Here is a 288,358-nt window from a genome sequence, read left to right as displayed (position 1 = left end):
AAGCTTCAACTGCGGTTCTCTAAATTCTCTCAAAAGTGTTGCTCGAAGAGAACGTCGCCTTCGCTCCAGGGATTCCCATTTGAGTTGCCGAAGCATCTCCGTAATAGCTGCGTGTTGTTCGATCCTACCGGAATAAATCCATCAGCCCGCATTTGAATTGGTTCCATCTGAAATGATGTAGATGCGGGCAGTACTCAAGAACAGGTAGGACTAGCTTTCTATACGCAGACTCCTTTACATATGAACCAGACTTTGCTGAAATTCTCTCAGTAAACTGAAATCGACCATTCTCCTTCTCTAGCACAATTCTCACAAATCCGTATCCATTTTATATCGCTATCAACGTTACGCCCAGATATTTAAACGAAGTGACTGTGCCAAGCAGGTCACTACTCATCTACATGAACTTACGCCGCTCCACATTTTGTCTAAGTCCTCTTGCGTCCCCCTAAAGTCACTCAACGACGACACTATCCCATACAGCACAGTATCATCAGCACACAACGGCAAATTTCTGCCAAACCTGTTCGCGAGATAATATTGTATATAGAAAATAGTAGCGGTCCTGTCACGGTTCCTTGGGGTGGTGCCGATTGTACCCTTGTGACTGACGAACACTCGGTTCTGTTAATGAAGAAGCATGGATGTGTGTGATGTCCTTAGGTTAGTTAGGTTTAATTAGTTCTAAGTTCTAGGCGACTAATGACCTCAGAAGTTAAGTCGCATAGTGCTCAGAGCAATTTGAACCAATTTAATGAAGAAGTCTTCTCGCTACTCACATACCTGGTAATCTATTCCGTATGCTCGTACCGTCGTTAACGGTCTGCGTCAAATGCTATTCCGAAATCTACAAATATGGAATTGTCTGTTGCGCTTCATCTATAGTTTGCAGTATATTATTCGAGCAAAGGACGAGCTGAATTTCGCTGGAGCGAAACTTTCTAAAACCTTGCTATTCGAGCTGAGAATGTGTTCAAGAATTCTGCAGCAAACCGACGTTAAACATAGTAGTATGTAATTCTGCTCGTCCGTTCTGTTACCCTACTCATGTACAGGAGTCACCTGCGCTTTTTTTCCAGTCGCTTAGGACCTTGCGCTAGGATAGAGGTTCGCGGTAAATGCAAGGTAGGTGAGGGGCCAATGATGTAGTGCACTCTTTGTAAAACAGAACTGCGGTGCCTTTGTTCATCTCTTCTCCACGCCAAGGACGACCAGTATGGTGCCTGCTGTGTGAAGAAGAGTGGACAAATAGAACATTTATTGACAATGTAAACAAGGGTTTGAGCATTTGACTTTGACTTACTGTATGATTTTTTATACTGTTGTTGGCTATTTATTTGTATGCATTTTTTTGAACTGTGTCATGAACTTTGTAGTTACCCTGTGTTTTGTGCGATGAACTTACGTAGCTCTGTGCTTTCACAAGAAGTACTCGTAATGCAGAAAAGGGTGGTGAGTGATGTCAGTTCACGGACTCCGTCCTTGCTGCTCTTCAAAAGTGTTGCAATTCTAATTCTGGCACCCATGTAAATCGTAGAATTTGTGGTTAATGACGTGGTCCATTCGAAAGGAAGTGCGAGACTGACTCAGTTAACGTAAGAGGCAAAAATACACTCCTGGAAATTGAAATAAGAACACCGTGAATTCATTGCCCCAGGAAGGGGAAACTTTATTGACACATTCCTGGGGTCATATACATCACATGATCACACTGACAGACCCACAGGCACGTAGACACAGGCAACAGAGCATGCACAATGTCGGCACTAGTACAGTGTATATCCACCTTTCGCAGCAATGCAGGCTGCTATTCTCCCATGGAGACGATCGTAGAGATGCTGGATGTAGTCCTGTGGAACGGCTTGCCATGCCATTTCCACCTGGCGCCTCAGTTGGACCAGCGTTCGTGCTGGACGTGCAGAACGCGTGAGACGACGCTTCATCCAGTCCCAAACATGCTCAATGGTGGACAGATCCGGAGATCTTGCTGGCCAGGGTAGTTGACTTACACCTTCTAGAGCACGTTGGGTGGCACGGGATACATGCGGACGTGCATTGTCCTGTTGGAACAGCAAGTTCCCTTGCCGGTCTAGGAATGGTAGAACGATGGGTTCGATGACGGTTTGGATGTACCGTGCACTATTCAGTGTCCCCTCGACGATCACCAGTGGTGTACGGCCAGTGTAGGAGATCGCTCCCCACACCATGATGTCGGGTGTTGGCCCTGTGTGCCTCGGTCGTATGCAGTCCTGATTGTGGCGCTCACCTGCACGGCGCCAAACACGCATACGACCATCATTGGCACCAAGGCAGAAGCGACCCTCATCGCTGAAGACGACACGTCTCCATTCGTCCCTCCATTCACGCCTGTCGCGACACCACTGGAGGCGGGCTGCACGATGTTGGGGCGTGAGCGGAAGACGGCCTAACGGTGTGCGGGACCGTAGCCCAGCTTCATGGAGACGGTTGCGAATGGTCCTCGCCGATACCCCAGGAGCAACAGTGTCCCTAATTTGCTGGGAAGTGGCGGTGCGGTCCCCTACGGCACTGCGTAGGATCCTACGGTCTTGGCGTGCATCAGTGCGTCGCTGCGGTCCGGTCCCAGGTCGACGGGCACGTGCACCTTCCGCCGACCACTGGCGACAACATCGATGTACTGTGGAGACCTCACGCCCCACGTGTTGAGCAATTCGGCGGTACGTCCACCCGGCCTCCCGCATGCCCACTATACGCCCTCGCTCAAAGTCCGTCAACTGCACATACGGTTCACGTCCACGCTGTCGCGGCATGCTACCAGTGTTAAAGACTGCGATGGAGCTCCGTATGCCACGGCAAACTGGCTGACACTGACGGCGGCGGTGCACAAATGCTGCGCAGCTAGCGCCATTCGACGGCCAACACCGCGGTTGCTGGTGTGTCCGCTGTGCCGTGCGTGTGATCATTGCTTGTACAGCCCTCTCGCAGTGTCCGGAGCAAGTATGGTGGGTCTTACACAACGGTTTCAATGTGTTCTTTTTTCCATTTCCAGGAGTGTAATTTACACTTCCATAGCACTTCCATAACTCTTTCAGACACTCTGGCTACCACTGTGTACATTTAATTTTACTGACTTTTATTTGCAAAAAAAAATATTTTTCCGGAGTGCAAACCTCATGTACACATTTGTGAATATTCTATCTTTTTATCAGGTAAAACTTCAGCCAACTGTTGGGCTTTCCTATAAACATATCGACAAGTCAATATAGTAGTGTGAACCAGTTTGTGACCGTCAGAATCTACGGAAGTGCTTAGTTAGTTAATGCCACTGTATAAATAAACATGATTATTGTTATTTTGCATGGTTATTATTGAATGAGTTTATTTATTACAACAGCGAATATTTCAAAAGTAGTTATTTTAGTCAATAAAAAGAAGCCAAGTGCACTAAGTATACTTTGAAAACGGCTAAATATTTTTGTACGATATTGTATCTAAAATAATTTAAAAAATCACCTAAAAGCTTTACAGCAGAAAGAAAAACTTTCCTTTCTCCAGAAAAATATCAGGTCGGAAAGGGTTAAACACTGTACAGGAAAATTTGAGAAGTTCGGTGTATTCATTTTTCGGTAGATTTCCCGCAAAACTAAAAAATTTAAAAGAGTAACTTCAGATTACACATCTTTAAAGGTTTCCCCGTGGCACGCTGTTTATAGTTCAGTATATGAGTTTTGGTTCAATTGTTTCAAGCCTTGCGCTACCCCAAATATGATGTGATCGTCTTCTCAAGTAGCTAATTGTTTGATCGGCCATCTTTGAACTATATGGTAGTGTGAAGCATGACCGAGCATCTACTCCTAAAGGTATTCAAACAATCGTGAGAAATACGTAGAAGACTAACAGACATTTTTTGCTCTCTAACTGTCTGCCGTTTAAAAAAAATGGCTCTGAGCACTATGGGACTTAACAGCTGAGGTCATCAGTCCCCTAGAACTTAGAACTACTTAAACCAAACTAACCTAAGGACATCACACACATCCATGCCCGAGGCAGGATTCGAACCTACGACCGTAGCAGTCGCATGGTTCCAGACTGAAACGCCTTGAACCGCTCGGCCACACCGGCCGGCTGCTGGTGTCGTCATTGTAAGCTTTCTTCGAGTTTCATTAGCTGTAATTCAACTGAGGGTGTCCTGAGGCTACGGGATTCATTTAAATTTAATATTACTGCTTTCTTTTGAACACATCGGGGGAACGAGTGGGGGGGAGAGGGGTGGGGAGCGGGGGGAGAGGAAGGAAATTACTGTGAGAAATTCCCATGAGCCGAGGGGTCGCTACAATGGTCTCCGGCTTTTGTTGTCTACAAAGTTTCATCTTGTATCCCAGAGAGAGAAGAAGTTTTTTTGTTACTCGAGACCCTAAGTAGTCATGCCAGGTTGTTTAGGGGGCGGCATAGGAAGCCTTCACAGGTTCTGATGTCTCATTTCGAGACGCAGACTCCATCTTGACCGCGCTTTGAAAGTTTAATTCCCTTTCACGGTTCGTCCACTTTTACGTGCACGGCAGAGGACAACTTCCACTGTGCCAGTTACTAGAGGGCTTCTTCTCGTACCAGTCATGCGTGGAGCGCACGAAGAATGACTGCAAAAACGCTCCAGAATGTGCCGCAATTAGTCAAATGTCGTTATACCTCTGGGACAGGTGCGTGGTAGACTAAAATATGTTTCTAGATTCCTCACTTCACCCTCATCTTACCAAGAGGGTGGAGGTACATTGTGCCCACCTTTCGAAAACACTGTAATCTAGTCGTTTACTTTCTATTTTACAATGTAGACAAAAATATTTGTGTTGTTAAGCAGTTCTTCTACCATATTATATGTTGCTGTTATTGTTGTTGTTGTTCTTGTTGTCTTCAGTCCGAAGACTCGTTTGATGCAGCCCTTTATGCTACTCTATCCTATGCAAGCCTATTCATCTCCGATTAATTATTGCAACCTACATCTTTCTGAATCTGCTTAGTGTATTCACCTCTTGGTCTCCCTCTACGATTTTTACCCTCCACGCTTCTCTCTCGCTTGTTCAATCCTTGATGCCTCAAAACATGTCCTGCCAACTGATCCCTTCTTCTGGTCAGGTTGTACCATAAAGCTCTCTTCTCCCCAATTCTGTTTGGTACCTCCTCATTAGTTACGTGATCTACCCATCTAATCTTCAGCATTCTTCTGAAGCACCACATTTCGAAAGATTATATGCTCTTTTTGTCTAAACTGCTCATTCTCCACGTTTCACATCCGTACACGGCTTCATTCCTTACAAATAGTTTCAGAAAAGATATCCCCGATGTTAACAAAATTCGCTTAGTCTCGAACGCTTTCCTTACCATTGCCAGTCTACATTTTATATCCCCTCTACTTTGACCATCATCAGTTATTTTGCTGCCCAAATAGCAAAACTCATCTACTACTTTAAGTGTCTGATTTCTTAATCTAATTCCCTCAGCACCACCATTTGCTTTAATACGACTACATTCCATTATCCTCGTCTTGTTTCTGTTGATGTTCACCTTATATACTCTCTTCAAGACACTGTTCATTCCGTTCAACTGTTCTTCCAAGTCCTCTGATGTCTCTGACAATTACAATGTCATAGGCAAACCACAATGTTTTTATTTCTTCTCCCTAGAATTTAATTCCGACTCCAAAATTGTTCTTTTGTTTGTTTTACTGCATGCTCAATATACAGATTGAATAACATCAAGGATAGGCCACAATCCTGTCTCACTTCCTTCTCAACCACTGTTTCCCTTTCGCGCCCCTCGACTCTTATAAATGCCATGTGGTTTCTGTACAAATTGTAAATAGGCTTTCGCTCCCTGTATTTTATCCCTGCCACCTTCAGAATTTGAAAGAGAGTATTCCAATTAACATTGTCAAAAGGTTTCTCTAAGTCTACAAATGCTAGAAACGTAGGTTTGCCTTTCCTTAATCTTTCTTTTAAGATAAGTCGTAGGGTCAGTATTGCCTCACGTGTTCCAACATTTCTACGGAGTCCAAACTGATCTTCCCTGAGATCGGATTCTATCAGTTTTTCCATTTGTCTTTAAAGAATTCCCTTTAGTATTTTGCAGCTGTGACTTATTAAACTGATAGTTCGGTAATTTTCACATCTGTCAACACCTGCTTTCTTTGGAATTATATATCCTTCTTGAAGTGCTTCGTCTGTCTCATGCATCTTGCTCGCCAGATGGAAGGGTTTTGTCATGGCTGGCTCTCCCAAGGCTATCAGTAGTTCTAACGGAATATTGTCTACTCCCGGCTGCTTATTTCGACTTAAGATTTTCAATGCTCTGTCAAATTCCTCACACAGTATCATAACTACAATATCATCTTCATCTACGTCGTCTCCCATTTCCATAATGTTCCCTCTTTTACATAGCCCTTATATACACCCTCAATATACTATTTCCACCTTTGTTCTTTCCCTTCTTTGCTTTGGACTGGTTTTCCATCTGAGCTCTTGATATTCATACAGGTGGTTCTCTTTTCTCCAAAGGTCTCTCTAATTTTCCTGTAGGTGGCATCTATCTTTCTCCTAGTGATATATGCCTCTACATCGTTAAATTTCTCCTCTAGCCATTTCCGCCTAGCCATTTTGCTCTTCGTGTCGATCTAATTTTTGAGTCGTGTGTGTTCCTTTTCGCCTGCTTCATTTATTGCATTTTTATATTTTCTCCTTTCATCAATTAAATTCAGTATCTCTTGTGTTACCCAAAGATTTCTACTACATCTCGTCTTTTTACCTACATAATCGTCTGCTGCCTTGGTACTCATGCTTCTTCTACTCTATTCCTTCTCTTGTTCTTGTCAGTCGATCCCTAATGATCCCTCTGAAACTCTCTATGACCTACGGTTCTTTCAATTTATCGAGGATTCTGTCTCCTTAAATTCCTACCTTTTTCCAGTTCCTTCAGTTTTAATCTACAGTTCATAATCAATAAATCGTGGTCAGAGTCCACATCTGTCCCAGGAAATTCCATACTATATTCCATAAATGTTCTAAATTTTTCCGTTAACTAAAAAAACTGAGTCTTTGTAGTAGATATTGCTTTCCACAGTGAATGTCGTATTCGGTGTTTCTCAGTTTCAGATCCTTACTTACACATCAATATCTTATGAAAATGTATGTTTTGAGTAACAGTCAACATCAAGTAAAGAAATCTGCATTTTAAAATTTTTTCTGTGGTCATAACCCCCCGCCCCCCCCCCCAATCTGCTTGGTAGTACGTGTCATTGAAAATGCGTTGATACGGCTAATGCAGCCAACACACGGGACGAGGCAGATAATGTTGACGTGTACGTAGAACGAAAATCCGGCCTCAGAGACGGAGCGCCGTCGCCACACGGTGCGAGCTGTTCAACGCGATTTTGCCCTCTCAGCGCTCTCCAGCGGCACTTGTCGGCTTTATCTGGATCGCATACCACACAGTTTCTTTACCAAACAGACGCGTCTAAAATAGATGCGTGAACTCCATTAGCGATTATTGAAGAAGAGCGGAGCAAATCACGAAGATGGTTCTGGACGCGTCGGTCGTTGTAACAGCGGACTGCTGGTCAATGTTTCTTTGACCCATGGAAGAGTTTCACATAAACGCTGAAGAAACTGAACTGGGAATCTCTTGAAGATGCATGCAGACTATCCCCAGAAAGCCTACTTACAATGTTTCAGGAACTAAATGATGAACCTAGGAATAGGCTACAACTCCACAGGGATCGTGAGAACAAGATCACCATCGCACAGAGACATTTCAGCTGTGCCGGCCGTTGTGGCCAAGCGGTTCTAGGCGCTTCAGTCTGGAACCGCGCTGCTGCTACGGTCGCAGGTTCGAATCCTGCCTCGGTCGTGGACGTGTGTGATGTCCTTAGGTTAGTTAGGTTTAAGTAGTTCTAAGTTCTAGGGGACTGATGACCTCAGATGTTAAGTCCTATAGTGCTCAGAGCCATTTGAACCGTTTCAGCTGTCATCCTTGCTGCGCTCCGCGAATGAATGGAACGGGAAGAAACCCTAGTAATTGAAACGGTGCACCGTTGTGGACTGCCGTCGCCCGCTGTTGCTATCACCCCATGGTGGAAGACTGGAGCACATCTTCAGCAGTGGAGGGTATACAATGTGTGTCAGGGGACGGGCAAACCAGTGCAGTCATTGTCCTAAGACAGAAAAGAATCGATTTTTCTGATGTCGAGAAGGGCAAGATCATTGGCTTTCGGGCCACTGGTGGAAGCATTTCCGAAACGGCTAAGTTTGTGAACTCTTCGTGTGCCACTGTTGTTAAGCTGTATCGTGCATAAAAAAAAAAGCGCGCTATCCTAACCCGACGCTGAGTAAACTGCACCTCGGGTTGCGAGGTGCCGGGGCTAGCAGTGTGTTTAACACTAAATTCTTCTAGAATCTTCATATGGAAATTGTGCTTTAAGCCCCCCCCCCCCTTTTCTAATCCGACTTTAGCTGTTGCACATGGATTAAGAAGAAACGCGAACTGACTGTAATCGACCCTGCAGCAATTTAATTTGATAGAAATTAATTTGATAAAGAAAAGTTTCATTAACGTAGTGAGAAATTAAAGGGTTGCCCTACTGATCAACAGAATGAAAGTTCTGTCCAAAATAACAATTTGATTTATTATGACTACATTCAAAATAATAAACAAAACACATGAAACAATCACAATACGTCAAACTGGATACTCAAATAAATGCTGTGAAGGTGAAGTTGTCCATAAACTATATTTTGACATTTATGACCAAGTGGTATGTGGAGCCAATTCCTTGCAACTCAAGTCTTAAGAGAAACACCCAGCCAACCCAACATTAATTGCTGCTACTGTAGTGAGAACTCAGACAATGAACACCAAAGACAGAACCACGTTAGAAAAGACGGGAACAGGCCCGCTCTGCTGAGCTCTGATTGTCACGTAGCTAAATTCCCTAATCTGCCGGCGCTGCGGACATACATTACCAAGCTGTCTTCTTAAATGCAAGGACACGATCTGGCATACCGGAGGCGATGGCTGGTTGCTTCTACGTCCCGTCGTGGCGATGATAATGTTGCGAGTATAGCCCGAAACAAATTTTTCTGGTCTGGTTGTTCCAGACCAAAGACTTCCTAGCAACACAAATGCGCCTATGAGGGAGACGAAGAAGGCTCGCTACACAATCACTAACGGTACAATGATTGATTTTAACAAGCGAAGTCACACAGTAACTCCGATACAGTCAACTTTAGCCAAAACTGCTCAAGACGGACAACATAGTCCAGTTGTGCACAGAACGCTCAATTGGCAACTGTGCTCAGAGAGTTACGTTGAAGTCGAAACTTCAGCAACTTCGTCAAACAGTTACAATTAAATGAAAGTATATTAGGCAGGGTGTCCAGAGCAGCGAGAGCTCAGTCTTGTAACCGACCGAAAGGCGAGAGCCGACTCTCTCCAGAGCACCCGTACAAGCCGAACACAGATCATTCCCCCCCACACGATAGTGGCCGTGGTTAAAACGTGCCAATCAGCAACTCGACAACCACTGGAAAATTCTAGTCTATTGTCGAAGCAGTACTATTCCACCAATGGAGATACTTGGCGCCAATTTCTGCGCCGATTTTGCTACGTCACGGAGCTATCCCCTGAGCAAGCCAATCACAGTTATGATTTTGCAGAAAACGCGGGAATTTGCCCGCCAAGACTGCCTGGGAACACAAGTCATTCCCAGGCCTCGCTGGAAGTCCGTTAGAAAGTGTTTCACTAAGTTTCTGCGAAGTAACGGAATCTCTAGCCCCAGCCGCTCCTTCAGGCCCCTGTGGGCGTGTCGCCCCCGCTCTTATGACAATGTCGGCGTCTGGAAAGCATCCAACCGACTCTCTCACACCCAACGGCCTAACCCTTTCAACATCAGCAGAACCCTCCTGTCACCGGACCACCCGGGTGACGAGAGACGCTGCGTGGGAAGTCCGCGTGTGAAGCAATAGCAACTTTTCACCACATGCAATTAGAGAGGCAAGTATTCATATCTTCTGAGTTCTTAATACTCGGCAATACTTCCCCAAATCGAATTACTCAGAGTAAGTTATAAATATGAGAGGGGGCAAGTCACTGTGTGCATCTTAGGGCATGCCACCTCTCAGGGTCACAGATGACAGGTGTGGACGATGTCTACGATATACCTGATTAAACGTGTAGACCGCCCAGATGAACCACAGAGCTACCAACAGCGTCAACTCAACGACCGTTCAACGAATGTTGCTGCATATGGGCCTCCGCATGCACCAATGTTGACTGCTGTTTATCGCCATTTAAAAACTCATATCGCAACTGGACGTCCAATGAGTGGCGAGAGGAGGCCTTGTCAGATGAATCACGTTTTATGCTCCGTCGAACAGATGGTTGTCGGCGTGTGCGGCATGAAATGACTGAAAGCAAACAACCTGCGACAGTTACGGTCTGGAGAATGTTTTCGTGGCGTTTCCTGGGCAGTCTCGTCATTACGGAAATCGCAGTGGATCAAAACAAGTATGGGTCTATCCTTGGGGACCATCTCTACCCTCACATGCAGTCTGGTTTTCCTCGTCTACCAACAGGCCAATGCAACGTGTCACACGGCTCGCAGTGCACGCGCGTGGTTCTAAGAGCACCGGGATGAGCTTACCATACTTCCTTGGGCTACAAACTCCCCCGATTGAAATCCAGTGGGGAATCTGTGAGATCACCTTGACTGGGCTGTTCGGGCCATGGATCCTCGAGAAACCCAGTGCAGCTGGCCACAGCACTGGAATTGGCATAGCTCCACAGCTCACAACGGTAGCCTACACCCCATCTTTATGTATTCGTGGTTAGACCTGGTGAAATAAACTGTTAGGTAATTACTGCGTAATAGGACAGAATACAGCATATATAACGCTATAATAGTGTATCCCATCAAAGATAACGGCCATGTCACACTTCCTTCATTTCCGTTCAGAAGATGCGTCCACGGTAACAACAATTTGAGATTGCTAGGTATTTTGCACAGATTTTTTTGCTATTATGTAAATACACTCGTTAAAATTCACGGTGAAACCTTCAGCCGTCATTTATTTTACACAGTTCGCTGCTATTTTCGCTCAATGACCATTACCAAATAGGATACAGTCAAAGACAGAACCAAACCATAGTACGTGCCAACAACTGTAGTATCAATTTACTAAGAGGTACATATTAATCTTTGTTTCCAAGTAAACACTATACATTAGTGAGCTAGATCGTGAAATTCCATATACACGCGTACTACATCAAGAAATGCCACACTGGCGACCTTTGTAATCCCTTGATGCCTCAGAACATGTCCAACCAACCGGTCCCTTCTTCTTGTCAAGTTGGGGCACAAACGCCTCTTCTCCCCAATTCTGTTCAATACCTCCTCATTAGTTATGTGATCTACCAATCTAATCTTCAGCATTCTTCTGTAGCACCACATTTCGAAAGCTTCTGTTCTCTTCTAGTCCAAACTAGTTATCGCCCACGTTTCACTTTCATACATGGCTACATACTTTCAGAAACGACTTCCTGACACTTAAATCTATACTATATGTTAACAAATTTCTCTTGTTCAGAAACTCTTTCTTTGCCATTGCCAGTCTGCATTTTATATCCTCTCTACTTCGACCATCATCAGTTATTTTGATCCCCAAATAGCAAAACTCCTTTACTGCTTTAAGCGTCGCATTTCCTAATCCAATTCCCTCAGCATCACCCGACTTAACTCGACTACATTCCATTATTCTCGTTTGGCTTTTGTTGATGTTCATCTTATATCCTCCTTTCAAGACACTGTCCATTCCGTTCAACTGCTCTTCCAAGTCCTTTGCTGTCTCTGACAGAATTAGAATGTCATCGGCGAACCTCATAGTTTTTATTTCTTCTCCATGGATTTTAATTCCTACTCCGAATTTTTCTTTTGTTTCCTTTACTAAGAAAAAAAGTCGTAACTGCCAGAAATGTATCATCTTAAATCATAGAAAACCATTCAACGGCATCAGTACACCAGGCAGAGCCACATTGGCGAAATTTTCTCCTACAAAAGATCGTTACAGCCGAAAAATAAGTTGGCTAGAACACATTACTGGGCTAGGATGTTGTTAACAGATAAAAACCAAAACAGCATGTACTAGCAAGTAAACATCAGCTCACAAAGTGATGCATCGTACAGTGTAAATAAAAAGAAAGTGGGCCTCACACTGTATCCTATACTATACCAATACATATTATAACGGTAAACGCATTCCTACAGATTAGAACTTTATTACACTTTTCATTCCACATAGCCAATGGAAGATGTGGAGATGGGCTAGCAGTGGGGGTGGGGGGGGGGGATGGGGGGGGAGGCGAGTGGGCGCTTTTCTAAATTGTAAAAAATTCTTTAATGAAGAATGTGAACATAGAGATTAAAACTTTATTACACTATTAATTCCACATTCCCAATGGAAGATCTGTGTGGGGTCGGGGTGGGGGAACACCTTTAAACAGTAGAAATATTTTGATGAGTATGGGTACAGAACACACTACAGAGAAAGCGGGAGCAAACAGGGCTAATTTTTTTTCCCGAAAGAGGGGGTTGGAAGTAAGGCGGACGATTAGCTGATAAAATGATGAGGATAAGCATTTGAGAACATCTACAGCTTAGATAGAGACACAAATGACTTAATTTTAAACAGCCTTTTAATAGGTGGAAATAGAGGGGGAGAACAGGGTGGGCAATATTTTTTTTTTTCAAATTTACAGACCACTTGTGGGATCTGCCGCCCAAGACCGAACCAAATAAAACGATACAAGGCACAGGAGCGCAGGAGGGTGTGCTGGGTTGGGAGTGGATCTGAGGGCTCATGCCTAACCAAAAACACTGATGTGAAGTGGGAAACAAAAAATTACAATAGAACCTATGCTACTCAGTCGGATGATCGACAGATGTGTGTTATATATACAACCCTAAAAATACCTAATTTTACATGTCTTTTGAAATCCCTACCATAACCCGTATCTGTGTTATGTTTAAGAAATAAATAATAAAATATTATTGACAGGAATTCATCAAACTGCTACATTTCACATTTAAACATTTATTACCAGGAAATATTCTATTTCCCAAAAAGAAGTTAATCAACCTACGTTGGAAAACACATTGTATATATAAAAAAGTTAAAACACAGTTTTGCTCTAAGAGTGTACACACACACACACACACACACACACACACACACACACACACACACACACACACATTTAAAACTTAGGTGCAAATATACTCACTGGACAAAATTTTACTTACGTTTTTAAGTGTAGAGTGGGCGCTTTGATGCTCTGTACGTGGTGTGGATTTGGTGCCAGGCATTCATGTCATGGCAGTAAAGTGGTGTCTATGTGCCTCTTGATGTGACAATCAGTATCTGTGTTTAATAAAAGCAAGTCTTCTGGTCCAGACTGTATACCAATTAGGTTCCTTTCAGAGTATGCTGGTGCAGTAGCTCCATACTTAACAATCATGTACAACCGTTCCCTCGGCGAAAGATCCGTACCCAAAGACTGGAAAGTTGCAGAGGTGAGACCAATATTCAAGAAAGGTAATGGGAGTAATCCACTAAATTACAGGCCCATATCGTGAACGTCGATGTGTAGCAGGATTTTGGTGCATATATTGTGTTCTAACATCATAAATTACCTCGAAGAGAGCGATCTATTGACACACAGTCAACCCGGATTTAGAAAACATCGATCTTGTGAAACACAACAAGCTCTTTACACACACGAAGTGTTGAGTGGTACTGACGAGGGATTTCAAATTGATTCTGTATTTCTAGATTTTGACACTGTACCACACAAGCGGTTTGTAGTGAAATTGCGTGCCCGTGGAATATCGTCTCAGTTATGTGACCGGATTCGTGATTCCCTGTCAGAGAGGTCACAGTTCGTAGTAACTGACGAAGAGTCATCGAGTAAATGAGATGTGATTTATGGCGTTCCCCAAGGTGGTGTTATAGATCCCTTTGCTGTTCCTTATCTACATAAAGATTCAGGAGACAACGTGAGCAGGCGTCTTAGGGTTTTTACAGATGATGCTGTCGATTATCGTCTAGTGAAGTCATGAGAGGGTCAAAATAGACTGCAAAACGATTAAGAAAAGATATCTGAATGGTGCGAAAATTGGCAATTGACCCTAAATAACGATAAGTGTGACGTCATCCACATGAGTGCTAAAAGGAATCCGTTAAACTTCTGTGAGACGATAAATCAGTCAAATGTAAAGGCCGCTAATTCAACTAAATACGTGGAATTACAATTACGAACAAATTAAATTGGCAAGAAAACATAGAAAATGCTGTGGGGAAGGCAAACCGAAGGCTGCGTTTTATTGGCAGGACACTTAGAAAATGTAACAGATCTACTAAGGAGACTGCCTACAGTACGCTTGTCTCTCCTCTTTTGGAGTACTGTTGCGTGGTCTGAGATCCTTACCAGATAGGGCTGACGGAGTTCATGGAGAATGTTCAAAGAAGAGCAGCACGTTTCTATTATCGCGAAATAGGGGAGAGAATGTCACTGACATGACACAGAATTCGGGTTGGACGTCATTAAAACAAAGGCGTTTCTCATTGCGGCGGAATTTTCTCACGAAATTTCAATCACAAACTTAACCACCGAATGCGAAAATATTTTGTTGATGCCGACCTACATAGGGGGAAACGATCATCATAATAAAATCAGACCTCACACGGAAAGGTGTAGGTGTTCATTTTTTCCGCGCGCAGTTGGAGAGTGGAATAATAGAGAAATATTATAAGGTCCGTCTGCCGTGAGCTTAAGTGTAATTTGCAGGGTATTCATGCAGATGTAGATGAAACCTGATACGTTTTGCTGTTACCAGCGAGTACAGGTTCCTTTTGACCAGTTATTTCTAAGGAAACTGCACCAAATGGGACGTTTAGAGTCGAGAACCTCTCAAAAGTAGCACATTAGGTTGCACGTATTCAGTGGATCAGAAGACGTAAAAGTCTGACGTTAGATGGCTGTAGGCAAGTAGTGTCGTCCGGTGAGCCCCTGTGTTATCATATGACGCAGTGCATCCAGTACACGACAACCCAATGAGGTGCTGAACCCTCATACTGCTGAGCGGATGGTGCAGTTGGCAGGTTGGTTCAAATGGCTCTGAGCACTATGGGACTTAACATCTATGGTCATCAGTCCCCTAGAACTTAGAACTACTTAAACCTAACTAACCTAAGGACATCACACACATCCATGCCCGAGGCAGGATTCGAACCTGCGACCGTAGCAGTCGCGCGGTTCCTGGAATATCGGGGTTTTAACGCTTTATAATATTTATTATATTAAACTTACAGTTGAAACGTCCCCTTTGAACAATTTATACAAGACTGTGCTTAAACTGACACACAATATTTTGTTAGCGCAACGCAATCTGACTTTCAAAATTCCCTACAAAAGAATGGCCCTGACTAACATTAAACTATACCTTTCACAAATCACTTACCTCACAAAAATCTTCGCTGCTCAAGCTACTGCAATACAGCGAGCGCCACTACTGCCAGCTAAATAAAAGATTCAAACTACTGAAGGCACTAACTACTGATAGGGATAGTTAGCAAAATGAAAGATATTAATAGAGAACAAACAATGTATTTACCTTGATATCATCATATACAAATAAAGCAGTTCATGACAAATTTCAAAACTCCGCCATCTCTCTCCCCACATCCACCACTGCTGGCGGCTCACCTCCAACTGCGCAACGCTACGCGCTGTTCACAGCCAGCTGCCGCTGCCCAACACTACAATGGCAGACAACAATGCAAACTAGGCACAGACTGCACACAGCACAGCCAGTGATTTTCATATTGAGCGCTACGTAACGTTGCCAATAAGAAAACATAAACAGCCTACTTACATAGAGAAAACATAAACAGCCTACTTACATAGCCCCCATGCTCCCCACAAAAATTTTTACAAATTGGATTGGGCAGTGGCCAATACAGATTTGAAAAAAATTTTTCATAATTACAATAACAAAGAAATCAAATGCACACACTTATTGATACAATGTTGGTCAAAAGCTAAAAATTTCCCACAGTCCATAAAGACAGTCCACATTGTTCATCACAGTAAAAATGCAGAGTTTTTCTCAAAGTCTGAGCAGTAAAAGAAAATGCACACAGAAGTAGTGGATTTCCATGCAGTCTTGAAGAAGTAGTGTTGTCCTTCCAACGGAAAAACAGTGCTGACTCTTGACATGCAGACAGGTAATGCTCCACAACAGAGCAAACCCACAGCAGAGTCATTCGACGTTTTGAAGAATATTGGTAGGTAGGTCATCACAGAACAGACCCACTGTAGTCCTGGTAGAGATTACGGTATTGGTGGGCCACCAGAGGTGCAGACCCACTGCAGGCCTTGTAGAAATAATGGTACTGGTGAGTCAGCAAAGGTGTAGACCCACTGTAGTCCTTGTAGAAATGGCCAGCAGCCATCTGTTGCGACTGTGCAGGTGCACAATCACCATCGAAGAGTCTTGCAGAGAATATAGCAAGTCCATAAACCACCACTTGTGCACTCACAACGTTTTTGGAATTGTCCTTAGAACCAGCAATGCTGTTATCCAGTCCCTTGCAGAATTATTAACACACGTGCAAACACGAACAGTCCCTACTTCTCACATATTGTCCATATACTATGACCAACAGAAACGTGTGCAGTGAAATGTAACTTAATTTGAAGAACTGGTGTCTGTACAATTATAAATTTACAACATGAAAATACAATTACAAAGGTACAAAATACATCATTAAAGAACATAACAATACAGATAACATTTGTAGTAACACAGGCTTTACAAAAGAATAGAAATAAACATATACATCAGTGGAATTATGACATGAGTACATACATAAAGGATCACAATAACTTTTGAAACATCAACTTCACACATGAGCATTAAACAGAACGGAATTAATAATGTCTAACATCTTTACAAAGTAAATAACATATTATTAATGCCAATTATATTCGAGGATAACAGTATTCCTCATCATAGTGAATGTAGCTTAATATTAAAAGAAGAAAAAATTCTATGAAACTACACAGAGACAGGAAGAAAACAAATACACAAGGGTACACACACACATAGTGGGATAACACCAATAGGAAAGGACAGGGTTCGTTTTCAGTGTAACATGCGGTACTGCAGTCCAACCCAAAACTTCATATATCTTTCCTCTTATTTCATCCTTTGTTTCCACCAAAAAAATTCTATCTAAGCATGCTTTCTGTATTTATATGTTCACATATTTCTTACCTCAACATTTATTTCCAAGAAAATCCTACCTAAACCTGTTTTCTCAATGCATTTCTTCCAATTCATCGCAACTCATTCTCTTAGAGGCTACCCCCTCTTAAGCTAACTTAAATCTACTGAGCTCAGATGCTAAACTAAGGGACGAGGCAATGCAGCAGCACAAAATAAGTAACACAAACAGCAATGACCAAAAAATTGGAAAATTGCAAAGCAAGCTACAGTAAACCTAAATTACCAAGCAATGTAACATTACAACTAGAGTTTTGAAATTTGTCATGAACTGCTTTATTTGTATATGATGATATCAAGGTAAATACATTGTTTGTTCTCTATTAATATCTTTCATTTTGCTAACTATCCCTATCAGTAGTTAGTGCCTTCAGTAGTTTGAATCTTTTATTTAGCTGGCAGTAGTGGCGCTCGCTGTATTGCAGTAGCTTGAGCAGCGAAGATTTTTGTGAGGTAAGTGATTTGTGAAAGGTATAGTTTAATGTTAGTCAGGGCCATTCTTTTGTAGGGAATTTTGAAAGTCAGATTGCTTTGCGCTAACAAAATATTGTGTGTCAGTTTAAGCACAGTCTTGTATAAATTGTTCAAAGGGGACGTTTCACAGTTACAAATGATATGTCAAATGAAAGAGCAACTCAAACACTTTTATCAAGAACCTTATTAATGTTCAATGTGAGCACCCTTTGTCACGTGGCACACACCAAGTCTGTAGTCGGGTTCTTCCCAAACGTTGATAAGTGTTTCAGTGATTGTACCAACAGCTGCTTCAATCCGGTTTCTTAATTCAGGGAGGTCTGCTGGTAGCGGAGGCACGTACACACGATCCTTGATGAAGCCCCAAAGGAAAAATTCGTATGGCGTTAGGTCGGGTGAACTTGGCCATGCAAAAGCAAGCCCTGTCTTTGGGCCCCTTGCGGCCTATCCAGCGCTTGGGTACAGACTTGATGTGTGCCGTTCTACAAATGGTCCTCACATTGAACATTTATAAGGTTCTTGGTAAAACTGTTTGAGTTGCTCTTTCATTCGACATATCATTTATAACTGTAAGTTAAATATAATAAATATTATAAAGCGTTAAAACCCCGATATTCATTTATAAACACCCCGTATTTCACATTTATCAAAAACATAGATTATTTTTGGCGCGCAAGACATAAGAACTTTGCAGTATTGTATACTTTTCGTTCAATTTCAGCAAAACTGTTGCAACTGACAGTATAATACAGATTTTACTAAATGATAATTAACTGAAACCCTCAGCTGCCAACATGGGGTTGTTGATATATCTCGATGAGGACAGCTGAAAATGTGTGTCCCGACCGAGACTCGAACCCGGAATCTCTTGCTTACATGGCAGACACTATATCCATCCTTTTTTTTTTTTTTTTTTTTTTTTTTTACAAATTATTAGAATAACATGAAATACAACAAATTAGAACATATCCTGTTTTCCTTTTTTTTGTTTTTTTTTGTTTTTGTTTTTGTTTAAAAATTTGTATTGAACAAACTAAAAGTATATATATATTCACTATGCAAGAGTTCTTCAAGGTACCATTTAAAAATATACAAATGACTGTTAGTTAAACAAAAAAAATATTAAAAAAGAAAAACATTAAATACAACAAAATATAACATAATCTGTCCACTTCCTTTTTTTTTTAAAAAAAAAAAATTGTGTTTGTTTTTGGTCGATGCATGAGAACGTGGATAAGGGTGTTGCATCATGTGACAGGTAGGCATGGTACACCCCAACTTTGAGGGGGGTCAAGGAAGACGCTGCGGAGATAACCGGCAAAAGTTTGTCGGTAAGATGGTTTTCGGGTGAGGGTGCTATGTGCGGCCACAACTTTGTACCAGAAGTCAAGGACTGTATGCGGACCACTCCGAAAGAGATATTCTAAAGCCTGTCCTCGAAACCAGATTAGGGTATGGTGCTTAGCAAGAGGGTAGTGAAATGTCTGGGGCAACAACAGGAAATCCGGGGTTACCGTCGTTGGCGGGGCACGGAGGTAAAAGCCCACGATTCGTTGGATGAGGAGCCATACGTTTTGTTTCAGGGGGCACGTAAGACGGTGCTCGTCGGTGTCTTCGAGCTGACAGTCAGGGCAGAGTGGGGAGGTGGCCAGTCCTATGCGATAAAGTCGACTATTAGTCGGGAATTTTCCATAGACTAAAACATACCAGAGTGCAGACACAGACGACGGTAAAAAGGGTGCATGCACACACCCCCAAACCGTGCGCCAGTTAATGTCAGGATGCTGTAGCACCATGGGGTCGCAAGGGTTGGACAGCATAAACAAACGATAATAATCTTTTGTACGGGGAGGACGGGTGACTGGAAGATCGGCCCGAACGTAGCTGAGTTCTATGAAACAATTGGCGACGTAGTACAATAATGGAGAAATAGGTGCCACATTGATCGGTGGATCGAGAGAAGCTGGTCGGAGGATATCTAAGAGACTGCGTGTTAAAGACGGGACCGGCCACTGCCAGTGCCGCAACAGAGTGTGGACAAAGAGTGCAGAAGAGCGTGCCCGCACGTTGATGAGTCCGAGGCCACCTTTTGCAGGAGGCAGTGTTAGAGTGTTGTAGCGGACTTTGAAAAGTGCCCCTGCTGACACGAAATATCCAAAGGCTGATTGGATGCGGCGGCCAAGGAGTAACGGCATTGGGAGGATCTGGGCGACGTGTACCAGTTTAGGGGCGACATAGATGTTGACATAGGACACACGTTGGAGTTGGTTTAAGTTACGGTGCACTTGACCGCGGACATGGTGCCGAATCGACTGCAAAAGCCGCCGGTAAGCCAGGGCCACTGTGCGGTGTGTGGAGCTCGTAAATTCGATACCCAAGTAACGAAGGGTGGCACTAACTGGGAGTGGGGTCGGCACCATAGCCGGGAGGCCGCGCCCAATGTGCATCATAGTCGATTTATGGACATTAAGAATGCTACCAGAAAGACGTCCATACTGGTGGATCCATTGGATAGCGTCATTGAGTTCCGTGGAGGAGCAGGTGAGAATGAGGAGATCGTCCGCATAAGCCCTACAGTGAAAGGTGTGGTCACGCAAAGTGAGGCCCTGCAGTCTAGAGGGAAGTCCAGTGATGAGGGGCTCAAGTGCAATGGCATATAGTAAAGTAGACATAGGGCATCCTTGACGCACAGAGCGGCGTATAGGAATCGGCCCCACAAGCCTCCCATTGACTTGTACCATCGAGACCGCAGGAAGGAGTAACCGGCGAATGGCATCGACAAAAAGCAATGGGAACCCCATACGTGTCGCCACCATGAGGAGGAATGGGTGTCGAACGCGATCAAAGGCACTCGTGAAATCGACGGATACCAGTGCTGCACGAAGGCGACAAACCGACGCCAGTGCAATGAGGTCACGGCATTCTCCTAGGGCTGTTTGTAAGGTGGCCCCACAACCACGTGCAGTCTGCTCAGGTGAAAGGACCGTAGGTAAGACGGTGCGTATGCGCGCTGCTAAGAGGCGTGCATAGATTTTATAGTCTGCATTCAGTAGTGTAAGGGGGCGATATGCAGAGACATGAGACCCTCCCTTCGGTTTAGGCACAGGTAGAAGAATGCCAGTGACGAATTCAGGTGGAATTGGGAAGGACGGAGTAAAGAGTTCCTGAATCATTTCCGTCCAGCGAGGAAGCATTAACGTGGTGAACGCCCGGTAAAACTCCACTGGGAGACCATCTGGTCCGGGTGATTTGTTCTTGGCCCCTTTGTTGATCGCATCTACCACCTCTTCTGCGGTGATTGCAGACATCATGGACGTTGACTCCGCTACGGTGAGGGTCCGATCAGGGGAAGGACGGAGATCGTCAGGAATGGGCGTCGCCATCGGTTCATCATCATAAAATTGGCGATAATGTTCAGCAAAGGCGGACACGACCGCCGCCTGTGTTGTGTGGTGAACACCATCGGAGGTCGTGATGTTGGGGACGAAAAGCCGACGTCGACGACTATGGTCGGATGCGGCATGGATTGTGGATGGGGTTTCGTCGTGGAGGAGGTCTTGTCGTCGGGAACGCACCACGACACCATGCAGCCGTGCACGTTGAAGAGAGAGGAGACGAGCTTTAGTACGTTGTCGTTCCCTGTGGGTGTCAGGTGATGAAGGGAGCGCATCGAGCTCACGGAGGACGGCGTAGTGAAAATTTGTGGTGTCTCGATGCCATGCTGCTGCTTCCTTGCCACATTGTATGAAGGCCTTTCTGATCGCAGGTTTGGCACATTTGAGCCACCAATGGAACGTGGATGTGTACTGCGGAAGGCGTCTTTCGCAAGACGCCCATGTAGTGGCAATACATTGTCGGCAGTGTGGATCATTAAGGAGGGAGGTATTAAGCTTCCAGTAACCTCTGCTGCGCCACACTGACTGAGGCGGCAGAGCCAGGGAGCAAATGACGGCGCAATGGTCCGAAAATGCAAGGGGCCATCGTTCAGCTTGGGCGACTTCATTGCCGAGGTGAGCAGAGACATAAAACCGGTCCAGTCTGCTCGCAGAATGTGCTGTATAGTGGGTAAAACCGGGGGTATTGCCATGAATTTTCTCCCAAACGTCCACTAAATGAAAATCTTCGATTAAGGTGAGCAGCGCCGGGCATGGCGAATAACCAGGTACTTGGTCCTGCGGATGGAGGACACAGTTGAAATCGCCTCCCATGATAAGGCGATCATAGCGTCCAGAAAACAGGGGCGCCACGTCATGTCCGAAGAAAGTGGACCGCTGCCGACGGTTCGTGGAGTCAGACGGAGCGTAGATATTGATGACGCGCGTGTCGAAGATGGTAACAGCCATGCCTCTTCCACAGGGAAGGATTGTCGTGTCCGTGAGTGGGATTCCTTCGCGTATGTAGAAAGCCACTCCACGCCCTGATTGATCACATGTGGACGTGTATGAGTCGAAGCCGTAGACTGGTGGTAGTGTGGCAACGCGTACTTCCTGAAGAAGGGCGACGTCGACGTCGGAGGCCCGAAGCATGTCACATAGGAGTTGCAGCTTGGGTGCAGTGCCGATCATGTTGATGTTCAGTGTGGCAAACCGGTATGTTTGTTTCAGTGGTGGTGGACGCGCATCTACCATCACCAAGGGAAGTAAGAGGAGGGCACCGACAGGAAGTCCCGTCCCATCAGCTGCAATGCCTCGCTTTTGATGTTAACAGGCAGCCTCGTCCGGCGGAGGCAACTCATCCGGAGGAGGGGGCGTACCTTCCTCAATGTCGTCGGCCCATGCTCCTGTGCCGTGGGTCTGTCCAATGTCCATGGGAATTGCGTCGTGGTGAGAGAGATCTGGAGTTGTCGGCGGGGAGACAGGCGTCTCAACCGGCGCACCGATCGTTACATTGTGCGTGGCGACCTCCATAGTGGTCCCGTCCTGCGAAACGTCTTGTTCATCGTGAAAGTTGTCCGCCGACCTCTGCGTGGAAATGTCGGCTGCTTGGGTGTCGTCTTCGTCGTCGCGGGTGGCAACGCTCTGAGAGCCCGTGGGTGAACGGCGACGGCGTTTGCGCCTACGTGGCGAGCGTTGTTTGCGCACGTGTTCCTCAGTGTCGGACGACGGCAAGGAGGAGCGTCGACCTGGTTCGAAGGCGTCGGTGGGTACAATGAAATTGTCAAACAGGTGTTGTGAAGATGTACTGGTCTCCTCAGCGTCCGGTGCGGGAGCCTGTTCGGAGGCAAGGTTGTCAGGTGGGACGTCTGTACCGTCCGTTGGTGACTGGGACGGTGGGACATGCCGATCGGAAGGACCGGGCGACGGACTGGACGAAACTGTAGACGTGGCAAGAGCCGCTGCGTAAGTGACCGGTAGGGCGGTCATCGTGGGTGTGACGGACGCTTCCGACAACGGGAGCTGCGCGACACGTCGTTGAATGCATTCAGACCGTAGGTGACCTTCTTTCCCGCAACCGGAACAGGTCCGAGGTTGGCCGTCGTACATTATAATGGCACGGCAGCCTCCGATACGTAGATAGGAAGGCACGTGTTTCTGCAACTCGATGCGGACCTGTCTAACACCGTTTAAAACTGGATAGGTCTGAAATTGGACCCATCGTTCGGCAACATGTTCCAGAACGTTGCCATAGGGACGGAGCGCCTCGATGACGACGTCTGCAGGTAGTTCGAACGGCAATTCGAAGATCCTTATTGTCCGCGTGCCGAGACCTGCGTGATCGACGGTAACGGGTCCGACGTTGCCGTCGGAATGACAGAAGCGCAGTCCACGTTTTGCCTCTTGAAGCACCTTGTCGCACGCCGCATCGTTGATCATTTTGACGTAGACGGTACTGCTAACTATGGACAAGTGGATACCAATTAGATCCGTTGGTGGTATTTTAACTTCATCGCGTATAAATCGTTCTACCTCCAGGGCCTTGGGTCGGGCGAAGTCGGAACAAAAGTTGAAACGTAATGTCTTCTTCCGATAGTTGTGCGCCATGGTGGTCTAGAAGGAAAACGGCACTTACAGCGGCCGAAGTAAACACAAACACACCGTGCTCGCCTCGCCCGCAGCGCTCTGGCGTGTGACCGCCTCGCAGCACTGCCGGCGGCAGACTTGGTGAGCCACCTGGGACATAGATGAATAGCGCGACTGCAGGGATTTATCCCTTACACGCTTCCCGTATTTGTGACTTAAATAGTGAAAACTGCACCAGTTATTTACTTTTTGGTGCTTAGCACAACGAGTTTCGAGAATTTATTCTCATTTTCAAGTGCATTTGTGCATTAGTGTACATGAATATGTTTGGTGATGTTTGCATTCGAACACCATCAAACATATTCATGTAAACAAATTCACAAATTCACTTGAAAATGATAATAAATTCTCGAAATGCGTTGTGCTAAGCAGCAGATATAAGTAACTGGTGCAGTTTTCATTATTTAAATCATGAATGACACAATTGCAAGCTTTCCCAAAACATGTAATATGATGAACGACATTAAGTTATGGAAAGCATCTGATGGCGAGCAGTTGAACCATATCCAAATGTCTTCCAGTCAAGAGTTCCTTCCTCTTCCAACAGATCTTTTCGTTTGTATTTTACCGTTAATGATGATCTGTAACAACTGGTATCTTTAGTCTCTTACAATGTGTGTTAGTTACTGAGCTTTTCCTTTGTTTTATAGTGAGCAATATCTCATTTTGCTTCTTCATCTGATGAGGGACTTGTTAGTTTGAAATTTTTAGTACATTCGTATGAGACATCGATACAGATACATTTCCAAAGCATCCATTCTTTGGTCTAGTCCTGGTCAAGGATCAAGCTTTCGCACCCGTAGAGAAAAATGCGGAATACGTACGAACGACTCATCCTCAGTTGCAGGTTAAGATTCGATCTTACGAAAAGTTTTTCGTGCTAACTGATATTCACTTGGCCACGTCTAGATGTGATCTCTTTCGTGAAGCCACACTGCTCATCTACCACAGTGCTGAGGGACTTCAAAGAGGATTCAATCGTATTTCATTTTATTGACAAGGTTGCTTTGATTCTTTCAAAAATGGTTCAAATGGTTCTGAGCACTATAGGACTTAAGATCAGATCATCAGTCCCCTAGAACTTAGAACTACTTAAACCTAAGTAACCTAAGGACATCACACACATCCATGCCCGACGCAGCATTCGAACCTGCGACCGTCTGCGGCCGGCGCTTGGATTCTTTCCTTACAAGGAAAACTCACCAACTTCACGTCATACTGTAAGGAGAAAAAGTCACGCTAGTAAGATACCAGCTTCAGCGACAGATTGCGCTTGAAAATTTGGGCCATAATAATATTATGACCTTCTGAGAGTACAGCTTTCAAACTTTCTCGCTTACTTACCGGATGGCACTCGCTCCTTCCCACAACGGCAGCGCAATGCCCCGGCGTGAGGAGTGAGTTAGAGATTTGTGAAGCACCATTTTAACATTGGTAACACGCTTTATTCGTGATGTCAGAGTCAGAGGTTTCTAACCTGTGGATGGTGCCACAGATTTCTTTGCTTTGAACACTACTATGTTGTGGTTCACAAGTGCAGTGCAAAAGACTGAACCGAAAAAGAGTATGTCATTAAAGAAGTAGTGTAGCGCTATTTTAGTTATCGCAGTTACGCGATATATTCTTTGGATTTTAAAGCTAGCACTGTAAAAGAGAAGTACATTTGCGTGAGATGCGCTATTCTTCAACGTGACTGGAGCAATTAAACTGTAAATCGACAATTGTCAACTTCATTTAATAATAATCCTTCACTTGTTTAGGCATATTCTTTTTGATTTTGAGGCATATACATAGCTACAGAATGTCGATACGAGAATCTTGTTAAAATGTATTGAACGTACAGACATACTGTATTTCATAATCATATTACTTATTATGTCCGCAGCTCGTGCGGTAGCGATCTGGGTTCCCGGGTTCGATTCCCGGTGGGGTCAGGGATTTTTCCTGCCTCATGATGACTAGGTGTTGTATCGTCTTCATCGTCGTCACCATTAATCCCCATTACGGTTGGAGTAAGGCAATGGCAAACCATCTCCACTAGGACCTTGCCTAATACAGCATTGCGGTTCTCCCGCATCGTCCCCTATGCTCCGCGGAGTATTGGACGTCATCATTACTTACTATATTTCGCGTAAAATAACGTATTTCTCGAAAAAGATTTCAAAACACATTGAGCAGATGCGTCCACAGCTCTCCTCTTCCTTCACCTCAACAACGCACGAATAGGATGGTTCTGGTGTTCAATTTGCTGTACTCAAGTGCGCGTCATTTACGACGGCGGCCGAGTTTAGGTTCGTTCTGCGCATCTGACGTCACAAAACACAGTCAGCCAATGAACAGAGAACGATGTTGCCAGAGCTCCACTGCAGTGCAGAGCACGGACGAGTGTCTTCAGTTTTAGAAACTTTCAGTCATAAATAAAGTAATTGAACGAAAGCAGTGTCTTGATAGCAGACTTTCTTTTATAGAAAGTTTGGAAAAAGCGTTCTTTATACCAATTGCTTCATATTCTATTAATTAATTAAACCAAACAAGCAATAAGCCTCCTAATTTAGGCGATAGCAAGGAAAGGTATTTGTATCATTCTCACTAACCGCTTTTTCGCAATAAAGAACAACGGTAATTGTTTATTTCCTATTGTACTTCGACGAAACGTGAGTAATTCATGGTCATACCAACAGTGTTTGTCGGTATTTTGCGTGATATTTTAAAGTCCTCTGGGAGATGTAACGATCGACGAGCTGCGAGAGCGTAACGGTTAAAGTGTGTGACTGCTAGGCAGAAGTTTTTGAGTTCAAACTTTGTTCGGTGCTTAGTATTTTCTTAATTTAGAAACAATATCAAAGTGTATTACTTCATGTATTTTATTCGTTTGAATGTAATTTTTTGAAATTTCTAGTGACAACTAAAATCGACCATACGGAAAGTATACGCTATGGACTTTTACCTCTGCAAGCTCTTCTAAGGCTGCACAATAACTGCGTTGAACTTCGAAACAAAATTAAGTCATTTATGGGAGGGGGGGGGGGGGGGGAGAAGGTATCAGTCAAGAAGACGTGTAAAAATAAAATTTTTGGGCCAAATAGTTTTTGTGAAATCGAATGATAAAGTGTGTCAAAGCAGTCGAAACACTATGTGTCCGCACAGGCGAGCAGTGCAATGATGACAAAATCGCGCACATCGCGGATGTGGGGAACACGTCTCTGTAGCAGCGAAAGGGTTAATGCGGCAGTGGTAGCTTTATTTCACAAACTGCGCGCACCCCCCTAAACGTAAGTTTGCGAAGTATACAGGGTGTTACGAAAAGGTACGGCCAAACTTTCAGGAAACATTCCTCACACACAAAGAAAGAAAATATGTTATGTGGACATGAGTCCGGAAACGCTTACTTTCCATGTTAGAGCTCATTTTATTACTTCTCTTCAAACCACATTAATCATGGAATGGGAACACACAGCAACAGAACGTACCAGCGTGACTTCAAAAACTTTGTTACAGGAAATGTTCAAAATGTCCTCCGTTAGCGAGGATACATGCATCCACCCTCCGTCGCATGGAATCCCTGATGCGCTGATGCGGCCCTGGAGAATGGCGTATTGTATCACAGCCGTCCACAATACGAGCACGAAGAGTCTCTACATTTGGTACCGGGGTTGCGTAGATAAGAGCTTTCAAATGCCCCAATAAATGAAAGTCAAAGAGGGTTGAGTTCAGGATAGCGTGGAGGCCATGGAATTTGTCCGCCTCTACCAATCCATCGGTCACCGAATCTGTTGTTGAGAAGCGTACGAACACTTTGACTGAAATGTGCAGGAGCTCCATCGTGCATTAACCACATGTTGTGTCGTACTTGTAAAGGCACATGTTCTAGCAGCACAGGTAGAGTGTCCTGTACGAAATCATGGCGGTGAATCGAGGAAGTACAGTACATACTGACGAAACTAAAATGAGCTCTAACATGGAAAGTAAGCGTTTCCGGACACATGTCCACATAACATCTTTTCTTTCTTTGTGTGTGAGGAATGTTTCCTGAAAGTTTGCCCGTACCTTTTTGTAACACCCTGTATACTATGGCGCTGCTTCACTTGGCGCGTGCAACTGGCAACGCAGCAATCTCCCGCGTCTGGGCGGGCATGCGCGAACCGCCAAGATAAAAGAATTGAACTATACCTGATCACGATATTATTACACTTGGCCTCCCGTGGCCATTATAGGAACACGCGGTGATGATGCAATAAACGAGTGGTGGCTGAGGAAAGCGCATCGCACTGTGGATGATTTCAAAACCGTTGTGCATATGGTGTCAAGTCTTTCAGCTTGTCTTTGTGAAATGTCACCATAAACACGGTAAGCTGACCGAAGCGCCCTCATTCCTAGGTGCGATAATATCGTAATGCAAGATTTCGCGCTCGGGCATTGGGTTGAGCGCATGACAAAGAACTGGTGCTCGCGGGAGTTTGATAGCCGTACTTTCGGAAGGACGTAATTTTGCATTATCAGAATTATGACCCAAATTTTCGCGTGGAATCGATTGCTGGGGCTGATATCTCTCTGCTGTGATTTTTTCTCCTCAAAATGTAAGATAAAGTTGGTGACGCATCAGTGTCAGAGAAGACAACTTTGGTCTTGGAAGTTGTCGGACGCCCTCCGTGTAATAGGCACTGCTCATGCATGATTGTTTACATCTTTGGGTTGGTTTAGTGACATCTCTGAACAGTCAAAGGGACTGTGTCTGTGAAACAATATCCACAGTTGACGTCTATCTTCAGGAGTGCTGGGAACCGGGGTGATGCAAAACTTCTTTTGACGTGGGTGTTCAAAAAAAAAGTTCACCCATCATATTACTCCGACACGGGCTAAATTTCTTGAAATGACAAAATACATCCCCTATTTCACCTCCTTATGGGTATAATTTCGAACAGTCTCTCCTTAAACGATGCATATAGTGTAAAATGAGGACCATTTCCAAATTTCAAGTTTCTATCCGTAGTGGTCTGGGCAGGGGTGGAGATGGATCAGCCAGCCAGCCAGTCAGGACACTGCCTTCAAGAAGTAATGCAACATATTTTTTTCCAAAAGTCGGTTGGTTTTATTCAGAATTCCAATGGACCATATTATTCTCCACTGCTTTGGCTACAAACACCATATTTTTCAGCATAATCTCCGTTCAGTAGGGCGGCTTACGCCATCTTACTGGGAGGGCCTGTATGTACCACACTACTGGGCGACTTCGGAGCCAACGTCTTGACACATCAATAACCTCCCCATCACCCTCGTACCGAAGTGGATAGAAGTTGGAAAATGTGAGATCCGGGCTGTGGGCTGGATTAGGAAGAACAGTCGTGGAGAGCGAGAAGTTCGTTTGCATTTTTGTGGCGACAGGCACTCTGAAGTCGTTTCTTTAATTTTCTGAGGGCAGCACAGTTAACTTCAGAACTGATCGTTGAATCTTGAGGAAGGACACAGAACAATCCCTTGAGAGTAGACAGTTGCCAATATCACTTCTAATGGGAGTGTCCACACGTTCCATTGTTGCAGAAGTCACAACAGTGTGCGACGAGCTGGAATGCATGTTGCGGTGATGACAGATGCCTTATCCAACGACTCACCGTGCTTTTGGTCACTGCTAAGTCTCCGCAAACATTCAGCAAGCGCCTTTGGATATCTGCATCCTAACCCACGTCCGGACATCCTGATTTAAGTTTTCCGTGATTTCCCTAAATCACTTCAGACAAATGACAGGATGGCTCTTTTGAAAGGGCACAGCCAATGACCTCGTTCTTTGGTTCCCTGCTCAAATTAACCAAATAAGTAACAGTTGCATTTTCTGGTTTTTCTCCAAAATAAACTCAGTGAAAGCTCTCTACTTGGAACGCACCTCCATTGCAGACGCGAATTTGAAAGCTGCTTATAGCGCCGCGACCTACCAGAGCGAGTATATTCGACGACGTGCATTTTTTTCCAACCGAAATTGGTTGAGAAATTAAATGTATTGCAGTACTTATTGAACGCCCCCCCCCCCCCCCCCCCCTATAACACACAGGTACGACCTGTCTGAAACATGCAGCCAAGCCACTTTACGACGCAGCGGCATTGCGGGGGAAGCACATACCACGGCCAGAGAATCCGTCCAGGCCTCTCTGAGCCCTGAGCTTGCGGAACGCGCCTAGCTAGTAGCTAGGCTGCGCCGGAAACTTGCCTCGTTGCGAACCAATAGCGGTGGCCGCGGCCGGCGGCCAAGTTCGCTGCTCGGCCCGGCAAACACAGGCTTGCTTACTCGCGCTGCCCTGCTGCGACAACACTGCCCATCCCGGCTGACAAAGCTCTGGGAAAGCGGCCAGCTCTGCGCAGGGAAACGCGACACAATATACACGGTGCGGCGCTTATATACGGACAATATTACAGTTTGAATTTCCCGCCATATTGTAGTTGCGGCGGAGGTCGCGTCGAGTAATGTTATTTTTGGAAGATATTCATGTGTATCTGTTTGAATAAATTTGATTTTTAAAAAAGTTTTGTTTGTCCAGATTTGATCGCCGCATCCTGTACACTGGAAGGGAAAAAAATACCAATAGAAAAATCTACACTACTGGCCATTAAAATTGCTACACCAAGAAGAAATGCAGATGACAAACGGGCATTCATTGGACAAATATATTATACTGGAACTGACATATGATTACATTTTCACGCAATTTGGGTGCATAGATCCTGAGAAATCAGTACTCAGAACAACCACCTCTGGCCGTAATAACGGCCTCGATACGCCTGGGCATTGAGTCAAACAGAGCTTGGATGGCATGTACAGGTACAGCTGCCCATGCAGCTTCAACACGATACCACAGTTCATCAAGAGTAGTGACTGGCGTATTGTGACGAGCCAGTCGCTCGGCCACCATTGACCAGACGTTTTCAGTTGGTGAGAGATCTGGAGAATGTGCTGGGCAGGGCAGCAGTCGAACATATTCTGTATCCAGAAAGACCCATACAGGACCTGCAACATGTGGTCGTGCATTATCCTGTTCAAATGTAGGGCTTCGCAGGGATCGAATGAAGGGTAGAGCCACGGGTCGTAACACATCTGAAATGTAACGTCCACTGTTCAAAGTGCCGTCAATGCGAACAAGAGGTAACCGAGACGTGTAACCATTGGCACCCCATACCATCACGCTGGGTGATACGCCAGTATGGCGATGACGACTACACGCTTCCAATGTGCGTTCACCGCGATGTCGCCAAACACGGATGCGACCATCGTGGTGCTGTAAACAGAACCGGGATTCGTCCGAAAAAATGACGTTTCGCCATTCGTGCACCCAGGTTCGTCGTTGAATACACCATCGCAGTCGTTCCTGTCTGTGATGCAGCGTCAAGGGTAACCGCAGCCATGGTCTCCGAGCTGATAGTACATGCTGCTGCAAACGTCGTCGAACTGTTGGTGCAGATGGTTGTTGTCTTGCAAACGTCCCCATCTGTTGGCTCTGGCATCGAGACTTGGCTGCACGATCCGTTTCAGCCATGCCTATAAGATGCCTATCATCTCGACTGCAAATGATACGAGGCCGTTGGGATCCAGCACGGCGTTCCGTATTACCCTCCTGAACCCACCGATTCCATATTCTGCTAACAGTCATTGGATCTCGACCAACGCGAGCAGCATTGTCGCGATAGGATAAACCGCAATCGCGATAGGCTACAATACGACCTTTATCAAAGTCGGAAACGTGATGGTACGCATTTCTCCTCCTTACACGAGGCATCACAACAACGTTTCACCAGGCAACGCCGGTCAACTGCTGTTTGTGTATGAGAAATCGGTTGGAAACTTTCCTCATGTCAGCACGTTGTAGGGGTCGCCACCGGCGCCAACCTTGTGTGAATGTTCTGAAAAGCTAGTCATTTGCATAACACAGCATCTTCTTCCCGTCGGTTAAATTTCGCGTCTGTAGCGCGTCATCTTCGTGGTGTAGCAATTTTAATGGCCAGTGTTGTAGTTAATGTAAAGTAATGAAATTTTGGGAATACATTTGTCTGGTTAACATATTTAAGGCATTAATATTGCAAGATCACAGTTAATGAAGGCGCGAGGTAAGTCATTGCACATGTGAAATGCTGATGCATTACTAACCTTTATAACCTCTAGAATGTTGAATGCAAGTGTGCAAACGTGCATGCATTGTGTTGCACAAATTGCCACATGTCAGTTTGTGGGATCGAATTCCATGCCCGGTGCGCGTGGTCTGTCAATGCAGGGACGGCTAACGCTGGTTGTGGATGAAGCTGAAGTCGTCGTCCAATGATGTCCCATATGTGCTCGATTGGTGACAGATACGGTGATCGAGCAGGTCAAGGCAACATGTTGACACTCTGTAGAGCGTGTTGTGTTTAACAGCTGTATGTGGGCGGGTGTTATCCTGCTGGAAAACACTCCCTAGAACGCTAATCAACAGAATGACGTACAGTTTTGCAGTGAAGGTGCTTGGCGTAACCACGAGAAGTTTCCTGCTGTCATACGAAATCGCACCCTGGGCATAGTCCCAGGTGTGGGTCCATGGTGTCTAGCACGTAGACAGGTTGGTTGCAGGCTCTCAACTGGCCTCATTGTAACCAACACACGCTAGTCACTGGCGTCGAGGCTGAACCAGCTTTCACCAGGAAACACAACAGACCTCGTCCTGCCCACTAAGGAGCTCTCGCTTGACACCGCTGAAATCGCAAATGGCGGTGCTTTGGGGTCAGTGGAATGCACCCTACACGGCATCTGGCTCGGAGCTGTCCTTGAAGTAACTGATTTGTAAAACAAGCTGCGACATCGTCGCGAAAAAACATTGCCCCGTGTATGTAATAAGTTTCCTTTAATTTACGTCTATGGTCACAATCTTTTTGTTAACAGATTACCGGTTTCGGTCTTTAATGGCCATCATCAGATCTGTTTCATAAAAAGAAAGTCCTAATGTACTGCAGCCATAGTGGCATCGTCATATGATTCCGCATTTAACATTTAACGATGCCACTATGGCTGCAGTACATTAGGACTTTCTTTTTATCAACAGATCTGATGATGGCCATTAAAGACCGAAACCGGTAATCTGTTAACAAGAAGTTTGTGCCATAGACGTAAATTAAAGGAAACTGATTTGTAACAGTTCGTTGTGTCACTGTGGTGTCAACTGCTCATCAGGAAATGGTGATCAGGGACTCGACACTATCTCTCCTCTTCCACCTGCCATAGAGGACAAAAGGGAAAATGTCAACAGCGTGCGGCGTACCTGGACGGTTACCCATCCAAGTACTGGCCAGGCCCGGTGGTGCTTAATTTCAATGACCTTAACGGACCAGGTGTGTCCACATCGGCACGTCCGCTGACAGGAATCATGTACAGTGGCTACATTTCTGCCAAGTCTTTCTGCAATATCGCAGAAAAAACTACAAAAAATAAGAGGAAAAAATAATCATAATCAAATTTAATGAGGAAAATAATAATTAAGAAACATCCAGCTTCTCGTAGGCCTATATACGACCTCGTTCAAACTCAGTGATATGTTGATAATGCCGTCTTTGTCACCTTAAAGACATTCTTGACTAACTTCAGCTCATCATGTCCAATCTCAAAGATAACGAACGCTCACGACCCTTACAGCGTGTATTTAAAGCATATCTGATTTGCCTCCTCATAGTGACGCTACTGGTGCCATCCTTATGCGACGAAATCTGAGAGACCATCAACTTTCAGATGTAGAAACACGCCTACCAACTTACGTTTATATCGCACAACACCTTCTTGATGCTGTGATTTTTTTCCGACAGTGTGTGAAAATAGAAATTAGAAACTTCGAAATGCCACGATCGCATTAGTAGAGCGTTTATTCAGATTATCGCTTTCGGCAAACTATGTTGCCATCTTCGGATCTGTAAACATCTAGTAAGCACAAAACAGGTTGTGAGATATCTATACAACATCTTTCATATAATATGGATCCATAACGTAACTTATACACTGCACTTCAAAGAATCTCGTTCGTAAGTACAATAATTTGTATAACATAATAAACAGACATTCCAAGAACATGCTTGGCATGTCGAAAGTAAAACAATCATATAAAATATCATACAGAGTGCACCGAATATATATGTTCATGCTCCCTCAAAAGCAGCATACAGATTGCGCTTGGTTAATAAACACGGCAGAAATCACAATCAGACACCAGGTGGCAAAGGTGACAAACTCGACTACAGCGTTTCGTATGGAGCCTGAACGCAAATGCAGTGTCGCTATGAATTATGTTTACAGCTTATCCTAGATACGAAGAAATAGTTTTCAACATGTGATAAGCTACCTCAAACTACTACATCCTCATTCACACATCAATGTGTGCACTCTTAATGACATGGATAACGCATACTACATGCACTGCAAACTGTTCGATACTCGAGAAAGCTGGACGTTGTAGGCATATAGCAGTAACATCTTATGAAAGACACTGTGTACCGTTAATCGTCTCGTTTTCAACTCTCTGGCCATCGTACGCACCCATTATCTCAGAGTTATTCCAAATGCCTAGCCCACGATGCCGTTTGAAATACTTGGGCGACTCATCCCCTTTTCAAGGACAACACTACCAGTATCCATAAAGGACGTAAACCAAGCCCGAAAAGTTGGCTGGGACGGTGGTTGCCTTCGGTAGCGTGTTTGAAAGTTTCGTTGCACTTGTGTATCGCACGTCGTCCGTATGAACCAGGCTACAGACTGAGATTTCCCCTGTGGCGTCCACATTTTAGTAGGTTCGCTTTTGCGTCAAAATTGCGTCTCCCCTGGAAGGTGTAGCGGAATGGCTTCGGGACTATATGAGAAACCTATAAGATTCTATAAAGATTATGCGAAAGAACTTGCTCCCCTTCTAGAGTAATCATAGATCGCTTGAGCAACGAAAGGTACCTAACGACTGGAAAAAAGGCAGGTCATTCCCGTTTTTAAGAAAGGCCGTAAGACAGATCCATACAATTGCAGACCTATATGTTTGACGTCAATCTGTTGTAGACTTGTGGAACATGTTTTATGCTCAAGAATTATGGCATTTTTAGGAAAATGAACATCTTCTCTACAAAAAACAACATCGATTCCGAAAACGGAGATCATGCAAGACTCAGCTCGCTCTGTTCCTCCGTGAGATCCGCAGCGCAGTGGATAACGGCGCTCAGGTTGATGCTGTGTTCCTTGATTTCAGTAAGGTATTTGACACTGTGGTGTGACCGCCAGACACCACACTTGCTAGGTGGTAGCCTTTAAATCGGCCGCGGTCCGGTAGTATACGTCGGACCCGCGTGTCGCCACTATCAGTGATTGCAGACTGAGCGCCGCCACACGGCAGGTCTAGAGAGACGTCCTAGCACTCGCCCAGTTGTACAGACGACTTTGCTAGCGATGCTACACTGACAAATACGCTCTCATTTGCCGAGACGATAGTTAGCATAGCCTTCAGCTACGTCATTTGCTACGACCTAGCAAGGCGCCATTACCAGTTAATATTGAGATTATAAAACCTGTATCGTCAAGAGCAATGTACACCAATTATGGATTAAAGTTAAGTATTACATCAACTACGTACTTTATTTGTTACTATTAATTCCCTTAACTGTTCCAGACCTCGCGCCAGCCTGCGTGAGCTTAAGCCCGTGCCTTTCGGCTTTCTCTCATAGTGACTTGGCTGTCTTGCCAAGTCACAATAGACACCATCCCGCATTGCCATTTAATGAAAAAAAAAATACGAGCTTACGGAGTATCGGAGCAGACCTGCGATTGAATTCAAGACTTTCTTGCAGATAGAACTCCACATATCGCTCTTAACGGAACAAAAAATGGCTCTGAGCACTATGAGGCTTAACATCGGACGTCATCAGTCCCCTAGACTTAGACATACTTAAACCTAACTAACCTAAGGACATCACACACATCCATGCCCGAGGCAGGATTCGAACCTGCAACCGTAGCGGTCGTGCGGTTCTAGGCTGAAGCGCCCAGAACCCCTCGGCCACTCCGGCCGACCTTAACGGAACAAAATCGACAGATGTAACGGTAATATCCTGAGGGAAGCGTGATAAGACGGTTGCTGTTCACGATTTATATAAATGATCAAGTAGAAAGCGTCGGATGCTCTTTAAGGCTATTCGCAGATGATGCAGTTGTCTATACCAAAGTAGCAACGCCGGAAGATAGTAAGAATTTGCAGGACGACCTGCAGGGGATTGAGGAATGGTGCAGAATCTGGCAGTTGACCCTGAAAGTAAATAAATGTAACACATGACGCATACATAGGAAAAGAAATCCAATTCTGACAACTATTGATGACAAACATCTAGAGACAGCGCCTGCCGTATAATATCTAGGGGTAACTACCCAGAACGACCATATAAAACAGATAGTGGGGAAAGCAGACACCAGACTCAGGTTCATCGGAAGAATCTTAAGGAAATGTAACTCATCCACGAAAGAAGTGGCTTATAAGGCGCTTGTTCGCACGATTTTTGAGTATTGTTCATCTCTCTGGGATCCCTATCAGGTAGGACTGATAGAGGAGATAGAGAAGACACAACGAAGAGCGGCGCGTTTCGTCGCGGGATCGTTTAGCTGGCGAGACAGCGTTACGGAGATGCTAAACAAACTCAAGTGGCAGACGTCACAAGAGAGGCGTTGTGCATGACGGAGAGATTTAGTGTTGAAGTTTCGGGACAGCACTTTTCAGGAGAAGTCGGACAACATATATCTTGCCCCCAGACACATCTCGCGTATTGATCACTAGGAGAAAATTCGAGAAACTAGAGCCAATACAGAGGCTTACCGACAATCATTCTTCCCACGCACTATTCGCGGGTGGAACAGGGTTGAAGGGATCAATTAGAAGTACCGAGAGTACCCTTTGCCACCCACCATTAGATGACTTGCGGATTGTGATGTAGATGTAAATGAAAAAAAACTTTGTGACATATCTTATCGCATATTGAAAACCCTTTTGTTAATATCTAGCACAATTTTGAAGTCATTAGAGTCTTAAGTTATGAAGATAATTTATGAACACACTGTGTAAGTAATTGAATAATGTCAAGCATATACGGAATTGATTTCTTGTAGAAATAAGATCGTGTAACACCTTAAGCTGCTGTTCAATTTCCTCTTCATTGTACGACCATTTTCTGTCAAGCCACTATCCAGTACAAATTTTTGTTTAGAGCAAGAATTACTGTTTAAAACATTAAAGGAGCTACAGAACAGGCGACACACACACACACACACACACACACACACATACACACAGACACACACACACACACACAGACACACACACACACACACACACACACACACACAAAGAGAGAGAGAGAGAGAGAGAGAGAGAGAGAGAGAGAGAGAGAGAGGCAGGGAGAGATAAAAAGATTCAAATTTAGGGCAGACATCACTTGAGAACAAGTGAACGCCATCTGAGCCTGGAAACACGACAACATGTAGACTGTGTTTTCCCGATGTTTGATCGGTGTTATTTACGAGCGAAGTACTGCATACTGTAAAATATGTGAAAAGTATGTATATGCTTCACAACGTCTTAGATCTATCTTAACGATTTGCGAGCCAGCCGGTGTGGCCGAGCGGTTCTAGGTGCTGCAGTCTGGAACCGCACGACCGCTACGGTCGCAGGTTCGAATCCTGCCTCGGACATGGGTGTGTGTGATGTCCTTAGGTTAGTTAGGTTTAAGTAGTTCTAGGGGACTGATGACCTTAGATGTTAAGTCCCATAGTGCTCAGAGCCTTTTGAACAATTTTTTGAACGATTTGCGAGAACTAAAGGTAAGTAATCGCAAGTACAGTAGCAAAATACCTTAGTACAGCGAAAAAAAAAATGTTTAGATAATAAAATTGTATGGTAGTGAAACGCGGACTGTGGGAAAACCGGAAAATATGAGAATCGAAGCATTTGAGATGCGGTGCTACAGACGAATGTTGAAAATTAGGTGGACTGATAAGGCAACGAATGAGGAGGAAAGGAATATGTGGGAAACACTAGCAAGGAGAAGGAACAGGATGATAAGACATCTGTTAAAACATCAGGGAATGACTTCCATGGAATTAGAGGGAGCTGCAGAGGGCAAAAACTGTAGAGGAAGACAGAGATTAGAATACATCCAGGAAATAATTGAGGTCGTAAGTTGCAAGTGCTACTCTGAGTTGAGGGGATTGGCACAGGAGAGAAATTAGTCGCGGGCCGCATCAAAGGAGTCAGAAAACTGATGACTCACCAAAAAAAAGTAATTAAAAAGTTAATGTTCTACCTCTGTAGCCGAGTGGTCAATGCGACAGACCTTCATGCGAAGGAGCCAAGTTCCGCAGGGCGCTGTGCTAACTCCGTGCCCCTCCATACCGCATCCGACGATGAACGATTGAAGATGAGAGGCTGTCGGTCGACTATCACGTGGTCTTCAGGGCCTGTTTGGTGTAGGGGGCTTCCTCACCAACGAAATCCATAGCATTCAGTTGCAGATGGTAAACTGCCAGTAAAAGACAATGTACAGAGGTCCCGCATAATGGTGTAATGTAAAATTCAGGGAATGACAACGACGAATAGAAACTGTTTTAGACTTAATTTTCGTAGATTAATTGTCACATAACATTTATTTAATATCTACAGATTTAAATAAAAGAAACTCACTGACGATGGCTCAAAGTTGCTGAAACATGTTTAGATCTATATGAAGAAACATTTTGCATAACAAGCTGACTTTATATCCAGGAAGTTTTATCAGTAAACGCGGTCAGTGCAAGAGCAGCAAAATGTTGTTATAAAGAGTTACATACATACATAACAAGCACAATTTCAAAAACATAATATTTATTAACAATGTGTAGTCATGCAGAGCTTTATACCTGGAATGGACACCGGTCGCACAACAAAGAACAGGAATAGTCGCTTAATGTGTAACACTGTTTAATTTCCAAAAATTTATAAAAGCTCTGGAACACAATCAACAAGAAATTTTCTTAGTTTGAAATAATAAAAGCGTAATAAATAATCTAGATCTCTCCCCCGCTCTTCTTTATTTTTTTTTTTTTTTTGTGAGTCATCAGTCTACTGACTGGTTTGATGCGACCCGCCACGAATTTCTCTCATATGCCAACCTGTTCAGCGTAGAGTAGCACTTGCAACCTACGTCTTCAATTATTTGCTGGATGTATTCCTATGTTTTCCTCTACAGATTTTGCCCTCTACAGCTCCCTCTAGTACCATGGAAATCATTCCCTCATGTCTTAACGGATGTCCTATCATCCGGTCCCTTCTTCTTATCAGCGTTTTCCACATGTTCCTTTCCTCTCCGATTCTGCGCAAAACCCCCTCATTCCTTACCTTATCAGTCTATTCGTCTGTAGCACTACATCTCAAATGCTTCGATTCTCTTTTGTTCCGGTTTTCCCACAGTCCACGTATCACTACCATACAATGCTGTACTCCAGACGTACATTCTCAGAAATTTCTCCCTCAAATTAAGGCCGGTATTTGATATTAGTAGACTTCTCTTGGCCAGGAATGCCCTTATGCCATTGCTAGCCTGGTTTTGATGTCCTCCTTGCTCCGTCCGTCATTGGTTATTTTACTGCCTAGGTAGCAGAATTCTTTAATTTCATCTACTTTATTAGCTTCAATCATGATGTTAAGTTTCTCGCTGTTCTCATTTTTCTACTTCTCATTACTTTCGTCTTTCTTCGATTTAGTCTCAATCCATATTCCGTACTCATTACATTGTTCATTCTATTCAGCAGATCATGTAATTCTTCTTCCCTTTCACTCAAGATAGAAATGTCACCTGCGAATCGTATCATTGATATCCTTTCAGCTTGATTTCTAATTCCACTCCTGAACCTTTCTTTTATTTCCATCATTGCTTCCTCGATGTACAGATTGAAGAGTAGGGGCGAAAGGCTACATCCTTGTCTTACACCCTTTTTAATATTAGCACTTCGTTCTTGGATGTCCACTTTTATTATCGCTTCTTGCCTGTTGTACATATTGTATAGGACCCATCTCGCCTTATAGTTTCCCTCTACTTTTTTTCAAGATTTCGAACATCTTGCACCATTTTACACTGTCGAACACTTTTTCCAGGTCGACAAATCCACTGAACGTGTCTTGATTTTTCTTCAGTCTTGCTTCAATTATCAGCCGCAACGTCAGAATTGCCTCTCTCGTGCCTACTTTTCCTAAAGCCAAACTGATCCTGATCTAGCGCATCCTCAATTTTCTTTTCCATTCAGCTATATATCATTCTTGTAAGCAACTTGGATGCATGAGCTGTTAAGCTGATTGTGAGATAACTCTCGCACTTATCAGCTCTTGCTGTCTTCGGAATTGTGTGGATGATGCTTTTCCGAAAGACAGGTGGTATGTCGCCAGACTCATACATTCTACACACCAACGTGAATAGTCGTTTTGTTGCCACTTCCCCCCAATGATTTTAGAAATTATGATGAGATGTTATCTATCCGTTGTGAATTATTCGATCTTAAGTCCTCTAAAGCTCTTTTAAATTCTGATTCTAATACTAGATCCGCTATCTCCTCTATATCGACTCATGGTTCTTCTTCTATCAAATCGTGCCCCTGATAGAGGCTTTCAATGTATTCTTTCCACCTATCCACTCTTTCCTCTGCATTTAACAGTGGAATTCCCGTTGCACTCTTAACGTTATCACCCCTGCTTTTAATGTCACCGAAGGTTGTTTTGACTTTCCTTTATGCTATCCTACCGACAATTATTTCTTTATCGATGTCTTCACATTTTTCCTGCAGCCATTTCGTCTTAGCTTCCCTACACTTCCTATTTATTTCATTCGTCAGCGACTTTTATTTCTGTATTCCTGAGTCTCCCAGAACATTTTCGTACTTTCTCCTTTCATCGATCAATTGAAGTATTTCTTCTGTTACCCATGATTTCTTCGCAGTTACCTCCTTTGTACCTATGTTTTCCTTCTTTTTGTACCTATGTTTTCCTTCGTTCAGTCGAAATATACTTTTAAATTTCTGTATCGCTTTCAAGTAATTTACATATTCAATAAAATAAAATTGTCGTACGGACTTTGCACGACTTTTCACACAGTGCTATTAGAGTGTGGAATTGCTGTTCGAGTACTCAAGAGATTTATAAAGTTCACAAGAAGGCCACGGTATATGTCAAAAGTGGTGCCCCAGAGAAACATCTAAAACATCAATAACAATTAGGGACACTATTACAGAAGCAATTTCCCAAAAAAAGGGATCGCTTTTAATATCAACGAAAAAATGTATATCCACTCAAAATGAATAATAATTTTGGTTTGTTTGCTAACGACAATGTTCTAGGTAGTACTCGATTAAAACTTACGGTTGGTACAAAAAAATTATGAAAATGTCCCATTCGATGGAAAACTTTATTTACATAATAATGTGTTGACAATGGGTCACACATCGGTTAGAAACTTGCCCGTAAGTTTTAGAAATAATTTTGAAAACAAATACTTTGGCGAATGACCTGATGTTAAAGATCAAATCATTTATCACGGTCTTTATGTGTGTATCGATTCAAGGCTTTTGTGAGCCGTCTGGAGTTAGGCAGTAGTGAGTGCGAGCTGCGAACCAGACTTGCAGACTCAAGACACTATTATCCAGGTTGTAACCTCCCCGCAAAATTTCGAAAGACAATATTTAAATGTTAATGGACATAGTGCCAAGTGTAACCTCCCAGCAAAAATATAATAATTTAAATGACCATGACAATAAATGATAAATAGCAATCTGAACGAAGTGTAAGCTCCCCACAAAATGAAACACAATTCAATGATAAAGAAATCTCAGTGACAATGAAAACGCAAATAGACCGAAATGTCGATCTTAGGCCCTGTGAAATAACTAAACTCAAATTCTTACCTCAGTAAAACTGCATCTGCTCTTATTTTCGCCATAGCTTGGAGGAAATGCATCGCAAAAATTCTTTGAACTTAAGTAAATTTTTTCTTTAAGGAAATGCAAGGGAAACTTTCTTTCAATAAAAGGTTTGATTTGTTAAAATGCTTGGTTTGAAAACAAAATTATTATTGGGGCGATTCTTGAGCAAATTAATTACACTTAAGATGCATTACATTATCAGATGAGCGCAATGCTACTTCATTATCTTATTTAAAAAGTATACCTCGTCCTGAATCTTGACCAGACGCTCATTTCGACGCCCGCCGACTCCTCACACACAACTCCGACTGTCTCTCGCGCGCTACTACATGCTCTCGCGACTCGCTACGTACAACTGAACTCTCTCACAACTCGACCGCAACTGCAACTGCCGACTCCCTACATGGTACTGCACTCTCGCGCGGTCAAGCGCAGACTTGCAACGATAAATAACTCTCTGGTCAGAGATTCTGTCATGCCTCGCCATCGCTGTACTAAATACATACGCGTCTCAAGGTGAAGTTTAATTACCAACAAATAAATCTCAAAATTTCAGAAGCAAAAGGAGTGAAACAAGTATTTTTCTTGGTTAGTCAAAAAAGTGTTCATAATAATGGTACCCATTTTACAGCGGAATGCCAATACGACGAGTGCACAGTTTAGACATAGAGAGCCGTATGTATTTAGAGAAAGGATCGTAGGACAACAAAAACGATTGTGTTCATTAAAATTAATCTTTAATTTATTGATTAAAACAATATTATTCACAGATCAAGGGAAACTATAGAGACAGTTTATCATGTGACGGATAATGGAACTACTGTGCATGGAATTACAGACAGAAACAAATTAGCCAGTCATGAGATAAAATTCCTGTCTGTATGGACTGCGTTGAATAAATGCTGAAGGCATCTGAATTTTCTGTGGAAGACTGCTGCTACTCGACAATCCAACGACCTTTCAAAGTCTGGGCAGCTCGCAATGGGAATAGTACTGTAGAAGGTCGAATCATGACCCCAGTACAAAAAACCTGCTATAAAAAGAAACTCACACAAATTGTGAGTTGTTCAGAGGATAAGCAGCGCTAGTGCTAATGGCGACACTAACTCTACAAGAACAGCGAAAGAAGTGCCAGGCCGGGCTGGACACCTTGAGAGGTGGCTCGTCCTTTGGGCTCACCCTTTTTTCACCTAACTGATCGATTATAATCCGCATGCGGATTAGGTCACTCGTGTTGTTTTAAGGAGACAACAGAGGCCACCACAATGAACAGTATGGAGGGTTGACAGTGATTAGGCTCAGTGTTGGTTGTTGTTGTTGTTGTTGTGACTGTGCGGCTGGTCCCAGCGGAGGTTCGAGTCCTACCTCGGGCATGGGTGTGTGTGTTTGTCCTTAGGATAATTTAGGTTAAGTAGTGTGTAAGCTTAGGGACTGATGACCGTAGCAGTTGTCCCATAAGATTTCACACACATTTTCACATTTTTCTTGTTGTTGTGGTCTTCAGTCCAAACACTGGTTTGATACAACTCTCCTTGCTACTCTATCCAGTGTGAGCCTCTTCATCTCCGAATATTTATTGCAACCTACATCCTTCTGAACCTGCTGAGTGTATTCATCTCTTGGTCTCCCTCTACGATTTTTACCCTCCACACTTACCCCTAATACTAAATTGGCGATCCCCTGAAGCCTTAAAACTTGTTTTAACAACTGGTCCCTTCTTCCAGTCAAGTTGTGCCATAAGTTTCTGCTCTCCCCAATTCTGTTCAGTACCTCCTCATTAGTTACGTGATCTACCCATATAATCTTCAGCATTCTTCTGTAGCACCACATTTCAAAAGCTTCTATTCTCTTCCTGTCCAAACTATTTATCGTCCATGTTTCACTTCCATACATGGCTACACTCCATACAAATACTTTCAGAAACGACTTCCTGACACTTAAATCTATACTCGATGTTAACAAATTTCTCTTCTTCAGAAACGCTTTTCTTGCCGTCGGCAGTCTACATTTTATGTCCTCCCTAGTTCGACCACCATGTTATTTTTCTGCTCAATTATCAAAACTTATCTACTAGTTAAATGTCTCGTTTCCTAAGCTGATTCCTTCAGTGTCATCTGATTTAATTAGACAACACTCCATTATGCTCGTTTTGCTTTTGTTGGTGCTCATCTTAAATCCTCCATTCAACTGCTCTTCCTAGTCCTTCAGTGTTGGTTATAATTTAGTTTCGTATGCGGCATTTGCCGGCCGGAGTGGCGGAGCGGTTCTAGGCGCTCCAGTCTGGAACCGCGCGACTGCAACGGTCGCAGGTTCGAATCCTGTCTCTGGTATGGATGTGTGTGATGTCCTTAGGTTAGTTTGGTTTAAGTAGTTCTAAGTTCTAGGGGAGTGATGACCTCAGAAGTTTAGTCTCATAGTGTTCAGAGCCATTTAATCCATTTTTATGCGGTATTTGGATGTGGTGCTGATGTAGTAAAAGCATTTTCCTCATGGTCAGCCAAGGGTAGTGTTGTGTGCAGTGGCCGCCGCTGGCTCAGACAGCAAAACAACAACTTTACGGCTGACAGTTTAAAAAATGTGGGTACCTGTGCTCAGGTATGTTGAGTGACAGCCGAGGCGCGTCTGTTAACGATCCCCCCCCCCCCCCCCCCCCAATCCCTCTGGGTGGAACGCCGACGGGCGGTCCACAGCAGCGGGCGGTAGACTCGTTTCCCACGGGGACTCCACAAGGCAGAGCTCGGCGCCAGAGTTTTACGGCACCTTGTCAGAATCGCGTCGATCTGGTACCTGTTATTGGCAGAGAAGGTAGGAGAAAGTAGTGCGCCTCAACTTCCACAGGTAGGCGCAACGCTTTTTGTATCGTGAGCCTTCCGGAGAACGCTGTTTCGGTTTGTGGAAGAAAAGCTGTCCCATCGGCGCGGCTTGACGTACGTTACCCAGGCGTTTCGAAAATTCCTGCATTTTTTTTGAGGGAGGCACTGGCTCCCAGACTGGTATTCCCGCGCGAATTGAGAGGCGACATCTTAATTGGCTTGTTGACTATGACGCCGAAGCGTGTCTGGAGGTCATGTGTTGGGTGGCGTGATAGAGGATCTTTTGGAGGGAGGAGGTACCGGGCATTAAAAAATGCGCTATTGGCTCTAGAAATGGATTGTGTTTCTTGAAGCATCCACATGTAGCATATGATTTTGGAAGGCGTTTGAGCGTGAAGAGAAAGATTCGGGTTCTGAAATGTGGATTAAGAGAACCAGTTTCGTTTTCCGAATGTAGTGAGGAGAAGATGAGTGCGGTGGTTAGACTACCAAAAGGGTGGCGTAATCAAGCTGTCGGGAGACGTAAGTGGTTGTGTGGCACCGGCAAGGCCCACCATATGTTCGTGGTTAGGCCGGTATTACGCTATCATGTTTCTTTGTCGAAGTTGATATGTCAAATATTTATGTCAAAGGAATTTGATAGTGTAATAGGGAACTGTCAAATCGTGCATTTCGTCAAAGAAATATGATCAAATCTAGAGCCTCAGCGAAGATTTGATGCAATGTGAAATATAAATACTCGGAACGCTGGCATCGCTTCAGCTATTTGATGTCTCTGTAGTGTGTTTGTAAACACGGCTGCAAAGTTGGGACCAGTGATGGTTGGGACTCTTCTTAATAACCTTGCTTCGGCTTCGCAGGGGGCGGGGGGGGGGGGGGGGGGGAGGGGGGGGAGGTTGTGGGGTTGAGCAATGAGCACAATGCATGCTATCAGTCGTGTGCTGGTGGGCAGGTGGAATGTCCTGCAGAGATCCATAAACACAGCTACAGCCGTCCACCTCTTCATCTGAACACATCAAGGCAGCTTCTCAGCAAGCCAGAATAGAGAAGGTGGTCACACTCTAAAATAAAAAGAAATTATATTTTACTTCGATATTTTTGAACGCTGTATGCAACAAGTGAAAAAGCGCTTCATCTGTTTCGTACTTTGTAGCTGTTGGAGCACTAATTCTACAAACTAAATTATTCAAAAAAAAAATAGTTCTTATTGTCCATACAGTTTACTATACCTTTCTTTACCTTCAGATATTCCCTCTTCAGTGCTTTATAAATCGCTTCACACGTTTCTGGAATAATTTTGGCTGATGTGCAGTGTGATGTTCGAGTGCTAGCAGAGTGCCGGCCGGTGTGGCCGAGCGGTTCTAGGCGCTTCAGTCTGGAACCGCACGACCGCTACGGTCGCACGTTCGACTCCTGCCTCGGGTATGGATGTGTGTGATGTCCTTATGTTAGTTAGGTTTAAGTAGTTCTAAGTTCTAGGGGATTGAAGACCTCAGATCTTAAGTCCCATAGTGCTCAGAGTCATTTTCCTAGTTGAGTAGCTGTCGCCTGTATCAAGAAATCGTAGTGTCACGGTGCGCCTGTCTTCTGCACATACAGCATTTCTCAAGCGAGTATTCTTTTTTGTAATATGAGAAGCCCCTTTACTGAGCAAATACTGAAATGCACTCTCATCCATTCGTAAGTGTTTTATATAAGACTTGACCTCCTCCACTAGCAGCTCCCATAACAAATTATGCTGAACGCTTTTATTATCTCGACGTTACACCCATGGCTTCACCCAAGTATTTTTCCTATTTCTCCGCCGCTTTTTTTCCAAATACACACAACACTGCAATTGTAGTAGAAGCAACTGCAGCGCATAATAGCAAGTAGTTGCTGTCCGCCATCTTGAAGGTGAAAGGATGTCCGCCATCTTGTCCGCTATCTTTCGCGGGCAAAGGCAAAGGTCCCGAGTTCGAGTCTCGGTCCGGCACACAGTTTTAATCTACCATATCACCGCACTCCGCTGCAGAGTGAAAATCTCATTCATGTTTCTTTGCCATACAAAGGTGATAGTGTAATACCGGCCTTAGGTGCAAGGCAACTCAGGTCGCCTTTGGTCTGTTGCGGCGAGGCGTATCTGAACTAATCTCTGCCTGAGAGCTTTGGTTCGCGAGGCATCACAGTGCGGAGTATGGTTTGGAGATGCAGCACTGAGAAGCAGAGACTGTGGTACATCGGTCGCTCGATTCACCGCCGCGACGCCGCACCGCTCATCTCACTGCAGATTCCTGAGGCCGCGTGGTAAGCATTGGTCTTCATAGGAGTATTGCTCACAGCATAATGCGTGCGCCCCTGATAACAGCTGCAATCGTAGCTCGACATACATATAACGCGTTAGCGTGTAGTTTGCCATTCACAAACCCTGTGAATCCAGGGAACGATAGTCATATTGAATTATCGTTGGGAACCGTGGTGTAGGTGTCCACCTTAGCTTTACTTTTTCAAACGCACTGCAGCAATTTCCATATGATTTCTAATTATGTGTCATTATATTGGATCATCGTATTTCGCTTCTGTGTCCTGATAGCAAATTTGTGTAATCACACCAAACGCCTCGAATTTCAGTAGAAATCAGAGCCTACAACCCTTTCAACAATAATTTATGTGGCAGATGGTCGAAGTAGTGAAGAGTCTATTACATTAAGTCCACTTCATTCCCTCCATGAGGACCAAAATATTGATTAGTTATAGTCAGATCCCCGTTATGCATAGTTTTGTAGTGGTGTGGCTGAAGAACGATCTGTCACGTAGAGTACAAGAGCTGGTATCTCACACTTCCAAACCCGCTCACAGCACGGACGTTTTGCATCCTAGCAATATCTCCGCAGTGAGACGTCGCCTGAACAGTAAACACAACGTCCTCGAACGCCACTCCGTCTGACTGCTCTCTCCTATTGCAACGTAACGTTTCACTACCACTGGTGTTGGTAAAGCTCGACCTGGTAGGAGCAATACCGTCGCTTGTCATGTCCTACACCTCCTGCAAGCTACCCTCTGTAGTAATGGTTTAACAAATTAGTGTGGTCCACGAAATTACAGGCCCCTGCTGAGGTATTGCAGGTGAGTTTAACCAATGGGTAAAAAATTTGAATGCAACGGATTACGGAATCTTTCAGATCTACTACAGAAGAGCTATGCAGGGCTTAGTAAGCAGCATAGAACTTTTATTCACTTTCATTTGTTGAGCCAGCATGCAACTGAAGTAGTGACTTTCACCTATTCTTTATGATGAAGGTCGGAGATAATCAGTCGAGGGTATAGATTAACTGGTACTTATTCAATACCGATGGCATTTCAACAACTAACCGTGTATCTGTTGGAATATGTATAACCACAACCGGTCTCTCTAGTTAACATGATTCACTTTCGCCACGTAATTATGGAAAGGGGGCCGGCCGCTGTGGCCGAGCGGTTCTAGGCGCTTCAGTCTGGAACCGCGCTGCTGCTACGGTCGCAGGTTCGAATCCTGCCTCGGGCATGGATGTGTGTGATGACCTTAGTTAGATTTAAGTAGTTCTAAGTCCAGGGGACTGATGGCCTCAGATGTTAAGTCCCATAGTGCCCAGAGCCGTGTGAACCATTTTTTATGGAAAGGGAGAGGGTGTAAGTAGGCTGTTTATGTTTTCTTATTGGCAACGTTACGTAGCAGTCTGTGGCTGCTTTGCATTGTTGTAATACTCGCCATTGTAGTGTTAGGCAGCTGGATGTGAACAGCGCGTAGCGTTGTGCAGTTGGAGGTGAGCCGCCAGTAGTGGTGGATGTGGAGAGAGAAATGGCGGAGTTTTGATATTTGTAAAAATGGATGTTATGAACTCCTATATATATTATGACTTTTGATGATATTAAGCTGGCAGTAGTGGCGCCTGTTGTATTGCAGTAGTTCGAGTAACCAAGATTTTTGTGAGGTAAGCGATTTGTGAAACGCATAGGTTAATGTTAGTCAGGGCCGTTCTTTCGTAGGGATTTTTTGAAAGTCAGATTGCGTTGCGCTAAAAATATTGTAGTCAGTTTAAGCATAGTCCTGTATAATTTTTCTAAGGGGACGTTTCAAGGGGAGCGCAGGCTTTGCTTCAATGAAATTTTATACAGGCACACAATTATACCTAAACCGATGCTTATTACATTTAATTGCTAGGGGCACGCAGAACAAGTTCAGCAAAGACACTGCAAGCGAACTGCAGGCGGAAGAGCATCTGACTGAATATTTCGATTTTCATTAAAACGTAACTGAAGAGAGGGCAGCAAGTGATATACTTGACTATGACTGGCGATTTTGTTTTAATCTTGCTTTCAGAAATAACACCACATTACTGAGCTGGGGGGAAGATCATTTACTATCATATGACGGCAAAATTTTGCAAGCCTTTATCCCATCAATGGGAATAAAAATCTGATCTTTCTTAGATACAAGAGTTTAAAACGTATATTTTACGTCACGCACTTCATTGTAACCAAATCAAATAGTTATCGGGGACACAAGAAACATTTACTACTATCATCGTGATAGTAGTCCACACACGTGGCCAAGTTGCGGTAGCCAACAGAGATGCAAAAAATACCGACACACGAGATTATCCCTCCCCTATCTTACACTCACGCACTACCGTACAGTTATTCACTCGTCTACTGTAAATTTTCAGACCGAAACTGCACTTTACCAATGTGGCGGGGAAGCAAGTACACACAGAAAACATAGGAAAAATAAAAAATAATCCCCCAAAATATTACTGTGAAAGAAACACCACATTAAAATACATCAAATGAGTTAACTTCCGTTAAGCACAGAGGAATAATATGACCGTGAGCTTAAGGCCCATGGTGAATGCTTGACCAAGGCACAAACGCAAAGTTCTTACTGAAATTTGACTAAATTACGAAAAGAAACTCCCTTTCGGGGGTTTAGTGGTAACCTCCCACCTGATTTCAACATCTGTACTTTATTAGCGAACAGATTTCAAACATTCTAATACCTTTGTTAACATTACCAGAATTGTGAGTTCGGTCCTCCACGTCTGTCCAACGCCTATGGCCACATCGCCTAACCGTTGTTCGAAAGGTGGTGGAGCGGATGGTTCGCCAATCTGACAGAGCCAATACTCATGCCTTTGTGACCTCTCTGACCTGACTTGCACACTACCTTTGCCAAACTTGTTCGCGTTTAGGGTTTGGTACTATCCTCCCACAGAACTACTCTACTCATGCAATGCTACGACCTCTGACCAAAGCTTTCTGCTATTTCGCATAATTTCTTATTCATACCGTCCAGGTCACACAAGGGAAAGTGTGCAGCAAAACGTGGCACACACGAAATAAAATCAATCAATAAATGAATAAACTCCGTTTGGTCCATTCTCTCCTGCTTGTTACCCACAGATTTACTTCTGCAGAATAAAAATTCTCTCGCTATAATTCTCCTGTACCGGAATTTATTGAGAAAAATGTGGAACGGGACAACAAGTTCCATTTCACTACGATCGTCACACCTTCCCTACGCTACCAGTGGCAGGTAGGAACCCGACTTTTGTCACCAGAACAGTCAAAAATATTTTCTCGGATTCAAAATTACTCAGGAAGTCCGCAGAACTTTCTCCAAAAGCACTTGTTGTGTTTCGGTAAAACGACTAGAAGTTCCTGCAGGACGGGCTTTCACACCGATTGGCTGAAAATTCGTCTGGGCACAAAACTGCAGCTCGTTCCCCACACTATGTACGATGATGTGGCAGTCGCTCTTTCTCTGTGTATGCTTCTAGGAAAGGCTGAGGGCGTTTCTCGATACCTCGCAGGGACCACAGCTCCAGAAGGTGCATTACGGTTCCGCGGCCTGTGAGTGCTGTCGTCTCTGCCAGCCAGGTTCTAGACTACATGGAAGAATTGAGGGAAATGCAACGCAAAATGCGCTCCTTGGTCACCCAACGTTCTGAGCTTGCAGTTGAACTTTCTGACCAAATTTCAACAATGGTGAATTTAACGAGCTCAATACTCTGGACCTCATAAGCCCCATTGCCGGCCTGAGTGGCCGAGCGGTTCTAGGCGCTTCAGTTTGAAACCGCGCGACCGCTACGGTCGCAGGTTCGAATCCTGCCTTGGGCATGGATGTGTGTGATGTCCTTAGGTTAGTTAGGTTTAAATAGTTCTAAGTTCTAGGAGACTGATGACTTCAGCAGTTAAGTCTCATAGTGCTCAGAGAGAGTTTTAAGCCCCGTTCCTCTATTGAGAAAATTTTGGATAATATTGTTGCTTGCTGACATGTGACTGAACCAGTTACATCCCATGACAATTCAATTTTAATGTATGGCATTGAAAATGCAGCTCGAAAAATACGTTCTCAGAGTCCAAAGATTAAATTCACGATCGAGTCTGAGGGTGACAACTGGATTTAACACTGACGAACAATAAAACATCAGTTGTGTTTATTCAGGAAGCACATATGCACAGATGTCATCAATGAGCGCTCATGACACCCCATGATGGAAGTGGGCAGGTTTTAATGCAACGGTGAACAGATTATCAAGATTGCCGCTGAGCCAGCATGAACTTGAAAGAAAGCTGAGTGTAATAAATGCAAAGCGCTAGTTTGATTTTTTTCTGCAGTAATCTTTTTATTGTGTTAACCAGTTTTCAGGTTGCAATGCCATTTTCAGATATTTACTGACTATTGTCTCCAAAGAACTTACAATTTTTGTAAATGATACTGGAAAAAATGTTACACATCTAGATTGAGGCAGAGACGTACAGTAAATAACACCTCTGACAGTGTGGTAGTAATGCAATGTAAGAAGCAAAAAGTTGAACAGTAAATAAGCATAAACGATTTAAACAGGAAAAAACTTTAACAGAAAACTGGGACAGCAAGCCTACATAATAGTTTATAAAAATAAACAAAACCAGTAAGCTAAAACAAAATTAATACTCAGGGGCATATGAAGGAACAGACAATGTCCGTCCATTTTCCTATATTCATTGAGTTCTTTTATTTTATTGAAATTGTCTGTGTGATACGTATAGACCGTAGTTAGAGCTGTTAAATCTGTGTCTAGACTGATACTTGTATTACTTTCCATGTCTGATACTCACTGTAGTTGTCTCATCAAGTAGTGCTTTTACTTTACTTGGTTCATTTATTTAATGCAAATTGTTACATAGATACAGCTTTGAGTATCGTGTTAATGTTTTTTCCTGTTTGCTCTTTTTTTACTTGCATATTGTTAAGCTTTTTACTTTTTAAAATGCAGTACTACCAGTCTCTGAAAGATGGCATTTACTGTATGTTCCCTAACACTCCTTCATTTTTCTGAATTTATTCATTTCTGTTTATCTTACTTCTTTTCCTGTTTACTGCGTTTATCGTTATTTATTGTACGTATCTGCTTCAATCTAGATGTGTGACTTCCTTTCCAATATCGTTTACAAAAATTGTAACATCTTTGGCGGTAATAGTTGAGAGGCACCCACATGCCTTGCTCATACTGTGGCATCAAGCAGTAAGGCCTGCAAGATGAGTGGTCTGCCAAGCGAGTGGATTCATTCTGATTTATCGAGTAACATGAACTCCCGTACTCACAATTAAGTTACAAATTATCCTCCTATATGAATAATACGCAACGGAAACGCACATCTGACTATCAGTAATTTACAGAACTCTGACTGTTCACTACGCACTGGCAATACCACATTTTCTTTTTTTTTATTTAACGGCTTTTATCAACACGTGGCCATCGAACTGAATATGAGTGGCGCACACATTATAAATTCTGGATATCATGACAACATACAATTCGAATGAAAAGGCCACTAATCTTTTTCTTTTCACTATCTTATTTATTCCGATAAATTCTATAACCTAAACACACAAATTCTATAACCTACAACAATAACACATGAGAAATTCCGCCCAGTGGGCATGGCTTTACATTGGTGATTCTCTATCTTATGGTCTCGTAATTATTTAACGCTACAGTGCACTTCCTGGATAGGATGGTGGATCTTTTTCTATATCTCACACTTCGACTCTCACAACCATCATCACGAAACTTTCCTCCAGACCGAGCGGTACAAAAGGAACACGCATAATCCACTACCTCTGAAACTACCTTGCTACTCTCCCATGCAAACCACACATACTTAAATTACATGACATACACCACACTACAACATGAAATACACCACAGGGAATAGTCACAACATTATCACTTTCAGCTTTCCCACTTCAATTAATATTTATCCCAGTTTCACACGACACTGCCCCACTTCGTAATTCTACTTTCCTACTATGAACTCTGGAGATATATGCACGTCTTCCTGTGCAATGCAAGCCAAGTGGCGTTGCTGGATAGACGGCTGACTCACCTTGCTTCTCTCTCAGAGTATGAATCAAGCGTCACACGGAAACATATCACGCAAAGTAATCTTAAGAACATATTCATCACACACGCGAGTCCTCAACTGATACCATGGACGAGTACTTCCCTTTATCCTTTGTCTCATACACAGATTGAGACTCATACAGTACTCACCACGTGGAAGTACTCGTCTCTAATTTCAAGTCCTGCACACGCCATTTCTTAAATATTTCAACTTATAGTACACACGCTAGTAATTCAGCTTAAGCACACGGAAGTATTTCAACTTATTGCTACACGTGGTTTCATTGTGACCGTTGGTCACTTCCGAAGATTACTACGATCCCATTAATATTACCTGCCTGACATTTAATTCTCCCCACAAAAGTTCCTGAAATAGAGAAATTATTATTTCAAACCACTCTTAAGTATTCCACATGCATACCATGTCTCCACTCTTTTGTCTTTACGGAGCACACCTAAGACAGGTCTTAACAGCACAAGATCCAGCGGCAGAGTGCTGAAACATGGCCGTTCTTCGGGTCCTCTCGCACCTCTGCCAAAGTGGGGGAGCACCTTGCTACCGTATTGGTCACCCACATTTCCGGCGCTCAAAGCTCAGGTAAATTTCATCTCTTTGGTCCCACCAAAGGTGGCCAAAGGATCGTCTCAAAGATGATCATATATTCACATTCACTATCTGCGGTTAGCAGACGACCATACATTCATTCATTTCACAGATCTCACCAAACTGGATGTGGGGATTTATTTTGTGGGAGTGCACATGTGATCAATTAAATAAATAAATTGTCATTCTTTCCCGCACTGGTATCTGGCTTCGCTGTATTAATTGAAATTGAGTTATTATTAGAAAAAAATGTGTTGTTCTGACAAAAATAATGAAATATGTTGTACCTATTTTCAATGTCGGGCGGTACTGTACCCTTTCATAGTCAGTAAATATCTCAAGATTGCCTTGTAAGCTGAAAACCAGTGAACACAATAAAAGTATTACTGTAGAAGAAAAGCAAACTAACACTTTTCGTTTGTTACAATGTTGTTCTACCAAGGAACGACGGAAGATTAAGTCAACAAAAGCTGACTATTTTGAAGGAAGTGGTTGTGGCGAATGGATACAGGGACGTGATGAAAATCTGTAATAAGATACTTTCGTAAAGCAAATATACATATAGGTTTCTGTAAAAATAACATCCTAAGAACCAGTCATCAGCAGAAAATTTGCAAGGGTTGCACAAAAATATGCAAACACCGCGAGAAATGCTTGAACATACACTGAGGAGCCAACGAAACTGGTACACCTGCCTAATATCATGTAGGGCCCCGCGAGCACGCACAAGTGCCGCAACACGACGTGCCATGGACTCGACTAATGTCTGAAGTAGTGTTGGAAGGTATTAACATCATGAATCCTGCGGGGCTGTCCATAAATCCATAAGAGATCTCTTCTGAGCACCCCGTTGCAAGGCATCCCAGATATGCTCAATAGTATTCATGTCTGGGGAGTTTGATGGGCAGCGGAAGAGCTTGAGCTCAGAAGAGTGTTCCTCGAGCCATTCTGTAGCAATTGTGGACGTCTGGGGTGTCACATTGTCCTGCTGGAATTGCCGAAATCCGTCGTAATGCACAATGGACATTAATGAACGCAGGTGATTAGACAGGATGCTTACATACGTGTCGCTTGTCAGAGTCGTATCTAGACGTATCAGGGGTCCCATATCACTATAATGCACACGCCCCACACTGTTACAGAGCCTCCACCAGCTTGAACGGTCTCCTGTTGACATACAGGGTCCATGGACTCATGAGGTTGTCTTCATACCCATACACGTCCATCTGCTCGATAGAATTTGAAACGAGACTCGCCCGACCAGGAAACATGTTTCCAGTTCTCAACAGTCCAATTTCGGTGTTGAGGAGCCCAGAAGAGGCGTACAATCATCAAGGATACATGAGTGGGTCTTCGGCTCCGAAAGTCCATATCGATGATGTTTTGTCGAATGGTTCGGACGCTGACACTTGTTGACGGCCCAGCATTTAAATCTGCAGTAATTTGCGGAAGGTTTGCAGTTCTGTACGTTGAACGATTCTCTTGAGTCGTTATTTGTCCTATTCTTGCAGGATCTTTTCCCGGCCACAGCGATGTAGGAGATTTGATATTTTAGTGGATTCCTGATATTCGCGGTACACTTATGAAATGGTCGTACGGGAAAATCCTATCTTTATCGCTATCGCGGAGATGCTGTGTCCCATCGCTCGTGCGCCGACTATAACACGACGTTCAAACGACGTTCTTGATAACCTGCCATTGTAGCAGCAGTAACCGATCTGACAACTGCGCCAGATACTTGTTGTCTTACATAGGCGTTGCCGACCGCAGAGCTGTATTCTTCCCGTTTACATATCTCTGTATTTGAATACGCATGCCTGTACCAGTTTCTTTGGCGCTTCAGCTTAAATGCAGGTGATATCCGAGCCCGTAAGTTTTGCTGCTTTATTTGGCCGTGTATATCACCTGTGCAACGTCCTCAATACCGTGCAACGGTCATCGTAGACAGAAAAATGAGCTGCGCAGTTGTCAGTGCATTGTGTCGGATATTGAATCCGAACTCGAGAAAATTACTGCCAAGGACTAGGTGGCCATTTTGGCTTGTCAGGCCTATCCATGGAACAGTATTCGTTCCCCAGTGGTTTTGGTGTTTTCTTAAGTGATGTCGCCCGTGTTCACACAGCTCGCATCTTCCGAGACTGGTTTTGTGAGATAAACTAAACTAGACTCCTCCTGAACAAGCCACGAAGGCGCAACGGTACTAGCCTACCGGCGTGTTATCCTTAGGGCACAGACGTCACTGGATGCGGATATGGAGGGGCATGTGGTCAGCACACCACTCTCCTGTCCGTATGTCAGTTTACGAGACCGGAGCCGCTACTTCTCGTCCAAGTACCTCCTCAGTTTTCCTCACAGGGCTGAGTGCAACAGCAGTCGGCTGGCCGGTTGGTCACCCATCCCAGACCGACAACGTTTAACATCTGACGGGAACCGTGATTGGTAACTACTTCGATCATCGTTACCTGGTCTTTCCACTATTTCGCAGGAAGAATAGTATACCATTATCTTGAAAACCACGCAGGACCTGTATTTATCCATTACGAGACGACTGGAAGCTCTTTTCAATGCCAACGGGTTTTCTACACCCTACTGGGGATGGTAATGTGTTGTTTGTGGTGTTTCCATACTTGTGTCCACCTCCGGAATACGTTTCGGGATTCATGTGTGTGGAGTATGAAGTGTGCAATGAGTGCAGTAAACATTAGATAGGGCAGGCGGGAAGCAACTTCGAAACTTGGTTTAGGGAACACACACACTCTCCAAACAAAACAACGTTTGGGGTACGTATGGCAACTTTATCTCGAACGTTGATCGGAATTTGGACATCGTGCACAGAGCTGAAAGGGGACGATTCCTTAACATTTTGGAGGAAATCCAAATTTAGAGTCTCAAAAAGCAAGCTCTGAATCTAATATTGACGGGCAGAGATAATCCAGCTATGATGACTTGCTAAGATGATGATACTTGCTGTCCAAGGCTATGGTGTATATGGTGGGTGAACACGTGCGCTGCGCCTGACGTCTATGAAGGGCGTGGATCCTCTTGCGCGGATCTCCGCCCTTGGAGGAGGTCGGCTGCCCTTCAGGCAGTTCGACTTGCAGCATAATACTAAAGCCGCAAACACCTGAGGAAGCAAGCCGCTACCCAGACGGGCCTACACCAACACAGTGCATACCACACCACCCGCCTTTCAAATTACACATTTCTTTTAAGTTTTTATAGTGCTTTTTTACCGTCGACAAACAATTTTTTAATCAAGTATTTCCAATGACATTATTGTCCGCATCGAAAATCATTATTAACGAACGGAGAAACCCAACGTTTCCCAGGTATTTGTTCATGACGTCATATCTCCTGAATTGTGTGTCGTACAACGATATTATATCGCAGGTACATGCAGCGGCGTATTCGGATACTGTCTACGAAACTTTTTGCAAATAGAGTTGATAGTAAAGAAGTAATAAATTTAAACGTCACACATGATGCGGCAGTTTTTCGCGGAACTCATTGTTTATGACGTCGTATGTCCTGAACTGTATGTCATACAACCATACAATTTTGTACTTGCAATCAGTGGTATGTGTGCATATTGTCTGTAAAATGTGTCGAATACAGTTAATAGTAAAGAAGAAATAAATTATATCGTCATGCCTGTTGCGGTAATTTTGCTACATGAGCAGTGCAAAAGTAGTAAGCGATAAACATTTTTCCTTTCATGATTTTATTGGGGTTATCAGCGAGGAAATATTTCGCAAAGGTCTGAAATTACACTCCTGGAAATGGAAAAAAGAACACATTGACACCGGTGTGTCAGACCCACTATACTTGCTCCGGACACTGCGAGAGGGCTGTACAAGCAATGATCACACGCACGGCACAGCGGACACACCAGGAACCGCGGTGTTGGCCGTCGAATGGCGCTAGCTGCGCAGCATTTGTGCACCGCCGCCGTCAGTGTCAGCCAGTTTGCCGTGGCATACGGAGCTCCATCGCAGTCTTTAACACTGGTAGCATGCCGCGACAGCGTGGACGTGAACCGTATGTGCAGTTGACGGACTTTGAGCGAGGGCGTATAGTGGGCATGCGGGAGGCCGGGTGGACGTACCGCCGAATTGCTCAACACGTGGGGCGTGAGGTCTCCACAGTACATCGATGTTGTCGCCAGTGGTCGGCGGAAGGTGCACGTGCCCGTCGACCTGGGACCGGACCGCAGCGACGCACGGATGCACGCCAAGACCGTAGGATCCTACGCAGTGCCGTAGGGGACCGCACCGCCACTTCCCAGCAAATTAGGGACACTGTTGCTCCTGGGGTATCGGCGAGGACCATTCGCAACCGTCTCCATGAAGCTGGGCTACGGTCCCGCACACCGTTAGGCCGTCTTCCGCTCACGCCCCAACATCGTGCAGCCCGCCTCCAGTAGTGTCGCGACAGTCGTGAATGGAGGGACGAATGGAGACGTGTCGTCTTCAGCGATGAGAGTCGCTTCTGCCTTGGTGCCAATGATGGTCGTATGCGTGTTTGGCGCCGTGCAGGTGAGCGCCACAATCAAGACTGCATACGACCGAGGCACACAGGGCCAACACCCGGCATCATGGTGTGGGGAGCGATCTCCTACACTGGCCGTACACCACTGGTGATCGTCGAGGGGACACTGAATAGTGCACGGTACATCCAAACCGTCATCGAACCCATCGTTCTACCATTCCTAGACCGGCAAGGGAACTTGCTGTTCCAACAGGACAATGCACGTCCGCATGTATCCCGTGCCACCCCACGTGCTCTAGAAGGTGTAAGTCAACTACCCTGGCCAGTAAGATCTCCGGATCTGTCCCCCATTGAGCATGTTTGGGACTGTATGAAGCGTCGTCTCACGCGGTCCGCACGTCCAGCACGAACGCTGGTCCAACTGAGGCGCCAGGTGGAAATGGCATGGCAAGCCGTTCCACAGGACTACATCCAGCATCTCTACGATCGTCTCCATGGGAGAATAGCAGCCTGCATTGCTGCGAAAGGTGGATATACACTGTACTAGTGCCGACATTGTGCATGCTCTGTTGCCTGTGTCTATGTGCCTGTGGTTCTGTCAGTGTGATCATGTGATGTATCTGACCCCAGGAATGTGTCAATAAAGTTTCCCCTTCCTGGGACAATGAATTCACGGTGTTCTTATTTCAATTTCCAGGAGTGTATGTGTAAAGTTTCTTGCATGTCGCTAAGTCCTCCCATTCTCAAATACAGGAGGAATAAAGTGAGGGAATTCACGCGTCCCGGGCTGCGCTTCCTTTTCACCTTCATCCCCAAACCTTTGATAGCTGGATGGTTCTTACCCACACAGCAATTGTTGCCTGACAGCAAGGTATGTGTGTTCCAAGTTTGACTGAATTCGGTCCGGTGGATTAGGACGTGATGTGGAACACCCCCCCCCCCCCCCCCCCACACACACAAAGTGCATGCATGCATGTCTAAAGGACAGATATTGTGAAGACAGAGACATAGTATAAACGTATAAACACATACATTGTAATCATCAATGACGTATTTATTCATGCCTCGACAGGCTAAAACGACGATATAATATTTCCCTCCCGTGTCGGAACCATGAGTTGTGTGACGTTAAGGGTTGTAGCTACGTGACTTATGAAAGTTTGGATCGGTACTGGATGCATTCTTGGAGAGACGAAGTGCTTAAGGCGACCGTTCACGACAAGCGGGGAGCCCGGGCTCGAGTACCGGTCCGTCTCAAACTTTCATGTGTCCCAAACAGCTGACGTCAGTGTATACTCGGAGAACGTGAATGTACGAGCGTTATTCGGAAAGAAAGATCCGATCGGTCGTGAAATGGAAACCAAAGTGAAAATCAAAAATGTTTTATTTGCTACAGTTCGCTACGCCTTTCAGCTACTTCTCTATGTAGTCTCTGCTCTGACTTAGTCATCTGTCGTAGCGTTGTACAAACTTTCCAGTACTCTCGTCATATAAGGCAGCCACCTGTGTGTTCCGCCACTTCTCTATGCAGGTCTGCAGTTGGTTGTCTGTCCCAAAATGTTGTGTTCATAGCGAGCGGTTCATGACAGCAGAATGAACCTCAGGAGAAGCGAATCCCGGGCTCTGTGGTGGGTGATCAAACACTTCCCACTGAAAACGCTGCAAGGGCATCTTTATTGCCCCTGCAGTGTGCGGCCGAGAACTGACGTGAAGAAGGAAATGCGTGACAGGTACGTTATGTGGGGTTTGTATGAAATCAGGCGAAACTTCTCAGCAGGCATCCATACTTGGCGGGAAACACTACTGTTCTAAGCATCTATACGTGCTCACTGTGTGCTGAGAACTGAAAAGAGCCACGGGATGCGGTCGACTGACACACTACAGACACCGCCCGACACATCTGTGCAAAGCGCGAACGGGATTTCACTGTCCTTCCCATTTCGCGACCTATCAGACATTATTTTCCGAATAGCCATCGTATTTCGTAGCTCTACGATACCTAATACGGCACAGGAAACAGCTTCCACTCGTCTGCGGATGGATAAATACAGATCCAGTACTGTTTTTGAGGGAATCTCGTCCCATACTTCCTGCAAAGTAGCGGCAAGATCAGGTAACGAGGATAGAAGTGGGTAGCGGCCACGCATCATTCTCTCCAAAGTAGACCACAAAGGCTCGCTAATAATGAGATCTGGTGGCTATGATGTCCAGGGGAGAGGCGACGATTCATCTTTATGCTCAGAAAACCAGTCCTGGACGACGCAAGCTATGAACAGGGGCCCTGTAGTCTTGGTTCATAGTGTCGCCTCAGGGGATCAGATATGTACACTACTGGCCATTAAAATTGCTACACCACGATGATGACGTGCTACAGATGCGAAATTTAACCGACAGGAAGAAGATGCTGTCATATGAAAATGATTAGCTTTTCAGAGCATTCACACAAGGTTGGCGCCGGTGGCGACCCCTACAACTTGCTGACAACAGGGAAGTTTCCAACCGATTTCTCATACACAAACCAGTTGACCGGCGTTGCTTGGTGAAACGTTGTTGTGATGTCTCGTGTAAGGACCAGAAATGCGTACCATCACGTTTCCGACTTTGATAAAAGTCGGATTGTAGCCTATCGCGATTGCAGTTTATCGTATCGCGACATTGCTGCTCGCGTTGGTCGAGATCCGATGACTGTCAGCAGAATATGCAATCGGTGGGTTCAGGAGGATAATACGGAACGCCGTGCTGGATACCAACGGCCTCGTATCACTAGCAGTCGAGATGACAGCCATCTTACCCGCATGGCTGTAACGGATCTTGCAGCCACGTCTCGATCCCTGAGTCAACAGATGGGGACGTTTGCAAGACGACAACCATCTGCACGAACAGTTCGACAACGTTTGCACCAGCATGGACTATCAGCTCGGAGACCGTGGCTGCGATTACCCTTGACGCTGCATCACAGACAGGAGCGCCTGCGATGGTGTACTTGACGACGAACCTGGCTACACGAATGGCAAAACGTCAATTTTTCGAATGAATCCAGGTTCTCTTTACAGTATCATAATGGTCGCCATCGAGTTTGGCGACATCACGGTGAACGCACGTTGGAAGCGTGTATTCGTCATCGTCATACAGGCGTATCACCCGGCGTGATGGTACGGGGTGCCATTGGTTACACGTCTCGGTTACCTCTTGTTCGCATTGACGGCACTTTGAACAGTGGACGTTACATTTCAGATGTGTTGCGACCCGTGGCTCTATCCCATATTCGATCTCTGCGAAACCCTACATTTCAGCGGGATAATGCTCGACCGCATGTTGCAGGTCCTGTACGGGCCTTTGTGGATACAGAAAATGTTCGACTGCTGCACTGGCCAGCACATTCACCATATCTCTCACCAATTGAAAACGTCTGGTCAATGGTGGCCGAGCAACTGGCTCGTCACAATACGCCAGTCACTACTCTTGATGAACTGTGGTATCGTGTCGAAGCTGCATGGGCAGTTGTACCTGTACACGTCATCCAAGCTCTGTTTGACTCAGTGCCCAGACGTATCAAGGCCGTTATTACGGCCAGAGGTGGTTGTTCTGGGTACTGATTTCTCAGGATCTATGCACCCAAATTTGCGTGAAAATGTAATCACATGTCAGTTCTAGTATAATATATTTGTCCAATGAGTACCCGTTTATCATTTGCATTTCTTCTTGGCGTAGCAATTTTAATGGCAGTAGTGTATTTTGCGGCGGTATTCCAACCATTTCTTTCATTCAAGATAAAGAAAGTTGCGCACCCACTGAACTTCCATCATGCTGGGTATCGATAAAATATTATTCTATGGACTTCACCTGATTGGCCAAAATGGGCGCATAATCCGTGCTGGTAGTGCGACCTTGAAGAGTAATCATGGGGTCCATGGATCACCACGATATGGATCCATACTCCATGTTTTTGGCTCTGGCACGTAGTTCTCCTGTTACGACTATTTCCGTTACTTATGGATAGTTTTGGAATTCCGGATTACTCTGCAATTTCCTGCTTATGGAGCTGCTTTCGTGTTATTTTGATACTGCTAAGATACCTAAGTGCAGTGACTTCTGCAGCTGCCGTACTCTTATTTTTCGTCACAGTCTTGAATGGGTGTCTCTCAGGATCACTCAACACACACTTTCGTCCGCGTTGTGGCTCAACGGATGAAGTTTTTCCAGTTTCCCTGTTTGCGGTATAAATTTTCGTCACGATGCAGCTTGAAATACGAAACACTTCGGCTCCCTTGGTTGCGAAAGCCCTCATCATACGAGCACCAACAATTCGTCCACGTTCGAATTCACTCAGCTCCGACAGAGCTACTACAGAGAACAATGTTCTGACCCCCACTGACGAAGGCAGTATACCGAGCACATTAGGCAGGTGCCTTCCTTGGTCAAATACTAAAGCGCAACCTACAGTTTTGGGCATTCATTTTCAAGCATGCGTTTCTCACTATGTTTCCATATGTTTGTCCGTCAACTGTACATGTTTCATTCATTTGTCTCAAATGTACCAGACTCCACCGATTGGCATTATCCTTGTAGACTATATGAATAACGTGTATCCTTCCAAACCACTGCTTTATTCTATGACTTTGCCTGTAAATTATGTCGCTAAGTTTAATGGATTACTCTAGCAACCAATACAATCAGTTATGTTCTGGTACACTTTATGTTTGATCGTATACCATAATAAAACGTATTTCTTAGAGTATTTGTTGATTAGTTATTTTGCATTTACCTACAGATAAGAGGATGGTTCTTGTTTAATCGAAACCGGACAATTTAAAAGATTAATGTTCTGGAGGTGTAAAATAAAAGATGTATGTATGTTCCACATCTCCTGCAAAAGCACTGCATCGAATTCAACGAAAATTGCCACACGTGTCACTTAATGTCTGGAAAGAATCACTGTGGCGGTAAGAACCACCTACCTCTGAAAGGGGTTGGGGTGCCTGTGAAGCAGGAAGCTAGCTTACGTTGCGCAACTATATTTATACAAAAGTTAAACTCTTCTTCGTTCTTAGGCCGCGTCATATTTCCTCTAAAATAAGCGAAATTTCGACCCCTCTGTTGGGATCTTCCGGTTTCCGCTACTGCTAGAACGTCGCTTATTTTAAATATGACGCCACCTAATAACCCAGAAGATTTAAACTTTACCCGCAACGGACACGACTTACATATACTTATACAATTTTTCAGAATTACAGCACTTAGCGAATTGAAACTAACTACACACATAATTCAAACGTTTACAGAACGTTTTCTCGCTGACACTCCCCCACAGAATGATGGAAGCAAAATAGGTTGTCGCTTGCTACATTTTTACTGTTCGTGGACTAAAACTTCCGCATTAGGCATGACATGTTAATTTATTACTTCTTTACTACTGACTCTATTTGCGACATATTTTGCAGTCAGCATTCACATACGATATTGTATATAACTGCAAAATTAATCATTGTACGACACATTACATCACAAACATTGAGGTGTGTGAAAACGAAACTTCAGGGCGAAATTCGCTAGAGGGACAGGTGAAATATGTGCACAAATATATGTGAAATATGTTAATAAATGTGACATTCGCGTACGTGCGCAAAGCTTCGGATAAAAATACTCCTCCTAAAGTAATGCATAGATTTCGACAGAACTTGGTACACATATTACTTAGTACCTGGAAAGAAATACTGTGTGGGCAAGAACCAGCAACCTCCTATTGGGATGAGGGTGATAATGTGGAGACAGGACAGGAAAGAGCAGATGGACTTACAGAGAAGGGGAAGCAGGAGATGGACAGATATAGTGGGGAGGAGGAGATGGACAGAGAAAGGAAGATGGGCAGAAAAGGAAGAAAGAAAGGTGAAGAGAGGGGAGAGGAGGTGACGGATAGACAAAGGAACGAGGAGGAGATGGACAGACAGAGGGCGGAAGAGGATGGATGGAGAGAGGGCAGGATGAGATAGAGGAGGTGAGGTGGATAGAGTGGGAGGCAGCAGATAGAGGGGGAAGAAGGAGATGGATGGGGGCGAAGGAACACATGGTCGGAGAGGAGCAGATGTAGAGAGAAAAGAAAGAGGAGTTGGACAGGATGGAGGAGGTAGGCAGAGAGAGGATGGACGAGGACATGGACACAGAGGGGGAGTAGATGGACAAAGTGAGGGGGAAGGAGGATGTGGAGTAACTGGAATAAGTACGTCCCTGGGCAGCGCCAGGTGTTCAGCTAGTAAATAAATAAAGCAATGAAGATGGAAAATAAAATAATTTCTTGAGGATGAAAACTTCCATTCTGCTGGGTCAAGGAAGCTGGGGCTGGTGTAAACAACAGCCACAGGACCAACACGTATGCTCGGTTAGGAATTGCTGTACTAGTGGCCCAATGTGGGGCTTACCCCAGCAACCGCTGGAGGCTGCAGCTCGGCACAAAAACAGAGTGGCTACGTCGCCAAGTTTTCCCCGTCCCTGTCTGCGCAGACCGCTTGGCGCACCTGCCCTCTTCCTCGCACCCCAGTGTGAGGCTGCTTTACTTATTGAACAGTCTGGCCCGTCTGTCTGCTCCCTGGAGACGCATTGTCTGAGCAGCGGCGCCTTCAGACGGGGCGCGGCTTCCACGGCGCGTCCAAAAGCCAGCCCAGAGGCCGCAGTGCGTAAGCGCATTGCAGCAGCACGGCGCGGAGTGAATTCTCGCCCGCCGCGGCGCTGTGGGGGTGTGGGGGAGAGAGAGTGGCAAGAATTCGCCCCCTCCCCCCGGACTGCCTCTGGCTTTTGCCGCTTTTCGCGGCCCGGGACGCGCTCTCCGCCTTTCCACTCGCGCGCCAGGCCCAGCCCGGCCTAGGCCGGGCAGACTGGCGCAGCGGGCTGTCCAAATCCGGCGTTCACGGCCCACCGGTTATCGACAGACACCCTCTCTGTTGTGCGGCGAGAATTTCCAGAGGCGACAAGAAATGAACTCGCGCGCCGTCTGCCGAAAGATGTTCTCCGCACGTCCCGTGCCGGCGCGGCGCGGCCGGGCAAGTGGCTGGCTGTGAGATAGGCCGCCTCCCCGGGAGGCTACCGCAGGGCTCAGCGCTGGGTCCGTACAGAGAGGGCGCCGCCTGCCGCCACGGATTTAGCGCGTCCACGCGACCTCAGCCAACTACGTATATTCTCCAGTCTACATATCTATTCCCCAGAGTTCGTAGATAAAATTAGGCAAACAGCGGCTCACACAGAAGCATACAAGCAGTGATTCTTCTCATGCTGTCCTACGACTTTTGTAAGACGAGTAGGGGACAGTAAAAATTACCATTTGGCACATACTTCCCAGTCATTCTTGGAGTGTACTAAGTAAATAAAACTCTTTGCGATCGATGAGATTTCGGGATTGCAGCCGGATCATGTAGACTTCTTGCCACGATATTTCGGCTGACAATCGTCCAGCCATCTTCAGGTGAGTGTCCGTCACTGGAGACTGCAAGTTCCCGGAGTCAGCTTTATAGCAAAAAATTCGCGCGGAAACGCACGCGCATTGGCCTCCGTCACAGAGGAGCTCAACTAAACAGGAAATTAATTTAAACAGAACAGTAGCCTGTAATAACGGTTGCGAACCACCATTAAAAAAAAAAAAAAAACTAACACTGTCAGTGGAAATAATTTTCGTAGGTGAAAACTAATAAGAGAGTCACTACTGTAAATAACCGTCTAAATGATAATAACAATAAAAGAAAATTTATCTCAGTATCTTACTTAGCTAATGTATCGTATTGGAATCAGAGTCTGTTGTATGCAAAGTTGCTTTCTCCACAAATAACAGTTTACAAAAGGAAAATTAATCCTCAATTTAAAAGTTTCAAATGAACATTTACGTAACTCCGGAGTTTACAAAATTGCTTGCAGTACGTGTCCAGTGTTTCATACTGAACAGACTGAGGGGCCTTTAACGTAAGACACAAGGAACACCTGTTAGGAAACAAGGGTGACAATGTTCATAATTCCACTTTCACTGAGCATTTATTAACATCAAGATACAATACAAAAGGTGTATACGAAATAATGATTTCACAGAAAGAGAAGAAAGTGTGGAAGCTTGATGTCTTGGAAGAATTGGAGATCTTTAGACATAGGATCAATGAGACTGGCATCGTATTAAATAGACATCTGCAGTTGAGAAACAAAAATTTCTTTGCCACTCTTAAGCCGTTGCTCGCAACTGCACGTTGGTTTGGCTCGTTTTTCTTTTCACTTTCATTTCTGAAACGTTGTTTTCCTTTACTTAATAAAATCTACAAATTATGAAGGTGGCAGGGGTAAAATACAGCGAGTGAAAGGCTATTTACAATTTGTACAGAACAAGACTGCAGTTATAAGAGTCGACAGGCATAAAAGGGAAGCAGTGCTTGAGAAGACAGTAAGAAAGGGGTTGTAGCCCATCCACAATGTTATTCAATCCATATATTGAGCAAGCAGTAAAAGGAACAAAAAAAAGTGGAATAAGAAATACATGGAGAAGAAATAAAATCTTTGAGGTTTGCCGATGACATTGTAATTCTGTTAGAGACAGCATAGGACCTAAAAGAGCAATTGAATGGCATGGACGGTGTCTTGAAAGGGGTAAATCAACAAAAGCAAGACGAGGATAATGGAATGCAGTCGAATTAACCCAGGTGGTGCTGAGGGAATTAGATTAGGAAATGAGACACTTAAAGTAGTAGATGAATTTACTATTTGGGGAGCTAAATAACTGATGAGATGATATAAAATGTAGACTAGCAATGGCAAGGAAAGCGTTTCTGAAGAAGAGAAATTTGTTAATATCGAGTATAGATTTAAGTGTCAGGAAGTCTTCTCTGAAAGTATTTGTATGGAAGTGAAACATGTATGATAAACAGTTTAGACAGGAAGAGAAAAGAAGCTTCCGAAATGTGCTGCCATAGAAGAATGCTGAAGATTAGGTGGGTAGAGCACGTAATTAATGAGGAGGTACTGAAAAGAAATGGGGAGAAGAGGAATTTGTGGCACAACTTGACTAGAAGAAGAGATCTGTTGGTAGGACACGTTCTGAGGCGTCAAGGAATCACCAATCTAGTGCTGGAGGGAAGTGTGGAGGGTAAAAGTCGTAGAGAGAGACCAAGAGATGAACACACTAAGCAGATTCAGAAAGATGTAGGTTGCAGCAGTTATTCGGAGATGAAGAAGCTTGCACAGAATAGGGTAGCATGGAGAGCTGCATCAAACCAGTCTCTGGACTGAAGACAACAACAACAGCGAACTCTATATTTCTATATAGCACGCCAGACAGTATTATATTCTGGTTGTGACTGTTTTTACATAAAGAATTCCTTTCTGACGTTTGCGTTATCTTGCAGGCATCCTGCTGTAATGCATTGTTTATTATTATTATTTTTATTATTATTGCATATGTTTTTGTAATCGGCCATTTTATTCATTTTGTGCTACGTATTGTCGTCGTCATTTACAAAAACATATTTTATTTCTTTTGTATTCTCTTTTATAACGTCCTTGCTTGTACACCATGAACAATTTGTCTTGTTTAAAACACTTAAATGTGTATGTTTGTGCTTCAATTTATTATGTATTTGATACGGCCGAGTGTTTATCACGCTACTAGCACCCAGTAGATGGTGCACTCTACGCATGGTGTGCTTGGAATCGTAACGAGTAGCCACACATTTGGTTCAGTGAAGTACAGACTCGAAATGGGGCAAAAAAATTATTACACGACTAAAAGTAGGGGTCATTTTGATAGGACACCTACTGACGCATCAAGAAATATTTGGTTTGGTAATGGAAGGAAATGTGAAGGATAAAAATCATAGGGGGACATCTAGCCATGCTCACAGATAATGAGGATTGCACAGGATCAGAGCCGTAAAACCACCGTAGCCTACCAGACGATCATGGGTAAGTGCAGTCTACTGTAGTTCTCCTAGTAGCCTTGGTCGGTTAAGATCCTACCTGCGCTACCTCTAATTTGAGTTTGTTGCAGACGTATGGGGGGTTGCCTCATTTCGATCGCTTTCTTTGCATATGTGATCAGTGATCACTATACTGTCCCACAAACTGGAGACGCTGAACCGTTTAGAAATTGAGTGAGGATACGTAAAGGGTCGCATAACTGCAGAACATTTTTGCTCTATATACACACATCAAAAAAAGTTTTGCATCCCCCCCGTTTCCAGAAATCCTGAAGACAGAAGTTAACTGTGGATATTGTATCACAGAGACAGTGCCTTTCACTGTTCAGAGAAGTCACTAAACCCGCCGAAATTTGTAAACAACCAAGCATGAGCAGTGCCTACTAGACGGATGGGGTCCGACAGCCGATCAGTTCCAGTCATTCCACCATCAAGGAGGTACACGGCTCGTGTTGTCTGTAATTCAACCATACCTAGACGGTCAATACTGCGGTTCGATAGCGTCCGCATTGTTACTTTGTGCCAGGAAGGGCTCTCAACAAGGGAAGTGTCCAGGCGTCTCGGAGGGAACCAAAGCGATGCTGTTCGGACTTGGAGGAGATACAGAAAGACAGGATCTCTCGGTGACATGCCTCGCTCAGGCCGCCCAAGGACTACTACTGCTGTGGATGACCGCTACCTACGGATTATGTCTCGGAGGAACCCTGACAGCAAAGCCACCATGTTGAATAATGCTTTTCGTGCAGCCACAGGACGTCGAGTTATGATTCAAACTGTGCGCAATAGGCTGCATGATGCGCAATTTCATTCCCTTCGTCCATGGCGAGGTCCATCTTTGCAACCACGACACCATGCAGCGCAGTATAGATGGGCCCAACCGAATGGACCGCTCAGGATTGGTATTACGTTCTCTTTACCGACTAGCGTCGCATATGCCTTCAACCAGAGAATCGTCGGAGACGTGTTTGGAGGCCTTAGACGCACTGTCCAGTGAAGGCAGCAAGGTGGTTCCCTGATGGTTTGGGGTAGCATTATGTGGGGCCGACGTACGTCGCTGGTAGTTATGGAAGGCGCCGTAACGGCTGTACGATATGTTAATGCCATCCTTCGACTGATAATGCGACCATATCGGCAGCAATTGGCGAGGCAGTCGTCTTCATAGACGACAATTTGCGCCCCCCATCGTGCACATCTTGTGAATGACTCCCTTCAGGATAACGACATCGCTCGACTAGAGTGGCCAGCATGTTCTACAGATATGAACCTTATCGAACATGCCTGGGATAGATTGAAAAGGGCTGTTTATGGACGACGCGACCCACCAACCACTCTGAGGGATCTACGCCGAATCGCTGTTGAGGAGTGGGACAATCTGGACAAACAATGCATTGATGAACTTGTGGATAGTACGCCACGACGAATACAGACATGTATGAATGCAAGAGGAGGTACCGGTGTGTGCAGTAATCCGGACCACCAACTCTGAAGGTCTCGCTGTGTTGTGGTACAACATGAAATGTGTGGTTTTCATGAGCAATAAAAAGAACGGAAACGATGTTTATGTTGATCTCTGTTCCAATTTTCTGTACAGGTTCCGGATCTCTTGGAACAAAGGTGATGCAAAACTTTTTGTGATGTGTGTAGTTTGTTTCTTACAAAAGTCAGTATTTGTAGCAAAATGTTTCAATCAGAGTTGAACAAAATTGTTGATTTGTAACGTGAAACAGGGGGATGTAGTAGTAAAAATAATAAAAAAGGTTACAGAATTATCCTATGAAAAACGCAACTGCAGTAAAAAGTACGTAAAACTTAAGAAAACCGGAAAATGAAAACACATCAACCATCTAAGTTTTCGAAAACAGCCACAAGTCGCACTTTTTATTTTTTATTTATCGTATTCGCTCTTCAAATGAACAAGAGAATCATCTGGATATACAGTTCAGTGTTGGCTGACAGTATTAAAGATTGCTTATAAAGTTTCCTCACAGCTCTAAAGATTAATCTGGCTGTACTGCAGCACGTGAACTTACTTTTAAAGTACGTTTAAAGTACAGTAGTAAATGTTGACATGGACACTGACAGCGCCAGCACTGCGCTGTCAGCCAACTTTAAACTGTATCTCCCTATGACGCTCTTGTTCATTTGAAGAGCGAAACTGGTCGATAGAAAATACAAAATGCGACTTGTGGCTGTTTTCGAGAACTTAGTTTTAACAGTGGCTCCCCCTTATAGGATATGCCTGCTCTCTGCATATCAAACATCGCTTCAGTTCTTTGTCGAGCTGATGTAGAACGTGTTTCTGTTATTCATTAGTGACTTTCGCACTTATCAATAATAAAAGGAAACTCTTGTCTTTGATCATGATGAATAACGTTCTAATGAGTAGAAAATAACATCAATAATTATATAGATTTTTTAATATTTGTACTTGTATAGTGTGTAAGTAGGCTGTTTAGGTTTTTATATTGGTAACGCCACGTAGCGCTCTGTATGAAAATCACTGGATGTGCTGTGTGCAGTCTGTGGCTGGTTGGCATTGTTGTAATATTCGCTATTGTAGTGTTGGGCAGTTGGCTGTTAACAGTGCGTAGCGTTGCGCAGAAAAGCTGGCAGTAGTGGCGCTCGCTGTATTGCAGTAGTTCCAGTAACGAAGATTTTTGTGAGGTAAGTGATTTGTGAAAGGTATAGGTTAATGTTAGTCAGGGCCATTCTTTTGTAGGGATTACTGAAAGTCAGATGGCGTTGCGCTAAAAATATTGTGTGTCAGTTTAGTGTTGATCAGAATGGGTAAAGAGCGAAATGTGCGTTCAGTTCTGCTGAGCTGTTTGAAAATCAAATAATCTAAGAGGTTTATATCAGCACAGTAATTCATTAAGTTTTCTAAGGGGAGGTTTCAAGTGTACTTGCATGAGAAATAATTGCTTTTGGTTACACAAAAGCGCAAAAGTTACGCTATCAACTAATTTTTATTACTTATGAAATGCAGTTTATAAGCCGGCCGGAGTGGCCGTGCGGTTCTAGGCGCTACAGTCTGGAACCACGTGACCGCTACGGTCGAGGTTCGAATCCTGCCTCGGGCATGGATGTGTGTGATGTCCTTAGGTTAGTTAGGTTTAAGTAGTTCTAAGTTCTAGGGGACTTATGACCACAGCAGTTGAGTCCCATAGTGCTCAGAGCCATTTGAACCATTTTTGCAGTTTATATTTTCTAAAGATATAAAGTGGACAGTGGACTAACGCTGAACGATGTGCGGTTGTAATTATGTGCAGAATAAACAAATAAAAAAGAAAGACAAGTTGTCAGCCCCCAGTTTCTCTCTAACACATTCATGTTTCTTTCCCAACCAGTGGTACCAATACAACCACTAATCCTTCTACGTCATCTATGTAGCGTATTAAGACTACCGAACCGTAGTTTTGGAAGAGCGCAACTCTACACAGGATTGACTAGAGTGCAGAGCCGTGTGAAACCAGTGTTCGGACTGAAGACCAGAACAACAGCATCCACTTCGAGGGAATTCTCGCTACCCAAGTGCGGCAGAGATAAGCGAAGTAATTTTGAAATGAAATTGCCGCGGGGAGTGCAGTTTGGCCGCCCCTGCTCGTCTCATTAGCGTGCCGACTCTACTAAAGCTGCAGTGCCGGCCCAGCTTTTGTGTACGAGGATTGAGTGCAGTTTTTGTGCTGCCCCGTGGCAGAAATGAGCCGGAATCACGGCACTGGATTATCATAAATCAGCGGGCTTCGTTGTTTTTCTGCCTTCAGCGTTTATTGCTTACAACGCTCGTGGAAAAACGCACATTGCTCTGTTTTACGAGAAAAGGGCACGTGTCACCAACATGCTTTTTCGAGAAACTTGCTAATTACATCCCTCAGGCTTTCGTCTCTTCTCTCTGAGTCCCTCATTATGCAGGCAACATTACAGATGCTGCATTTAACTCTATCCTTTAAAGCCGTGTCAAAGAGGACTTGACAGTTTTCAAACTAAAACTATTGCAGTCATGGCCAGGGGACATTGCGATGTATCTTTAATCCACGGAATCAGTCGATGACGCTGTCCTTTCAGTAGCGCTGCCTTGAAATTATGATTTTACAACGATTTCAAAAAGAGAGATGGTTGCAAAATGACTCTCAGACCGAGAGATATATCGTAGACTGTTGAGCCAAAACATTATGACCAGCTGCTTAATAGCTTGTTTGTCCGTCTATGGAACAAAATATACCACTGATTCCGCCTATCACGGATCTGACAGTTTGTCTGTAGGTGTTCTGAGGTATGTGGCACTAGATGTCTAAGCACAGGTCTTGTATAACGGGCCCTTGATTTGCGGACGCGGCGATGGCTCCCGATAGCGACCCAGATGGGTTCCGTAGGATTTACGTCAGGCTAATTTGGTCGACGAGACAGCAACGTGAGTTCACAATAATGCTCCTCAAACGATATCGCACGGTTCTAGCTCCGAGACACGGACAATTATACTGCCGAAAGATGACATCGCCGTAGGGGAAGACATGAAGAATGAAGGGGCTGGTCCCGGCGGAGGTTCGAGTCCTCCCTCGGGCATGGGTGTGTGTGTGTTTGTCCTTGCGATAATTTAGGTTAAGCAGTGTGTAAGCTTAGGGACTGATGACCTTAGCAGTTAAGTCCCGCAAGATTTCACACACGTTTGAACATCAAGCATGAAGGGATGCTGTCTTCGATTGCTGCCACAAAAAAATGGTTCAAATGGATCTGAGCACTATGGAACTTAACAGCCATGGTCATCAGTCCCCTAGAACTTAGAACTACTTAAACCTAACTAACCTAAGGACATCATACAACACCCAGTTGCTGCCACATGTCCCGTGCAAGCCCAGGAAAATGTACCCCATACTGCTCCCACCAGCCTGCGTCCGCTTCGCCCTGTATGTTTCGAGCCGCCGGTCACCTCGATGACGGCGTTCATGGAGACGACCATCAACCTAGTGTAGCAAAAATGTGGTTCACCCGAAGAGCCGACACGTGTTCATTGCTCGACGTTCCAATCCCGATGGTCTCGTGCCCACTGCAATCTTAAATGACGATGTCGTTGGGTCAGAATGTGAACACGTAGGGGTGGTCTGCTGCGGAGCTCCATGCTGAACAATGTACGAGGAACGGCGTGCTTCGAAACACTTGTGCGTGCACCGGCACTGCGCTTCGTCAGCAGACATGCCACATATCACCATTTATCCTACTTTACAGAGCTGACAAGTCTCCGAACCCCCCCCGTTCGGTGAAGAGTCGTAGGCGTCCAACCATTTAGCGCCTACTGATGGTTTTACTGTCCTCCTACCTCTTTCTGCAGATGCTCACGACAATAGCACGTGATCATTCGACCAGCTTCGCCGTTGACGAGATACTCGTTCGTAGGCTCCGCGTAATAATAATCTGCCCTTTGTCAAAGCCACTTACCTCAATTGATTTCCCAATTTGCAGTGCGAACCTCCGCTACGGTGATCCCCATTAGGGTTTGCTGCGCTTACACACACTTGTTACCGCGTCACGCGGCCGCAACGACACCAGGCGGCGTCCAACGTTGCGGCGTTCAGTGGGCGTTCAGTGGGCGTGTTCAGTGGGCATGGATTGTCAGTGAATATGGAACAAGAAAGAAACTGCAAAAAGGTGGGAATTTAAGGAGATGGGACCTGGATAAACTGGAAGAACCAGAGGTTGTACAGAGTTTCAGGGAGAGCATAAGGGAACAATTGACAGGAATGGGGGAAAGAAATACAGTAGAAGAAGAATGGGTAGCTCTGACGAATGAAGTAGTGAAGGCAGCAGGGGATAAAGTAGGTAAAAAGACGAGGGCTGCTGTAAATCCTTGGGTAACAGAAGAAATATTGAACTTAATTGATGAAAGGAGAAAATATAAAAATGCAGTAAATGAAGCAGGCAAAAGGAATACAAATGTCTCAATAACGACATCGACAGGAAGTGAAAAATGGCTAAGCAGGGATGGCTAGAGGACAAATGTAAGGATGTAGAGGCTTGTCTCACCAGGGGTAAGATAGATACTGCCTACAGGAAAATTAAAGAGACCTTTGGAGAAAAGAGAACCACTTGTATGAATATCAAGAGCTCAGATCGAAACCCAGTTCTAAGCAAAGAAGGGAAAGCAGAAAGGTGGAAGGAGTATATAGAGTGTCTATACAAGGGCGATGCACTTGAGGACAATAGTATGGAAATGGAAAAGGATGTAGATGAAGATGAAATGGGAGATATGATACTGCGTGAAGAGTCTGACAAAGCACTGAAAGACCTGAGTCGAAACAAGGCCCCGGGAGTAGACAACATTCCATTGGAACTACTGACGGCCTTGGGAGAGCCAGTCCTGACAAAACTCTACCGTCTGGTGAGCAAGATGTATGAGACAGGCGAAATACCCTCAGACTTCAAGAAGAATATAATAATTCCAATCTCAAATATTGTAGACTTAGAGAGAGCTTTTGACAATGTTGACTGGAATAGTCTCTTTCAAATTCTGAAGGTGGCAGGGGTAATATACAGGGAGCGAAAGGCTATTCACAATTTCTTCAGAAACCAGACGGCAGCTATAAGAGTCGAGGGACACGAAAGGGTACCAGTGGTTGGGAAGGGAGTGAGACAGAGTTGTAGCCTCTCCCCGATGTTATTCAATCTGTGTATTGAGCAAGCAGTGAAGGAAACAAAAGAAAAATTCGGAGTAGGTATTAAAATCCATGGAGAAGAAATAAAAACTTTGAGGTTCGCCGATAACATTGTAATTCTGTCAGAGACAGCAAAGGACTTGGAAGAACAGTTGAACGGAATGGATAGTGTCTTGAAAGGAGGATATAAGATGAACATCAACAAAAGCAAAACGAGGATAATGGAATGTAGTCGAATTAAGTCGGGTGATGTTGAGGGAATTAGGTTACGAAATGAGACACTTAAAGTAGTAAAGGAGTTTTGCTATTTGGGGAGCAAAATAACTGATGATGGTCGAGGTAGAGAGGATATAAAATGTAGACTGGCAATGGCAAGGAAATCGTTTCTGAAGAAGAGAAATTTGTTAACATCGAGTATAGATTTAAGTGTCAGGAAGTCGTTTCTGAAAGTATTTGTATGGAGTGTAGCCATGTATGGAAGTGAAACATGGACGATAACCAGTTTGGACAAGAAGAGAATAGAAGCTTTCGAAATGTGGTGCTACAGAAGAATGCTGAAGATAAGGTGGGTAGATCACGTAACTAATGAGGAGGTACTGAATAGGATTGGGGAGAAGAGAAGTTTGTGGCACAACTTGACTAGAAGAAGGGATCGGTTGGTAGGACATGTTTTGAGGCATCAAGGGATCACCAATTTAGCAATGGAGGGCAGCGTGGAGGGTAAAAATCGTAGAGGGAGACCAAGAGATGAATACACAAGCAGATTCAGAAGGATGTAGGTTGCAGTAATTACTGGGAGATGAAGAAGCTTGCACAGGATAGAGTAGCATGGAGAGGTGCATCAAACCAGTCTCAGGACTGAAGACCACAACAAAAAGAACAACAACAACATGGGACAAGGCCGTAGGGAGTGCTGGTGGAGCAGTTGAAATATTCAGTTTAGATTACGTTCTGGTTTGCACGGACATATTCGATAGTGGCCTTTACATGTCAGTTATTATTTGTCCTTCTTTTCGCCTTAAAGATAGTGCTGTTTGAGACTGTTTCACATCGAACACATTCATGCTATATTTACAAAGTGTGAACCGCGGTCTTTCGGAAAATTTTTAATAATCTGTTGCTTATTGATTCAAGGCTGATTTTCTTTAAGAATTTGAGGTAAAATTTTCTTACAGAATTTACTATTATTTTCGGAATGGTACGACGTCACCAGCTCTTAGTTAGTAGTATTGTGTTCCATGGTTCATTTGCATTACATATCGAAATGACGTAGAAAGAGTCACTTTACATTCACACCAGAAATTATTTTGTGAATGTGGCTGCCTGCCGATCGCTTAAAACTGGCATTTTTTAAAAAGATGTTCACATGTGTGTCGATAATACCTACCCATCACCTTATACATAATAAAATAGTATAAATATTTCTAAGGAATAGAAGGAGTTGTCACGGAGAAACTTTTTCTGTTTATTTTAAAATTTCACTTTTCTCTGTGAGATATCTTATATCACTGGGTAACTGAACGAAAATTTTTACTGCACTTTTTCCCACCTCTTTGTTCAGCTGAAGACAACTACCATGTGGCCTAACAAGCGTCATTTCCCTTATTTTTGGCCGGCAGGAGTGGCCGTGCGGTTCTAGGAGCTTCAGTCTGGAACCGTTACGGTCGCAGGTTCGAATCCTTCCTCGGACATGGATGTGTGTGTCGTCCTTAGGTTAGTTAGGTTTAAGTAGTTCTAAGTTCTAGGGGACTGATGACCTCAGATGTTAAGTCCCATAGTGCTCAGAGCCATTTGAACCTTATTTTTGTAATTACGTACACCATTGTTCCTTTTGAACTTAGAGGATTATTTGCAACAAACTTCATGAGGGAGTAAATATACTGTGAAGCATTTGTCAGAATGTAACTCTTCAGGCTTTCCCGGCGATCTAATGACATCTTGGGTTGTCGGGTGTTCTGCCGGATATCAGCGTCGTACTTGCACGATATTTCGGTCACGTAGCTCGTAACCTTCATCAGGTGCGACCTGTGACTGCTCCTCGAGTGGACCTGGTCCAGTATTTATGCCTATGGCCTTCCCCCTCCACCAACGGCTTCAGGCGCTTCCTCTGTGGTCCGCGCCCATTCCCTGCGACCTACTGGAGCGTTACTGCTCCGTCCCCCCTCCCTGTCGCGTCTGCCCCCTACCCCTCTTATGGGTCCTCATCCTACATCAGCTCCTTTCCCGGTTCCCCCCCCCCCCCCTTCGCTTTTACTCTCCTTTCCCCCCTTTTGTTTTCCCATCTCCTGTCCAGTTTCCCCCCACCTGCTCTCGACTGTGGTGTCACCTTTGCCGACTTTTTCGTGCTGTGTTCTAGTGCCTATTCAGTGTTGTGTTGCGAACAGAAACCATGCTGTCGCTGGGTGTGAATTTTATATACTTTGCGAACAGAATCCAGACTGTCGCCGTGTTTTTTTAAGTGTCTATTGTTTTCCCTGTCTGCTCCGTCTGTATTTTTATTCGCTTCATCATCCCTCTGTTGCTTGTTTTAATTTCCCCATTTTCTTTTCACCTTGTTACTCACTAAGTCCCCGATTTTATCGCCTGTTTTTTATTATTATTTATTCTCCTGCTCTTTGTCAGAAAATCTGTAGGCTGCGCAGCGGCGTCCTAAGCTGCTGCCAGCCCGCCCCCTTTGGGGGGAATTGAAATTCAATAAAGAGAAAAAAAAAAAAAATACTGCTCCGTTTTCCGTCCGCTGCGGTTCTAGGTGTTCCCTCTGCGGTCCGCGCCCACCAAACCCGCTCCTGGGGGTTTCATCTACGGTCTGGGATACCAGGCGTTCCCCCTGCGGTCCGCGCCCGCTCACCACGACCTGTTGGAGCGTTGCCGCTCGGTTTTTCGTCTGCTGCGGCTCTGGATGTTTCCTCTGCGGTCCGCGCCCACCAGTCTGGGTGTTCCATCTTCGGTCTGGTGCGCCTGGCAGTCCGTCAGGGGCTCGTTTTCCATCTCCATGTCTCTGGTTCTTCTGTTTGTGTAGTGTTGCAGCTGGCCACGTTGCTCCTTTAACAATTCCAGAGCCGGATCCCAGGCTCTGCTTAGCTGGTACCCTGTGTCACGATTCACAAGATCGTCAGCCATTTTAATCTCAATCGATTCTCTTATAACACTGTCCCAAAATCTGGGTGTTTGTGCTAGAATCTTGGTATCCTCTAGCAAGTACGACGCTGATATCCGGCAGAACACCCGACAACCCAAGATGTCATTTGTCAGACTGCCCAACCCATTAACCACACGTCTACAAGATGATCGAGGCTGAACACCACGCAGCATGCCATGCTTTCCCAACCTGGAGCAAAGAAAGCCAAGCCAGGACAAGGCTGCTTTTTACTAGAACTGTCGCATTTCACCGAAAAACATTTTGAGTAACCTTACGGAAGCAGTTACACAGCTCTGAGAACTTACGGACTGGGTAGACAAAGTATCACAATATATTAACAACTATTTGGAAATGAATGAAACTGCGGAAGCATTTTCCCTAGAGGCGTCGCAGTCACGCGCAGAAGGCTGGACGTCACCTTGAGTAGGAGACTGTAGCGCCCCACATCACGAAGTAGTTGAAGAAATGGGAAAAGACAGTGTAAGCCTATCAGCGAGCAGTTATGAACCGAAAACAACGGGCAGATATCCGCAAAAAAAAAAAAAAAAGTGTGTGAAATCTTATGGGACTTAACTGCTAAGGTCATCTGTCCATAAGCTTACACACTATTTAAGCTAAATTATCCTAAGGACAAACACACACACCCGTGCCCGAGGGACCAGTCGCACAGTCCATGACTGCAGCGCCCTAGACCGCTCTGCTAATCCCGCGCGGCGGATATCCTCATACAGGGGAGAAGCATTGACAAACTGGAAGACGAGTGTATTCTAGGATTTTGATGTTCCTCACAGCAACGTTTCACGTGCATGGGAAGAAAGTAACCCGTGGTCTGGGGGCAGCTTGCTCTAGTAATCAAAACGTTTCAGTTCCCTGTTCCAATTCCCCCCGCTGTTCTAATTCCCCCCGCACCCTCTCCCCCGCCTCCCCCCCCCCCCCCCCCACACACACACTGCTTAAAGGAGAAACACTAAGACTCAATTTAGATTCAGTGGGCGGTCAGTGAAGTCAAATTGAAGAAAGACAACGATTTCTGGTCAAAGTAGTATAGGGTAATATCAACAGCACTAAAAATGGTATAACGGTAGTAGCAAAGTAGGGCAGACAGTGAGTTACTGTGGAAAGTTCAGTGGTAGGACTGTTCTTATCAGAATCAACGGCAAACCAACAGCGTCAACAATAGTTCAGGTAACATGCCGACGTCGCAAGCAGAGATAGGGAATGTATATGTGGATATTGGACGGGTCATATAGAACGTAAATAGAGATGAAAATCTGACAGTAATGGGAGATTGGAATGCGACTGTAGGGGAATATGGGTTTGGTACTACGAATGGAAGAGGAGAAAGAGTAATTGAGTTCTGAAATGTATTTCAGCTAGTAAAAGCTAATACTGTGTTCAAGAATCACAAGAGGAGGAAGTATTGTTGAAAATGGCCAGGTGATACGGTACTATTTCATTTAGATTATATCACGGTCAGGCAGGGATTCGGAAATAAGATACCGGAATGTAAGGCGTACCCAGGAGCAAATGTAGACTCAGGAAGAGTAGGCTGAAATTTAAAAGACTTGTTAGGAGGAATCAAAGTGCCCAGAAGTGGGATACGGAAGTAGTAAGGAATGAAGAGATACGCTTGAAGTTCTCTGAGGATGTAGATACTGCGATAATGAATAGCTCAGGAGGCATTTCGGCTGAAAAGGATTGGCCATCTCTAAAAAGAGCAGTCGGAGAAGTCGTAATGGAAAATGCAATAAAAGGAGGGAAATTCCGCAGAAATACTTTTGTTGATCGATAAGAGAAGTACACAAATTGGTCTCGGAAGTTCAGGAATACAAAAATACAAGTCGTTTGGAATGAAATAAATAGGAAGTGCTGGGCGGCTGAGGCGAAATGGCTGCATGAAAAATGCGAAGAAATCGAAAAAGTAATGATTGTGGGAAAGACTGACTCGGCATATACCAAAAAGTCAAAACAACCTTACGTGAAACTGAAAGATAGGGCGGTAACATGAAGTGTGCACTGGGAGTTAAATGCATGGGAGACAGCGGATTCGTGGAAAGAGTACATTGAAGGCCTCTATGACGGGGGGATTTATCTGATGACGGGATAGAAGATGAAATGGCAGTCGATAGGGAAGACATAATGGGATTCAGTATTAGAATTAGAATTTAAAGTAAATTTGGACGGTTTAAGATCAAGATAGGCAGATTGAATATGTAACATTCCATCAGAATTGCTAAAATCATTGTGGAAAGTGGCAACAAGAGGGCTATTCAATGTTGGTGAGTAGAGTGTATGACACTGCCGACATACAACCAGACTTTCGGAAAAATATCATCCACAGAATTCAGAAGATGGCAACAGCCGATAAATACGAGAATTACCGCACGATCAGGATAACAGTTACATGCATCCAACTTGATGGCAAGAGTAATCCACAGAAGAATGGAGAAGGAGAAAGAGGATCTGTTAGATGACGAGCATTTTCGCTTTATAGAAGATACAGACACCAGAGACGCAATTCTGACGTTGCGGTTGATAATGGAAGCACGTCTGAATGAGAGTGGAGACACGTTCATAGGATTTGTCGACCTGGAAAAGCGTTCAACAATGTAAACTGGTGCAAGGTGTTCGAAATTCTGACGAATTAGGGGTAAGCTATAGAGAAAGACGGGTAATATGTCGATATTTACAAGAACCAAGGGAAACAATGAGACTGGAAGAGGAAGAACGAAGTTCTCGGATTAAAGAGGGCGTAAGACAGGGATCTAGTCTTTCGCCACTAGTGTTCAATCTATACTTTGACTAAAGTTCAGTCTTGATCACATCATGTATATTTTAATAATATAGGTAACCGGTTTCGGTTCTTTCTACAAAACCATCATCAGATCCATGGCTCCCTTAGGATGGTAGGCGGAGCTCTCCTCGCTGCTACGCAGTCAGAGTTGACTGCGTAGCAGCGAGGAGAGTTCCGCCTACCATCCTAAGGGAGCCATGGGTCTGATGATGGTTTTGTAGAAAGAACCGAAACCGGTTACCTATATTATTAAAATATACATGATGTGATCAAGACTGAACTTTAGTCAAAATATAACAATTAATTGATCACTGCTTTCCAAAAATGTTTACCAAAATTGTTCAATCTATACATCGAAGAAGCAATTACCGAAATACAAGAAAAGTTCATGAGTGGGATTGAAATTGAAGGTGAAAAATGATAAGATTCGTTGATGACACTGCTGTCCTCAGCGAAAGTGACGAAGAATTACGCGATTTTTTGATAGAGTGGGCTGAGAGTAGATCGAAGAAAGACCAAAGTTACGAGTAAGAATAGAAATGAGGACAGAGAAAAACTTAACATCACGATTTGTGATTCCGAACTATATGAAGTTAAGCAATTCTGATATCTGGCAGACGCAGCAAGGCTGACACAAAAAGCTGACTAGCACTGGCTTAAAGGGCATTTCTGGCCAAGAAAAGTCAAATAGTGTCAAATATACAGGGTGTCCGAAAAGTCTTTCCCTGATTACATAAATTGATAACTCAGGATAGAAGTAAGATACAAATATGAAACTGGTGTCTAATTGTTTAAGAACTATGAAGTTTTTCTCACACATCAATAAACTTCCACATGAGCACCCTTGGTAGCACGTAGCACTTCTAGGCGATATTCAATTTCCGTCCACACATTAGCCAACATCACTGGAGGGATCGATTCAACGACTGTCGTTATCCGTTGCCGCAGTGTATCTGGACATGTTGCAACTGTATGCTGTTCCTCAGCTGCTTCAGTATCACCCCGATGTCTTGTTTCAGCAAGACGATGCACCGCCTCATTGGGGTTTGGACGTCCGCGCCTATCTCGATATGACCTTTCCTGGGAGATGGATTGGTCGTGATGGGCCAACGCTTTGGCCTCCACGCTCTCCTGACGTAACCCCATTAGACTTCTTTCTATGGGGTTATGTCAAGGACGAGGTCTACCGAACACGTGTACCAGATCTTTAAATCCTGCGCCAGTCGTTGAGTCGATCCCTCCAGTGATGTTGGCTACTGTGTGGACGGAAATTGAATATCGCGTAGATGTGCTACGTGCTACCATGGGTGCTCATGTGGAAGTTTACTGATGTGTGAAAAGAAACTTTGAAAGTTTGTAAACAATTAGACACCAGTTTCATATTTGCATCTTACTTCTAGCCTGAGTTATCAATTTATGTAATCAGGGAAAGACTTTTCGGACACCCTGTATTGCTTAATTTTAGAAAGAAGTTTCTTAGAATGTACGTGTAGAGCACAGGACTGCATGGTAGCAAAACATAGACTTCGGGAAAAACCGGACCGGAAGAGAATCGAAGCATTTGAGATGTGTTGCTACAGAATAATGTTGAAAATTAATTGGTCTGATAAGAATCGGCGAGGAATGGAATATATGGAAGACACTGACAAGAAGAAGGGACAGGACGATAGAAACTGTCATAAGACATCAGGGATTGACTTCAATGACACTTGAGGGCGCTGTGGATGGTAAAAATTATAGGAGAACGCAGCTATTGTAATACTTCCAGCAAATGATTGAGGACGTTGGTTGTAAGTGCTATTCAAAGATGAAAAGGTTGGCACAGGAGACGAATTCGTGGCGAGCCGCATCAAACCATTCAGAGGACCGAAAAAATGGCTCTGAGCACTATGGGACTTAACATCTTAGGTCATCAGTCCCCTAGAACTTAGAACTACTTAAACCTAACTAACCTAAGGACATCACACACATCTATGCCCCAGGCAGGATTCGAACCTGCGACCGTAGCAGTCCCGCGGTTCCGTACTGCAGCGCCTAGAGCCGCACGGCCACAACGGCCGGCTCATTCAGAGGACCGATGGAAAGAAAAGGACCATGGGGAGCATGCCGAACCACACGAAATGTTGAGCGCAATGGAGGCGGTGGTGGGTCACGCTCAGCGACACTGCGGAACAAGCAAGAAGGAACTCACGTTAATCAAACGGTGGAGTTCCAACAACATTTATCCGGACTGCAAGTCATGAAATCTCACACTCCACGGTGCACAGTGGGAACTGTGAGTGTGAGTGGGGGGAGTTGGTCTTTTTGCCCAACGACCAGTACGTTGTCTTCCACTACATCTGCACACAGGCAGTACCTTTCGAATTGGTGCCAAGAGCACAGGGACGCTCTTCTCGGATGAAGGCAGGTACAGTATCTACAGTGATTCTGGCTGGATCCTCGAATGGCGGGAGGTGGGAAAACGTTACAAACCCAAGAACATTGGCGAACACGTTCGTTTTGGTGGTCCAGACGCTACGGTATGGGTATGCCTGAAGTTGTATTTGCGTACCAGTTCATTTGTATTAGGGGAAGGGTAACATACTCCTGATTGAGCTGTTAGTTAGTATGGAATGTCTTTGTCCAAATAGATTTCTGTGCGTACTGGGTTGCTTGTTGAGCATTAGCTTGACTTTTGATGACTTATGGAAGTTTTCTGGGTCCGTAAGCCAGAGGTCTGTGGATCGTAACCGTGCTCTGCTACAACTGAAACGGGCCGACTGCTGTTGGGAAGTGGTGGGGATAATTTTAAGTAGAATATTAGCACAAAATTTTTATTCATGTATTGTTCTATAAAATGACAAATATAAATTTCTTTTGCAAACATATTTACACGTTTCGTCATAACAGAATTTACCGAATTCAATAGCAAAACTAAATATCTGTGAATTGAAAAACAACTACAACCTTCATTTAGCTGAACTGAATAGCAACCATTACTTGAAAAACCAGTTATTAAACAGCGACAGTTTTAACTACCTGTATAACCAATCACTGTTCTTTCAAACCATTAAATGAAGTATAATTGTAGTGAAATTGAAGTAGACAGTTCCTGTGAAATAGTATGGGTAGAGGTTATACTTGACAATCGGACTAAACTATTAATTGGATAGTTTTACCGACCCCCCAATTCAGAAGATATAGTTGCTGAACAGTTGAAAGAAAACTTGAGTCTCATTTCAAATAGGTAAATAGGTACCAGACTCATAGAGTTATTGTCGGTGGTGACTTCAATCTACCCTCGATATGTTGCAAAAATTATACATTTAAAACCGGCAGCAAGCATAAAACGTCATCCGAAATTGTAGAACAATTAGTTCATGAGCCCACTCGGAGCGTAAATTGGTGCGAAAGCATACTTGACCTCTTGGCAACAAATAATCCTGGACAAATAGTATCGTGACGAATACAGGGATTAGCGACCACAAGGCAGTTGCTATTAGGCTAAATGCCGTAACACCCACAACCATCAAAAAGAAACGCAAAGTACATCTATTTAAAAAAGCTGATAAAAATGCTCTTAACGCAGTTCTAAGAGATAGTCTTCACTCCTTCCGATCCGGTCATATAAGTGTAGAAAAGTCGTGGAATGATTTCAAAGAGATAGTATCGACAGCAATTGAGAGATATATACTACATAAATTAATAAGTGATGGTACTGATCCCCCATGGTACACAAAACGAGTCACATTGCTGTTGCAGAAGCAGCAAAAACAGCATGCCAAATTTAAAAGAACGCAAAATCCCCAACACTGGCAAAGTGTTACAGAAGTTAGAAATATAGAATAGAAATAGAATACCTCCCTTGGCCCTTTCTCTGTCGTAATACAATGTATGTAAACTGTCACACTTTGTAAACAAAGATGGTCTCTTGTAACTAATAGCTGCAATGAACATATAGCAAAACAGAAGCAGCATTTGAAAGTACAAAGAACATACAGCAAAACCAAACCATTATTACAGCGTAAATTTTTGCGTTGTGGAGATGTTTCGTTGAGTTGATGAATACCTGTGTAGGAATAAATATATCAAGTTGTAATGTTGTTGCTTATTTTGTTCCGATTGTGGTGCTGATATTCAAGACCATAAAAGTGGGTTAAAAGCTGTGAGCTGTCTGGGGAAGTTAACCTTGCATTACTGAGCAACTGTTTCACCAGGTATCCAGTCTAGCTTACCAAATTCCCAACCAGACTAACATTAATTATAATCTTTTAATCGTCATACGACAACCGGTGATATATATATATATAAAGAGAATTTAAATAAAAAGAAATAAATCAGTTTATATTTGGAAATAATTTATTTTAACATTGATCATTGAAATTTCAGCATATTAAACTTGATTCATAACTAAACTGGTGCCTTATTTAGGATTTTGAAAATGTGAGTTTGTAATCTTATGGAACACATCAAATATGGAGCCAAGATTGGGAGACTGCATACAACACTGCATTCATAAAATAACACACGAAGAACGTTGAAACGTATGCAAAAGGAAATTAACCACAACCAACTGATTCAATTTTCACCCAAAGAAGTTAGGTTTGTAGCCCAATCCTGTCTGTCATGTAATTACCACACACTGGCATACTAAATTCATACTAACTCTCTGTGAAATCTTCCCGAAAAGAATAGCTGAGGGCTACTTTGATTATTACACCACATGCTTCACGTGGTCAACTTGGTTTACACAAAGAGTGTAATCCCACAATAATTTTAATAATTAAAATAAATTAGATCGAAAAGCAATTTACAAAAGAAAAACCTCAAACTGGTTACTATCGTCTTACTATTAACCTGATGGGTCAAACAATTGTATAAGCACGTGGTACTGGTCTCACAAAGTACACCCCACGTGAGTTGAACATAAAGAAAAGTTGCTATATTGAAAAATATTGTCAAGACGAGACATTATAATCTCACGCACATTCGCATTTAAGATTGATGATCTTAGTTAGAGTTACTGATCAACACGTGGTTCCACTTTACTCACAAAGTAGTGACAAAGCAACTACTGGAAGATATTCTGAACTTCACACTCGAAATACACTGCTTTGCAATTTAAGATAACATTAGATATTTTAGAGCTAAACCTGAAATAAAGGTGATTAAATTTTCAGTTAGGCTGAACTTATGAAATCCATTGTCCTATGGACTTAGCAGACACGCGCTTAGCCGGAGATCTTACCACTTCAGACACTCCCCGCGGACAGACTGACTGGGCTCCTACCGAGCGTGCTTAACCGATACTAACGGAAGTGAGCAGAGAGGCAGCTTCCTACACCAACATGACAAGGGACGGACAGGACCATACTAAGAATAGAAACCTCTCTGCTGTTAGAAAGCATAGCTACCTGTTCCGACGTTGGTCCTACTGTTCTCTAGCAGACAGGCTTGTCTGCTAGCATCAAGCATGCAACTAGAAATATATTTGCTCATTCATCCTCTCACACAGAAGGGAAGAGGGGGTGACAGTATCTTATCATATATATATATAAACGAAAGCGGATGTAGGTTCCGTATGAGACTGTGTGACATGAATTACATATAAACTGTGTTTTAAAGTGTAGTAGTGTGACAGATCGTTCTTGTTTATGTGTAAAAGTGACACGTTTCACTGCTCAGTCTCCACCCAGATAGTCAGAAACACCACAGTAAATTTAGAAGAGGAATTTATGCCGTAAATGACAACAGATTTAAGAAATTAACATGAAAGGAATCCAACAGAGACCTTTCATAACCCCAACGCTCCGGGAAAAGACTGTGCAGGGAATTTTCTGGCCATGCTAGGACATTCCCAAGCAGGCTTCTCACACCCACTTAAACCAAAAATGTAAAGAAAAGGCGACAGCTCACCAGCTACTTGCTAAAACACAATAATTTCAACACATCTTTAGAATCTACCAATTTCAAAGAGAAAAAAAAATCTGTGACACCTATTTAAAAGATAGTGTAGACCTAATTCGGTCAGCAAGTAAAAACAATGGTTCCTGTGTCATTAATATGAAAACAATTTCTGGTTGTTACCCTTATAGAGTTCACCAGTATTTGCTCATTGCAAGAGCCAACTGATCACAGGAAAATTTATGACTGTTTATTAACAACTAAAATTTATGAAAATAGCAAAGGTGCCACAGCAATTAAAAAAAACATGAAAATAACATATTATAAAGCAGAACATTACAATGCACAATCTGCAAAAGCAAAAAGAAAAGATAAGAGAAAAAAGATGTTTTTCAAAGTGGTTATCGCAAAAAAATTCTATATCTTATAAAACTAATAATTTGTAGAATTAAAATAACTTTGTGGCACTAATTTAATCACTGTACTATATTTCAGTTAGTTAGCAAACAATGATCACTGTGTCATTATACTGAAACTATAATTAATTATGTGATTGTTACCCTTAAGGGGTTCCTCACTATAAATATGCCCCATGCAAAGGCTAATGGATCACAGTCCAATGAGCATGAATAGCTATCTCACTGATAAACGAAGCAATGCCACAGGAATGAATTTACGAAACAAAATATCACAAATCTAATACAACACACAAAAACGAACATTGAGAAATAAAACAGCTCTGAAAGTACAGTAGTCAACGTCTAAAAAGAACACCAATAAATAAAACACCTGCAAAATACAAGAGTCAGTCTAATAAAAAAAAACACCAATAAATCGAACCCCTACAAAATACACGATCAAAGTTTCTCTGAAAGAACACACGTATATGCATTGGACTAAGAACCGTATAATCACTGTTCACTGACACACTCAGTAGTTCCACTGTTCCGAGGCACAGTATGAGGGGAGGGGGGAGGGGTTCGTCGCCGCAGCTGTCAGTAGGGTTTTTTGTCCATCTGTTGCGTGCAATCCTGCTGTCTCTGCCCTCTCAGCAAGTTTCTCTTGGTGGCCCGTATCGCGTACATCTCGATTTGGTTCCATGTTTGTGTTGTCAAATTCGTGCGGTATCCTCGTTTGACATGCCAGTTTGATATTCCTGGGCAAGGATGACACTTCATGGCTCTTCTTTGTGCCACCCTTAGCTACCAGAGATCGAACTATGATTTACTGTCGCTTGACAGTGGGCATCCGCCAGGAAATGTTGATAGGCGTCGTTGAAGTCTGCCAGTTTCTCTGGACAGTATGTGTCAAAAGGCTCCACGCCCCTTGTGTTGTGACATTCTTGAGTTATCCTCAATTGGCTCGCCGGTTTGATATTCCTGGGCAAGGATGACACTTAGTGGCTCTCCTTTGTGCCACCCTTAGCAACTAGAGAACACCGAATCATGATTTATTGTCGCTTGACAATGGGCTTCCGCCAAGAAATGTTGATAGTCGTCGTTGACGTCTGCAAGTTTCTCTGGACAGTACCTGTCAAAAGGCTCCATGCCCCTTTATCCCCTGTCTTCTGTCGTTTCACCGCGGCCGTCTCGTCACGGTCGCGTGCGTGTGGTGCGTTGCCAGCAGATGGATTTCCGCACGGTTGGCCGCTCGGCCATCCCAGGTCATCGCCTCCACGAAGGATCGCACTGGTGCTGCCGGCCATTAGCTCCGGGTGCAAGGGAAAGTGTTTGCTGCGTACCCTTCTTTTGTGGTCGACCGCGCTCCCGAAGTGGCCCGGTTGACAGTGTGTCCTGCTGGGAAATCCGCCAGTTTATAACTAGCCCTCCTCCTCGCTGCTCCCGCTGTCTCGTAAGAGTTTAGCCGGTTCGCTTTCACGTTCTCAACTGCATTCACAGAAATTGTTCATCATAGTTCTGTGATTACAAAACGTCATACATAATACCACTTAGTATTGTCTTTCACAATTTTTAAGAACAAAAGTGAGACTTAATTTTTTTCTTAAATAAAAAAGTAAGATGAATCGACAATATAAAAATAAAAGTTAAATGACTTGACAATATAAAATGCATTCACAGAAATTGTTCATCATAGTTATGTGATTACAAAACGTCATTCATAATACCACTTAGTATTGTCTTTCACAATTTTTAAGAACAAAAGTGAGACTTAATTTTTTTCTTAAATAAAAAAGTTAGATGAATCGACAATATAAAAATAAAAGTTAAATGACTTGACAATATAAAAAAAATAAAAGTAAAATGATTTGACAGTATAAAAATAAAAATTAAATGAACTGACAACATAATGTCTAAATCCACATCACTAATGTGGTTCACTTGCGTTTTAATAAATCAAATGCTACTTATTAATTCACTAAAATGAATAGGATTATGCCTTGTGCATGTATAGGTCAGGGCAGCATAGGGTTCACATGTTATTTACACACACATGCACACCTGTTGTCTATACTACAAACTAACTACCCATAAACATGTATTACCCAAAATTCTACTTCAATCCACTACTAGTTGATCCAACAAGCTACTTCAATGCTACTTCAACACAGTGTTTATACCACTACAACATTGTTCTAATTCGTCCTCTTCTTGACGCTTGCGGCACATGTCTTGTCACATAATAAATATGGAGAAACTTTCCTTCAACATACATAGTAGAAAGAACAATGGTTGTTTGCACGTCAAAACATTTATACCAGTTCACACATCTGAGACTCGCAATTATACATTAATCATACTCATATGTTTATACATAACAGTAAGACAATTTCATCTAAAATTACGTTATCACAAGAATTAATCACACAGATGATTCTGAGAAGGGTAAAAAATATTTTCATTATACATTTTCTTACCCATTTCGTTCCTTCTTTAAGTTACCTTTCGCTTCCAAATCAGTTATTTCGCCTGTGGTGGTCATTCTGGATTCATTTCTCATGAATGGCAAAATTGTGGTCACCTCTATTCTGTAAAACAGTTTCATGTTAACATCCTATTGAACTTACAACTGACACAAAAGATCCGAATCCTCCTGTAGTTTAAATGACAAATGTTTTGCTTCATCCTTATTACCTTAAACCAAGCTTTCCTTCGGTCCCATAACCAAAATTATTTAATCTTCCTCCGCCTTCAAGAGGGAAATTTCTTCAGTTCAACTCACATAGGCTGCAGTGCATCTCGCACCAGCGAAAACAGTAAGCTGTAATGCTCACAGCGTCAGCAAAACAAATAAACGTCGCTTTTCTAGGACAAGTATTAACTCAGAATAATTTTTCAGGCTCTGGCTCAACATCAATCAAGACTACAGAATGGATCCATATTTCTGTTCCATTCGCCATTTGCTGAAAAACTGCTCGTATTTGACTGCCACAATAATATTTCAGGGCCACGTAAATTACACAAACCACAATTCTTCTTTCACCTTGTTGTTGTTGTTGTGGTCTTCAGTCCTGAGACTGGTTTGATGCAGCTTTCCATGCTACTCTATCCTGTGCAAGCTTTTTCATCTCCCAGTACCTACTGCAACCTACATCCTTCTGAATCTGTTTAGTGTATTCATCTCTTGGTCTCCCTCTACGATTTTTACCCTCCACGCTGCCCTCCAATACTAAATTGGTGATCCCTTGATGCCTCAGAACATGTCCTACCAACCGATCCCTTCTTCTGGTCAAGTTGTGCCACAAACTTCTCTTCTCCCCAATCCTATTCAATACTTCCTCATTAGTTATGTGATCTACCCATCTAATCTTCAGCATTCTTCTGTAGCACCACATTTCGAAAGCTTCTATTCTCTTCTTGTCCAAACTATTTATCGTCCATGTTTCACTTCCATACATGGCTACACTCCATACGAATACTTTCAGAAATGACTTCCTGACACTTAAATCTATACTGGATGTTAACAAATTTCTCTTCTTCAGAAACGCTTTCCTTGCCATTGCCAGCCTACATTTTATATCCTCTCTACTTCGACCATCATCAGTTATTTTGCTCCCCAAATAGCAAAACTCCTTTACTACTTTAAGTGCCTCATTTCCTAATCTAATTCCCTCAGCATCACCCGACTTAATTAGACTACATTCCATTATCCTTGTTTTGCTTTTGTTGATGTTCATCTTATATCCTCCTTTCAAGACACTGTCCATTCCATTCAACTGCTCTTCCAAGTCCTTTGCTGTCTCTGACAGAATTACAATGTCATCGGCGAACCTCAAAGTTTTTATTTCTTCTCCATGAATTTTAATACCTACTCCGAATTTTTCTTTTGTTTCCTTTACTGCTTGCTCAATATACAGATTGAACAACATCGGGGAGAGGCTACAACCCTGTCTTACTCCCTTCCCAACCACTGCTTCCCTTTCATGTCCCTCGACTCTTATAACTGCCATCTGGTTTCTGTACAAATTGTAAATAGCCTTTCGCTCCCTGTATTTTACCCCTGCCACCTTTAGAATTAGAAAGAGAGTATTCCAGTCAACATTGTCAAAAGCTTTCTCTAAGTCTACAAATGCTAGAAACGTAGGTTTGCCTTTCCTTAATCTTTCTTCTAAGATAAGTCGTAAGGTCAGTATTGCCTCACGTGTTCCAGTGTTTCTACGGAATCCAAACTGATCTTCCCCGAGGTTGGCTTCTACTAGTTTTTCCATTCGTCTGTAAAGAATTCGTGTTAGTATTTTGCAGCTGTGACTTATTAAGCTGATAGTTCGGTAATTTTCACATCTGTCAACACCTGCTTTCTTTGGGATTGGAATTATTATATTCTTCTTGAAGTCTGAGGGTATTTCGCCTGTTTCATACATCTTGCTCACCAGATGGTAGAGTTTTGTCAGGACTGACTCTCCCACGGCCGTCAGTAGTTCCAAAGGAATATTGTCTACTCCGGGGGCCTTGTTTCGACTCAGGTCTTTCAGTGCTCTGTCAAACTCATCACGCAGTATCATATCTCCCATTTCATCTTCATCTACATCCTCTTCCATTTCCATAATATTGTCCTCAAGTACATCGCCCTTGTATAGACCCTCTATATACTCCTTCCACCTTTCTGCTTTCCCTTCTTTGCTTAGAACTGGGTTTCCATCTGAGCTCTTGATATTCATACAAGTCGTTCTCTTATCTCCAAAGGTCTCTTTAATTTTCCTGTAGGCGGTATCTATCTTACCCCTAGTGAGATAGGCCTCTACATCCTTACATTTGTCCTCTAGCCATCCCTGCTTAGCCATTTTGCACTTCCTGTCGATCTCATTTTTGAGACGTTTGTATTCCTTTTTGCCTGTTTCACTTACTGCATTTTTATATTTTCTCCTTTCATCAATTAAATTCAATATTTCTTCTGTTACCCAAGGATTTCTACTAGCCCTCGTCTTTTTACCTACTTGATCCTCTGCTGCCTTCACTACTTCATCCCTCAAAGCTACCCATTCTTCTTCTACTGTATTTATTTCCCCCATTCCTGTCAATTGCTCCCTTATGCTCTCCCTGAATCTCTGTACAACCTCTGGTTCTTTTAGTTTATCCAGGTCCCATCTCCTTAAATTCCCACCTTTTTGCAGTTTCTTCAGTTTTAATCTACAGGTCATAACCAATAGATTGTGGTCAGAGTCCACATCTGCCCCTGGAAATGTCTTACAATTTAAAACCTGGTTCCTAAATCTCTGTCTTACCATTATATAATCTATCTGATACCTTTTAGTATCTCCAGGGTTCTTCCATGTATACAACCTTCTTTCATGATTCTTAAACCAAGTGTTAGTTATGATTATGTTGTGCTCTGTGCAAAATTCGACCAGGCGGCTTCCTCTTTCATTTCTGTCCCCCAATCCATATTCACCTACTATGTTTCCTTCTCTCCCTTTTCCTACACTCGAATTCCAGTCACCCATGACTATTAAATTTTCGTCTCCCTTCACAATCTGAATAATTTCTTTTATTTCATCATACATTTCTTCAATTTCTTCGTCATCTGCAGAGCTAGTTGGCATATAAACTTGTACTACTGTAGTAGGCGTGGGCTTCGTATCTGTCTTGGCCACAATAATGCGTTCACTATGCTGTTTGTAGTAGCTTACCCGCATTCCTATTTTCCTATTCATTATTAAACCTACGAAGGGAATCGATATAATGACGAAATCCACAGACAGCACTTCACATACTCAGCTATAAAGAACAAAAAAGACACATATCATCAATATTAACATATCATCGCATATTGGGAAGCCAATGGTTAAACAATCGTATTATTGCATCCTGTTTTCAAGATTCTAAACTTACTCATTCCTTTCTCAGAGTTCTCCTATTTTAAAATATTCATACAGCACGCATACTATGGTAAGAGATCCTCATTTATACCGACAGATATAGAATAGTACTAGATAGATAGTAGCACTGAAAGCAGAAAATCGGAAACAAGGCTACTTACAGCTGGGGACCTGGGTTCGCCAGACCCATAATAGCCACAGATCGGATATTCCCCTGAGATTTGCATTAATTCAACACAGATCTTGCTTCCCTCAGGAGCCACTCTTTTCAATTTACACAAAAAACCATTTCACTCGTTCACAAGGAAACCTTTTATCTTCACATTCGACCAACCTAAGTCCTAATTGCACAAGGAAAGACAAAAAAACTAAAAACATCACTTCAATCAATCACATAGAAACATCTTTATCATTATTTTTACCAACATATTATTCAAAATGCATTTGTCACAAATGTAAACCAATCAGTTCATTCTCCTCTCTATACACCCTATGTACTTATTTGCCATGTCACTAATTTGTTCCGATTGGGCGCCTTCTGCGCTGATCATTTGTCATTGCCGGTTTTGTTCATTTTAATTTGCTGGATTATGTCTAGGGTTGGCCGGCCGAATTTCAACATCATGTGGTGCTCCGCCTACAGTCCTATTCCCACCGTGTTCATAGTAGTATCGATTCTGGTTGCCGTACCTGTTGTGTTCACGATCTTGTCCACGTCCTCGATCATTTCCGTTGTTCCACCTGTGTTCGCGACTGTTACCCCAGTTTCTATACGGCCGGTCGCGATTATTGTTCCGTTCGCGTCGCGACGACCAGTCACGCCGTTGATTAGTACTACGGCCACGACTGCGATCGCGCTGCTGTGCCCCGTAATAACTTTGTGCCTGATTCGGCGGGCATTCTGCTGTATTATATTCCAACTCTTGGAGGAGTGTCTTGAACGTTTCCACGTCCTCTTTTGCATCTTCCCGCAAGAATGACGTGACGCAAGTGCATCGGCAATTTGGTGATGCTTATCCTAATTAGTTCCGCAGGCCCGTATGGGTGGTATAGAAATTGATTTGCCTGCAGCATGTGGTCGAATAGGCGTGCTGGGCTGCCGAAACCAGACTGGTTCAATTTTGGCAGCATAATTATGCCATGCTTGACCCTATCTTCTGCCGCTTTTGACCAATAGGCGGACAGAAAGGCTTGTCGAAACTCCCGAGTAGAGTTGCAGTGACGCACTGCCGACCTCATGCGAATCGCCGGTTCACCTTCCAAATAGCCACACATATATTCTATCTTATGTAAACCTGTCCAGTCGGGGAGAAGACAGAATTCAAATTGCTCGAGCCATGCTCGTGGATGTTGCGAATTTCGAAATATTTCAAACTTTCTCACCGTAAGGAAGTGTTTGAAATCAAATCCCCGCATTTCCTCCCGGCGAGGCCCTTGAATGTTTCTATTTTTCTCATGTCTGCCCCTCAAAATACATTCTTCCCTGTCGTCAAAATCTCCCTCGTGGCTGGAGTCCCTCTCTGCACTGTTCGTACAGCTATTTTTAGTGCTATTGGCGAGTTCGGAATCACACCCCATGCGGCTTTCCAGATGCGCCATGCATTCTTGTAATTTACCTGTTACAGCTTTGTGCCGCCTGTTCACTTCGAACTGTCCCTTCTGAAATCTAAGAAGCGAACGCACTTCTTCGGTCTCTACGACCGCTACCGGTGTAGTATTGTTATCGCTCTCTGTCACCTTCATCGTGCCTACGATGTCCGCTAATACCGCAATCTTATCATGTATTTGTCTGTTGTCCTCCGCCCCAGTCTGCTTCAATTGTTCTACTTGCTGTTCGAGTACGTGAATCACTTCACTGTTGTCCGCTGCTGTGTTGCTAACGAACGCGGGACTATGCGTTTCCGCCTCCTGGACCCTCGAGAGTACCTGCTGGTGTTCCCTTTGGCATTCTTCTCTCAGTGCTTGGAAATTCCTAAGTAGCTGTTCTTCGCTCTCTTTCGATTCCGCATCGCGACTCCGATTGCCCTGTTCTAAGGCTTACAGACGGCCATCGATTTGTTCAAATGTTCGGCCTAATTCTTTCATAATATCACTTTTTATTTCACTTGCCAGATTGTTTATTCTTTGTGAGATATCATTGGACATTCTCTGCATTTATTTGTCTGCTGGATTAGTTTTTCATCTATTTGTTCGCTTAGCTTGCAGATCGATTTTTCGGATTTCTCTGTCATTTGTTCGCCTAGTTCTCGGATCGATTTTTCAGATTTCTGCGTCATTTGTTCGCCTAGCTCTCGAATCGATTTTCAGATTATTCTTTTTGTTCTCGGAACGATTTTTCAGATTTCTCTGCGTTTTCTTTATTTTGTTGCAATAAGGCTTTCATGAGTTCTGCCAAATCAATTTGATTAGTAGGAGGCAAATTAATTTCTGGCTCTGCTGTGAGCCTGTTCGTCCTGTTTTGCATTTCGTCTCAAGTATTCCCCATTGCATTTTCGGAACCGTCCTACGCGTTAATATTCGAAATCAAATTATCCCCTTGGTCCATGTTGCTTAAGTTGTTGGACCGCCTACTTTTAGCTTGGTTACGTGTCTGCATTAGTTCAATTAATACCCGGTACGCAACACACTAATCACAACAAATGTATCTCCCAAAAATTACGACTGTTACACGAAAGGTAACCAACCTAGTACGCACTTTTTCACACACAAAAAAAAAAAAATTATCTTTGATCGAAGCAGTGCAATTTACAAGCGAGAAAAAAAAACACACACACACATATAAGACACACAAATATAGAAAAAGAACAAGACAAACAAAACAACGCCGCTCAACAACGCCGTGAATCATCTGAAAGTCTGCTCAGAAACAACGCTGAAGTTGTTTGAGCGCTGCAGGGAAAAAAAATTAAGATTATACAACGCTCGCAATTTAACGCTTCAGAGATTCCAGAGTCTAGCGGAATCACAGAACAGGGTCGCCATGTGTAATGTTGTTACTTTAATTTGTTCTGTAAGCGGTGCTGACGTTAAAGACCATGAAATTGGGCTAAAGCTGTGAGCTGTCTGGGGAAGTTAACCTTGCATTACTGAGCAACTGTTTCACCAGGTATCCGGTCTAGCTTACCAAATTCCCAACCAGACTAACATTAATTATAATCTTTTAATCGTCATACGACAACCGGAAGAGAATTTAAATAAAAAGAAATAAATCAGTTTATATTTGGAAATTTATTTTAACATTGATCATTGAAATTTCAGCATATTAAACTTGATTCATAACTAAACTGGTGCCTTATTTAGGATTGTGAAAATGTGAGTTTGTAATCTTACAGAACACATCAAATATGGAGCCAAGATTGGGAGACTGCATACAACACTGCATTCATAAAATAACACACGAAGAACGTTGAAACATATGCAAAAGGAAATTAACCACAACCAACTGATTCAATTTTCACCCAAAGAAATTAGGTTTGTAGCGCAATCCTGTCCGTCATATAATTACCACACACTGGCATACTAAATTCATACTAACTCTCTGTGAAATCTTCCCGAAAAGAATAGCTGAGGGCTACTTTGATTATTACACCACATTCTTCTCGTGGTCAACTTGGTTTACACAAAGAGTGTAATCCCACAATAATTTTAATAATTAAAATAAATTAGATCGAAAAGCAATTTACAAAAGAAAAACCTCAAACTGGTTACTATCGTCTTACTATTAACCTGATGGGTCAAACAATTGTATAAGCACGTGGTACTGGTCTTACAAAGTATACCCCACGTGAGCTGAACATAAAGAAAAGTTGCTACATTGAAAAATATTGTCAAGACGAGACGTTATAATCTCACGCAAATTCGCATTTAAGATTGATGATCTTAGTTAGAGTTACTGATCAAAACGTGGTTCCACTTTAATCACAAAGCAGTGACAAAGCAACTACTGGAAGATATTCTGAACTTCACACTCGAAATACACTGCGTTGCAATTTAAGATAACATTAGATATTTTAGAGCTAAACCTGAAATAAAGGTGATTAAATTTTCAGTTAGGCTGAACTTAAGAAATCCATTGTCCTATGGACTTAGCAGACACGCGCTTAGCCGGAGATCTTACCTCTTCAGACGCTCCCCACGGACAGACTGACTGGGCTCATACCGAGCGTGCTTAACCGATACAAACGGAAGTGACCAGAGAGGCAGCTTCCTATACCAACATGACAAGGGACGGACAGGACCATACTAAGAATAGAAACCTCTCTGCTGTTAGAAAGCATAGCTACCTGTTCCGACGTTGGTCCTACTGTTCTCTAGCAGACAGGCTTGTCTGCTACCATCAAGCATGCAACTAGAAATATATTTGCTCATTCATCCTCTCACACAGAAGGGAAGGGGGTGACAGTATCTTATCATACACAATATATAAACGAAAGCGGATGTAGGTTCCGTATGAGACTGTGTGACATGAATTACATATAAACTGTGTTTTAAAGTGTAGTAGTGTGTCAGATCGTTCTTGTTTATGTGTAAAAGTAACACGTTTCACTGCTCAGTCTCCTCCCAGATAGTCAGAAACACCACAGTAAATTTAGAAGAGGAATTTATGCCGTAAATGACAACAGATTTAAGAAATTAACATGAAAGGAATCCAACAGAGGCCTTTCAAAGTAGTACACAAATATTTTTGTACCAAGATTGTATAGGTTAAAGATGTATGCACGTAATCAGGTGCAAATTTCAAAACTGTAGTGCAATAATTAATTTGTCAACAGTGGCAATATTATGCATAAATAACGATTTAGGTTGGGATTCAGATATAGGGGATGAAAGGAGTGAGAGAAGAAGACCAAAGTTTTCATTGTGGAAGAGCTGTGGCTCTGTTAAGCTAAAACTTGTGACGTTCTATAACTAAGCGAAAATCAGATTAATACACTGATATGGAATTAAATATGATGTACACTTAATAAGCAAGATGACGCAGTAACACGATATAACAGGTGAAATTGGCCAATACCGGAACTTAAGTAATAATTTTTGTTGACACCAAAAAGTATTGCTGTTTCACAAGTTTTGCACCATTGTGTTATCGCCACGAAGAAAACTAATCATAGCTTAGGTGATATGTCGCATTAGAGAATCACACGACCTGAAAGCAACTGGCCTTCATACTTAGCGTGATGAATTATTGCAAGCAAATTCCAATAGTGAAATGCGCTCTCAACCACCAAAGTAAATAACTCAATCGTCGAGTTAATTAGTACTCACTACAGAGGCAAAACATTTCTGAACTGTGTCTACAGCAGATGCAAATGATCTCGCATTATACTCGCAATTTTATCAGAGCAGCGCCAGTCGTTAACAGAAGCGATACCTAAAATCACGTTCATTACATTTCGATTTCCGTTATTGTTTGGTGCAAAATGTTCCCGTTTAGTTCACTTCTAACACGTGGGATATTTTACAGCTGAATAAGAATAAAATGCAGTCTTCTAATTTTTAGAATTTCGGTTCCTCCCTCCCTCTAGTTTATAATTATATGAATTATAAAACAGGCAACGTTTTGTTATGAAACTTACACCGCCTTGTTGGTATTGACACATTCTTAGAAAGTCAAGCAGCATTTAAAACGTAAGGACTTCCAGTATCGATAAATTTTTCTGACAGCAATTTAAAGTGACGATTGTAGGTTCCAGTGATAGTATAGTCATTTATGTTACACTGTGAATGTCATACATCGCGTTCCCTAGGAATATTACAGTTATTCCCAATGATTTTTACGTTTTGTTACCCTGTTACAATAGCTATTCACTACATATTAATAGACCTCCATTTAGGTGGTTTCAAAGCTTGAGATCAGTGGCAGTGAGTTTATGTCGACACTAGTTACATAATTTTTTATCAAAAAATGTCAACATTCATATCGTGTTTAAACTTTAAATAAAGCTGTTATGTTACAATAATGCAGCGGAAGCGCTTCTAGGACTTAAATGGGAATTCTTGGAAGAAAGGTCACGTAGTCTGTAAATTACTTGTTCCTTTAAGTTAATCGGAAAGACGTGAAATACGCCTTCTGAAATTTGCGCTAGTTAAAATGCTATTTTTTTATGTGAATATCGACGTGTAACGGTACGATGATAACATAATCCGACCTGGCTTCATGAATAACATGCCACAGGCAGCACTTAGTTCTCGAAATGGCTAAATAGGACGTACAGAATGGTTGACTCACTCTAGTGACCTAGTTTCCTAACGAAAGAATTATCTTATGACCCTGGAAAAGTTTACTCTGCCCTACCTTATAAGATCCTTTATACACTCCTGGAAATTGAAATAAGAACACCGTGAATTCATTGTCCCAGGAAGGGGAAACTTTATTGACACATTCCTGGGGTCAGATACATCACATGATCACACTGAGAGAACCACAGGCACATAGACACAGGCAACAGAGCATGCACAATGTCGGCACTAGTACAGTGTATATCCACCTTTCGCAGCAATGCAGGCTGCTATTCTCCCATGGAGACGATCGTAGAGATGCTGGATGTAGTCCTGTGGAACGGCTTGCCATGCCATTTCCACCTGGCGCCTCAGTTGGACCAGCGTTCGTGCTGGACGTGCAGACCGCGTGAGACGACGCTTCATCCAGTCCCAAACATGCTCAATGGGGGACAGATCCGGAGATCTTGCTGGCCAGGGTGGTTGACTTACACCTTCTAGAGCACGTTGGGTGGCACGGGATACATGCGGACGTGCATTGTCCTGTTGGAACAGCAAGTTCCCTTGCCGGTCTAGGAATGGTAGAACGATGGGTTCGATGACGGTTTGGATGTACCGTGCACTATTTAGTGTCCCCTCGACGATCACCAGTGGTGTACGGCCAGTGTATGAGATCGCTCCCCACACCATGATGCCGGGTGTTGGCCCTGTGTGCCTCGGTCGTATGCAGTCCTGATTGTGGCGCTCACCTGCACGACGCCAAACACGCATACGACCATCATTGGCACCAAGGCAGAAGCGATTCTCATCGCTGAAGACGATACGTCTCCATTCGTCCCTCCATTCACGCCTGTCGCGACACCACTGGAGGCGGGCTGCACGATGTTGGGGCGTGAGCGGAAGACGGCCTAACGGTGTGCGGGACCGTAGCCCAGCTTCATGGAGACGGTTGCGAATGGTCCTCGCCGATACCCCAGGAGCAACAGTGTCCCTAATTTGCTGGGAAGTGGCGGTGCGGTCCCCTATGGCACTGCGTAGGATCCTACGGTCTTGGCGTGCATCCGTGCGTCGCTGCGGTCCGGTCCCAGGTCGACGGGCACGTGCACCTTCCGCCGACCACTGGCGACAACATCGATGTACTGTGGAGACGTCACGCCCCACGTGTTGAGCAATTCGGCGGTACGTCCACCCGGCCTCCCGCATGCCCGCTATACGCCCTCGCTCAAAGTCCGTCAACTGCACATACGGTACACGTCCACGCTGTCGCGGCATGCTACTGCGATGGAGCTCCGTATGCCACGGCAAACTGGCTGACACTGACGGCGGCGGTGCACAAATGGTGCGCAGCTAGCGCCATTCGACGGCCAACACCGCGGTTCCTGGTGTGTCCGCTGTGCCGTGCGTGTGATCATTGCTTGTACAGCCCTGTCGCAGTGTCCGGAGCAAGTATGGTGGGTCTGACACACCGGTGTCAATGTGTTCTTTTTTCCATTTCCAGGAGTGTAGCTTTATGAAGGACTCTGAAAATACTGAACATTCTAACATATAGCGTCTGCTGCTCACAAAAAAAAAACGAAAAAACTCACCTTCTGGAGCCTGTAAATATATTACTAAAGATACTGCAAGTACTCTTACGCTGACTGAATGAAGGCAAATAATCCCAGCTGGATCCCTATTACTGCATTGTTTATAAGACCTGGATCGTATGTTTCCTCAAGAGAAATATTGAACATATATAAGCTCAGTTTAATGATGTGAATGTGCGTAAGTAAGTACAGAAGGACCTCATATAGATAATTATTCGAATTCAAAAGTAGAATCGTTTCACATAAATACGCACAATCAACGTTACAAGAACCACGTGGTGGCTATACCATGGCAAGACAAGAAACCCATAAAAATGCAGCGAATCTTTTGGTGAATGAATAACGGATATTGCTTAGTTACGATTGACATGTGTTCCACGCAAAAACAGATTCTGATTCACACTGAGTGCTCCCTCATACTGCTGACAATGGTTCAATAAGACATGAACATCACGCATCAATATGGCTCGTTAAAATACGCATTGCAGTGAATATCAGCTTGTCTTCCGCTGCTCGTGCACAGACAAATGCAGGTCACAGTCCCTTTATAAATACAAACACAGATCGTAATCATCAAGTACTCTCCGTGTCTCTCAACATACATGGTTTTACGGGTGAAAGTGCGGATGTTGTGATAATTGGTACCTTAATATGTACCCACTTCAGTACGTCAGTTGGTTTTTCTCTGCATCTGTCTTCCCGCAAACACGTTACATGATTTTCTGCCTGATGTTTTCTGCGTAACTGTAACTGCGCCACTAAGCGGACTACCCCTGTCAATGATGACTGACTGTTTTGCGTCCATGTGTCCACACTTAAACATCTGCCACGCTGCCCAGGGGAAAAATAAGCATTAATGGCTTGCTTATGCCACATTTACTTCGAGGTACTAATCAACCTATAAACGTACTAGTTCTAATAACTATAAGTATTAGCGTGGAAAAGAAGTAAACACTGATGTAACATTGTTCAGTACACTGTCCTAGGTGATCAATAAAACTATCTGCACTTGTGCCCCTAATAGAGCAGTCACACTTGCTGCATCACAACCCAGACAAGAACAGAACAGAACTCAAGAACTCAGTAGAGCCTTTTGTTCGACTTCAAGGTACAGGCCGTGCTGCATACTCTGGCCTAGTAAAATTGCTACTGGCCGGGCCACCGTTGTTAATACAAACCACCGCAGCTAAACCCAGAGGAGCGTCTACACCACAGATATCCACCAGTGGGTACAGACTGTCGTAGTAAAGATTACCTGCGAGTTCACGGACACATAAAACAGGTTGACAAAAGTTACAGACTACTTTCAAGCTCTCGTGAAACTCTGCTGCGTAAATTTAGAGAAGATGTATTTGAGGAGAAGCATGTGACAATTATGCTGCCACGAGCGTGTAACTCGTGTAAGAGACGATAGATTAGGGGGCCTAGAGAAGCCTGCAGACAAGCTTTTCTCCTTCGCTCACTACACTAATGGAACTGGACAGTAACTCGAGGACACAGATACGAGGTATCCTCCACAACGCACTGCAGTTTCGCTTATGAAGTATTCAGGGTTTTTCAGGAGAAAAATTAAATATTTTAGGAGGTGGTAATGCAGACTAATTCGATTAAAACATTGCATGTAGCATGCATCCAACTTTGGTATGGATCAAATACAAATACGCGGACAAGGTGTTAATGAAAGGCAAATGTTTTAGTTCGAGGACGGTTTTCGAAAAAATTCCACTTTGGACTTGGATGCACTTTCGAATTCGCTCGATAACACCACATCTAGTTCTTAAGAGGTCGTCTTGACATTCTTTTATAGGGTAAGGACACCATTGTTCATAATCCGAACGATCAATTTGTCTCTTGTTTTTACATATTGTATGTAGACGTTCAGCTATCACCGCAGGCAAAAATTAAAAGAGTGAAGGTAATACCTCGGTGGCCAACAGCTCTGACCGTTTCTGCGATGCATCTTCCGGTGAATGTTAGGCCTAGACGACCAGAAAGTCCAGCGGACACGCTACGCTGGAAGAACGTACCCACCCCTGTAACCAAAGGAACATCTAACAATAATGCTGGAAGTTCGTTGCTAACAAACTCTAGATAAAGACGCCCTGTAAGGCGATGCGGTAACATAACCGGCCCAGTAGACAGCCATACTACAGCACACACTTAAAGAAGTCTTCTCGAATATATATAAAGCACGTGGCTTTTCTTCGTTACACCGATGTGAGTTACGAATGTTATTGGAATCGTCGCGAGTACATTTGGCTTCATCAGTAAACAGTATTAACGGAGTTACTTGTCAATTTCCAATGAAATAATGACGAAATTGCGATCGTCTACCTTAATCTCCTCCCCCATCATGTTCTTGGGTGTCAAACACCGGTACGTGTAGAGATTATGCATGTACTTGTTGAAGGCCTGCGATTAAACAGCTGCCTTGTACTTCATCCACACTGTGTAAGTTCTCGGGGTAAAGATGAGATACAACTGATCGGTAATGCACAAATCTCACATAGTCTAGTGACAACACGAGTAAATGCTCTTCAGTCTTTTGTTCTGCAGTTAGGAACTCTCCTACAGTATTCTCTATATATAGCAGCAGCGTTTCCTTTTTAAGAATAAGAATCTAAAGGTTCGTTCGTGCAAAATCGTAAATCTTCGAAAGTTTATCACCATTTGCTTTGAAGGCATGTGTTTTTATATTACTAGAATATATGAATGTGTATGTAATATATGAATATATATGTAATAACTGTAGGGGAAGTAAATATAAAACAGTAAATTTTCGATTGTTCAGAACCTTAAATCTCTGAATCATCTTCACTGGTTCCTTCTAAATTACGACACGACGTTCCATTCAAATACGGGTGTGTTTTTACGTACAATTTTTTTAGTATATGTGATATACAAAGAAATATGTGATATATATTACCAAAACCTCTAAATGTTCTTGACCGAATCACTTTATATTTTTACAGAATACTCTATTGATATATACACACATCAAAAAAAAGTTTTGCATTACTCCGGTTCTCAGAACTCTTGAAGATGTCACTAAACAACCATGTATGAGCAGCGCCTATTAGACGGAGGGGGTCCGACAGCCGATCAGTTCGTCATTCCACCAGGAAGGAGGTACACGGCTCGTGTTGTCTGTAGTTCAACCATGCCTAGACGGTCAATAGCGCGGTTCGATCGCGTCCGCATGACAGGAAGGGCTCTCAACAAGGGTAGTGTCCAGGCGTATCGGAGTGAACCAAAGCGATGTTGTTCGGACATGGAGGAGATACAGAGAGACAGGAACTGTCGATGACATGCCTCGCTCTGGCCGTCCAAGGGCTACCACAGCAGTGTATGATCGCTACCTAGGATTATGGCGCGGAGGAACCCTGACCACCATGTTGAATATTGTTTTTCATGCAGCCATAGGCCACCGTGATACGACTCAAACCGTGTGCAATAGGCTGCACGATGCGCAACTTTACTCCCGACGTCCATGGCGAGATCGATCTTTGCAACACCCTGCAACGCGGTACAGATGGATCCTACAACATGCCGAATGGACCGCTCAGAATTGGCATCACCTTCTCTTCAGCGATGAATGTCGCATATGCCTTCAACCAGAAAATTGTCGGAGACGTGTTTGGAGGCAACCCAGTCAGGCTGTAAGCCATAGACACATTGCCCCGTGGGTGCGGCATGGTGGAGGTTCCCTGCTGTTTTGGGTTGGCATTATGTTGGGTCGACGTACGCCGCTGGTGGTCACGGAAGGCGCTGTAACGGCTGTACGATACGTGAATGCCATCCTCCAACCGATAGTGCAATCATATTTGGCACCATATTGAAGAGGCAGTCCTCTTCATGGACGACAATTCGCACCCCCATCGAGTATATCTTGTGAATCACTTCCTTCAGAATAATCGCTCGACTACAGCGGCCAGCATGTCCTCGAGACATGAACCTTATCGAACATGCCTGGAATAGATTAAAAAGGGCTGTTTGTGGACGACATGACCCACCAACCACTCTGAGATATCTACGACGAATCGCCATTGACGAGTTGGGACAATCTGGACCAACAGTGTGGATAGTATGCCACGACGAATACAAGCACGCATCAATGCAAGAGGCCGTGCTACTGGGTAGTAGAGGTACTGGTGTGTACAGCAATCTGGACCACCACCTCTGAAGGTCTTGCTGTATGGTGGCACAACATGCAATGTGTGGTTTTCATGAGCTGTAAAAAGGGTGGAAATGATGTTTATGTTGATCTCTATTCCAGTTTTCTGTACAGGTTCCGGAACTCTCGGAACCATGGTGATGCAAGGCATTTTTTTACTGAAACAGTAAACAGAAAGTAATAATAACGGCTTCTCTGAATAACAATGAACAACGTTTAAGGTCAGATAGAAGGGAATGAAGAGTTGGACAGAGATGTGGGAGGAAATGGAGACAGAAGGCAGAACGGAGAAGATGGACAGAGTGAGGGCGCAGGAGGAGGGGGGTATGAGAAGTTGGACATAGAGGAGGTGGTGACGGACAGAGAGAGACGGATGGCTGGGGGTGGGGGAGGGGGTGGGGGGGGGGCAGGAAGAAATGAAAAGGAAGGAGCGAGAAGAATATGGACCGAGAAACGAGAGAGGGTGTGGCAGACAAGGAGAGTGTAATGGAGGAGGGGTTGGACAAAGAGTGGGGGAGGTGTAGCTGGACAGAGACAAGGAGAGAGAGAAGGAGACTATGACATATACCCAGTTCCCATTTACGTTAGGAGTGTGTGCTTTCTCTTTTCTTTCACTTCCATTTAATCACACTGAGCCGCAGCAATTCGTAGTCGGGAACAGCTAGTCTATAAATAAATTCGACACACGAAATAGATACTCATCTCTGTGACCACTGTAAGTGTTACTATCAAAAACTGGAGGCGCGTTGTATAGAATGTACTTGAGCCGTGGTCGGCTCGCGCTGATGCCATTTTTCTTTTTTGTCATTTTGTCACCATCAGTCACTACCTGAATGACTTGCTCACTTACCTCCGTCAGTGGCAGCAGCAGCGTTTAACAATACTAGTACTGCTGTACCTTGTTTGTTGTGGCCGCTATATTTCCGTCTCGTGGTGTGTGTTAGGCAGTTGATCGGTTGCGACAGAGCAGCGAGGAAGTCTCCGCGGCGTGAGGTTAGGCTGGGGCCGGTGGCGGGGCGCGCGCCGTCCGAGTTGTGTGGCACTGGCTGCGACAGCTGCCAAGTTCGTCGCCCACCGAACCTGCCTACTGGAGTTGAGTAAACAGCGAACCTGTTACGGAGCCTTAACTGCTCTGACATCTCTTCGTTGATTGCTGGTCGTTGTTTTCTGGGCTGTCCCTGCAAGCAGCAACGTGATGGTGTGCTGGAATCGGGAAAATTTTGCAGCCATCTTCCTGTATGGTGTTTAACTTTCAAATGATTATAATTTATTAGTGAAGTGCACCAGCGGTATCTTCTGCCCTGTGGCCGTTAACGTTCCGGTTGCCTGCCCTGGTCGTTAGTGTAGTTTTTCTGCAGTGTGTTTTCCTCGCCGTGTTGATGCTGTCCGGCATGGTGTGTAGTTCGAAGGCTTGATGTTGTTCTCCCTTTTTCTTTGAGTGGTTCTTGTGCCTTGACTGTGTTTAGACGCCAATTATTAAGACATAGTCCTGCTGCGATCTTCGTCCTCGCTGATATTTTTGGTTGTCGTCCTGTTGGTCGTGTGGAAGGGAATTGATTAGGTTGTTGGTTGGTTCTTCAGCCGTCCCTAGCTCGTGCTGCCACCCTGTTATTTAGTGTTAGGCTTGGCTGCCTGTCTCACCTAAAATGTTGTTAGAGTTTCCTCCCCAGGCCGACCGTTGGAACACTTTTGAGCCCCACTGTTCTGTTGTTCGCGATTTTGATTTTCTTTTGTCGCAAGTACTGTGCCAGGGCTTCAGCCATGTTTTGTCTGTTCAATGTTCAGTATATGGCCTTCAGCCGAACTTTATGTGAAGTATTTTAAGATTAGGCCTTCAGTCGTGTTTTGTTTAAAATTCTTGTTTGCTCTGTATTTAGGTCTTCAGCCGCGTTTGTTTAGAATCTGTGGCTTTCAGCCATAATGTGTAAATTCCTATCTTAAGGTTTGTCTTTAATTATTTTTAATAATTGTTTGGGCTTTCAGCTGTGAAGATATTTCAAATTTTTTAAGATGGTTTTCTGTTGTACTGCGTAAATGCTTGTTTTTTAAGGTTCCCCTTTATTATGTTGAAATATTATTGGTGTTTTCAGCCTAGGAATTAATTGAAATTTTCCTTAATGTGGCTTTTAGCCGAAAATGGTAAACGCTTGCCTTTTAAAGAATTTCCTTTGCTGATCTGAAATATTATTTGAGCCTTTAGCTGAGAAGATATTTTAATTTTTCTTAAGTAACGCCTTCAGCCGTTTATGTAAATTCTTGTGCCTTAATAGGAATTATTTAAAGATATTTTAATTTTACTTAAGTAAGGCCTTCAGCCGTTTCTCTAAATCCTTGTGTTTTTAACTTTATTATTGAGAAGTTACTTGGGCTCTCACCCATGAATTGATCCTTGTTGTTCTAAAGAGGAAACTGTGCATTGGTTTTCGAGGAATAATGTTGTGTGTTCTTGTGTAAGTAACAGTAACTGATCTTGGCCCCTTTCCACAACCTGATCCGCTCTGTCCTGCGAAACCAGATTTCAGTATTATTCCAATTAGTCAGCAATACCATCCTCTAAAATATCAGTTCATCATCAGTTATCTGCTATATTAGCAGGTCCTTTGCCCCTCCATTTTCTGCGATCCATTGCTTCCTTCTTAAGGCTGCTGTATGTTGTACCGTCCATCATGTCATCCAGTATCTGGAATCTCTTCCTTCCTCGCTTCCTTTTCCCTTCTACATAACCTTCTAAAACTGTTTTATCAGTCCGTCATTCTTTCTTAATATATGCCCAATCCAGTTTCTTTTTCTTCTCTTTATTACATCTAGTAACAGTCTTTTCTCTCCCACTCTTCTCAGTACCTCTTCATTTTTTACTCTGTCCATCCAACTTATTCTTTCCATCTTCCGCCATGTCCAGATCTCAAAAGCCTCCAGCCTTTCTCTGTCTTTTTTCCTCATAGTCCATGTTTCAGCGCCATATAGAAGATCACTCCATACAAGACATTTTATGAGTCTCTTTCTGAGTTCTCTGTCCAGACCGCTGCAGAAAATTCTCCTTTTCTAATAAAACGTCTCTTTTGCCATTGCTATCCTTGCTCTAATTTCTGTGGTGCACTTCCAGTCGGTGTCTATCCTGGTTCCAAGATGATTTAAATTTTGCACCTGTTCTAGTGTTTCTCCATTCAGCATAATTTTTATTTCCTTATTTCCTCCTAGTGCCAATACTTTTGTTTTATTTGTGTTAATTTTCATTCCATATTTTTTTCCGTTAGTTGCAATGATGTCCACCAAATCCTGTAATTCTTTTTCCCCTGTGGCTAGAAGGACCATGTCATCAGCAAATCTCAAACACCCTGCTCTTCTTCCTCCAATTTCTACTCCTTTGTCATCTAATGAGCATTGGTCAATCATATTTTCCAAGTAGAGGTTGAATCAGCCTCATTTCACATGTAGCCAAAGTGATGTTAAGACTAATTAATAAAAGATTTGAAAAAGTAATGGAGGAGAATCTTGGCGAGGAGCAGTTTGGCTTTAGACGGAATACGGGCACCAGAGATGCAATAGAGCTCCTACGAATCTTGGGAGAAAGGTTTATTGAAAAAGGAAGAGACCTATAAATATGCTTCATCTGTGGTGTCACCGCCAGACACCACACTTGCTAGGTGGTAGCCTTTAAATCGGCCGCGGTCCGTTAGTATACGTCGGACCCGCGTGTCGCCACTGTCAGTGATTGCAGACCGAGCGCCGCCACACGGCAGGTCTAGAGAGACTTCCTAGCACTCGCCCCAGTTGTACAGCCGAGTTTGCTAGCGGTGGTTCACTGACAAATTACGCTCTCATTTGCCGAGACGATAGTTAGCATAGCCTTCAGCTACGTCATTTGCTACGACCTAGCAAGGCGCCATTATCATTTGCTATTTATCTTGTGATGCATATACCGTCAGACCGATGTTCACCAATTATGGATTAAAGTTAAGTATTCCAGCAGCTACGTACTTTTCTTGATAGTATAATTACTTTACCTGTTCCAGACCTCACGCCAGCCTGCGTGAGTTAAACGCGTGCCTTTCGACTTCCTCCAAACCCCGTGGATTGGCTTCTGCCAATTCACAACATCATCGATCTAGAAAAGGCATTTGACAATGTGGTTTGGGACAAGCTGGCGACTATAATACGGGAAAAGAGAGTGGACTGGAAAACCAGAAGATTTTTTTTTTTTTTACTTTATTGTTATTTTAAAACCTGTACAATTCAGGTAGGCTGGCAGCGGCACACTACGCCGCTCTTCAGCCATAGCGTTTTACAAGAGTATAAAACATGGTGAATGACAATGAACAAAGTGACGGGCAAAAGAAAGAGGTCACAGAGACATAAAAAAAACACGGAGTCATTCACATGTGACGATAACAACACTGAAAACACGTTGGCACGGCGCACAAAACACTGGTGAGTCCGACGGCACAAGTGAACGTAGGAGTGGGACGGCGGACACCAAAAACACTATAGGACGTCACACACACGAAGCACAAAAGGCGACGATCTCCGGCGCGCGAATGTTCACTATACGTGTGCGAGTCCGGGGACCTGCCAAGAGACGAGGAGGAGGAAGGGGAGTGGGAGAGCGAGAGGGGAGAGCAGAGATGCCACGGGCAGGGGAGATAGGGGGGAGGGAGGAAGGGGGAGAGGAAGCCCGGGGGAAGAGGGGGAAGGGAGGGGACAGGGAGATGGAAAAAGAAGGGAAGAGAAGAGAAGGGAGGGAGGGTGCCGAAAGGAAAGGACACGGGAAGTGGGGGGTGGGGCAGGGTCAAAGTTATAGGAGGGGTAGATGGAGGGGACGAGGACATCATCAGGGAGAGGGAGCTGGCGGAAGCCACCTTGGGAGAGGGTATGGAGGGTGGAGAGATGGAGACTGGGTGGGACGTGCGAATACAGGCGCGGCAGCGGGCGGGGGTGGGAGAGGAGCGGGGAAACGAGCGGGTGAGGAGGATCAAGTTTACGTGAGGTGTACAGGATACGTATCCTTTCAAGGAAAAGGAGAAGGTGGGGGAAGGGGATGAGATCATACAGGATCCGCGTGGGGGAGGGGAGACGGATGCGATAGGCAAGGCGGAGAGCATGGCGTTCAAGGATTTGGAGGGATTTATAGAAGGTAGGGGGGGCGGAGATCCAGGCTGGATGGGCGTAACAAAGGATAGGGCGGATGAGGGATTTATAGGTGTGGAGGATTGTGGAGGGGTCCAGACCCCACGTGCGGCCGGAAAGGAGCTTGAGGAGACGGAGTCGGGAACGTGCCTTGGCTTGGATTGTCTGGAGATGGGGAGTCCAGGAGAGGCGACGGTCGAGGGTGACGCCAAGGTACTTAAGGGTGGGAGTGAGGGCGATAGGACGGCCATAGACCGTGAGATAGAAATCAAGGAGGCGGAAGGAAGGGGTGGTTTTGCCTACAATGATCGCCTGGGTTTTGGAGGGATTGACCTTGAGCAACCACTGGTTGCACCAAGCGGTGAACCGGTCAAGATGGGATTGGAGAAGGCGTTGGGAGCGTTGCAGGGTGGGGGCAAGGGCGAGGAAGGCGGTGTCATCGGCAAACTGGAGGAGGTGGACGGGGGGCGACGGCGGCGGCATGTCCGCCGTGTACAAAAGGTACAGAAGGGGGGAGAGGACGGAGCCTTGGGGCACACCGGCGGAGGGGAAAAAGGTGTAGGAATCGGTGTTATGGATGGTGACATAGGAAGGACGGCGGGAGAGAAAGGAACCGATCAGACGGACGTAGTTAATGGGAAGGGCAAAGGTTTGGAGCTTGAAGAGGAGACCGGAATGCCAGACGCGGTCATAAGCGCGTTCGAGGTCAAGTGAGAGGAAGATGGCGGAGCGACGGGAATTAAGCTGTTCGGAAAGGAGATGAGTGAGGTGAAGGAGAAGATCGTCGGAAGAGAAGGATGGCCGAAAGCCACACTGGGTGACGGGAAGGAGGCGGTGCTGGCGGAGATGCTGGTGGATGCGGCGGGTGAGGAGAGATTCTAGGACCTTGCTGAAGACCGAGGTAAGGCTGATGGGACGGTAGGAGGAGACGGCGGACGGCGGTTTGCCAGGTTTAAGGAACATGAGGATACGGGAGGTTTTCCACAGAACCAGAAGACTTATAAACTCATTATATCTTAATCAAAAAGTTTCAGTTGAAGTGAGAGGAGAAAGTACAAACTGGATCACACTAGGAAAAGGAGTAAGACAAGGATGCTGTTTATCACCTACTCTTTTCAACCTCTACTTGGAAAATATCAGTTATTTCTCCTGAAAAAGCTTGTACTCGAGTAGCTGTAATACGGCTTTTTACTCCTACTTATAGGAAGTAGGCCAGGAATGGCGCTACGCGCTATGCGCGCCGATTCGGCTGCGCTGTGCGCGCGCAACGAGGCTTCCCATCCGCAAACTCACAGCCCGCGGTGACGTCAGGTCAGAAATTCTGACGTCCGTAATTAACTGCCCCGCGCAGCGGCTGAACTTGTTCCTGTAGCGTCCTGCCAACTACCGCAATTCCTGCACGAACTTCGGTCAATATTTAGCGACTCGCCAGCGACCAGCCGTTCGACACGGTGAAAAAAAAGTGCAAGGACCTTGCCTCATTAAAATATTTTCTTTTAATTTTTTTTTTTTTGGCTTGGGTTTATTGAACCATACTCCCAACAGCTTGGTACAAATATAACGTTCTGTACAGAGAGACATCATAACATGAGTATCTGATTTTATCCATATTTTGCAGCTACAAACGTGTAGAAAACCAGAATCTATTTTAAATGAACAGACAGATTTCGCAAGCCCCAGTTATTTCAGCAATTTTAAAGACCCATTCCAAAGTTATTCCCAGCACATGTCAATTGTTTAATAGTTTGATCTCTGGGGCTACGTATAAATTCATCTTTGATCACACCATGTACAACATCTGTGAAGTGTTTACAAACTTGTGTATGCAAGTGAGCTTCTTGAGTAACGTGATATGTATGAACAGGATGGAGAAAAGAATGTATCATGGGGCTAAAAAGTTAAAAACGCTTTTCTTGCATTACGTGGCGAGTTTACAATGTTCATTTTCTCCATTGTTTCGCACATATTTTCCGCGTCTGACTTTACGAAATTCGTAACCTCACATCAAACCTTTTCATGACAGGAATATGCATTTCACCTCATACCAGAGAGAGAAAAATCGTGTTTTAATACTAATCACAGATGATGATGGACCCACACCGTCCGAAATGCATCGTGTATTAAAAAGAAAAAGTGGCTGAAGGCGTTTTTTAATTCATACTTCCAGTATTTTTTGATTTATATTTCCAATATGAATAGTCTGAACAACGATTTATGATTAGATACAGGATCTAGGAGACAGAATCCAATACATGTATGTGATTCTTGTTGTTGTTGTGGTCTTCACTCCTGAGACTGGTTTGATGCAGCTCTCCATGCTATTCTATCCTGTGCAAGCTTCTTCGTCTCCCAGTACTTACTGCAACCTACATCCTTCTGAATCTGCTTAGTGTATTCGTCTCTTGGTCTCCCTCTACGATTTTTACCCTCCACGCTACCTTCCAATGCTAAATTTGTGATCCCTTGATGCCTCAAAACATGTCCTACCAAACGGTCCCTTCTTTTTGTCAAGTTGTGCCACAAACTCCTCTTCTCCCCAATTCTATTCAATACCTCCTCATTAGTTATGTGATCTACCCATCTAATCTTCAGCATTCTTCTGTAGCACCACATTTCGAAAGCTTCTATCCGCTTCATGTCCAAACTAGTTATCGTCCATGTTTCACTTCCATACATGGCTACGCTCCATACAAATACTTTCAGAAACGACTTCCTGACATTTAAATCTATACTCGATATTAACGAATTTCTCTTTTTCAGAAACGCTTTCCTTGCCATTGCCAGTCTACCTTTTATATCCTCTCTACTTCGACCATCATCAGTTATTTTGCTCCCCAAATAGCAAAACTCCTTTACTACTTTAAGTGTCTCATTTCCTAATCTAATACCCTCAGCATCACCCGACTTAATTCGACTACATTCCATTATCCTTGGTTTGCTTTTGTTGATGTACATGTTATACCCTCCTATCAAGACACTGTCCATTCCGTTCAACTGCTCTTCCAAGTCCTTTGCTGTCTCCGACAGAATTACAATGTCATCGGCGAACCTCAAGGTTTTTATTTCTTCTCCATGGATTTTAATACCTACTCCGAATTTTTCTTTTGTTTCCTTCACTGCTTGCTCAATATAAAGATTAAATAACATCGGGGATAGGCTACAACTCTGTCTCTCTCCCTTCCCAACCACTGCTTCCCTTTCATACCTCTCGACTCTTATAACTGCCATCTGCTTTCTGTACAAATTGTAAATAGACTTCAGCTCCCTGTATTTTACCCCTGCCACCTTCAGAATTTGAAAGAGAGTATTCCAATCAACATCGTCAAAAGCTTTCTCCAAGTCTACAAATGCTAGAAACGTAGGTTTGCCTTTCCTCAATCTTTCTTCTAAGATCAATCGTAGGGTTAGTATTGCCTGACGTGTTCCAACATTTCTGCGGAATCCAAACTGATCTTCCCCGAGGTCGGCTTCTTTCAGTTTATCCATTTGTCTGTAAAGAATTCACTTTAGTATTTTGCAGCTGTGGCTTATTAAACTGATAGGTCGGTAATTTTCACATCTGTCAAGACCGGCTTTCTTTGGGTTTGGAATTATTATATTCTTCTTGAAGTCTGAGGGTATTTCGCCTGTCTCATACATCTTGCTCACCAGATGGTAGAGTTTTGTCATGACTGGCTCTACCAAGGCCGTCAGTAGTTCTAATGGAATGTTGTCTACTCCCGGGGCCCTGTTTCGACTCAGGTCTTTCAGTGCTCTGTCAAACTCTTCACGCAGTATCTTATCTCCCATTTCATCTTCATCTACATCCTCTTCCATTTCCATAATACTGTCCTCAAGTACATCGCCCTTGTATAAACCCTCTATACACTCCTTCCACCTTTCTGCCTTCCCTTCTTTGCTTAGAACTGGGTTTCCATCTGAGCTCTTGATATTCATACAAGTGGTTCTCTTTTCTCCAAAGGTCTCTTTAATTTTCCTGTAGGCAGTATCTATCTTACCGCTCGTGAGATAAGCCTCTACATCCTTACATTTTTCTTCTAGCCATCCCTGCTTAGCCATTTTGCACTTCCTGTCGATCTCATTTTTGAGACGTTTGTATTCTTTTTTGCCTGCTTCATGTACTGCATTTTTGTATTTTCTCCCTTCATCAATTAAATTCATTATCTCTTCTGTTACCCAAGGGTTTCTAGCAGCCCTCGTCTTTTTACCTACTTTATCCTCTGCTGCCTTCACTACTTCATCCCTCAAAGCTACCCATTCTTCTTCTACTGTATTTCTTTCCCCCATTCCTGTCAATTGCTCCCTTATGCTCTCCATGAAACTCTGTACAACCTCTATCCAGGTCCCATCTCCTTAAATTCCCACCTTTTTGAAGTTTCTTCAGTTTCAATCTACAGTTCATAACCAATAGATTGTGGTCAGAGTCCACATCTGCCCCTGGAAATGTCTTACAATTTAAAACCTGGTTCCTAAATCTCTGTCTTACCATTATATAATCTATCTGAAACCTGTCAGTATCCCCAGGCTTCTTCCATGTATACAACCTTCTTTTATGATTCTTGAACCAAGTGTTAGCTATGATTAAATTGTGCTCTGTGCAAAATTCTACCAGACGGCTTCGTCTTTCATTTCTTCCCCCCAATCCATATTCACCTACTATGTTTCCTTCTCTCCCTTTTCCTATTCTCGAATTCCAGTCACCCATGACTATTAAATTTTCATCTCCCTTCACTACCTGAATAATTTCTTTTATCTCATAATACATTTCATCAATTACTTCATCATCTGCAGACTAGTTGGCATATAAACTTGAACTACTGTAGTAGGTATGGGCTTTGTGTCTATCTTGGCCACAATAATGCATTCACTATGCTGTTGGTAGTAGCTTACCCGCACTCCTATTTTTTTATTCATTATTAAACCTACTCCTGCAGTACCCCTATTTGATTTTGTATTTATAACCCGGTATTCACCTGACCAAAAGTCTTGTTCCTTCTGCCAGCGAACTTCACTAATTCCCACTATATCTAACTTTAACCTATCCATTTCCCTTTTTAAATTTTCTAACCTACCTGCCCGATTGAGGGAGTGACATTTCACGCTCCGATCCGCAGAACGCCAGTTTTCTTTCTCCTGATAACGACGTCCTCATGAGTAGTACCCGCCCGGAGATCCGAATGGGGGACTATTTTACCTCCGGAATATTTTACCCAAGAGGACGCCATCATCATTTAATCATACAGTAAAGCTTCATGCCCTCGGGAAAAATTACGGCCGTAGTTTCCCCTTGCTTTCAGCCATTCGCAGTACCAGCACAGCAAGAACGTTTTGGTTAATATTACAAGGCCAGATCAGTCAATAATCCAGACTGTTGCCCCTGCAACTACTGAAAAGGCTGCTGCCCCTCTTCAGGAACCACACGTTTGTCTGGCCTCTCAACAGATACGCCTCCGTTGTGGTTGCACCTACGGTACGGCCATCTGTATCGCTGAGGCATGCAAGCCTCCCCACCAACGGCAAGGTCCATGGTTCATGGGGGGAGGATGTAATTCTTAGGAGGAAGAAATCGTAGCGGTAAAGGTTGTTTATGGAGTACACCATGCGTGTTAGAGGATCAGTAGTGTTTTACATTATTTATAAGTATGGTTCTTCTCTACCAAAACTACGGTTCGGTAGTTTTTGTACACTACAAAACTGACGTAGTAAGCGGTATTATTACCTGCAGTATTGATAGCATAGGGAGGGGAAAAAGAAAGAAAAAAAAGCGAAAATGAATGGTGTGTTAGTACATGGTGTATTTTATATTTTTACAAAACATAAATTGCATTTTATAAATAATGAAAATTAGTTGATCGCGCAAGTTTTGCTTTTTTATGTAACCAAAGCAATTACTTTAGGTGCAAGTACATATAACATGTAAAACATTAAAAAATCTCTCTAAATATTGTTGTTATTTTGCATTCAACAGTACGTTCTTCATCAGGGTCGATGGCAAGAGTTTCCTGTTATTATTAGTAAGTGCGAAAGTTGTATGATCTTATTGATAAGTGCGAAAGTTGTTTAAGACTATCAGAAACTTGTTTTACATGAGGTCGACGAAGTATTTAAGTGATGTTTTATATGTTTCTTATTTTTTTAAGTTCACCTTAATTTCGAGGAAATTGCTTTTTCTAGAGCTATAAGATAAATCCGAGTCGTTTGTTATGTTTGCTACAACGTCCCTCTTTTTAAGCTACAAATCAACAATTTTCAAATAAAACCAGAATGAAGCACTGACAGTTTCAATTTTCCTACAATTACTGTTTATTTTTAAGTGACAGAATGTTTTGTAGCATATCTGACCCATTATATATTGTCACGGAGTTTGTAGACGGTTCACCACTTCCGGTTTCTAGGATAATGTAGTAAGACACTGATCGCATACGCATACAAAGCTATCGAAGTGTGATAAGCAACACAGGCCTCGAACACACCTAAAGTACAGGTAACATGGCTACGATGTTGACTGACCAAGGCTACTAGGAAAACTACCAGTCTAAGCTTCTTCAGTAGGCTGTGGTAGTTTTACAACTCTACTTATGAGTGATCTAGTTGATGACGCAACTTGAGGCCTTTTCGCAGACGACGCTGTTGTCTCTAGGACGGCATAAGAGGTGTCGCTAATGAATGCACACATGGTTCTCTATCCTCTTTCTGTGCATTAAAATCTGTATTGTAATACTGAAACATGGTAATCTTAGATTTATATCCGCTTAGGTATATATACAAACCTTAAATTCTGTTTAGTTACAAAGAGAGTATGTTTCAGTCAATCCCCCAAGCTTATTAGCGGTTTTTTACGCTTCAGTAGTACGGCACTGCAACGGCTCTAAATTTTGTTGGCGTGACATTCGTAGTGGGGCGAGCGACACGGCATAACAACAAGTAGCCGCGTAGTGGCACTGCAGCGTAGCCGTTGCCTGTCAGGGACCTTCTTTCTGCCCCTTGATTATTATATACAGGGTGGTCCATTGATCGTGACCTGGCCAAATATCTCACGAAATAAGCGACAAACGAAAAAAACTACAAAGAACGAAACTTGTCTTGCTTGAAGGGGGAGACCAGATGGCGCTATGGTTGGCCCCGATAGATGGCGCTGCCATAGGTCAAACGGATATCAACTGCGTTTTTTAAAATAGCAACCCCCATTTTTTTTACATATTCGTGTAGTACGTAAGGAAATATGAATGTTTTAGTTGGACCACTTTTTTCGCTTTATGATAGATGGCGCTGTAATAGTCACAAACATATGGCTCACAATTTTAGTCGAACAGTTGGTAACAGGTAGGTTTTTTAAATTAAAATACACAGCGTAGGTACGTTTGAACATTTTATTTCGGTTGCTCCAGTGTGATACATGTGCCTTCGTGAACTTATCATTTCTGAGAACGCATGCTGTTACAGTGTGATTACCTGTAAATACCACATTAATGCAATAAATGTTCAAAATGATGTCCGTCAACCTCAATGCATTTGGCAATACGTGTAACGACATTCCTCTCAACAACGAGTAGTTCGCCTTCCGTAATGTTCGCACATGCATTGACAATGCGCTGACGCATGTTGTCAGGCGTTGTCGGTGGATCACGATAGCAAAAGTCCTTGAACTTTCCCCACAGAAAGAAATCCGGGGACGTCAGATCCGGTGAATGTGCGGGCCATGGTATGATGCTTCGACGACCAATCCACCTGTCATGAAATATGCTAATCAATACCGCTTGTACCGCACGCGAGCTATGTACCGGGCATCCATCATGTTGGAAGTACATCGCCATTCTGTCATGCAGTGAAACATCTTGTAGTAAAATCGGTAGAACATTACGTAGGAAATCAGCATACACCGCACCAATTAGATTGCCATCGATAAAATAGGGGCCAATTATCCTTCCTCCCATAATGCCGCACCATACATTAACCCGCCGAGGTCTCTGATCTTCCACTTATCGGAGCCATCGTGGATTTTCCTTTGCACAATAGTGCATATTATGTCGGTTTAGGTTACCGCTGTTGGTGAATGACGCTTCGTCGCTAAATAGAACGCGTGCAAAAAATGTGTCATCGTCCCGTAATTTCTCTTGTGCCCAGTGGCAGAACTGTACACGACGTTCAAAGTCGTCGTCATGCAATTCCTGGTGCATAGAAATATGGTACGGGTGCAGTCGAAGTTGATGTACCATTCTCAACACCGACGTTTTTGAGATTCCCGATTCCCTCGCAATTTGTCTGTTACTGATGAGTGGATTAGCCGCGACAGCAGCTAAAACAGCTACTTGGGCATCATCATTTGTTGCAGGTCGTGGTTGACGTTTCACATGTGGTTGAACACTTCCTGTTTCCTTAAATAACGTAACTATCCGACGAACGGTGCGGACGCTTGGATGATGTCGTCCAGGATACCGAACAGCATGCATAGCACACGCCGGGTGCCATACATCAACACGATATCGACCTGTTCCGCAATTGGTAAACGATCCATTTTAACACGGGTAAAGTATCACGAAGCAAATACCGTCCGCACTTGCGGAATGTTACGTGATACCACGTACTTCTACGTTTGCGTCTATAACAGCGCCATCTATCACAAAGCGAAAAAAGTGGTCCAACTAAAATATTCATATTTCTTTACGTACTACACGAATATGTAATCTAAACAAAAACACAGTTGATATCCGTTTGACCTGTGGCAGCGCCATCTAGCGGGCCAACCATAGCGCCATCTGGTTCCCCCCTGCAAACTAGACAAGTTTCGTTCTTTGTAGTTTTTTCGTTTGATGCTTATTTCGTGAGATATTTGGCCCGGTCAGTATCAATGGACCACCCTGTATACCCACTTCAGTGTGCCTGTTTTTTTTTCCTCTGCGTCTAACAGTCTTCCCACAACGCATCACATAACCTACTACCTGATGTTTTCCTCACAATCGAAACTGCACCTCTAAGTGGACTGCGCGCGTCAGTACAGCAGTGTCGTCCGAAGAAGGCACAGCCACAGCAAGAGGACGACAGGCGCAAAGATGAGAGCTGGCGCTGCCATTGCCGTAGACACTCGCCACTTGTGCGAGTTCCACCAGCACCACGGGCGGCTCTCAGGATGAAGATATCGACTTCGCCTCGGCCAGTTGCCGGCAGAGTACAATCCGCCAATGACCAAACGTCAACGGACAGAAGATAGAAGAGCAGCTCTCGCCCACTTGCTTACAGATCATCGTCAAGGGCTCACTTAGACAGGCAGGGAACGTCGTTTATTGAACTCTTAGAAGTGAACGGTCAGTTGTTATATATAGCATTTTCCATTGAGCCGTGATAAAAATTGCTGTAAGCAGTCGCCCTCCGTTTCTGGCGGTGACGCCGCTGTGGCAGTCGCAGCTTTGGTGTCTCCCTCTGGTGGGAAAGGGGAAAGATTGCCTGTTGACGTGCATTTAAGGGGCGCTATGAGCTCGCCATGGGGCATCTCCGGCGGTACTCCGCAAGGATACCGCCCTTCGATTGTGCCGTTCCAGCACTAATCGAAGCGCTAGGTTTTCGGGTGCCAGCCAGCCAGCCAGCCGAGCAGCAGCGGTCCAGCCGAGCAGCAGCAGCAGCGGTCCCGGCCAGCAGCAGCGGTCCAGCCGGCAGCAGCCAGCCAGCCCTCCAGCGGCAGCGGTCCAGCCAGCCAGCCAGCCCTCCAGCAGCAGCGGCCCCGGCCCCATCCGTGGCAGCAGCAGCAGCTGCGGCATTCCTGCCAGCCGTCATCGGCGTCAGCGCCAGCGCCAGCATCGTGGGACTCTGGTCTTCGTCCGTCTTCGTCTTCATCCGTCTTCGTCTACATCCGTCTTCGTCTTCATCTGTCTTCGTCTTCATCCGTCTTGGTCTTCGTCTGTCCTCAGTTTTTTCCTTTCCTTTTCGTCCTGTGCATTTTTGTTTATCCCTGTCGTTATGTCAGCCCCCACCACCACTACCACCACAGCCATAGTTTATATTTCCCCCTCCGCCGCCACCATCACCATTACATGGTGTGCCCAGTCACACCTCCCTCTTTCCATCCCTCCTCTTCTCACTCTCCCTTCGCCCTCGCTCTTTGTCGCCCCCTCTCCAGCTTCTTCCTCCCGCTCCTCTCCCTCTGATCCCTTCCCCCCACTCCCCCAGCCTGTCACTGCAGCTAGGGTGGTGGCCCGTCGAGCCACTGCCCATGCCCAATTCTCCCCATCGCCTTCGCCATCACCGCCACCACCGTCGCCGTCGCCTTCACCGTCACCATCTCCGGCGCCGACTGCTGCGTCCACGCTGGGACCTGCCCCTTCCTGCCACCTCCCTATAGCTCCTGTCCCTCATGTCACCACCCACCCTTCTGCCGCCATTAAACGCCCTAGTGGCACCACCACCTCCTCTGCTCCCAAAAAAGCCCCACCCCGTCCTCCTTTCCCCCCCCCCCCCAGGGATGCCATGGATGTCTCCCCGCCTGGCCCTGCTCCGTCCACCTCCTCCTCCCCCCCTCTTTATAAAAATACCTCATCTCCCATCACGATCCTTCCCTTCTCGAGGCCCGGACTCTCTCCCTCCTCCTCCACCAACACTTCCATGTTGCCCCCATCTCTCTCCTCACTCCCAGGCGGGATTCCATTCTCATCTCCTCCCCCAGCCCAACCCTCCATACTGACATCCTCTCCCGCCTCCCCATCATCTGTTTTGGCCCCACGCCACGCCACCGGCGACTCCAGCGACACATTCGTAATTTGCTCGCTGCTAAGAAACGCTGGGACTGGCGACAGACATGCATCCGTTTAAATGCTACCCTACCTATCAACTCGTCCAAGTTCTGGTCAGCCTTCCGTCGCCTTACTGAAACTAAACCCTCCCCTACTATCATCTTCTCCATGATGATCACCCCTTCCCTGACACCCTTAGTAAGGCCAATCACTTTGCCTCCTACCTGTCCGATGAGTTTTCCATCCCCGATGATCCCCAGTTCGATTACTCCCTCTTCCCGGATCTCCGCGATCAAACTAACACCTCTGTCCCTCCCCTCGCACCTGATTTCCAGTACTTGGACAACATTGCACACACAGAACTTACTGCCCCTATCACTGCACAGGATCTCATTGCTACACTATGCACAAAACGCAACACCGCTCCTGGTCACGATTGTGTCACCTACCGTCACTTTCGTGAAGCTCCTGTCTCTTTCCTCTCCACCCTGGCCAGGCTCTACAATGTAGTCCTGTCCACCGGTTACTACCCCGACCTATGGAAAACCTCCCGTATCCTGATGTTCCTTAAAACCTGGCAAACCGCCGTCCGCCGTCTCCTCCTACCGTCCCATCAGCCTTACCCCGGTCTTCAGCAAGGTCCTGGAATCTATCCTCACCCGACGCATCCACCAGCATCTCCGCCAGCACCGACTCCTTCCCATTACCCAGTGTGGGTTTCGGCCGTCCTTCTCTTCCGACGACCTTGTCCTTCACCTCACTCATCTCCTTTCCGACCAGCTTAATTCCCGTCGCTCTGCAATCTTCCTCTCCCAGGACCTCGAACGAGCTTATGACCGAGTAAGGCATTCCGGTCTCCTCTTCAAGCTCCAAACCTTCGCCCTTCCCATTAACTACGTCCGTCTGATCGGCTCCTTTCTCTCCCGCCGTCCTTCCTACGTCACCATCCATAACACAGATTCCTACACCGTTTTCCCCTCTGCCGGTGTGCCCCAAGGCTCCGTCCTCTCCCCCCTTCTGTACCTGTTGTACACGGCGGACATGCCACCGCCGTCACCCCCCATCCACCTTCTCCAGTTTGCCAATGACACCGTCTTTCTTGCCCTTGCCCCCACCCTGCAGCGATCCCAACACCTTCTCCAATCCCATCTTGACCAGTTCTTCGCTTGGTGCAACCAGTGGTTGCTCAAGGTCAATCCCTCCAAAATGCAGGCGATCATTGTAGGCAAAACTACCACTTCCTTCCGCCTCCTTGATTTCTATCACACCATCTATGGCTGTCCTATCGCCCTCACTCCCACCCTTAAGTACCTTGGCGTCACCCTTGACTGTCACCTCTCCTGGACTCCCCATCTCCGGACAATCCAAGCCAAGGCACACTCTCGACTCCGTCTCCTCAAGCTCCTTTCCGGCCGTACGTGGGGTCTGGACCCCTCTACCATCCTCCATACCTATAAATCCCTCATCCGCCCTACCCTTTGTTACGCCCATCTGGTCTGGATCTCCGCACCCCCTACCTTTTATAAATCCCTCCAAATCCTTGAACGCCATGCTCTCCGCTTCGCCTATCGTATCTGTCTCCCCTCCACCATGCGGATCCTGTACGATCTCATCCCCTTCCTCCTTTTCCTTGAAAGGATATGGATCCTGTACACCTCCCGCAAACTCGATCCTCCTCACTCGCTTGTCTCACCCATCCTCTCCCACCCCCGCCCGCTGCCGCACCTGTATTCCCACTTCCCACCCGCTCTCCATCTCTCCACCCTCCTTACCCTCTCCCAAGATGGCTTCCGCCAGCTCCCCCTCCCTCTCCTCCATCTACCCCTCCTATCAACTTTGATCCTCCCCCCTGCTTCCTGTGTCCTTTTGTTTAGGCACCCTCCCTCCCTTCTCTTTCCTTTTCCCCCGTCCCCTTCCTCCACCCCTCTTCCCCCGGGCTTCCCTTCCCCCTTCCTCCCTTCCCCCTATCTCCCCTGCCCATGGCATCTGCTCTTCCCTCTCCCACCCCCCCCCCTCCTCCTCTCTTGGCAGGTCACCGGACTCGCACACGCTCAGTGAACATTCGCGCGCCAGAGATCATCGCCATCAGTGTCTCGTGTGTGTGCCTTCGTTTGTGTTTAGTGTTTGTTCGCCGTCACGCCACCACTGTTCACGTGTACCGTCGCCATCATCCATGTTAAGTGCGCTGCGTCAACTATTGTTAGTGATGTTTCTCGTCCAGCGTGAACGGCTCCATGTTTTTTTGTTTTTTAGTGTCTACATTTTTTGCCCGCCGTTTTGATTGTATTCTCTGTGCCATCTATATGTAATACTTATTGTAAAACTCAAGGCTGAAGAGCGGCGTACTATGCTGCTGACAGCCCGCCTTTGTATAAGGTGTTTAAAATCACAATAAAGAAAAAAAAAACCTCGCCATGGGGGTCAGTTGGTCAGCCGGGTCAGTATGGGGCAGTCAGTGTCTGTCTGTCGTCCGGAGTGCTAATATGTGTTAGGCCGCCAGTCTGCTCGAGTTTGTTTAGGCAATAGGCATTGGCGGTTGCATAGATCGGTTGGTCGGTCGCGCACTGAGACACAAGATGACTTGTCCGTCTTGAGCGTCGGCACATGAGATGTCGCCACGTCGGTCCAGTGGGCCACGCCGTGTAGCGAGGGGTAGTGGCTTTGCGGCCGACACGAGAGCAACAGGAGTCAACCCACGACGTAGGTCTGGCCGGTGCGAGCTGCGACGCCGTTGGACGGGAGATCGGCGCGCCTTCCTGCGTCCGTTGAAGCGGCTGGCAGCGGAAGGTTCGGGAGAGCGTTTTGGGGGTGCTGCGCCAGGTCTTCGCCAGACGTCGCTGTTTATTAGAAGTTAAGTGATTCGTTTTTTCTTGGTCATCTCTCGTCCGCATTTGTTAGGCAGTTTGTGTCGGTCTGTCTGTCTGTCGGTCTGCCATACGTTAATAGCTGCCTCTGTCATGTGTGTCGGATTCGGTGTTAACGAATTTATAGAATAAAGGTAAAGCCCGAATTCCTGAAATATGTTTTTATCTTGCCTATCATCTTGAGAGGCTGTATATGCGTAATGTAGACCATCTATGTACATTTTATGTAAGATTGCATTTGATGGGTTTTTATTTAAATGGTCATTTTGGTATATAAAGTTTCCACCCTGTGGTGTCACCGCCAGACACCACACTTGCTAGGTGGTAGCTTTAAATCGGCCGCGGTCCGTTAGTACATGTCGGACCCGCGTGTCGCCACTGTGTGATTGCAGACCGAGCGCCACCACAAGGCAGGTCTCGAGATACGGACTAGCACTCGCCCAGTTGTACGGACGACGTAGCTAGCGATGCACACTGACGAAGCCTCGCTCATTTGCAGAGCAGATAGTTAGAATAGCCTTCAGCTAAGTCAATGGCTACGACCTAGCAAGGCGCCATTAGTAACATTGCATGTATCTAAAGAGTCTCACTTGTATCGCCACAAGCTCCAGATGTACCAAAAGGATGGATTAAAGTTAAGTATTCCAGAAGCTACGTACTTTTCTTTATAGCATTCATTACGTATCCTGTTTCAGACCTCACGCAATCCTGCTTTAACTTAGCGTGTGCCTTTTGGCTTCCTCTCATTGTGTCTAGGCTGTCTTGTCTAGACACAACACACCCTTCCATTGTAAGAGGCTTTTTTTTTTTAATCAAGTTGCACCTTCGGTGGCAAGTTCATTTTTGTAATGTTAGTGTTTTGTACCGTTTCCATCCCTCCTACGGAGTGCATAGTTTATGTGCTTGTGTGAGTTGTTAAAATTTTTAGTTTAAAGTAATCTGGTGTGTTGCAGATTTGCACCAGTGTAGAGTGTCAGAGGTTGTTGTGAGTGGTTGTGACTACGGCTTGTCAAAAGGCAGCGGCAAGGTTCTCAGCCCGAAAGCTCATACTGTCAATATTTGTTCTTTCTGCCTGTGAATGAAATTGTAACTTGATATTTTGAGGGTGCTTTCTGATTATAATTTTAAATCTGTTTAAAAAAAGGGGGCCTTTAGGAATAAAATTTCCATTTGTTAAAAGAAATTTAATTTGTTTTCATCAGTTATCCACTGGAACTACTTCCACACTCACATAGTGTGATTGAATGTGTTAATGTTCTTGATGAATCGCTAGTAAATAAAGTAAATTCTTAAGAAAAGGTTTTGAAAGCAAATTCACGGATCATCCATGTGATTTGAAGTCTACGTACCATTATTTGCACTTAGCCATTGAGGCCCTATTTTTTGTTATATTACAAGCAGTGTTGTAGACTCATATTTCCACAAGTGACAGAGATAAGAAAACCTTTTTAACTCAATCGTGTGACTTGATTACTAATTTGTTGGAGTGTTATAGAACCATTTTTCATCTATCCTGTTACCTGACCCTCGCGCGTAGCTGAATAATAGTGGCAGGGAGAAATTGCCTTAGTGGTGTACTGCACCAGAAGCCGTTTTACGAACTCACAAACTCGGCCTACGGTAACAAGTCACAACTCGGCCTCCACAGCAGTAATGACGAGGCCTTTGCAAACCTGGCGACGAGGCATTACAAAAAATATAGAATAATCGGTTGTGGCCTCTTTTTGACGAACTGCCTGTTGGCTTCTGTCTGGGTTTATATGGCCGACGTTCGTCTGATGATTTTTCTGACATTTCTGCAAAGGAGAAAAGGGGCCCTCTTGCAATGTCGGGAATATACCGCATACCATGCACATGTTGGAATGACTGGACGATCAATCAACACCAGGATCGCAGAACATAAGCGACATTTCAGGTTGGGGCAGGTAGAGAAATCGGCTGCCGCAGAGCATGCGCTGCGTGAGCCAGACTGCGTTGTAAAATTCGTCGACACCGAGGTTCTAGCTGTAGAGAAGAACTATCACACACCCTTGTTCAGAGAAGCTATCGAAATGCACAAACACAAGAATATATTAAATACGAGAGAAGAAAGCCTCGAGGTAAACGGATCCTGGCTACCCGTGCTTCAGCGGACGATCGTCACAGGTAGCAAGAGGAGAACCGCACCGGAAATGACCGCGGAGAAGCCCTCGGACATTGGCCCGCCAGGTACATATAGTCTGCTGCCGCGAGCTCGGCTCCAGTCCACCACCGGCAATGGAGGATGAAACTTTGGCACTGCTAGCCACTCGTGCTGGCGAAACGTCAGAAAAATCCTCAGACGAACGTCGGTTGAAGAATCCGAGACGGAAACCAACAGGCAGTGTGTTAGCCGGTTTGCGTCTATGCGTCAACACTTCAACCCCTACATGCTACTCAGGGAAAAATAAATATTAATGGATTTTTCTTGCCACATGTACTTGGAGATAATAACCAACCTAAAACACACTGCTTCTAATAGCTATAATTATTAGTCTGCAAATGAGGGAAATACTGATGTAAAGATGTGGAATACACCGTCCTGAGCTGAGTAACCAATGGAAATACCTGCACTATATATAACGCTTGATTAGGAAAAAAAAGGAGAGAGAGAGAGAGAGAGAGAGAGAGAGAGAGAGAGAGAGAGAGAGAGAGAGAGAATTTGGGTACTGTGACTTTCTGGGGACTTTTTTTAAAAAAATTAATCGTCTTAACACGTTATTTTAACGAACGGTTTTCTTACATCAGAGGTACTGGTATATGTCACTATTCTGACCGACTGACTGACTCATCATCGCCAGCCCAAATCACTAAGGATAGAAAATTGAAATTTGGAGAAGGTGTGTATCTTATGCCTTAGGCGCTGTTTAAGAAGAGATTTTTAGAAATTCCAACCCTCATCATCATCATCATCGTCGTCATCATCATTTAACAGTGCCAGTTTCCCAGGTACTGGTAATCAGCTTCTTCCACTCCGTCCTGTTCAAATACACCTGTTCACGGAGAACATCATCCACTGATCCACTGTCCATCCTCTGGTCACAAGATTAGCCTTAATCAACTCCATCCATCGGGTTCGAGGTCTTCCTTGAGGTCTTTCCAAATTTATTTTGGCTGTACTAGTTGGCTCCATTCTCATCACATTCCCATACCATCGAAGTCTAGATGCGGCAATTCGATCTAACAGGGATGTCTTCATTCCGGCTTCTTTCCTCACCTCCTCATTCCTTAACTTGTCCATCTTGGTCTTCTGGATAGTGGATCTAAGAAATTTCATTCTGATGCTTGCAGCCTTGATGATTCCCTTTTTGTGACGGTACGTGTTTCAATACTAAAGGTCAATATTGGTATGAAATAGCTATTAAACATCATCAGTTTGGCCGGTTTTGAAATCAAGTCATCCTATAAAAGTGATCTTACTTGTTGGTAGAAATCATATCCTTTTTGCACTCTGTTGGTGATTTCATTTCTGACCAAGTTATCACTGGAGATTACATTTCCAAGGTAAGGAAAACTGTCCACACACTCCAGATGGTGGTCTCGTAGTTTTACGCTTGCTGGTTGTCCGTCTCTGTTGACTGCCATCACCACAATCTTGGTCTTGCTGATTTGAGGTTACATTTCTGGAACTGAGATTTCCATTCATCGAGTCTGATCTGTACTTCCTCTTGAGTTTCACCCCATATCATGATGGCAAATGCATTTAGTTCACCTGACTTCTGCTTGACGTTCTTCATTATAGTATCCATAAAGGTGATGAATAGTAGTGGGGACAGTGCACTTCCTTCCTGAACTCCATTCTTTATCTCAAACCATGATGATCATCCTTCCCCAATTTGTAAACAGCTAGTACAGTCTTCCTACAACATCTGAATTTTTCTTATTAGTTCTTCAGGCACATCCTTTCTCTCAGGCATTCCCAGATCTTATCTCTTATAACACTATCATAGGCGCTTTCTATATCCAGGGATACAATGACCAGGTTCTTGCATTTCTCCCGAAACTTTTCCATCAACATGTGGGTGCTAAAAATTAGTTCTATTATTGATCTGTTACTTCTGAAGCCATATTGTTCCTCCTCCAGCTGTGGTTCTATGATAGTTCTCAGTTTCTTTCTATGATCTTTTCAAGTATTTTAAGCCCATGGCACAATAGGGTTATTCCTCTACAGTTGGTGGGTTCCCACATGATACCTTTCTTAAACAGGGGAATTATTACACCCTTGCTCCAATCCGCAGGTGTTTTGTTATCTGCTCATTTGGCACTGAGTACTCGGTACAGCGGTTGTGTGCCTTGGATACCTGCTGCCTTTATCGTGTCTGCGTTCACGTCATCTGCACCTGAAGATTTTCCTTTAGGCATAGATTTTAAGGCTGCCTGTGTTTCTGTCAAGGAGATGGGAGTTTTCTCATTGTAAGTGTGGAATTCCAGTTCTGTATTTGGTTCTTCAACTGATCTATTTAACAGGTGGTCAAAATGATTTTTCAGGACTTCTCTCATGTCACTTTCTGTCCTAACCAGATTTCCATTTTCATCTTCAAGTGTTTTTATGGTATTCATTGGTTTCATTTTACCTCTGATAACCCTATACAGAAATTTCTTATTGCCTCAACTGTCCTCCTCCAATTTCTGAGTGAATATCTTCCATGCCTTGGTCTTTTCTTCAGTGACTGTTCTTTTAACTTCCAGTTTCTTGATTCTGTAGATTTGCTGGAGGTTTCTGATCTTTGCCTCATTTCTAATAAGTTCCCGTTTATTTTTCTCCCGATCCCTCTCTTTCGTGAAGAGATTTCTTTCCCTGAATACTGCTGTCACACTTTCATTCCACCAACGCGTTTCCTTCTCTCTTATCATCATACTTCTTTCCATGAACTTCGGTGGGTTCCTTTACCAATGTGTACTTTGGTCTGGTCCGTTCTGCCTCTCCATTTTTCCTTTCATCTCTTGGTAACAGAGATTCTATCCGGTCCCGATGTTCAGCTCTCTTCTCTGTTTCCTGGAGTTCCCATACTTTAATTTTTGGAATTATCTTGTACTGTGCTTTTGGCACATGGAAGTTTCTCAGGTACGCTACTAATAGACAGTGATCACTGTCAAGGCTCTCGCTTGGGATTACGCTGAGACCAGTTACCATTCCACTCCTCCCTTAATCTGTAATGACACAATCAATTACAGTCTTTTGTAATCCATCCCACCTGTATCGTGTTATCTTACAGCTCTGTCTCTTCTCAAACCAACTGTTTTTCAACACCGACCCATTCCTCATACAGAAGTCAGGGAGATGCTCACCTTCTATATTTCTTCTATAACGTCCAAGGAGTTTCAATACATTCTCATATCTTGTTCTACCTGTCCCAGTCTGTGCATTTAGGTCTCCCATAATGATTACTCTCTCTTTACTAATGACTATTTCCAAATATTTAAGAAACTGGTTCTTATCCTCTTGACAACATCCAGTTTGAGGTGCTTACACCTGTACTAAAGTTTTTCTTTCCCTAAATGTACCGTCATCTTTATTATTCTCTCACTAATGTACTGAATGTCAGTGACTCCTTCTAGATCATTATTCGTGATGAAACCGATACCATTCTTCATCTCTTTGTCATTTCAATGCCAATACAGTGTGTACTGTTTCCTTAATTTCTTCATGCCTTTCCTTTTCCATTTTGTTTCACTCATCCCCAGTATCATTAATTTTCTCCTTTCCGTAAGGTCCACTAGTTCTTCACATTTTCCTGTGAGGCTGAGTAAGCTGTGGTCTCAATCCGTGTAAGTCTTCTCTGGGATTTTTGCATTTTAGCACGACCCTGTCTATCATCAGGTCATAAACCATCATCCCTAACATGACTGTCTTGAAAGCAACTAGAAATAAGCTTTTTTACTGGCTTGCTAGGCCTAACGTAATTGAGGATTTTCTTTCAGGGTTAGCTCCCTCCGCCTTTGATAAGCCAATATCATACTACAAGGCAGCAGCTGCTGGTTTTGGTCCACCCCCGGTATTTTATTTCAACGGTACCCACCATATCTGGTGAGCATTCCCCTATCCACCACCTGGTGAGGCGCCTGATGGGAGACCAGCAAACTCCAATCCTAAGGGAGTGAAATATGGGTTGAAGGTTTATTTTGAAAAGTGTGCTATTGGTATTTGGTTTCTCACTCAGAAATAAAGGAATATGTGTATCAGCAATTTTGGAAATTTAACCCTATAGGCCGGCCGCGGTGGTCTAGCGGTTCTAGGCGCGCAGTCCGGAACCGCGCGACTGCTACTATAGGACTTAACATCTGAGGTCATCAGTCCCCTCGAACTACTTAAACCTAACTAACCTAAGGACATCACACACATCCATGCCCGGGCAGGATTCGAACCTGCGACCGTAGCGGTCGCGCGGTTCCAGACTGAAGCGCCTAGAACCACTCGGTCACAAAATAAATAATTACTTAAGAACTACTAAGGGATTTTTCAGGCTACATCTGTGACAACTGGTATTTGACTTCTCCCTCAGAAATAAAAAACAATACCTGTTTCAGTCTTTCTGAAAATTCAACAACTAAGGGAGTACAATAGGGGATGAAAATTTTTAAAAATATATTTCGTTACATTACAAAATTTTAAACCTAATTTTAAGAACCGGTATTTCACTTCTTGGTTAGACATATAGAAATCTTTGTTACGGGATGAAAGTTGCTGTGGAAATATCTCCACAAGTCCACAAAAGGCAGGAGTAACAAAAACTTTAGACTCCAGCTGCCAGATTCGCTTTTTGGTCAGAAGTACATTCGGGAAAGACTATGCTTATGAGGCCCTAATTAGCGTGAAAAGCTTAGAAAGTGATGCTATTTAGGACCAACAAAAAATTCGATAAAATGAAAACAAAAAAATATCGTTGCGGTCATACAGTTTACGAGAGCGAAGCAGCGGCCGCTCAGATTTTGTGTATATAGTGCAGTGGCCGGAGTAACAGGCGGCCCATGTGAGAATGTACCTTGAGAGACACAAGTGCTGATGGTAGCGTGTCCACTTGCCTCAACCTAACGACATGAATGTAATCAGTATTCAGTAAGGTTCACAATTTAGAAACCCAAAACTCAGGGAAAGTGTCAGTAATTACAAAAATACGCCGTTGTGATGTAGAAGTTCACGATAGATACAATCTAGGCCACGAAAGTTTACGAAGACACACGAAGTTCATTTTAAAGCTATAACGACCACAAACTTAAATGTCAGTCAGGCGGTGGTCTCGGACGTAGGACCCAAGTTGAGCGTTTTGGGACCAGCACAAGATGCGAAAGTATTAGCTCAGTTGTTCAACGTACTTGCAAGCAATGTCAATCGAAGAACACTGAATTTTTTTGTTTGTTATTATGCCGATTCCGACTTACTGTTCGTCGGTAAGTGAACTGCCTACAGCACTCGACGCAAGGCTAAATAAAAGTGTGATAAATAAAAGTGTCTTCGATACACAGAGGGTTGGGGAATGATGGAAGCAGCGTGTAATCTTGTTGGGTACCAGAAGAATACTGCGTCCGATAAGCAGGGACAGAATAGTACAGGCAGAATTACTTTTCAGTCTATGACAATTGGCGCGTTCAATTAACAGAAGATCCAATATACATCAATGACTTTCCCAGTAGTGTTACTCATAGTGAAAAAATTCTCTTCGCTGATGGCAGCAATATTATAGTCACTGAGAAAACAAACGTCTTGCCGAGAAAGCAAATGAAACTCTCAACGAAGTTTATGATTGGTCAATAGCAATAAAGTGACATCGAGCATAAAGAAAACTAATGCAGTGAATTTCAGTTTGAAGAGGAAAAATTATAAATTATGTGTAGATGGCACCTCTGCAGACCGTGTAATAAATGCAAAATTTGTAGGAATGAATATTGATTCTCGGCTGAAGTGGTGTGAGCTCAAAAAGGTACTTGCAAATAGAATTTCAACAGCATATTATGCCCTTAGAATTCTATCATCAGTGTGTAACATGCAGTGCCTTTTAGTTACATATTATTCATATGTAAACTCAGTTCTTAGCTATGGCATTCTTTTTAGCATAACAAACACACAAAATATGAACACAATTTTCAAACTCCAGGAAAGAGCCACAAGAATAATAACAAAAAAAGTTGAGCTCATTGTCAAGATCTGTTCAAAACACTGGGTATTTTAACTGCTCCATGTGAATACATTTACCAGTCAGTTCTACACATCAAAAATAACATTGGTAATTATTGCACAAACAGCTCTGTTCATGACCATGCAACAAGAGGTAGACTCAACTTATATTTACCAAGAAAAAATAAACGTAAAACTGAAAACAGCATTTTCTACCAATGAATATAACTGTACAATAAATTACCAAAAGAGATTAAAGAAATTGCAAAAATACACTTATTTAAAAAGGCAGCTAAAAATACCTGTTATCCGATACATTTTATACATTTAAGGATTACAAAACAGAGTTGGTGGTTTGATAAAAAAAGTTATACAAATAAATAATAAAAAAAATAATAATAATGATTATAAAACATCCAACATTCCACATAACACCTTCACTTTAAATTTTTTCCTTCTTTTATCCTTTCTAGAAATACTTACCTAATGCATAGCACAATACTAACACCTCTTCCTCTTTCTGAGCTCAATACTTCACTCATTATGGACGGATGCTGACTCAGTTTTTCAGGACAGCCAATGGGAAGTTGCGGTACAGAAAATGGCCCAGAGATCACTTGTGTGTGTGTGTGTGTGTGTGTGTGTGTGTGTGGGTCTGTAAGTGTATGTGTATACGAATTAGCTTATTTTAAATTGATATAAACTTGTAAATAATTTGATATGTCCTGCATCCTTGTAAAAAGAGATCTACGGTTAAATAAAGCTACTTCTGCTACTACTACTACAACGAAGAGCGGCACGTTTCGTCACGGAATCGTCTAGTGGGTGCAAGGTGAGCAACAAACTACAATGGCAGGCCCTACTGTGATAGTCTGTGACGTCAGTTTGTAGGTAGACATGCAGACGTGTGAGTCGATTAAGGAATCTGTAAGCATGTCTCGCTGTACAATACTGAATAGCTGTTGGAACGAAAGAGCTGAATGAGGGCACCGGACACGGCAGTGGTGACAACAGACGCTAGGAAGAAGGACATAAGAGCTTCGCTCGTGTGGACACACTACAAGCGGTGGCCCCCTGTTTACCCGCTCCGTATGTACTGCCGGCGCCGGACGGGCAAGTTTTTTAATCTCGCCGAAGACCCGCCTACCCTCCCGCTCACATAAACACACAGACAGAAATGTCCGGCTGCAGCGGTCGCGTCCGTCCGTGTGTCCTCCCCTATTCATGCCGTCCCAGAAGGCGAAGGCACGACTCCTGCATCTCAACGTCTGTCCCCTCTCTCTCTCTCTCTCTCTCTCTCTCTCTCTCTCTCTCCTACATCGCCTACAAGGCCTCAAGTAATCACGAAAAAGCTGACCTGAAGTCGCGAATGTAAGTGATATCAACAGGAAGACAGTCGTCTCGCTCACAAACTCGTGGCATCGAAGCAGTGCTCTGTTCATCCCTTTTTTACACTCAAGTTAACACTGAGATGTCTTTTCCTCCGTACTTGGTACGGCCAGCTGAAAAATAGTCATGTTGGGACACACAAAAAGGGAATATGCTCCTCTATAAAAGTCTATGAGAGAGAACTGGGAAAACAGATGCGTCAGTCCTCAGTCTGCCTTTGTCAGCAACGCTTCTGCCATGTCCGAAAAGAACAGACACCATATCCATATAAGTATATAGTTCTGGCAACACCAGCCATGGCATTCTTCTTCTGTGCGGATGCACACGTATAACCCGAACTCTTAAGGGCTCGGTAAGAATGTCTTCCACGAGTAATGAGTGTGTTGGGGTGGGACACTACGAATGTAGTGCGTGGACATGCAAGGTGAGAATGTGGGTCTCGCGGGAGGCGTGCACGAGATAGTTCCTGCAGTCGCACTGTCCTCTGTGCCCTCAGTCGCTCCAGTGGATAGAGCGTCTGCCATGTAAACAGGAGATCCCGGGTTCGAGTCCCAGTCGGGGCACACATTTTCACCTGTCTCCGCTGATATATATCAACGCCCGTTGCCAGCTGAAACTGTTAATACAATTCTAGTTTCGTTCTAGATGCCTGCAGGTCATCGAGTATATATTCTTTTAACTCTTTTAATGAAGAACGTTCGAAATCCTTTTACTCGAGTTCTAGTATCATAATCAAAACGTCCTCGGCCCCGGGTTCGAAACCCGCCACCGCTTAACTTTTGATTAATACTCGGCGTTGGCGGCCGAAGATATGCGGCATTACAAATCAACCCCAATTTCCCAACGACCTTCTCAAAGAGGCGCGGAGGAGCAGACAAAGGTTCAGGGCACTCTCTTGTCCTAGGGGTGCGAAACTGCTCCTAAAGGCGCAAGAATCATTAATGATCAACAGCATGAGGATGCAGAACGCAATGGAAACCTCTGCATTAAAGACACGTAACGTGTATCCGCAGGACATGTGGCCTGTAATTGAAAAAGCATTATGGTGAGCTCTCCTTCGGAAAAAGATACTCGAAAAGTCTCCCATTCGAATCTCCGGGAGGGGACTGCCAAGCGGGAGGTCATCATCAGTAAAAGATTGGATAGTCAATAGTTGACAGAGCACTGAAAGACCTAAGTCGAAACAAGGCCCCGGGAGTAGACAACATTCCATTAGAACTTCTGACTGCCTTGGGAGAGCCAGGGCTAACAAAACTCTACGATCTAGCGAGCAAGATGTATGAGACAGGCGAAATAACCTCAGCCTTCAAGAAGAATATAATAATCCCAATCCCAAAGAAAGCAGGTGTTGACAGATGTGAAAATTACCGAACTATCAGTTTAATAAGCCACGGCTGCAAAATACTAATACGAATTCTTTACAGACGAATGGAAAAACTGCTAGAATCCGACCTCGGGGAAGACCAGTTTGGATTCCGTAGAAATGTTGGAACACGTGAGGCAGTACTGACCCTGCGACTTATCTTAGAAAATACACTCCTGGAAATGGAAAAAAGAACACATTGACACCGGTGTGTCAGACCCACCATACTTGCTCCGGACACTGCGAGAGGGCTGTACAAGCAATGATCACACGCACGGCACAGCGGACACACCAGGAACCGCGGTGTTGGCCGTCGAATGGCGCTAGCTGCGCAGCATTTGTGCACCGCCGCCGTCAGTGTCAGCCAGTTTGCCGTGGCATACGGAGCTCCATCGCAGTCTTTAACACTGGTAGCATGCCGCGACAGCGTGGACGTGAACCGTATGTGCAGTTGACGGACTTTGAGCGAGGGCGTATAGTGGGCATGCGGGAGGCCCGGTGGACGTATCGCCGAATTGCTCAACACGTGGGGCGTGAGGTCTCCACAGTACATCGATGTTGTCGCCAGTGGTCGGCGGAAGGTGCACGTGCCCGTCGACCTTGAAACGTCCCCTTTGAACAATTTATACATGACTGTGCTTAAACTGACACACAATATTTTGTTAGCGCAACGCAATCTGACTTTCAAAATTCCCTACAAAAGAATGGCCCTGACTAACATTAAACTATACCTTTCACAAATCACTTACCTCACAAAAATCTTCGCTGCTCAAGCTACTGCAATACAGCGAGCGCCACTACTGCCAGCTAAATAAAAGATTCAAACTATGGAAGGCACTAACTACTGATAGGGATAGTTAGCAAATGAAAGATATTAATAGAGAACAAACAATGTATTTACCTTGATATCATCATATATAAATATAGCAGTTCATGACAAATTTCAAAACTCCGCCATCTCTCTCCCCACATTCACCACTGCTGGCGGCTCACCTCCAACTGCGCAACGCTACGCGCTGTTCACAGCCAGCTGCCTAACACTACAATGGCAGACAACAATGCAAACTAGCCACAGACTGCGCACAGCACAGCCAGTGATTTTCATACAGAGGTGGCGTTACCAATAAAAAAACCTAAACAGCCTACTTACATAGAGAAAACATAAACAGCCTACTTACATAGAGAAAACATAAACAGCCTACTTACATAGCCCCCATGCTCCCCACAAAAAATTTTTACAAATGGTGTTGGGCACTGGCCAATACAGATTTGACAAAAATTTTTCACAATTACAGTAACAAAGATATAAAATGCACACACTTATTGATACAACGTTGGTCAAAAGCTCAAATTTTCTCACAGTCCATAAAGACAGTCCTGATCATTCATTACGGTAAAATAGTGTTTTTCTCAAAGTCTGAGCAGTAGAAGAAAATGCACACAGAAGTAGTGGATTTCCATGCAGTCTTGAAGAAGTAGTGTTGTCCTTCCAACGGAAAAACAGTGCTGACTCTTGACATGCAGACAGGTAATGGGCCACAACATAGCAAACCCACAGCAGAGTCATTCGACGTTTTGAAGAATATTGGTAGGTAGGTCATCACAGAGCAGACCCACTGGAGTCCTGGTAGAGATTGTGGTATTGGTGGGCCACCAGAGGTGCAGACCCACTGCAGTCCTTGTAGAGATAATGGTAATGATGGATCATCAAAGATGTAGACCCACTGTAGTCCTTGTAGAGATAATGGCGTTGGTGGGTCATCATAGATGCAGACCCACTGTAGTCCTTGTAGAGATAATGGTACTGGTGGGTCATCAAAGATGCAGACCCACTGTAGTCCTTGTAGAGATAGCCAGCAGCCATCTGTTGTGACTGTGCAGGTGCACAATCACCATTGAAGAGTCTTGCAGATGATATAGCAAGTCCATAAACCACCACTTGTGCACTCACAAAGTTTTTGAAATTGTCCTTAGAACAAGCAATGCTGTTATCCAGTCCCTTGGTGAATTATCAACACACGTGCAAACACTAACAGTCCCAACTTCTCACATATTGTCCATATACTATGACCAACAGAAATGTGTGCAGTGAAATGTAACTAACAAGTTAATAATATCATGAACTGGTGACAATTACAATTTTATAACATAAGAATACAATAACAAAGGTACAAAATACATCATTAAAAACATAACTATACAGATAACATTTGTAGCACAGGCTTTACAAAAGAATTGAACTAACATATAGATCAGTGGAATTATGACATGAGTACATACATAAAAGATCACAATAACTTTTGAAACATCAACTTCACACATGAGCATTAAACAGAACAGAATTAATAATGTCTAACATCTTTACAAAGTAAATAACACATTATTGATGCCAATTGTATTTGAGGATAACAGTATTCCTCATCATAGTGAATGTAGCTTAATATTAAAAGAAGAAAAAATTCTATGAAACTACACAGAGACAGGAAGAAAACAAATACTCAAGGGTACACAAACACATAGTGGGATAACACCAATAGGAAAGGACAGGGTTTGTTTTCAGTGTAACATGTGGTACTGCAGTCCAACCCAAAACTTCATATATCTCTCCTCTTATTTCATCCTTTGTTTCCACCAAAAAAATTCTATCTAAGCATGCTTTCTGTATTTATATGTCCACACATTTCTTACCTCAACATTTATTTCCAAGAAAATCCTACCTAAACCTGTTTTCTGTACTTTTTTTTGTATAACTTCCCTATGCATTTCTTCCAATTCATCGAAACTCATTCTCTTCTATAGACTACCCCCTCTTAAGCTAACTTAAATCTACTGAGCTCAGATGCTAAACTAAGGGACGACGCAATGCAGCATCACATAACAAATCAACACAAACAGCAATGCAAAAAATGCAAATTGGCAAAGCTAGCAGCATAAATGAGCAAAAGTCAAATTCAATAACACTATGCCTGGCAAACAGCAGCAACTTATACCTAAACATGACATAGCGCAAGCAGAAAAAATATTACAGTAAAGACAACAATGCAGATAAGGGAAATGTATAATCAAATCTTAATGTCTATGTAATTAAAGTGGTGCACCACAACAACTTATTGTAAAAGAAATATTACCATGTACTTGAAAAGAAAATTATGTGTTACTGTTACTAGTTCCTTCTTATTGTTCTTTCCTTTCCAAGTGCTCCTTTTTTAAAGAATGTGGATCATAAAATAATTATTTAATAGATCTGTTGACAGAAAGTGTTCACATTAGCAAATGCATTTCATTTTATAAAAGCAATGCTGCAGCACAGCTGGAAACCAGATATCAAATGAAATAAGCAATTATGTACAAAGCATAAAAATATCGTTCAATAGCTATGTGGCATTTCGTAAGTCAGTAGCTCTCAATTCTCGTAGAAAGACACTTGTCATTATCAGGTTTGCAGATGTAAGAATATTTCCGAGGATAATGGCCTCCCCTTTTTTTTTGTTCTACCTGTGCCGCTGAAAAGGGCTCGCAATAATGGCTTTTTCTCCAGGCAACTGGCACACCTGGCCGCTCGCAACGCATTACGTCACGGTCACTTACCTTTCTTACCGACATATTTACGACAGCAGTTTCCGCTACAGTGACAGTCTCATATAAAAATTTCACAGGTCGAAAATTTGCGTTACAAATGTGTAGAAACAAAACCCTATAAATATAAGTGTCCAAAAAAATTTTCAGTGGCATTGTGATACATTCACACATGATTCACACATGTACACACATTTCATAATTCTAAAGTATGATTCTTGGTTTCCAACATCCTTTTCCATAAGTCAGAGTCCCTAATCACTATTCATTACTCCTTACCTTATTACACATATACGTATCCATCGACATTCGTCAATATTTCGTCATTATAAATATGAAGCATAATCAAATAACTCATATAGCCTCAGCCTATTAATCATAAACATACCTCAGCAGCATAATACACATCGTCGTCGTAAAAATAACATCATAACACCTCAGTCAAATCTCAAAATCGTCGTAGCTTCCTCCAATAATTAAAAAAATTCTCTGCTCATGTCAAAAGTGTCATCTGCCTCAAACGTACTTTAAAATCATGCTCCCTTACCAAATATATCATTCAAAGCTCTCATAGTATCACAATGGTTCCGAAAAAATATGAGCATTTCACAAAGTACAGACAAAATACAATTTCATAAGTGTGAAGTTATCCAACTGTGTAATTGCGTAAACATCTGTCACTGATGTAGTAAAAGAAATGTTTATCTCTCAGTTAAATGATCAGATAGCTGTGTAATTTGTGTGTTAGAGAAATATGGTACCGATGTGTAAAGTTGTATAAGCAAATACCATATTAGCTAGGGTTCCTTGTGGTTGCCACACACATGGTACACAAAGTAAGCGTGTACCCCCTGAGGATTAATGTAATTATACCCTCAGGTGTTACAGATTACACCAATGGAATGAAATATATCACGGAAAACTTTCTTTGTAATTCAAAAATCTTTAAAAATAAATGTTTTAAGTACAAAATTAATCACTGAAATGCGTGTCCTGTAGCGCTAAATGTGCATCTTGTTGTAAGATAATCTCTGTGGAAGTGTCGTAGTTATTTTCCTCCGAAAGCTAAGTTCTGCAGAAGTCAATGTACTTACCTCATGATAAACAAAAATGAAATGCTTTGCGTATAGATATCGTAGTTATTATGCTTATTGGCGTGATGAAGAAAGTACTGTACAGTAACGTATTGTTATGCCACGAAAAAGGCTGTCTCATTGTTGCTATACCACAAAAGTTACTACTAAAACATGTTTTTCTTTCCAGAAGAATTCAGAAAACTGTGCAGATATAAAACAGAAACACCGAAAAATCAACATTGTAAATTGTCACTCATTAGTAGCGTCGTGATAAAATCGTGTAGCTGTCACATAAACTAACTATTGTCTCATCTGGTATCTCACAGAAAGTACTTTAAATCCGGAATGTATTTTCAAGTAAACCAAAATGTTGCATTAAAATCTCATTAGCAGTACCAGATATAATGTTACTTTTCTCGGAGCCAGCCGGCGCACGTGTATGCCTGCGGTGCGAGTCATTGTCTGTCTCTTTGTTGCCGCGCGTCGTTACTGGGATTAGGAGGCCTAACTTCCACAAATTCGCCTTGCCGAGAGGGCCCAGCTCTGTTTAAAGCTCGCCAGTTCTGATGGAATTCAGGTCTGTCGTTTTGTCGGTAGTTTACATAGTTTCTTGTTTGTCGGTCACATGGTGGAGAACTTCTCCTTGAATCGTAACTGCGTGCTGATCCGTTGCGTCTAAAGTTATTCTGTCTCCCTTGATAGTATTTATTTTGGTTCCCATATTGTCTGTTTCTCTTATTGTCTCTGTGATAGTCATTACCACGGAGAGGTGATCTTTCCCTGTAGTTATTACTACTCTGCCAACGGTTGTCATACGGGTGGTGTCTGTTTTGGTCACGATTTGTGTTGTGAGAATAGCCTTGTCGTGTCAAGTTATTACTTCTTTCATCGCGGAATTGCGACGGATGTGACCTGTAATTGTTGTGTTCCTGCTTTCGCGTTCCGCGATTGTCAGTGTCAATTTCTAATTCTTGTAAAAGTCCCTGAAATGCTTCAATGTCGTCTTTGCAACGTCCTGCCAAAATAATATGTCGTAAATGTTCAGGCAGTTTGATTAAGCAAATGCGGATGAGTTCTAGGGGCTGTATGGGTTTGTCAGGTACTGATTCTTGTGCAACATGTCTTCAAAATATTTCACAAGACTGGAAAATTCAGACTGTTCAAAGTGTTTCATCATCATGATGCTATGTTTTACACGGTCTTGTGTGGCTTGAGACCAATATGCTGAGAGGAAGGCATGGTAAAATTCTTCCTCACTGTGGCAATCGTGAATGACCGATCGCATTCTTACAGCTGGTTCATTCTCTAAGTAGCCACACATAAATTCTAATCTGTGTTCTAACGACCAGTTGGGAGGAAAACAATGAGAGAATTGATGGAGCCATGCTTGTGGATGAATGTCGTTGCCATAATTCTTAAATGTTTTGAATTTACGTGTAGTAATGAACAGCTTATAGTCAAAATCATCATGTCGGCGAGTCGCATGTCGGTCATTGTTACGTCGTGTCGGCTGTTCAATCTCAAAATTCGGTGCACATTGCCAATTTCTTTCATAATTTCCGAAATGCGCTGTGTTATTATTTTGTGGCTGTTCCGTATTTCTATGTCCCTCTTCCCATATTGGGGCGCGAGTGTCCTCTGAAATACGTAATTCTTGTACTACTTGTGCCAACTGATCTTGCACTTCCCGGATTTCTCTTTTGTACTGTGTATTGATTTGATTTTGATTTTGTTTGAATTTTCTAATTTCTACATACTCTTCAGTGTCAGTGAAGGCTACAGGTGTTGTGTTATTCAGATCATCATCTACCTTTGTAGATAAGTTAGTGAACTGATCTGAAAGTTCTGCTACTTTATCCGATAGTGAAATTATTTCCTCTGTATGTTTTTCTGAACCAAGTTTCAGAGTATCTACTGTGTCCTTTAAGTTTTCCTGAGTTTTTGCAAGTTGCGTAACCGAATCGGTAGATGCAACTGAGTCAATTTTAGCTTGCAAGGTGTTGTGATTTTCATGAACAATAGTTTGCAGTTCTTTTATGGCTGCTTCATGATTCTGTAATGCATTTTCATGACGCGAAAAAATAGGTTGGAAATGCTCACAAATTTGTGTTTTTACGTCATTACAGACTTTTTGACATTTCGATTCAATGTGATGTAACTCAGTAGTTAAATCCTCACGTGTTTGTTCAAGAGTTTGCTCCAATGAGTCTAACTTTTGAAGATTCTGTTCCATTGTGTCTAACTTTTTAAGATTCTGCTGTGTTTGTCTCTGATTTTGTTCCATTGTGTGTAACTGTTGCTGTGTTTGTTTCTGATTTTGTTCAAGCGTTGTGTCTAACTTTTGTAGCCTTTGTCCCATTTGTTGCATTAACTGTAATAACAATGCACTGGTGTCTGAAACATGTTCCTCAGTGCTTTTCGGCAGTGAATTTGCACCGGCAACATTCACATTTTGACAAGCGGAAAACGTGTCTTGACTCATTTGAGAAAACGGTGAGGACGCAAAACCTGAATCTACAGTGTTTGCAAAATTGTGTCCTATCATTTCCGATTCCTGAGGCGAGCTGTTGCCGACCGATCGATCGATAATGCTTTCCTCTTCACTAATTGTTTCACTGTCCACGCCATTGTTTGCCGCCCGCTCCATTTCCCTATGCACAATTATCAAATTACTACATTGAACATCAGTTAATTCATTACTCGGTGGCGCTAACACACTGCTTTCATTTTCACTGTCATTTCTCAGTTTACTTTGGAGCCTAGTATTACGTTTTTCACACGCCATTATTGTTACAGTATTTCACACGACAACACAGAAAAACACAATTTGAAGAGCAAAATAAAATAACATAGCAATGGAAATAATGTCTACTTAATTGCCAGCGCAGCTGCGAAATACTTGGTGCAAATCTACATGCATGCCACAACTGTTTTACTGTACAACAATGAAAAACTACAACTACAAAGGAGATTCTCTCTATAATTACGTGCTAGCAATAAACAAAAGCTACACTAAATACACAAACTACAAGAAAAAATCAGAAGATTCCAGGTTCGAATCCTGGCAGGGTCGCCATATGAAACGTCCCCTTTGAACAATTTATACATGACTGTGCTTAAACTGACACACAATATTTTGTTAGCGCAACGCAATCTGACTTTCAAAATTCCCTACAAAAGAATGGCCCTGACTAACATTAAACTATACCTTTCACAAATCACTTACCTCACAAAAATCTTCGCTGCTCAAGCTACTGCAATACAGCGAGCGCCACTACTGCCAGCTAATTAAAGATTCAAACTATGGAAGGCACTAACTACTGATAGGGATAGTTAGCAAATGAAAGATATTAATAGAGAACAAACAATGTATTTACCTTGATATCATCATATATAAATATAGCAGTTCATGACAAATTTCAAAACTCCGCCATCTCTCTCCCCACATTCACCACTGCTGGCGGCTCACCTCCAACTGCGCAACGCTACGCGCTGTTCACAGCCAGCTGCCTAACACTACAATGGCAGACAACAATGCAAACTAGCCACAGACTACGCACAGCACAGCCAGTGATTTCCATACAGAGGTGGCGTTACCAATAAAAAAACCTAAACAGCCTACTTACATAGAGAAAACATAAACAGCCTACTTACATAGAGAAAACATAAACAGCCTACTTACAACCTGGGACCGGACCGCAGCGACGCACGGATGCACGCCAAGACCGTAGGATCCTACGCAGTGCCGTAGGGGACCGCACCGCCACTTCCCAGCAAATTAGGGACACTGTTGCTCCTGGGGTATCGGCGAGGACCATTCGCAACCGTCTCCATGAAGCTGGGCTAAGGTCCCGCGCACCGTTAGGCCGTCTTCCGCTCACGCCCCAACATCGTGCAGCCCGCCTCCAGTGGTGTCGCGACAGGCGTGAATGGAGGGACGAATGGAGACGTGTCGTCTTCAGCGATGAGAGTCGCTTCTGCCTTGGTGCCAATGATGGTCGTATGCGTGTTTGGCGCCGTGCAGGTGAGCGCCACAATCAGGACTGCATACGACCGAGGCACACAGGGCCAACACCCGGCATCATGGTATGGGGAGCGATCTCCTACACTGGCCGTACACCACTGGTGATCGTCGAGGGGACATTGAATAGTGCACGGTACATCCAAACCATCATCGACCCCATCGTTCTACCATTCCTAGACCGGCAAGGGAACTTGCTGTTCCAACAGGACAATGCACGCTGGTCCAACTGAGGCGCCAGATGGAAATGGCATGGCAAGCCGTTGCACAGGACTACATCCAGCATCTCTACGATCGTCTCCATGGGAGAATAGCAGCCTGCATTGCTGCGAAAGGTGGATATACACTGTACTAGTGCTGACATTGTGCATGCTCTGTTGCCTGTGTCTATGTGCCTGTGGTTCTGTCAGTGTGATCATGTGACGTATCTGACCCCAGGAATGTGTCAATAAAGTTTCCCCTTCCTGGAACAATGAATTCACGGTGTTCTTATTTCAATTTCCAGGAGTGTAGATTAAGGAAAGGCAAACCTACATATCTAGCATTTGTAGACTTAGAGAAAGCTTTTGACAATGTTGACTGGAATATTCTCTTTCAAATTCTGAAGGTGGCAGTGGTAAAATACAGGGAGCGAAAGGCTATTTACAATTTGTACAGAAACCAGATGGCAGTTATAAGAGTGGAGGGACATGAAAGAGAAGCAGTGATTGGGAAGGGAGTGAGACAGGGTTGTAGCCTATCCCCGATGTTATTCAATCTGTATATTGAGCAAGCAGTAAAGGAAACAAAAGAAAAATTTGGAGTCATCATCATCATCATCATGTAAGACTGATTATGACTTTCAGCGTTCAGTCTGGAGCATAGTCCCCCTTATAAAATTCCTTCTGATCCCCTATTCAGTGCTAACATTGGTGCCTCTTCTGATGTTAAACCTATTACTTTAAAATCACTCTTAACCGAATCCAGGTACCTTCTCCTTGGTCTGCCCTGACTCCTCCTACCCTCTACTGCTGAACCCATGAGTCTCTTGGGTAACCTTGCTTCTCCTATGCGTGTAACATGACCCCACCATCTAAGCCTGTTCGCCCTGACTGCTACATCTATAGAGTTCATTCCCAGTTTTTCATTGATTTCCTCATTGTGGACACCCTCCTGCCATTGTTCCCATCTACTAGAACCTGCAGTCATCCTAGCTACTTTCATATCCGTAACCTCAACCTTGTTGATAAGGTAACCTGAATCCACCCAGCTTTCGCTCCCATACAACAAAGTTGGTCGAAAGACTGAACGGTGCACAGATAACTTAGTCTTGGTACTGACTTCCTTCTTGCAGAAGAGAGTAGATCGTAGCTGAGCGCTCACCGTATTAAAATCCATGGAGAAGAAATAAAAAACTTGAGGTTCGCCGATGACATTGTAATTCTGTCAGAGACAGCAAAGGAGTTGGAAGAGCAGCTGAACGGAATGGACAGGGTCTTGAAAGGAGGATATAAGATGAACATCAACAAAAACAAAACGAGGATAATGAAATATAGTCGAATTAAATCGGGTGATGCTGCGGGAATTAGATTAGGAAATGAGTCGCTTAAAGTACTAAATGAGTCTTGCTATTTGGGGAGCAAAATAACTGATGACGGTCGAAGTAAAGAGGATATAAAATGTAGACTGGCAATGGCGAGGAAGCGTTTCTGAAGAAGAGAAATTTGTTAACATCGAGTATAGATGTGTCAGGAAGACGTTTCTGAAAGTATTTATTTGGACTGTAGCCATGTATGGAAGTGAAACGTGGACGATAAGAGAATAGAAGCTTTCGAAATGTGGTGCTACAGAAGAATGCTGAAGATTAGATGGGTAGATCACATAACTAACGAGAAGGTATTGACTGGAATTAGGGAGAAGAGAAATTTGTGGCACAACTTGACTAGAAGAAGGGACAGGTTGGTAGGGCATATTCTGAGGCATCAAGAGATCACCAGGTTAGTATTGGAGGGCAGCGTGGAGGCTAAAAATCGTAGAGGGAGGTTAAGAGATGAATACACTGAACAGATTCAGAAGGATGTTGGTTGCAGTAGGTACTGGGAGATGAAGAAGCTTGCACGGGGTAGAGTAGCATGGAGAGCTGCATCAAACCAGTCTCTGGACTGAAGACCACAACAACAACAGTCAGCGAAAGGATATCGTTCTACAAGTCGGAGCGTGGAATGTCACAAGCCTGAATGTGCTAGGGAAGCTAGAAAATCTGAAAAGGGAGATGCAAAGGCTCAATATAGATATAGTGAAGTGAAATAGAAAGAAGGATTTCTGGTCAGATGAGTACAGAATAACATCAACAGCAGCAGAAAATGGTATAAGGGGAGTAGGATTCATTATGAATAGAAAGATAGGACAGAGTGTGTTACAGTGAACAGGTCAGTGACACGGTTGTTCTTATCAGAATCGACAGCAAACCAACACCGACATGTTCTTATCAGAATCGACAGCAAACCAACACCGACATCGATACTTCAGAGAGTACATGCCGACATCGCAAGCTGAAGATGAAGAAATGGTAAAAGTGTATGAGGATATTGAAAGTGTGATACAGTACATAAAGGGAGATGAAAATTGTAGAGGATAGAGTAGAAAAAACGGTTTCAGGAGAATATGGGCTTGGGACAAGAAATGACAGAGGGGGACAAACTAATTGAGTTCTGTAATTAATTTCAGCTAGTAATAGCGAGTACTCTATTCAAGAACAACAAGAGGAGGAGGTGTACTTGAAAAAGACCGGGTGATACAGGAAGATTTCAGCTGGAGTACGTCACGGTCAGACAGAGATCCCGAAATCAGAAACTGGATTGTAAGGCGTACCCAGGAGCAGATGTAGTAGTGATGAAGAATAGGTTGAAGTTCAAGAGATTAGTCTGGAAGAACCAATACGCAAAGGAGTGGAATAGGGAAGTACTAAGGAATAACGAGGTACGCTTGAAGTTCTCTAAGGCTATAGATACAGCAATAAGGAACAGCTGAGTAGGCAGTACAGTCGAACCGGAATGGACATCTCAAAAAAGGAGAATCACAGAAGTTGGAAGTACAAAGACATTAACCGTGAAGAAACCATGGGTAACAGAAGAAATACTTCAGTTGATCGATGGAAAAATGAAGTACAAAAATGTTCAGGAAAGTTCAGGAATACAGAAATACAAGTCGCTGAGGAATGAAATAAATAGGAAGTGCAGAGAGCTAAGACGAAATGGCTGCATGAAAATGTGAAGAAATCGAAAAAGGAAATAATTGTCGGAAGGACTGACTCAGCATATAGGAAAGTCAGGACAACCATTGATGTCGTTAAAAGCACGGATGATAACACAAAGAGTGCAACGGAGAGGGCGTATAGGTGGGAAGGGTACATTGTAGGTCTCCATGAGGGGGTAGATTTGTCTGATGTGATAGAAGATGAAACAGGAGTCGATTTAAAGAAGAGATAGGAGATCCACTGTTAGAATCAGAATATAAAACAGCTTTGGTGGACTTAGATAAAATATTGCAGAAGAGATAGACAACGTTCCATCAGAATTTCTAAAATTATTGGGGGAAATGGCAACAAAATTTCTATTCACGTTGGTATGTAGAATGTATGAGTCTGGCGACATAACATCTGACTTTCTTAAAATCCACGCAATTCCGAAGACGGCAAGAGCTGACAAGTGCGAGAATTATAGCACAATCAGCTCAGCTCATGCATGCAAGTTGCTGACAGGAATAGTGTACAGACGAATGGAAAGGGAAATTGAGGATGTGCTTGAAGAAGATAAATTTGGCTTTAGGAAAGGTAAAGCACGAAAGAGGTAGTTGTGACGTTGCGGTTGATAATGGAAGCAAGACTAAAGAGAATCCAAGACACGTTGATTAGATTTGTTGGCCTGTAAAAAGCTTTCAACAATGTAATATGGTGCAAGCTGTTCGTAATCGATAGGGGTAAGCTACAGTGAGAGACGAGTAATATAGAATACATGGAAAAGCCAAGAGGGAATAATAAGAGTAGACGACCAAGAACGAAGTCCTAGGATTAGAAAGGATGTAAGACAGGGATGTAACCATCGCCCCTACTATTGAATTTGCACTTGGAGGAAGCAATGATGGAAGTAAAAGAAACGGTCGATAGTGGAATTAAAATTCAAGGTGAAAGAATGTCAATGATACAATTCGCTAATGTCATTGTTTTCCTGAGTGAAAGTGAAGAAGAATTATATGATGTGCTAAATTTAAAGAACAATCTAATTATTAGGTTACATGGATTGAGAATAAATTGAAGAAAGACGAAAGTAATGAGAAGTAGCAGAAATGAGAACAGCGAGAAATTTAACATCAGGATTGATGGCCACGAAGTAGATGAAGTTAAGGAATTCTGTTACCTAGGCAGCAATATAACCAATGACGGACGGAGCAGGAAGGACATGAAAAGCAGACTGCACCGGGGAAAAGGGTATTCCTGGCAAAGAGAAGTCTAGTAGTATCAAACATTGGCCTTAATTTGAGGAAGAAATATCTGAGAATGTGCACAGCACAGCATTCTATGGTAGTGAGAAATGGAGTATGGGAAACCGGAACAGAAGAGAATCGGTGCATTTGAATGTTGAAAATTAGCTGGACTGATAAGCTAAGGAATGAAGAGGTTTTGCGCAGAATCGGAGAGGAAAGGAATATGTGGAAAACGCTGAGAAGGAAAAGAAACAGGAAGATATTAGGGAATGACTTCCATGGTACTAGAGGGAGCTGTACACGGCAAAACTGTAGAGGAAGACAGAAATTGGAATACATACAGCAAATAATTGAGGACGTAGGTTGCAATAGCCACTCTGAGAAGAAGAGGTTGGAAGTGGGGAGGAATTATTGGTGGCCCGCTTCAAATCAGTAAGAAGACTGATGACCTCAAAAAAAAAAAAAAAAAAAAAAAAAAAGCCTGTCTTTGTAGTGAAGCTAACATACTCACATGGAAACCCTTGAGTGCGAGGTTGCAAAAGGCCAGTGGTGCTTACGGCATTCAGCGTCCCACGTATTGTGTACCATGCAACCACAATATTGTCTGTTAACGGCAACAGGAGACGGGACTGGAGGTATGCAATGGTGGGCACATCATGAGTATGGAGCGTAGATAAACTGCTTAGTCGACGAGCGACTCGTAACAGTTCTACAGAGCTAATGGTGTTAACACAAATCACTGCAATGGAAACGATAAGTAAAGTAAACATTGCATTACGTCTACAGAACTGGTGCCGAAGTTGACATTTCCTCAGAAAGTAACCCAAGGAATTTCGCAGCGTGAGAAAAAGTGGCAGATGAAATATTAACCTTTCTGCAGTATGAGTCACTGGAATGCGTGGTGTTGTGTAAGTTCGACTGTGCGGGCAATGTACGTGATGAGTTCAATAATGACGATAAATGCTTAACAAGTGGAAGTGATATTGAAACAGGTGTCGAACCATCATCCTTGTCGGACAAGGAGCCACAAATCCCGTGTGGAGTCAATCGTAACAAAGGACAATCGTTGTCCAAGGGTCGGGTACTAAACATAATTACGTACATGGGAGTTCATATGCAGCATAGTAAAAAAAAGAGTTATGAACAGGTTTCGAATAAATCCGCAGCAGTATGGCCGTGTAGTGCATAAGAGAAACTACGGGCATTCAAGGGAGGACGAGGCGCACTTTTTACAAAAATTGGAGTTTGCACGTTTTGGTTGCTCAATGCAATTTATAAGGTGTACATGACAGTGGCCTACGACCTCATGGGGGTCAGGGATTTTCCCTGCCTCGTGATGACTGGGTGTTGTGTGATGTCCTTAGGTTAGTTAGGTTTAAGTAGTTCTAAGTTCTAGGGGACTGATGACCATAGATGTTAAGTCCCATAGTGCTCAGAGCCATTTGAACCATTTACTGCCTCATGCTCATCAAACTGCGTGCGACATAGGTTACAGTGATTTCAAGGGAAGCAGTAGATGGTTGCATACCTTCAAACGGTGCTACAGAATTCGGAGATGTAACATAACGAAATTTCGAAGAAGGCGTCAGCTTGACGATGCACAGCATACTGAGGAGTCAGACTAAAAATCTGTAGATGAGATAAACGAATTTGTCCCATTGTTCAGTAAATAGTTTCCATGTGTGATCAATCGTGATTTGAAGAGGAAGTGCGTGTGAAAGGAACCCTGGATAATAGAGGAACATAATAATAATAACATTTTCACGTGCAGCGTTTTGGAACATATTGGTAAGGCGCATTAAAATGCCACAACTTTCATAAATGCGAGATCAATTGCGACCAATGTTGTCATAATGCTAAAGGAGATTATGTCGGACATGTATAGGAACTCCAGACTCGCTCAAGGTAAAAACGTCAAGGTACAAAAGATTCTCGGGAGCTATATTCTGGCTCACATGTGACTTTTGTTGTTCGCAAGAAGAGTTCCCTGGAATGTTCCGTGCCATGCGACCGGTGCCGACTCGTGCGTGTGTTTATGACATAACATTGCTCCCGGCGTAGATGACGCGGTGGCGGCTGTGAATGGCAGAAATACGACTCGGATTACGCAGAGCGTTCCTGTACACGCGCTTGCGTAACGACACTCTGTGTTATTCAGTCTCTCTGCCTCCTGCTAACTCCAGCTGTCCCGTCGCCAACTTGCATGTGTACTGATGGTTCTACAAATTCTTTGTCTTGCTGCAAGAGCAGTCAGTTTTGTTAAAGACTATTACCCTCTTTGAGAGAATGCACTTCGAATTAATATAGCGCACATCTGAAGTGAATCTGAGAGTATTGCTGAACACATTCTCATATTTTCTCCAATCGTCCACCCACCTTTCATTAGATTCAGATTTTATCCCTTCGGATAAAAAAAAAAAAAAGAACTTGCTTCGTCTGTCACCATCCATCGACCTTGCTACATCTCTGCTCATCTCAGTTTAATTTCCATTAAGTGATGCTTCACGCTTTCTTGGTGAAGTTCATGGTTTATAATGTTTTGGGTTTGAAAGCGAATAATAATTTTCTGTTTCCACGATATTCCAACGACTTGCCTATGATAGGTTTGACGTGACAGCTTCACGACTCTATCTCAACGAGTCACGTAAAACTGAAAAATGATTTAGAGAAGATATCTGTACATTGCCAAAACATGCAATAGACTCTACATAACGACAGGTGTGAAGTCATCCGCGTGAATAATAAAGGACTGCGCTAAATTCTGGTTAGACAATAAATCGCACAAATCTAAAGGCTATATACTTAAGGATTATAATTCCGAATAACTTGAACTGGGACGATCACGTGTAGAACGCGATTTCTTGGCAGAACACTTAGCCGCGAAATGTGGTGGCAATCATTAAAACAAAGGCGCTTTTCCTTGCTGCAAGACCTTCTCAAGAAATTTCAATCAGCAACTTTCTTCTCTAAATAAGAAAATATTTGCTGGTGCCCCTTACACAGGGAGAAATGATCATCATTATAAAATAAGAGAAAGCAGAGGTCGCAAGGAAAGATTTATGTGTTCGTTTTTCCCGCATGCTGTTCGAGGATGGAATGGTAGATAAAACAGCTTGAAGGCGGTCCGACGAACCGTCTGCCAGGCACTTAATTCTGGACTGCAGAGTAGTCATTGAAATCATATTTGTTATATTCATTTATTTGTTAGATAGGTACTTGGAATTTACTTCAATATAGAACTGTCTTGCCTGTGACAGTGAAAGACAAAGGCTTGCTTACTTCACTTACTCTAACATATTGTGGGTCAACTCTGGCCCCCCTCCCCCCCTTCCCCCAGCCGGGAAAATTCATAGGCCAGAAAATGGCGGTCACACGCCTCGTTCTCATTTTGTTAATTTGATTTTTTGTTAATTCAGGAACGCTTGGTTTGCGCAACCTAACTTTCATGCATGCCAGGCCAACATTTAGGATGCCTTCTCTTCTCTTGATACCTACCTCGATTCAGTATCGAGATAAGTTAAACAAGGGGACAGCCCAAAAGAGCTATTTAACAAGAAAGATTCATATCATCATAAAGGGTAAAGCATGGGAGGGATTCGGTGATCGATGAAGCGAGCCTTTTAAACCACATATTCTGACGCGATCCGTACTGTTTTCTATCTCATCAAATTTTTGTTCTTCCTGGTTTATGCTTATGTTTACAATCAACACAGGACTATAAATACATTGGGGATTGTGGTCCAGATCAATTCGCGTAATGCGGGAAGTTTTTCTCTTGTGACAAAATTATTTCCTACAACTTCGTACACATGAAAGTAAGGAAATGGAAGCATCAACAATATACTTGCGCCAGTGGCGCGTGCTTCCTAATCTATGGTCTCTTAAATACGATGTGCACGTGGGATCTAGACTGCTATATTGGGAGACAATCAGGTCTCTATCAAAACTGGAGTTCGATGGGTAATTCAAGCACGAATATCTCATCCCCCGTTAACCCACGACAATGCCCATGTCACGCTATTCAGAATGAAGTTTGTTGTTGTAGGGAATAAAAATTGCGTTCGCGTAAACACGAAGTAATTCGAACGGGAAAAGGGGTTAGCAGACATGAACATTAAGAATAACACAGGCAGATTATACAGTAATACAGCCGACTAATTGCTTCACATGCACACACGTTAATTTCTAAAAATGGTTCAAATGGCTCTGAGCACTATGGGACTTAACTACTGCGGCCGTAAGTCCAGTAGAACTTAGAACTACTTAAACCTTGTGAACATCCATGCCTGAGGGAGGACTCGAACCTCCGCCGGAACCAGCCGCACAGTCCATGACTGCAGCGCCTTAGACCGCTCGGCTAATTCCCTTAATTTCTAATCTTAATTTCAATAAGAGAGTGTAATATCTTGCAGTTTAACGCGGCCATGCTTACTAAAATTATGATACTGACGGCCAATTCTCGGATGGGGGTGCCCACGTGGACAGATAGGAGACAATGGCCAGTTGTACAAAAATCCAATAAATAGCAAATTACTTCATACGCTGATATTTCTTAAATGTGTCACACAGATTACACGTTTCTCCTAATTAGCTGCACACGAGTTCTGTGAATCATATAAGTTATTCAAGTTCTACGACGACATGGCTACTTGAAACAAAGGGTGGGGCCCAATTTACTTCTTTTTTTTTTGTCATCAGTCTTCTGACTCGATTCATGCGGCCCACCACGAATTCCTCTCCTGTGCCAACCTCTTCATCACAGAGTAGCACTTGCAACCTATGTCCTCAATTATTTGCTGGATCTACTCCAATCTCTGTCTTCCTCTATAGTTTTTGCCCTCTACGGCTCCCTCCAGTACTATGGAAGTCATTCCTTGATGTCTTAACAGATGTCCTATCATCCTGTCCCTTCTCCTTGTCAGTGTTTTCCACATATTTCTTTCCTCAACGATTCTGCACAGAACCTCCTCATTCTTTACCTTAATTTTCAACACTCGTCTGTAGCACCACCTATCAAATGCTTCGATTCCCTTAAGTTCCGGTTTTTCCGCAGTCGATGTTTCACTAACATACTCTGCTGTGCTCCAGACGTACATTCTCAGAAATTTCTTCCTCAAATGAAAGCCTATGTTTGATACTAGTAGACGTCTCTTGGCCTGGAAAGCCCTTCTTGGCAGTGCTAGTCTCCTTTAGATGTCTTTCTTAGTCCGTCCGTCATTGGTTTTGCTGCCTGGGTAGCAGAATTTCTTAATTTCATCAACTTTATGACCATCAATCGTGATGTTAAGTTTCTCGCTGTTTTCATTTCTGCTACTTCTCATTACTTTCTTCTTTCTTCGTTTTACTCTCAAATACATATTCTTTACTGATTAGATTGTTTATTCCATTCAGCATATCGGGTAATACTTCTTCACTTTCACTCAGTATAGCAACGTTATCAGTGAATCGTATCATTGATATCCTTTCACCGTGAATTTTAATTCCCCTCATGAACTTTTCTTTTGTTTCCATCATTGCTTCTTCGATGTGCAGATTGAACAGTAGGGGCGAAAAACTGCAGCCCTGTCATGCACCCGTCTTAATCCGAACGCTTCGTTCTTGGTCTTCCACTCCTATTATTCCCTCTTGCCGCTTGTACATATTTCTATTACACGTCTCTCCCTATACCTTACCCCTATTATTCTTAGAATTTCGAACATATTGCACCATTTTACACTGTCGAACACATTTTCCATGTCGACAAATCAAATGAACGTGTCTTTATTTGCTTCCATTCTCAACCGCAACGTCAGAATTACCTCTCGGATGCCATTACCTTTTCTGAAGCCAAGCTGATTGTCATTTAGCACATCCTCAATTTTCTTATCTGTTCTTCTGTATATTATCCTTGTAAACAACTTGGATTCATGAGCTATTACGTTGATTGTGCGATTATTCTCTCATTTATCAGCTCTTGCAGTCCTCGGATTTTGAGGATGATATTTTTCGAAAGTCAGATGGTATTCGCCAGACTCATACTGTGGTGTGCATACTGTAAGACCTTCAGTACACACACCATCAGATTATTTGGCTTGTCGCTCTAGTGAAGTAGGCGAGTGTCAGCAATAAGTCTCGTGGTCTTATCGTGGCGTGTTTATCTTCTGCCGTTAGGTCAGACGATAGAAATGCCACTTGCATCCTTAGAGTAGCAGATTGATGGTGACCAACTTTAAACAGAAGTTTATTAATTTTCACACACATTTATTAAAATAATAACAAGCATAAAAATTACTTAACTTGGTTCTGGATGCTATTTACAATTGTCAATCTGAAGTTCCTTTGGTATTGGTACGTTAATCTTATTCTCACATATATCTCTGATACTTGACAAAAGTGTCTATACATTTATCTTCATGGCTATGTACAGGAATATGGTAATCTTATTAGGCGCAGACTGAAACTTGACTACAGACTGATGCAGACTAATGCAGACAAATGCAGACTGATGCAGACTGACTAATCGGAGGTCTGTACACTCGTTATAATACCTCGTGCGTTCATGTATCACTGCGCGAGTGTGATCTATGAGGAGAAAAGGTTTTACGTTAGCAGCAATCTCATTGGCTGCGTTACATATTAATACGCGGATTGGCGGAAGCAGAATTTGGTCCGTCTCTAAGGCAGCGCCATCTCGTAGTGCGGAGACGGACGAGAGCTGCGCCTGCGCTGTTGTGCTTAGTGGGGCGCGCTCTAGTGGGAAAGTTGTGTACGCACTGACTACACGGAACTATGTACACAACACATACATTGTACACACCAACGTGGACAGTCGTTTTGTTGTTGCCACTTCCCCCAATGACGTTAGAAAGTATGATGGAATGTTATTTACCCCTTCTGCCTTATTTGATCTTAAGTCTTCCAAAGCTCTTGTATATTCTAATACTGGATCCTATCCCTTCTAAATCGACTCCTGTTTCTTCTTCTATCACACAAGACAAATCTGCATCCTAATAGGGGTCTTCAATGTACTCTTTCCACCTACGGTCCTCTCCTTTGTATTTAACAGTGGAATTTCCGTTGAACTCTTTATGTTACCACCCTTGCTTCTAATGTCACCGAAGGTTTTTTCGATTTTCCTACATGCTCAGTCAGTCTCTCCGACAACCATTTCTATTTCTTCACATTTTTCATACAGCCATTTCGTGTATTAGCTTTCCTGCACTTCCTACTTATTACGTTCCTTCACGATTTTTATTTCTGTAGTCCTGAATTTCCCTGAACATTTTTGTACTTCTTTCTTTCATCAATCAACTGAAGTATTTCTTGTGTTAGCCATGGTTTCTTCTGTGTCTGTCCTTTTTAGAGATGCCCAGTCCTCTTCAACTGTACTGGCTACTGAGATATTCCTTATTGCTGTATCCGTAGCGTTATAAGAACTTCAAGCATACCTCGTTATTCCTTAGTACTTCCGTATCCCACTCCTTTGCGTATTGGTTCTTCCTGACTTCTTGAACTTCAGCCTACTCTTCATCACTACTATATTGTGATCTATATCTGCTTCTGGGTACGCCTTACAATCCAGTATCTGATTTCGGAATCTCTGTCTGACCGTGACGTACTCTAGCTGATACCTTCCTGCATCACCCTGTCTTTTCCAAGTACACGTCCTCATCTTGTTGTTCTTGAATAGAGTATTCGCTATTACCAGCTGAAGTTTATTACAGAACTCAATTAGTCTTTCCCCGCTCTCATTCCTTGTCCCAAGCCCATATTCTACGGTAACGTTTTCTTCTACTCCATCCCCTACAACTACGTTCTAGTCCTCCCTCCCTTTACGTACTGTATTACCCTTCCAATATCCTCATACACTTTCTCTCTTCATCTTAAGCTTGCGACGTCGGCATGTACTCTCTGAACTATCGTTGTCGGAGTTGGTTTGCTGTCGATTCTGATAAGAACAACAATGTCACTGACCTGTTCACTGTGATACACTGTCTGCCATACCTTCCTATTCATAGTGGATCATACTCCCATTATAGCATTTTCCGCTGCTTTACTCCATACTGACCAGAAATCCTTATCTTCTTTCTATTTCACTTCACTGACCCCTACAGTATCTAGACTGAGCCTTTGCATTTCCCTTTTCAGATTTTCTGGCTTCCTTACGACATTCAAGCCTGTGACATTCCACGCCCCGACTCGTAGGACGTTATCCTTCCGTTGATTATTCAGTCTTTTTCTAATAGTCACCTTCCCCTTGGCTATTCTCTCCTGGAGATCCGAATGGGGCACTATTCCAGAATCTATTTCCGATGGAGAGATCATCATCACGCTTTTTCAATTACAGGCGACATGTCCTATGGATACACGTTACCTGTCTTTAATGCAGTGGTTTCCATTGCCTTCTGCATCCTTATGCCGTTGATCATTGCTGATTCTTCCCCCTTTAGGGACAGTTTGCACCCTTGGTACAAGAGTGTGCCCCCGCCCTCTTTGGCAAGGCCGTTGGCAGAATTAGGCTGACTTCTTATGCCGGAAGACTTCGACCGCGAATGGTGATTATTACTCAAAATTTAAGCAGCGGCGGTGGGTTTTGAACCCAGGAGTGAGTGCGTTTTGGTTACTATTCAAAGACGCCACACCTGGACCATGGGGTTGCCTGTAAATTACTAATATAAATCTCAAATATTTATCAGAACTGCCTATTTTATCGTAGGAAGAAATTAAATTAAACTTAGAGCTCATTTAAGATCAGTTGTGTTTGAGGTACCTAAATATTAACTTCTTTCTAACGCATAGGGGAAGCACTATGTTCGCACCTTCGATCGAATATCGTAATTGATATCGTAATTGCAGAGTTTCAAACTGAAAAATACTTCGTATTTTGGTCTTAAGGAAAATGTAACTGCCGATCGCCTGCAAGGTTAGATGCAAAATTATATATTTATATCCTTATCCTTATTGTCTACGAAACTTCTTATGGCGGGGACCGTTATTGGCTCCGTGGCCACCCTTTGCTGTCCCGAAAAGAAGGAAACAAAAGATAGCGCCCAACCCCAACGGCATCCCTTCTTTTCCTGACTGGAGAGAGGGGGGCGACCACCATCTCCTGAAGCCTAGACGGAAACAAGTGCATCTTTGACTGAAGTCACACCAGCGTTTAGTTTGACACCAGAAACTCAACAGCTAACCCTCCTTTGATGCCTAGCAGACGATCTCCCCCACACTGGAACTCAACATTTAATAACATGTAGCAACGTAGAGGGAGAAGGATAGAATGTGGTTTACTCGTCTAATATACACAGTGATGTCCTTTCCTTCACCAGAGGTTCACTGAATAATATGAAATAAAAGAGAACGACTGTTTATGTCACTAAAAGAGGTAAGTTATTACGTCCTCGAGATGAGATACTGAGGTGGAATAATTTGTTCTGTCTCAACATTTCCCCATTTCAGATCAAGTCATTGAGAAGCAACTGCAACGTTGTTGCAGTGGACATTTGGCCACCCATATACACTTCGTTAGCACATTCGTAAGCGTTCTACAAAAAAGTGCCCACTATTCGGCAGACTTTTTTTCAATAGGCTTTCAACGGCACCGAAATAAGTGTGTGACAAACCGCAAGCATTGAAATCCACGTTGAAATGTTTCCTTCTGGCACACTACTTCTATTCCATGCAGGAATTCCTGGCAGTAGTCGATAACTGTTTCTAGTGTTTCTTGTTGGTACACTCTTCATTTCCTCATGGCTTATTACACTACTGGCCATTAAAATTGCTACCTCAAGAAGAAATGCAGATGATAAACGGGTATTCATTGGAAAAATATATTACACTAGATCTGACATGTGATTACATTTTCACGCAATTTGGGTGCAAGGATCCTGAGAAATCAGTACCCAGAACAACCACCTCCGGCCGTAATAACGGCCTTGATAACCTGGGCATTGAGTCAAATAGAGCTTGGATGGCGTGTACAGGTACAGCTGCGCATGCAGCTTCAACACGATACCGCAGTTCATCAAGAGTAGTGACTGGCGTATTGTGACGGGCCACTTGCTCTGCCACCATTGATCAGACGTTTTCAATTGGTGAGAGATCTGGAGAATGTGCTGGCCAAGGCAGCTATCGAACATTTTCTGTATCCAGAAAGGCCCATACAGGACCTGCAATATGCGGTCGTGCATTATCCTGCTGAAATGTAGGGTTCCGCAGGGATCGAATGAAGGGTAGAGCCACGGGTCGCAACACATCTGAAATGTAACGTCCACTGTTCAACGTGCCGTCAATGCGAACAAGAGTTGACCGAGACGTGTAACCAATAGCACCCCATACCATCACGCGGGGTGATAAGCCAGTATGGCGATGACGAATACACGCTTCCAATGTGCGTTCACCGCGATGTCGACAAACACGGATGCGCCCATCATGATGCTGTAAACAGAACCTGGATTCATCCAAAAATGACGTTTTGCCATTCGTGCACCCAGGTTCGTCGTTGAGTACACCATCGTAGGCGCTCCTGTCTGTGATGCTGCGTCAAGGGTAACCGCAGCCGTGGTCTCCGAGCTGAAAGTCCATGCTGCTGCAAACGTCGTCGAACTGTTCGTGCAGATGGTTGTTGTCTTGCAAATGTCCCCATCTGTTGACTCAGGGATCGAGACGTGGCTACAGGATTCGTTACAGCCATGCGGATAAGATGCCTGTCATCTCGACTGCTAGTGAGTGATACGAGGCCGTTGGGATCCAGCACGACGTTCCGTATTACCCTCCTGAACCCACCGATTCCATATTCTGCTAACAGTCATTGGATCTCGACCAACGCGAGCAGCAATGTCGTGATACGATAAACCGCAATCGCGATAGGCTACAACGACCTTTATCAAAGTCGGAAACGTGATGGTACGCATTTCTCCTCCTTACACGAGGCATCACAACAACGTTTCACCAGGCAACGCCGGTCAACTGTTGTTCGTGTATGAGAAATCGGTTGGAAACATTCCTCATGTCAGCACGTTGTAGGTGTCGCCACCGTCGCCAACCTTGTGTGAATGCTCTGAAAAGCTAATCATTTGCATATTACAGCATCTTCTTCCTGTCGGTTAAATTTCGCGTCTGTAGCACGTCATCTTCGTGGTGTAGCAATTTTAATGGTCAGTAATGTAATTCTCGAATCCTTCGTCTGGTACCGAGTGCCGCGCGTTTCGAATCCGCGTCTGACAGCATGGACCTCGATTACCACTAAGAGTTCTCTGCAGCCGCTGCGCCGTAAGCCGTGGCTGCGAGCGCTCCTGGCTGGCGTATAACGTGAGGGCGTCACTGTGGAGCACGTGGTCCCAGCAGCCAATAGCGACGTACCCTATCATGTATTTAGGCTCCTGCCTGTGACTCAGTGAGGCAGTCTGATATTCGCGTGAGTCTCTCGATATCTCGCTTACAGACATCGTGTTTACTTGGCTTACTTCTGTGTCCGAGTCCACGTTGTTGATTTGATGAGGTTTTCGCTCGTGACCCCGTTGCTTCTTGCGTGTTGGTGTTCTTGGTATCTTTCTCGGTGTTCTGTCGTTGTGTGTGTCCATCCTTTCATGTTCGTCCGTCTCGTTTGTTCGTGGGCTGCTCCCGTTCGGTCCCGCCGCGCTTTCGTTCACGGCCACCCCCCGACCGTTCCGGTCACGGTTAAAACACTTTGTTTATTAATATTCTAATGAAGACTGTGTAAACTATGGCTGACTCGTTCTGTGACCAAGTAGCTTTGGTTCACGTGGCACCACAGAATCTCGTAAATGAAATAAAGTGAAATAAATAAACTGACTGCCAGACATCACAATTTTCTTCAACTAAAGTCTCCGTCCCGTCTTTTGCGAGGCTTGATGACTCAAGTAGTCAACTAAATCAGCTGTAGCCGAACATTAGCCGGCTGTTGTGGCCGAGCGGTTCTAGGCACTTCAATCTGGGACCGCGCGACCGCTACGGTCGCAAGTTCGAATCCTGCCTCGGGCATGGATATGCGTGATGTCCTTAGGTTCAAAATGGCTCTGAGCACTATGGGACTTAACATCTGAGGTCATCAGTCCCCTAGAACTTAGAACTTCTTAAACCTAACTAAACTAAGGACATCACACACATCCACGCAGACCACCAGGATTCGAACCTGCGACCGTTGTGGTCGCGCGGTTCCAGACTGAAGCGCCTAGACCCGCCGGCTGATGGCCTTAGGTAATAATAATAATAATAATAATAACAATGTCGAGTGACTAGGGCCTCCCGTCGGGTAGACCGTTCGCCTGGTGCAAGTCTTTTGATTTGACGCCACTTCGGCGGCTTGCGCGTCGATGGGGATGAAATGATGATGAGTAGGACAACACAACACCCAGTCCTTGAGCGGAGAAAATCTCCGACCCAGCCGGGAAACGAACCCGGGCCCTTAGGATTGACATTCCGTCACGCTGACCACTTTTTTTTTTAGTCTAACGCTCTCCCAACTGAGCTTTTTTTTTGGAACAAAAAAAAAAAACCCTAAGTGCCACCGCCACTTTTCATCCTATAACAACAACAACAACAAAAAAATCTGGTCCACTTCAGGCGTTGACTCCTGACTAAACCGACTCCAGAGAGCTACCTGTATACGAGGGGAAATATGGGAAATCAAGGTTAGGGCTATCCTTACAAACAAAACAAAATCTTCCATTTTCTGAATTTTATTTTTATTTTTATTGTTTTCATTTTTAATTTTTTTAATTTTTTTCTTTTCTTTTCTTTTTTTCTTTTTTTACTTTTTGTTGTGTAATTGATCATAGGCCTTCTGCGCCCCGCTGGTAATATGTTGAGTAACGTCTTCTCGAAATTGATGTGTTCCGTTAAATTGTTCAGAAATGTTCATTGGTTCAAACAGGAAACCTTCTTCTCTCTTGGCTTAACACTCCCAAGGAAGTTTGAGAAAAACCGTCTGTATTTTGGGTGACAGACAACGACATAATGACGGTCATTGAGGTATGTCCAAAAATCGAGTACAGAGTCTACAGTTTGTCCAAATAAGTAGTGAATGGCATGTACGCGAATCCAATTCACAGCAGTGGTCTTTGCCCGAGGAAAATAGTCACGTTCCGGAAATAATAATGAAAGGGGAGTAATCCGATCCGGAATGTCCCGCGTTAGAAAAGCGACAATACGACGAACCAAGTGCCAAACCTCCGCCGCCGGTCCGCAAACAAACCGATGTTCGTCATTGTCTGGCACTCCACACGTGGAACATAGAGGCGATTTGGCGAGGTGGATACGATGAAGGCGAGATTGGTTGATTTGCTTACCATTGACAGTTAGGTACCAGACAGATTGAACATTCGTGTCAAGTTAACAGGCGAACACCGCGCGCCATACATGGCGCCAGTCAACCTGGGGGAACTTTTGTTCAATCGGGTTAGGTGGACGACCTAATTGGAGGACATTGTATACTGCCTTTGTCTTGAGTAAAAGCTGTCTTGGTAAGGTGAGGAGTAGATAACTGAGTTCAAGAAAGAAGTACCGTATATAATGGAACTGGGCCGGAACATCCGAGATCATCACTGGGGCTGACAGTGAGACCGGCGAATATGCCGACAGGAGGAGACCAGTGAGGCTCGTTGGGCAACGGGTCCATACCGTCATCTGGGAGCTGACAAATAGGGCGCGAGCTCTATCCGGCACGTGAAACAGACCTACCCCATCTCTTTCACGGGGAAGAGTGAGGGTTGCATAGTTAACTTTGAACAACAGCCCAGAGCTGACGAAAGATGCCATCGCTGCCAACATGCGACATGCCACAGTAAGCGGAAAAGGTAGAACTTGTGGTACATGGGGAACTCGGGATGAGATATATATATTTCCATATCGAGCTCGTTGGAGAATATCTAGGGATCGAAGGCGATGATCCATAAGACCTGCTCTGATCATTAAAAGGAGGCGTCGGCAGTTGATGGTGGCTGAATGCCGGAGATCAGATGAAAAATCTATTCCCAAACAGCGAATGGTATCAACGGTGGTGAGAGGTGTAACGCACTCCACGGGAAGTCCCGTGCCAATGAACATAACTTGTGACTTACGTACGTTTAAAGAGCTACCCGACGCCTCACCATAAGTCGCTACTCATGTCAAAACAGCTCGAACCTCGTCGGCATTACGTAAACAGATGACTACATCGTCAGCATAGGCCGTGCAACAGAATCGGTAGCGATCTAGGGACAACCCTACCAAACGTTGTCTTAGTCCATATAGCAAGGATTCCAAGGAAAAGGCGTACAAAACTACTGATAGAGGGCAACCTTGACGTACAGATCGACCTATTTTTACCGGAGGAGTGAGTCTGCCATTGTGCATAATCCTGGATGAGGCACCCCGCAGAAGGCGCATCAACACCGTGATAACGGCGACTGGGAAACACATATGGTGGAGAACGGCCGTAAGGAACGAATGGTCAACCCTATCAAAAGCTTGACTAAAGTCCAAAGACGCAATTCACTCAGCTACCGGGGGCGGATGTCCTTAGGTTAGTTGGGTTTAAGTAGTTCTAAGTTCTAGGGGACTGATGACCTCAGATGTTAAGTCCCACAGTCCTCAGAGCCATTTGAAGTATTTAAGCCGAACATTGCCTCCTGTGAACGTCAAATGATATACGAATCTACTCTTGTGTGAACTAAACGAAACATTTTGTTTGCCTCATTTGAAAAGTGTTCAACGGGTGACCGTCTGTTTCTGCCGAGTGCTTTTGGCAAACAGAGGGGAGGAAAGGTGAGGAAAGGGAGGGGAACACTGCTGTCAGATGATTCGTGACATTACACGGAATCAGTAGCTGCGAGTTAAAATGTGTACGGGACCAGGATCTCCTTCTTACTGGGCAGGTGCGGTAACCACTGCGCCATCTGGGACGGAGCGTCATCTCAATTGGGCAGAGTACCTCGGCACGCCACACCCTCGATCCACACTCCCATCGAGCGCCACCTGTCAGCAATCGCTGTTCATTTCGTGCATCTTCGTTTCTCTGAGAGTCTCACAGAAAGTCGGACGTATTTATGCGTCCTCAGTGAATAAGGTGGATCCATTGACGAGCTAGGCGAATCAGTTACACGAATGCGTGGTGTCTGTTGCTTCGGACATGTATGAATCCCGGTTCTGTACACATTTTCACTCGTCGGCACTGATTCCACGTAATGTCCCGATGCAGCTTACGGCAGTGATCATCTCTCTTTCCTTTCCTTTCTTCCACTCTTCGCCTTCAATTTACATATAAAGTGTAATAGTTGCGAATTCCGCGTGGTGTCTGTTCTTTGGGCGTGTCCGAAAGAACAGACACCACCCAATGACATAGCGTGTTGATAGTCCTTGTGAGGCCAATTGTGGAACTACGCGACTGAGAAGTAGCGACTGTAGTCACGAAAACTGAGAGTGGAAAGCGGTGCGCTGACCGCATGCCCTCTGTATCGCATCCAGCGAAGTCTATGGGCTGAGGATGATACGGCAGTCAGTCGGTACTATTGGGCCTTCAACGCCTCTTTGTACGTGTTTGTATTTTATTTTCTTAGAACCTATTTTTCGGGTCGCACGCCCATTTTCCAGTACTCCTTGTATCATGGCCTAACAGTGACCCAGTCTCAGATCAGTACGGACCTCCAGAGGGCGCAGTCGCTGACCTGCGCCATGGTCAGCCTTGGATGGTTCTCACAGGACAACTCAATCCACACCACGAGGTGTGACACTTGCAACACGCACGATGATACCAGTCCTCAGTTGCGGTTTGTGGCTCTTATATAGGGACGAGCCAGGACTGTTCCACAAAACACTGCAGACATTCCCAAACCCCCACAAACCTTTTGCTTCTCCCGCGTTATTTTGACGATGGTAGGTTTCTTCTCTTTTTTACTCTACTGACAAGCGTAGTTGTGTTTTAATTTACATTACGTTGTTTCTGCAATGTTTTGTGTTCGTAGGTTTTTTCATATCATATGAGGATTGTCATCTGCTGTCCGGGCTCGTCTTGACTGTGTTTTGGAGATGTACTGCTGATCATGCATGGTTCGGATCGGATGCCCATCAAGCGTTTGATCCAAGGTCTTACCGAGGAGTGACATGTTTGTACTCTCAATTGTACCTTGGAATTCGTGGCACGTGAAGTATTAGTTTTGAGTACATCGCTTTACTATCTACTTCGTTCGGTAGGTTATGTGACTGCTGTAGCCTTTATTTCTGTAGCTTTATTCTGTATTCAAATATGAGCTGGAGGTATACCACCGGGGTATGAACCAATCGTCATAGCGATATCACAATAACCAGTTATTGCGGATTTGGACTTTCATTCAGTTGTAATATAGACTATTGCACCACCGCCGATTTGAAATTGTTTGATCGGCCTTCACAGTATGCACATCTTTGGTAACTTTTTATTTACTTTTGCGTTTCTATGCGCCGCGTGCTCGCGTGTGCTATGTTGTCGGACCTCTGAATATAATTTCCAATTCATTGTTCATTGTTGCAGTGTTCACATCGCGGCTTCCCGTCAGATAGGAAACAATCGTGCTCCCATTCGTTGTGTGTTCGTGTGAGACACTGCTCTGACATAATTAATTGCCTTGTCCTTGTGTGAAACCACGCATCATTCACGGAGTTGTGAAATATCTATGGTGATCAGTGCGCCCGCTTACTTCGAAAAAGAACAGGAGGCGAGAAGTTTCATATTACAATCAATAAAGAGAACTTCTGAATGTCCCTTTGCAAGTGAAAGTACAATGAAACGAATTTCGAGAGAATATAGAGAAAGTTCATCTCTTATGAGTTCCGGCAGGCGACAGAAGTTTGTAATTGACGAGTTTACGCAGGGAGTCATGAGAAGGAAAATCCACGACTTATGTGGGCAAAAGCAGTTCCCAACAGTTGGAAAAGTTGGAAACCGAAGTGGAAGATTCCTGATCTTTCGCGTGATGTTCGAAAATTGGGCTTCAGACACAAGAAATTTAACAAAAAATCTGCGCTCATGGAAAATAACAAAGTGCCAGGAAAAAGAGACCAGTTCTCGCGGGAAATAGGACACTGTCGCAACACTGGACGGACTATTTATTGCACTGCGAAGAGTTGATGTGGTGATTATCATCCCAGAAATTTTGGTTGGCAGGAACAAAAAATGTCTTATTCATCATAAACGGTATAGGATTATCACACACGAAGCGTTCAGGAGTGGAATCACTGGAAAGGAAGATTTCAAACACCATCCAGTTCCGAAAAATAATGTACCACATTGGGAACGAAGATGGGTTCGTGTAAAATGCTGGCTTTTGTTTTACGGTGCAAAAAGGAGGTGCAGATTATCATTCTGAAATGAATGCCAGGCATTACGGAGAGTGTGGTTTAGGAGCGTTCTCGAAAAGTTACCAAACAGGTCTGCGATTGTTTTAGATATCACACGATGTTAAATCCAGTATCACGAACTCAATTTACTAAATGAAGAAAGGATTCTATTATTGAACGGATGGAGAGAAATAACGTAGGGCCTCCATCTAATGCCACATCGATTCAGGAATTTATCAAATCTGTTCTAATGGAACGCGCGTGATCGAATTTCAGGGCACACGAATACTCTCTGGAAAGTATATTGCTATCAGTGAACAAGGAAATTAGATTTCTGTTGCTGCCCGTAGCACGCAGCGAATTGAACGCCATCGAACTTATTTTGGCATTTGTCAGGAACAGGGTAGTAAAGGAGAACAAGCACTTTAAAATAAATGTTACTTTACAGTTGTGTCGCTCCACTCTGGAAGGTGTTCCCCAAAGAGTCTGTAGGAATTCGGCGAGTCACCATCACGGTATAAGTGTATATGTGAGTGTGTGTGGCCACTTTATCTCGGGATAATTACATATTTTTATTTTTTCAGTTATATTTTATGATTTTGGTTGGGGTGGCTTTAAATATTGTGGGCTAGCATGAGCCTTTAAATTAACTTATACCGCGATAGCACTCGTACGGACATCGGCTACCCCGAAGTATGTACGATATAATATTTTTCAAACACAACGCGCGACTCACCGCCTTCTAATAAATAGTTTACGTGAGTGCTGCTATTTAGAAAAGAAAATATGCGTATTATTACGCAAACTGTAATTATTAATATGGGTCTCAGGGGATACTGGTTATTTATATACCAAACTACACAAAGATTAAGTGAGATATTGCGGAATGTAATGATTTTCAATAGTTCTTGTTCATTATTTGCAAGGCAAAACTGGAGAGAATCTCATCTGCCGTTAGGCGGCCAAGTTGAAACATACTGAACTCATTCAGTGCTGTGGATTTTAGTAACTGAAATTTATTACTATGCTTTTTAACCTTGAAATTAATGAAAGATCAAAATTGAGAAGTCTCTCGGATTTACATTTAATAACATGAATTGTCAGTGTATTGGCCGACTGAATCCTGCTAGGGGAGGTGAGCTGCCTGCACTACCAAGTTCTGTAAAAATCTTGTTAATCATAATTATGTTTGCGATCATGAGAGATGACAACTAAGTCAATAATACAAACTTTCTAATAACAATTATAACCATATTTTACTAAATTAAACCAAACTTACATTAAATATTATCCAGCGCTACAATGGCGGCCTACCGCTAGACGAAACAAAACAGGAGAGATAGTTTAATGAAAGTATTGTCTCTGATCTTCATGGCCTATGTTACACAGTGATTCTACCAAAAACACTGTGATTTGTTAATTACATCGTTATTTGTGTTTTGATAATAATAACTTACGTTATTTACAATTTGTTATACATCGCACACACGTACACAGTCTTGAAATAATTTATAATTCACAAGTCGCACAACAAAAACTTCCTTCCCCTTTCTCCAAATGTCTATTTATGTGACGTACCGTCACATCACGTACACAGACCTGAAAACAGTCATGAACAAAGACACCACCGTCTTGAGACAGCAAAAGAACCATTGTTGATCCAAGCAGGTGACTGCAATAGCAGCAGCGAGACCCCAGCCAACAATGAAAGTGAATAAGGTAGGTTTTGTTTCAGACATTATTCCTAACTGCAAAATTTATTTGAGCTAGTAGACATTCCCACTTACTGTTGAAATCTGCTGTACAGATGTTCATTTATTGTGAGCTGTTTGCACGTCGAGCATTTATTTCCAATTTCCCATATTATTTGCCTCTACCCGAAAGAAAAACCGAACGCGGCAATGGTGTACTGGAGTTCCGCCACAGAAGTTGCCGTTGTTCGCTGATGAACAGCCGCTTATGCCGCATTGCAACAGCGGCGGCGCGCTGACGTGGCAGCTACGTTCCACCGTAGTCTCACATATACCGCAGCTGCTAACATAATTGCTTTACACACTCTTAACTAACCAACTCGGGCAGTATTAATTAGAAAGGACATATGATGTAACCAACAAAAGTTCAAGCTTAACATGAGTGCCTTCTCCATCGCAAAAGCTACAACGGTAAACTCAATCGCAGCGTCTTGCGTTTGACATTATAACGATGAAGCGAGTAATCAAATAACTAAATCCAGCCAGTAAATAGAACAAGGCGATATCTTTAAACTGTGTAAAACGAAATTATTCTGCTGATTATGGTCTGATTTTTGTGCATCCTTGAAGTTGACACTCGCCGATTAAAAAGCTAGAAAAAGTACGGTTTCACTAAAATATATACTAATTAAAAGTAGACATTTGCACAATTCTGGTAAGGTATAACATATCGATGTTAGCAATTCGATATGATCTAAATATGAGCTCAAAGTCAAGGGTCAATCAATATAAAAGGGATAATTCACTGAAGAGTCAAAGAAGTTGGCACATATACCTAATATCGTGTAGGGTCCCCGCTAGCTCGCGGAAGTGCCGCAACACGACGTGGCATGGACTCCACTAATGTCTGAAGTAGTGCTGGAGGGAACTGACACCATTAATCCTGCAGGGTTGTCCATAAATATGTAAGAATACGAGGGTTGGAGATGTCTCCTGAACAGCACGTTGCAAGACGTCCCAGATATGCTCACTAGGAAGAAGAGTGTTCTGGACTTGTGGGCGTCGCATTGTCCTGCTGGAATTCCCCAAGTCCGTCGGAATGCACAATGGAAATGAATGGATGCAGGTGATCAGAAAGGATGCTTACGTACGTGTCACCTGCCAGAGTCGAATCTAGACGTATAAGGCGTCCCATATCACTCCAACTGCACACGCCCCACACCGTTACAGTGTCTCCACCAGCTAGAACACTCCCCTGCTGATATGAAGGGTCCATGGATTCATGAGCTTCTCTCCATGCCCGTACACGTGCATCCGCTCGATACGATATGAAACGAGACTCGTCCGACCAGGCAACATGTTTCCAGTCATCAACAGCTCAATGTCGGTGCTGAAAGGCCCAGGCGAGTCGTGCAGTCATCGAAGGTACACGAGTGGGCCTTCGGTTCCAAAAGCTCATGATGTTTCGTTGAATGGTTCGCCCGCTGACACTTGTCGATGGCCCAGCATTGAAATCTGCAGCAATTTGCGGAAAGGTTGCGCTTCTGTCACGTTGAATGATCCTGTTCAGTCTTTTCGCGTCCGCAGCTATTTCGCAGATTTTATGTTTTACCGGATTCCTGATATTCACGGTACACTCGTGAAATGATCGTACAGGAAAATCCCTACTTCATCGCTACCTCGGATATGCTTTGACCCTTCGCTCGTGCACCGACTATAACACCACGTTCAAAGTCGCTTAAATCTTGATAACCTGCCATTCTAGCAGCAGTAACCGATCTAACAACTGCGCCAGACACTTGTCTTCTAGAGGCGTTGCCGCCCGCAGCGCCGTATTCTGCCTGTTGACATATCTCTGTATTTGAATACGCATCTCTGTACCAGTTTGCTCGGGGCTTCGGTGTAATTCAGGCGTGACTGTCGGACGCGGCACATCGTATTTATGTAATGCAGAGTTTATTCAGCGAGGGTTGGTGTTGGAGGTGCGTTTTAGAATTCCCGTGCAGCGGAATCCACCGACACCCTTCGGTAGCACACCTCCTTGGAGGAAATGGTTTCAGTCTTTTCACGAAGTAAGTGCACGCGTTTTCACTCCTGCAGAAAAACTGTTTACTTGCCCTAATTTTCGTAAGGATCCTACCAGGGATCAGGATTACACACAATGCACTAATTCTCTACCCCAACACACGGTTTGTCACTGTTTATCACATGCACACCACTAGCTAGTTTTTCTCCATAACTGAAGTCTATGTCCTTCCATGCGTAATTTATTATTTAGTATGGGCTCTTGTATTTACGGATTTTCTGTCCAAGTCGTTCTGTTTACTAATATTCTTCCTTTTACCAGTCACATATTTCTACAAATGTCACATAACTTATTTTCAGATATTTTTTGTTTTAAATGTTCACTTTAAAATCTGGGTGTTAAATTCATATCATGAAGTTAATATTTAATCTACTTATACACGCGTAAAAGCCAGGTCAGAAAAAAGTCACAACAACATATCAATACCTAAAGTAAGTGCAAATAGCAAATTACCTGCTTTTAGAAACAATACCATTACAAAACAAACAACTGCTGATCAAAGACGACAGAGGAAAAACCCTTTAATGGCAAGTTTCGTGTCAGCAGTACGCTACCATTCATTCTGCACAGCCGTTTTGTCTGTGTGTACAGCAGAAGTTTACGTTGTGGGTAGGCTACTACGTTACGTACATGAGTGGGATAGTGTTGTGTTTAGGTGGTGTGTGGCACGCCTAAGACGTCATAATGCAAGTGACGGTAGGTCTGATACCTGCTGTTATTTTCTCCTTTTCGTACGGGCCATGATTTAGATTCCGTACGACTGTAGTATCATATCGCAATAAAACTCTTTGAATTACGTTTCGGATCTGAATAGTTTACTATTTGTTATATGAGATTGTATAGCCACTTCGGATCCTCTGTTATGAAAGTTCTTTAAAGTTTCTTCACCTCAGTGACACAATTCACAACCCTTAAAATTTTATATTGTGTTAATCCATTAATTGTATTCCGTTTGATTGCGGGTACTAGTCAACATTTTCATTTTGACTGAACAAATCATCGTCTACAAGTGGCAAGAAGGAAAAGCAGTTGCCGATTTTTTCTGTATTATTGCAAACATCTGTGAAATCTGCCATGGCAGATGTTAGGGTAAAGAGGTCATTTCTATTACTTTCTACGTTATGTTCATCTAGTTGTTCAACATTTGCAAAAGGTAACATCGAAAAATCATGTTTTGTAATTTGTTTCAATTTGCAAAAGTTTGAAATCTGTATTGTGATATTTTTCTGTACTTCACCGAACACTGAGTCCATATTGTCTTTAGTGGCCATAATATCTTTTATCTCACTGTGGACATTTGAGTATTAAGAGTTGATATATTAGTTAATTATAGCATTTGCAACATTTCTCGTATTTCAAGTTCACTAAAAGCTTGCGCTGGTGGGAATGCAAGGTTCAAATGGTTCAAATGGCTCTGAGCACTATGGGACTTAACATCTGTGGTCATCAGTCCCCTAGAACTTAGAACTACTTAAACCTAACTAACCTAAGGACATCATACACATCCATGTCCGAGGCAGGATTCGAACCTGCGACCGTAGCGGTCACGCGGTTCCAGACTGTAGCGCCTAAAACCGCTCGGCCACACCGGCCGGCTTACATCTACAGTCCGCGGTGCTTGCGTTATGGTAGCTGGGAGCAGAGAGACAAATGCGAACACCCAGGCTTCTCCTAGCTGCTCTCTAAAAAATTTGAAGGCTCCTCACCTTCTATTACACAGACAGCAAATACGGAAGTCGACTCTTTGGTCGCAAGTCTTCACACAAAATTTTATACATAATATTATTTTCTTGGGAAAGGTATTACGATCCTCACTTACAAAGCCCTCTTCCATCCCATCCTCACCATGCCAGAATTGCCTGACCTCTGTCTTGCCTAAATTCTACACTTCTCTTCAAACCCTGGTTAGATATTCACTTGTTATCGCCTTCTGCTTCCGGTTATCTTCCCTTGGTCGAGTCCTATACCAAATTTCCACTCCTTCGTATTCAATACAGTACATTAATTGCAAAATCCACTCTTCGCACCCAATATCTCACCCGATAATTACCAATTCAATGCCGCGCGGGATTAGCCGAGCGGTCTAGGACGCTGCAGTCATGGACTGTGTGGCTGGTCCCGGCGGAGGTTCAAGTCCTCTCTCGGGCATAGGTGTGTGTGTCTGTCCTTAGGATAAAAGTAGTGTGTAAGCTTAGGGACTGATGACCTTAGCAGTTAAGTCCCACAAGATTTCACACACATTTTTGAACCAATTCAATAATCTTTTGCACCACTACCTCCGTGTTCCACCTTTCAGACACCATGTCTTAACCTTTTTCAGTCAACTTCCCACGACTCACTAATGAACTCCGTCGCCCTCTTTCCAACCGTGGTCACAATGCTGTACCACCCAATATCTTTGGGTCTTTCTCCCTCCCCCTTGCTCCACTTTACTGACTTTAACTCGACTCCTGCGGTTCAACAAGCTCCCATAGCCATGCTCATCATTCCAGCTCCATTGTGAACATGTTCGTTATCATAAGTGATTATATTTCAACGGTCACATAAAATCAGGTGAAAAGTTTTAAAAATTATAAAACTTGTTCAGCAAAGTGTACTGTAAAAATATCGTTTATTTTCTTCTACTTTTTATGTGTTTTCATACTTGTTTTAAATATGTGGAGCCTTTGGTTGAAAAGCAGATCTATCCAGTTGTCTGGAAAGTGAAATAACAGAGAAGCAAAAGGATGACTTTCCATGACAAACTGTCTAACAGCCTGACTAATGAGAAAATCTGACGTGCTACTGGACGTCGATTCTGAGGGACTGCCACTTTGAAAGCCCTTGTTAATTGATTAAGACGTCTTGGATCTTGATTCCTTGACTTTTTGGTTAAACTATCTTCTTCCAGTACATTGATAATTGTCGCGTTAGGTTTGTCTAGAGTTGCGCTCAACCAAAACTACAGTTCGGTAGTTTTGGTACACTACCTAAGTAATGTAGTAAATGGTAGGCTACAGTTAGTAATTGGCAACATTGGTAGGAAAAGAAACATAAATGAATGTTTGAGGGAGAAACAGAGAGCCGACGTTTTGTTTTGTTTTGTTTGTTTAGCTCATAAATAGAGCCGCACATCGTTCAGTGTTAGTACACTGCGTATTTCGTATTCTTACAAAATATAAATTGCATTTTATAGGTGATAAAAATTAGTTGTTCACTTAACTTGTGCGCTTTCATGTAACCAAAGCAATTACTTTTGATATAAGTACAGTTTACTTGCTCAAACGTAAAAAGTCTGTATAATCACTGTTGTTATTCTGTATTCAACAGAACGTTCTTCATCATGAGCAAAGGCAAGAATTTCCTGTTATTGCTGATAAGAGCGAAAGGTGTTTACGAACATCAGAAAGACAGAAAGACTTTTTATCGGCGAAGTACTGAAGCAATGTTTGATGTGTTTTTGTTTTCACTTTTTTAGAATTATACCCTTTTTTTCTAAGAAAGTGCATTTCCTAGCGCTGTATGGTAAGTCTGCATGTTTTATTTTTTATTTTTGCTACAACATCCCTGTGTTTCACGTTACAGAACAACATTTTCGAATAAAACCTGACTTAAACATTGACAATTTCACTTTTGCTGTAAATGCTTTGTTTTTGTGTAACAGAAAGGAGGATAACTACGTAGAATAAAAATGTTCTGAGGCTAAATGGTCCTTTGTACAAGGTGGTCAGAAACATTGTGAAAAGCTTGTAAGCGTGTCGCAATATAGGTTGTGCTGAAAAATAAATGTTAAGACAAAAATTCGTTACGTTGCGCCGTTATCATTGAAGTTAACGAATCGGACCATTGCGCGCTTACCAGATGGAGTTAGTGCCAGATGTTGTCATAGCGTAGATGATTGCTTACGAGACTGCTCAGCCTTTGGATCGGGTTTGACTCTTACTGCTGCTCCATGTTCAATTTCTGTGTCCGTCTGTTACTCGGTTTTAGGTAACGAAACGGAGAGCTCGTCTGGCGACTCCTCCGCTGGCAGGTCGTTTGAATTCGTGCGCTCAACGACCTGATTTGCCAACTTCAGTGCTAATTAACTCGGAAGGGCGCTACGTGTCGAATTTTTGTCTTAACAATTATCCGTCAGCACAACCTAGCCTGAAACGCTCTTTCAAGCTTTTCAGTCTGTTTTTGACCATCCTGTACATCTTTCGTCAGGTTCTAGACGTATCGCCACTTCCTATTTATAGGGGAATCTAGAACTACAACGATTGCATGCACGGACAAATTGAACGAAATAAGGTAACGCCTGGTAGGTCTGCAACACACGCAACTTACATGTAACACGGTTACGATTTTAACTGCCCAAAGTCACTAGGAAAGCTGTGGTAGTCTTTACTTACTTACGATAATGTACGATAACCTACGGTAGTTTTACTATTCCAGGCCTCTCTGTGGCAGTGGTTCCCATGCTGGGGGTAATTACCTCATCAGGGTTAAAATGAAAGTTTCTGAGTAGTAAAAGTAAAAGGCATATATTGTGTTCCTGACACGATACAAATTGAAACTTCCTGGCAAAATAAAACTGTGTGCCCGACCGAGACTCGAAGCCGGGACCTTTGCCTTTCGCGGGCAAGTGCTCTGCCATCTGAGCTACCGAAGCACGACTTACGCTCGGTCCTCACAGCTTTACTTCTGCCAGTATCTCGCCTCCTACCTTCCAAACTTTACAGAAGCTCTCCTGCGAACCTTGCAGAGCAAGCACTCATGAAAGAAAGGATATAGCGGAGACATGGCTTAGCCACAGCCTGGTGGATGTTTCCAGAATGAGATTTTCACTCTGCAGCGGAGTGTGCGCTGATATGAAACTTCCTGGCAGATTAAAACTGCGTGTCCGACCGAGACTCGAACTCGGGACTCATTCTGGAAACATCCCCCAGGCTGTGGCTAAGCCATGTCTCCGCAGTATCCTTTCTTTCAGGAGTGCTTGTTCTGCAAGGTTCGCAGGAGAGCTTCTGTAAAGTTTGGAAGGTAGGAGGCGAGATACTGGCAGAAGTAAAGCTGTGAGAACCGGGCGTGAGTCGTGCTTCGGTAGCTCAGATGGTAGAGCACTTGCCCGCGAAAGGCAAAGGTTCGAGTCTCGGTCGGGCACACAGTTTTAATCTGCCAGGAAGTTTCATATCAGCGCACACTCCGCTGCAGAGTGAAAATCTCATTCACGATAAAAATTATTTTTAAGAGATTATTACTTTTTTCACTTTTTCATAAGACTGTAATAACGACTGCGTAAGTTTCCAATAACTACATTTTTTTCGAATAGCAACAGTAATGCGTTTTAAAACGTGTCGCAGGTTACAGGGTATGAAACGAATGTATCACATCTATCTCACATAATCCACCCACTGAACACATACGTAGTTTGTTGTATCCATTCTCACATTTAAATTGAAATCTGTACGTCACGTCAGCTTAAATATATCATGAAAATGTCTTCTCCTAGTTGCAGATAGTCCCAGAAATGGACCGGAAATGGCTTCATTATTCACTTCAAGGCTTTATTATTCACTTCAAAACAATAATGGACTGACACCACAATACAACATTGCTTTAGGACCTTCACAGTATTATAATAATAATTACTACATTGATGGAACAAAATATGTAGTTGTGCGGAAATACGAAAGTAGCTAGGCGTATTTCTGCATTTGAAAGACGATGTCTTTTCAGATTTCGCACGAGTTGAGTAAGAGTGGCGTTAGTAGTCTCACTGTGAGGGTACAGATCAGATTTGCTTCAAATAAATACGGTAAGAGTGAGCGGTAGTTACTTGTGAGACTGCACATGGTTGGTGAGTTGATGTTAGTCAAGAATCCCTTTAAGGCGACAAAGACACTGTTGTAAACATCTCACTGGGTCTGAATGATGCCATGTTGGAGGACTTCGAGAAGTTGGATGTTCTTTCTGCGATACTGCAGGAAGACTTGGAAGGAATGTAGCCACTGTAGATTTATGCTGGCAGCAGTTGTTACGAGAATGTACAGTCACAGAAGACCAGACTCTGGAGGGTCACGTGGCACAACCGAGAAGCAGGACCACCATGCTCGGCTTTTGTCTCTGGCGCGTCGTACTACATCTGCAGCAGTAATCTGAACAGCGTTTGGGGCCACAGTGACACCACGTGCCGGTGAAAATGTGTTACTTCAAGAATAGATCCGAGCCGGACAGCCTGTAGCGTGGATTCCACTAACCCCAAACCACCGCCATCTGCGACTGCAGCCGCGTCAAGCGAGAGACCACTGAAGGGCAGTGTAAATGTCTGTTGTATTTTCTAATGAGAGCTGGACCTGCCTCGGTGCCAGTAACGGCCATGTGTTGGCTACAGGGAGGCCAGTTAACAGCCTGCAACCAACGTGTCTGCCCGCTGGAGGCACAACACTCTGTCACTTCAACAAAATTATCAGTTAGATTGTCATGATCTCGGTGTTCCCCAGTTCTACATTTGGTATGTGTGGTTGACGACTTTTTTACATGAGGAAATTCTGGGCAGAATGTTCTTATAACTACATGTTATGAAACGTCCCCTTGGAAAAATTAATGAATTACTGTGTTGGTAAACCCCTTAAGTTATTTGATTTTCAAACAGCTGAGCAAAACTGAACGTACTCAGACATTACTCTCTTTACTTATTCTGATCAACACTAAACTGACACGCAATCTGACTTTCAAAAATCCCTACAAAAGAACGGCCCTGTCTAACAATAACCTATACCTTTCACAAATCACTTACCTCAAAAAAATCTTCGTTACTCGAACTACTGCAGTACAGCGAGCGCCAATACTGCCAGCTAAATAAAAGATTCTAACTACTGAAGGCACTAACTACTGATAGGCATACTTAGCAAATGAAAGATTTTGAAAGAGAACGAACAATGTATTTACCTTAATAATCTTCAAAAGTCATCATATATATATCAGTTCATGATATCCAATATTACAAATTTACTCTTTTTGACGGAGACACGTCCAGATCGTCCGCTCTCAAAATTCTGCCATCTCTCTCCCCACATCCACCGCTGCTGGCGGCTCACCTCCAACTGTGCAACGCTACGCACTGTTCACATCCAACTGCCCAACACTACAATAGCAAATATTCCAACAATGCCAACCAGCCACAGACTGCACACAGCACAGCCAGTGATTTTCATACAGAGCGCTACGTGGCGTTACCAACGTAAAAACCTAAACAGCCTACTTACATATTTCTGGACAGAATGTTCTTATAACTACATGTGTAATCCGTAGAGAACTTGTACCCGAGGGCCCATAGTGGGTGTGACGGAAAAGAGGGAGAGAGACAGAGATGGATTGGAGGCCATAAATTCTGAGTGCAGCGACCAGGCTGTGTGAGTGACTCCGGCAAGCAGCACTCAGTGGATCGTACCTGCAGAGGAACTTCTGGCTGTACCACTTTGCTCCTTCCACTCAGGAGGGCGGCAATTTGCAAAACACATTACCTCGGCCAGGCATCAGTCCATCACAGAGGGGGCCACTTGGCAGAATGAGGGCAGAGAAAGCCATTTAGGAGAGACTGCTCTAAAATGAGCCTTTTGTGCAAATAGTGGGAAGGTCATAAAACTTCGCGCATTCCCCTGTTAGAAGATGGGACGATACAGACAGAACAGCTGGTGCACGTGTTAGTGGAGGCAAGACTGCAACTTCCTTGACGTCAGGGAATCGCCAGGTTCTCTTAGGAAGCGGCAGAAATATATTTCATGGGCATGACTGCCTGGGAAGCTTAACAGGCTTCTTTTAGAAATAGGACATGGTCAGCCTGGAAAGGGTAGATCTCCCTGTAAATGAGTGACTGCGGTTCTGTGTAGGTGGCCGGCCGCTGTGACCGAGCGGTTCTAGGCGCTTCAGTCTGGAACCGCGCGACCGCTACGGTCCCTGGTTCGAATCCTGCCTCGGGCATGGATGTGTGTGATGTCCTTAGGCAAGTTAGGTTTAAGTAGTTCTAAGTTCTAGGGGACTGATGACCTCAGATGTTAAGTCCTATAGTGCTCAGATCCATTTGAACCAGTTCTGTATAGGTTGAAGTTTATTCCTTAGTACCCTCTACCACGCACCGTATGGTGGCTTCAGAAGTATCGTAGTTGTAGCTGTAGATTTAGTCTAAAGTCTCCTTTTTTCAGACAAGAGAGATTTGGAGTGTCTGACTGCCTCCTCTCAGGGTATGCGAAGTAGAGGGTTGCTTCCTCAGTGTGGAAACTCCAGCGCTGTGTCTGGATGGGCTACCGGGCCAACAGAACAGTTAAGAGGGGAGATTTACTGGATAGAGGATAGTTCGATTGGTTTGTACAATATGGGGGCGGTTCTGTTTTTGCTAATTCGGCTCCCATACTGAGGCTTCGTGGAGGGTGGTTGTGATTCTTTGCCTGTCTTTTGCTCCTTCTCTGGTAGAAAACTTCAGATCTTCCCCTAGTGGGTGAGACTTTTACTCTGTATCTTGTGGTGGACTGACCCAGTGGCAATTTCCAACTGTACCGTCAGTGGAACTGCATATCGTCTCGGGCATATCGTGTGTCACGAGGATGAACTTATTCGTCCTGAATCGGTCGTTTGACAATTCCAGCATGCACTGTTGTGCCTGTGTGTTCAGTTGGTTCATCGACAACAGCGCAAGAGTCCACCTCACACCGAAAACTGCTTGGATTTCAGCGCCCTGATATGGAAGTTTCCAGCGTTCTAATAATCAGAACGCCAAACCGCGTAGTTTGCGAGTTACCGTGGACGTGTCAGATCATTACAGCTGCCGCAGCGCGCCACTCTTCGTACACAGCGCGTCGTTTTCAGCTGCCGCCTGAATCAAGGTGAAAGGGTAAAGTACAGCTGCACTGGCCTGCGGTTGTTACACGATATTCACAGCTCCCTGTTCCCAGGTGGACCGCAGTTTCAGGTATACCTGGTTGTAGTTGATTCCATTTGAATGGAGTTGGGTCTCACAGTGGATTCATGTAAACAAACTCAAATTGCATTGTAAAAGGGATTAGTTCAGCTTCCACACCAAAGTATGATTTGCCAGTCAAACACCATGCCTTTCCTGATTTGTGTCTGTCTTTTTGCATCAGCTGGTTGTAGTTGTAAAAGGATGAATAAAACTTGTCATTACTTTGTAAACTTAAATTTGCCACTGTTGTCATTCATATTACCTCAACTATCCGCTGTTTTTATTTTATTGTGGTGGTGCATAGGTACACCAGCAATTTAAGCTTCAGTCGTATTAAATTAATTAATTTGATTATTAATTTGAGTTCTGAAAGTGACTGCAGTGTTAAGCAACAAAAGTGCCGTGAGTAAATTCACTAATTTAATGTACAAAAAACTGCCTCAGAATGAAAGAAGTTGGCCCTGACTGAACTGAACACTTGAAAATATTTAATCCTTACTTCTACTGTTTGCAAATCTGGATAACGCGTTGTTGTATTGCTCTGCCTTGCTCGCCGCTGTGCTAAAGCTGAAAATTTCTGTATCTACACAGAGACAATCGTGAGGTGCAATGAGTTCTCTGTCAGTTGCAAATCAAAGTATTTTCCGAACACACTTGGTTCTTCTCTACTTTTCAAAAAACTATGATCAATAAAAAATTGTAAGAGAAATGCTGGTGAAAATTGGCGCTGCAATAATAAAAGAGTGACATCTAAAAAATTGCCTTGTAATTCCTCTTCACGTAAATACAAGATTCCATTGCACTTCCTCCTTCTCCGAACAGTTACCATTACATAATCATCTTCACTAAACACATCGATAAGTTGAGACTTTACATTTGAAACATAACATTACAACTGCTTCCTCACTTTAACAACTAACCACTCTCCGCTGCTGGACCTACGCGCACACCAAAGATGATAAAATAATCCTGTGATACAACTTACAACATCGCTGATCGCTCACACGTACCAGCTCCAGAGCAAAATATGACATTATTGTACAATCGATTAATACTCAAATGACACGTATCATCCTCCGTTCCACAAACTGATACCTGTCACCTGGACAACACAATGCATGCAATGTTTGCATGTTAATATACCATCGTATCACACTTGCAATGACTTATCTCCCTCTACTATTAACAACCTGTGATTTCTTTTCCGTCAGTGTATTATTTCTACCAGTGGTCAGAGAGCGAAGGTAGCCTAAGGTCTTCTAGTTTCTGAAAGCAAACAAGTAAGGAGGGGTTTAAAAATAGTATATGTGGTGCACACGTTTAACTTGGTTGATTTTAAGTGGCAGTCTGGTCGAAGCAAGTGTCACTATATATATATATATATATATATATATATATATATATATATATATATATATATATATAACATTCCTCACACACAAATAAAGAAAAGATGTTATGTGGACATGTGTCCGGAAACGCTTAATTTCCTTGTTAGAGCTCATATTAGTTCTTCCACCTACGCTCAATGGAGCACGTTATCATGATTTCATACGGGATACTCTACCTGTACTGCTAGAACATGTGCCATTACAAGTACGACACAACATGTGGTTCATGCACGATGGAGCTCCTGCACATTTCAGTCGAAGTGTTCGTACGCTTCTCAACAACAGAGGGCTGGCCGAAGTGGCCGTGAGGTTAAAGGCGCTGCAGTCTGGAACCGCAAGACCGCTACGGTCGCAGGTTCGAATCCTGCCTCGGGCATGGGTGTTTGTGATGTCCTTAGGTTAGTTAGGTTTAACTAGTTCTAAGTTCTAGGGGACTAATGACCTCAGCAGTTGAGTCCCATAGTGCTCAGAGCCATTTGAACCAACAACAGATTCGGTGACCGATGGATTGGTAGAGGCGGACAAATTCCATGGCTTCCACGCTCTCCTGACCTCAAACCTCTTGACTTTCATTTATGGGGGCATTTGAAAGCTCTTGTCTACACAACCCCGGTACCAAATGTAGAGACTCTTCGTGCTCGTATTGTGGACGGCTGTGATACAATACGCCATTCCCCAGGGCTGCATCAGCGCATCAGGGATTCCATGCGACGGAGGGTGGATGCACGTATCCTCGCTAACGGAGGACATTTTGAACATTTCCTCTAACAAAGTCTTTGAAGACACGCTGGTACGTTGTGATGCTGTGTGTTTCCATTCAATGATTAATGTGATTTGAAGAGAAGTAATAAAATGAGCTCTAACATGGAATGTAAGCGTTTCCGGTCACATGTCCACATAACATATTTTCTTTATTTGTGTGTGAGGAATGTTTCCTGAAAGTTTGGCCATACCTTTTTGTAACACCTTATATATACACTCCTGGAAATGAAAAAAAGAACACATTGACACCGGTGTGTCAGACCCACCATACTTGCTCCGGACACTGCGAGAGGGCTGTACAAGCAATGATCACACGCACGGCACAGCGGACACACCAGGAACCGCGGTGTTGGCCGTCGAATGGCGCTAGCTGCGCAGCATTTGTGCACCGCCGCCGTCAGTGTCAGCCAGTTTGCCGTGGCATGCGGAGCTCCATCGCAGTCTTTAACACTGGTAGCATGCCGCGACAGCGTGGACGTGAACCGTATGTGCAGTTGACGGACTTTGAGCGAGGGCGTATAGTGGGCATGCGGGAGGCCGGGTGGACGTACCGCCGAATTGCTCAACACGTGGGGCGTGAGGTCTCCACAGTACATCGATGTTGTCGCAATTGGTCGGCGGAAGGTGCACGTACCCGTCGACCTGGGACCGGATCGCAGCGACGCACGGATGCACGCCAAGACCGTAGGATCCTACGCAGTGCCGTAGGGGACCGCACCGCCACTTCCCAGCAAATTAGGGACACTGTTGCTCCTGGGGTATCGGCGAGGACCATTCGCAACCGTCTCCATGAAGCTGGGCTACGGTCCCGCACTCCGTTAGGCCGTCTTCCGCTCACGCCCCAACATCGTGCAGCCCGCCTCCAGTGGTGTCGCGACAGGCGTGAATGGAGGGACGAATGGAGACGTGTCGTCTTCAGCGATGAGAGTCGCTTCTGCCTTGGTGCCAATGATGGTCGTATGCGTGTTTGGCGCCGTGCAGGTGAGCGCCACAATCAGGACTGCATACGACCGAGGCACACAGGGCCAACACCCGGCATCATGGTGTGGGGAGCGATCTCCTACACTGGCCGTACACCACTGGTGATCGTCGAGGGGACACTGAATAGTGAACGGTACATCCAAACCGTCATCGAACCCATCGTTCTACCATTCCTAGACCGGCAAGGGAACTTGCTGTTCCAACAGGACAATGCACGTCCGCATGTATCCCGTGCCACCCAACGTGCTCTAGAAGGTGTAAGTCAACTACCCTGGCCAGCAAGATCTCCGGATCTGTCCCCCATTGAGCATGTTTGGGACTGGATGAAGCGTCGTCTCACGCGGTCTGCACGTCCAGCAGGAACGCTGGTCCAACTGAGGCGCCAGCTGGAAATGGCATGGCAGGCCGTTCCACAGGACTACATCCAGCATCTCTACGATCGTCTCCATGGAAGAATAGCAGCCTGCATTGCTGCGAAAGGTGGATATACACTGTACTAGTGCCGACATTGTGCATGCTCTGTTGCCTGTGTCTATGTGCCTGTGGTTCTGTCAGTGTGATCATGTGATGTATCTGACCCTAGGAATGTGTCAATAAAGTTTCCCCTTCCTGGGACAATGAATTCACGGTGTTCTTATTTCAATTTCCAGGAGTATATATATATATATATATATATATATATATATATATATATATATATATATATAGGGTGGTCCATTGATCGTGACCGGGCCAAATACCTCACGAAATAAGCGTCAAACGATAAAACTACAAAGAACGAAACTCGTCTAGCTTGAAGGGGGAAACCAGATGGCGCTATGGTTGGCCCGCTAGATGGCGCTACCATAGGTCAAACGGATATCAACTGCGGTTTTTAAATAGGAACCCCCATTGTTTATTCAATATTCGTTTAGTACGTAATATGAATGTATTAATTGTACCACTTTTCTCGCTTTGTAATAGATGGCGCTGTAATAATCACAAACATATGGCTCACAATTTTAGGCGAACAGTTGGTAAAAGGTAGGTTTTTTAAATTAAGATACAGAACGTAGGGACGTTTGAACATTTTATTTCGGTTGTTCCAGTGTGATATATGTACCTTTGTGAACTCATCATTTCTGAGAACGCATGTTGTTACAGCGTGATTACCTGTAAATACCACATTAATGCAATAAATGCTCAAAATGATGTCCGTCAACCCCAATGCATTTGGCAATACGTGTAACGACATTCGTCTCAACAGCGAGTAGTTAGCCTTCCGTAATGTTCGCGCATGCATTGACAATGCGCTGACGCATGTTGTTAGTGGATCACGATAGCAAATATCCTTCAATTTTCCTCACAGAAAGAAATCGGGGGACGTCAGATCCGGTGAACCTGCGGGCCATGGTATGGTGCTTCGACGACCAATCCACCTGTCATAATAATGCTAGTCAACCACACGCGAGCTATGTGCCGGACATCCATCATGTTGGATGTACATCGCCATTCTGTCATCCAATGAAATATCTTGTAGTAACATCGGTAGAACATTACGTAGGAAATATACATACATTGCACCATTTAGATTGCCATAGATAAAATGGGGGCCAATTACCCTTCCCGCACCATACATTAACCCGCGAAGGTCGCTTATGTTCCACTTGTCGCAGCCATCCTTGATTTTCCGTTGCCCAATAGTACATATTATGCCGGTTTACGTTACTGCTGTTTGTGAATGACGCTTCGTCGCTAAATAGAACGCGTGCAAAAAATCTGTCATCGTTCCATAATTTCTCTTGTGTCCAGGGGCAGAACTGTACACGACGTTCAAAGTCATCGCCATGCAATTCCTGGTGCATAGAAATATAGTACGGGTGCAGTAGATGATGTTGTAGCATTCTCAACACCGATGTTCTTGAGATTCCCGATTCTCGGGCAATTTGTCTACTGCAGATGTGCGGATTAGCCGCGACAGCAGCTAAAACACATTCTTGGGCATCATCATTTGTTGCAGGTCGTGGTTGACGTTTCACATGTGGCTGAACACTTCCTGTTTCGTTAAATAACGTAACTATCCGGCGAACGGTCCTGAAACTTGGATGATGTCGTCCATGATACCGAGCAGCATACATAGCACACGCCTGTTGGGCGTTTTGATCACAATAGCCATAAATCAACACGATATCGACCTTTTCCGCAATTGGTAAACGGTCCATTTTAACACGGGTAATGTATCGCGAAACAAAAAATGGTTCAAATGGCTCTGAGCACTATGGGACTCAACATCTTAGGTCATAAGTCCCCTAGAACTTAAAACTACTTAAACCTAACTAACCTAAGGACATCACACAAACCCATGCCCGAGGCAGGATTCGAACCTGCGACCGTAGCAGTCCCGCGGTTCCGGACTGCAGCGCCAGAACCGCTAGACCACGGCGGCCGGCTATCACGAAACAAATACCGTCCGCACTGGCGGAATGTTACGTGATACCACGTACTTATACGTTTGTGACTATTACAGCGCCATCTATCACAAAGCGAAAAAAGTGGTCCAACTAAAACATTCATATTTCTTTACGTGCTACACGAATATGCAATAAAAATGGGGCTCCTATTTGTTAAGAAAAACGCAGTTAATATTCGTTTGACCTATGGCAACGCCACCTAGCGGGCCAACCATAGTGCCATCTGGTTTCCCCCTTGAAGCTAGACGAGTTTCGTTCCTTGTAGATTTTCGTTTGATGCTTATTTCGTGAGATGTTTGCCCCAGTTACTATCATATATATATATATATATATATATATATATATATATATATATATATATATATAGAGAGAGAGAGAGAGAGAGAGAGAAAGGAATAGTGAATGCGTTTTTAAGAAGTGTCATGTTCAGTTTGGGTAGTTAACTGACTTTTCTCAGGATAGTTGTATGTAGTATTTGTCGCGGACTGAGACTGTTTCATGATTCTGTGAAAAACGTTTGTTGTAAAGAATCTGTACCAATCGTCTCGTTGAATCATTATTTAGTTGTTTAATAAAGCATCTCCAAAAATTAATTATCACTTTATTTCGTCATTTTAAAAATAGGTGCTAAAACAGAAATTCTTTTTCGTTCTTGTTTAGTTAGCCGCTACTGTTAATGATGTGAGGACGTCTGGGACGGCGGATAGGGGGTAGGGGGGGGGGGCGGAGATTTACGAACTGATATCTGACTGGACTCAGAGGCAGCGCTATCAGAAAGGTTGGGAACCGCTGGTCTGCGTGCAAATGAATAAAACCAGTTTTAGCGTGAGATACTATTTTGTCTTAACTTTTTGAAAAGCATATCCATTTTTACGAATGTGCTAGTTTTTTTCTACATAGTAGGCACTGTACTTTCAGCTTAGAAACAGTTCTGGCACTTTCTGACGTAGACTAGGATAAAAATATAGACTAAGATAAAAATAGTCCTCCTTTTTATTTACAAGATGTGAGCTGTAACTCTACATCACTGTTTGCTCTTGTGGTTTTAATTCTGTTTTTTTGCTTCCAGTCTTCCGAATTAATATCAGTAAATGGTCACCTGGCCACCAATTCCATCTGTATGCTTCAAGCGGCATAAAGGACTTTATTTTCAGTATTTCATATAGTAATTAACTGAATTTAAGAATTTTAAATACTGTCATAATCTGCACATTAAGAGAAATGATTTGAAGATTTAATACAGCAAGTGAGAAACTGTGTATATGTCTAGAGGAGTTGTAAGTCAAGCTGCCCAAACTGCCCCGACTGTAGTCTTTCAGTGTTTGAAAGTGAGAGGATTTGGGGGCTGCCAATGAACTTTCCTAGTGGCCTTCATCAGTTAATATCGTAACCATGTAACACGTATGTTGTGTGTATTGCAGACCTTGTGGGCGCTATCACGCTTTGTTTTCATATGCAGTCAGAGACTCACGAGTTTCCCCTAGAAACCGGAAGTGGTAAACTGCCCAGAAACCGAGTGAGGAATATATAAAGGGCTGCGTTACCTGCGGAACATTTTTGCTCCAAAGAGTTATCCTCCTGTTTGTTTGTTAAAAATAAAGAGTATTTATAGCAAAACTAAAATAGTCAATGTTTAATTCAGGATTTATTCGAAAATTGTTGATTTGTGAATTGAGATAGAGGGATGTTGTAGTAAAAGTTTAAATAGTGAAGATTTATCGTATAGCGCAAGAAAACCCAACTCCCCCTGCACCAAAAAAGGAACGTGAAACAAAAACATATCAATACTTCGTCGAGCTTATATAAAACATGTTTCTGATATTCATAAACAACTTTCGCACTTCCCAGTAATAGCAGGGAGCTCAGCGTATGTTGTATTACCCGTTTTCTGTGTGTCTCTATTTATGTATGTACACAGTCCACTCACATTAATGTGACGACCAGAAAAATTCTAAGTAACCACCTTCTGCGGCGCAAACCGCTGCGAGACGTGCAGGAAAAGAGTCAGTGAGGTTCTGGAAAGTACCGGCAGGGACGCAGAGCCATGCTGAGTACAGTGCGCCAGGTTTCTCAGATGAGGATCCGTGGCACGAATACCTTGATAGAGGCCTTCCCGCAGATCCTCGACTGAGTTTAAATCCGTGAAGATTGGAGCCAGGTGAGTACGATAATCTTATGGTGGTGCTCTCTGAACAACACTCGTACACTGCGAGCTGTGTGACACGTTGCATCGTTCCGGGGAGAAACGAACTGTGTGTCTGGGGCACACATGGTCCCCAAGGATAGATGCATACTTGCGTTGATCTGCTGCAGCTTCCAGAATGTTGAGATCACTCAGAGAATGAGAGGAAAACGTGACACTCCTTCCTTGTTTGCTTTCAGACGTTTCACGCCATAAACTCCGACGGCCGCCAGCCCGGTGGCGCATAAAACCATCTGAAGAGACCGCCAGGCCTCTGCCGCCGACGCCCACACGCAGCAACATTCGCAGAACCTTATGAATGGTGGGCTCCATGTGGTTCCCAAGTCATTGTCGTCAACTGATGCTCGTATCCGAGTTTTCATTTCTCTCCTGAGATTTCCTTTGTCACGGTTCAGGCGTGGAAGTGTCGTTGATGGCTTAGCAATCCAATCCTAGCGTGGAACAGGCGGCCACAGACATTACAGCTGATGGCAGGTGGAGGACGTGGCTGAGCCTGGAGGAGTTTACGTCTCCGGCGTTTGTCATTCTCCATTCATCGACGTTCCAGCTCAAAGTTTTGAAGAGCATTTGAGGTAACTGAGCGCCAGCGACTTCGGTCTTCTGCTATTGTGGACCAGTTACTGGGACCGATGTTCAAGTTTTTCAGATTTTTCTTGTACTGATCCTTATAACGTTTGAGAGGGGCACCTCGTGGCCTTTTACCTGTGCTTACTTCGCTGTACAGCATTTGGCATGGAAGCCTGTCATTTTTCATCCGTTGGACATGTCCGACCCATCTGAGTTGATGCCCAATGATAAGAGTTTCCATGCTATACATTTTTGCTTTCTCAAGAACAGCCGTGTTGGATATGAAGTCATCCTATTTCAGGTGCATGATATAGCTTAGCTTCTGTTGGTTGAAGCGTTCTGGTTTCTTCAGATCACAGCAATATAACGTCCAGGTTTCGCAACCATATAGCAGGGTGGAAATGACTACAGCTTTGTACACCATCAGTTTGGTGTACAGTGTTAGGTCTTTCTACAGGAAGACACGATTTGCAAGACGTCCAAATGCTACATGGGCAGCACGTAATCTGTTCTCCACAGTATGCTTCCTAGGTAGAGGAAATGGTCCACTTGTTCCAAGAGTGTATCATAAATGGATATGCTCAAGTCAGGAACGGAGGAACAAGGAGTTGGAAGCGACTGTAAACCCTAAAATTACCAAATATTTATTATTTATTTATTTATTTATTTAACCTGGCAAGATTAGGGCCATCAGGCCCTCTCTTACATCTAACCAGGCATTCTACTTATTTTACATTCATATGTTTTAGTAGGCATGTTAAACTACATCTAGTACAAAAAGTGAGATAAACAATTTGAAAGGTACACCTGGAAAAATACATACATATAGAGTTTATATTCTTAGGTCACAAGTACTGTTATAATTAGACATTATTGCAGAGACAGATTTTAGATAGGAGTGCTGGCAGCAGGGAGTATGAGGGAGACTCATGGTGATGGGAGGAGAAGAATAGAGACATGATGAAACATAATTAAGGAAATATAAAGGAAAAGAAGATTGCGTGGCTAGTAGAGATAGATGAAGAGGAAGGCATCTCAGGAGCAAGATAGGGGACGCTAGCTTTGCTATTTGACAGATGAGGGGATTGTCCTTGTACATTAATTTTGTGGAGAACTTTATGAGGATGATAGTAGGAAATGCTTCAACTTCTTCTTAAAAGCAGCAGGAGATCGAATTTTGCGAAAGGTAAGGGGCAGTTTGTTCCAGAGGCGGACAGCGGTAACTGAGAAGGAGTTTGCAAAAGTTTTTGTTTTGTGAGTGGGCACAGTTAGGATACCAAATAAGAGTGACCTCGTGTTTCGATTATGATGACATGACAGGCTTTTAATCTCTGAAGCAAGGTAGTGGGGTGCTTGCGCGAGGAGGACTCGGTGGAGTAGACATAGAGTGTGGTAGTCACGCAATTTGTCCGGCCGCAGCCACCCTAACTCGGAGTATGAAGCACTAACATGATCATATCGGCGAATGTTGCAGGTGTAACGCACACAGGCATTCATGTTTAGCTCTAGCCGTCTGTTGTTTTCACTACTCATGCCTTGTTGAATCACATCACAATAGTGGAGGTTCGGTAGAACGAGTGCTTGCACGAGCTGGCGTTTCAAGTCCTGTGGAAATATGTTCCGAAACTTTTTGAGAGCATAGAGACAAGCAGACGTCTTTCAGCACACTGTGACTGTATTCTCCGCCCAGTTGAGATGCTCATCCAAAGTTACACCCAAGTTCTTCACTGTTTTCTGACATGGTATTGGAGTACCGTCGAGCAGAATAGGAGGTAGCCGTTCGCGGAAATCTGAACTTATTAATTTCTGATGGGCTATTAAGATTACTTGCGTCTTTTTTGCATTTAGTTTAAGCCCCAGGTTTTTCGCCCATGTCACTACTGAAGACAGATCATCATTTATCTGAGCGATTGCAGTGTTTACATCTTCAGGTCTGACGCTTAGGTAGAGCTGGAGGTCGTCGGCATAGAAATGATATTTACAGGAGGACAGAACCGACGAAATATCGTTGACATATAAAGAAAACAAAAGTGGTCCTAAGACTGATCCTTGTGGCACTCCCGAGGAAACATGTTTCCAGGAAGATTTTTCATTTACGCAGACAACACATTGCTGTCTGTCTTTTAAGTAGCTTTCAAACCATCTCATTGCACTATCAGAGAAATTAAGCTGTTGCATTTTTCCGAGCAATGTGTCAAAGTTAACAGTGTCAAAAGCTTTGCTGAAGTCCAGTAGCGTCAATATTGTTGCCTTTCGATTGTCGATGGCATATTTCAGGTCATCAGTTACTTTAATTAGAGCAGTGTTTGTGCTGTGATGTTTACGGAAACTGGATTGAAATTTGTCATATAGGCTGAATTCATGCAAGTGTTCAGTGATTTGGTCATGAACAATATATTCAAGTGCTTTTGAAACAGCAGGCAGTATGCTAATTGGTCGGTAATCACTAGGCAGTTGCGGGTTTTCGATCTTAGGGATGGGTCGAATTAGGCTTCTTTTCCATGCAGTGGGATATATTCCGTTCACGAGGGAAAAATTAAATATGTCAGTTAAGACAGGTACTAAGATATCGGCAACATTCTTAATCATGGTTGTACCGATACTGTCGTTGCCTATTGCATCAGAAGAGATTCTCATTACTGCTTTTCTTGCCGTATTTGTTGTTACATGTTTTAGATGGAAGGTATCGTTGTTAGTTATCCTGTTTGGGGATTCTTGTGGACGGTATTCAGAGGTGCAGAGAAGAATTCATTTAATTTGTTAGCTGACACATGAAAAGTAGTTTCCGATTTTGCCTTTCCGACCCCCAAGCTACGGAGATTCTTCCATAGAGTCGTGAGCGTCAGATCGCTGCACACGAGGGAGCGAGCGTGTCTGATTTTAGCATTGCGAATGCATTGTTTCACTCTGTTCCGTAGCTTTCTATATTCTTCGAAACGCTCGGGTTTTGGATCTGCCTTGAAACGCCTGTGGGCAGCATCCCTATTAGTCATCATTTGACGTAATTCAGCTGTCAGCCATGGAGCAGGAGATTTTCTTACACGGATTGTGTGCACAGGTGCATGTTTGTCATAGAGGGCAGTGAGTTTATCACTAAGTTCATTAATTTTGCCGTCGATTGTGGGTTTTCTGATTATTTGATGCCATGAGATTTCTGAGCAATCGGCTGTTAGAGCGTCAAGGTCAATACGTTTCATGTTCCTACAAGTTATGTAACGCGATTTGATCCTTGGGGGCTGCACAGAGTAGGCCAGGAATATTACATCATGTGCTGAGAGGCCAGGGGCCGATGTTTGGCCAACATCTCTTACTTTGTCAGTCTGTTTCGTTGCGATTACGTCTATAAGAGTATGACTGTGCGCCGTATGGTGTGTAGGTTGTAATGGAAGAATGTTCATGCTATTGCAACTAAACAGTCTTCTTAGGTTTATTGCGGAGGGAGTGTCTCTTAGCAGGTCTATGTTCAAGTCACCCATTACGATGACATGTTCGTATTGACACTGAAGTGAATGTAATTCCGACTGGAAGGAACTCATTGAGCTTATTTTTGGCGGCTTGTACACGACGCCAGTCAAGAATTTCCGACTTTGTATATTTATTTCAATGAACATGAATTCAGCCTCTTTTTCTTCAGCAGGATTTGACGTACATAAGACTTTCGCTTTGAGCTCTGTTCGTATATACGCGTCGACCCCGCCACCTCGCTTTTTTGATCTGTCTGCCTTAAGAAATGTGTACCCTGGGAGATGAAAAGATGCAGAGGATATGTGTGGTTTCAACCACGTTTCGGATAAGAGGATTACGTGGTAGTTTAGTTGGTTGAAGAGGAGGCTAAGTTCTTCGTAATGCGCAGGTAAAGACTCGATGTTGCAGTGAGCTGCTAAAAGCTCTGACGCGTTCCGTTGAGCAGCCTGGAGTAGGGTGGCAGACTGGTTTGTCCCTTTGTTAGGCACTACCTGCCGCGAGGGGCACTGGCCGCTGCTTCCGCCAAGTGACATAACACAGGGGTGTCCGAGCTTTTGCACGCCCTGTTTGTGACACCGCGAGTGCCGAAAGAAAGGCGACTGCTAAAGATTTCCTGAGGTTGCGGGAGTATAGAAAATGGATTAGTGGTATTCGGTGCAAGGAGAATATGACCAAAATAGTGACGGCTGTGTGTCACTGTGTATCCTCTGTCGTAAGAGGAGAAATGTAATTAGCGTATTTGAAACAGCTTAGGGTGGAAATAAGGGAGAAGGGAATGATTTAACAGGCCGATGCTGCCAGCAGAGAGAAGTAAACTTAATAATTAATAGATTATCGTAGGAAGCTAGAACTGAATTGAGATTTACTAAAGTGATGTAGTGATTATCGTAGGAAGCTACAATTAGATTGAAATTTGCTAAAGTGATACTGATATTGATTTTTGTTATGAACAATTTAAACCGAAGAGATGGGTGATTAACGAACTAAAGGAGAGATTAATAATTGCAATAGAACTATTTCAGAACGGAACAGAATAAACTGAGAAAATGAAAAAAGTATTAGCAGTAACTAAAATTAAGTAATGGTTGGAGCTACAGACACAAAAAAAAGAGTGAAAAGTTAATACAGTTACAAAAACAATTAGTTGAAGGTACAAATATGGGTATAATTAAAAAATTAATAAAATTACAAGACTATATCTGAGTATTGGGGCTGTTACAATTGCAAATGGTGTTAAGTTTGCACTTTTGGCTCGAGTAGCTTCACTTAATACTATTCAGTTCTGTCATGTTTGTGACTGTCTTCTTTCCAGCTGCTGTCTTAATGATTACTCTGCCATCCTGAGTCCACACATTCTGAAGACCGAAATGGGATATGGCACTGTTTAAAATCTTTAGCCGTTCGTGTGTCAGATCTTCCCTTACTGTAAGCCCTGTCCTTGCTAACTTCTTCTTCTGGGTAAAGATCTCTGCCCTTTCTCGGTACGAGACAAATTTAATTATTATTGGACGGGGTTTGGTGGCACCTGGTAGTTTTCGTCCCACCCGATGGCTCCTGTCAATGTCTGCCTTGATCACTTCAACGCCTAATTTTTCACGTGCAGCCTGTATAAGCAGGTTGTCCGTGTCTTCTTCCTTATTTTCTACTACTCCAAACAGTCGTAGACTATTTCGCCTTTGGTACTGTTCTAGTTCGTCAGTTGCGGCAGATAGTTTCACTTCCAACTCTCGTGCCTTTTTTTCGTATTCAGACACAGACTTTTTTAGTGCTGTAATTTCGGCAGTATTGGCCTCAATAGTTTCACGCATTTTGTCCAATACTGCTGCCGTTACAGTATCTGATATAGTGCCTGCTATCAGATCGAGATTGTTTTTATCGCGAAGCGCAGCGTTTACCTCAGAGCGGACCAGCTCCGCTATACCGGGAGCCGCGGCCGCACCTTCCGCCAAGAGCGGGCCCGCCGCACCTGCTGCTTCCCCGCTGCTGGACGCGCTGCTGTTGACTCTTCTGTTTACCATTTTCTCGAAGATATTGGCGGAGCACAGAAAAAAAATAGCACTACTGCACAGAACACTGTTGTTTTCACGATTTCCACTTGTACTAGACAACACAAACTGCGAGAACACCTTCGAATTCAACTAAATTTCGCGAGCCGAACTTAACACGTGTTACACTGCAGCCGCCATATCCAGATATGGCAACTAGTCGCAAAATCGTGTTTTATTTATTCCCTTTTGCAAATCGATGTATTACTTTATGTTTGACCTTTGCTTAAGACAGTATTACTACTCAGGGCACATATTGGTTGAAAGCACCGATGATGGCTGTTAATCAGTTGAAATCGATTTGCAAAAGTGAATAAATAAAACACGATTTTGCGACCGGTTACTGCATATTTGGTAATTCGCTGAACCGTCATTGAGGGGACTCTGTTGGTAGCCCATTGGTTCATCTGAGCGCTCAGTCGTTCAGCAGTTGCTACAATGGCAGGCTATCAAGATTTAAGTGAATTTGAACGTGGTGTTATAGTCGACGCACGAGCGATGGGACACAGCATCTCCGAGGTAGCGATGAAGCGGGGATTTTCTCCTACGATCATTTCACAAGTGTAATGTGGATATCATGAATCCGGTAAAACATCACGTCTCCGACATCGCTGCGTCTGGAAAAAGATCCTGCAAAAACGGGCCCAACGACGACTGAGAAGAATCTTTCTACGTGGCAGAATTGCAACCCTTCCGCAAATTGCTCTAGATTTCAGTGCCGGACCACCAGCAAGTGTCAGCGCGTGAACCATTCAACGAAACAACATCGATATGGGCTTTTGGAGCGCACCAGTGCTCCCTTGATGACCGCACGACACAAAGCTTTGCACTTCGCCTGGACCCTTCAACAAGACCGCCGATGATTCTAAACACGTTGCCTAATTGGACGAGTCTCGTTTCAAATCGTATCGAGTGTATGGAGACAGCCTCATGAATCCATGGACTGTTCAAGCTAGTGGAGGTTCTGCAATGGAGTGGTATGGGACCCTAATACGTCTAGATACTACTATGATAGGTGACACGTTCGTAAGCATCCTGTCTGATCACCTGCATCGATTCCTGTCCATTGTGCATTCCGGCGGACTTGGAAAATTGCAGCAGGACAGTGCTACACCTCACACGTCCAGAATTGCTACAGAGTGGCTCCAGGAAAACTCTTCTGAGTTTTGACGCTTCCGCTGGCCACCAAACTCCCCAGACAAGACAATTATTGAGCATATCTGGGATGCCTTGCAGCGTGCTGTTCAGAGAAGATCTCTGCCCCCTCGTAGTCTTAGGATTTATGGATAGCCCTGCAGGATTCATGTTGTCATTTACTTCCAGCACTGCTTCAGACATCAGTCGAGCCTATGTAACGTCGTGTTGCGGCTCTTCTGCGTTGTAGCGAGGGCCCTACACGATATTAGGCAAGTGTACCAGTTTCTTTCGCTCTTCAGTGCATAATCGAAGATTTGCTGTGGTACTGAGGTCAGTTCTCTTGAAAAAAGGGAGGAGTTTCTTGACCATACCAAAAGCTTTGTTCCTGAGAGAGGCAATATGTTTGTGGAGAAAGAAATGTTTGTCCAAAGGGAACCCCAGGGAAGTCACCGTTGGTCCCTATTGGATATCCCGCCCATGCAGTCCCAAGTTGGTAGGCATCAAGGGGCGTTTATTCACTCCGCGTCCCCTCGACATGCTTGATATATCTTACAGTTTACAGTGCTACTGGTGCCACCCGGCGTCTGTCAGTGATTATAGCGCGTTGTCGTCGAATATGGTGGTCAGAAATAATATCACTGTACTATGTGTGTGTGTGTGTGTGTGTGTGTGTGTGTGTGTGTGTGTGTGTGTGTGATGTGTGAATTGGTACATGTTTTCTGTCAACGTTTGCAAGTTCTCTGTGTACTGGGTGATCAAAAAGTCAGTATAAATTTGAAAACTGAATAAATCACGGAATAATGTAGATAGAGAGGTACAAATTGACACACATGCTTGGAATGACATGGGGTTCCATTAGAAAAAAAATAAAAAATACAAAAGTTCGAAACATGTCCGACAGATGGCGCTTCATCTGATCAAAATAGCAATAATTAGCATAACAAAGTAAGACAAAACAAAGATGATGTTCTTTACAGGAAATGCTCAATATGTCCACCATCATTCCTCAACAATAGCTGTAGTCGAGGAATAATGTTGTGAACAGCACTGTAAAGCATGTCCAGAGTTATGGTGAGGCAGTGGCGTCAGATGTTGTCTTTCAGCATCCCTAGAGATGTCGGTCGATTACGATACACTTGCGACTTCAGGTAACCCCAAAGCCAATAGTCGCACGGACTGAGGTCTGGGGGCCTGGGAGGCCAAGCATGACGAAAGTGGCGGCTGAGCACACGATCATCACCAAACGACGCGCGCAAGAGATCTTTTACGCGTCGAGCAATATGGGGTGGAGCGCCATCCTGCATAGACATCGTACGTTCCAGCAGGTGTTTATCAACCAGGCTTGGGATGATGCGATGCTGTAAAATATCAGCGTACCTCTCACCCGTCACGGTAGCAGTTACAAAACCAGAATCACGCATTTCCTCGAAGAAAAATGCCCGATAACGGTAGATGTGGTAAATCCAACCCATACCGTGACTTTCTCGTCGTGCAGTGGAGTTTCCACGACAGTTCTAGGATTTTCGGTAGCCCAAATTCTGCAGTTGTGGGCGTTGACAGACCCCCGGAGCGTGAAATGAGCTTCGTCGGTCCACAACACGTTACTCAACCAATCGTCATCTTCCGCCATCTTTTGAAACGCCCACACCGCAATTGCCCTTCGCTTCACTAAATCGCCAGACAACACTTCATGATGCCAATGGATTTTGTGTGGATAGCATTGGAGGGTACTCCTCAGTGCCAACCAAACAGTAGTGTATGGAATGCCGGTGCGACGTGCGACTGCACGAGCCCTGACTCCCCCGTGCATGGACGAACCCGCTACAGTCTCCATTTCTTCCTGAACTGTCTCAGCAGCATTACGCCTTGTGCTCGGTCAGCCTCTACGGGGTCTATCGTCTAAACAACCCGTGGCTTCGAACTTCGAAATCATTCTCGCCACAGCTGCATTTGTCAACGGACCTTTACCCGTTCGAATCTCCTTCCTATGGCGATAGGATCGTAACGCTGAACTAGCACATTCCCCATTCTGTTAATACAGCTTCACTAAAAGCGCCTTTTCAGGTAACGTCAACATGCTGCGACTGCTGGCGCATCTGATTCTCTCATTACAGCTCCTTTTATACACGATTTCTTATACACGATTGTCATGCGCAGTCACTGACGTTTTGCTGTACAGCGCCGTCTGTCGTACATTTTGTGAACTTCGTTTTTTTTTGTTCTAATAAAACCCCATGTCATTCAAAGCATGTGTGTCAATTTTTACCTCTCTACTTACATTATTCCGTGGTTTATTAAGTTTTCTAATTTATACTGACTTTTTGATCACCCGGTATTTCTGGTGAGTATGTAAAAACTAAATGTCTGGCAGTTAATGCTAATATGTATTGTCAGGAGTAAGTGTAACTCGTGATTCGAGCTGGGATTCCCTTGGAAATCACCCCGCTGCTGTTCACTTACCCTAACTACCGTAGTCTTTGGCGGTGGCTGGCGTGTGTGGCCACCGTGTTTCTCCCACGGCAATGTTTGCCGAGCAAAGGCGCGCTACGGCAGCGCAAACAGCACGTGGCCGCCCGGGCAGCCGTAGCCCCGGCTAGGCTGCTAGGCACGCCGTGTTTGCACATTCGATAAGACGGGGGCTGGCGGGGGCGGTGGGGGCGGCGGGTCCTGAGCAAGCAGCACTGCTATCAGCGCGAGTAATTCGCGCCTCGCTCTGTGTGTGTGTGTGTGGTGGGGGGGGGGGGGGGGGGGGGGAGAGGGGCAAGGAGCGCCCGGGTGCCGACTTTGCTTATGGAAATGAGACGGGGCCACCACTGTGGACTATCTCGGCGACCGGAGGATGTAAGGAGCTGAATTAACAGAGCGCAAAATGTACGCACTCGGGCCGGCTGTTAAAAATGCCAAAACCGAGTTCGCCACCCAGTCTCCACGACTGAAGTCGCTCGCAGATCTGAGGACTGGATGCGGGTCTCCCTTCCTATACAGGGTGTTACAAAGAAGTACGGCCAAACTTTCAGGAAACGTTCCTCACACACAAATAAAGAAAAGATGTTACGTGGACATGTGTCCGGAAACGCTTACTTTCCATGTTAGAACTCATTTTATTACTTCTCTTCAAATCACATTACTCATGGACTGGAAACACGCAGCAACAGAACGTACCAGCGTGACTTCAAACACTTTGTTGCAGGAAATGTTCAAAATGTCCTCCGTTAGCGAGGATACATGCATCCACCCTCCGTCGCATGGAATCCCTGATGCGCTGATGCAGCCCTGGAGAATGGCGTATTGTATCACAGCCGTCCACAATACGAGCACGAAGAGTCTCTACATTTGGTACCGGGGTTGCGTAGACGAGCTTTCAAATGCCCCCATAAATAAAAGTCAAGAGGGTTGAGGTCAGGAGAGCGTGGAGGCCATGGAATTGGTTCGCCTCTACCAATCCATCGGTCACCGAATCTCTTGTTGAGAAGCGTACGAACACTTCGACTGAAATGTGCAGTAGCTCCATCGTGCATGAACCACGTGTTGTGTCGTACTTGTAAAGGCACATGTTCTAGCAGCAGAGGTAGAGTATCCCGTATGAAATCATGATAACGTGCTCCATTGAGCGTAGGTGGACGAATCTAAAATGAGCTCTAACATGGAAAGTAAGCGTTTCCGGACACATGCCCACATAACATACCTTCTTTCTTTGTGTGTGAGGAATGTTTCCTGAAAGTTTGGCCGTACCTTTTTGTAACACCCTGTATAACGGTGTGAGCTTTAGGAACAGTCATTAGCGATCTAGAGCTGCGCTGTACCAAACCTACGGTTCAGTAGTTTTGGTAAACTACATAAATGATATAGTAAATGGTAGGACTACCGGTGGTGTTGGTGGCATTGATGGGGAAAGAAACATAAATGAATGTGTGTGAGAGATACTGGGGAACCGAAAAATTCGCTTTGTTTGTTTGTTCAATTTGCACATAACTTGAGCCGCACATCGTTCAGTGCCAGTTCACTGTATATTTTGTATCGTTAAAGCTATAAATTGCATTTTATAAGTAAAAAAAAAAAAAAATTGTTGATCGCGTAACTTCTGAGCTTTATATAACCAAACCATTACTTTTGATGCAAGTACAGCTTACATGCACAAACTAAAATATTATGTATAATTGTTGTTGTTGTTTAGTACTCAGTAGAACGTTCTTCATTATGATCAAAGGCAAGAATTTCCTCTTATTACTGATAAATGCGAAAGTAGTTTATGAATAAAAGAAACATAGTTTATGGAAGCTCGACGAACTATTGAAGCGATGTTTTATATCTTTATTGTTTGCGTGTTTTTTTTTAAATTTTATCCGTTTTTTTTGAGGGAACTGCATTTTCGAGAGGTTCAAAAGAGAACGCGCAAATGATGACAAGCAAAGATTAGTAGAGATTCGTGCGTGTGTGAAGAGATCCATGCGCGAAGCTTACAACAACTACCACTGTCATACCTTAGGAAAGATCTGGCTGAGAACCCGAGAAAGTTCTGATCCTATGTAAAATCGCTAAGCGGGTCTAAGGCAGTCCTTGTTGACCAGCCTGTTGTGGCAGTGGGAGATAGCAAAATGAAAGCAGAAGTTTTAAATTTCGCGTTCAAGAAATCGTTCACGCAGGACAATCACACGAAGACACGTCGTTTGACAATCAGGCAGCCTCCCGTGTGGACGACATTGTAATAAGCGTCCCTGGTGTACAGAAACAATTGAAAGATTTGGATGAAAATAAGTCAGCAGGTCCGGATGGAATCCCAATTCGAATTTACAAAGAGTTCATTAAGCATTGGCCTCTTACCTAGCTTGAATTTATGTCCAATTTCTCGCCCAAGCGCAGATTCCCAAGCAACTGGAAAGAAGCTTTTGTGGCGGCGTTCGTAGCGACAAGCAATTCGCTGTAGAAACGGCTTACGAAGTCACCGCCACACTTCTAATAGCGGGCCGACCGGTCCGCTGGAACAGTGAACAGAAAGATGAAAACCCAAACACTCTGATTAAATAAAAGTCGGTACTTATCTTTATTAACGAAGATACAGAAACACAGTAGTGAACTCCGTGTCTACAGAGATCTGTCTAGTTCGAGTCGGAGCGGCTAGGTCAGCGTCGGCTGACGACAAACAACAACTCTGCTGCGTTGAACACACGACTGACTAGCAAGTACACAATTCGGTGGCGAGTATACAACTGAGCGGCGAATACAGAACTGTCCTAGCGCTCGCGACTCCAGCGCTTAAGAACCCAGAAGCCAGCGGTGGCGCGCGCAGACTTGCGGCGATTTCCTGTCTCGCTGGCGCTGCTTATGCGGACGGCGTCCGGACTTTGATGCTGCCAACCTTTTTGGCAGCGGGCTCGGGTGGCATTACTGGCTAGGATATAACAGAAGCAAAGGTGACTCCTGTATACACGAAGGCTAAATTACAGACCAATAGCCCTAACATCAGTTTGCTGCAGAATGTTCAAATGTGTGTGAAATCGTATGGGACTTAACTGCTAAGGTCATCAGTCCCTAAGATTACACACTACTTAACCTAAGATATCGTAAGGAGAAACACACACACCCATACCCGGGGGAGGACTCGAACCTCCGCCGGGACCAGCCGCACAGTCCACCTGCAGCGCCCTAGACCGCGCAGAATCCTTCAACATTTCTCAGTTCGAATACAATAAATTTTCTTGTAACCGAGAATCTTATGTCCACGAATGAGCATGGTCTTAGAAAGCATCGCTCATGCGAAACTGAGCTTGCCCTTTTCTCAAATGATATACCGCGAACTATTCATGATGGGGGAGAGGCAGATACCATGTGTCTAGATTCCCAGAAAGCATCATACACGGTGCTTAACTGCAGGCTGTTAACTAATGTGCAAGCGTATGGAGTAGATTTATGGATATGTGAGTGGCTCGAAGACTTCTTAAGTTGAAGAACCCAGTATGCAGTCCTGGACGGCGGGTGATCATCACAGAGAAGGGTATCATCAGGAGTACCCCAGCGAAGTGTAATAGGACCACTGTTGTTCTCTGTGTAGATAAATAGTTTGGTGGGGAGAGTGGCCAGCAGGCTGTAGTCGTTTGCAGATGATGCTGTGGTCTACGGTAAGGTGTCGAAGTTGGATGACTCTAGGAGGATACAAGATGGACTAGAAAAAATTTCTAGTTGGCAGATAGCTCTAAATATGGTAAAATATAATACAGCTGAGTAGCAAAATCAAGCCCATAATGTTCGGATACAGCATCAGCAGTGCCCTGCGTGACACATTCACGTCGTTTAAATGCCTCGACACAGCGTTGCAAAGCGACGTGAAATGGAACGATCATGTGGGGACAGTGGTAGTGAAGACGACTGGACGATTTTGGTTTACTGTGAGAATTTTTGGAAGGTGTGGTTCCTCTGTAAAGGAAACGACATAAAGGACAGTGGTGCGACCTGTTCGTGAGTACTGCTCCAGTGCTTGGGATGTGTACCGAGCCGCGTTAAAGGATGACATCGAATCAATTCAGAGGCGGGTTGCTAGATTTGTTACCGACAGGTTCGAACATCACATACGTGTTACAGAGATGCTTTGGGAACTCAAATGGGAATCCTGGGAGGGAAGGTGACTTTCTTTTCGAGGAGCACTATTAGGAAAATTTAGAGAACTGGCATTTGAAGCTGACTGCCGAATAATTCTACTGCTACCAACATACACTACGTCAAAGCACCTTGAATATACTACTACTACCACTACGTGATCAGGCCCAGTGGACCGCACGCATCTACAAGTTTCCTCCTCCACTGTATTCTGTCCATTGCTGCTATCCGCCATCCGTCCACATCTATTGACACTTGCTTTAAATCTTCATGGAGTCCATCCCTCCAACGCTTCTTGGGTCTCCCTGGCGGTCTCTTTCCTGTAGGTGTGAAATCCAGGAGCTTCCGAGGCCATCTGTGATCCTCCATCCGGGCCACATGGCCGGCCCACTGCATTCGTTTGGCTTTGACAGCTCCTGCTATGTTGGGCTGCTGGTATAGTTCCTCAAGCTCTTGGTTGTATCTGATCCTCCGTTCCCCGGTATCTGCATCCAGAACCGGACCGAAGATCTTCCGAAGCACTTGTCTCTCAAAGACAAGGAGCTTATGGAAGTCCTGTTTCCGGATACTCCATGTCTCACAGCCATATAGAACAACAGGCTGGATCAGGATTTTGTACAGTCGAATCTTGAACTGTCTGGAGAGAGATTCGGACCGAAGCAGTTGTGCTAGGCTGTGGTAAGATCGGTTTCCTGCTTGTATTCTGGCATTGATCTCTGCTTCACATGACGAGTTCTCAGTGACAAGTGCCCCTAGGTATTTGGATTCTTGCACTCTCTTGTAGGACTGGTCCCCAACCTGCAGTGATTGTAGATGATCAGCAGTCTGACAATGACCACGCGTCATAACGAGGTACTCTGTCTTGGCTTCGTTTATGTTTAGCCCAAATTTGCTGGCAGCCTCCTTTAGTGCTTTGGTCATTTGCTCGAATATAAGATACGAAAAATTAGGATTCATACGGAGGCACATAGAAAGTCATTTGCGAGTGGTACTGGAAAGGAAATAACTAGTAGTAGTACAGGATACCCTCCACCACCCGCTGTACAATGGCCTGCGAAGTATCTATGTAGATGTATATGCTGAATTTGTATTGCGTGATTATTTTTACTACAACACCCCTCTGTTTATCGTTACAAATCAACAATTTTCGCATAAAATCTGAACTAAGCATTCTAGACGCTTTACCGTTCCCAGTTTCTAGGGGAGTCTAATTAGTGACTGACTGCATACGCAAACAAAGTGATCGAAATGAGGTCACGCCCAGTAGCTCTCCACGACACCTAACGTACCACAAATGCGTTTACGATCTTAACTGACTGGTATAGTACCATTGTGTACACTTAGTTATGATAGTATACGCTAGCCCACTCTAGTTGTAACCCACGCTAGTTTTAACCACTCTAGTTGTAACTGAACCCTAACCATTTTATGTGAATTCTATCATTTGTGTGCATTGTAACCATGCCATATAAAAACTATACAATAACAAGAATGAACACGTACCAGTTGGAAGTTAAGAGACTTGAGTACACTGTATACTTGTTCCCTACTGTTAATTATTTTGTGTAGATTCCACATTAATATTACCAATTATTACATCGAAATTGTTGACACACATTTCTTAAATTGAATTTTGGCGGTTATTATCTTTTAACATCGCTATTATATTAATTGGCTGTTATATATCTATTATATGTGCTCATGGCAGTATTTCCTTGTCCCATACGATCGCTCGTTCAACCAGATAATTCTCTTCTTCATTATTGTTTGTTACACCTGATTATATTGTTGTTTATACAAAACCCTGGTGACACTGGAAAGTAAAGTTTGATAAAGAGTTCAAAATTTACGGCTGAATGGCTATTGCTCTTTACTTCAAATGGACCAGCCGACGTTCCAACCACCATCTTCCACAAAGATAGATATACAAATATTTATTGGTATTGGATTGTAAGGCTCGAGAGCATCTGTAATTCTCTATTCGTGTCTTCCATAGGGGCGAAGTCCTCCGTAGATGCGGTGAAGTCAGTATTCCTAGCGGAGCAGACGTAGCCTGGCCCTCCATGTTAGTGGTTGTGCAACAAGGCCGGTAACCGACGCATGGAAAAATTTCATACTCACAAGCCTCAACGTAAATCTCGGATAAAAACTGGAAATCATGGACGATGAGCAGAAAGGGAAAAGGTTAAGATTATGGATAAAAACGGATAAAAGATATTCTGACTGGACGGGGTGTGGGACAAATGGGACTCAAAGATTATAATATCAATACAGCAGTGATTACAGAAAATAAAAAGAAGTTTAAAGGTGCTAAATATCTATAAGATTATCTTATGTGGTACAGTACAGTAGCATTTGAGTAAACAGCATGTAGTGGAGTGGCAGTTTTACAAAAAGGAAAGGCAGTGTTTGGCAGTATGCACTAGTAAATGAAAGAATCTGAACTCCGAAGAATTACAGAATGAACAATACTGGACATGTTATCTTTACAGTAGATTTAAACGCAAGAATACATAACTAATGAATCTACCAGTTGATCGGCAACAATGGGGAACATACCATTAATAACAAATGTATAAAAAAAGAGAGTTTTTCGCCTTTAATGAACTGAAAGTAACGAATACGTGTTTTAAAAAGAAAGGTACATATAAATGCACACTGTCTGCTCGAGGCCGTGGAGAGCTTGTTGTTTACATAATAGTAAATAAAAATATGGCTCAAAAATGGTTCAAATGGCTCTGAGCACTATGGGACTTAACAGCTATGGTCATCAGTCCCTAGAACTACTTAAACCTAACTAACCTAAGGACATCACACAACACCCAGCCATCACGAGGCAGAGAAAATCCCTGACCCCGCCGGGAATCGAACCCGGGAACCCGGGCGTGGGAAGCGAGAACGCTACCGCACGACCACGAGATGCGGGCTGAATAATAAAAATATATATATATATTTTCAAGGGTTATACGAGGTGGAACGTGAGTGGAGACCACTATTTTGTTAAATATGCAAAAAGCAGAGTAACAGGAAAAATGAAAGAAACCCTAACAATAAAGTTTTAAGGTGCTTCTGTAAGGAATCTATATCAGTGCATGTTAACTAAGCTACTCGGACAAATGCCGGCAAGTGAAAATCTAACTGCAGAATGGACGAACATTAAAAATATCATAGTACAGGTCAATAAAGGAGTACCAGGTGAAAAACCCAAAACAAAATGAGAAAAGAGACAAAATTTGTAACGAAGAGATAGAAGAAGCCACAGACAAGAGAATTAAAGTATATCTTGAGTACTTGCAGAAAAAGTCTGAGGAAGCTAGAGAAAAATGTAATGAAATCTGGAATGAAACAAAAAATAAATAGTAAGATATGCATTTAGATGTTCATGGGGTTCATTTATAAGCAGCGTCGAATTCGACATTCACGGCAGACTGGCATTAGCACGCAAACTGTACAGATAGTTAAAAAGACAAAAATACTGCAAAGATAAATATCATTCCTTCAGGAGAGTGGATAAATCAGTGTAAGTATAATCCGGCTGCAGAAGAGCCGACGGATGAAAAAACATAGAAGTGAAAGTGTAACACCACAGCTCTTATGCTGTATGGATTCATTTTGCTTTATTTAATGTTACATTGTTGATCGCCTGTGAATGTGTTCAAATCGATAGCATAAAATTGAGTATTCTTTTCTTTGTCAAACCTTTGATGTCGTGATTTGATTCTATGCAAAGTAGTGTATCTGCAATTTGTATTCTTTGTCCCATTTGGAGGGAACAGAACTTATTGTATGTAATTGTAATTTTGTGTGAATAATTTTTTTGTAGAAGTGTCAATATGTGAAAATGTTCTGTTTTATTTAATGTATTTGTTTGCTGTTATGTAAATTGCTGATCCTCACTTAGGGTTCTTAGTTAGTTTGTATGTAAATGGTGTAGTGGTTCCCCTCTGGAACGGAAATGCGTAGCACGCGCAAATTGTGGTTGGCATAGGTGGAAAAGGTGGAACTGATAGTCAGTCGGAGACGAGCCACCAGTCGGAAAGGAGCTACCAGCCTGTGCACTGTCAATGTAAAAGTGCATATCATGCTGATTCAGAGAGAGGCTTTTACTGCTTCTTTCCAATGCCTCGGATGGGTGGATAAATAGCTGGATCTATTCTGGAATTTGTATGAATCATCGCCATGAAGATACGATAAAGTCCGGCAATTCTACCTGTAATTCCACCTACCAACATGCAGTTGCCACCACATTGCGCAATCACTGTAACGTAATACTATATTGATGTACAGTGAAGGATCAGCCTAATGGATGTGTTAGTGTGCTGAAATATAAGGTAATTCATATCGGAATTTATTTACCTACCTTGATTTTACTCCTCATCATAACACCTCTCAGGGTCCTCTCCGTTTGAAGTAAAGTGATTACCGAGTGTCCTTACTGAAAGTACGTTGAAGCCTAGAGCTTTGTTAAATAATGCCTCTTGAACTTATTAGAAAGATAGTTAAAGCTAATGTGGTAACAGAGTGAGTTAAAGCAAATGTTATTTGTCCAATAACAATTTTCCTATTGAAACTGTTATTTAAAGTGCTGTTACCAACTTCAAACTTTAGGCTGAGTCTTATAAAGTAAATGATCACGTTGTTGTCTGTAGTAAATTCTAAAAAGGAGAGTCAGTTCCTTGCAATTTTGTCAACATTGTGTTTCGTTGTAGTAAAAGTGAGAAAGCTGCAGTTGTGAAACGTTACATTCTCATGTATGCCAAGTGTTTGTCTCTTTTGTGTGCATATTAACAGTATAAAGACCACTCAGTTTGTGTAAACCCTGAAAGTGATAGTGTTTTTCTGTACCTGTTATAATTTTGAAAATAGTTCCTGCTGCTCTAACTGTTAGCTTCAATCTTAAAACATATGTGTGTTAGAGTTCATTGCACTCGCGTGTTGCTAAGTCTAGGTTGTGTCTGTTGTGTTGTCCATCATAGTTACTTATACCTACTTTCATAAACGAGAATGTTAATCTTTCTCTTGCCTAATTAGGCTGGCGACCGTTTCCCTTATTCTATAAACAGTATAGCTAGGCAAAATTTTGTTTGTCACTATTCCAATATTAACGTAATTCTGACTTTCATTTCCGATAAGCCACTTCCATTAGGAACAATACGGTCAACTTAACAAAATTCCTCTCAGAGGGTAACACTGCTCTGTTGCTTTGTGCCATAGTTACTTTTACAAAATTGTTTTATGTTACAACCTGCTTCTGGCATTGAGGTTATGGTACAGTAGTTAGCAGACGGGGAGTGTTATAAACGGATTTGACGCAATTAAAACAGGCATTCAAGAAAACAAAGAATAGAAAATCTTTCTTACACTCTTACAATCTTTCTTACAATCTTAAGAATAGAAAAGCACATGGGTTATATGGAATTAATTCAGAACTGCTAAGATACGATGGAACATTTTTAAAACTCAAAGTGCTCCCCGTTCTAAATGCGTCTTATAAAACGGGAAACTAAATACTGAAAGGTCTCGAAACGTCTCTCGTTCAATTTTGTTAGGACAGCAAGCAAGCGTCCCTAACAGAAGACCCTGTGCCTACAATGTTTTACGCTGAAGCAGATCGTGTAGAGTAATGAGGTTTCAATCTGAAAACGCGCTTAGCGCTTACCGACTATGAAAGAGTATTCGACTTCACCCACAGAAGAAAAACTCTAGTAAATAACGGATAAAAGAAGTTTCCGCCGACACCTGTTCAAATGCATGCCAAGGTTTGTATAAAAACCACCAAATGAGAATAGATACTAGCAAAGAACTGATACCAGAAATAGAGTTTTATTAGCGAGAGCAAGCATCTCCCAATAATAACACTACATTATCTTTGGATGCGCATTGCCACGGACGTTACAAACACTGTAGAACAGCCGACTTCATCTCTGACGCCGGCAGTCTGATCACCCAGCTACAGTAGTTCCAACGTAAGTTAACTTACTGTAAACGGTACATATTCGTCAACATCAATGTAATAGTCTACATTGTCGCACTTTGTTGTATATTTCACACCGTAAATTTCAGAGATTCTGATGATGCTCTTGTGTTTTTATAGAGCGAAAGGGGTCAATGAAACATACTGAGCGCGAAAACCAGGGTGTGAGGCCAGGCTGTAGTATGTTACCAACGCTGTTCAACATCCACATCGACGACCTGGCCAGGAAATAGGCGAACGACAGAATACGTCAGGGTGTAAGAATTGAGACAGGTGAGTTTTAAAATACGATGCTTTTTGTCGACGATTGTGTAATCATACAGGATAGTGAAGACAAATTACAAATAGCGATCCACAGATTAAACAATACAAGCCTAAGATATAATTTGAAGATATCGACCACTAAAGCAAAAACTTAGTCTTGTTGAGAAAATACCCCATAAGCAATAAGACAGTCATCAGTAAAATAGTAGCAGAAGAGTTGTCCTACTCCCAGTATCTAGGATGTGAAATAGTATTCGATGGAGATAAAGACGTAAATAAGGAAACATCTATTAACGTGTATGGAGCAGGATAAGAACATTAAAAGGTAAGACGACAGGAGAAACGCAAATGAAATTTTACAAAGTTATTACGGCACTATGCACATCCGCCTCCATAGCTGATTGCTCACCACAGATGGCTACTACGTGGGGTCGAGGATTCGATTTCTGGTACTGCCAAGGATTTCTCCTTGATGGGAGGACTCGTACGGGTTGTACCAAACTCATGGTGCCAGTTGAGGAACTACGTGTTTGAGAAATAGCGGCTCCAAACTCTGGAAAGCCTGCAAAACGGGCGGGAGAGCGGTGTGCTTGCCACATGCCCCTCCATACCGCATCTGCAGGACGACATGGCGGACGATGGACACCCATGAAGCCTTCACGGCCTAGCGCGACCTCCTTTAATGTTTATGTCACTACCCACAGTACTATATGGAGCAGAAAGCTGGACATAAGTTTTGAAAGATCTAAGACAACTTGAACGGTCAGAAATGAGCTTCCTTAGATCAGTAAAGAGAAGACAAAATAGGGAAAGAACAGGGGGTACGACCGTTAACTCAAAAAGTAATCCATCAAAAGCGAGACTGGAAAGAAATATATTGAGTATGTGACATCAGAGTGAATATTTTTCTTGGGCTATTCTAGCTTTGACATCCACTGTATATCTATCACCTGTAGTTATACCTTTCTACGGTACTTTCAACGTCCACGACAACGTCCTGTTTTCTGTCACTTGTACAACTCGAAACATTTCTTTTACTTCTGTTGATATTCATCTGAGACATTGCTGTTGAGATTTGGTTCATCTGGTGGAGCGCTTACTGTAGGTGATCTTAATTTCTTCATAATAAGACAATAATTTTCAGAAAGGGACAGGTTTGTGCCCCAGGGGAATGTAGAAGCATCCGAAGTAATACTGAACCTATGGCTTACCTTAGATTCAGGCTGTTACAACCGAGCTCCAGGGAGCCGGAGCGCTCCGGAGCGCTCACTGCGGCAGCTCGGAGCCCGCGTGGAGGGGGAAAGCGAACTCACTGCCCCCTGGCCGCATGCAGCCGCAACTGATGCAATAATCCGTGTTCAATGACAGCTATGACTAGCTGCGGGAGCCCTGTACCTCTATTAGAGGATACCTTTCTATTCATTGACAGGGATGGTCGTCCGCAGTGTCTTGTATGTCATAAATTATTTAATTCTGCGGAGAGGTACAATATACAACGACATTATACACGTCTTCACGCAGCGCACTACGATCAGGTAGAAGGCGTTGCACACAGAGAACTGGTAGCCAGGCTTACGAACGACATACCAAGAGACGTAAGTTCAAAAACGGTTTCGTAATACGGAGGGTATCAAAACATGCAACATAGTTCATGTTCTGTAATACGTTTATAATTTTCAAGTGAATGAGAGCGGAGAAAACACTACTGAATCTGCAATTCGAACAAGCTACAGGGTCGCTCACATCATTGCGACAAGTGGCAAGCCATTTTCGGTGGGACCACTCGTAAAATCATGCATGGTAGCAGTTGCAGAATGTTTGTTTCCAATGGAGGTGCAGGAAATTGAAGGGGTTTGCCTGTCGAAGCAAACAATATCTCGTCGAATCCTGGACATGGCAGCGGATTTAGAGACAGAGCTCAGGAAAAAGGAGGAGAGCTTTGTTACATTTTCGCTAGCGCTTGACGAAAGCACCGACATATCGGACTGTGCTCAGCTTGCAGTCTTTGTGTGTGGGATCGACATGGAGCTGCAAGTAACTGAAGAACTCTTGGATGTGGTACCACTCGGTTACACCGCAACAGGACCTGACATTTTTGAAGCTGTTTGTGAATCAGTGGGCAATATGAACTTGTCGTGGGATAAGCTCCATTCTGTAGCGACAGTTGGTGCACCACAAATGGTCGGGAGTCACCAAGGTTTTGCTTCTCGTTTGAAAAATAAACTCAGGGACGAAGTCAGGAAAGACTGACTCTTCATTGTTTTATTCACCAAGAGGCACTGTGTGCTGAAACAATAGAGCTAGGTGGCGTAATGAAAGACGTCGTGAAATGTGTGAATTTTGTGCGGCGTCACGGTATGAATCATCGCCTATTCAAAGGATTCCTGAAAGATATGGAAGCGGAGTATGGGGATATACCTTACCACAGTACAGTTCGTTGGCTGAGTCGGGGAAAAGTTCTTGATGTTTTCTTTGCCATTCGTGAGGAAATACCGCTTTCTCTCGAAATGAAAGTGGAAGAAATGCGTTGTCTGAAAGATATAAAATGGATATCAGACCTGGCATTCCTACTGATATAACTATGCATCTGAATAATTTAAATCTGTTATTGCAGGGCAAAGGGCAGCTAATCGTTGATATGCACGACCAGATCAAAGCGTTCATGGAAAAGTTACGTTTATTTGAGAGGCAGATGAGTAATGGACATTTAACGTTCTTCAATCGTCTTGCTTCTTTAAAACACCTGAAGGTACTACTTTCGGCGATTACCAAGCGAAGTTAAAGCAGCTCATGGCGTCGTTTGAAACACGATTCCGAGACCTCACTAGTTTGGAAATGAAACTTAAGGTGTTCAGCACTCCTTTTTCAGTTTCCCGCGATGACTTGGCACCGTCACTTCAATTGGAGATAATTGATTTGCAAAATTCAACTTTGTTGAAAGAGAAGTACTGCAACACGTTGGATTTGTCACGATGGTATCGTTCATTACAGCAAAAAACATTTCCCAAGCTTCACAACAATGCCGCTCAGATCATGTGCATGTTTGGATCTATGTATTGTTGTGAGCAGCTTTTCTCAGCAAGAAAACAGTAAAAAGTAAGGAACGATCGTTTCTGCAGGATTCAACAATGAAGGCCGTCCTCCGCATTAACGCTGCGAACACTTTGACGCCTGATATTTCCGATCTTGTAATGAAAAGAAAATGTCAAGCTACAGATGCCCAATAAATTTAGTATGCAATTTCTTGTAAAACAGTTGTTGTTTATTTATTTCCTGAACACCATATTTCCTGGTGTAGCATGTCAGCACGTCTTAGCAGCTGAGAGTGTGAGGTTGTCGATCTTGTAAGACGCAGCTGACACATCAAAACCCTTGCCTCGCCGCCTGCCTCAGCCAGCCGTGCCACCTGCCGACGTGCCGGCCCACTTGACCACTTGACTGGTCACAGCGAGCGAGCAGGGAGCGCTCCGCGGCTCACAACGGAGCCGACGAGCTGGAACAGCCTGCCTTAGAAGACAGAAAAATTTACGTTTACAATATATGTAAGTTTAAAGAAAGTTTCTGACAAAGTTAACTGGAAAACACTGTTTGAAACTGTGAAGATAGTAGGGATAAAGTTTCTGACAAAGTTAACTGGAAAACACTGTTTGAAATTGTGAAGATAGTAGGGATAATATACAAGGAGTTGTAACCAGTTATAAACTGCAAATTAATTTAGTCTTAATTTTTGTTCACGTGCTTCTGCAAAGAAGTGAACTGTACGTGTGTATTTTACTGTGTAGACTAGCGGTTAGAAAATGAATCGTAGTTTTTGTTGCTGCGTATGTCTTGTGAGAATCCTCATTTAGGGCGGCTTTCTAGTGTAAATTTTCCGTGTAGAGAAATTTATTTCTGTTTAATACCTTGCGGTCTCAGAGTACAGTGAGAAATCTGCACACCAACTTTTAGTGTTACTTTGCTCTCCTTTGGTATATTTTCAAACTCAGTAGCTTCATTTGAGACCTTATATCTATTTTATACCCAGTACCATATAGCTAGAGATTGTGCTTATAGAGAGCGGACACAAGGAGAGTTGGCTGCTGTCCGTAAACACCTGGAAGCCGCGTTGGCTACCGTCACCAAGCTTCTAGCTAATGCTCGAAGTTGCGGTGACGTCGGGGCGCCAGTGAGGAGACCTGCGACACCTTTGGTGCCACAGGAATCCCCCGGTGACCCGGACGTCGCTGCGGCTTCCGATAGGCAACATCTGACCGATCCGTCCTCACTCCAGAGTGGGTGGCAGACAGTGGTTGGTTCAAGCGTCACTGTGCGGAAGGCGAAAGAGGGAGCAGGCCGTGCGTCTGGCACCCTACGTCTTAGCAACAGGTACGAGGTGCTTCCCAGTGTTGATGATAGCTCTGAGCCAGCACGGGATGCATCTCCTGTTGGGCCAGCGCTCCTTTTTCCTGACCAGTCCGGACGAGCACACAGGGTGGGTATGCTTGTCATTGGGACCTCCAATGTTAGGAGGGTGATGGAGCCCCTCAAGGAGATAGCAGGCAAGGCGGGAAAGAATTCCAGTGCGCACTCGGTAGTTTGACGGGAGGTCTCATCCCTGGTGTGGAGTAGGTCCTGCCGGCGGCTATCGCGTGCAATGGGTGCGACCAGCTGCATGTAGTGGCACATGTCGGCACGAATGACGCCTTCGCTTGTGTTCTGAGGCCATCCTCGGCTCCTTTCGGCGGCTGGCTGATTGGTGAAGGCAACTAGCAACGCACGTGGGGTGCAGGCTAAGCTTGAGAAGTTCCATGCCCTCTTTTGCATGTGTCCTCTCATTTTTATCAATTTCATTAATATTCTATGTGATTGCACGGTAGTAACAGACCGAATAAGGTTATTGCAATGAGAGTACTTGTACTAAGAGCACAAAAAATACTTTTCACTTGATTCCTAAACATGGGGTGGTCTGGGCGAGGCGAGCATCGGAGGACGCGGCACACTGCGTTTCCGGTTGGGGGCTGCACGTTCCTGAATTCTGAGGGATTCGTACAATGGGCTTAAGCGCCTGGCGGAACGACTGACGTCGGTCGAGTTTCGCCTATTGTATGCAGGGAGAAACGACCTGCGAGACGTCTGAGTGTCGCCGCAGTTTATGTGTTTACCGTTCCGGACCGTCTGGAACGAAGATTCCTGGCACTGACTGACCGCATTGTCCTCTTGATTCTGAGAAAACTTGTGGACCTTGCCCTGATGAGTGCGACTGTCTGTCACCGGACGGCCGGTGGTCTAGGCAGGTTGTTTTCGTAGTCGGTCAAACGGCAAGTTAAGTGCCCTCAGCTGAATAGCAGAGGCATGATTGGTCAACTTAAACTGAGGCTAGTTGACGTCATAAAGCTTTGCTCGAAATTTGAGGGAGCGGTCGCTATTGGCGCGAATGATGCTCTGAGACAGTGCGGGGGAATTTTGGAATCCGAACTGAATGCTGATTCGCAGTTTTCGAGGAGAGTAGGGAGTTGAGCAATGCTGGCTTCGCTGCTGGCATCGCATCACAGGGGGATTCGGGGTCTGATCTTCCTCGGAGTCGGACAGTCTTGCGATTTGGTCACTCATTTTCGGAAGAACTTAGAATTCTTGGACAGCCTTCGAGGGCCAGGGTTGACACAGAGTTGCTGTACGGCAGAAGTTGGCGCCTGCATCGTCATGACGCTGCCTACCGACGCCGTGCTGCAGATTTCAGTACTGGTACTGTATTTTGCGGCTCTGGCATTGTAGGACCTTATCAACTTTATACTGAATCCCTCACCAGCACGCGCGCTCCCCTTGTTACAAATCCATCTTGCTTGTTTCTCCATGTGATCCTATTTGAGCTCTCACAACTAATTGCGATACTGCTATATAGCCGGGAGATTAATATTTGATTCATTAGGGCCTCCAGTCATTATCGTCAATCGTTTGCATCACAGAGAGTAGGAGCCCCTTGTTCTCGAGCCAACTCTTATTCTCATAATATTTCAGTATTCCACTGTTTGTGTCGATGATCATGTACATTTATGTTGTGATGTATAACAAATCTCATTGTAATATTTAATCCGCATATCATTTCGTAGATATATACAGAATCCCATTTAATGTTGTTCATTATGATAAAGTTCGCTTTTTTCTGAGTAGATTACGATTTTTATTAAATTATTGTGAGTGTGCACTCCTTTTTTTACCAACTAGCAGGGTCCACCATCATTTTCTTCCGTTACCGTTGCGCACATAATCAATTAAGTGGTATGTAAGGAGCTGGTCGACTGCATGTCCAGTTCTCATGCAAAATTCGTCCGAATTAAAGAGGTACAAACTCTTCTCCACCCTGGCACCTCGCAAGCTGTCTGCCGCATCGTACCCAGGGTTGATCAGGCCCTCTGGTTTGGAGCAGAATGGAAGGTTTAAGCCAGAGGCTCAGACGGCTCTGCACCGGTATCGGCTGAGAATTTCTCGACCTCTGCTATCGGATGCACAATTGTAGGTTTCCCCTTAGTAGGTCTGGCGCGCACTACACGCAGCAAGCGGCTACTATGGTAGCGGAGTACGTGTGGCGTGCACATGGGACTTTTTTAGATTAGAGGACCCCTCCCTTAGGAACAAATACGATTTGCCTGTTAAATCAGCCACAGCGACCTCAGAGAATCTTGGACCTCGCAGATCAGAGGTAGAAAAGATTAATTTGGGTTTAGTTAACTGCAGGAGCATCCAAGGAAGGGTTCCAGAATTACTATCGCTTACTGAAGGTTGTAACGCATAGATAGTATTGGGAACAGAAAGCTGGTTGAAGTCAGACTTCAATGACGACGAAAACCCAAGTTCAAACTGAAACGTTTATCGTATGGATAGGTTAGTCGTCAATGGTGGCGGCGTGTTTATTGCAGTAAAAAATTCAATAAAATCTAGCGAGGTTTTCACGGATTCCGAATGTGAATTAATCTGGGTGAAATTGAGTATCACTCAAAAATGGTGATCGGATGCTTTTATAGACCACCTGAGTCAGGACCTGTAGTTGTAGAGCGCTTCAGACGGAACTTGTAGAATATCATTAATAATTTTCCTGCTAATCCCTTTGTAATAGCGAGTGACTGGCCAGGTATAATTGGGAGCGTTGTGCCATGAAAACTGGTGCCAGAGACAGGGAATCGCGTGGCATTGTTCTGGATGTCTTTCCCGAAAATTACCTGAGCAGATAGAGAATCAACTCTTGAGGGTAACGTCTTAGACCTCATGCCAACAAACAGACCTGAACTTATCGAATCAGTTAACGTAGAGGAAGGTATCAGTGATCATAAGGCTGTGACAGCATCTATGACGACCAGCCGTACAAGGAATGTTAAGAAAGGTAGGAACATATAGTTGCTCAGGAAGGGTGACAGGATACAAATTTCAGAATATCTCAGCAGTCAGCATCAAATATTCGGTGATGAGGACGAAGAGGTGCAGAATAAATGGAAAAAAATTCAAAGGAATCGTTCAATATGCCGTAGACAAGTATGTCCCCAGTAAGGTATTAAGGGATGGGAAAGATCCACCACGGTTTAATAGCCGTGTTAGAAAAGCGCTACGTAAACAAAGAGCACTTCATCTCAGATTCAAGAGAAATAAAACCGTAGCTGACAAACAAAAGCTGAACGAAGCGAAAATGAGCGTAAGGAGAGCAATGAGAGATGAGTTCAGTGATTTTGAAAGTAAGACCTTGTCAACCGATCTGAGTGAAAACCGTAAGAGATTTTGATGGTATGTAAAATCAGTTAACAGATCAAAATCATCTATTCAATCTCTCAGCGACCACACCGGCAGCGAAACGGAAGATAACAGAGAGAAGGCCGAAATACTGAACTCGATCTTCCGAAGTTGTTTCACCGGGAAAGATCGTAGCACTGTCCCTCCTTCAATCGTTGTACGAACATCGAAATGGCAGGTACTGAGATAACCGATCGCGGAATTGTAAAGCAGCTAGAATCGCTTAGTGGTGGAAAGGCTTCCGGACCAGATGAGATATCTATAAGATTCTATAAAGATTATGCGAAAGAACTTGCTCCCTTTCTAGCAGTAATTTATCGTAGATCGCTTGAGCAACGAAAGGTAGCTAACGACGGAAAAAAAGCGCAGGTTATTCCCGTTTTTAAGAAACGCCGTAAGACAGATCTACTCAACTATAGACCTATATCGTTGACGCCAATATGTTACGATACGGAGATGCTAAACAAATTTCACTGGAAGACGTTACAAGAGAGACGCTGTGCATCACGGCGAGATTTACTATTGAAATTTCGGGACAGCACTTTTCAGGAGGAGTCAGACAACATATTACTTCGCCCCACACACATAGCCCGAGGAGAAAATTAGAGAAATTAGAGCTAGTACAGAGGCTTACCGACAATCATTCTTCACACGCACTATTCGCGAGTGGAACAGGGTTGGTTGGATCAGATGGTGGTACAGAAAGAACCCTCCGCCACACATTATTAGGTGGCTTACGGAGTATGATGTAGATGTAGTTATATCTGCTGCAGAAACCAGTCAGCAGTTATGAGAGTAAAAGTATTTGGAAGGGAGCATGATTAAGAAGGGAGTGAGAGACGTTTGTAGCTTATTCTTGACATTTTCAATCTTTACAGTGAACAAACAGTGAAAGAAACCAAGGAGAAATGCGGAGAAGGAATTAAAGTTCAGGGAGAAGAATGGATACCTTCGAGGTTGCTGATGGCACTGTAAGTGTCAGAGACGGGAAGGATTTGAACAGGAGGTGAACGAAACTGATGTGTTGAAAAAAATGTTATAAGGCGTACATCACCAAAAATAGAACAAGGAATGTAGCGGCATTGGATCAAGGAGGTCTGAGAGAATTAGGTTATGAAATGTGACACTGAAAGTAATTGATGAGTTTTGCTATTTGTTAGCAAAATTAATGATAATGAATGAAGTTGACGTTTCGGTCAGTTTCGACGAGGAAGATGTGGATTGTACGTGTATTATGTGTTATATGGGGAGTTGAGTATGAAAATAAACTTTAGACGGTTTTAATTCTTGGTTATTATTACAGGTGGATCTTGAGTATAGCGTATGAGACAATCCGTTCAGACAAGGTTGGAAGCAACGAGGAAATAAAGCACAGAACAGGAAAGGGAAAGGTGGCAATTAAGTAGCTGCAGTCCATTATTTGGAATAACACTACGCCATAAATTTGAAATGGAGGATAAACAAAACTATAGCTGAGAGCATTGCTCTGCATGGTGCTGAACTATGGGAAGTCTCCAGGGTCAACGACAAGAAATTAAGGGCAATGGAAATGGAGTTTAGCAGACGAAGTTGTGAATTAACAGGAAGGGGAAAAAATAAGAAATTAAGAGCTACGAGAACTGACAGGAATTGCCAAGGATAATGTAGACACAATAGAATACAAACGTACGGCTGCATTAGAACAAGGAAGTGAGATTTGTGATACAGGACAAAGCCATACAAGAAGACGACTGGCAAGATAGAAGGGGATGGAAACACAGATGCGAGAGACGCCACACGGTGTAGAAAAGTTGGAGAAAGAAAGGAGAAGATAACAGAAGCACACAGGATATAAAGTGCAGAATGCTAATTCGAAGAAAAGGGTTTTTGAAATAGATAAAGATGAAGAGAGAATCTGTCTTGTAAATCAGTTATTCACAGCCAGTTTCGATGATAGACTTTCTTCACAGTCCTGTACACAGATGTTGTTGTTGTTTTAGTCTTCAGTCCTGAAACTGGTTTGATACAGCTCTCCATGCTACTCTATCCTGTGCAAGCTTCTTCATCTCCCAGTACTTACTGCAACCTACATCCTTCTGAATCTGCTTAGTGTATTCATCCCTCGGTCTCCCTCTACGATTTTTACCCTCCACGCTACCTTCCAATGCTAAATTTGTGATCCCCTGATGCCTCAGAACATGTCCTATCAACCGGTCCCTTCTTCTTGTCAAGTTGTGCCACAAACTCCTCTTCTCCTCAATTCTATTCAATACCTCCTCATTAGTTATGTGATCTACCCATCTAATCTTCAGCATTCTTCTGTAGCACCACATTTCGAAAGCTTCTATTCTCTTCTTGTCCAAACTATTTATCGTCCACATTTCACTTCCATACATGGCTACATTCCATACAAATACTTTCAGAAACGCCATCGTGACACTTAAATCAATACTCGATGTTAACAAATTTCTCTTGTTCAGAAACGCTTTCCTTGCAATTGCCAGTCTACATTTTATATCCTCTCTGCTTAAACCATCATAAGTTATTTTGCTCCCCAAATAGCGAATCTCCTTTACTACTTTAAGTGTCTCAATTCCTAATCTAATTCCCTCAGCATCACCCGACTTAATTCGATTACATTCCATTATCCTCGTTTTGCTTTTGTTGATGTTCATCTTATATCCTCCTTTCAAGACACTGTCCATTCCGTTCAACTGCTCGTCCAAATCATTTGCTGTCTCTGACAGAATTACAATGTCATCTTCTCCATGGATTTTAATACCTACTCCGAATTTTTCTTTTGTTTCCTTTACTGCTTGCTCAATATACAGATTGAATAACATCGGGGAGAGGCTACAACCCTGTCTCACTCCCTTCCCAACCGTTGCTTCCCTTTCATGCCCCTCGACTCTTATAACTGCCATCTGGTTTCTGTACAAATTGTAAATAGCCTTTCGCTCCCTGTATTTTACCCCTGCCACCTTTAGAATTTGAAAGAGGGTATTCCAGTCAACATTGTCAAAAGCTTTTTCTAAGTCCACAAATGATAGAAATGTAGGTTTGCCTTTCCTTAATCTGTTTTCCAAGATAAGTCGTAGGGTCAGTATTGACTCACGTGTTCCAACATTTCTGCGGAATCCAAACTGATCTTCACCGAGGTTGGCTTTTACCAGTTTTTCCATTCGTCTGTAAAGAATTCTGGTTAGTATTTTGCAGCTGTGACTTATTAAACTGATAATTCGGTAATTTTCACATCTGTCAACACCTGCTTTCTTTGGGATTGGAATTATTATATTCTTCTTGAAGTCTGAGGGTATTTCACCTGTCTCATACATCTTGCTCACCAGATGTTTCGTCAGGACTGGCTCTCCCAAGGCCGTCAGTAGTTCCAATGGAATGTTGTCTACTCCCGGGGCCTTGTTTCGACTCAGGTCTTTCAGTGCTCTGTCAAATTCTTCTCGCAGTATCGTATCTCCCATTTCATCTTCATCTACATCCTCTTCCATTTCCATAATATTGTCCTCAAGTACATCGCCCTCGTATAGACCCTCTGTATACTCCTTCCACCTTTCTGCTTTCCCTTCTTTGCTTAGAACTGGGTTTCCATCTGAGTTCTTGATATTCATACCAGTGGCTCTCTTTTCTCCAATGGTCTCTTTAATTTTCCTGTAGGCAGTATCTATCTTACCCCTAGTGAGGTAAGCCTCTACATCCTTACGTTTGTCCTCTAGCCATCCTTGCTTAGCCATTTTGTACACAAATACAAAAAGAAAAGAGTGGGTTTCGAAATAAAATATAATTTGAGATTTTAAATACTTTCTGTAGGCAAGGCAACACCACATGACATACATGCTTTTAAACACGAAGTGAAGGTCATTGATGACTTAAAAAACGTAAAGAAAACAAGTACTCAACATTTTAGCACTCACTGAGACAGCTAGAAGAAGACTACTGATAATCCAGCTTGCATGTGCGATCAAGTTAAGCCAAAGATCATGCGGCCCCTAGACAACTTACGTATGAAGTGAAGTACAACATAATATCATGACAGAGATATATACAATCAGTTTAAAAGTAAGCTAATAATGAAACAAGGATTATAATAATACTCAATTTTTATAAACTACTTTTAAATACATCTCAAAATAAATTAACAAAAATAACATTATGTACACCGACAATATGTGTTAAGCAAGTAAATTATCCACAAAATACTCAGTTGCAGCCACCATATTCTAAAATTTGTCTCTGATTCCATACACGTACATAGGTCTATTAACGGGAAAAATACAACGTGATATGAAGCTGGCTTATCTGCTAAAGTATTTTTCCTTTCAGCAGACCTATGCACATGTATGGAATCAGAATCAAATTCTAGAATATGATGGTTGCTACTGAATATTTTCTAGATGTTTTAGGACATGTTTCCGGTACGAGATAATTTTTGTTTCTATAACACTATTTTTATTATACTTATTTGGACTTATATTTTCAAAAAAATGTATATAAAACTGTATATTATTACAATACTTGCTTGATTAATAGCTTACTTTTCCACTGATTGTGTACCTCGCTGTGATGGTGTTATGTTGTACTTAACTTTATATTTAGCTCGTCTCTGACCATATGATTTCTGGTTTAGCTTCACAATCTCTTCGATCACACTTGTAAGCTGGATTACCAGCAAGACTTGTGGTTGAGCCAGCGCTACAGTGGTGAGTGCTTGTGTTTAAACAAATGCTATTCTCTTCATGTTTAAAAGCATTATGTCATGCACTGCTGCCTTTGTAAAAGACAATTTAATAAGTATTTAAAATCTCCAATTACGATTTTCTCCGTAAATTGTGTTTGATTTCGAAGTACACTATTTTCTTTTTTTATCTGTGTACACCACTCCGTCTACAGGCCACAAGTGATCCATCGGGACCATCCGACAGCCGTGTCATCCTCAGAGGAGGATGCGGATAGGAGGGGCGTGGGGTCAGCACACCGCTCTCCCGGTCGTAATGATGGTATCCTTGACCGAAGCCGCTACTATTCGGTCGAGTAGCTCCTCAATTGGCATCACGACGCTGAGTGCATCCCGAAAAATGGCAACAGCGCATGGCGGCCTGGATGGTCACCCATCCAAGTGCCGACCACGCCCGACAGCGCTGAACTTCCGTGATCTCACGGGAACCCGTGTATTTTATCTGTGTACAGCACTATGAAAACGATCTGTGATGTACATATGCATTTTCCAAATATACTGATGCTATTAGCAGGTGCTAGAAGCAAATGTTTGAGGAAAAGGGAAGACTACTAAAGTTTAGATGGGTAGATCAGATAACTAATGAGGAGGAAGTGAATTGGATTGGGGAGAAAAGAAATTTGTGATACATAAATCGGTTAACAGCACAAATTTTTTGTATCAAGGTGTCATCAGTTTGGTAATGGTGGGAAGTGTGTGTGTGTGTGTGTGTGTGTGTGTGTGTGTGTGTGTGTGTGTTTGTGTGGGTGAAGGGGGAAAATGTGGAAGGAGTCTAAGGGCTGAGTACAGTAAGCAGGTTCAAATAGATATATGTCGCAGTTATGTTAATATGAGGACTCTTGCACTTGATAGAATAAAATGATGAGTTGCATCAAACTAGTATTTGGACTAAAGACCACAATAAAACAAGTTTTTTTTATGTCCATCCTTGTGACTTGTGGTCTGCGGGACTTTAGGCATTCACTAACGTAATAAACTGAAACAAAAAAATGCCTCTGAGCACTATAGGACTTAACATCTGAGGTCATCAGTCCCCTAGAACTTAGAACTACTTAAACCTAACTAACCTAAGGACATCACACACATCCATGCCCGAGGTAGAATTCGAACCTGCGACCATAGTGGTCGCGTAGTTCCAGACTGTAGCGCCTAGAACCGCTCAAACTGAAACACCTGCAGCCGTCTTTTTGAGGTTATTTTATTATATTGTAACAAGTTTCGGTGATTCAATACACCATTTTCAGGTGTGTATGCATAAACAGTAATGATAACATGATTACAAAGCATCCAAATACAAAGGCAGATTAAAAGCAGAATAAGAACCAACAACATATCTATATAAGTGAATTTACAGTAATCATTTTCTGAAACAACCAACAGATACATACATTGTCACACACCTAAAATAGAATTATATACAGTAGACCATAACGAATTTCCACTCTGTACCATGTACAAATGTACTGTTTATTAATAAAATCATTAATTAAATTTCCATGATTAAAACCTGGTCAGGTAGGTGATACACTAAACTGCAAAACACTGGTATAAATATAACTAACATCAGAAATAAGTATACCAAAGAAATATGCATATATGTGCAAGTAAACCTTTCAAAAGGACAGCATCAGCATCCTCTAACTGTCAGTATAGGTAAAGCTATCAAAATGACAGTATAAATAAATTTAGATGTCAGGTGGAATTTGAAAAACATTGAGGTGAAAACCGTAGACCGGTATATTTATGTCATATGCATAAAATGAATCTTCAACAATGTGTCAAAAGATCATATATAGAAAACCACTTAAATTGTACATTGGGTCTTCTGACATGTTCTTGGACATTAATTTTATGCATACGAGATAAATATGCCCATCAACATCCTATAGCTTCGACCTGACATATTTATATCGTCATTTTGATAGCTATGCCTACATTGACACTTACACGTTGTTGATGCTGTCCTTTTGCGAGGACGCACACAGATTCATATTCCATTGGTCTACTTAGTTCTGATGTTGTTGTAGTTTCTTTTGTACATCTGTCATTTTCTACAGTTATTTTTGTAGATTAGTACGTCACTTCAAGATTTTGCAATTTAGTGTGTCATTTAACTAACCAATTTTTAATTATAGAATATGTAATTAATGGTTATATTAATATGTGGTACATTATATAGAGTGGAAATTCGTTATGGTGTACTATATAATTCTATGTTAGGTCAGTGGCAGTGGTTAAACGTTGCTTTTTATCAAATAATTACTGTGAATTCACTTATGTAGTGTTATCCTTAATTTCTGTTCTGTTTTCAATCTATCTTTGTGTTTGTGTGATTGGTAAGTTGATGACATTATCATTACTGATTATGCAAATAGGCCCGAAGATGGTGTATTATGTCACCGAAACTGGTTGCAGTATAACATCAAAACGACGGCTGCAGGTGTTCTCCATCAGATGTTTTGCGATTACTTGCACGCCACCCCAGACTGCACGCTTCGTACGCCGCTGGCAGGGACTCGCCAGCACTGGAGGGGGCGTGTCCGCCATCAGGTGGCGCTGACGTGCGGCCGCCGTCTGTCCGCCATAAACCAGCGGCGCAGGGCCGCCAACCGGTCCGACAGCTGCGCGTTATTAGCCGCCAGGCCGGCCAACTTTCCCCCAATAAAAGGTCCCAACCGCCGACCGACTCAGTACCGCTGCTTTTTATTGTATTACGCCCGGCGACAGTCGGCCGCTTCCGCCCTCACGGTTTCATCGCCTCGCCGACGGCGAGATTATTGCGGTGTGGGAGCGAGAAGCGATCCGGAGAATCGACAGCCACCGTTTATGAGATAACCCCGTGGAACGCGTTGTCACAGGACAGGGGGACTGCCTGTTCTTTCAGTGTATCGCAACTACGGAGGATTTAGAGGACAACTGCCTAAATTGTGCCACTTTTGAGTTTTATTTATTACATTATTTAAACAACACCCTCTTAAACTGCAGGATGTTGTTCCAAGTATCTGATTTAAAGAATGTGAATATTTATAAAGAGACATACGATGTTGTTCATAGGTGTAGTTCAGCAGCTCCAGAATATTTCAACAAAGATAAAAAGTCAGTCGGCAGCAGCAGAAGAAAATCATTATTTGGTTCACTTTACTTGTTTCGACAGTTTAAATTGTCATCTTCAGAAGTGAAATGGACTCAAATCATGGTAAACCAACGTCAAAATAAGAATCGGACGGTAGTGCCCTTTGTTTGTTTGTTTGTTTGTTTTTTTTTTTTTTGAGTCATCAGTCTTCTTCTTCTTCTTCTTCTGACTGGTTTGATGCAGCCCAGTACAAATTCCTCTCCTGTGCCAATCTCGGAGTAACACTTGCAACCTACGTCCTCGGTTATTTGCTGAATGTATTCCAATCTGTCTTCTACAGATCTCTCAAGTACCATTGAAGTTATCACCTGATGTCTTAAGACTTGTTCTTCAACCCTCTCTCTTCTTCTTGCCAGTGTTCTCCACATATTCTTTTCTTGCCAATTCTGTGGAGAACCTCTTCATTCCTTAAAATTACCAAGTAAGCAGTAAGCAGTCGCAAAATCATGTTTCTTTTTATTCACTTTTGCAGATCGATTTCAACTGATTAACAGCCATCATCGGTGCTACAAATACAAGAATAAAAATAAAAATAATTAATAACAGTGACCAAATGAATAAATGTACATAAAGAAATGTAGAACCAATTAAATTTATGTAGACGCATTAAACCATTTAAAATGCACATACAAATTTCCCTTTCAACGAATACGTGCCCTGAGTAGTAATACTGTCTTAAGCAGAGTTCAAACATAAAGTGATACATCGGGAACTGACTATGACAACGAGAAACCATAAGGGGGCACTGCAAAGCAAACCCGCCCTCTGTGCGAAAAGATACAGCTAAAATAAAAAATGAGAAGAAGAAATGGCATACAAAGTGAGGTAAAATATAATGATATAATACTAAAATATTTACATAAAATGGATATATTGGCAAAGATTTTATCAACCACATAGTACAGTTATATACGCCAAAAAGCGATTGTACAAATTACTAAAAACGAACAAACATAGATGAGAAGCACACCATAGAAAAAATTTTTAAAAAATAAAAAAAATTTTAAATTATTTATGATATTATCGAAGAGCAAAAGTTAATCATAATGCCAAAACGTAAAACGGTGTTGGCATCCATCTAGCGTACAGTTAATGATATTCCTTACCTTATCAGTCCACTTAACTTTCAATGTTCTTCTGTAGCAACAGATCTCAAATCCTTCTTCTCCCACTGTCTATGTTTCCTAACCATACAATGCTGTGCTGCAAATGTACATTCTCAGAAATTTCTTCCTCAGATTAAGGCCATGTTTAATAATAGTAGACTTCTCTTGTCCAGGAATGCCCTTCTTGGTAGAGTCAGTCTGCTTTTTATGTCCTCCTGACTGATTTCGTCGTGGGTTGTTTTGCTACCTGGGTAGCAGAATTTCTTAACTTCTACTTCGCGACCATCAATCCTGATGTTTAGTTTCTCTCTATTCCCATTTCTGCTACTTCTAGTTACTTTCGTCTTTCTTCTATTTACTCTCAATTCATATTTTGCACTCATTTGACTGTTCATTCCATTCAGCGGATACTGTAATTCTTCTTCACTTTCACTGAGGATAGCAATTGTCATAAGCGAATTTTATGATTGATATCCTTTCACCTTGAATGTTAATTCCACGCGTGAACCTTTTCTTTATTTCCATCATTGCTTCTTCGACGTGTAGATTCAACAGTAAGGTCGAAAGACTACATCCCTGCCTTACACCGTTTTTAATCCGAACACTTCGCCCTTGCCTTCCAGCCTCTTGGTTCTTGTACATATTGCGCTTTACCCCTCTCTCCCTATAGCTAACCCCTATTTTTTCTCAGAATTTCGAACAGCTTGCACCATTTTACATTGTCGAAGGCTTTACTTGGTCTACAAATCCTATGAGCATGTCTTGATTTTTCTTTAGTCTTTTTTTCATTATCAACCGCAACGTCAGAATTTCCTCTCTGGTGCCTTTACCTTTCCTAAAGCCAAACTGATCGTCATCTAGAACATCATCTGTTCTCTTTTCCATTCTTCTGTTTATTATTCTTGTTAGCAACTTGAATGCATTAGCTGTTAATCTGATTGTGCGATAATTCTCGCACTTGTCGGCTCTTGCAGTTTTCAGAATTGTATAGATGGATGTAGGCTTAGGCTTCCGCGGCCGTTGTCTTCTTCAATAAAGCAACAGCATAGGAAAATTCAGTTTACAATGGAAACAGAGAAGAATGGGGTGCTGCCTTTTCTCGACGTGGAAGTTTATCGAAAACCTGATGGTAAACTTGGCCACAAAGTGTACGGGAAACCAACCAATACGGACAGGTACCTTCACGCCTCCTCTCACCATCACCCCACGCAGAAGAAGTCCGCCCTGCACACGCTAACGAAGAGAGCGTACAGGATAAGCGACGAAGAACATCTGAAGACAGAACTTGAACCCCTCAGGTCCATCTTCGGAACTAATGGCTATGGGAAGCAGATGATAGACAGCACAATGTCGACAAGGGAGAAGACTAATAGGGAAGAGGAGAAGGAGGCACAGAGCATTGCTGTGTTACCATATGTACAAGGGGTCACCGAACGTATTGGCAAAATTCTACGAAAAGCCGACATCAAACCAATTTTCCGAAGCAGAAACAAAATATCAGACATGCTCGGTTCTACCAAGGATGCAGTTGACAAACTACACACAGCTGGCGTGTATGAAATTGGTTGTGCGTGTGGATTAGTCTACATAGGTGAGACGGGACGTCCGATTAGCACAAGGCTCTCGGAACATGAAAGATATATCCGCCTGAAACAACACACTAAGTCAGCAGTGGCGGAACACCGAGACGAGTGCGGGAAACCAATATTTTTTCAAGAAGCCCGCGTCCTGGCGAAACAGCCTCTCACTTTCAAAAGAAAGATTAGAGAGGCGATAGAAATAGCCAAAAGACCCGCCAACATGAATAGAGAGGACGGGTACAAGCTTCCAAGGTCTTGGCTGCCTGCAATAGCAGGGTTACGGAGCGGCGGCAGAGCCGTGGCGGCCCATGCAGACACGCGGAGAGCCGCAGTAGTGGTCGCGAGCACACAAAGCAATGGCACGCCACAGCCGACTTCTGGACAGCATGGAAACAGTGTGACGTCACAGCCATCACCTATTCGCTATTCGTCCGTTTCCTCCAATGGGGTGGATTAATATAAAGACCAATAGAAAACAGCCATTTCAGCCAATGACAGATAATAAAGGAAACACCAATAAAGCATACCTTTCAACCCTCCTCCTCCTCCTTTTACAGCCAATCAAGTAACGACACGGTTTTCTCGTGCAGCTATTTAAGGAATCAAGTGTGTTGATTTAGCAGTTAACGTAAGGCCCTGCTGAAGGCTAGCTGCAACGCTGGCCGAAACGTTGGCGCATTTTAAATTATGACGATGCGGTCTGATACCCTGAAGAATTTTATTGTGTGGATGGAGTTTCTCCAAAAGTCGTATGGTATATCGCCATACTCATACATTCCACACACCAACGTGAATAGTCGTTTTGTTGCGCCTTATTCCAGTTGCCACTTACGCCGGTGATTTTAGGAATTGTTTGTTACGTATTCCTTCTGCCTTATTTGATTTTAAGTCTTCCAGAGCTCTTTTAAATTCTGACTATAATACTAGATCCCCCACTCTTTTGTATCGACTTCTGTTTCTTCTTCTATCACGTCATAAGGCAAGTCCTCGTCCTCATAGATGCCTTCAATGTATTCTTTCCATCTATCTACTCCCTAGTTTGCATTTAGCAACTGAATTTCCATTGCAGTCTTAATGTTATCACCCTTGCTTTTAATTTCATCGAAGGTTGTTCTGACTTTCCTATAAGCTGAATCAGCCCTTCCAACCATCATTTATTTTTCGATTTCTTCACATTTACCATGCAGCCATTTCGTCTCAGCACTTTTATTCATTTCATTCCAAAGTGACTTGTATTTATGTATTCCTGAATTTCGCTGAACATTTTTATACTTCCTTCGTTTATGCATCAAGTGAAGAATTTCTTCTGTTACCAATGGTTTCTTCGCAGTTGCTTTCTTTGAACCGACAGTTTCCTTTCCAACTTCTATTATTGCACTTTTTAGTGAAGTCCGTTTCTCTTCAACTGTACTGCCTACTGAGCTATTCTCTGTCGCGGTATCTATAGCCTCAGAGAAATTCAAGGGTACCTCTTCATTCCTTAGTCCGTTTCTCACTTTTTGCGCATTGGTTCTTCCTGACTACTCTCTTAAACATTAGTCTATTCCTCATAATTACTAAATTGTGATCTGAGTCTATATCTGCTCCCGGGTATGCCTTATAATCGTAATGTCTGTCTGTCTTCTTCCGACTGAAATCTTCCCGTATCTCCTCGCCTTTTCCAAGTATACCTGCTCCTCTTGTGATTTTTGAATAGAGTATTTGCTGTTACTAGCTGAAATTTAATGCAGAACTCAATTAATCTTTCTAATGACTGGCACCAAACCCATATTATCGTGTAACCTTTCCTTCTACACCTTCCCCTACAACTGCGTTCCAGTCCCCCATGACTATTAGATTTTCATCTCCCTTCACGTACTGGATTATCATTTCAATCACTTCATATACTTTCTCTGTCTCTCCATCTTCAGCTTGCGATGTCGGCTTGTATACTTGAACTATTGTAGTCAGTGTTGGTCTGTTGTCGATTCTGATAAGAGCCACACTAGCACTGAACTGTTCACAGTAACACACTCTCTGCCCTACCTTTCTAATCATTACGAATCCTATTCCTGTTATTCCGGTTATACCATTTTCTGCCGCTGTTGATACTACCCTGTACTCATCCGAACAGAAATCCTTATATGATATATTTATAGCAATGCCACTCTATTTTATTGATTATATAGCAAAGGATACTACCGTCCGATTCTTATTTGGACTTTGGCTCTCCAGTGATTTGAGCCTATTTCTGCTGGAGATGCCAGTATAAGCTGTCGTAACCGGTAAAGTGATTCAAGTAAAGATTTTCTTGTACAGTTGACGACTGACTTTTTATCTTTGTTGAAAAAAGAAACACTACACTTTATTTTCTAATCCTCTGCAAGTTGTACAAATCAGGAATCTGGTTTCCTAAATTACACCAGTGGGTGCATGTGCATTACCGCCATTATAGATCCCTGAGGTTAAGATACGTACTAGTCTAAGTTTAGGGAAATGTTTCGTATTTTAGTTCGTATGAGACTGGTGTGATAAGTTTGGTAAATTTCCAGAAAAGAATGAAATATTTTTGTTTTGCCTTCATGGTTGGTAAGCTTGATTATTCCAAGGATCGTACAAAGAATTTCAACAGCGTAGGGTACGGTTCATTGTTGTCAGCACTCTGAGTTTGGCTGTGTGTCGACCGCGCTTGAAAAATGGAGAAAACAGAGTTTCGTGCTGACTGGACTGCCTCATCAATCAAGAAAGAATTGGATTAAATTCACGCGGTCTCTGCATCATCACTGAAGATTATTTGCTTTTTAATTAATGAATTGAAGCGTCGTCGGACAGTCGCTAAAGACGAACGCGCTCAGGCCGTCCAATTGAGGTCACCACAGAGGAAGCCATCAACAAAATCCATGATATGGTAATGCGATTGCTGCCACTGTAGGCACCACAACTGAGCGACTATTTAGTGTCCTGCACGGAGGATTGGCTATGAAGTGTGCGGGGTGGGTGGCGCGATTGCTTACATTCGACCAAAAGGGCACTCGGCACAACATTTCAGCACAATGCCTGGCGATCTTTAATCGCAATCCACATGTTTTTAGCGCCAATTCGTGACTGCAGATGAAAATTGCGTCTTTCACCACATACCAGAGTCAGTGTGACGGGCAAGATAATGGACAAAGACTGGTGAAAGTTCACCGGATAAGACACAGACTAGAATGAGATTTTTACTCTGCAGCGGAGTGTGCGCTGATATGAAACTTCCTCGCAGATTAAAACTGTGTGCCGGACCGAGATTCGAACTCGGGACCTTTGCCTTTCGCAGGCAAGTGCTCTACCAACTGAGCTACCCAAGCACGACTCACGCCCTGTCCTCACAGCTTTACTTCCGTCAGTACCTCGTCTCCTACCTTCCAAACTTTACAGAAGCTCTCCTGCGAACCTTGCAAGCAAAGGTCCCGAGTTCGAGTCTCGATCCAGCACACAGTTTGAATCTGCCAGGAAGTTTCATATCAGCGCACACTCCGCTGCAGAGTGAAAATTTCATTCTCGAAACATCCCCTAGGCTGTGGCTAAGCCATGTCTCCGCAATATCCTTTCTTTCGGGAGTGCTAGTCCTGCAAGGTTCGCAGGAGAGCTTCTGTAAAGTTTAGAAGGTAGGAGACGAGGTACTGGCGGAAGTAAAGCTGTTAGGACGGGGCGTGAGTCATACTTGGGTACCTCAGTTGGTAGAGCACTTGCCCACGAAAGGCAAAGGTCCCGAGTACGAGTCTCGGTCCAGCACACAGTTTTAATCTGCGAGGAAGTTTCAAGGCACAGACTATTTTGTCAGCTGGTAAAGTATGATCACTCCTTTTTTTTTTGCGGTTCCCAAGGGATGTTACTCATACCTTACTTGGAAAAGAAAAGAACCATAACGGATCCCTATTATGATTCATTGTTGGATAGTTTGAAACTTGCGTTGCGTGAGAAAAGAGCGGGGTTGACACGCAAAGAATCCTCCTTCACCAGGATAATGCACCATCCCACACATCAGGGATAACAATAGTAAAAGTGTCTGAATTAGGCCTTGAACTGCGTCCTCATCCAACCTGTTCACCACATTTAGCCCCAAGTGACTTCTACCAGTTCCCTAACTTGAAACATTCGCTTGATAGCAAGAAATTTTTATCAAATGAGGAAAAGATAATTGCCGTCAATGAGTATTTTGCATAGTCTGACAGAACCTATTTTACCGATGGGAGCTGAAGGCCACTGAACCAAGTGTATATCCCTCAAAGGAGACTAAGTATGTCGAGAAGTAAGGTGAGTTGTCTACGAGACAAAGATTTTTTCTTGTTTTTTTTTCCTTTTTTTACTGTCAGACTTACCAAACATACCTATATCACTATTTGCAGGAACTGCGACGTGGGTACGAAAAACTTGATTTCGGTGTTAGAGCTCATATTCTACTCCTCTTCATGATCACATTAACCATGAGAAACACAACTGGTTTGAATAATTCTGAATAAACAGTATGCAGTAAGCTGTACTGAAGAATTCAAACAAAGTTGGATGGAGAAAAATGTTGGTGACAATGGATGAAAAGATCCTTATTATTGACTGCCGAGAATATTCACTAAATTTGTCCATTGACGTTATGAACAATGACTTTCTGTCAGCGTCTGGGCCTGCATTGTTGGCGACTGTTCGATTAGGCATCATGTTCTTCCACGCAGGCTCAACAGAGAAACTTACAATGTTGTCTTAGAGAACACCTTTTCTACGCTCTCCAGATACGTCCTCGGCCTGTAATCTCATTGACAGTAGTAGAATTGTCTTCACTGATGAATCATATTTCTAACTGAGCCCCAGTGACCAGTGAAGACATGACTGGAGGCGCCAGAGACAGTGGTGGGGTACCAACCTCATTGTCGCCCGCCATACGGCCCGACAACCAGGAGCGATGGTCCGGGGTGCCATTTCTTTCACAGCAGGGTCCCTTTAGTTATCATCCGCGGCACACTTACAGCACAGCGCTAGATCGACGATGTTCTACCCTCCGTTTTGTTACCACTCGTGACAAGCTGTCCTGCGCTTACAAAAAAATGCCTCTGAGCGCTATGGGACTTAACATCTATAGGCATCAGTCCCCTAGAACTTAGAACTACTTAAACTTAACTAACCTAAGGACATCACACAACACCCAGTCATCACGATGCAGAGAGAATCCCTGACCCCGCCGGGAATCGAACCCGGGAACCCGGGCGTGGGAAGCGAGAACGCTACCGCACGACCACGAGCTGCCTGCGCTTACATTTCAGCAAGATAATGCCCGCCCGGTGAGAATTTGTGCTGCTTGTCTTCATGTATCCAAAATCCTACCATGACTAGCAACGTCGTCGGATCTCTACCCAACTGAGAACGTTTGAAGTATTATGGGTAAGGCCTTGCAGCTGGTTTGGGATTTTGACGCTCTAACGCGCCAGAATTTAGCATCAACCCTCAGGAGGACATGAAACAACTAAATCTGAAAAGTGCAGCTTAAGGAGCAAACGTTGACCAACGCCCTAGTGGCTTGCTCAGTCTGTGAACCTCTTTCTCTTGAATAAATCATCCAGTTTTTCTGAAACTGTGATCATTTGTTTGTCTGTAAATGTACATCACATCGACCGATTTCCATCCCACTGAGATAACTCCTTCATGGTTGTCTTTTTTTGTGTCTAAGAGGTTACATCCACCGATGGTGAGTACATGTACGAAGCTACATTGCCATATGACCAAGCCTTCTGAGTGCTTAATTTTTTTTGTAATGTAGCACATATGAGATAAGGTATGTGACCAGTCACTAAATGGCGTCGCTCACCTACGTTCTGAAGGATGTCGGAAAACTGTCTGGCTGTAGAAACATACACTCCTGGAAATTGAAACAAGAACACCGTGAATTCAATGTCCCAGGAAGGGGAAACTTTATTGACACATTCCTGGGGTCAGATACATCACATGATCACACTGACAGAACCACAGGCACATAGACACAGGCAACAGACCATGCACAATGTCGGCACTAGTACAGTGTACATCCACCTTTCGCAGCAATGCAGGCTGCTATTCTCCCATGGAGACGATCGTAGAGATGCTGGATGTAGTCCTGTGGAACGGCTTGCCATGCCATTTCCACCTGGCGCCTCAGTTGGACCAGCGTTCGTGCTGGACGTGCAGACCGCGCGAGACGACGCTTCATCCAGTCCCAAACATGCTCAATGGGGGACAGATCCGGAGATCTTGCTGGCCAGGGTAGTTGACTTACACCTTCTAGAGCACGTTGGGTGGCACGGGATACATGCGGACGTGCATTGTCCTGTTGGAACAGCAAGTTCCCTTGCCGGTCTAGGAATGGTCGAACGATGGGTTCGATGACGGTTTGGATGTACCGTGCACTATTCAGTGTCCCCTCGACGATCACCAGTGGTGTACGGCCAGTGTAGGAGATCGCTCCCCACACCATGATGCCGGGTGTTGGCCCTGTGTGCCTCGGTCGTATGCAGTCCTGATTGTGGCGCTCACCTGCACGGCGCCAAACACGCATACGACCATCATTGGCACCAAGGCAGAAGCGACTTTCATCGCTGAAGACGACACGTCTCCATTCGTCCCTCCATTCACGCCTGTCGCGACACCACTGGAGGCGGGCTGCACGATGTTGGGGCGTGAGCGGAAGACGGCCTAACGGTGTGCGGGACCGTAGCCCAGCTTCATGGAGACGGTTGCGAATGGTCCTCGCCGATACCCCAGGAGCAACAGTGTCCGTAATTTGCTGGGAAGTGGCGGTGCGGTCCCCTACGGCACTGCGTAGGATCCTACGGTCTTGGCGTGCATCCGTGCGTCGCTGCGGTCCGGTCCCAGGTCGACGGGCACGTGCACCTTCCGCCGACCACTGGCGACAACATCGATGTACTGTGGAAACCTCACGCCCCACGTGTTGAGCAATTCGGCGGTACGTCCACCCGGCCTCCCGCATGCCCACTATACGCCCTCGCTCAAAGTCCGTCAACTGCATATACGGTTCACGTCCACGCTGTCGCGGCATGCTACCAGTGTTAAAGACTGCGATGGAGCTCTGTATGCCACGGCAAACTGGCTGACACTGACGGCGGCGGTGCACAAATGCTGCGCAGCTAGCGCCATTCGACGGCCAACACCGCGGTTCCTGGTGTGTCGGCTGTGCCGTGCGTGTGATCATTGCTTGTACAGCCCTCTCGCAGTGTCCGGAGCAAGTATGGTGGGTCTGACACACCGGTGTCAATGTGTTCTTTTTTCCATTTCCAGGAGTGTAGTTCCATTCAGGCTGCCACTTCCACCTCCTTCTTACTTCAAACTTTGAGCTGTGTGCGGCTCGTGTTCGTGGCGTTTATTGTTTGACGTCTTTGCGATACTGCCGTCTCGTTTCTTATTCGCTTTACTGGCGTCACTAAGTAGCTGGCTTGCTTGCCCGTTAGTGGTAGCAGCAGCGCTTATCGATAGGAGCACTGTTGTACTATCTTTGGAGCGACCGCTAGTATTTCCAGGTCGTCGTGTATCGGTAGTTCAGTCGGAATGGAGCAGCAGTGAGGTCTGGACAGCCATGACTCCCCCAACCATTGCCGACACACATGACTTGAGTGGGAGCGACCTTGGTTGGTCATTCAGTCGGTAGTCTCATCGGACAACGTGTGTTTGGTCGCCAACCGCTTCTGGTTTCTCCGTGTGTGTCGACTTGTGATACGTCCTTGTTGTTCCACAGTCATTGGTTTCAGTATTGTTCGAGTTGCTGGTGGAGGTGTTTGTGTGGAACCGTGTGTAGCTTGTGTGGTTTTGTCTGCGCAGCTATTTTAATGCTGTCTGTGTGATGCATGTGGACAGACGGTTGGAACAGAGCAGCGAGGAAGTCTCCGCGGAGCGAGGCCAGGTCGCGACTTCTGGCGCCCTGCACGCACTGTCAGATCGTGAGGCGCTAGCTGCGAGAGCGACAAAATTCGTTGCCCAACGAACATGGACGCTGTAGCTGAGTGATTATTTACCTGTTATGAAGACTCAACTGTTGTGACATCCCTTCATTCATTTGCGGGTTGTTGCTCCCTGGGCCGTTGGGGCTAGCAGCAATGTATGATGTGTTGGAGTCAGCGAAATCTTGCAGCCGTCTTCCTATATTGTGATTAATTATTACATTGACTGTTACTTGCCAGTGAAGTTCACCAGCGGTATTTTCTGCCCTGTGACCATTAATGCCCCGGTTACCTGCCCTGGTCCTCAGCGTAATTTTCTGGCAGTGTGCCTTACCTCATCGTGTTGATGCTGTCCGGCACGGCGTGTAGTTCGACAGCCTTTTAAGTTGTTTGGTTCAAATTTTACTTAGAGTGTTTATTGTTCCCTTGGCTGTTTTTAGACGCCAGTTTCTGAAGACGTAGCGCTGTTCGTATCCTCGTCCTCAGCCCATACATTTCATCATTGTGCCTCTGGTTGGATGGAAGGGAATTTGTTAAATTGTTGGTCGGTCCTTGGGCCACCCCTAGTTTGGGTTGCCATCCATTTATTTAACTTCAACTCTTGGCTGCCTGTCTCACCTCACCTTGTAAGGTGGTTATAATTTCGCACCTTACAAGCACTCATCCACATGCTTTACCGTGATCTCCAAACGTAATTAGGTATCATGTGATAGGAGTACATCGTATATATGAATATATAAAGGATACTGACATTGTCATGTACGTCTTTTAAATAATTGTTAACGCTTATTGCATGAAAGGTGACGACGTGTCTTTATTATAAACAAAGTGTAATGAATGATTGCCTATATTAGTAGAGGTTGGAACGCCAGTGGAAATGAAATGGCTGGTGGGACTGAAGCCTTGGGGAAGGCCCACGCAGGTGTGTTGGTCCTGCTTAAACACAGGAAATAGCAAGACGGACGTTGTAGCACCTACGCGCTGGAGCACAATAGAGTCGCGACCTGCCAGTTTGGAGCCGAACAGGAAAGATTAAACTTCGGAAACGCTGTAAATCTTGGCTGCAGGTGAGACGAACGAAGAAGCGGCACCTCGGAAACCACGCAGGCTGGGTTATTTCCAGGGATTTTTACTCAAAAGCGTAACATTGTGCGAGTATAGGTTTTTCCTGGGAAATTTTCAGCGCTGGACGACAAAAGACCAAAATATGGTTGGTCGGCGTTCGGAAGAATCTATAGAAAGGGTTTCGGGAATATGATTCGTTTTCGGAATTACGAGTGTGGGGAGCCAAGCCTTGCTGGGAAGCCAGCACTGGAGAGACGCGGTCTTCCTTTGTGAGCGCCCGTGTGTGACAGTCGCTGGTCATCAGTTTTTGTTGGTACAGACGGACTTGCTGTCTTTGCTCTCAGTAGAGTTTATAGTTAGGACAGTTAGGAAATGTACTGTTGTGAACCTATGCGATTCTGGACTTCACCTCCGGGTTGGAAGTCGTCGTTGAGTACGCAGCGTTCAGTAACTGGGAGCACTTCCTTTGCCTGTACGTATGTTGAGGCGTTATCTGAACTCCGTCCTTTTGGTTGGGATTTCACGTTTCTCGTCTGTAGCACACAGAGAGGAGAAGACAGTATTAAAGTATATTAGAGGACCGCCTTCTGCAGTCCTAGTATTTGAAAGAGTTTATTTGCTGCTGGAGTTCTTCCATCGTCGCAGACTAGTACGAGAACCATCACTTCAACACACCGGATGCAGTACACACGGTGATATCGCAAACTGCTTCGGCTCATTAGGGCTATAAAGCTAAACAGCTGTGATCAGGTTAGTTTATTTCCACTGAGGTTCCACACCACCGTAGATCACCTTTGAAAGTGGTGTCTTCTAGTGTTTGGTACGTAGATGATGTCAGTCATTTCGCGTTATTGATATTAGATCGCGCAGTCATAATAAGGGGAAAAGTTGGGCAATTGATTAGTAATTTTACTTAGGGAATGTAAACTTTATAGTATAAGTTTTTTTTAAATCTACAATAAATATATAAGCAGGAACAACGTTTATCATTTAATGGGATTAGTTGCCTTCATCATTCATCTATGTTAGGATTTTAATTTATAGAATTAAGAGATCCTAAGATCTGGTTCAGGGGGTAGTCAGACAGGGCCAAATCTTCATTTTAGAGTTTATTATCCTCCGTTGTGCACATTCATTTTACACTCGCCTGGAGTAACATCTTGGAACGTTATGTTTCAGCTACCTTCTCAGGCCGATCCTTGGAACACTTCTGAGCACCACTTGTTCTGTTTGTTTTAGATTGTGATTTTGTTTTTAGTTTGAAGTATTGTGCGAGACCTTCGATCATGTACTAATTCAGTTCCTTCAGCCGTGTTAAATTAAAATTTTGAAGATTGATTTACTAAAAAAAATCTTTTTCCCTTAAAATTTGTTCTGCCTTAAATTGTTTGTAATCCAGGCCCTAAGCCGTTAGTTGTTTGATGTGTTATGTGTGGCCTTCAGCCGAGGATTTACGTGAACCCCTTTTAATAAGGCCTTCAGCCGTGTGTATTCTTTAAAGGAAAATTTTTTTATAAGAAGGATTGCGTTTATTTTAATTGTTTGTCTGACTTGTTGTTCAGGCGTTCAGCCGTTGTTTCAAATTTGTTTGTGGCCTTCAGCCGTGCAGTAAGTTAATATTTCTTTAATTAAGATTTCGGCCGTTCTGTTGTAAGTTTAAAACGAAATTAGAAAAAATGTTTTAATGATGGGTTTTAATTATAGTTGTCCTTCAGCCGTGTAGTGTAGGCCTTCAGCCGCTAATTGTTTTCAATTGCATGTTATTTTTAACAAAATTTCCTTCTATTTTAATTTCTTTTGATTTTTAAGTCAGGTCTTCAGCCATTCTCGTTTTTGGTGTGGTTTTGGGCCTTAAGCCCAGAAGGCATCTCAAGTTTTCTTTAACCAGACCTTCAGTCATATTGTCTAACTGTGATCTTTTAAAGCAATGTGTAAGTAAGTGGTTCTTAGAAAATTAAAGTTGTGCGTTTGATTGTGCAACTGACAGTAACTGTTTACAGCCCCATCCTGTGCGCTCTCTTAGTACCTACCAACCAGGTTTCAAACTTAACTGCCGAGTCATCTCATGTACTGCGACCTACGGAGGCAGGTAGCACAGTAGTAAGACACTGGGCTCTCTCTTTGGGGAGGTTTCCGGATGCAGTCCCCATTAAAATTTAGGTTTCCTGTTATTTTACCTATCAATGCTAGTGCTATGTGTCCAATGAACTCACCATCGATGGATTGTTAAACCCTAATCTTCCTTTTTATATCGTTTTTCCTGCAGAGAGCGTTCACAACAAGGTGCAAAGCGGGAATTAGTTATTGTCTCACCCTGCAAACAGGATAGGATAAGTTAAAAGTCTGATGATAAAAAGCACGTCGTGCGGCGTAAGCTGAGTCTCCATGTGGTTGACGTGGAGTAATAAATTACGAAAGGAAAAAAATCGGCCACAGAACTCATTCTTGCGGCACACACGCTGGTATAAGTAGGTAGTTGTACCCATTTGGACAGTGCCCTGAATTACTAGCACTTGATTCGGAAATGGCTTCCCGCCCCCCCCCTCCCCCCCTTCCCCATCCACAGGGGCCACACAGGTTCAACAAGGCAGCCGTGGTCCGTGAACAATCAGCATATGGTCATGATGTCTGTATGTGATTTCTTTTACACCACTCTCCAATGCTCAGGAGAAAGTTGTAACCACTTCTGCCTGTCGCAACACTACCCAGTTCAGTTTACCACTCGTTATGAACTCACCTTTTTACTTCCAAGTTATTATGGAGTCAGCTTTCTACACTGTAACTGAATAGGAAGGGTCAATTTGTGTCTCATGCTGTAGGTAGGAAAGGTAAACTGAAAATCTGAGTAGTCTAAAAAGCACGTCATCTTATGCAAGTGTAACCCTCCGTCGGTCGCAGCCTTTTCGTAACTTCGTTCAATCGCAATGCACCAAAAAAGCACACATTTCAAATTTCCATAAGTCCCATCTCGATTTGGATTAGGTGGATATCCCTTTGTATTGACCTTCTTTAGGATCTAGATTAAGAGATCAAAAAAAGAATTGAAGGAATGAAGATTTTTACTACCTAAAACATACGATTTTGAAAACAATCATTTTTTAGCCCTCCACTGTATTTGAGTCACAAATACACAGTTTCAGTCGTGCAAGGCACACACCTACGCCTCTTGAAGAGTGGTTCGTCTTTATCAAAATTAATTTTGTGGTTGAACTTCCTCAGGCGGATTTGGAGGCTGGAGGGGATTGCATGCCTCTTCTGGCTCCTTCTCTGCAGCTCTGGGAGAGTAAGCTTGGGGACCAACTTTCTGGGAAACACCCACCTGCGCAATGGTTCAAGGTCATTGCCAAGATACACCAGTAGAGAGTTGATCCCAGCCAAATTCATCATCGAATAAAAGATTACCATTGGTCAACGCTTGTTGTTTCTAACATACATCATAAGTTGAACACATCTGGTCTGTAGTATCCATTCCACCTTTTGTGGAGTTGAAGAATGTTATGATCTCTGGCTTCTTGACCTGCCCAGATGAAGGATCAATAGGATCGTCGTTATGAAGGGAAGAAACGAGGAGAACATTTTTTTTCTCTCTCTTGGTATGTGCGAGACCAGAGTTTTCCCATCGTTGAACCCGAACATATTGTCATACTGTTTCCTTCCCTTCACATTCACAAAGGCTGGAGGCAACTCTGTCGTGTTTTTCCTTACCGTACCAACATAAGTGAGCTTATGGCTTTTGAGCACATCAACAAGCGCAAAGTCTGTAAACCAGTTGTCTGACGTGATATTTCGTCCACTTCCCAGTAAGCGCCGAACCATTTGTTTGACGACCTTAGGTGGTTTGTTGCTCACCCTGAAAGGACCGTCAGGCTGCGCACCAGTGTACACTTCCAAGTTGTATGTGTAGGTCATCTCTGCATCCACGAGGGCGAACAGTTTGATCCCGTACTTGTTGGGTTTCGAAGGAACGCACTGACGAAAGGGGCATCTTCCTCTAAACCTGGGAGCAGTTCGTCTCTGGTGACGTTCTCTCCAACAGAGTTTTGACAATTCTCGACAAATACTTGTAAGATTTCACGAATAGGACAGAGCCTGTCAATCTTTTCCCTTTGCTCTCGAGAATTACGATCATCAAAGCGAAGGCACCTGATCAAGGTTTTAAAGCGTCTTAGGCTCATACCCAGGCCAAATTTTTCAATTACATCATTTTCACGACCCCAAAGCTCTTCTAAACTTTGACGATTGGCGTTATAGGCTCCTGCAAGGGACAGTAAACCAATAAACGCCCGAACTTCAGTCGTATCAGTTGACGTAGTGTCTCTCGCTCGAGCAAAATTCCACTTGATGCTCTCGATATACTGATTGGTGTATTTCACCATCGTTTCGCGCAAAGCATCAGTGAAAAAGTGATTCCATCACTCAGCTGGAGTTTTCGCCAGTCTGGCTGCTCCTACGACTCCTGGAAGGTGAGTGATAATATTTTCTGGTCCTCCGCGCCTTCCCATATTCGGTGTCTTCTTGGTCCATTATGTCTTCTTATCTTTCTCTAATAGTGCCTCTTCTTCTTCAGTATCACAAGCCTCTTCATCGTCATGATTGTCAGTAAACTCTTGCTCAGAAGCCGTATCATCTTTTCTTTCTTCAACCCCATCATCTGACGCAATATCGCTATCTTCAGCTAAATCTTCTGATAACATTGTATCTTCATCATTATCAGCTGACGAAAGTCTTATTACCTCCTCGACATCTTTCTCGTTACTCAGATCGAACGTTCTCTTCGCCATAGTGTCCAAAAATCTGGAACAGAGGACAAACTAAATAAATTAGTTTCGCCACAACGAGTTCAGCCACAATGTGAAAATTTCGCACGCCTCATGGAACACCATTGTTATTTAGAAATACGACAAAATAACCTTATAAACTAATAAAATATAACGAATAAAGATAAATGCAAGACAAAAATTTAAAATACGAACCTTGGAAGGTGTGACGTCTTCGGCCGCAATGTGCTTTTTTGACCACTTTCTCTGGCTCCGGCTCCAGTGTCGAAGTAACAACAACAATGATGGGAGGTCGGTAAGACCTCCCGAGCCAGGAGAGTACTGGGGAAGGAGCTCCACTGTTCGCCTTTAAGCAGGAGAGCCAACCAAAAAATTGTGTCTGTGCTTTTTTCGTCCAAGTGCGATCGACGAAGGGTTAATCTCCGTGTGGAAGACATGATAGATTATGAAAGAAAAGAAACAAGCCCCAGAACGCATCCCCGTGGTACATGCGCCATCAATCAGCCTGGAGTGCCACACATTTGGACAGTCACCGCGTTATGAGGACGTGGCTCCACATGGTTTTGTTTCTCCCATCCACTGAAAACACACAAATTCGAAAAGGGTGGTGCAGTTTATGAGCTGTCAGAATATGGATGACAATCTCCAACACTCGGAAGAAAGCTGTAACCGTTTCTGTCTGTTGTAACACTGCCCCATTCAGTTTACCACTTTCCATGATGTCAGCTTGTTACCTCATCTGTATTCTGTACTGTAACCGAAGAGCGGGATTGATTTTTTGTCTCATCCCTTAGGTAGGAGAGGAAAACTTATACCAGCCAGTAGACTAAAAAGCACGAGACATGGAATGAGCTTAATTTCCATGTGGAAGACGAGGAGAAATGGATCGCAAAAGATGAAAAAAAAAAAAAAAAGGAAATGGCCCCAGAACGCATCCCTGTGGCACACTCGCTGTTATTCAGCCTGGAGTAGCACACATTTGGACAGTGCCTCGCATTACGAGCACTTGGCTCCGACGTGGCTTTGTTTTGCCCCATCCACAGAGGACACGCAGATTCAACAAGCGAGCGTTGTGGGGTGTGGGTGGCGGTGTATTTGTCAGAAACTGCGCGCCGCGGAACAAGGAAAATATTTTAATCCTGTGTGCGTTGCGCTTGCCCTGCGAAGGAAAGAAAACAAAGGGCCGGTGGCGCTGAATTCCCTGTGTGTCGGCGGCCCGGCTGCACCCGCGTCGGCGCGCCGTGTTGCGGTCGTACGCGGGAAGTCCTCAAAAGCGCAGTGTGTCCGCAGCAAACTGCGGTTCTGCTTCACTTCATGCATTATGCACCGCTTGGGCCAACACCAAGACTGTTGCCGCTCAATTTTAATGCAAGATTATTGCCGGGGAAGTGTGTGTATTGGTCTTTACTATATACAAACCCCTGAAAAAACCAAATTTAAACCTACCCGCTATGCAGGGAACGTGTTCTCGTTGTTGACAATACTCACAAACTAAAGTCCCAAAGAAACTGGTACACCTGTCCAATACCGCGTAGGGCCCCTGCGAGCACGCAGAAGTCCTGCAACATGTCGTGGCATGGACTCGACTAATGTCTGAAGTAGTGCTGAAAGCGATTGACACCATGATTCCTGCAGTGCTGTCCATAAATCCGTGAGAGTACGAGGGGGTGAAGATTCTTCTGAATAGCACGTTCCAAGGCATCCAAGATATGCTCAATAACTTTAATGTCTGGGGAGTTTTATGGCCAGTGGAAGTGTTTAAACTCAGAAGTGTGTTCCTGGAGCCACTCTGTAGCAATTCTGGACGTATAGGGTGTCACATTGCCCTGCTGGAATTATCCGTCCATCGAAATGCGCAATGGACATGAACGGATCCTGTTGATCAGACAGGATGCTTACGGACGTGTCAACTGTTAGAGTCGTATCTAGACGTATAAGGGGTTCCATATCACTCCGACTGCATAAAACCCACACCATTGCAGAGCCTCCAACACCTTGAACAGTCCCCTGCTTACATGCACGGTCCATGGAGTCATGAGGTTGTCTTCATACCCGTACGCGTCCACCGGCTCGATGCAATTTGAAACGAGACTCGTCCGACCAGGCAACATGTTTCCAGTCATCAACAGTCCAATGTCGGTGTTGACTGGCCCAGGCGAGGCTTCAGGCTTTTTGTCGTGCTGTCATCAAGGGTACACCAGTGGGCCTTCGGTTCCAAAAGGCCATATCGATGATGTTTCGTTGAATAGTTCGCACTCTGAAAATTGCTGATGGCCCAGCACCGAAATCTGCAGCAGTTTGCGGAAGAGTTGCACTTCTGTCACGTTGAACGATTGTCTTCAGTGTTTGGTCCAGTTCTGCAGGATATTTTTCGGCCGCAGCGATGTTGGAGATCTGACATTTTACCGGATTCCTGATATTCGCGGTACACTCCTGAAATGGTCGTACGGGAAAATCCCTACTTCATCGCTACCTTGGAAATGTTGTGTCCCATCGCTCGTGCGCCGACTATAACAAAACGTTCAAACTCACTTAAATCTTGATAACCTGCCATTATAGCAGCAGTAACCGATCTATCAACTGCACCAGACACTTGTCTTATATACGCGTTGCCGACCTAGCGCCACACTCTCTCTCTTTACATTTGAATAGGCATGCCTATACCAGTTTCTTTGGCGCTTCAGTGCTTTACTCACAGTGTCTAGAACTCCAGGAGCTTAGGGCTGCCGGTCGGTGTGGCCAAGCGGTTCTAGGCACTTCAGTCTGGAACCGCACGACCGCTACGGTCGCAGGTTCGAATCCTGCCTCGGGCACGGATGTGTATGATGTCCTTAGGTTAGTTACGTCACCACCTTCTCTGCTTTCAGCTCTTGAGAAAGAATGAGCTGCCACTCTTCCAGAGACATTCAGATACCTCTCTACAAGTGTCCCTAGATTTCAAGACGTCATGGAAGGTTGGACACACACGATGATAATGTATTCAGTTAGGTGTTTGGATATTTTTCAGATACCGTATTGTAGACACTAGAACATAGTCCTTGAGATTGAAGAACATTGTGTGAAGATTCGTGTCAGCTACTGAATGGTAGGATTCTCTGAACATAGAAAAAGACCATACACGAAGATTCGACTTGAAGAAACTGAATTTATTGTCTTCTATTAGACATCACCAACTGCACGTTATTCGACAAATAACACATCCACCTAGCTAGTGGCTCTAGGCTCAATTGAGTACATGTACCGCCCTTTACAGCAGCACCCGCCCTAAAAATCGGCAATCGACTGCACTGGCTGTCGCACCAGCGTACTCTTCCACGACTTTCCTCACAGACAGAACCAGTTTACTAGTCGCTGACTGCCGACTTTAGAAATAAACACGGCAACACCATATCCAGCCCCGAGGAAGCAGAACACCTCCTGCAAATCATAGTGCATCCTGGACGGACGGCCGGGGTGGCCGAGCGGTTCTAGGCGCTACAGTCTGGAACCGCGCGACCGCTACGGTCACAGGTTCGAATCCTGCCTCGGGCATGGATGTGTGTGATGTCCTTTCCCTAGGTTTTTTAGGTTTAAATAGTTCTACGTTCTAGGGGACTGATGACCTCAGAAGTTAAGTCCCATAGTGGCCAGAGCCATTCGAACCATTTTTGCATCCTGGACGACTCCACGATATTGCGCGTTCCAAGCTGCTTCACGAAACGTAGTTTAACATTTAGCCATTGTAGCCAATCACTGCCAGTAACAGAATTTGGGCATTTCCCCTGGATTCGCAGGAATTTACTTCCAGAGAGCATCTCTGCAAAACTAACTATACCGGAAAATGGCACGCCTCCGATCCAGCAATGTGGGCTCCGGCCACAACCCATTTGTGAGGGTTAAGGGAAGACGGGTCCGTGCTCAAGCTGCAGAAACCCTCTTTTCTCCGCCGGCCGCGGTGGTCTCGCGGTTCTAGGCACTCAGTCCGGAACCGCGCTGCTGCTACGCTCGCAGGTTCGAATCCTGCCTCGGGCATGGGTGTGTGTGATGTCCTTAGGTTAGTTAGGTTTAAGAAGTTCTAAGTTCTAGGGGACTGATGACCACATATGTTAAGTCCCATAGTGCTCAGAGCCAACCTCTTTCCCCGGTTGGCTACGTCGGCTTTCCGACTGTAGTGTTCCCGAGCCTTTTGTGCGTAGCTCAGGTACCGGGAGTCTTCCGATCAAGCAGTTTCGCACCCTGGATGTTCCGACCACAGCCTCCTCCATTCGCATTTACGTCGATCGTTTACCACCAGCCGATGGGTTGTCACCTTCAGGCGACAGCCCTCGCTTCCATAAATTTTCGTAGCCCTAAGCTCAAAAAATGGTTCAAATGGCTCTGGGCACTATGGGACCAAGAGCTGAGGTCATCAGTCCCCTAGAACTTAGAACTAGTTAAACCTAACTAAGGGCATGCCCGAGGCAGGATTCGAACCTGTGACCGTAGCGGTCGCGCGGTTCCAGACTGAAGCGCCTAGAACCGCTTGGCAACACGCAAGGAACACGCCGCATGTGGTCAGCGGAGTTTTCATTCCTCAGCGCCATCTACCATGGACGCAAAGCATATCCGGACATTTGTACATAGGACCTTGTTTACTCCATTTACAGTCAGGAATCCGTTGCTGCAGTTCTTCGATTTTATTGGTGTTAACCCTGTATTGGCGGACACTCTCGTGACATTTAGTTGTCAATTACACTGTACATGAGAGTGTCAGGATGGTTTTGTTGAGATGTTTTATAATATTGGTATAATAGTTACAAACGATTACGGCTATCAGACGTCAAACACGACCTCAAATTTGTAAATTTAAATATTTATCTAGTGGAACGTGGGCCTAAGGCCTCAGAACTTCCGCTACTGTTCCATAATAATAAGTCCACGTGTAACAGCAGTTGAAGTCTCACATTCCGCTGAATCAGGTTGTGAGTTTTAGAAAGTTGTATTACTAGTTGGACGCTGATCCCCGCTCTTACGTCGGTCAGCTCCTCCTGGACACACAACGTCCACGTCTTGTGTACACGTACTTGAGCAGCCTGGTAAGGAAAAACCGAGGGTTCCAACCACCAACAGCATTGGACCCATTTATGGGACACAAGTTTAGAAGCTGTCATTTCATAGTGCCCTCATCCTTTTTGATTACAAACTGTTATAGACTTTCGTTTATGGAGGACATTAGCGTAATGAGATCCAAGCTAGAAATCTGAGACACTCCAACGGCTATTATCTTATTAACTATCACTTAGTGTCCGTATAATTGCAAGTACATAACTCAGATCCGGCCGCTATACCAGAAAACGAACACCGCAAACAGTTACAACACCGTCTTTAACACCTGTTGCAGTGTCTTCTTCAGTTTCGAGCAATATCAAGTTGATAATTACTGTCACTTTATGTCGTCTAATTACTAGCGAATAAAACGTTTCGCCCTTATTATATGAAAGCCATCATCAGTAGCGCAGAGCGGTACGCCTATAGGAGAAAAATTCGTTGTATTTGCTAGTAATTAGACGGACATAAAGTGACAGTAATTATCAACTTGATATTGCTCGATATTGCTGAACGCCAGCTGTTGGTGAAGCCAGCACCTGGAACGGTAAGGAAAGTACAGTGGTGTGGAAAATGTAAGTGAGCCGTGCAGGTGTCGCGTTTATCCCACTTATTATTTCTCATCTTCTATTACGTCCACCCCGATAGCTGAGTGGTCAGCGTGACGGATTGCCGTCCTACGGGCCCGGGTTCGATTCACGGCTGCATCGGACATTTTCTCCGTTCAGGGACTGGGTGTTGTGTTGTCTTCATCATCATTTCATCCCCATCCGGCGCGCAGGTCGCCTAATGTTGCGTCGAATGTAATGACCTGCACCAAGGCGGCCGGACCTGCCCCGTAAGGGGCCTCCCGGCCATGCCGCCAAACGCTCATTTCCATCTTCTATTACGGTACTGCAGCCTCGTTTTCTTATTCCAATTGCTGGCGTCACTAACTTGTGCCTTACTTGCCCGCTAGCGGCAGCAGCAGTGCGTGTCGATAAGTGCTCTGTCGTACCATCTCTGGAGCGACCGTCGTGTGTCTGGCAGTCAGTTCGGGACGGATCAGCAGTGCAGTCGGGTCGCAGCAGCAGTGAAGTCGGGGGACGGAGCGCCGGTGAGGCGCCGACAGCCAGTGCTCTCGCCGACCACTGGCGACACACGTGATCTGTCCGACGGAGGGAGATTGGAGCGGGGCTACCGTTGGTTGGTCGTTCGGTTGGTCGTCTCATCGGACGACGTATACTTGGTCCTTTCACCGTTTCCGAGCCTGGGCAGTCGGTCGGTTGGCGTGGAGCAGCGACGAAGTCTCCGTGGCGCGTGTCTGGCCGGAGCCACATGCAGCGTCCACGCGCGGTCAGAGGGTGAGGGGCTGTTCCCATTGCTACGAGGTCCGTGGCCCACCGATCCCGGACACGAAGGTTGAGCTTTACTTAATGGTTCAAATGGTTCAAATGGCTCTGAGCACTATGGGACTTAACATCTATGGTCATCAGTCCCCTAGAACTTAGAACTAGTTAAACCTAACTAACCTAAGGACAGCACATAACACCCAGTCATCACGAGGCAGAGAAAAAATCCCTTTACTTAATCTTCCAGCCAGCCACAACTGTTCACATTATGTCGTTTGAATTTCGTTGTGGGCTGTTGGGACATTCCCGCGAGCAACAGCGTGTGTTTTCAAGTGGCGACATTGTAGCCGCCCTCCTGTGGAGTTTAACTTAACTTGATTATTTTGGAATTGAAGTGCGCCAGCGGAATCTTTTGCCTTGTGGCCATTAACGTTCCGCTTACCTGCCCTGGTCGTTGACGTACATTCAGGCAGTGTATTTCCCTCGTCGTGTTGTGGCTGTCCAGCACGGCGTGTAGTTTGACAGCTGAATGTGTAACTCGTTGTGGGCGCCGATACCTTCTGCGTTGTTCCATTGAACTCCCTACTGTGTGCTGGTCGGGTGGAGCGGAAGTTATCCTTTCGCTTGGTCCGTTGACTGTCTGTCGGTTGGGCTGCCGTCGGATTGAGAATCGTTGGGCCGACTGCCTGTCTCACCTAAGCGAGCGTTAGTGCCTGAATTTCAGGCCGACCCTTGGAAACTTCTGAGCGCTGTTTGATGTGCTGCCCTTTCTTATTTGTGTTTGTTGTTTGTTTATGTGTGGCTTCTAGCCGATTTCAAATGATATTAGTTTTGCCCTTAAGGCGTGAGATTCGGCCTTCAACCTGATTTAAAGAAATTTTAGGAGAAGGCCTTCTGGCTTTTAAATTTCAAATTCCTGTTTTGAGTCTTAAGTGATTGGCCCTCACCCGGTTTTAAATTATAGTTGTTTTACCCTTGAGGCGTGAGACTGATGGCGCATTTAGCCGGGAATTAAGTTCTAAAACGAATGTTCGGCTTGCTCTGTTTTTAATGTTTTCCTTACTCTTGTAAATGTTTGTCAAATGAATAAAGTAGTATGTTCGAGTACAACTGACAGCCACTCCTTTTGGCCCCTTTCCACAAAGTAAACTGTGTGTCCTGTCCTGCGGGTATACCAGGGGGTCTCAGTAAGGTCGAAGCTCGCTTTCGCATGATATGTCACTTCCAAGTAACACTGCTCGATAAAAGTTGGACCGCACATAGAAATAACTGCCACAGACAGAACCGAAGGTAACTGAAGAGAAATGCGCAAGGAAGCGAACAAAAATGAAGCTTTTATTCAAAGACAATAATTAGACTGAAGTGATTGCGATTTATGATGTTCCCCGGAAATTACAAAAGACGGGACGCGGTTCTTAATAGCGTGTGTTATCATGAGGGGTGGCATTGCACGATATGCAACGGGCTGCCGCGAGGCTGCAAAGAAGTTGTTCTGGCAGGGCGTCCCATTTCTCCACCAGTGCAGTTGACTGACATCTGTTTCCCAGTCTCGACTCCGCCCTTCCTGCAGCTTTTGTCCACGTGATCGTTCCAATCTAAGTCGGAACTGAGCAGAAGTCGGACAGCGCTATATCTAAGACCTCCTGCAACCCGTGGAGAAACAGCGTGAGCTGAGTCAATGCGACATGGCCTTTTTCATTTGACCACTCGGTGCAAATGGGAACATGTCGTAGCTCTCCCAGCTATATACGATGTGTAAGGCCAACGCCAAACGAAGCTCTCTCCTCCAACACGAGGTAGTAGAAAAGACAGTACAAGTAATTACGGGAATTGGAAGAAGGACAAGGACTTTTCTACTGAACTGATGCTTCTTAAAACTACATACAGGTACTGCAGTCCAAAGGGGGATCTGCATCCCTCAGGTTGCGTTCACGTCTGTCATCTAAACATTCTCTCTACCATCATTATCTTGTACCATCCAACAGAGATAAACTATGAACTAAAAAAACTCCGCTAATCCATTCGAGCAGGCAGTCACCTGCACAAACCAGTGTAAATTTCATCGCCTGTACTGTAAGAGGACCATATCCGACAGACTGTCAGTCACAAGAGAGGGTTTAGGTCGGGGAAACGGGCAGCCCAGTCCTTTCGCCGAACATCTTCAAGTTCCAAGAGCTGCTCCAACTGTGCACTTAGATGCGGTCGCCAGTTGTCATTGATAAAAGGGGATTCAGGGCCGAACGCACCTCTGAAAAGATACACATGAGGAAGGAGTACATTGCCGCAACAACGCTGACCAATGAGTGTATCTCGTTCAGAGTTTTGGAGTTCAGTACGGCCATGCAACTTCGTGCCTCCCCATAGCTTGACTCCTGTACCATGTTCCTGGGTGGATTATGCGTCCTGCTGTGTGTGATGTCCAGGGCATCATCACGTAGGGTCTGGCTGCAACTCTTTTAGAAGAATTATGGAGAGGAGGGCTCATCTTCAGGCTGCAGAAAGTCTCTTTTCCCTGGTGGGCTACGTGGGCTTCCCGACAGAGGGCTTCCAAGCCTTTTGTAGGAGCTGACCAAGTCTCCCCCTTTGCTGCTTTAAACCAGCCATTCAAGAGCAGCGGATGTGATGTCACAAACGGTCAGGCACGCACTCCCCGACAGCCTTCACTTCCATACAGTTTCGTAGACCTAAGCTACTTCAGTTCCTTGCACTGCGACTAGTAAAACAATTACAACAACAAAAAGGGGTAGCTGTGCCTTCTTGAGGATGTCTATCGCTACCTGGTGCACAGAAAATGTGATGAGTATAGTGCGTGGACTCCGAATCGACCAAGTGCCGGTGCCATTTAAAAATCGCAAATGGCAGAATCATGGGTGAACACCAGCATTCTTGTCCACCTCACGAAACAGATGTTAAGTTCGACAATCCTTCTCTGTATATTACGTATTCCCTTCTAGAGAGAGTGCGTCCAGCGTCGTCGACAGTGATCGTTTTTGTGGTCCAGTTGTTAAGGTGTGGGGAGGCATATCATTAATGGACGTACTGTTCCTCAACTCTTTGAATACGGCACACTCTCTAGTCAACACTACTCCACGTGCGTCTTTCCAGGAGTGCATTTGGTTCTGATTCCACTTTCATCAGCCGGCCGCTGTGGCCGAGCGGTTCTTGGCGCTTTAGTCCTGAACCGCGCTGCTGCTACGGTCGCAGGTTCGAATCCTGCATCGCGCACGGGTGTGTATGATGTCCTTAGGTTAGTTAGGTTTAAGTACTCCTGAGTCTAGGGGACTGATGATCTCAGATGTTAAGTCCCATAGTGCTTAGAGCCATTTAAACATTTGATCCACTATCATGGTTGACTATGCTCTACCGTATTAGTAGAAGTTTTGGGACGAGAATATATTCAGCAAATGGATTGACCTGTAAGTTCCTCGCCTCAGAACATATCAAGCCTGTCCTGTATGGATGTATCGGGGAGACGTACTACACGATGTCCACATGCCCCAAGGACCACCCAGCAGTTGTCAGACGAGCAAGTGGGCTAAAGGATCGTCTTACCACAAGAACTCCTCATTAACTTTCTGTCTAGAATGTGAGCACGTTGCGGGACATGCATTGCCGTGCCGTCCGTGGTGATCACAACCCCTATTAAGAACCACGTCCCGCCTTTTGTAATGTCCAGGGGACCATCATAAAAGGCGACGACTACAGTGTAATTACTGTCTTTGAATGAAAGCGTCTCATTGCGTATTCATTTCAGTTTCCGTCTTAACTGTACTGTTTGTATGTATGTTCCAAGCTTCATTGAGTTATGTAACTTGTCAGTGATATGTAATGTGAAAGTTACCTTCGGCCGTAAGTTTTGCACAACTGTGTAGATAAACAAATGTAAGATCGACCAGGTCCTTGGGACCGTCAGTTAGCTGGAACAAACAAAGCACAACGAATCTACGAGGGTCATTCCAAAAGAAATGCACACAAATTTTTTTTTTTAAATCCATCTTTTATTGTACATGTTTGAGTTTTACAGTGTGTAGATACATCCTTTAGGAACAATATTTTCATTTCTTCACCTGATTTCCATCCCTCTCAACTGCCTTACGCCATCTTGGAACCGGCGCCTGTATACCAGCACGGTAAAATTGTGGACCCACCTGTTGGAGCAGCTGTTTGGTAGCGTGCACAAGGGAGTGCAAACCTTGTTCCAAGAAGAGATTCTTTCAGTTTCCCAAAGAGATGATAGTCACATGGAGCCAGTTAGGGCTGTAAGGTGGGTGTTTCGGTGTCGACCACCCGAGGTTTGTGATCGCTTCCATGGTTTTTTGACTGGCATGTGGCCGTGCTTTGTCCTGCAACAGCAAAACATCCTGCTTTTGCCGATGAAGGCCTTATAACAGGTCTAAGGTTGGTTTTTCAGTTTATAATTAAAGTATTTTATACAATGATGCGATGTAACACACAGAAGAATTTTAATCATCATATTACTATTATGTTTCATATTATTTTCTTTGTGTTGTTTTATGTATTGTTTCCCAGCGCTAATAGAATCCAGAATTGCGTACTGATGGCTTCCCATGTATGAGACCAATATTCAAATTTTGGATTCGACTGTAATGCCTCTGTCAATCGTCTGTAGCCCTCCCTCCTGTCGCGAAGAAACTGAGATACGTCACTATCGAAACACTTGTTGTAGGCTGCAAGCCGCAGAGCTCAGGGGTCGATGATAGAGGCAGATTTTTAACACAACTCGGTATTTATCTGGTAAATTGCGAGCATGAGCAGCAGAGCTTCAGGTACACTTGTGATCATTAGAAATCAGTCTTACTATTTACACATTAATTTAGAATTCTCGTGAAACGATTGCATTTTATCTTTTTCATATGTTAACCTCCCCGCGAGTGGTGATGAACTAACACCATACGTTTTGCCAAGGCTTCAGGAGGCTGGAACATATGGAAGTGCAGGTAACATAATCTAACACCTACATCAACTGCAAATAAAATTAGACCTATAAATACAGCTGAAGGTGTCATCACTACTACATGAAGAAGCGACTGCTACATTGTGGGAACGACTCGCATAGCTAGAAGCGTCGCAAAGGCGGAGACTCCCGTGTGGAGTCTAAAGGGATATACGCCAGTCACCCCCTCGTGGATTTGCCATTTTCGCTTCGACCAGTAACGGTGGAATTCGGCAGTCGAAGCACCTTGCGGTGTGGAATGGGCTGGGGTAGACGTAAGATCCATTCTACATCAATTTGGCCTTCCATTTTTCTTACCGGTCGGTATCCTGCAATCAGACCCAAATAAAGTTACCTCGATCGAGAGGGATGTGGGTGCTGGGGTCGGCTGTGAGGAGAGGGGAAAGGGTGAGGCAGAAATTCCGGAGGATCAGAGAGACGCGCTCCGCGGAGGAATTGGCGGGGCGGAGGACAAAGGCAGAGTGGGGAAGAGGAGGTGGGAGTCGTGGGAGGGGGAGGAGGGGGCGTCGGTGAAGGGAAGAGAAAGGAGAGGAGAGGCGCAAACAGGAGGAGGGGGTGGGGGTGGGCCCGGGTCCAAACAGCGGTGCGTCTCGAGCTCTGCAGAGTGCACAGTGCAGCAAACCGAGTGTAGGTCACGTGAGCCAAATTTTGCTGTGTCAGATATGAACACTACGCAGCGTGCAAACAACATTCTGGGGAGGGCAACCGCAGCTCGAAGACACTGTAACTAACAGTAAGAACACTCAACACGCAATAACCATACAAATTATCATGAAAAGTATAACAATTAGAAAAGTCAAGAATGGTGTATTTCCAATAGCCACAACTATATGAAGATGCTTCATTCGTAACTATCGCTTTTACGTCAGTGTCGACGTATCTTCAGGTTTATAGCAGTTATATTTACGTCGTGTAGATGGACAAATACGGAGTGTCAGCTTTCAGGTAGTTGTTCACGTTAAGAGTCAAAGCACAATGGTGGGTTGTCATCATAAACCTGAGCACACCCAAAAGATGCTTGTCAAAATGTACGAAGCATCTGCTGAATAAACGAAGATGCATAACAGCCTGTAGGATATAAGATCCAGTGGGTACGAGCTGTATAAAATCAATGAAGTAACACTGAAAATCGCACGTAATGTGCGTACCTCCGCTGTATTGCTAACGGGCTGAAGTGGTGTGAGCGGTAGCCCGTGGAGACACCACATCGGCCAGTTAGCAATACGGGGGAGGTACGCACATTACGTGCGATCTTCAGTTGTGCTTCATTGATTTTATACAGCTGATGTCTATCGGATCCCGAAAGCTGGGACTCTGTAATTATCCATCTATATTATATAAATACGAGTATAACCATTAGCCGGCCGAAGTGGCCGTGCGGTTAAAGGCGCTGCAGTCTGGAACCGCAAGACCTCTACGGTCGAAGGTTCGAATCCTGCCTCGGGCATGGATGTTTGTGATGTCCTTAGGTTAGTTAGGTTTAACTAGTTCTAAGTTCTAGGGGACTAATGACCTCAGCAGTTGAGTCCCATAGTGCTCAGAGCCATTTTGAGTATAACCATTAAAAACCTGAAGATGTGTCTATGCTGACCTGAAACCTGTTGTTGCGAAATAAAACAGCTCCATACAGCTATGAGGCTTTTGGAAACACCTCACCATTCTGGACTTTCTAATTTTTATGGTTATTTGAGAGGTTATTGAGTATGGAGTATTGTTAGCGTTATTCACTACGAAGCGTGCCAATTACTGGTAACTAGCAGACAAATCTGGCACTGCTAGGTATTCATTTTTCCAATTTTCTGTCAGAAACGAAAATTAAAAAATTAACTGTGTTTGTAGTGTAACATCGAGAAAATTTCATTTCTATGTATTTCTGAAAAAAACCTACGACATTATGAAAAGGTCTTACAAAGAAATACGCATGAAGTACAAATGTAAGCACCGTATCCCGGCAGTTTCTCTACACTGGGCGAAACTGCTTCGCGTCTCTACAACTTGATGTTGTAAACGCCCCTTCATAGCTCTACAGACGCCTGCAGCTTTTTGGCTACAGCCGTCCTGTCTTCACATTTGAAAGCTGTCAAAAGCGCTGCCAGATGTCAGGGATTTTCTTAAGTTGACTTGACTAGGAAAGTCTTAGTACTATAGATTAAATGTATTTAATCTTCGTGCATGGTGCGAAGTTTTTTGACGCTTCTCAGTGTATAAAATGTCATATCGTTTGAACTATGTGTCGTACAATGATATACCGAGTGGTTATAATTAAAGTTTCCCTGTTTAACAATTACCGTACGTGGACGGACTTGGCAACATTAATGTCAAGGACATGGGGAAGAGAAATAATGCAGAATAAATTCAACTGAAACATTTTTAACGTGCTGCTACATCATACCATTACATACCGGTACCATTACTACTAAAAAGGGGCTCAATATAGGACCTATCAGTGTCCAGAAGAGTTTGAAAGCGCAGGATTGCATTCTGCACAGCAGAACGAAGCACGGCTTCAGGTATGCTGGCCACCTCTCTTCATATGCGTGAATGTTCCCCAGGTAAACCCTGTCCTTCAGTTAGCCACACAACCAGAAATCACAAGGAACGAAAATAGGCGATCGTGCCGGCCAATCATTCGGAAACGATCAGCTGATAATTTGATCGTTTCCAAATGTGTTTCAGAGAAGCAGGTGAACTTCATGAACGATGTGCGGTGGGACTCCATCTTATACGAAAACTGTCGAGTTCAATGCGTCTCCCTCCTGCAGGGCGAATATGGCATGCTGGCGAAGCATATCGCAGTAAGGCTGGCCAGTCACACTGCACGTCTTTGGTCCTCGAGCGCCAGCCTGTTCAAAAAACAGTGGGCCAGTGATTAAACGGCGCCGTGAAGCCACACCATGCGGTGACACGTTCACCAATCACAGGAACTTCATGCACGGTGAGTGGAGGTGAAGATCCCCAGACTCGGCAGTTCTGTGTGTTGACCTCACCCGTCAGAACAAAAGGGCTTCCTCTGTCCGTAGGGTGGCCCAGGGCCAGCTCTCTCCAAACTGAGGAGGAGGAGGATATTAGTGTTTAACGTCCCGTCGACATCGAGGTCATTAGAGACGGAGCGCAAGCTCGGGTGACGGAAGGATGGGGAAGGAAATCGGCCGTGCCCTTTCAAAGGAACCATCCCGGCATTTGCCTGAAGCGATTTAGGGAAATCACGGAAAACCTAAATCAGGATGGCCGGAGACGGGATTGAACCGTCGTCCTCCCGAATGCGAGTCCAGTGTCTCCAAACTGAATCCTTGCGAGAAAGTGAAGAGCGAAGTCAGCACGTCGTTGTGCGTACTGTGATGCAAACTAGTGTACGATATGGATCTCGTGCAGATACCATAGAAGAATGGTTCGAAGCACCTGCCGTACAGTGGATGTTCAACTGTTACACGCGCACTGCCCGACGATCGGAAATTGCGAGCAGCGTTGTCTGCCGTAGCAACGGCGATTTCATCGTCCACCTTTGGTGCAAGCGGGCGTCGGCCTATTCTCAGAGCGCCGCCCATTTCTCCAGTGATTCGAACTTCTTCATCATGCTCTTCACAGCAGGTGGGGGAAAGAGGACCCTTCCGTAATCATTTCAGTCGCCGATATTCTGTAAGTGCAGCTGCAGCATTACTGTTGTTTCCATAATAGACCTTCACCAGTAATGCGCGGCTCCTTTTGTCTAAGCTCACGCTGACACGTCAACAAGTGCACTGCGACTGGCCAGTTGTGTGAGTCTAGAAATCACGGCACCTCGTGGCCATAGTTGGAACTGGACGGTGGTGCTGTGATGCATGGAAATCATGCACTCCATGCTCTGGACATTACTGCCACCAAGTTTGGTGCTCGTACGGTTATTAGGTTCCGTGTTCTAACGTGTTGAATAGGGCAACTTTAATTATAACCACTCGTTATTTATATAGGTACATTCAACGGCATATGTGAATACCGTCTGTGAAATAAGTTGTAGCAAAGAAGTAAGAAATTTAAACCTCATGTATGATGCGGCAGTTTTTCCAGGGATCTCAGTGTTTATGACATCATATCTTCTGACCTATGTGTCATACAGAGATATGGTTTTGTAGGTACATGCAGCGAAATACGCAGATTCTGTCTGCGACATGTGTTATGAAGAGAGTTAGTAGCACATAAGTAATAAATTTAAACAACGTGCATGATGCGGCAGCTTTTCACGCATCTCCTGAGGTAAGATAAATAGTTGCTTGATGGTAAGGCATATTTGTAGCAAGTTTGGTTGATATCGGTCGAGTGGTTTAGGAGGAGGGAATGTAAATGATTAGATTTACAATTCCCTGTGATAGCCAGAATGTTCACCGTATCAGTGGACCTCGTGTTTAGTTTTGCTACACGGTGCCCTGTGCCAAATGGCTTTGCCGTATAAAGGTGGTTACTTGTCGCCTCCTCCTATTGCAAAGTTCCATGAGTAAACGTAAAAGAAAAATTTTTGAAGGGAGGTTTCAGATCACGGAGAAGCTGTGCAGAGTTTAGTTTAAAACTGATTGTAGCGTACTATATGAAACGGAACAAATCTCTTGCAACAACATTTGCACACTTTAAGAAGGCAAAAATGTTCAAATGTGTGTGAAATCTTATGGGACTTAACTGCTAAGGTCATCAGTCCCTGAGCTTACACACTACTTAACCTAAATTATCCTAAGGACAAACACACACACACCCATGCCCGAGGGAGGACTCGAACCTCCGCCGGGACCAGCCGCACAGTCCATGACTGCAGCGCCCAGACCGCTCGGCTAATCCCGCGCGACTTGAAGAAGGCATATGACTGCTTACATAGATCTTCAGTACTAGAAATTTTAAGGTAAATGGGACTCCATCCAAAACTAATTAAATTAACTAACCAACAGCAAATCGAAAGTGAAGTTTTGGGGAGAAATTTGTGAATCGTTCGTTATAAAAATAGGCTTAAGACAAGGTGACTGTCTATCACCATTACTGTTCCACTGTGCCCAGGGAAACACAGTGAGAGAATGGTACAAAAAGCATAAGAATTGGGAGTGCTAAAAATAATATAAGTTTGAATTGTTTAGGGTTCGATGGTCTTGCTCTCCTAGTCAACAATTTTCAAGAAACCAGGTAACAAGTTAAATCACTACAAGAAATAGCACAAAAAATTGACCTCAGTGGATCATTAGAAAAAACTAACTGACTCACCGCTTGCAAACAGAAATAGAATAGGAGAACAAGAAATCAAAGTCGTTGACAAATTTAAATATTTAGGTGAAATTGTAACTTACAATCTAAATGAGAAACCATTATGGAAAAACAGAAAAAAACCCGACAAAGCAAATGACATTGCCAGAAACGCATACAACAAAAAGAGCCTATCCATTGATGCAAAATTTAAACCTTATAGAACAGTTACACAACCAGAAATAACGTATGGAGCTCAGACCACCTTCAAAACAACTAATACAGAAGGAATTGACAAAATACTAAAGACAGAAAGAAGAATAATTAGGACGTGCATAAATAAACAATATACAACAAATGGGCATTGGAAAATAGTTTCACATGAAACAGCGTACAAGGAAATAGAGCCAGTAATGAATATCATCAGGAGGAATTAGTAAGGGAATATTAGAAAAATTGTGGAATAGTAAGAGCAACATTAAATGGATCACTGAAATTAAGGAAGATATAAGAGAAATCGAAATTACGGTAGATGACTTAAAAAATAAAACAGAGAAAACCAGAATACTGTAAGACACACATACAAGGCTACAAACGAAGATCAATAAAAGGGCAACGGGAAGAATTGTCTCAGACGAAAAAAGAAAGAAAATAATCGAAATAATGAAGAAGTGTTGGGCAGACAGAAGAGCAAAACACCCTTCATATAGTAATAAATTATAATAATCCGTGTATAACCACTGCACTATTGAATTATTGTTGAACTGTATCGCATTACTGAATAACGACATTCCGTACCAACCTTTGTATAACTCGTTAGATTGGTCCAATGAAGACCATAAAATATAAATAAATAAGGAGCCGCGAGGGGGAACCGCGCGGCTGCCCCCGTCGGAGGTTCGAGTCCTCCCTCGGACATGTGTGTGTGTGTGTGTGTGTGTGTGTGTGTGTGTGTGCGTGTGTGTCTGTGTCTGAGTGTGTGTTGTCCTTCGCGTATGTTAGTTTAAGTTAGATTAAGTGGTGTGATGACCTCAGGAACTTACCACAAATTTCCAAATTTTTTAAATAGTAAAGCGAAATGTGTGAAGTGGTAATTGAATAGTTATCTAATTAACCGTTATAAATACGTTGTAGAAGTTCAACCCTTGGATGGCTGTACGTTGGCACTGAAGCAGTAAAACTGACAGTGTGCAGCGGCGACAGCTGATGACAGAGGCCGCACAACGGCACCGCACAACGGCCGCTACGAGAAGCTGCTGTGGCCACCACCTGCAATGATTTTTTTATTACAACATTACAAAATTGACGAATGTTTGTCTCGAAATGTGGTCCAGGCTGCGATTAACGTGGAGAGATGGGCAGTTCGTTTTTTATTTCATCAGTTGGATCTTCAGCTCTTGTCTTTCTTTCTGTATTTGCAATCAAATTATAGGTTGTAGGTTCCGCCTTTATGCAAAAACACTGTTTATTCTTTTTACCGAAACGTGTTTCGGCACCTACGTGCCATCATCAGTAGAGTGCAAAAAAAGTTATTTAGTTATTTTGGTGTGGCAAAATGTTTTGTTATTACTCATGTTTTGTTGTGATTGATCCTTCTTCCACTACGTTTTTTTTTTTTTTTTTTTTTTTTGAATCAAGGGATGTGTTAACTCGCCGATAAATTCATATTTACATCTTTCGGTTTGCAGATGACAAGCTATCAGTGCAGGAAACCACATACATGGTCCTACAATAATGTAAAATCACGTTAAGAAGCAAAACGAACGAACACGTTCTGTAAGCCTCATTTTGTTAGATCAGTTATAACCTCAAATATGTTCACTTTTTACGGTTTTCAGTAAACAAAACCGACTGATGATGGCACAGAAGTGCCGAAACATGTTTGGGTAAAAAGAAAGAACAGTGTTTTTGCATAAAGGCGGATCCTATAACCTATAAGTTCCTTTTATGTCACGAACCAAGCGATATCATCTAGTAGGGAAGACGATGGTTAAGTACTACTCGTCTCACGACCTAATTCTAACTGAGCGTAGTGAATGCGGTACCACCTTTTGAGCGATAATGCTAACTTGGAATTTTATTGTTGCTTCCGGTTGTCTGTTTTTAGGGAAGTTAGTTCAGAAGTGGTTTTGAAACAATTGGGAGAACCATTAAGAGGTAACAACACCACTGTAACGGCCTTAAAAAAAAGCGCTTCCCTGATAATTATTTTGGGTGGAAGAAAGGTGATAATACTTGGGGTGATTACTGACAATATACTTGAATATATTACAAGATTTTTGGAGTAAGATATTAGAAAATGGCGACACAGCTACAATTCTCCCGAGACATGTTGAATCTGAGCGATCTGCGCCACGCACTATAACTGGTGCCAACTTGATTCTGGAAAAAAATTGTTTAATCTACATGAGTGTATTCAGTGAACCACGTAGGGGATTTTATAAATATAGTTTTTTGCGTAATTGGCGAGTATTTGACTAAAATCGTTCAATTTTCACCAAAAAGGACAGTCATTTGTTAATACATATTGTTTAAATTAATTAATCCAAAATCCCCTGCGTGGTTCACTTAGAAATGCTATTTCAAAGTTACATTCTTAAATAAAAAGATTGGAAATTGGTGGAGTTATGCTGCGTGCCGTTTTGGAAAATCATATTACGAGAAAACCGTGTTTGAAGTTTTGACTTTAACCTGTAGAGTATAGACTGGGATGTCTACGGATTCATTGCAGGTTGTACAGGAACACAGTCAGGCGAAGTACTTTTGCACACTTTTCTGAAAACTGTCTTGAGCAGCTAGTTAGGCAGCGCATACGCACTGAAGGTATGTTAGACCTTATAGTTACAAATAGATCGGACCTTATTGACAATGTCAGTATAGAAACGGGGAATAGCGATCATAATTATAGCAACTACGAATACAAAAGTTAATAAATCAGTTAAGATGGCAAGGAGAGCGTTTGTTGCTAGAAAGAGCAGACAAGCACTTGTTAGTATCTCACTCAGACAGTGAACTGACACCACTTAATTCCAGTAAGATGGACGTAGAGAAATTGTGGGCAAAGTTTAAGCAGATTATAAATCGTGGTTCGACAATTATGAGCCTAGTAAGTGAGTTAAGAAGGGATGCTTATTACTACGTCGTCCATACTGGACTCTGTTTGATGGTCAACAGATGGTATATTTGTACAATTCTCCTGTGTTACGGAGATTTCCGGGAAGCGTTTGAGACGGTGCCCCATTACAGGCTGTTAAAGAAGGTATGAGCATGTGGAATAGGATCGCAAATACACTCCTGGAAATTGAAATAAGAACACTGTGAATTCATTGTCCCAGGAAGAGGAAACTTTATTGACACATTCCTGGGGTCAGATACATCACATGATCACACTGACAGAACCACAGGCACATAGACACAGGCAACAGAGCATGCACAATGTCGGCACTAGTACAGTGTATATCCACCTTTCGCAGCAATGCAGGCTGCTATTCTCCCATGGAGACGATCGTAGAGATGCTGGATGTAGTCCTGTGGAACGGCTTGCCATGCCATTTCCACCTGGCGCCTCAGTTGGACCAGCGTTCGTGCTGGACGTGCAGACCGCGTGAGACGACGCTTCATCCAGTCCCAAACATGCTCAATGGGGGACAGATCCGGAGATCTTGCTGGCCAGGGTAGTTGACTTACACCTTCTAGAGCACGTTGGGTGGCACGGGATACATGCGGACGTGCACTGTCCTGTTGGAACAGCAACTTCCCTTGCCGGTCTAGGAATGGTAGAACGATGGGTTCGATGACGGTTTGGATGTACCGTGCACTATTCAGTGTCCCCTCGACGATCACCAGTGGTGTACGGCCAGTGTAGGAGATCGCTCCCCACACCATGATGCCGGGTGTTGGCCCTGTTTGCCTCGGTCGTATGCAGTCCTGATTGTGGCGCTCACCTGCACGGCGCCAAACACGCATACGACCATCATTGGCACCAAGGCAGAAGCGACTCTCATCGCTGAAGACGACACGTCTCCATTCGTCCCTCTATTCACGCCTGTCGCGACACCACTGGAGGCGGGCTGCACGATGTTGGGGCGTGAGCGAAAGACGGCCTAACGGTGTGTGGGACCATAGCCCAGCTTCATGGAGACGGTTGCGAATGGTCCTCGCCGATACCCCAGGAGCAACAGTGTCCCTAATTTGCTGGGAAGTGGCGGTGCGGTCCCCTACGGCACTGCGTAGGACCCTACGGTCTTGGTGTGCATCCGTGCGTCGCTGCGGTCCGGTCCCAGGTCGACGGGCACGTGCACCTTCCGCCGACCACTGGCGACAACATCGATGTACTGTGGAGACCTCACGCCCCACGTGTTGAGCAATTCGGCGGTACGTCCACCCGGCCTCCCGCATGCCCACTATAAGCCCTCGCTCAAAGTCCGTCAACTGCACATACGATTCACGTCCACGCTGTCGCGGCATGCTACCAGTGTTAAAGACTGCGATGGAGCTCCGTATGCCACGGCAAACTGGCTGACACTGACGGCGGCGGTGCACAAATGCTGCGCAGCTAGCGCCATTCGACGGCCAACACCGCGGTTCCTGGTGTGTCCGCTGTGCCGTGCGTGTGATCATTGCTTGTACAGCCCTCTCGCAGTGTCCGGAGCAAGTATGGTGGGTCTGACACACCGGTGTCAATGTGTTCTTTTTTCCATTTCCAGGAGTGTATATGAAGTGCTCGAAGACAGCGAACATTCATCAGAGGCAAGACTACTATTATCACGAACACCCCAGGGAAGTGTGATAGGACCGCTATTATTTCCTGTGTACATGAATGAATGTTGAAAATTGTAGGCGAACTGATAAGGTAAGAAATGAGGAGGTTCTGAGCAGAGTCGGAGAGGAAAGGAATATGTGAAAACACTGATAAGGAGAAGGGACAGGATGATAGGCTTAAGGTAAGCCTAAGACTGTTAAGACTTCAGGTACTAGAGGGTAGTAGTATATCATGGTACTAGAGGGAGCTGTAGAGGGCAAAAACTGTAGTGGAACACGGAGATTGGAATACATCCAGCAGATAACTGAGGACGTAGGTTTCAAGTGTTGCTCTCATATGAAGAGGTTGGCACAGGAGAGGCATTCGTGGCGGGCCGCATCAAACGATGACTCAAAAAAAAAAAAAAAAAAATGATTTGGCAGACTAGGTGGACAGCAATTTCTGAGTGTTTGCCGATGATGCTGTGATGTACTGTAAGATGTCGTCGTTGAACGACTGTAGGATACGAGATGCCATAGACAAAATTTCTATTTCGTATGATGGATGGCAGTTGCCTGAAATGTGGAAAACTGCAAGTTAGTGCGGATGAGTAGGAAAAACAGACCCATAATGTTCGGATAGAGCATTAATAGTGTGACACATCGTTTAAATATCTGGGTATAACGTTGCGAAGCGATATGAGATGCAACGAACATGTGAAGGTTTGTGGTAAGCAAGGTGAATGGTCGGCTTCGTTGTATTGAGAGAACTTTGACAAAATGTCGTTCATTTGTAAACGAGACCGCATATAGGACGCTGGTGCGACCTGTTTCGCATAAGGACCACGAAGATAAGATACGAGAAATTCCGGCTCGTACAGAGGCATATAGATAGTCGCTGTTCCCTCGTCCTGTTTGCGAATGGGACAGATGAAAGAATGATTGGTAGTGGTACAGCAGTACGGTGGCTTGCGGAGTATGTATGTAGATTTAGATGTAGATGTACACAGAATAAGTAGAATACATAAAAAGAAAGTCATGCAGAAAGCATGAAACACAGATGGATGAAGAGAATGAGATTGAGAGTAATAAGTTGAAAATAATGATTAGAGAAGAGCCGCAATGGAAAGAAAAAGATAAGGAAGCTAGTAAGATAACGCTCGTAACGTTCACAATAGAGTTATTGTTTGTATACATTAAATAATAAATATCATATCGGCTTCTGACTTCTACTGCAACTCTGACAAAGCAACTGTGCATCCTCGAGCTGCAAGTTCAGTTCTGATAACTCGACCGTCGTTACATCCCTTCTTGGCTCGAAGCGAAATTCACCCAAAATAGATGGGACGTTGTCGAGTACGTTCTGTATAGTAATGGTCCGAAGACGGACCCTTGTGGGACACCGGGTGTTTCGGGGCGTATTGGCTGGCGCGGGCTATTTCTGCGGAGCGGGCTGGCGCCAGCCGCGGCGGTTCGGAGCAGAGCAGAACAGAACAGAACAGAACACGGCCGGGGCTGGGCTGTTTGTTTGCTCTGGCGAATATTTAGGGCAGCGATAAGCAGCGGCGGCGGCAGCGGCAGCGACGGTGCTAAATTACGGCCGCGATAATAAACCCAGAGAGCGAGCGAGTGGGCGAGCGAGGCGCGGTCCCGCGGGCTGCCGCTAAATTACAGCCGAGGCTGACAGCGGGGTCGCGGCAGCAGGCAGCAGGCACCAGGTGCTGTCCTGTCAGCGCTGTCAGCGGGCGACAGGGGCCTCGGGCGTAGGCGTAGGCGGCGGGGGCGGAGGCGCCGCCGAACTCCCTGGCAGTGGGCGGGCTGAGCACAGTGCCGGGCTGCAGGCTGGGAAACGCGGACCAGATGATTAGCTCGCCTGAGGATAATAGCTGATCAAAAGTACCCGGACATTTTAATGCCGTGAAAAGTGCCAGAGTACTACATGAGGTGAGGAAAGTGGCAGAAGAGCTGACGTTGGGTGTATTGAGCCTCCAAGAACTGTATACTAAGGCCGGAAAACTCCCAGTACCCTATAGTTCAATTCTTTTACCTTGGCGGCTTGCGCATGCCCGCCCAGACGCGGGAGATTGCTGCGTTGCCAGTTGCACGTGCCAAGAGAAGCAACGCCATAGTATAGTATAGATCGCAAACTTACGTTTAGGGGGGAGCGCGCAGCTTATGAAGTAAAGCCACCACGGCCGCATTAACCCTTCCGCTGCTACAGAGACGTGCTCCCCGCATTCCGCGCTGTGAGCGATTTTGTCACTGCACTGCTCGCCTGTGCAGACATATGGTGTTCTGACTGCTTTGACACACTTACCATTCGATTTCACAAAAACTATTTGGCCCAAAAATTTGATTTTTACACATCTTGTTGACTGATACCTTCCCCCCATAAATGACTTATTTTGTTTCGATGTTCAACGCAGTTATTGTGCAGCATTAAATATAGTAAACCATTGCACGAAATTTTGAAGAGTTTGCAGAGGTAAAAAGTCCACAGCATATACTTTCCGTATGGTCGATCTTATTTGCCACTAGAAATTTCAATAAATTACAGTTTAAAGAATCACGCAAAATACCGACAAACACTATTGGTATGACTACCAATTACTCACGTTTCGTCGAAGTGCAATGGGAAATAAATAATTACCCCAGTTTTTTATTGAGAAAAAGCTGTTAGTGAGAATGAATTTCCTTGCTATTGCCTGAATTAGGAGGCTTATTGCTTGTTTGGTTTAATTAATTAATAGAATATGAAGCAATTGGTATAAAGAATGCTTTTTCCAAACTTTCTTTTATAGAAAGGCTGCTATCAAGAGATTGCTTTTGTTCAATTACTTTATTTATGACTGAACATTTCTAAAACTGAAGACACTCGTCCGTGTTCTGCGCAGCAGTCGAGCTCTGGCAACGTCGTTCTCTGTCCATCGGCTGAATGTGTTTTGTGACGTCAGATGCGCAGAACGAACCTGAACTCGGCCGCCGTCGTAAATGACGCGCACTTTAGCAGCTCCCCAGACAGTCATCCGAAGGCAAGGATATAAGGCAGCAACGTTAACAAGAACATCACAATGATAAAAATAATACAGCACTGTTTAGAACACATGATGTGTTGAAAGTGTTCAATGAAAGGAGAGCTGCATCTTTGTTTTTATGTGCACCCTTTCAGATGTCTCCAATTCACTCAAGATTTACTGTTGCTACCGTGCATATGGAGTAAATGAAATAATTACGTTTACAGATTAATAGCACAAGCGGTTCTGGGGTACCAGGTATCCACCTGTGCTGAAACACCCATATTAGTGTGTGGTGTAACATCCGTGGTCGACAATGCAGGCGCTGACTCTGTCATCCAGTCGGTCGTATAGATGGCGAATACTGAGCTGGGATACATATGCCACGCCTACTCGACCTGTTCACATAGTTCTGTAAGAGTTGTCAGCTGATGAGTAGCACGAGTCACGTTTCGTCCCATCGTATTCCATACGTGCTCCATTGGAGATAAGCCTGGAGATCGTGCTGGCCAGGGAAACTGCTGTACTTGTTGCAGAGCATGTTGAGTTTCACGGGAACCGTGTGGGCAATCATTATTCTGTGGACACAACTCATCACGTTTCTCTTACAACATTCTGCACGTACTAAACACTGGTCAGCGTCCCCTCCAGAAACATCAAAGGTGAACGAAAGTCGTAACTTATCTCCTGGAGAGAGTCCAGTGTGTGTCTTGAACGAATGAACTCTACAAGATAGCGCTCACCAGGTCTACGTGGTACGCATGCAGGCAGAATCTGTTTTCATCGCTGAAGACCACGCCACTCCATTCCATACTCCAATGATCTTCTAAAGGCACCAGACGAATCGCGTACATCGATGCTGTGGTTTGAGTGGAAGACGGGCTAGAGAAGTGTGTGCCTGTAATTCCACTGTTAATGACCGCTTTGCAACAGTTCGTGTTGACACGTCCAAGCTAAGAAGCCCTCTCATCTGTGCTGTGGTATGTGTACCATATGACACTGCCGCCCTTAGAATAGGACGATAGTGGCGGGCCTTGGTGCTGTGTGACTGTAATCCATCGAACTACAGACGTATATCATTGACGTCAGTTTGCAGTAGGGTTTTGGAGCATATACTGTATTCAAACATTATGAATCACCTCGAAGGGAACGATCTATTGATACGTAATCAGCATGGTTTCAGAAAACATCGTTCTTGTGCAACGCAGCTAGCTCTTTATTCGCATGGATTAATGGCCGCTGTCGATAGGGGATCTCAAGTTGATTCCGTATTTCTAGATTTCCGGAAAGCTTTTGACACCGTTCCTCACAAGCGACTTCTAATCAAGCTGCAGGCCTATGTGGTATCGTCTCAGTTGTGCGACTGGATTCGTGATTTCCTGTCAGGTGTTCCCCAGGGAAGCGTCCTGGGACCTCTACTATTCCTGATCTATATAAATGACCTGGGTGACAATCTGAGCAGTGCTCTTAGGTTGTTCGCAGATGATGCTGTAATTTACCGTCTAGTAAGGTCATCCGAAGACCAGTATCAGTTGCAAAGCGATTTAGAAAAGACTGCTGTATGGTGTGGCAGGTGGCAGTTGACGCTAAATAAGGAAAAGTGTGAGGTGATCCACATGAGTTCCAAAAGAAATCCGTTGGAATTCGATGACTCGATAAACAGTACAATACTCAAGGCTGTCAATTCAACTAAGTACCTGGGTGTAAAAATTACGAACAACTTCAGTTGGAAAGACCACATAGATAATATTGTGGGGAAGGCGAGCCAAAGGTTGCGTTTCATTGGCAGGACACTTAGAAGATGGAACAAGTCCACTAAATCGACAGCTTACACTCTACTCTATCGCCCTCTGTTACAATATTGCTGCGCGATGTGGGATCCTTACCCAGTGAGATTGACGGAGGACATCGAAAGGGTGCAAAAAAAGGGCAGCTCGTTTTGTATTATGATGTAATAGGGGAGAGAGTGTGGCAGATATAAAACGCGAGTTGGGATGGAAGTCATTAAAGCAAAGACGTTTTTCGTCGCGGTGAGATCTATTTACGAAATTTCAGTCACCAACTTTCTCTCCCGAATGCGAAAATATTTTGTTGAGCCCAACCTACATAGGTAGGAATGATCATCAAAATAAAATAAGAGATATCAGAGCTCGAACACAAAGGTTTAGGTGTTCGTTTTTCCCGCGCTCTGTTCGGGAATGGAATGGTAGGGAGATAGTATGATTGTGGTTCGATGAACCCTCTGCCAAGCACTTAAATGTGAATTGCAGAGTAATCATGTACATGTAGATGTACAGGTTCGAGAATGTTCGGCTGACCACTGACACCAGCATCGTTGCATAACCGTCGCAGCACATCCAACTTGTGTGGCAGTTCTCCGAAAAGACTTTCCTGCCACTCGGAAGGCCACAGTTTGACCCCTTTCAAACTCGGTCAGTTGGCTGTAGGAAGCACGAGTGCGTCTCCATGGCATGGCTGCCAGCTTGCTTCACAAGTTTGCACAACGGTGAGCCTTCTGGCTGTGAGCATTCCCTATAAACAGTCGACACAGGTGGCACTTTGGTAGCTATTCCACAGCGCTGTCTGTTGACGGACGACATGAATGTTGCAAATCTAGCTTAACAAGTATAAATTAACAGTAGTAAGAATAATTGAGCTCTTAAAGCAACGAAGCAGCACGTTCCAGGACGGAAGCGCTGCGGGCGTATTTGATGATAGCGTTTACCCAAGCGCCGACACAAGCGGCGCCAAGAGTCAAATAAGTTTATGTGACTAAAACAGGGAACCAAATAGCTGTCACGCGTCTCGTGATGATGGAAACGTACCAGTAAGTGTGGCCAGCCCAGCCTCTGAGTCGGAGATATTGGACCTTCCAGAATATTCTAGATGCTTTCCGTGACGCACGAAGGTGGTAGAAATAAGGGGTCAGGATGACCATTCAAGCAGTCGCAGTGAAGTCGAGACCCGCCGAGTATACCAACACAGTCTCTGTGTCGTTCAACGGCAGACTGCGGACTTAGAAAGATTCACTATGCCTCGGCTCTTCTACAACCAGGGAGAGAGATTCCAAACTATGAATTTCTGCTGATAGAAATTGGGGCGAGACAGTGCCAGTAGGGAACTATCAATCATCAACCTATAGGGATCTTATGAATTCCGCCCTACAGCAGTAACTACTCCTCACCGAGTTCCGTACCCTTCAGCTTAGCAATAGCTTGTCCCTTCTAGCTGTCGGAGTTGCAGAAGCTGCCCACGCCTACTTCTACACTTCGAGAAGATCGAACGAGGTAAGACCCCTGATTATCATTCGTGTCATTCTCACTCCCTCTCGGGACACGACATCAGCGCATCTGCTATCTGCCAGGTGACATATCCTATCAGCGTCTTTCCAGGAGTACCATTTTTTTCCGGCAGGATATTTGCAATTTATGACGAGATCAGTGAGTATCTGCTAAAGGTAAAGGATATTAATCACGTACGACGAATTAGACCTGATGCAAAGTACTGCTTCGTAGCAGTCTGATTGCTGATCGTGGAAGACAGCTAGAAGAAACTATCATGAAACTCAACGTACAGGTACTCAATACACTACGCAGTCCGTCAACATATGAAGGGATGGCCGGAGCAACGTCAACCATAGATGTCACTCTAGCTGATATGGCAGCTCGGAGCCTGAGAGTGGAATGATATCGAGTGATCACAATATCGTACACGATATCATCCTCGAAGGGAAAACGTGCGCGTAAGACCTAAAGACAGCGTCAAGGAGGTTAACTGGGAAGAATTCGGAAGAGTGTGCCAATGCCAGGAAAGTCTATCTTTGGGTGGTGATGTAGACGTTAAAGCTTAACAACTGACAGCGACAATACATACTGCAATGGAGGGGTGGATACCTACCAGGAGAGGTCCTTTTAGGGGAGTACTTCGCCTTGGACTGAGGCACTGCGAAACTTAAGACGTGAAATAAGAAGAACCAGGAAACTATACCACAGAAGCATGAGCCAAGAAGGAAGAATCTGACGGCTGCACATATATGTTAAACAACTTTGTAAGGAAGAGTTATGAGATAGAAAAATGGAAAGAAGAAAACAGTTCTCAGAAACCGATCCCTTGAGAATACTATACAAAATAGTCTGCGAGAAAATACGATCAGGAACAGTCTTATTCACGTTCTAAAGGATGATGGGACGGCGACTGTCAGCTGACATGCTAACGGAAACGTTGCTTCCTGATGATGAAGAAGCAATAAGCTTATCTGCTCTTTGAAAAGGAAAAAATTGGACAAATAATTCTCAGGCTGAAAAAGAACAAAAATCTCCAGAATTGAATGGCATGCCAGCAAAAATAACATAAGCTTATATGACGACTTAGGCACCTACTTGTGTGAACTGTACAAGAATGTCTGTTGTAAGGAAGGGTCCCTGCAGGGTGGAAGAAAACCGAGCTAGTAAAGGGGAAGACAAGGATCCGGAGATACCAAAATCCTACAGACCAGCTTGTGTTCTGAATATTTAGAAACTATTATGCAAAAGTTTATAAGATCACAGACTACTGCAAGGGGTGAATGCTCATCAGTATGGATTTAAAAGAGAGAAGCCAACTGTAGACGCAATTAAGAAGGGGCCGGCCGGAGTGGCCGAGCGGTTCTAGGCGCTACAGTCTGGAACCGCGCGACCGCTACGGTCGCAGGTTCGAATGCTGCCTCGGGCATGGATGTGTGTGATGTACTTAGGTTAGTTAGGTTTAAGTAGTTCTAAGTTCTAACACGAATTCTTTACAGACGAATGGAAAAACTGGTAGAAGCCGACCTTGGGGAAGATCAGTTTGGATTCCGTAGAAATATTGGAAGACGTGAGGCAGTACTGACCTTACGACTTATCTTAGAAGAAAGATTAAGGAAAGGCAAACCTACGTTTCTAGCATTTGTAGACTTAGAGAAAGCTTTTGACAATGTTGACTGGAATACTCTCTTTCAAATTCTAAAGATGGCAGGGGTAAAATACAGGGAGCGAAAGGCTATTTACAATTTGTACAGAAACCAAATGGCAGTTATAGGAGTCGAGGGGTATGAAAGGGAAGCAGTGGTTGGGAAGGGAGTGAGACAGGGTTGTAGCCTATTCCCGATGTTATTCAATCTGTATATTGAGCAAGCAGTAAAGGAAACAAAAGAAAAATTCGGAGTAGGTATTAAAATCCATGGAGAAGAAATAAAAACTTTGAGGTTCGCCGATGACATTGTAATTCTATCAGAGACAGCAAAGGACTTGGAAGAGCAGTTGAACGGAATGGACAGTGTCTTGAAAAGAGGATATAAGATGAACATCAACAAAAGCAAAACGAGGATAATGGAATGTAGTCGAATTAAGTCGGGTGATCCTGAGGGAATTAAGTTAGGAAATGAGACACTTAAAGTAGTAAAGGCGTTTTGTTATTTGGGGAGCAAAATAACTGATGATGGTCGAAGTAGAGAAGATATAGAATGTAGATTGGCAATGGCAAGGAAAGCGTTTCTGAAGAAGAGAAATTTGTTAACATCGAGTATACATTTAAGTGTCAGGAAGTCGTTTCTGAAAGTATTTGTATGGAGTGCAGCCATGTATGTGCAGCCATGTAAGTGAAACATGGACGATAAATAGTTTGGACAAGAAGAGAATAGAAGTTTTCGAAATGTGGTGCTACAGAAGAATGCTGAAGGTTAGATGGGTAGATCACATAACTAATGATGAAGTATTGAATAGAATTGGGGAGAAGAGGAGTGTAGTGTTGACAGATTGCCAACACTACGCACATTATTTAAGGGAGGCGGCCATTAAGCAAGCAGGCGGACTTGATGGTCTGAAACAGGATACTTCGTAAACGCGATAAAGAAAAGTACGTAGCTGCTGGAATACTTAACTTTAATCCACCATTTGTATACAGTGTTCTTGATGAGACATTTCATACGATAACTATCAAACTATCAATTGCTATGGCGCCTTGCTAGGTCGTAGACTTTGACTTAGCTGAAGGCTATTCTAACTATCTGCTCGGCTAATGAGCGATGCTTCGTCCGTGTAGTCGCTAGCAAAGTCGTCCGTACAACTGGGGCGAGTGCTAGTCCGTATCTCGAGACCTGACTTGTGGTGGCGCTCGGTCTGCGATCACACAGTGGCGACACGCGGGTCCGACATGTACTAATGGACCGCGGCCGATTTAAAGCTACCACCTAGCAAGTGTGGTGTCTGGCGGTGACATCACAAGGAGCATGTGGCACAACTTGACAAAAAGAAGGGACCGGTTAGTAGGACGTGTTCTGAGGCATCAAGGGATCACAAATTTAGCATTGGAGGGCAACGTGGAGGGTAAAAATCGTAGAGGAAGACCAAGAGATGAATACACTAAGCAGATTCAGAAGGATGTAGGTTGCAGTAAGTACTGGGAGATGAAGAAGCTTGCACAGGATAGGGTAGCATGGAGAGCTGCATCAAACCAGTCTCAGGACTGAAAACCACGACAACAACAACAAGTTCTAGGGGACTGATGACCTCAGAAGTTAAGTCCCATAGTGCTCATAGCCATTTGAATTAAGAAGGTGAGTTCGCTGGCTATATAAACTGATTTTACATATGCTCTAGCAATGATGATCCATGTTACTGGCGATTTCGATAAGCCCTAGTGGCCATCTTTGGCCATTTCTCTTTGGTGACAGGGAGTTAGAGTGTCCAGAGGTGCTGGCCAACTGTCTGAGAGCCTATTGCCGTAGTAGACATGCAACTTTAATATTCCCAGGAAAAGAAATAACGAAGGCCACAACAAAAGGCTGTCCAGAGGGATCAATGTGTGGTCCAGAGTTATGGGATAGGGCATTGGAACCCATACTACAGATGACGGCAGTAACGTAACCACACTGGAAGTATTTACAAATGATGTGCTGCTCTACGTAAGCGACGATTGCGAAAGAATGATAGAAGACAAATATGATATAGAGCTCGAAGGATGGTGTAGGAACGCCAGATTGTCACTGGCACCTCCCAACGCTATGTACCTCTTGCTGAAAGAGAACCTAGCAAGAAATCATAAGATAAAATTAAACGCTGCAACTATTAGAAGAAGCCCAGAACCGAGGTATCTAGGGGTATTTGAGGATGATCGTCGTAACATGATATAGAGTAGGCAGGAAGGAAAAGTATTAACGTGATAAACAAAATTATAACCATAGAAAATATGAGAGTTTCCATGCCATGTTTTACATGTCGCCTCTCATTTTCATCAATTTTATTAATATTTTATGTCATTGTATGGTGGTAACAGGCCAAATAAGGTTATTGTAATGAGAGTATGTGTACTGAGAGCTCAAAATACTTTTCACTTGATTCCTATGCATGTTGGGTTACTTCCCTGGGTTGCCTGTGCAAGGTGAGCGCCAGAGGACGCGGCACACTGCATTTCCGGTTGGGGACTGTACTTCTGCGAATACTGAGTGAGTCTTACATCAGTGGACTTGAGCGCCTGGCGGAAGGACTGACGTCGGTCGAGTTTCGCCTACTGTATGCAGGGCGAAACGACCTGCGAGACGTCTGAGTGTCGCCGCAGTTTGTGTGTTTACCATTCCAGCGCGTCCGGAACGAGGACTCCTAGCACCGACTGACTGCATTGTGGACCGTGCTCTGCTGGGTGTGACTGACTGGCGCCGGATGGCCGGTGCTCTAGGCAGGTTGTTTTCGTAGCCGGTCAAACGGCAAGTTCAGTGCCCTCAGCTGAATAGCAGAGGCATGATTGGTCAACTTAAACTGAGGCTAGCTGACGTCATACAGCCCTGCTCGAAATCGGAGGGAACAGTCGCTATTGGTGCGAATGATGTTCTGCGACAATGTGGAGTAATTTTGGAATCAGCACTGAATGCTGATTCTCGGTTTTCGAGGATAATAGGGAGTTGAGCAGTGTTGGCTTCGCTCTTGCGTTGCGCGGGCGCAGAGCATTGGGCGGAATCTGATCTTCGTCGGAGTCGGACTGTCTTGCTACTTAGTCGCACTTTTTCGGCAAAACTTAGAATTCTCGGAGAGCCTTCGAGGCCAGTGGTTGAAACAGAGTTGCTGCACAGCCGAAGTCGGCGCCTACGTCACCAGAAGGCTGCCTACCGACGACTTGCGGCAGATTTCAGGACTGGTACAGTATTTTGCGGCTCCGGCATTGTAGAATCATTTTATACTGAAGTCCTTAACAGCACAAGCGCTCGCTCTTACTGCAAGTCCACCTTGCCTGTTTCTCCATGTGATCCCATTTTAGCTCTGTCTACTAATCGCAATACTGCAATATAGTCGGGAGAGTAAAACTTGATTCATTAGGACCTCACTGTCGTCAATCTATTGCATCACAGAGAGCAGGAACCCCTTGTTCTCGAGCAAACTCTTATTCTCGTAATAGTTCAGAATATCCTATCCTTTAACCTACTGTTTGTGTCGATAATCATGTGCCTTTATGTTCTGATGTATAATAAATCTCATTGTAATATTTGATCCACATATCATTTCGTAGATATACGCAGAATTCCCTGTCCTGTTGTTTATTATGATAAAGCTCTCTTTTTTTGAGTAGATTACGGTTTTTATTAAATTATTGTGAGTGTGCGCTCCTTATTTTACCAACTAGCAGGGTCCACCATCATTTCCTTTCATTACCGTCGTGCGCATAATTAATTACGTGGTGGATAAGGAGGGGGTCGATTGCATGTCTCGTTCTCATGCAAAATTCGTGTGCGTTAAAGAGGTAAAAACTCTTCCCCACCTCAGCACCTCGCAGATAGGCAATTTTGACTTCCCTTGAAAACAATTGCAACACACCTTCAGTCTACTTTAGCATCAGTTGTGGGATATGGCGCTGCCATTTGGGATCATAGACTGCAACCTGAGAGGCCAGTTTCATCGATCAGAAGAGTTCAACGAGGAGTGCTACTGTGATTAATGGGTGCCTACTGAACTACTCCGAATGATGCGTTGTTAGTGACTGTGGGAATATACAAAGTGGATTTAGAAATTAGGAAAAGGAGAGCACTTTACTGGTTAAAGGAAGGCAATGAAATGGAGGTACGAAGGATATTTTGAATTGAGACCAGCACAGGAAAATTAATACAAAATCGCATATTAAAACTGTGGCAAAATGAATGCGACTCTTCAGACACCGGAAAGAGTACATACGAATTCGTACATAACATTAGTGAGAGACTAAACATGAAATTTCTTCAGCCTTGGAGTGCACAGATAAATTATATGGCTGGTAAAGTCCGTATGCTGCGTACCTGTACAAATAAGAAGGCAGATTGACGTTAGCTGCGCCTGAGGCAATGTGGGCACTCTAGAGCAGACGTTCTGGGACCGTGCGCTCTACGAAGATGGAAGGGTGATGGTCATCAGGCATCAAGGACGTAGCACTGGGTAGCGAACCCGACGAATCGTGGACGATACCGAAGTCGCGGCGTCCAGGAAGGCCAAGGAAGACTTCACGAGTCACTCGACAGCACCACGGTCTACAGATGGAGAGAGAGGACAACTGAGGTGGACGATCACTGCATGAAACGTTTTTTCGAGAATCTACATTACTTTGGTGTAAGTGATCACGGTAGTGTGATTTCTAAGACGTTACAGTCAAACGTGGACTCGCTTATAAAATGGAGACGATGCTGCCGAAGGAATCCAGCAGACGATGGCTGCTAACCGCAGCTGTTCGGGGGCGGATCCACCAGCGGAAACTGATCTGCCTCAGATACTCCCTGAGAAATGAACATAAACAGAACAAAATCTTTAGCACTAAAATATTACTAACAGTTGGGTAATTGTTTAAGGTATTTATTTATTTATTTTATTGCAGTTTCGCAGTGGTAGAACCTAATTGAGGTATTAACATTTTTGTAGGTTTGTTTTAAATAGTAATAAGGACCGGAAACAAATAATTAATATACATTTATTATTATACAGAAAAATGTGATTGTATGGCCTATGTTATCTTCCTAGTAACACGATGTAATCTGAAGAACAAAATTTTTTTTTTTTTTTTTCGTCATCAGTCTACTGACTGGTTTGATGCGGCCCGCCACGAATTCCTTTCCTGTGCTAACCTCTTCATCTCAGAGTAGCACTTGCAACCTACGTCCTCAATTATTTGCTTGACGTATTCCAATCTCTGTCTTCCTCTACAGTTTTTGCCCTCTACAGCTCCCTCTAGTACCATGGAAGTCATTCCCTCATGTTTTAGCAGATGTCCTATCATCCTGTCCCTTCTCCTTATCAGTGTTTTCCACATATTCCTTTCCTCTCCGATTCTTCGTAGAACCTCCTCATTCCTTACCTTATGAGTCCAACTAATTTTCAACATTCGTCTATAGCACCACATCTCAAATGCTTCGATTCTCTTCTGTTCCGGTTTTCCCACAGTCCATGTTTCACTACCATACAATGCTGTACTCCAGACGTACATCCTCAGAAATTTCTTCCTCAAATTAAGGCCGGTATTTGATATTAGTAGACTTGTCTTGGCCAGAAATGCCTTTTTTGCCATAGCGAGTCTGCTTTTGATGTCCTTCTTGCTCCGTCCGTCATTGGTTATTTTACTGCCTAGGTAGCAGAATTCCTTAACTTCATTGACTTCGTGACCATCAATCCTGATGTTAAGTTTCTCGCTGTTCTCATTTCTACTACTACTCATTACCTTCGTCTTTTTTCTCAAATAAATAAAAATAAATAGCTTGGACATTAAGATAGCGTGTGCCCGCCCTTCGTCTTTATGACTGCTTCATCTACTGGGGAAATTTCAACGAGATGTCTGAATGTGTAACATCTCGTTACGGAACTAGTCTTTTTTGAACCTAAAATTTATTCGAACTGCCCATGAACAATTCCCATATTTCATATAAAACTACGAATGCCCGTTTTAAACCAGGGAAACTTAAATAAAAGAATAATAAGAGCCGACGGAATAGAGTATTATATGCCAAGTAGCAAGGGGCTTTATTCAAAGAGTTTCTAACGAAGAAGCTTTTTCTTTCACAACTACTATATAAACCCAACGCACGTATTGTTAACGTATTTAGTGTCTGGCGTCTGTCAGTCTTTAGCGTTTGGTATTTTCTAGCATCTGGGAGAGTTTGTGTTCGACATTTTAGTGTTAGAGGTTTTCGCGTTTGACTCTTGAGTATTCGTGTGTCCTAAGTTCATGCGCCACTGCGTGAAATAGTTAACTTCATTGGAAGCCGGGACAGTGGAAAGTAAATTTCGGTTCGTTTAATTTATTGTCAAAAGTGACAGAACTGAGATACGCTAATATCCAGCGAACATCTCAGTCTATAAAATATTGATATCATTAATTCCAATTTCAGAACTCAGTTGTCGCCGACGCTACTATTCAAACATCACATCGAAACTTGATTTTCGATTATATACCATGTTTGAATATTATCGGGCTTAAGAGTGACCATTCACAGTGGTGAATAATGTCAAAGAAACTGTGTCACTAAGAACCAACTTAACGCAAAACTACAGTGTCAGACGATTTCGAAAAGAGTATTACGAGGAGTGAACCGTGTATTGCATTATCTCTGGACAATAATAATAATAATAATAATAAACCCCGTGGAGACCTGGGAAAAGAATAGGCCTCCGGTATGTTCTGCCAGTCGTAAAAGGCGACGAAAAGAACAAACCACTAATAGGGCTAACCCTCTTTTTAGTGTGATTAGCTGGTTCAGGACAGAACTAAAGAAGCCTTGGACAAGCGCCGTCATGGTCGGGGACGGCGCTTGAACCCTATGCCCGCCCACAATGGTAACGACACTGCTAGTCACACGGAAAATGATTTAAATCCAAATAGAGGTGTTTTGCAGGAAATGCTTCCTGCAACCACCCTAGAAGGAAAACAAATACAGAGGATGAGATGGTCAGATGAAGTTAACCGACACCTCATGTTCTGTTATTACCAAGCAACAAACTTAGGAACCAACACAACTGGATACAGATCACAAGTACACACAACATTTATTACCAGATACCCAGAATTAAAATTTTTAACAGAACAACGACTAGCTGATCAGATCCGTGTAATAATCAAAAATAACAGGATACCCCAGTCAGAATTAGAAAACATCAAACAAAAAGTACAACAAATACTGGAACAAAATAATGTGCAATCAGAAGAAGAAGAAAATACAGTAATAGACTCAAACATCCCAGAGCAAACAAGCAATGAACAACATGCATCAATTAAACAATCAGAGGAAAACGAAATCTTAAGACAGCCACCAGAACAAACACAAATAGAACACGAAGTGACACCAATGTTAGATACAGAAGAAAAATTTCAGCTGACATATATAGAATACAAAGACACAAATACAGACATTAGACCAATTTTGCATAGACCACCAAACAACCCACAAGTCGAAACAACAATAGCAACTATCAACAGAATCATACACAACAAAATAAATGAAAATACAACTATGGATGAGTTATAACTACTGGTTTATATAGGAGCACTCACTACACTAAATATACAAACTAGGCAGAGATCAGAACCAACCAAAACACAGAAGAAACCCACAAAACCAGCATGGCAACACAGGCTACAAATCAGAATAGAAAAACTGAGAAAAGACATTGGACAGCTAACACAATTTATAAGAAATGGAATGTCAGACAAAAAACGAAAAAAGGTTAGGTAAAATCTCACAACAAGAAGCGATAGAACAATTAGATGAAAAGAAGCAGAAATTACAAGCAAACGACTTAGAAGATACAAAAAAGTGAAAATAGAAGGAAACAAAACCAAACATTCAACACAAACCAAAAGAAATTTTACCAGACAATAGATAACACACACATTAAAATAGACAAACCACCAAACATAACAGACATGGAACACTTCTGGAGCAACATTTGGTCAAACCTGGTACAGCATAACAGGCATACACAGTGGATAAAAGCAGAAACAGATGCATACAAGATGATACCACAAGTGCCTGAAGTGATAATTTTGCAACATGAAGTCACCCAAGCAATTAATTCTACTCACAATTAGAAAGCCCCTGGGAAAGATAAAACAGCAAATTTCTGGCTAAAGAAGTTCACCTCAACACATTCACATCTAACTAAATTATTTAACAGTTACATTGCAGACCCATACACATTCCCTGATACACTTACACAAGGAATAACTTATCTGAAACCTAAAGATCAAGCAGACACAGCAAACCCAGCTAAATATCGCCCCATAACATGCCTACCAACAATATACAAAATATTAACTTCAGTCATTACACAGAAATTAATGACACATACAACACAGAACAAAATTATAAATGAAGAACAAAAAGGCTGTTGCAAAGGAGCACGAGGATGTAAAGAGCAACTGATAATAGATGCAGAGGTGACATATCAAGCTAAAACTAAACAAAGGTCGCTACACTATGCATACATTGATTACCAAAAGGCTTTTGATAGTGTACCCCACTCATGGTTACTACAAATATTGGAAATATATAAAGTAGATCCTAAATTGATACAGTTCTTAAACATAGTAATGAAAAAATGGAAAACCACACTTAATATCCAAACAAATTCAAATAATATCACATCACAGCCAATACAGATTAAGCGTGGAATACACCAAGGAGACTCATTAAGTCCTTTCTGGTTCTGCCTTGCTCTGAACCCACTATCCAACATGCTAAATAATACAAATTATGGATATAATATTACTGGAACATACCTACACAAAATCACACATTTGCTATACATGGATGATCTAAAATTACTGGCAGCAACAAATCAGCAACTCAACCAATTACTAAAGATAACAGAAGTATTCAGCAATGATATAAATATGGCTTTTTGAACAGACAAATGTAAGAAAAATAGCATAGTCAAGGGAAAACACACTAAACAAGAAGATTATGTAGTGGATAACAACAGCGACTGCATGGAAGCGATGGAAAAAACAATGCCTATAAATATCTAGGACACAGACAAAAAATATGAATAGATAATACAAATATTAAAGAAGAACTAAAAGAAAAATATAGACAAAGACTAACAAAAATACTGAAAACAGAATTGACAGCAAGAAACAAGACAAAAGCTATAAATATGTATGCTATACCAATATTGACCTACTCATTTGGAGTAGTGAAATGGAGTAACACAGACCTAGAAGCACTCAATACACTTACACGATCACAATGCCACAAATATAGAATACATCACATACATTCAGCAACAGAAAGATTCACATTAAGCAGAAAGGAAGGAGGGAGGGGATTTATCGACATAAAAAACCTACATTATGGACAGGTAGACAATTTAAGAAAATTCTTTCTAGAACGAGCAGAAACTAGCAAAATACACAAAGTAATCACTCATATAAATACATCGGCTACATCACTGCAATTTCAGAACCACTTCTACAACCCTTTAGATCACATAACATCAACAGATACAAAGAAAGTAAATTGGAAAAAGGAAACACTACATGGCAAGCACCCGTATCATCTAACACAGCCACACATCGATCAAGACGCATCCTACACATTGCTAAGAAAAGGCAATATATACAGTGAGATGGAAGGATTCATGATTGCAATACAGAATCAAACAATAAACACCAGATATTACAGCAAGCATATTATTAAAGATCCCAATACCACAACAGATAAATGCAGACTTTGCAAACAACAAATAGAAACAGTAGATCACATCACAAGCGGATGTAAAATACTAGCAAATACCGAATACCCCAGAAGACATGACAATGTAGCAAAAATAATACATCAACAACTTGCCATACAACATAAACTTATAAAACAACACGTTCCCACATACAAGTATGCACCACAAAATGTACTGGAGAATGATGAATACAAATTATACTGGAACAGAACCATTATAACAGATAAAACAACACCACACAACAAACCTGACATCATACTCACCAATAAAAAGAAGAAATTAACACAACTAATCGAAATATCCATACCCAATACAACAAATATACAGAAGAAAACAGGAGAAAAAATTGAAAAATACATCCAACTTGCTGAGGAAGTTAAGGACATATGGCATCAGGATAAAGTTGACATTATACCAATTATACTATCAACTACAGGAGTCATACCACGCAATATCCACCAGTACATCAACACAATACAGCTACATCCAAATGTATATATACAGCTACAGAAATCTGTAATTATTGATACATGTTCAATTACCCGAAAGTTCCTAAATGCAATGTAACATATACCGTACAGTTAAAAGGAAGTGACGCTTGATCAAGGTCCGCGTCACTTTACATTTTTAACCAGACATAACGTCTGAGAAAGGAAAATAATAATAATAACAATAGTTTATTCCCTATTTATATTAAAGGGAATAATTTTCAACGGACAAAACATCGTGCTATGTTAAATAAACGCCGTGACTTTTGAAGAAATTAATTCGGTGTGCATGTGCTACGCAAGTGAAAGATTTCAATTCATTTTGGAACGCGAATCGGTCTCCGGGTACCTACGCACATAAAAAAAAGTTTTGCTTCACCTCGGTTCCGAGAGTTCCGGAACCTGTACAGAAAATTGGAATAGAGATCAACATAAACATCATTTCCGCCCTTTTTATTGCTCACGAAAAGCACACATTGCGTGTTGTACCACCATACATCGAGACCAGAGGTGGTGGTCCAGATTCCTGCACACAGCGGAACCTCTAACACACGTCCTCTTGCATTGATGAATGCCTGTCTTTGTCGTGGCATACTATCCACAAGTTCATCAGGCACTGTTGGTCCAGAGCGTTCCACTCCTCTAAGGCGATTCGACGTAGATCCCTCCGAGTGGTTTGGGGCTCACGTCGTCCATAAACAGCCCTTTTCAATCTATCCCAGGCATCTTCGATAGGGTTCATGTCTGGAGAACATGCTGGCCACTCTAGTCGAGCGATGTTGTTATCCTGAGGGAAGTGATTCACAAGATGTGCACGAGGGGGCGCGAATTGTAGTCCTTTAAGACGAATACCTCGCCAATGTGCTGCCGATGTGGTTGCACTATCGGTCGGAGGATGGCATTTACGTATCGTACAGCCGTTACGGAACCTTCCGTGACCACCAGCGGCGTACGTCGGCCCCACATAATGCCACCACAAAACAGCAGGGAACCTCCACCTTGCTGCACTCGCTGGACAGTGTGTCTAAGGCGTTAAGCCTGACCTGGTTGCCTCCAACCACGTCTCCGACGATTGTCTGGTTGAACGCATATGCGACTCTCATCGGTGAAGAGAACGTGATGCCAACCCTGAGCGGTCCGTTCGGCATATTGTTGGGCCCATCTGTACCGCCCTGCAAGGTGTCGTGGTTGCGAAGATGGACCTCGCCATAGATGTCGGGTGTGAAGTTGCGCATCGTGCAGCCTATTGCGCACAGTTTGAGTCGTAACACGGCGTCCTGTGGCTGCAAGAAAAGCATTATTCAACATGGTGGCTTTGCTGTCAGGGGTCCTCCGAGCCATATTGCGTAGGTAGCGGTCATCTACTGCAGTAGTAGGCCTTGGGCGGCCTGAGTGAGGCATGTCATCGACAGTTCCTGTCTCTCTGTATCTCCTCCATGTCCGAACAACATCGCTTCAGTTCACTCCGAGACGCCTGGACACTTCCCTTGCAGCCGGCCGCGGTGGTCTAGCGGTTCAGGCGCTCAGTCCGGAACTGCGGGACTGCTCCGGTCGCAGGTTCGAATCCTGCCTCGGGCATGGATGTGTGTGATGTCCTTAGGTTAGTTAGGTTTAAGTAGTTCTAAGTTCTAGGGGACTGATGACCACAGATGTTAAGTCCCATAGTGCTCAGAGCCATTTGAGCCACTTCCCTTGTTGAGAACCCTTCCTGGCACAAAGTGACAATGGAACGCCATCGAAGCGCGGTATTGACCTTCTAGGTATGGTTGAACTACAGACAACACGAGCCCTGTACCTCCTTCCTGGTGAAATGGCTGGAACTGATCTGCTGTCGGACCCCCTCCGTCTAATAGGCGCTGCTCATGCATGATTGTTTACATCTTTGAGCGGGTTTAGTGACATCTCTGAACAGTCAAAGCGACTGTGTCTGTGATTCAATATCCACAGTCAACGTGTATCTTCAGGAGTTCTGGGAACTGGGGTGATGCAAAACATTTTTTGATGTATGTATTAATGAGCATCTTTGTCGACAGCCGCTAAATAAAGCAGTTAGCCGATGGTAATAATTTGAGTCTAAACTTTTTAATTAGCAAATATTGACGGCAATAACAGATAGTTTCGTCGCGACTCGCTTTCACGAATTTCGATGAGGTGAAGAATACTGGCGGGGCATAGAAAAAGGACATCACATCTTCACTTTTCATGGAAGTGCCAGTAGGCAGCAATGGAAGGCGCCACGAATGCCTGTGCAGGATTGGCACCCCATTCTTACTCGGGAGCCGGAACGGGAGACAGAAGTGATTTTAGACGCTGGACTTTTGCATGAAGTCGAAGTTCCATTCGGTTCAGGTGGGGACTTCAGCCAGGCCAGTCCATTTCAGAATTGTCCACAAAACATCGCATCACAGATGTCTCTTTATGACGTGATGCACCATCAACCATCGTCTCCCAACTGTTCTGAGCCGTGGCTGGCTCACGTTATGCGTTGGATTAAACCTTGATTGCTATTCTTTGTTTAATCTTCCGCGGTTATCAGGATTATGCTGTTATCTTCTCTGTCCGCGAGTGGCAGCAGCGGTGTGTATCGATATTCGCACCTCGTACTATCTTCGGCCTGGTGCTTATAGTTTCCAGCTGGGCTGTGTGCAGGCAGTTGGTCGTTTGGCGTGGAGCAGCGAGGAAATCTGCGCGGCGCGTAGTTTGGCCAGGTCCCCTGGCGGTCTCTACGCAGTGTCGGAGTGTGTGGTGCTGTTCCCATTGCTACGAGGTCTGTGGCTCACCGATCCTGGACACGAAAGTTGAGTTTTGACTTAACGTAGCAGCAAGTCACGACTGTTCACAGTGTGTCGTTTGGATTTCGTTGTCGGCTGCTGGGACATTCCCGCAAACAACAATATGTGTTTTCAAGTTGGCAAATTTTAGCCACCCTCCGGTGGAGTTTAACTGTACTTGGTTATTTTCAATTGAAATGCACCAGTGGAATCTTCTGCCTTGTGGCCGCCGGCCGGAGTGGCCGAGCGGTTCTAGGCGCTACAGTCTGGAACCGCGCGACCGATACGGTCGCAGGTTCGAATCCCGCCTCGGGCATGAATGTTGTGTGTCTGTCCTTAGGTTAGTTAGGTTTAAGTAGTTCTAAGTTCTAGGGGACTGATGACCTCAGAAGTTACGTCCCATTGTGCTCAGAGCCATTTGAACCATTTGAGCCTTGTGGCCGTTGACGTTCCGGTTACCTGCCCTGGCCGTTGACGTAAATTCAGACAGTGTATTTTCCTCATGGTGTTGTCGCTGTCCAGCACGGTGAGTAGTTTGACAACTCAGTGTATAATTGGTTGTGGGCGCCAATACCTCGTACGTTGTTCCATTGAATCCCCTGTTGTGTGCTGGTCGGGTGGAGCGTAAGTTATCTTGGGTGGGTCCGTTGACTGTCGGTTGGGTTCTCGCCGGATCGAGAATGGTTGGGCCGACCGCCTGTCTCACTTAAGAGAGTGTTAGTGTTTGAATTCCAGGTCGACCCTCGGAAACTTCTGAGCGCCGTTCGGTGTAGTGCCTTTTCTTGTTTGTTCTTGTTGTTTGTATTTGTATGGCTTTTAGCCGATTTTTAAATTAAGGTTGTTTTGCCCTTAAGGCCTAAGATTGTTTGGGCCTTTAGCCTAATTTAAAGAACTGCTTTAAGGTAAGGCGTTTTGGCCTTTGAAAAATTTATTTTGGTTTGAGTCTTAAGTGATGGCCTTCAGCCGATTTTTGAATTAAAGTTGTTTTGCTCTGACGGTGCCAGATTTTTTGGGCCTTCAGGTTAATTAAAGAACTGTTTTAAGATAAGGCCTTTTGCCTTTTAAAAATTTAATTTTGGTTTCAGTCTTAAGATATGGGTCTTCAGCCGATTTTTTTTAAAAAATTAAAGTTGTTTTGCTGTTAAGGTGTGAGATTGTTTCGGCCTTCAGCCTAATTGGAAGAACTGATTTAAGATAAGGCGTTCTACCATTTAAATTTCTGATTTTGGTTTGAGTCTTAAGTTATTGGCTTTCATTCTATTTTAAATTGAAGTGGTCTTGCCCTTAAGGCAGCCGGTAAATTGTGTTTTTGTTTTAAATTTTCTTGGCTCTTGTAATGTTTGGTCAAATAAGTGAAGTTGTATGTTGGAGTGTAACTGACAGCCGCTTATTTTGGCGGCTTTCCACAATTTAAACTACCTGTCCTGTCCTGTCCTGCGGGTTTAACAGGGCGTCTCATGTTCCTCTACAGTATCCAGTACAAGGTGCTGTAAAATGTGTTCTTAACGTTCCGAGAAAGCGTTTTCCAAAGCGCACTGAGTGAACCACACTCTAACCACCTCCTCTGTACCCTACTGTACTGTGGCCACTACCAGTAACGGCTGGGAACGTTCTCAACGCATTCGCCAAATTCAGACCCTTCCTCTGTATTTCCACAGGGTATCGTCTGATTCGTCACTTCAGGCCATCCGTTTGCAGTGGTCGACTGGCCCACAGCGTCGCCGTTCTCACCCCTCACGTCTTGCTCGACGTTTACAACAAAAATGTGTCGATCATCCTAAGCTGCTCGATCGTTGAACCGCATTCTTATTGAGTCCCTATGCGCAGTCAATGTGCTAGCTGACAGCACTTAGAAACTCTCCATATGCTGATGTCACGTTATCTTCTTGCACGAAAACCCTCCACTGTGCTCGACCGTACCTGTCTGCCAGTTCATGAAGTCTATGCGGTCTGCTTCGCAGCCATATCATCAACAGTCGACTTCGGCAGCTTTATAGAGATTGAAACATTCGTGATATATTTGATTTTATCCATACTGGATGAGAGGTCGTGGTTGTGAATGTCAATGTTAAAAAATATATCGGCTCAACCACTTGTTTATAGTGTAAAACACTAAGATTGGCGCGTTTCGGAAGTCAAGCTTCCATCATCAGAATAATAAAAAGTAAAAGCACCTCTTAAAACTCGCTAAAATGGAACATGCACCAGGCACAATAAAATTGATAGCAAAATTAAAACATCCAGGCTACTACCCTTGTTGCAGCCGTGTCTTCTAAGGTGCATCTCCACATAGTCGTCAAAATATAAAAAATAAAACGGTGTCGCCTATGGTGTTCAACATCTAACCACATGGCCCTCTCCTCTATCGTCGTAAACCGGCCGTGCGTCTTCGTTGATACCACACACCACGCAGCCAAACACGACACCGGCCAGTAGTGTGGCCAACCCCCAGCTCACACCTGTCCGCCTTGCGGCAAGTCGCCCTGCGGCTGTACTGCCCTTCACGCACGCAACCCACACGCGTCTGGAGCAAGCACAATAGCCCGGAGTCTATGCGGAAGGTTCAAAGGTTTAGACGCTCCTTTACTTATCACTGAATACTGCTGGATGACCACAGTGCTACTGGCAACCAGCGATAACGTTGTTTGCACTCAGAGTCTCTGTGGCGCAACATATCGACTATTGAAGACTGCTGTTTGGTAAATGTCCACACTACATATGTTCAGTATGACACCTGGAATGAAAATGTAGAGCCAACGTCACTCTCACTGCATACTGAACTAGAAAACTTACATTCAAATGTTCAAATGTGTGCGAATTCCTAAGGGACCAAACAGCTGTGGTCATCGGTCCCTAGACTTACCCACTACTTAAACTAAGTTATGCTAAGAACAACACACACACACACACACACACACACACACACACACTTGGACTTGTGGGCGGGAACATTTTTATGTAACATGGCGCTCCTCCGCACATTACACAGCCAGTAAAGCAGTCAGTTTGTAAATGCTAGAATTATCAGCAGTCATTTTCCCACAGGTGTCCGACCACATCACCTGGTGTCAATCCGCATGCGTTCTGGCTTTGAGGTTTTCTGAAAGATGCTAGATTCAGTCTCCGCCGGCCGCTGTGACCGAGCGGATGTAGGCACTTTAGTCTGGAACCACGCGACTGCTACGGTCGCAGGTTCGAATCCTGCCTCGGGCATGGACGTGTTGTGATGTCCTTAGGTTAGTTAGGTTTAAGTAGTTCTAAGTTCTAGGGGACTGATGGCCTCAGATGTTAAGTCGTGCTCAGAGCCATTTTTTGAAGTCTGTGACATGGCGCCTCAAACGGCTTGGCCACTCTGCACGGCAGAATGCTTACGAATTGTTACATGAATTTCCCTACTGGGGAAGCAAAACAGCTGTCATTGATCGAAGTAGACAATAGAAAGTGCGTCGGTGTGTGTATCTGGGTCGTGTGGTTGACTGTGCCAAGTGCTTGCATGTTGCAGTGCTAGGTTTGTGTTGTCATGGATGAAAGAAGGGGTGAGTGTGAAACCCGTGCCAAGTCCAATCGAACATTACTTAATGTCCCCATCCGACGGACCGATCACAAAAAAACTGTGTCACATGCTCTCACTTCATGAACACACTGAAAATAGGTCTGGAATTTAATCCGGGACATTAGCGCGAAGTGTGGTAATCAGGAAATGTTTGGTTTGTGGGGTGCTCAACTGCGCGGTCATAAGGCGCCCGTACAATTTTTTCACAGCCCAATTTTTTACACAGTCCAACCTAGCCACTGTCACGAATGATGATGATGATGATGATGATGATAATGAAATGATGAGGTCAACACAAGCAACCAGTTCCCGGGCAGAGAAAATCCCCAACCCGGCCGGGAATCGAACCCGGTACGCCGTGATCCAGAAGCACCATGAACTGCGGACTTGCCTTGCCGGTCAAGTACTGGCAGTGAAATTTTCATTCACCATCAAGACTCTGTAAGGGATCCGTGACACCACAAACATAGATATTAGTATTCGACACCCAGGTCGATAGTAGATAGGAGTCGATTGTCGAGCGCTGCGTCGCAGTGAGATGAGTGTCGAGTGAAATCAGTACTGGAAAGACTGGGAAAAAAATGAAAAATGGCGGTTGAGCTTAGTACGGTGCCAATGGCGGGTGTGCCGAGTGAGGAGTAAATTGTACATTCACCGGAGTGTGACAAATGAGCGCTTCCCCTTATCGTCCTGGGGTTGACCCTCTTCAATACCTATTCGCCAGTGATAAAAAACCAAAAGTGACAAGAGCCGAATTATGTGTTTCGCGTCAACCACGTCGGCCAGCAACAACCATGGATTGAAGTGAGGATTGTTGTGAATGTTAACCATCGTCACTGCGTGTGGCGAAGTACTTCAAATCAGCGACTAATAAAAGATATAACCGTAATTAAACGTGTAAGGAGAAGGTAGCAACTGCCTCAGAATTTGTGTGTTAATAGAAAATACACATCAGTTTGTATATCGCAACCTTTGTGGTCTTTAATAATAAAAAAACTTTCAGTTATTAACTATTCCGTCTCAGAACAGCCGCACTCTGTTGAAATAATCCCGAAACCACAGCAGAAAAACCGATAGACCTACGTCCATTAAGCACACGGTCATATATTCGTAATAATTAACTGTTTGGCGGCTTCGGTAAATCACACAAAACCCAATAAAGGATATAAAGGCGGTTTTTCAGCTCGAACTGGCTTACCTACAATACTGGGCATTAAAATTGCTACACCACGAAAATGACGTCCTACAGACGCGAAATTTAACAGACGGGAAGAAGATGCTGAGATATGCAAATGATTAGCTAGAGCATTCACACAAGGTTGGCGACGGTGGCGACACCTACAACGTGCTGACATGAGGAAAGTTTCCAACCGATTTCTCATACACAAACAGTAGTTGACCGGCGTTGTCTGGTGAAACGTTGTTGTGATGCCTCGTGTAAGGAGGAGAAATGCGTACCGTCACGCTTCCGACATAAAGGTCGGATTGTAGCCTATCACGATTGCGGTTTATCGTATCGCGACATTGCTGTTCGCGTTGGTCGAGATCCAATGACTGTTAGCAGAATATGGAATCGGTGGGTTCAGGAGGGTAATACGGAACGCCGTGCTGGATCCCAACGGCCTCGTATCACTAGCAGTCGAGATGACAGGCATCTTATCCGCATGGCTGTAACGGATCGTGCAGCCACGTCTCGTCCCTGAATCATCAGACGGGGACGTTTGCAAGACAACAACCATTTGCACCAACAGTTCGACGACGTTTGCAGCAGCATGGACTATCAGCTCGGAGACCGTGGCTGCTGTTACCCTTGACGCTGCATCACAGACAGGAGTGCCTGCGATGGTGTACTCAACGACGAACCTGGGTGCACGAATGGCAAAACGTCATTTTTTCGGATGAATCTAGGTTATGTTTACAGCATCATGATGGTCGCATCCGTGTTTGGCAACATCACGGTGAACGCACAGCGGAAGCGTGTATTCGTCATCGCCATACTGACGTATCACCCGGTGTGATGGTACGGGGTGCCACTGCTTACACGTCTCGGTCACCTCTTGTTCGCATTGACGGCACTTTGAACAGTGGCTCTACCCTTCATTCGATCCCTGCGAAACCCTACATTTCAGCAGGATAATGCACGACCGCATGTTGCAGGTGCTGTACGGGCCTTTCTGGATACAGAAGATGTTCGACTGCTGCCCTGGCCAGCACATTCTCCAGATCCCTCACCAATTGGAAACTGTCTGGTCAATGGTGGCTCGTTACAATACGCCAGTCACTACTCTTGATGAAGTGTGGTATCGTGTTGAAGCTGCATGGGCAGCTGTACCTGTACACGCCATCCAAGCTGTTTGACTCAATGCCCAGGCATATCAAGGCCGTTATTACGGCCAGAGGTGGTTGTTCTGGGTACTGATTTCTCAGGATAATATATTTGTCCATTGAATACCCGTTTATCATCTGCATTTCTTCTTGGTGTAGCAATTTTAATGGGGATTAGTGTACGAGTCGAGTGATACCGCGCTGCTATGAAGGCCGGTTTACAACATCTCTACTATATTTAAGAAAAGTATTGTTTGTATTACTTTGAAAACATATAATATTAGTGATAAACATCATACAGGCATTCTCACAACCGTAGATATGCATCCCACGCGCCTGCCAGGATTGCCGTATTGTAAGGGCGGCAGTGGCGGATCGTACAGCTTTCACGGCACAGATAGGAGAGCTTGTGCTTCCAGACGTGTCAACACGAACGGTGGTTATCAGCAACGGGACTACAGGCACCTGTAGCCCCGCTTCCAGTCACGCCACTGCATCGACGTGCACGGCTCAGATAGTTCAAATGGCTCTGAGCACTATGGGACTTAGCTTCTGAGGTCATCAGTCCCCTAGAACATAGAACTACTTAAACCCAACTAACCTAAGGATATCACGCACACCCATGGCCGAGGCAGGATTCGAACCTGCTACCGTAGCGGTCGCGCGGTTCCAGACTGTAGCTCCAAGAGCCGCTCGGCCACCACGGCTGGTTGCGCGGCTCAACTGGTTCCGTCAGCAGATCGTTGGAAGATGAAACGGCGGGCCGTGGTCTTTAGCGATGAAAGCAGGTTTTGCCTGCACTCAAGCGGTGGCGGTGTGCACGTATGACGCAGACGTTGCGACGTCTGTCTCGTAGAGGGCATTCGTATAAGACACACTGATCCGACCCCAGGCCTTATGGTGTGGGGTGCGATATGCTACAACACTTGTTTACCTTCGGTATTTATGGAGAGGACGCTAACCAGCGCTAGGTACATGCAGAATGTTGTCTGACCAGTTCTTCTGCCGTTCTTGCAACAGGAAAGTGATGTATTGTTCCAACAGCATAGTGCTTACCCATACTCCCCGTGAAAATCAACTTGTCTTGCAAGATGTGCAGCAACTTTCCTGGACAGGACCCTCTCCGGACTTGGCTCCTATCAGGCACGTGTGTGGTATGATGGGGCGGGAAGCGACTGGTGCGGCTTGTCAACCAACAGCTCTTACTGAACTATGTGAACAGGTCGAGCACGCATCGCGTACAGTATCGACACTATTCGCCATCTCTACGACCGACTTGCCGGCCGGAGCGACCGAGCGATTCTAGGCGCTACAGTCTGGAACCGCGCTACCGCTACGGTCGCAGGTGCGAATCCTGCCTCGGGCGTGGATGTGTGTGATGTCCTTAGGTTAGTTAGGTTTAAGTAGTTCTAAATTCTAGGGAACTGATGACCTCAGATGTTAAGTCCCATAGTGCTCAGAACTATTTGAACCATTTTTTCACGACCGACTTGGTGCCAGAGTCAGCGCCTGCATTAGCGCCCGTGGAGACCACACCACTTACTAATATGGGTACTTCAGCATGGTTCGATACCTGATACCTTAGAACCGCTTGTGCTATTGATCTGTAAATGTAACCATTTATGTTCTCTATATGCACTGTAGCAACAATAATTCTTGAGTGAATTGGAAAACTCTAAAAGTGTGTACTAATGTTTTTGCGACAGTGTACTTGTACTAATTATTTATCTGTAGCAGCGTAGCAGAACACATACAACACTCGCAATAACTAATTTTTTTTTTATTTGACATCCTTTCTGGTGTTGGGAATTTTATGGTCGGCAGTGTATGGGGCATTTATAATTATAGTTCCAGTTTCAAAACGCTGTTAAAAATGAATCACTGCTCGGTATCACTTCAAATTTTAATTGAATGTTATCGAAGGAAGATGAAACGTTAAGAAAAGAGATTAACGAAATTTTTCCCACTATATGGTGCTGTAAGCATCGTAACGTAAATGGGTTCCTCTAGAAATGACATGAATCGCAACGCGACAGTTATGGTCTGATTTGCACATAAAATCAACCGTTGTGTGCAATGTGCATGGCCGCACATGGTTTGCATTCCACATTTGTGGGATTGTTAGGTTGGTAAGCCCATACACCACGCCTAGGTTTTTTATTGTCCTGAGTCCAAAAAGCGCATAAAAAGCGACAATGACATCAGTTTTTAAATCTATTGAGGACAGAAACAATGAACTCGATTTCTAACTGACGTGGGAATGGTGTAAGACATGTTCAGTATGCTGCCCATCGTTTTCTGCCACAGGCTGAAATGGATTCTGCCGCTTATAGCGCCCTCTAGTAACTTTTTTTTCTTTTCATAACGTTTCCCCCACCTGCAATAATATACTGAGGCGGCAGAGTCATGGGATACCTCCTGGTAGGGTGTCGGATCTGCTTTTGCAATGTGCGGTGCAGGAGCTCGACGTGGCGCGGACTCAACAAGTCGTTGGAAGCCCCGTGCTGAAATGTTGAGCCACGCTGCCTCTACGGCCGTCCTTAATTGCCAAAGTGCTGCCAGTGCAGGATATTGTGCACCAACTGACCTCTCGACTATGTCCCAAAAATGTACGATGGGATTCATATTCTTGATGGCCAAATCATTCGTTCGAATTGTCCAGAATGTTCTTCAAACGCATCGCAAACAATTGTGGCCTGCTGACATGAAGTCCATGAACGCATACGGTCTCCAAGTAGCCGAACAAAACCACTTCCACTGAATGACGGTTCAGCTGGGTCAGAGTTGCTAGTCCATTCCACACTATT

The sequence above is a fragment of the Schistocerca serialis genome, chromosome 10 (assembly GCF_023864345.2).
Source record: "Schistocerca serialis cubense isolate TAMUIC-IGC-003099 chromosome 10, iqSchSeri2.2, whole genome shotgun sequence".
Lineage (NCBI taxonomy): Eukaryota > Metazoa > Arthropoda > Insecta > Orthoptera > Acrididae > Schistocerca > Schistocerca serialis.
The sequence above is the reverse complement of the archived record's forward strand: the minus strand, read 5'-3'. Positions refer to the sequence as shown.